This window comes from Camarhynchus parvulus, chromosome 8 (genome assembly GCF_901933205.1).
Source record: "Camarhynchus parvulus chromosome 8, STF_HiC, whole genome shotgun sequence".
NCBI lineage: Eukaryota > Metazoa > Chordata > Aves > Passeriformes > Thraupidae > Camarhynchus > Camarhynchus parvulus.
The window spans coordinates 27,703,718-27,984,142 of record NC_044578.1 but is presented as its reverse complement, the minus strand read 5'-3'; the positions used below and the strand labels follow the sequence as shown (position 1 = coordinate 27,984,142).

The 280,425-nt window shown below is 51.9% G+C and overlaps 4 protein-coding genes across 6 annotated transcripts in view; 1 reads left to right on the top strand and 3 right to left on the bottom strand.

The window, feature by feature from the left end:
* The window catches only part of RGSL1 (regulator of G protein signaling like 1), a 10,517-nt gene extending 1,189 nt beyond the window's left edge, over positions 1-9,328 (bottom strand). Inside the window, exons 1-10 of the mRNA XM_030952970.1 lie at positions 9,316-9,328; positions 8,590-8,672; positions 8,244-8,318; positions 7,421-7,550; positions 6,549-6,653; positions 5,771-5,932; positions 4,680-5,626; positions 4,177-4,239; positions 1,870-2,101; positions 1,094-1,180 (exon numbers count right to left, since the gene is read on the bottom strand). Coding sequence (XP_030808830.1) covers positions 1,094-1,180; positions 1,870-2,101; positions 4,177-4,239; positions 4,680-5,626; positions 5,771-5,932; positions 6,549-6,653; positions 7,421-7,550; positions 8,244-8,318; positions 8,590-8,672; positions 9,316-9,328 — 1,897 coding nt within the window. The remainder of the gene's footprint in view (positions 1-1,093; positions 1,181-1,869; positions 2,102-4,176; positions 4,240-4,679; positions 5,627-5,770; positions 5,933-6,548; positions 6,654-7,420; positions 7,551-8,243; positions 8,319-8,589; positions 8,673-9,315) is intronic.
* A 4,852-nt stretch (positions 9,329-14,180) lies between these two features.
* GLUL (glutamate-ammonia ligase) lies at positions 14,181-25,141 on the top strand. Of its 2 annotated transcripts, none has more exons than XM_030953771.1 (7): positions 14,181-14,261; positions 19,782-19,972; positions 21,126-21,287; positions 21,557-21,703; positions 22,112-22,239; positions 22,401-22,600; positions 23,470-25,141. In XM_030953771.1, exons 2-7 carry the CDS (start codon positions 19,807-19,809, stop codon positions 23,786-23,788), a joined length of 1,122 nt encoding a protein of 373 aa, XP_030809631.1. In that variant the 5' UTR covers positions 14,181-14,261; positions 19,782-19,806; the 3' UTR covers positions 23,789-25,141. The 2 variants fall into 2 exon arrangements, with proteins under 2 accessions (XP_030809631.1, XP_030809632.1); XM_030953772.1 differs by lacking the exon at positions 14,181-14,261 and adding an exon at positions 18,721-18,775 and having other exon boundaries at positions 23,470-23,788.
* An 86,470-nt stretch (positions 25,142-111,611) lies between these two features.
* On the bottom strand, positions 111,612-112,643 carry ZNF648 (zinc finger protein 648). Its single transcript, XM_030952969.1, has one exon. The coding sequence runs from the start codon at positions 112,641-112,643 to the stop codon at positions 111,612-111,614; it is 1,032 nt and encodes a 343-aa protein (XP_030808829.1).
* Positions 112,644-154,728: 42,085 nt separating this feature from the next.
* CACNA1E (calcium voltage-gated channel subunit alpha1 E) lies at positions 154,729-278,281 on the bottom strand. 2 transcript variants are annotated; one of them, XM_030953415.1, is made up of 48 exons: positions 277,893-278,281; positions 254,585-254,851; positions 246,060-246,165; positions 245,474-245,613; positions 232,975-233,078; positions 231,647-231,799; positions 230,674-230,855; positions 215,155-215,258; positions 203,587-203,702; positions 202,592-202,645; positions 202,134-202,259; positions 201,693-201,902; positions 199,681-199,793; positions 199,329-199,441; positions 199,080-199,211; positions 198,705-198,777; positions 198,227-198,344; positions 197,489-197,556; positions 195,817-195,914; positions 191,088-191,672; positions 190,704-190,978; positions 189,981-190,140; positions 189,331-189,460; positions 188,786-188,845; positions 188,409-188,515; positions 184,272-184,283; positions 182,877-182,973; positions 181,651-181,811; positions 181,141-181,278; positions 180,411-180,612; positions 179,559-179,723; positions 178,959-179,069; positions 177,423-177,506; positions 177,215-177,340; positions 176,329-176,394; positions 173,968-174,059; positions 173,663-173,828; positions 173,325-173,452; positions 170,896-170,992; positions 163,440-163,545; positions 161,954-162,061; positions 161,359-161,459; positions 160,995-161,101; positions 160,358-160,466; positions 158,886-159,014; positions 157,338-157,518; positions 157,058-157,248; positions 154,729-155,481 (listed from the first exon to the last, which is right to left on the bottom strand). In XM_030953415.1, exons 1-48 carry the CDS (start codon positions 278,279-278,281, stop codon positions 154,942-154,944), a joined length of 7,200 nt encoding a protein of 2,399 aa, XP_030809275.1. In that variant the 3' UTR covers positions 154,729-154,941. The 2 variants fall into 2 exon arrangements, with proteins under 2 accessions (XP_030809275.1, XP_030809276.1); XM_030953416.1 differs by lacking the exon at positions 170,896-170,992 and adding an exon at positions 165,656-165,752 and having other exon boundaries at positions 154,942-155,481.
* Between the last annotated feature and the right edge of the window lie 2,144 nt (positions 278,282-280,425).

Genomic DNA, 280,425 nt, shown 5'->3' with positions numbered 1-280,425 from the left:
ATCATTTTTCCATTTGCTTTATATCCCAGTCCAAGGACTCATGGCCAGAGTATTCCCAGGAGGTGAAATGTGGGTACAGAGATTTAAGTATGGCCACAGTGTGATTTTAAGTGATTTTTCTGGGAATCTAAGCGCTGCTCAGGTGGCATTCTGGGGGTTGATTGAGGATGAAGTGCACAAGATTTGCACAAGGTGTGAAGAGTAAATCTGAGCTGGGGGTGGGCAGTGTTAATTTTTCTTCAGTTTAAACCCACAGGCCACCCTACATCTGAGAGGTCCAAATGAGCAAACAGGGAGCAGTGGCACTGCAGGGGAGCACTGGGAAACACCTGAGAGAGTGGAAGGAGCAAAGCCGTGTGCTGAGAGGTGCCAGACCTGCGTTTTCTAGCTTCCCTCTTCCTCGCGGCAGCAGCAGCATTCTCTCGAGCAATCCTCTCAGATGCAACAGCTGCGGGGACAGAAACAGGCTGGCCTCTTCCCCAGGGGACAGCCAGAGGTGACAGCAGGCAGCTGGACCCTGGAGCCTCCAGGGGTGTCTCTGTGGTGACTCTGGCCCAGGAGACACTGAGGGAGCTCTTCACTACTGGGTTACTGGGACACACAGATGATGGACTTTGGACCTGGTTAGCTTAAGAGATTTGCTAACAGGATGCCTTGGCAAGAGCAAACAGAACTTTGAGGATTAAATCAGGATTGCAAGAAGATTCAATCAGACGAGTTTACTGGAAAACTACATCAGACTTCTGCAGGCAAGAGAGGTTTAAAATGTATAAGTTTGTTTATGTGATTTTTAACTCAATCATTGTAGTAAAACATTACTAGCCTTCCTAAAACAGTCTATAAGCATTTGTAGTCCACAATAAAATTGGATTCTTTGACCACCTCACAGTCTCCCCATCTCTCACATCATCACTGATACTTCACCTCTCATAGTTTGACCTCCTCAGCATCTGCTTCACAGAAATCCCCCAGTGCCACCCTCCCTAGCTGGGAGAGCACAGCCTGTGGTGGGTGGATAGGCCTTTCCTTCTGGAGGAGCTCCCCAGGGGTGCTGAATGTCTGGGAGCCCACCTGGCCTCTTGCCTGCACTCACCGAGTGCTGCCTTCGTGAGCTGCAGGAGCTCCTCTTCCCTGCTGGGGCTGCTCACAGCCAGCTCATCTGCTATCATCCTCTGGGATTCTGCATCAGAGAGAGGAGAGGGCACAGACCCCATGAACATTACCTCTGGTTACAACAGCCCTTCAGCCCTGGCTCTGAGGACTGGGTTTTGTCACCTTTCCTGTCCCCTTGTGTGTCCTGCCCCATGATCTACCTGTAACACTGCATTTCTTGGGTAAAACTGTGGGCACACCTCTAAAAAAACCAAGCTACAGGGGTGCTACAGGTGACTGCTGTCACTCTCAGTGCAGCACAGAAAATTGGTGTCATTCCCAAAAGATTGCATGACAGAACAAAGCTGAGGGGTTACACCAGTGGCACCAGCATGGGCAGTCCCAGCATCCTCAGAAGGCCAAAATGTGGAACTGGGGTGACAGGAGCCACTGCTGGCCTTGGGCTTCAGCCACTTTGCTGCAGCCTTCATTTGGCCTGGTGATGCAGGACAATGCAGGGATATGGCATTTGGTGCCCCTGGTACTGGCAGGAGGGAATCTGGCCCTTGTCTAAAACCCCAGTGGACAGTTTTGACTGATTTTGACAGGAAAAAAAAGCTGCCAAAAGCTTTAATTACAATGAAGGCTCCCAGACCCACTGTACCCACCCACCCTGTGATATCCGTCACCTGTTTAGGGCTACCACCAGAGCATAAACCATGTTTTACTGGCTTCAGCCAACGTCAGCCCCACCAGGGATGGAGAGCCCCCTCTTACCAGCACTGCCCAGGAGCAGCTCCATCTCTGCCTGGATGGAGCCCCCTTTCTGCAGGTCCCGAGCAGCAAGCAATTGCCAGTGCTTGGAGGAGACCCCCTCCAAGCTCCTCGTGCCATGCAGGGCCTGGCCCAGCTGCAGGGCCTGGTTCATCCTCTGGGACAGGTGGAAATGTCCCCATCTGCCAGCAGCACGGCCTGGCACCTCGGCCATGGGGACATCCATGCCTGGAGCCTGCGGTGAGAACAGGGCAGGGTGATGGCACAGAGCACCTTCCCCATCTCCAGCACTGGGCCCAGGATGCCTCAGGTTTGAGTTTTTGTGTTTTTCAGGTTCTGTGCTGCTTTAGTGTGTGCGTCTGGGCTTCACATGAGGGGATGGTGAGCTCTGTGCACAGAGCAGGGAGACAAAACAATTCCTGCTCCAGCTGGGGACCAAGGACAAATGATCCAAATCTCAGGCCCAAGAGCACAAACACCGTGGGCCGGAGAGAGAAAAACAAGAAGGATGGGACTGTATGGGCTGGAGCTGGAATTGGACAATTAACTCCAATATGCAAATGGAGCAGAACTTTTAAAGTGAGAGACCTCATGACCGGTTGTCCATTTTGTGACCATTTTGGTTCATCTTGGGTGCAGCCCTGGCTGGGCTCTTGTGCTGCCCAAGGTGGATCCATTGAGGCCTTTTAATAAATCCCTGCTTTATTCTTTAGCTCTGTCCAGCCTCTGTTCTAGGTCAGCCTTCCCAAGGCATCACCCACGTGTTTTACTGCACCTCAGACTCCAGACCTGCCTGGTTTAGACCTCTGCTTGAGCTTTAAGCAGTCTGGAAGGAATCTGTGAGAGCACAAAGCTCAGCTCAAGCTGGCTGGGACGTACAGGCAGCCAGAGGTAGGCCAGACACAGCCTTGCAGCTTTCCTGAAGGGCTCAACATCCCCCCAGGAATGCCGGAAACAACCCTGAAGGTGTCCCCAGCAGCCTGGCAGCCTCGTGTGCTGCTTTTGTTGGCTGTTGTCACCAGCTGGTGCCCTGGGAGCTCCTCCCTCATTCCCCCAAACCCTCCTGCAGGTTTTGCCTCTCCCCAAAGACAAACAGTTTGCACAGCTCGCCAAGCCCAAGGGGTAGAGTGGCTGATTTCTGGCTGGGAGCTGAGAGCAGACACCAAAAATAGCCCTGCTAAGCTGGCAGCAGCTCCCCTGACAGCGCAGCAGCAGCGCCGGGAGGAGTTTGGCTCAGGGGATGGTGCCCACAGAGAGCAGGGCCCGACCCTGCTGAAGTGCTAATTGCACTCCCAGAGCAGCTCTGGCCTCGCAGGGGAGATTTCCTCCACCAGAGGCGCTTAAAAAACACGGGCAGCTAATTAACTTCCCACTAAGAGCAGTCGGGAGCTGCCAGCTGATTTTGCTGACTTTTCCAACATGCTCAGCTCTCCCTGGCTGAGGCTCTGGGAGCCAGGTCTTTGAGGACACTAAGCCCTGACAGCCTCTCCTTAACACTTCCAGGATCAGCTGCTGATTTTACATTTTATTTTGGGAAAACAGTTGGTTTGAAGAACACCACCTGCAGTGAGAAGAACTGCCTGCACAGGTTGTGCAGGTACCAGTGCAGGTGGGATGCTCAGGGGGTTCTGGCTGCAAGGAGGTTTCTGGGTGTAATGCTGGAATCTGGGGAGGTTTTGTGGGATTTCTGATGCCAGGAGGAATAATAGTCTGGGAAGAGGGCTTGTGTGACTCTGATTTTGTATATCATCCTTTTTGGTAGAAAAAAATACGTGGAAAATTTGAGGGTGGTTGAGTCATAGGCTAAAAGGCTGCATGGCCTCTTCCCCCTGAGCTGACCAGGCACTGGTGCTGGGGCAGGGTCATCCCATGGGTGTCATGCACATGAGTCACATTGATTGCAGGAATAATTACACATTAATAGCGTGGGCAAGGAAAAAAAAGGGCAGATCAATTCCCAGAAGTGCTGGGCTCACCCATGCCTACCCTAAAAGCCTGTAATTACATTTCTCCCAGCTTTTAGGCAGGGTCACAGCTTGTCCCAGGGGAGCTCTCACAGGTTGTGGCTGAAGTGCTGCCAGCTGAACGGGATGCTGTGCTGGAAGAGCTGAGGATCATTGCCCCAGGCAACTGGAGCAGGTTAGGATCTGCTGTGTCACCCTGTGGCAGCACTGGCTGGGGATATTGTGGGATGCCAGACCACTGCAGGTAATGCTGGGCTTCTCCTCCCTCCCTCACTCCCTACCAACTTTTCACATCCCCACTGGAGCCTGCACACCCTCCAAGGATGCCCCTGTGCATCCCCCTTACCATAAACTGGAGGAATGTCCTGTCATCAGCAGCCAGAAATTCCTCATAGAGGCCACAGAGCACCTGAGGAGGAGCAAAGGGGGATTGTCCTCAGGCAGGGTGACAGTGCTGGTGCCACGGGGGGCTCACAACTTGCTGACATGCCCAGGACACGCCTGCACATCCAGCTTGGTCCATGGGGCTGCCCAGAAAGGCTGGGACTCTAAAAGGGTTTTACTGGGGTTGTGCTGGAACCATGATGGGTGCAAAAGGATGGTCCTGGAATGTGCACCTAGCCAGGGTGACCAGAGATGCTCAGTGACTGCCCAGCCCTGCTCTGCAAACCCGTGAGGATGCTCCTCTCCACTGGCCTGGTCCACTGCAAGGTGACTGCAACTTATTCCCTTCCTAATCCCTCCTCCTCTTCATTTTCCAAATGCTTCACTTCCTAAACGTCCCCAGAGCCCTCACACCAGCACAGGGGTGCCAATGCCAGCTGTACCTCCCAGCCTGACCCTGTGTACCTTGCAAATCTCCTGCTGGGCTCTGAATATCCATGGGGAGAATTCTCCATATATCAGACGGTTCCACAAACTCACGAGGGTCCTGGTCTCCAAGGGCAGCTTCTCAATGCTGCTGTCCTCCAGGTAGGTCTTGCAGATCTTCTCCCCAATCAGATGGCGCAGGAAGAAGCTGTTTTCTCTGCTGGAGTCCAGCACCACGGGCAGAAACTCCTCCAGGTCGTGCCACAGGTCCAGGAGAAGAGTCTCCAGGGGTCTGTTCTGGTGCTGCAGGAAATCTCTGAAGGGTCTTCCAGCACAAGCCTCGGCACTCAGGGCCCAGGGAAGGAAATCCAAGGTCTTGACTGGCTTTTTCAGGGATGGCAGCCGGGCAAGGGATGCAGAGGGAAGCAGGACAGGGAGGATTTTCTCCTTACAGAGGTTTTGTAGATCCTGCACTGCACTGGACTGAGGTCTGCCAGGAAATGTTGCTCCTCCTCTGCCTCCAAAGGCAGGTTGCCATGACTGCTGGGGAGTGGATCCCACAGCATCCTTATCCAGCCACAATTCCTCCCTGCTCCCAGCTGGCCCTGGCTGCTTCTCTGCTTTCACCTGAAAAGTGGCCCTTTTCAATTCTTGGCTGTCTCTCCCCTCCTTGACCAGAGCCCAGACCTCTGCTTTGGCCTTCTGGCTGCAGTAAGGCCCTGGCACACCCTGGCTCCTTTTGATGTGCATGGTGGGGAGGGGCTCTGCAAGGCCTGGGGGCTGCCAGGCAGCCTGTGATAAACGTTCCTGATATTCCTGCAGCAAAGGCCAGCACAATTCCTCTTCCTCCATCCCCATCTTGCAGTGCACGAAGAATTTAGGGAGCCAGTAACTCTGAATCATGAAAAGGACCTGTTCCTGCATCTTGCTTAGGATCTCCCTCCTGGTGCTGATGGACTGGATATGCCTGGTTTTTGGAAGAGATCCTGAGATGGATGCAGGGAATTATGACAGGGAAATGGCTCCGTGCAGGCTGTTCCCCAGGCAGAGGATGGCATCCCATCCCCCTGGGAGCAGCCAGGAAAGATCCACTCTCTGCAAGGGCAGTGCTCATCCCCAGCTCCTCTTACCCACGATGGTGGTGCAGAAGGTGAGGACGCTGGAGCCTTCACGCAGGTGAGTGGCTCTCAGCCTGTGCTCCAGGGACAAGAACAGCTCCCTCTGACTCCCATCCGACTCATCCAGACCCAGGAGCCTCTCAGTGATGAGCCAGAAGTCGATCAGTTCTTCCCCTACAGATCAGACAAGGGATGGGAGTTGGGAGGTGGGATGGTGTTCACAGGGGTCCGAGGATGAGGGAAGAGACAAGGATCTGACTCCATGTTTCAGAAGGCTTGATTTATTATTTTATGATATATATTATATTAAAACTATACTAAAAGAATAAAAGAAGAAATTTCATCAGAAAGCTAGCTAAAAATAGAAAAAAACCCAACAAAAACTTGTTGCTTGGACAAAGAGTCTGAGCCAGCTGACTGTGATTGGCCATTAATTAAAAACAACTACATGAGACCAATCACAGATCCACCTGTTGCATTCCACAGCAACAAATAATCATTGTTTACATTTTGTTCCTAAAACCTCTCAGCTTCTCAAGAAGAAAAACCTTAAAGAAAAGATTTTTCATAAAAAATGTCTGTAACAGGGAGGAGCCCCTGGAAGCCCCGAGGTTGATGAAGCCAAACCGAGGGAACAGAGCACAGCAAAGCCACGGTTGTGCATCTCCCTCCCATCTCTGCTGCTGGCCCACTGTCCAAAACTTTCCCTGGCATCTTACCCATGCCCCCAGCTCTGTGCCAGCCTCCTGGCAGGCAGGTGGGCTGTGGCTGTGGAGCATCCCGTGCCCACCTGCAGTTCCTCGGAGGAAGGCGCAGAGGTGCTGCATGCCCTGGCTCCCGCTGATGCACCTCTCCAGCAGCCACTGGTCAGCACTGTGCCAGTTCAGCAGCTCTGCTGTGGGACACACAGCACAGGTGGCATCAGGGCTTGCCTGCCAGATCCCAAGGAAACTCTCCAGCTCCCAACCTGGAAGAGGCTGCTGGAGGGAGACCAGCAAATCACCCTGAGCTGGGAGTTTTGGGCAGGCTGTGGGATGCACACGGGACGTTTGTAAGGATAACTCGCTCCTGTCTGGGACAGCTTGTCCTGCTCTTGTGCCTCTCTTCCTTGCAAATGCTCATCTTTTCTGTCCTGAGCTTGGGGCTCACCCTTAACTTCCTCCAGCTTTGAGTTTCAACCTGACTAGAGAAGCAGCAGCAATGTACTTAGGAAAAGCCTTGGTGAATTGCTTATTTTTCTGGAATGAGAATCAGTACTCCTGCTGCCACAGCTTGCTTTCCAGTGGCAGTTGACACTCAGGCTGAGCAAGTACCTAGCTGGACTGAGAAGACTCATTTTAGGGGCAAAGTGAGCAAAACCCCGAGTTGTTGCCAGTAAGAGAAACCACAGCCTGTCTTCCCAGGGCATCCCTGCCCAGCAGCAAACCCAAACCATCAGCATTCCCATGCACTAGGATGCTCTCCAGCCCCCCTCCACCCCTGAACCCCTCAGTAAACTCTGCTAGGCAGGTACTTAAATCCCTGCACATCCCCAAAAACGGGATGCGCACCGCCTTCCCAACCCGGAGCAGAGGCACGACCCAGTGGGCAGGCCCCCGGCAGCGCCAGCCCCGCAGCGAGCGGAGCAGCCGATCCGATTTCCTCCGTGCCGCGATGACTCACCTGCTTCCCCCGAGCGAATGAAAGCCAGCAGCTTCTGGCAGAGGACGAGGTGCAGGCACAGGCTGGATTTGCAGAAGTGAGGCAGACGGTGCTTTTCCAACCAAGCCAGCAAAGCCGCGGGGCTGGCATCCTGCGCTGCCCAAGGAAAGGATTAGCTGCGAGCAAGGAGCCGGATCCTGCTTGGTTTTTAGGGTGAGTAACAGGTCCCTGCCACAGGGGAGGAGGTGGGGAAGGAGCCCTGTTGCTTTACGACGATGGTGGTGCTGAGGCACAAGGGGGATACTCGAGTTACAGCCGCCGCACGTCCCCAAAACGAGCTCCTGCAGGGCTTCCTTCCTCTTCCTCGCCCGCCTTCCCAGAGCCCAGGCATGGCAGCTCCCCGGGGGCTTCCAGAGGAGCGGGGGTTCCCGTTTGCTTTGGGATCTGAGCGCTGCAAGGGCTGTGGGGAACGGGCACGAGTGGGGAGGGAGGGCTGAGCCAGCGCGGTGACCAACAGGGCTTGGCTCCTGTTGAATTCAGGAGGAATCCAGGACGAGGGGATGATGTTTGTGTCCTTCTGTGCCGCCACACATGCTCTCGGTGTTTACGGCTAGACCCCATAAACTGCAGCAGGACTTTAAATGGATCGTGCTCCGCCCAGGGCTTAACGGCGAAACGACGGCCGGGGTTGAAATGATCGCGCACAGCTGCACGAACAGAGAGCCAGAGAGGGGCCCTGGCAGTGGCAAACCGGCTCCTCCCCTCCCCTGCCCTGCCCTGCCCTGCCCTGCCCTGCCCTGCCCTGCCCTGCCCTGCCCTGCCCTCCCTGCTAACAAGTTCTCACCAGGTGGCTCGGCAGCTCTGGCCACAGGCACCACCGGCCCATGCCACTGATGTAAAGGGGTGTCTGCCCAAAAATCTGCATTAAAACAGAAAGGGAGAGCTGAAAGAGATGGAGGGTGGCAGAGGAGCACAGAGCCCAGCTGTTCTAGTTAGTCCCCACTACGTGGAATGGCATCAAATTCCCTTTTAGACCCTTTATCTCCAAGCTGAGATCCTCAGGTTTCCCTCATTTTCCAGCCTGAATGTGGTGAACTCCCAGTTTTCCTGCAGCTTCTAAAATGCCACACAAAGTTCACCTGAGGAGAGCTCTGAAAGGCTCCAGGTTTGATGGTGCAGAATGGACTTACAGGAAGGCTCAGAAAGATGTTGAAAAAGTCAACAAAAACATCATCTTGCAGCAGCAGCCCCATGTCCGTGGATGCTATGGACGCTACAGGGGGAGAAGAGAAAGTTACCTGGGCTTTGTGTGGCCAGCTGTGAGCCAGAGGAGGAGTTTTGGGGGGGAATCAGCTTTAGGGGATGTGTGGTACAAGCTTGTTGTGTGCTCGTGCAGCGGGAGGATTTGGAGCTGGGACAGTCTGTGAAATGTGATTGGGATGGGTGGCACAGGCTGTTAGGAAAGCACCAGGTTCAGGAGCATGCAGGAGCTGGGGAGTGTGAATGGCAGCCTCCCAAACAGCAGAGGTTCACAGAGGCTGGGCACAAATGTGGTGGCATCCATAGGGCAGGAGAAGGGAGGTGGCTGTAGGGCACAAGCTGTGCTCCTCTGCCCCACCCAGACAGTGGGCATAACACAGCTCATCCACCCAGGACTCAGTGCAAGTGTCAGTGGCCAACACCTCCCACCACCCTGTGAAGTTTTATTCATTTCTGGAAGATCTGGATGCAGGGAGGTGGGCTGGCATCAGCCTACTGGTGGGTGGGTGCCCCTGGAAATGCCCTCTTCCATCAAGGCACAGCTGTGCTGCAGGGAGGACCCATACTTCAAAACTTAATCATGCTTTTCCCCCCCATTTTTCCACCTTTTGGGGTGTGTTTAGAGGAGCTGAAGCCCCTAGCAAAGGGGAACTCACCAGCAGTCATCATGATGGTGCAGTGTTCCGGTGCTGGGTTCCGAAGTGCCACCCTGATTGTGACACACTCGTTTGGGTGGCTCCTGGGGGGCTGCAGCTCCCTCCAGACCTGCTTATCCTGCACAGGAGAGCACTGAGAGAGGATCTGAGCACAGTCTGGATGTGCCTGGAGAGGGGATGTGCAGGGAGTGGAAGCCAGGCTGTCCTCAGTGGTGCCCTGCAATGGGATGAGGAACTGGAACAGAGGAATTCCCACCTGAACATGAGGAAAAGCTTCTTCACTGTGATGGTAACTGAGCACTGGAACAGGTTGCTCTGAAAGGATGTGGAGCCTCCCTTAGTGGAGATATTTGAGAACCATCTGGGCACAATCCTCAGTACTGAGCTCAGGGGACCCTGCTTGAGCTGAGGTGTTGGACCAGGTGGTCCCTGGTGACCTTGCCCATCCTGTGATGCTCTGAAATGTCACTTTTTAAATCTCCAGCCCTGCAAACACACTTGGGCAGTCCTGAAATGAAACCCCATTGGATTTGTTGGGAAACTGCTCCAATGAAGGCAGGAATGATGCTTTTGATTCTATGTTTTTAGAAAGTTAATTTATTATTCTATTCTATTCTATTCTATTCTATTCTGGAATATAGAAAAGGTACTGAATGCTAAAAAGATAATAATGAAAACTCGTGACTCTTTTTAGAGTTTTGACACAGCTTGGCCCTGATTGGCTAATGAGTTCAAACAACTCACACTGGAGACTAATGAAATAATCACTTGTGGGTAAACAATTTTCAAACACATGAGCACAACACAGGAGAAGCAAATGAAATAAGAAAAATTTTTTTGAAGCTTCTTAGCTTCTCAAGAGAAAAATCTTATACAAAAGAATTTTTTCAGAGGATATAAATGCCACAAAACCTTTCCCCTCTCCCTGCTGGGGCAAATTTCTTGCCTTCAGAGCAGGTCCCTGGTGGCGCCTCAGTGCTGGCTGTGGTCGCTGTCAGCCCATCTGCTCAGCTCAGGATGGGAATTTCACAGGAGACCCCACTGTGTCTGCCCCAAACAGAGCAATACCACATTTCTTATCTGCTGTCTTTCTTCACCAGATCTGGGGCTGAGACCCACCCGTGGAGACCCTGCAGCTGGAAGAGGAGAAGGAAGAGAAAAAGGAGCCCCGTCCTGCAGCAGGAGGGAGCTGTTCCCCTGGCAGGAGGAGGAATCTGCTCCCCAGGTGGGTGTTTGATCCTGCTCTGGTCTTTGTGCCAGACCTGGGGGTAGGACAGTGTCCCACAATGTCCCCAGCAGCGGGGCCACCTCACGAGGTGGCGCTGTCAAACCAGGAATGCGAAGCTGTTCCCAGCGGCAGCAGCAGGGCTCTGCATCTCAGAGCCAGGGAGGACAGGGACAGCTCCGAACTGATTGTGGGGCTGGTCACTGTGCCAAAACCCAAAGTGATGTGGGGAAGGGGCAGCTGTGAGCCACAGAACACCTGCTCGTCCCAGTGGTGCCAGGCAGAGCTGCGGGAAGGAGTTATGGGGAGGAGCAGCTCCCATCGTGGATCCGTAATGATTTCTGCAGCTGAGCCCAAGAGATAAGAGGGGGGCATAGGAATGAACTGGAGTGGTGGCTGTCTCATACCTAAAAGACTCAAAAATCCTCATAAAAAGGTCATAACTTAAAAAAAAACCCCACATTTTCCAGTTGGCAACTGAGCCAAGTAGGCTCTTCAATAGGAAGAGCCCAGTAGGATCCTCAGAGTCTGGGGTGGCTCCTTGGGTGCTCATCCAGCTCTGGACTGGCCCCAGTGGGACTGTGATGGCTTCTGCCAGAAAAAAAAAAATAAGGTTGTGAGAAGGAATTGGCCAACATGGTGACTGTGGGAGGGCACAGGGCCATTTCCATGGAGTTTCTCCCCAAGAGGAGACCCCAAGAGGTCTGGCAGGATGAAGCTCTTCTCTCCTGGCTGCAGCTTCCCAGGTTTTCCCAGGGCACAGGGTGTCCTCACAAGAGGAGCTCACGTGAGCTGGGTGGCTATTTAGGAAAAAGAAACCAAAAAAAGTTTGAAAAAAATAAAGTGGACACAGGAGCAGAGCCCAGATTTAGAAGGAAGCTCAGAGTGGCTGGACTCCATAAAAAGATAAGGGCAGGGTTGCAACATCAAACACGTCAGGAGGGCTTTGCTGCCCCTCTGCCCCAGCCCAAATCACCTACACTGACACGGGGAGCAGCCCTGGGGTGATGAGGGCAGAGCCCCACGTTCCCAGAGGGGATGGGCTGGGGTTTTTCTCCTTGCCCAACATCAGCTGGCACTGCTCCCCAGCGTGGCAAAGTCCAAGGCTGCCCAAACACAATGTCAGCCTCACTGCCTGGGGTCACTGGGCACTCACAGCCCCCCCAGCAGCCCAGCTTGGCCCTTTTGGTGCCATCAGGAGGGTAGGGGGTGTTTCCCACACACCCCAAACACCTCAGCATTGCTCTGGCTCTGGGTGATGGTCTGCAGAGCCAGAAATCTGGGGAGCTCCAGCCTGAGTGCACAAACCTGCTCTCCCCCTTAGCATAAGTATTAAATATAAGTAATATAAGTATGTCCTCGCCACAAGCTTTTGGGGGAAAATTTGGAATTTTCCCCCCCTGTACAGCCTAATGCTCTTTTCATATAAATAGTTTATAGGACATTAGGCCCACAGCACCTTAAAAGTGGAGTTTCCCAAGGCTGAGGAATTCCAGCTCAGCCTTAAATATGAATTTCTTTCTTGAACACACTGCAACGATTTTTCACATGTGATTTCCACGCTCAGTCTCCCGAGTGCATGAGATCTGTTTGCTCGGCAAGCACACCACTGGTGTTTCCTTGGGGAGTATTTTTGAGCCTGTTGCCACCTGTCTGTGGTTTCTTTGCTCGGGACTGTCCCTTACAGCTGACAGCCCCTGTGGCAGGCTCTGCCTTCACTTGTGTCCCCTCCAGCTGAAGCAGAACCACTGGTGTAACCTTATCCCAGCCTCTGGGGCTGTTGACTTCAGCAGCCTGGGTTAAATATGTGTTGTGGCAGGACAGGGACCTAATTCAGCCACAAGGGAGGGACATGGGCAGCAGCACTTTGCTGTTACAATTAATAATATATAATTTTTATAATTAATAATTATTTTTATATTTTTTTTATTTTATAATTTACTATGTCAGGCCCAGATTCACCACTTCATCCACTCAGGCAGCAGTTTGAGGATTTCTGCCCGGTCACTTATGGAGATGTGAGGTGTGTTAGGCTGAGATTAACAGCTAACACAGCCCCAGCCTGGCTGGGAGTGCTTTTAAACAGTGTGAACTGAAAATGGAGGGGGGAAATATCCCGACAAAAACAACCCTGACCAATTTCCAGCAGCGGGGAAAGGCATGTGCTGAACTCTCCCTGGGCTATTCTCCACCCTTGTACAGAACGAACTGAGCCAAGCAATGCCTGGGTCTCAAATCCCGCCTGCCCCTGACGTTCTCATCTTCCAGCTTCCCCCCTTGGCTGCTGCTGAAGGCGAGCACGTGCTCGGGGAAGGTGCTGGCCCCAGGGCAAGCTCTGCAGAGCACAGCAGGTAGGGGCTGGCAGCCGGGAGTGCCCCTGGATCCGGGCAGGGGGCTGCTGGGGCATGGGGCAGTGCCAGGGGCTCCTGGGAGGGGCGCCAAGCCGAGCGGCGGTGTCACAAACGCCAATCACTTGCTTTTAAAAGTTGAATAGTAATCAAATGGTTATAAAAATAGCAATATAATTAGAGGAATAAAAATTTTGGACAATTTGGATTAGGCGTCCCGTGGCTGCTATCTTGCTGCGAGTCCTTTCTTTAAAAAAAAGTATCTTATATAGCATAGTTTCTATTTTAACATTATGTTATAACCTAAAACTATATTTAACACACTACTTAAGAAAATGAGTACATAATTTATATATATATAGAAAACAACACATAACTTTCTAACATAACACATTTAATATTCATTTTAATATTTCCAAAAGCCCAATATAAAATATGCATTTTTCACAGGTGGGCATGGGGACAGGTGGCTCAGAGAGGGCTGGGGAGGGAGGTGACTGTAAGAATGTGCTTCTTGTTACTATTTTTTGTCTTTTTAAAAAGGAAAAAAAGCTTAGAATTATTTTTTTTTTTTTTAGTGTTGGAAGCAGAAAAGTTTTAATAAAAGGCAAAATAACAAAACTCCTTACAGAGAAAACTTGAGCCAGGTGCAAGAGGTTCTTGCTCCTGGTAAAACACCCCACAAAAGCAATTAGTTCCTTTGTGCTCTTCTTTTTCTAGTGAATTGCTTAGGGAAGACTTTTTGGCGACCGTCCAATTAGCTGTCCTTAAGTTTGAGGTGAAGTCCCCAAAGTCCTATGAGGTGTCTTTTTACCTAATTGAAGAAAGAAACTGGTGCCAGCACCTGGGCTGTCCTGGGGGCCGTGCCCCAAGGTCCCTCTTCCCCCTGTGCATGGTCCAGGGAGCTGAATGGGGAGGGAGGGGTTTTTTTTCTTTCACTCTGCGTGTGCCTCTGCAAGTTTGCACTGATTAATTTGCTTTCCTGAACTGGCCCAGGTGATCTGCTCTGGAAAGGCTGAAAGCCCAAGGTCCCTCTTCTTTCTGTGCGTGGTCCAGAGAGCTGAATGAGGAGGGAGGGGTTTGGGTTTTTTTTCTTCACTCTGCGTGTAACTCTGCAAGTTTGCACTGATTAATTTGCTTTCCTGAACTGGCCCAGGTGATCTGCTCTGGAAAGGCTGAAAGCCCTGTGGCCACCAGCCCACGGCCACCCTTGACCCTGGCAGCATCTTCAAAGGGAGCATGGGGCTGCTGCGGAGCGTGCAATGTTTGCTCACAGCCAGGGCCAGCAGCTGCTGCCTGCCTGCCCTGGGAGGTTTCGTCAGCATCCTGCAGCGCTCCGGGGGACACTGCTCAGCCACTGCTGCTTGCACAAGGTCAGTGCCCCCAGGGCCCTCATCCCCCACACCCCACGGGGGCTCGGTCACTTCTGAGCTAAGCGCTGGCTCGGGTGTTGGGTTGGTTTTTCCAGCCCTGGGTGAAACGTGCTGCATGTCCAGGTGTGCCAGGCTGGGGGCACCTCGGGAGGCCACCAGGAGCTGCTGGCATGGGCCCAGGCAGAGGCAGCTGTGCCCAGGGGTGGGCAGGGGTGGCGGTGATGCAATATCAGGACAGGCAGCCTGTGGCTGAGGTCACTTGGGCGCAGTTCAGTTGCTCATGCAGGGCCTCCCAGCACAAAGCACTTCCCTGGATGCATCTGAAAGTCACAGAATCACAGAATCACAGGGTTGGAAGAGACCTTCAAGCTCATCGAGTCCAACCCAGCCCCAACACCTCAACTAAACCCTGGCACCCAGTGCCACATCCAGGCTTTGTTAAACACACCCAGGGATGGGGACTCCACCACCTCCCTGGGAAGCCATTCCAAAACTTTATCACTCTTTCTGTGAAAAACTTTTAACTAATATCCAACCTGTATTTCCCTTGGTGCAGCTTGAGGCTGTGTGCTCTGGTTGTGTCAGTGCTGCCTGGAGAAAGCCCAGCCCCACCTGAGCACAGCCACCTTATTTAGCTCAATTTAGGAGTGTGTTGAGTGTGGGGAGAGGAGAGATGCTGAAGATGCTCCTGCTCATTGCAGGGGGTTGGACTTGATGACCTTCAGGTCCCTTCCAAACCAAACCAAAGCATTCTGTGATTCCATGATGCTATGCCCATCCCTCCTCCCTCCCAGCTGTGCCACTGTTCGAGGCTGGGGCATTTTGGGTGTGTTCAGCCTCCTCCTGGGACCTGGGATCACAACAAAATGGGCAATTCCTCCTCCCTGTGTGACATCTCTGTTGGGGAAAAAAGCCCAAAATAACAACATTCTACTTCAGAATTTTTCTTTAGTGCTGGTGAAAAAATCAATGGGTACCTGGGCTTAGCAGTCTGGGTCTGCAACCTGTTGGGCTTGAGATCCCAGGATCTGGGGTGAGGATCACAGTGCTGGGAAATCCCCAAAAGCCATCAGCCACTGCCCCAGGGCCTGAGCCACATGGAAATTTCATATCCTATCTATTTAACCCTCAAGTTGCCACTCTTCTCTTCCCACCCACCCCCCTACCCCCCCAATGGTGTGACATTCCTGCAGTTTAAGGCATTCCCAAATGGAAGACAGGGATGGACGGGGACACACGGACAAGGGATGGGTCACAGCAGCCCCAGCAAGGCACAGTGCAGAGGGAAGCCTTGATCCTTTACTGCCTGGCTGCTGGCTGGAGCTGGAAAAGGGGAGGAATGCCTCATGCTAGCTGGGAGAAACTCATCCTGCTCCCCACAGCTTCCCTGGAGAGCGCAGGGACACGGCTGTGCCCTGTCCCTGAGGGTTTGCCTTGGAGGCAGGAGGCTGCAAAGTCCAGCCTGCCCAACCCTCCTAACTCAGCAGCCACTTCCCAACCTTGGCACTTGTCTCAGGATATCAAACTGTGCCGGCGGGAAGCGCCGGGCCGGGCCAATAAAGGCAATAAAGGTGTTCCCACGAATTAACAGCAGGAAGAAGGAAAAACCTGAGCCAGCTGGGACTCACCCCTGGAAGGGGACATTGTCTCGCCCTCTGGCTGTGCCTGTGGCCCTTTGAAGGTGGATTTCAATCCACTCCTGGGTGGTGTCACCTGTTGGCACCGAGCCCTCCCCAGCTGCCCCCCAGGAGGGTTTTGTTGGTGACACTGGGGGTCATTCGGGCATGCAGCTGGGCCAAAGCACAACCCGAGCAGGCTTTCCCAAAAAAATTATTAAAAAAAAAAATTTAAAAAGAAAGTAAGTTAAATTTTTAAAAAGCATAGCCTGAGCAGGCTTTCTCAAAAAAAAAAATTTAAAAACTATTCAGTGACACCAGGGGTCACTGGAGCACGCAGCTGGGCCAAAGCAGAGCCACAGCCTGAGCAGGCTTTACCAAAAAAATTTAAAAAAACATATATTAAATTTTTAAAAAGCACAGCCCAAGCTGGCTTTCCCCAAACAATAATTTAAAAATTATTTAGCAACACCGGGGGTCACTGGAGCACGCAGCTGGGCCAATTAAATTTTAAAAAGCACAGCCTGAGCAGGCTTTCCCAAAAAAAAATTTAAAAATTATTCAGCGACACCAGGGGTCACTGGAGCACGCAGCTGGACCAAAGCAGAGCCAAGCAGGCTTTTCCAAAAAATAATGTTAAAAAATTTAAAAAAAAAAAATTAGAAAAAAATAAACTAAATTAAACTTTTTGAAAAGCCCGTGAACGCTTTCTCCCCAAAAAAAGAAAAAGATAATTTAAAAAGAAAAAAAAATAAAAAGAAACTAAATTAAATATTTTTAAAAATAATATTTTTAGAAAGAAAATAAATTTTAAAAATTTTAAAAAATAAAAAAAGGCAAGCTGGAAGGGGAGGAGGGGAAGGAAGGCAGGCAGTAAACAAGCAGGGTGAGCCCAGCGAGGAGGCCCGGGAACGCTTCCCGGGAGAGGGCGCTGGGTCCGCGGCTGCCGCTTCTCTCCGGCTCCCAAACTCGTGCAGGGCGAGCACAGGGGCTTGGGCATGAGCCAGCCAAACCCTCCGGGGCTGGCAGCTCCATCCTGCCACCCCCGCCACCACAGCCCTGCCCGCCCTGGGGGGCTCTGCCAGGCTGGGGGTTGCTGCCCGGTGCGGATTTTTGGGATGGAGAGATGATGTTTGCATCGTCCATTGCAACCTTCAGGGTCGGCTGGAGCTGCCCAGCCCCGAGGCTTGCAGGGCACGGGGGTCACCCCACTGCTCAGGGGCCTCCTCTTGTAAACATCTGGGTGTGTTCGAAGCCAAAGGTGGACAGCGTTACTGGGAAATGTGCAGGTAGCAGCCGTAATTCCAAGAATTTGGAGCTATCGGAGCTCTCAGATTAAAGAAACCCTCCACAAACCTAGGGAAGAGGGCTGGACACTGCTTTACGTTGCCTGTGGCTTGACAGCTCCCCTTTATGGGAGCTATTTTGGGCTCCTGCTCTGCTTCCTTTTACTCCAGCTGAGCTGTTAGATTTGGGTGACCACAGCTGAACATGCACTGAACGTGAGTTGCTGAGCTCATTTCCCGGGGTAAAACACCACGCTCGTTGGTTTGTTTGCGTGTTGGAGCCATTTCTCTGTGCTCAGGGTGCAGGAGCAGGGGTGGCGCTGGCAGGAGGCACTTTCTGGAGCGCTCAGGGCAGGCTGTTGCAATGCTCGGTGGCTCTGCCTTGCCCAAGCAATTCCAGGAGGAGGAAAGCACCCGAGTTTCACCTCGTTCTGGACAGCCTCGGGGGATTGCCACACACCCATGGCTGCTCCAAGGTGCTGGTGAGGACTGAGCCAAGCTGTCCCCGCAGGGAGGGTGGGGATCAGACTCTTGAGATGGGTGATAAATCAAAGCCTGGTTTTGGCCAACCCTTCCACCTCCTCCCTCCTGAGGATCCGGCTCTCCCTGGCCACTTTCCCTCTGGATTCTGGCTGTACAGTGCCCGTGTCCGTGGCCGGGTGGCTGGGATGGCCGGGAGGCTCCAGCTTCTCGAGGAATGGCAGCTCTGGTGCCATTTCCTGAGGCTGGCACGGGGCACAGCAGGCTCCTGTGGCTCCGTGGCAGGCGTGTGGGTGGCGTGTGCTCGCCCTGGGACCTGCGTGTGCCCTGGCGTGTGCACACACCGCTGCCAGTCCCGTCTGCTCCTGCTGCCGTGGCTCTCCCGCCCCTTGGGTCCGGAGTCTCTTGTCCCATCTCCTGGAGCTGCAGGAGATGGGACAAGCGACCCTGTGGGGTGGAGACCCGGACATGTGGAAAAACACTGGGCACTGCCTGCGGTTTGCTGGGCTCTCCCATGGTGGGGCTGGGGGATTTCTCCCCCCATCGAGTGATCCTTGCAGCGAGGCTCTGCAGATCCAGCTGCTGGAGGCTGTGACCTGCTCCAAGGAGGACAAGGGGGGCACAGAGGCTTTTGTCCCCCTCCCGAGAGCGGGCACCAAGCCAAAGGGGCTCGGTGGAGCTCCATGCCTCCCTCTCTCCCTGTTTTCCCGGGGCGGCCGGTTTCCATCCCTGCCAGCTCTGCCAAGGCAGCCTAATGTAAACGCTGCCGAAAGCCTTGGATCCGCTCCCGCCCGCCCAGGGACGAGGGGTTGTTTTTCCAGTCGGCAGCGCTGTTAAAAACACCCCGAACCCATCCAACCTCTCCGCTTTCTGCCCTCTCTACCCTCACTTTTCCGCACCCACCCGAGCGCCCCTTTGCGGGGGGCGGCCGGGCCGGAGCGGGAGGAGGCGGAGGAGGAGGAGGGAGGCGGGGTGGTGGCCCTGTCCCCCCTGCCGTGTCCCTCCCGTCCCGCCGCGCTGCCCAATCCGTGCGGCGGGGCCGGCGCTGCTCCGCCATAAAGGGGCGGCGGGCGCGGCCCCGGGAGCCGAGCGTGGGAGCCCCGCGCCCGCCCGGAGCCGCCGCCGAGCGCAGGTACCGGCCCGGGGGGACACGGGGACACCGGGGCTGTCGCTGCCCGCCACCCGCCACCCGCCGCAGCCCCGCGGGCACGGCAGGGCCGGGGAGGCAGCCCCGGGGAGATCTTCCAAGGGAAAATTCCTCCTATGGGGGAAGGGGAGGATGGAGGGGGGGAGGGTGGAGGAAGAGGCAGCTTGAGTTTTCTGCTGAAAACATTCCCTTTGCAGCTTTTGTGGGTTTTTTTTTGGTTTTTTTTACCCCCACGAGGCTGCCTGGAGAGGCACGCGTGGGAGATGCTTCTGGCAGGGCAGCGGGGTGGTGGGAGCCGCGGCGGGGTGGGCTGGGGACGGCTTATCCCGCAGGGATGTTGGAGCGACTTCCCCAGTCAGTCCGCATTCCCAAAGTGCCGGCATCCCCGAGCTCCCTGGAAAACAGCCGGTGCTGTGGGTCGGACACGAGTGGGCTGGCTGTGAGAGGAGCCCGGCCCGCAGGGCTCTGGGGATGCTGCAGCTCCCACGCACCGGTTCGAGAGCCATCCCGCTCCCCACTGCTGCTGGGGGCTCAGGGCTCCTGTGTGCTGCCTGTTGCTTTTCCTGCTGCCCTGGCACCGGGCTTGGATAACCTCGGCCGGGCTGAGAAGGCAGCTGGGGCAGAAAAGCCCTCCTCGATGATGCAGATTTATTAAGAAAGCCCCAGCTAAGCTTTCCTTGCATTAGCCTTGCTCTTGAGTGGGATGTGGAGGTGAAAAGTTCATGTGGGGCTAAGGAGCCCATTGGAAGTCTGTTGCATTGGTTTATTAGCAGGAGTTTAGTCTTTTGAAGGGTTTCTGGAGCAGGGCTAGCCTGAGCTGCTGTGTGTTCTCCCTGAGGAATGACAGGGAACCGCTGGAGATGGCAGCCAGCCCTGCGGCCGAGCTGCCTCCTGCTCCTCCCTGGCCTTGGGTGGGGACGGGGGGTGCTGAAAAATGTGGGCACGGAGGAAAGGGCTCACAGCTGGGGCTGTTTGTGATTCCCCCCTGCAGGAACCCCCTCGTCAGGACTGCAGCCATGGCCACCTCAGCGAGCTCCCACCTGAGCAAAGCCATCAAGCACATGTACATGAAGCTGCCGCAGGGGGAGAAGGTGCAGGCCATGTACATCTGGATCGACGGCACGGGGGAGCACCTCCGCTGCAAAACCCGCACGCTGGACCACGAGCCCAAGAGCCTGGAAGGTGAGAGGGCAGGTGCAGCACTCGTAGCCCCTCACTGGGTGGAGGAAGGATGCCATCTCTCTCTTCCCGTGGCAGAAGGATGGTTTTTAGGGAAGATGTTCCTCCTTGTGCCCTTCCAGTTACCTCTTTCCCCATATACCTCAGGGGGATGTTCCCAGCTCTCCAGATGTGGAGTTTCAGGGAGATGCCTGGGGCTGGGAGCCCGTCCTTGGTGCTGTCCCTGCCATGGAGGGGCTGCTGGCAGGGGCTGGGGGCTGTTGGCAGGGGCTGGGCTGCCCATTGACTCTTGAGTACTCGTTTTGGCCGGAAGTAGTTTGGCAGAAGAAAGTGCAGGGGAAAGAATGGAGCTATCCGGTGTAATTAAGAGCTTGTGTCCCTCAGAACAAACAGTCCCAGCTTACACAATAATAGCATTAGGATTTTCCCCAGGTTGCCATGGAGCTGGCTGGAGACAGTTATGAAATGAAAATACTGTGTGTGACTGAGCAGAATTATCTTTTTTCTTTTCTTTTTTTTTTTTTTTTTTTTTTTTTCTTTTCCCCTCTCTCCTTTCCCCTTTTCCCTCTGAGGGAGTGGTTGGCACAGCTCCTCTTGGAAATCTTAGTGCTTCCCATCCTCCCTCTTTCCCCCTGGGATATGGAGGAGATAACATTGCCTGGGTAGAGTTCTGGGCTTTGACCTGGAGGGTAGTGCTGAGGATGGAGGGGTGGGCAAGGGGCCACACTCCCCTTCCATGTGAGATTCCACCTTCTTAAGGCTTTGTAGCGTGATTGAGGGTATTCCATGGCTCCCCTCATTCCCACAGCTGGATGGTGGCTCCTGGTCTGCCCTCTCCCAGCTGAGGGGACCGGGTGCTTTGCTCATCCCTGTGGTTGTTGTGACACGGGAAATGTCCTCAGTGCTACTCTGTTCACTTAGGCTTGGCCAGCAGCCCAGCAACTTGTTATTTCCCAGGGTGGCCGGGGACTTGCACTCCTGTAATTTTTTTGCTTGTTTTGGGTTTGTTGGTTTTGTTTTTTTGCTTCCCCCACTTGGAACAAAATCAGCTGAGCTGGGACTAAACCTATTCTCTATGAGCATCTTCACCTCTGTCTTCCTGAAGGGCAGCAGGGATCCCGTGGGTCACTGTGGCTGGTTTCTCTCTTTGCTCCAGATCTCCCTGAGTGGAATTTCGATGGCTCCAGCACCTACCAGTCTGAAGGTTCCAACAGTGACATGTACCTGCGACCTGCTGCCATGTTTCGGGACCCTTTCCGCAAGGACCCCAATAAACTCGTTCTCTGTGAGGTCTTCAAGTACAACCGCCAGTCTGCAGGTGAATGAATGGACCTTCTCCCTCCTTCCCTTCTCCTGGTGGAGGTGGTGTTCCAGGGAAGGGGAATGGGAACCCTGCCCAATGCTGTCTGTGCCCTTAGCATGACACAGAAATAATGTGAAAGTAAAGAGCAAACGAAGTGCTGGTGATGGACTGAAGGGCTGGGCTTGGGATTCTTCAATGCTGCTGGGACTCAAAGTGTAAAATAAGTGGAAATGGGGAGTGGAGGTGGCATCACTCATGAGCCTCGTGTCGCTTTTCCGTTCCAGAGTCAAATCTCCGGCACACCTGCAGGAGGATTATGGACATGGTGTCCAACCAGCACCCCTGGTTTGGGATGGAGCAGGAGTACACTCTCCTGGGGACAGACGGACATCCGTTTGGCTGGCCTTCCAATGGCTTCCCTGGACCCCAAGGTAATCCTCTGGGAGCCTGGACCAAGTCAAGAGTGTTTGAACTGAAATCTGTGTGGCACAGCTTCAGGAGAGTTGAGGGCTCCAAGGTGTTCCTAGAACCGAAGGTGGACGGTAGAAAGTGGAATATTGGCAAAAACCAACCACGAGATTAAATTTGTTGCAGAAAGGCTGAGGTGGGGATTGGCCACATCCAAATTTGCTGCTGGGTTTGTTGGTCTGCAGGGGACTTAAACTCAGGGGCAGACTTAAACTCGGGGTGAACTTGCTCTCCATGAAGGTTCTACCCTGCTGGTTCTTCCATGAAAAACACACCTTGGGGCTTTTGAAGAGTTCTCTGTGAGTGCTGGGTGTTCAGTGGATGTCAGGCTTTTTCCCTGTGGAGGCTGATGTTGCCCTGTGCTGTTGCAGGTCCGTATTACTGCGGTGTGGGGGCAGACAAAGCCTATGGCAGGGACATTGTGGAGGCCCACTACCGAGCGTGCCTTTATGCCGGCGTGAAAATCGGAGGAACCAACGCAGAAGTGATGCCAGCCCAGGTAAATCATTCTAAGATGCTTCATGGAGTGAGAGAATAGCATGGAAAAACCCCAGGCAGGGGGAGCTGTGTGTGCCTGCTCTGACCTGTGTGGCTGTCAGCATCAGGGGGTGGGAGGTGCCTGTCTCCACCCCACTGAGCCCCTGACCCTCCTCCTTGCAGTGGGAGTTCCAGGTGGGACCATGCGAGGGGATTGAGATGGGCGATCACCTCTGGATCGCGCGCTTCATCCTGCACCGGGTGTGCGAGGACTTCGGGGTCGTGGTGTCCTTCGATCCCAAACCCATCCCTGGGAACTGGAACGGTGCTGGCTGCCACACCAACTTCAGCACCAAGAGCATGAGGGAAGAAGGAGGTCTCAAGTAAGTGTTTGGGTTGTTCACTGGGCAGCAGGATTTTTTGGGAGTTTGGTGCTTGGCGTGACATCTGAGTCTTCTGGATAGGGTTTTTTTGGTCGTTTTGTTTTTGTGGTTTCTTTTTTTTTCTTAGTATGTATTTTTTTTTTTTATAATGACACATTCTTGTCTTGATGCTTGGTGGGCAATTCAGCCAGCAGTACAGCTCCACCAGTACAGAATGCAGCTATCTCTAACAGCCTGTCCAGCTCCTGACCTCCCAGTGCTGGGAACAAACAAACAAACCAACTCAGCACAGGACTTTTAAAATGATATTTTTATAGCCATGATGAAAGAGAAAGACCATTTGCTTCATCTGGGCAAGGCTGCCATGTTTTCTTAGGAGATGAGCATCCTAAAAATGCAAACTGTGAGTTCCTGCACATGACTGTTGTGCAGTCAGGGACGGTGTGTCGCTGGAGCTGTGTGGAGGGATCCATCCTGGCAGCTCTGGTTTTTTGCCATAATCTTAGTGCTGCCCTGAGATAACGGGACTCTGTGAGCTTCATGAATAGAAACCCCAGTGTTGAGAGCTCTCCTGTCTGAGAGCAGGTGGAAATGGGAAGTTTAACTGTGAATGTCTCACAGATGGCACTCCCTGGGTGCCTGTGGGGTTTGGCCATGAGGACTTTTCTGGGTCAGCAACAAGAGTGGAGAGAAACCCCATGCTGGGATGAACAGCCAAGTGGGCCGTGGGGCACAAGGCATCATCACAAAGTGCCCTGGGGACTCTGATTAATCTTGTTGTCACTTTGACATGACAGTCCAGAGGTGTTCAGCTCGTCCCATCCCTCACTGTGCCACCCCTGTCCCTCCCTCCCTCCCTCCCTCTGCAGGCACATCGAGGAGGCCATCGAGAAGCTGAGCAAGCGCCACCAGTACCACATCCGCGCCTACGACCCCAAGGGGGGGCTGGACAATGCCCGGCGCCTGACGGGCTTCCACGAGACCTCCAACATCAATGAGTTCTCGGCCGGCGTGGCCAACCGCGGCGCCAGCATCCGCATCCCGCGCAACGTGGGCCACGAGAAGAAGGGCTACTTCGAGGACCGCCGGCCCTCGGCCAACTGCGACCCCTACGCCGTGACAGAGGCGCTGGTCCGCACGTGTCTCCTCAACGAAACCGGGGACGAGCCTTTTGAGTACAAGAACTGAGCAGACTGCGCCCCGCGGCCGCCGCCGCCGCCTCCCCCCGCGCTCCCCGCGCCCCTAAAGTTCCCTTCTAGCTGTAATCCCGAGGGTACAAGATAACATGTTTCGTGTCTCAGTAACTCTTGTTGTCTTGAGGTGGGGGAGGAGGGCAGGTTTAGTTTTATCCGTGTCTGTTTGTCGTTGACTCTTCGGAAGATGAGAGGAGAACGGGGTGTTAGAGAACTTTTAACCACTGTTTGTTGTTTTTTTTTGTCTAATTCATGTGTACGTCTGATGGGATCCTGTGGCTTCCAGGGACAGACTGCACACGCAGAAAGCGTGTAGGAGAGGAGAAAGCTTAAAACAGAGCCAGATTTGGGGGGCCAGCCCCACTGCTGACTGATGGCTGTCTGAGGTTGGTGCCTCTCTGTGGAGAAGGGAAGATGAGAGCTGTGGTGACGGGAGCTGTGCGTGTGCTCCTGCCTGTTTGGGTACGTGACAGGGACATCATCGCCCTCCGGCCACTCTGAGGTTTCTGGGAATCTTCTGGCATTGAGGAGAACTCTTGGTTCTGTCACTGGAAGTCAACCCATCTCTGGCTCATAACACAGAGTGAAGTAGTATTTTTCTATTTAAATATAAAAACAGAAAAAAAAGAAAAGAAAGTGTTTTTTTCTTGGAAGAGATGACGTTCCAACGCCTCATCCAGCCGGAGCGGGCAGAGCTCTTACGGATGCAGTCGGATGCAGGTGGGACTGAGGGTGAGCTCGGAGGGAGACTGGGATGAGATTTGTTCCAGCATGGAGTGGAGCTTGCAGGAGGGGGTTCCCAGAGCAGGAAGCCTGCCAGAAGCATTTGTTACTGTAATTCAGGTGGCCGTGACATGCTCAGAGTGGGAGGAAGGTGTCCTGAACCAAGAGTTGACTGGTCAACAGCGTTCTGGACAGAGCTGTGGCTGTGTCACCTGTCCAGCAGGGCTAGCATGTCACTAAAGCAGGGCTTTGGATAAAGGTTAAAACAAAAAAAAAAGAAGTTTTAGATTTTTTTTTTTCATAATTAATGTTCTTAGTTTCTCCGACTGAATCGTTTTACAGAGACCGTTGATGCCACTGTTGTGTCCTGGCTCTCTCGGGCTGCCTGCCATGCAGCCAGGATGATGGGGGCTAGGAGAAGGGAAGGGAGAGGCCACCTGGCCCTCCCAGCCAGCCCTGGCACTCCCAGCTGCTGCTGAGGGATTCAGACGTTCTGGGATTTTACACTTGGGTATCTTAGATGGTGCCAGTTATATTCTGTTGCATAAGGACTTCTTCCCAGTAGGTTTCTTTTTTTTTTTTTTTTTTTTGTAATAAAAAAAGGAAAAAAGAACCAAACCTTCAATCTGACCTCTGCAGCCTCTTTTTGTACGTGTGTTGCCTTCACCGTTTGAAAGGATTTTGACTCTGATAGTGGGTAGATGTGGCTTTTCATTTGGGGAGGGGCAGGGGTCTTTCAATCCACGTGTGCTCTCCAGAAAATGGGAATTTGTCAGCAGGGGTTGGTTCTGTGGTGAGGGATGGTCCAGCTCTGGCTTGCATGGGATTCTTTTGTGATGGGGAAGGGCCTGAGCTTGTGAATGTCCATAGGGAGGGTTAGGGGGTTGCTACAGATGTTTGTGCATTTCCCAGCCTCCTCCTCCTCACAAGTTCTACAGGACAGAGAAATCCTACAGAAAACAAAACCCCAGCAAACTTAATTTAAAAGGGAGCTTTGTGGAAGAAGAACCTTTCCCATTCTCCCTGAGAGAGACATGAGAAAATGCTGCTCGTCCTCCTTTGGCACAAGCCCAGTCATTCAGGAAAATAACCCAGGCAGTAGAAATGTGTCACTTTGCTCCCGTGGTCCTTTATTTAGCCCGTGGTGCCATTCCCCGGCTCCCCAGAAGGTGCTTCCATCAGGAGAGGATGCTTTAACCATTCCCACCTATAAATCTGGATTAACTGCACCTGAGCCTCCTGCTGGCCTGATGAGGTCATTCCTGCCATCACGTTTTTTATGGACCAGCTGTTTTTCTGTATCTCCCTCCTGGGGAACATTGGAGGCAGCACCTTCCTCCGCAAAATATCAAAATTACCCTGTCCCTGTGCCTGCTGTGACAGGAACAGAGGCGAAGTGAACACCTTTCCTTCCCTCCCATCCTGACACGGCCACAAGGACTTGGGAGCTGGGGTGCTGCAGCCAAAACAAACCCAGGGGTAACTCAGGAGCCTGGAAATCTTCAAGTTTTGTTCTGATTTGGGCTCAGGGGCAAGGCAGCTGCTGTTTCTGATGCATTCCAAGAAAATGTTACAGAAGAAAGGACTGGATTACACCTGAAATAAGAGAACTTTTCTAAAGGCATTGGCACAGAAGGAAGGAAAAGACATGGTTTGGTTTTCTGTTTGTTTTTCTTAAAGATCCTGTGCTTCCAAACACTGTGAATCATTGAAGCTGAATCTCCCTGCAGACACCCTTTCCTCCTGGGGAATAAAAAAAATTGGGAAAGGGGACATGGCTCAGTTTTGGCCACTAAGCATCAGCAAGGCAGGAGGAGCTGATGGGCAGCAGGTTTTGTGTTTTGCTCACAAATCATGGAATAGTTTGGGCAGGAGGAGTTGATGGGCAGCAGGTTTTGTGTTTTGCTCACAAATCATGGAATGGTTTGGGCAGGAGGAGCTGATGGGCAGCAGGTTTTGTGTTTTGCTCACAAATCATGGAATGGTTTGGGCAGGAGGAGCCGATGGGCAGCAGGTTTTGTGTTTTGCCATGGAATCATGGAATGGTTTGGGCAGGAGGAGCCGATGGGCAGCAGGTTTTGTGTTTTGCCATGGAATCATGGAATGGTTTGGGCAGGAGGAGCCGATGGGCAGCAGGTTTTGTGTTTTGCCATGGAATCATGGAATGGTTTGGGCAGGAGGAGCTGATGGGCAGCAGGTTTTGTGTTTTGCATTGGAATCATGGAATGGTTTGGGCAGGAGGAGCCGATGGGCAGCAGGTTTTGTGTTTTGCATTGGAATCATGGAATGGTTTGGGCAGGAGGAGCCGATGGGCAGCAGGTTTTGTGTTTTGCCATGGAATCATGGAATGGTTTGGGCAGGAGGAGCCAATGGGCAGCAGGTTTTGTGTTTTGCCATGGAATCATGGAATGGTTTGGTTTGGAAGGGACCTTGAATATCATCTCATTCCAAGCCCCTGGCATGGGCAGGGACACCTTCCTTGGGTTGCTTTGGGACAAACAGCATCTCCCTGTGCCATTGGGGTCTCTTGAGGAAGATGCCATCCACAGAGTGTCCCTCAGGTTGATAAGGGGAGCAGGAATCAGTCCTTTGCTCCTCCAGCTGCCCTGAATGAAAATTTAGGTCAGGAGCTTGATGCTTAATGGTTCCTCTTGTTCTCAGCTGAGAAAGCATTTATCCACTCACTGCACAATTACCCGGCTGAAAACAAGGTCAGAACAACATTGTGCAGGGAAATGGCTTTTCAGATCATTATTAAAAGTATAGGGGGAAGAAATGATTATAATGATTTAGAAGGGGGGAAGAAAATAATTTATTCCCCCTAGACATTGTTTTCTGACTTTTTTTGCCTAAAGCCTGCTTGCTGAATCTGCTTTGTAGTTACCTAAACACCATTTCCCAGCTCTGTAGGGTAGGGAGGCCTCCTCTTAAGGCCACAGGGCTCTTACAAATTGAGACTGAAACCCTCAGAAGCTGAATTTATGTCTTATGCATTCATAGAAAACATTTTGACTTTTGATCTGAGCCTCTCAGGAGGAAGTGAATCTCTTTTCTCTGTACTCACACATCCTTAAAATGTGAATAATGATATAGCAAGGATCGGTCCCAAAGGGTTTGCTGGGCACATCCAAGCATCAGGAACTGCTCCAAATGAAGCAGCCAAAAATAGCAGCAGCTTTTTGAAGTGCCTGTTGGTTGTGCTCCCTTTTAATCAAACACCAGCTTAGGAGACAAGGCTGCCCCTAACCCATTAATATATCTGCTCACATGCCAGCCTTTTCCCCACAGCTGGATTTTAAGGCAATCAAAAGAAGATTAGCCACAGCTCCCTTCAAACACAGCCTGGAGCACATGAGCTAATCAAGATCACACTTGAAGCATCTTTTTGTGCCAGGCTGTGCCAGCCCAGTTATTGCCTGCACACAAGGGGTTTTCCCTTTCTGCAGAGCCTGCTGCATCAGGTGAGGCTCTTTGGATTTCTCCTGCCCTTTCCCACTCCCACTGATGCTGCTCCAGGATCCCCATCCCTCTTCCATTACCATTTTTTGGGAGTTTTTCAGTGCTATTTGATCTTCCTTGATTACCTTTTGTTGGTAGGTCAGCTTTCACAGGCTGGCACAGCCTCTGGCTGAACACATCTGGAGGAGGAAGAGGAGGAATCAGCCAGCCTTAGCTGGGCCAAGATTTGCTGAGCTGACTTTTGGATGCCCTTACCTGGGGGAGAAGACAGGCAGGGAGGGAGAAGTTGCTGGGTGAAAGTGTTTTTATTTCCCCAATCTGTGTTTTCCCCTCTTCCTGGGGTGCTGATGCTGGGAGTGTCCTGCATCTCCTTCTGCCCCTAGGCACAGACTGCTGAGGGGGTGATTTGCTCTGCAAGAGCCTCTGTTTGGGCTTGAAGCTGCTGTTATCAGAGCAGCTTTGTTCTCTTGAAAAGCCCTTTGGAGCTCCAGCAGCTCCTCTGGTGTGGGGCCCGGCTGAGATCTACACTTGCAGTTCATCAGCTGATAAAAGTGATGAGCTTTCCACCTTAGGAGGAGGCCAGGGCATGTTCCAGAAGGGTGCTGGAGAAAGGTCAGGTGTGATAATTTCTTGTGTGAGCCCTTGTGTGATCTGGCAGAGCTGGGAGGGGACTCCTGCCATCACACACATCCATAGCCCAGCTCCAGCTGAGGCAGCATCTCATCCCACTTGTTCAGTTACTGATTAAACTGAGGACAGCTGCTTAGGGAACAAATGGGAGCTCTTGAAAGGGAAGATCTCCTCAGGCCTGCCTGGCTTCCCCAGCCAGCTGGCTGCAGAGTCAGACCTGGGCTGCCTCCTGAGTGGGTCCTCCACCCACGAGTGCTTCTCCAGGCTCTCCAGCTGGGACTGATGACCTATTTGCAGTTTCAACACGTCTGGTGTGGATGTAAATTGAACCCTGACTCTTTGCTTGCCGACAAAGAGGCCAGGCCATTGGTAGGATCAGCTTTTCCCCAGGCCATGCAGGTTGTGGGGGATATCAGTCACTGAGGGATGACTAAAAATGTCACTTGTGAATTGCCTGGCTCATGAGTGGTGATCTCAGTCTGAGCCTCGTGACTCCACCCTGAGCTGGGTGTCTGGGGACTGTTCCTCCTTTTTGTGCTTTGATCTCTGGTGGGAACGTGTGGAGAAGGGTTCTGGGCAGACACAATCCCACTGCTCTCCACTGAAGCATCATCTCCAGGGGCTCCATTCCCAGTGGGAGATGATGTGGGTCAGAGCATCTCTGAGCTGCCTCTGGAGGTGTCAGTGCTCAGAAGGAATGGAATTTGGGGCTGGGTGCGTCTTGCACGTTAGCCCCCCAAAACCTGCAGTGGTGGATCTCAACGTGAACTTGCCTGACTGAGGAGAAACCCAGGGTGAGAGAGGCAAACTGGGGAGGAAAACCCACATTCTGTGACTCCAGACTGAGCACCAGGACTGCAGATCTTCATAGCCTTGCAGGAGCCCTTCTCCCTCACTGCAGGAGAACCGGGCCCTTCGACCTCACTGCTCCCTTCCTCTCCTTCCCCACATGGCAGGGAAAATCTTTTGCTCCCAGCACCATAACCTTTTTTCTTTATTCAATCTTCTGTTGTATTTTTGATAAGGTTTAATAAACCTTCCTAAACTAGGAAAAGTGAGTAGCTATTTCTCACAATCCACATTCTGTGACTGCAGACTGAGCACCAGGACTGCAGATCTTCACAGCCTTGCAGGAGAACTGGGCCCTTCTCCCTCATTGCAGGACAACTGAACTGGGCCCTTCTCCCTCATTGCAGGACAACTGAACTGGGTCCTTCTCTCTCATTGCAGCAGAACTGGGCCCTTCTCCCTCAGTGCAGGAGAACTGAACTGGGCCCTTCTCCCTCAGTGCAGGAGAACAGAACTGGGCCCTTCTCCCTCATTGCAGGACAACTGAACTGGGCCCTTCTCCCTCATTGCAGGACAACTGAACTGGGTCCTTCTCCCTCATTGCAGCAGAACTGGGTCCTTCTCCCTCATTGCAGGAGAACTGGGCCCTTCTCCCTCAGTGCAGGAGAACTGAACTGGGCCCTTCTCCCTCAGTGCAGGAGAACTGAACTGGGCCCTTCTCCCTCAGTGCTCCCTTCCTCTCCCTCCCCAGCGACACTGCACTGCAGGGGGGGCAGCCAAGCTTCACCTCAGCCAAAAAACGCCTTTCTTTCCCTTTCTTTTGCTCCCATCCTGGCCTGCCCACAGGCTGGCATGGCCGTGCTATTTTGCTTTCATAAGCTGCATTATGTAAGCCGAGTCTTGAGTAGGGATGCGGTGCCAACTTGGACTCCGCAGCGGGAAGGACCCACATTCCTGAGCACGGGCTTTAATCCCTGCCTCCAGCCACAGTCGGTTTGCTGGGAGGAATCCGAGGGCTGTGCCGAGCTTTTCTAATCCCTTGCCCCAGGTGGAGCCAGCTTGTTTGTTCGGGAGCTCCTTTGTCAGCAGGCTGTGCCCAGGTCTCCTCCCAGCAAGCCCTTTGCAGCAGGCTTGGCACTGCTCACCTCGGCACCCTCCTCTCCTTGCCCTTCTTTGCTGAACCCTCTGCCCTCCTTGGCTTTGCTTTTGCTTCCTCAAAACTGCTGGGAAGGCAGGAAAATGGAAATGGGAGCTCCCACAATCCCAGCACCGGAAAACTGGCGTGGAAAACACAGCCTGGGGGACACCACGTTGGTGGCAAGAAACTTCTCACCTGTCCCAGTGCTGGCTGCCCTCCCAGTGTCCCATCTGTAGGATGTGATTCCTGCCCCACCAAGGATCTTTTTATTGATGCTGTGAGAGGAAACAGCAAAGCAGGAAGTCTACCTCCTCCCTGGCAAATGATAGTTAATATTCTAAGTAATCCGTTCTCCAAATTCACAAATATAAGCCCGGCAGTGCAATATGATAAAAAAAGATCTGGAGATCCTGCACCCAGGGGTGCTGTTGGCACCATCCTGACTGGGTGCAGGGCAGCAGTGGGTGCTTGGTAGCTCCCCAGCAGCCTCAGCCCTCTGCCCTAACCCCCTGCACCTGGCACTGATGATCTTCAGGACCCCATTTGGCCGGGCATGAGGGCTCAGAAGGAGAGGTCCTCACCCTCCAGGCAGGTTTGAAGCTGACAGCACTCTTGTTTTCATGTCCTGTGGGTGGGTGAGGCACCAGACTCCACAGTTTCTGCTGGCAGCTTCTCCACAGTGCCAAATATGTTGTTAAAATGAGAAATATTAATCAGAGCCAGGGTTAGGCTGTTATTTCTCATCACAGAGCTGTGTGGCTCCAACCCATCCATGGCTTGTGGAGATGCTGAGCAGCTGCTGGATTGCCCAGCTGCCTCTGTCCTGTGCCAGAGCCTGGCCAAAATGCCTAAAACACTGGGAAAGGAGGAAATAGAAGCCTCCTGCCCTACTGAGCTGGATTTTGGCAAGCAGGGTGGCCAGCAGGTATTTGGAAAAATTCTGGGGCCATTTCTTTCAACCACAAACCCCAATCTGCCCAATGCCTCTCCATGTCATTCATTTCACTGTTAAAGATTTCTTTTCTTTTCTTTTCTTTTCTTTTCTTTTCTTTTCTTTTCTTTTCTTTTCTTTTCTTTTCTTTTCTTTTCTTTTCTTTTCTTTTCTTTTCTTTTCTTTTCTTTTCTTTTCTCCTTAATCTTTTATCACCTGTAAATATCTCTATTTACAGGTGCCTTTTCTAATCTGCTTAAATACTGTTTGTAAGATTATAGACTAATCTGTGGTTGGTTTAGAAGTACAGTTATATTGAAACTGGTGTAAAACGTTGCTTAATGTGTTAAAAGGTCAGAGTGTCTGGACTCTGGATTTGATGCAAGCAGGAAAATATAATTTCTGTTAAGGCGCCACTTCAGCCCTCAAATGATCCTTTGGTGTTGTTCTGAAGTCACTACATACTGGCTGATTTAAATGCTAAATTGTAATTTTCTGATGAACTTCAAAGTAAGAAGCTTAAAAGTGAAGCAATAATCTTCGGGTGGCTTTGTTTTTGTGGGATTTTGAGCAAGCCCAAAGGTTTGAGGTGGGAATAGCTGTACCCAGGGCTGTTTTGTCCTTTTCCATTTCCATTTAGGAAGCTACCTGGGAACACCTGGGCTTAGACATGGGCTTAATCTGAAAGCTGGAGGCCAAGGCTTCAGGTGGCTGAATCACCATGCACTTGCTCTGAAATACAGGGTATTTTCAGACCATTTTCCCCCCAGACAGATAACACAAGCTGGGTGATTTACTGGCTCCCTCTTTTCAACCTCTCCTTGTGGGTGGCTCTCCTGGCAAGTTCTCCCTCAGCTTCCTGGTGATCTCCAGCCATGGAACTTGTAAGATGGGAGCTTCTGCTGGAAGAAATGGTCTTGGCAAACCAGGAATCTCTAAGCAAAGCTTGGGGTAGGGGGATGGCAGTGATACCCCATGGGTTCTGCAGGAGAACGGGATGTTTGGGGTGGGAGCTTCTGGCAGCTTTGCCCAAATAGCCTTTTTAGATCCAGCAGCTCTCCCTGCTTGTCTCCCCCTGCCCATGGAGCAGTGGGAACTGCTCCCATGAAATCTAAAGCAAGCACAGCAATGCTTGTCTTTTTGTTGTAAATAATGTCAGGCTTTTTTTTCAGCAGTGCTATTGAGGCAGCAGCTGTATTTCACCCAGCTGGCAGCGCTCAGGGAGGAGATCAAGTGTTCTCAGCAGAGCTGGGCCAGATCTAGGGCTGGGGGAAGGTGGTGCAATCCTGAGCTGGGCTCCCAGATGGGGGTTTGGGGGGATTCTGGGGACGTGAAACAGTCCTGTGTGCTCAGGGGTCTGTGGGAGCAGCAGGATGAGGAGCTCAGCTGCTGCTGGATGGGATTTTAGTCGTGTGGGTCACTTGTTGTTGGACAGTCCTCTTCTGAAGCCAAAAAACAGAGGCACCTGGAGCTCTGTGTGTGTATTTCTGTACTCTGCCTGAGCATGCTGCAAGAGCAGAGCGGCAGCCCTGCCAAAACATCTTGCAGTTCTGGGAAGTGTCCTGGGCACAGTGCACCCATCCCGTGCGGTACGCCGTGCCTCCCTCTGCCAGGTACCCCTGGGCAGGTGCCAGCCCTTCCTCTGGGCTTGGGAACAGCTTGTTTTCAATCCCAGTGCCATGGGAAGCAGAGCAAGCAGGAGCAGATGTGCCCCTGGGCACTGCTGGCCCATCTCCCTGGCACGGGCAGGACTCATTCCTCTGTCCCTGTGCTGAGGGACCCCCCCTGCCAGGGCCCTGAACTTTGCACAGAAGGACTTGGGAAGAAAAGTCGTGTTAATTAGAGTTGCAGCTCCTCTGGATCCTCAGCTCAAGGCTCCTGTCCCTCTGCTGTTTGCTCACTAATGGGAAGCTCAGTGTGGGAGATGGATGAGAAGGATTCTGGGGACAGAAGGCTGGAAGGCAAGGAATATGCTCAGATGAGAGGGGTTTGGTTGGTTCGTTTGTTTGGAATATTTCTTTGGGCCATTCATTATAGTCCAGTCATGAGGAAACATGTGACTTCTCTCTGTAAGAAAAACCTGGGATTTTTTTGGTTTTTGGTGTTTTTTGTTTGTTTGGGTTTTTTGTTTGGTGGGTTTTTGTGTTGTTTTGTTTGTTTGTTTGAGTTTTTGTTTTAGTCTTTGTTAGGTTTTGGTTGGTTGGTTGTTAGTTTTTTAGGTTTTTTCTTTGTTTTGTTTTTGTTTTGTTTTGTTTTCTCTCCCCTCCAGAGATCTGGTTCTAAGTCCTGAGGGGACCTTTGCTGTCAGACCTCCATCCTCCCTCTACCTATCAATGATTTCCCCTTGCTTTACACCTCCCTCCACCCTTCACTGAATCAACAAAAGCCTCTGCCCTGTGCTGTTCCCAGTACCTGTGCTGGCTGTTTGCAGCTTGCCAAATCTGCAGGGACCGAGGTGGCTCCTCCAGAGACACCTGGATGTTCCCCCAGCACAGGAGCAAACAGGAGCAATGGGAGCATGGAATAAATTACACCCCTGGGGGGGTTTTTGCTGTCTGACTTGGTTGCTCTCACCCCAGGGTTTATTGCCTTGCACATTTCTGCCCCATCCCCAGGTTCATTTGGGTGTGCTGGGCTCGTGGCTCCTTGGCATGGATCTGCATTTCCAGCTGTTGACATCTGCTGCTCCCTTTCCCACCATTAAACCCGAGACAGAATGGGAGGAGGGGAAGACACCTCATTAATTTTTACTCCTCTCTGCATCCTTCCCAACTCTTTCCCCTGGAGGAGATTGGGAGGAACATTATTTTGCACACCTTCTTCCCACGGCCATCCCAAAAATCTGTCTCACCGTTGCCACAGCGAGGTCAGGCCCCTCAGGTCTGGATTTTTTGGAGGTTGTTTTTTGGCATTTTTATTTAGTCTGGTGCTGTGCTGCAGGTGGTGAGGCAGAACATTGTGCTGCACAGCAGCCCTGTATTTAGAAGCAGAAGCAAGGCACAGGATGCACGTTTTAGCATCCCAAATACATCGGGATCCAAAAGAGTTTGCATGGAAAATCCAATTATTGCTATTCCAGAGTGCCAGAGAAGCCTGGCATCCAACAGCCACAGAGTGGATGAGCCTGGTGGGTCCTGGCTTGGCTCCTGCTGCTCTCCTGGGGCAGGGATGGGGATGGGCAGGAGCTGGGCTGCCCTGGGAGCCCGTTCTGCTGGGACAGGCTTGAGCTTCCATCCCAGCCCAGCTCATTGTGCCCAAACCATCCAACAGTGCTGGGAGCAGCCAGCTGAGACTCAGACAGCAAATTCCTCATCAAAAAGGCTCCACTTTCCTTTTCTCTGGTCCCAGCTGATGTTTGGTAGGAGCTGCAGGTGCTTAATACCTAAGGACATTTTTGGTTTTTTTGTTTTTTGGTTTTTTTTTTCCAGGTGGACTTTTTCTAAGCAGGGAGTTGAGAGCATGGACAAAGAACAGGATGATATTCTAAAAGTGGTCATATTTTACTGTCCCTAAATGTAGCTCCTGAGCCAAACAGAGATTCATTTGAACAGGGATTGTAGCAGTGCTGCCTGCTGGGTTGGTTTTGGGTGATGGGCAAGGCAGTGTTTGTCAGGAGACTTAAAACATTGTTAGACACTGGGAAACAAACATAAGAAGTGAGGGAAAAAAATCTATTCAGTAAAGGTTTTTTTTTGGCAAAAGAAACTCTAGTAAGAATAGCAGTATCTACCTAATAGGCCATAAAAGTTACTTCCAAAGCAAACACATCAGAAACATTAATTATTTCTTCTGCACTTAGAAGGAAATAGGATAACTCTCTCCAGTCAGATAAAAATGGGAAACAAACAGTTCACCTGCTGGCACAAGGGAAAGAAAACAAGAAATGTGTTAGCAGAGACGTGGCCAGCTTCAAACCAGCAATGAGAGCTGGCTCTGCTCCTGGCCCTGGTTTGGAGACCTCTTGCTCCATCTCAAACCTGAGGTGGGTTTGGTCCAGCATTTCTTTGGGTTTTCCCCAGCTGTTCTGCTAGAGAATAATTCCTTTCCCTGCAGATTTAAGGACTTGACACCTGTAGTTTATCCACCTTCACTTTCTTGGGTAAACAGGGCTGAAAGATCCTGTGGCTCTGGAAGAGAAGATGTGTGAGGTGCTTCTCACAGCTTCTCACCAGGTGGGAGGCGAGTCCCAGGGAGACAGGCAGAGGAATCTGAGAGGGACTAATGCAAACTCCTGGTCGAGCAGATCGAGGCCAAACCCCACCTGGATTGTTCCTGGCCTGGAATCTTCCTGGGGGAAAATTGGAGGGGGGCGAGGGCAATCCGACTGTGGTTTCCAGCACCTGGGAAACACTGCTGGAGATTTTTTGTGGAAAGATGACTCCACCTCGTAGGTGCCACGGCAGGGCTGGGGTGAAGCAGCGAGCGGGCAGGAGGAACAAAGGCACCTTTGTGGCCCTTCCCCTGCCCTGCAGAGCTGGCCCCAAGCCAGGGAGGTGCCTGGCTCGCTCCTGGGAAAAACGCCAATCACTTGTTTTTGAAATTTTAAAAGTTTAATAGTAATAAAATGGTTATAAAAAACAGTAATATAATTAGAGTAATAATAATTTGAACAATTAGGATTAGGACAATATGAGACAATAGAAACAAAGAGTTATGGAGGTCCAGGTACCTTTTTCTGGGCAACATAAGCCCAAAAAGGACCCACGTTAACAGAGGATTAACCCTTAAAAGCAACAGCCTGTTGCATATTCATACACATCATCCATGATGCATAAATTCCATTCAAACACAGGATTCTGTCTGGGCAGTGTCAGCTTCTTCCTCTGAATCCTGACGGCATCTTCAGGACTGAGCGAGGCAGGAAGAAGTTCATTTATTCTGATAATGGGGCAATAAATTCTCTTTCTCTGAAAGATTCAGGTGTCCTGTGGCTGCTATCTCACTGCGAGTCCTTTCTTTAGGAAAAAAAAGTATCTTACATAGCATAGTTTCTATTTTAACATTATGTTATAACCTAAAACTATATTTACCACACTAGTTAAGAAAATTAATACAGCATAACTTTCTAACATAACCCATATAATATTCATTTGAATATTTACGAAAAGCCAATCATAAAATACACGTTTTTCACACTCCCAAGGCCTGGGTATGGCTGGCAGAGCAGCCAAGAGCTGGAATTTGGGGCAGTTGCTCTCTCACCTGGAAAAGCAACCTCTCTCCTGGCAGCAGCACAGAAGGGGCTGGGATGGGGTAACTCCTGGAAGTGCTCCCAGCCCAGCCCCGTGTGCTTGAGATGCTCCTGTACCCCTCGAGGCACCTCCACCACCTGGTGGGCAGGAGGGTGCAGGAATGGCCACAAATTCAAAATTAAATTCATGAGCGCTGCCACACCAAGCAGGGCTGGAAGGATACAAGACAATGGAAACATCAAAACAGCTCAGATAAAACCGTGTGCAGCTGTAGGGAAGCAAAACAGCAGCTTCACACAAGCACTGAAATAAGGCCCTCAGCCCCTTCTGTCTCTTGTAATGGTGAGACATCACAATGTCTCCTGTAATCTTTCCCATCAGGAGGATTTTCCTGATTTGAAATGCTGGAGATGTGTGACACAACAGAAGGAAGGAATTTAACCAAGGTTTTGTAGAACCATGAGGGACAAAAGAGTGAGTTTCCCCTGTCCTGAAGGTTTCACAGAGATGCCAATGTTGCTAAGAGTTTTGCTCACACAAAACTGACACAGAGGTAGGATTCCTGTGGGAATGGCAATGTGGGGGTCCCTGGTGAGTGGGGACAGTGCCAGCTCAGCATCACCTCTCTCTGTGCCAAACCAAGCTGTGCCATGCCAGGACATCTCCTCTGGAATGGGAGGAGATGGATCTCTCCAGGTCTAGCACCCTTAAAAATGTCAAATTCCACCTAGGGAATGGAAAAAATCCTCTGGAATGGGAGGTGATGGATTTCTCCAGGTCTAGCACCCTTAAAAACATCAGAATGGAAAAAAATCCTCTGGAATGGCAGAAGATGGATGTCTCCAGGTCTAGCACTCTTAAAAATGTAAAATTCCACCCAGGAAGTGAAAAAATCCTCTGGAATGGGAGGAGATGGATTTCTCTGGGTCTAGCACCCTTAAAAATGTCAAATTCTACCCAGGGAATGGAAAAAATCCTCTGGAATGGGAGGAGATGGATTTCTCTGGGTCTAGCACCCATAAAAAAATGTCAAATTCCACCCAGGGAATGAAAAAATCATCTGGAATGGGAGGAGAAAAAATCATCTGGAATGGGAGATCTCTCCAGGTCTAACACTATTAAAAATGTCAAATTCTACTCAGTGAATGAAAAAATCCTTTGCAATGGCAGGAGATGGATTTCTCCAGGTCTAGCAACCTTAAAAACATCAGATTCTACCCAGGGAATGAAAAAATCCTTTGGTATGGCAGGAGTTAGATTTCTCTGGGTGTAGCACCCTTAAAAACATCAAATTCTATCCAGAAAGTGTAAAATCCTCTGGAATGGGAGGTGATGGATTTCTCTGTGTCTAGCGCCCTTAAAAATGTCAAATTCCACCCAGGGAATGGAAAAAATCCCAGCCTTTGGGATGTCCCGCTTGTTGCACCAGCATGAAACCCCTTTAAATCCCTGCCCTCGTTGAGATGAATCCCTCCAGGAATGGGATGGATCCCTTCATGAATCCCTTCATGAATCCCTTTGGTGTTCCATCACCCCAGGAGAGGTGGGAATGGCTCTGCTGGCACATCCCCCTCCCCTGGGACACCGTTCCTGCCTCACATCCCTGCTCCCGGCTGGAAAACCCCTGGGACTGCGAGAGTTAATTCCTCATAATTCCTCATCCCAGCTGCTTTCCTCAGCAGGAAGAGGGATTGTGCTAGGCAAGGGGCACCACTGCAGAGGGGGAGGAGGCAAAAAATAAAAAAAAAAAAAAAAAAAGAAAAACTTTCGTGTTTAGACCTTTTACCTAATTTCCAAAGTTGCAGACCTGAGGGCCATAGCAACGGGAGCTGCCAGGGGTGTGATTGGAGGCAGCGCTGGGCTGGGCTGCCCTCCCAGCTTCCCCAGCAGCATCCCCTGATGGAACACAGCAACACAGCAGTGTTGAGGCCGCTGTTGGCTCTCTGCCCCCCTTCCCCACGGGAAGAGCTCAAGGCATGTGGCTCTGTGTGCAGTGTGATGTTATTTTTATTTTTTCCCCCCCAGCTGATTGCCTTTTGCTTGTTTCAATTCCATTTTCCCTGGTTTCTGGGAGTTGTTCAGAAAGTTCTTGGGCACTTGTGAAACCAGAGGAGGGCTGTTCTCCTGGAAATCAGCAGGGTGGTACAAACCCAGCGAGGTGTTGGGTGTATTTGTATAAACACCGATAAGTGACAGGGGCTGGCACTTTGCTCGAGTCCAGCAACACTTTCCTTTTTCTGTTAAATAAATCTTTGCAAAAATACCAGGGATTCCTGCAAGACAACAACAAAGATGTGATTTGGGGCAATAAAATCTGCAAATTGTTGTTGTTTATGCTTACACCTTGCTGATTCTCCTTTTGAGTTTATCAGAGGAGTTCAACCAAGTTCCTCTCTGAGCACAGCCCAGCCTGGGGAATACTGTGGTTGTACCAGTTGTGGGTTTCTCTGGGTCTGGACTGAAGGCACCTGAGACAGTAATTCATATTCAGACTCGGGTGTTTATTATTTCTTATCAGTAAAAGAGCCTCACTGCTGTGAGTTCTGCAGCTTTTCATTAGAAGGCACAAAATGCCCAACAATCTCTTGTTACAAGGTCTTTTAAGACTAAACTATCCAATTAAGAACTAACACCTGGATTATTGTCACCATCATACTCTCTGGAAAAATCTCCTTGCCCAGGATTTTTCTCCTGGGAAGCTGAGAAGCCTCGGAGAAAAAGGAAAACAAGAATTCTGTCATTTGCTTCTCCTGTGTTTTGCTGCTTTGGAATGTGGTTGGAGATTGTTTACCAACGGGTGATTGTTTCATTGGTTTCATGTGAATTGTTTTTGCTTAATGACCAATCACAGCCAGCTGTGTCAGGGCTCTGGAAAGAGTAATGAGTTTTTCATTATTGTCTTTTAGCCTTCTGTCTGTATATTTTCTGTATTCTTTAATGATATAATATAATATAATATAATATAATATAATATAATATAATATAATATAATATAATATAATATAATATAATATAATATAATATAATATAATATAATATAATATAATATAATATAATATAATATAACCTTCTAAGAACATGGAGTCAGATCCATCATTCCTCCCATCCATCCCCCCTCCCGGGGGACCCTGACAATACCCCCAACTCTTCCAGAGCTGCTTTTTTGGAGCAGAATTCCTTTTCAACCTGCAGGTGTGAGCATTTCTGGCAGCACTGAGTGGTCAGGGAGAAGAGGGGATGAAAGGGGCTGAAAGGAAAGGGTGGGGATTGTAGGAACTACTGAGCTGATGGAAATTGGGCTGATCCGAATTCCCCAGACCTTGAGGATCACTCCAGGCTTCAGCAGGGCAGCTAAGCTCGGTTGTGTCTGTGTCATGGCTCTCTTGTGCAGCAGGCAGTGCCTTCCTTCCACTCCTCTTCCTCAGTGAGCCACAGGCTTCACAAAAGCCACTCACGGAATCCCCTTAATTTTCCTTACACTGGCACTGGGTTGTCTTTGTCATGGGGAAAAGATTTCCAGCACAAAGCTGCCAGAATTTCTGCTCTTCCCAGCTTGGGCATGGCTGTGTGGGCTTGCAGGTTTTTTGGTTTTTTCCTGGAGATGAGCATGTATTTCTGTCAGTGTTATGTATTTCTCTCTTCTCTTCTCTTCTCTTCTCTTCTCTTCTCTTCTCTTCTCTTCTCTTCTCTTCTCTTCTCTTCTCTTCTCTTCTCTTCTCTTCTCTTCTCTTCTCTTCTCTTCTCTTCTCTTCTCTTCTCTTCTCTTCTCTTCTCTTCTCTTCTCTTTCTTCTCTTCTCTTCTCAGTATTTAGGAAAAAAGAAGAGTGAAATACCCCAGCCAAAAGGCACCTTTGTGTTTCCTGCTGTGCCCAAAGCTTTCTGTGCATCCCTGTAGGATTTGAGCCCTCCCCAGAGCAGTGAAACAGAGTTCATCCCCAGGGGGCTGTGTGCACAGAGAGCATCACCTTCCCCAGGATTTTAATAAGCCATGAAATTGGGTGTTTCAGCTGTTTGCATTATTCTACTACTCTGTGTGTAAAAGAATCACTGATTTTTGCCATTCATCCCAAGGATCTAGTGTGAATTTCCCATCTTTTGGTCTTCTTTGAATGTCAGGCTGTCTCTTCAGCCAGTGATTCCTCAGCACCCCTCTCCCTTCCACCTGATTTACAGGGTGGAAATATTTTTATATATTTATAGATATATATATATATATATATAAATTCTGGAAAGATATATATATTTATCTTATTTTATTTTTTATTTTTATATGTATATTTTATATACATATACACAAACATATTTTTATTTTTATATAAATATATTATATATTTTATATATTAGTATTGTTTATAATAATAATGTAAATTATATTATATTTATAATATAAATATATAATGTGTAAATATAAATTAATAGACTGTAAATTTTATATATTTTATTTACATTTATATATCATATATATATAATATATTTGTTTCTTTGGTTTTTTGTGCAGAAAACCCTCAGGAGCTTGGAGCACCTCTCTTTTCCCAGGGCTCTGAGCCAGCAGATATATTTGATGTATTTCCCTGGCAGACAAGAGCAGGATGGCTCACTTGCACTCAACTTTCTGTTCTCCAGGAATCACTGGAATATGAATAGGATCCTTATCAAAGCAGGTTCATCCGGGGGACAAGGCCACATGAATTGTTTGCAGAGCTCCAGCACATAAACAGCATTATTCCTGATTCCTCATTTGCCCATTCTGATCCAGTGGCCAGCTCAGGCAGGGCTCAGCTGCAGGGGGGTCACAGCTTTTGGCACCTTTGGCACCTTCTGGACCATTCCCAGCTTCCCAGGTGGTGTGATGGAGCATCATGGCAGGAACTTCCCTCTAGACCCTTTCAGTTATGGATTTGGGAGGTAAAATCCCAGTGCCTCTCCCACCTGGGGGTCTAAAAGTCGAGGAGGAAGCTGCTGTGAGCTCAGCATTTTTCCTTGGGGCTGTTTGCTCTGCTCTGCACTGGGGTGGGGGTGATGGGTCCTGCTGATGAAATGGAAGTTAGGGCTTGGCTCCCTTCCCAGGCCAGGACTGGCATCCCAAAGTATGAGAAGCTACAAGTGACAAGGACTTTCTGTGCCCCAGGAAAGGGGCAAGCGACACAGGGCATGGCCAGAGCTCCCAACATCTCACCTCTAACTGCTGGGAAATTCTCTTCGTCATCTGCTTAACCCAGAGAGAAAAACTTGCAAGGCTCTTCCTTTGTCTCGCTGCACTTTGGATGGCCAAAAGAGCTGTTATTGCACCCAGGCTGCCTTGCCCTGCTCTCCAGAGCACTCTGGGGTGTTCCTCTGCCAGGAATCTGCCCCTGGAGCACATCTGGGGGCTGCAGGATTGGGGCTGAGCTCGCACAGAAGGAAGGGTGTTGATGCTGGCATAGTCCAGGGTAAGGAAGCAAAAAGGACTTTTGCATAATATCCCCAAGTGTTTTATTCAGCCATGCAGTGAGATGTACAGGTCCCAGATCCCACACCCAAAGAGTCTCATTTTTTCTCTCCAGGAGCCTGGGGGGTGAACCTGGTCTGGGGGAAGTACAAAGGGGAGGGCCAGTCAGGGAATAGGGAAGGAATGGCTCAGGAACATAGGAACAGACATAGGATCAGGGGAAGGAGCCCATGGGGTCTCAAAAACCATTTTGAGACCATGGGGTCTCTAAAACCATTTTTGAGGCAAGCTTCTAGACCAGGAAATGGCCCCCAGGGTCTCCACAATTCCCCGTTTTTTATGTTATTAAGAAAGTTTCTCTGAAGGATCAACTGAATCAACACAAAAACAATCAAAAGCACTCATAAGACAATTTTTCAAAATGCAAACAATTCTGAGTTCCCAATGTCCCAACAGATTTCTTGGAGTGTCTTAGAGCTGGCAGGAGGGATGTGGGGTATTCTTAGAATGGTTTATCAGGTTAATGAGGAGAAAAAAACTTGCAAGCCTCTTCCTTTGTCTTGCTGCACTTTGGATGGCCAAAAGAGCTGTTATTACATCCAGGCTGCCTTGCCCTGCTCTCCAGAGCACTCTGGGGTATTCCTCTGCCAGGAATCTGCCCCTGGAGCACATCTGGGGGCTGCAGGCTCGAAGCAAAGGAAGGGCACACATGAGGTTGATGTTGATGCTGGCCAGGCTCTCCAGAAGGGACTCGTGTCTGCACAACTTCAGTCTGGGGCTAAATTTAAACACCAAAATGCAGCGTTCAGGAGCCCAGGGAATAGCCCAGCCCTCGTCTCCTGTGGCTGCCTGCTGCCAGAGCTCCCTTTGGCAAGGAAGGAGCTTTTGTTTCCCTTGGACTCCGGGCCAGCTTGGAATAATAACAGCAGCAAAACCCTGCCTGCCCCAGCACAATGAAGCAGGGCTGTCAATTCCCAGATGTGCAGAGGGGAAGTGCCCAGTGTGGCCCTCCCTGCTGCTTCCCTTCCAGATGTGGAGTGGCAGACTGTTGGTTGCCAGCCAAGAGAGGAGTGGACAGTGGATTTTTGCCCTGGAGACCCTCTGGATCTCACTGCCCGTGGTTGAGGGAAGGCATCTGGGTGCCCTGCCAGCTGCTCAGCTGGTTGGAAACAGCTTGAGAGTGCTGTGTGCTGCAGGGAGGAAAGGTGAGGATGCCCTCCCTCTCAGATGGGTCTGCATCCTCGAGGAACCCTCAGCCCCCATCTTCTCCCCCTCAAGCACCTCTTGCTCCTCATCATCTCCTCCTGAGCATTCCCAACAGGGCTGGACTCTGTTAGAATCCCTGCCCAGGGACAGGGGCAGCAGCAGGGAGCCACCCCATGCACGGATCCTCCTGCCAAGGCCATGATGAGTGAGCCTCAGGTGAGCTGCTGTGGGGTGAATCTGGATATTGGAGCCTGTCCCCCTCGGAATGAGGTGGGAATGGTTCAGTTCAGCCTCTCCTGGGCAGTCCCTGGGATTTGGGCAGCACAGGGGGGGCACAGCTGCCTCTCAGGGTGCTGGGGGTGATGCAAGCCAGGGCACTGCATCTTGTGACCCAGGGCTGGCTGTACCCACCCAGTGGAAAATTCCTCCTGCCCATGGACAACATCCTCCTGCCTTTGGTTTGAAGCAGCTCCTGAGGACAGACAGGAGATAAGGGGTGCTGACAGGGGCCTGGCTGCTAATTGGGGTTTTGCCAGGGCTTCCATGATGTTTGCAATTAAAGGAAAGTGGGAGGAAGGAGGAGGAGAGCACACATGTGACAGAGAGACAGAGCCCATGGAGGAGCTGGGGGTGTCTGAGGAGGTCACAGGGAGGGATCCTCACCCCAAAGGCAGGGCTGGGATTGCTCACAGCCATGACATAGCCTGGGGCCCTCCCAGGCTGTCCCTGTGCTGGGAAGGCTGGGACAGGGCTTTCCCCTGTGTGGGATGGGGATCCAGACCCTGCACGGGGTCAAGGCTGATCCATCCCCACGTGGCAGCAGTGCTGAGCACTGGGAGAGGTCACCTGAAACCTGGGGGTGCTCATGGCATTCCCTGCAGTCCCTCTCACATCCTTCTCTTCTCTTTCTCCTCTCATTTTCATGCAGCACTACTGGCCATCCATATTCCAGAGCCATATTCCAGAGCCCACCCCATGGGGTGGATGCTGCCCTGACCCTTTGCAAACCCAACCATTTATTTTAAAAGCTTTTTTTTCCCCTTTGCTCAGATTGAATTTTTCACTGGGTAGCAAAGGTGATTTGTTTGGCTCTTTGTTTACAGGGGAAAAATGCACAGCAGAAAAAAAGCCCAGGAGGTTTGAGTGAGCTTGGAACTTGAAGCTGTTTCATTTGCCATGGAGGAATCATGCAGGTGTCTCAACAAAACACTTCAGGGGTTTTTGCAAGATTAGATCTTATAGTTTGTTTCCTGAATGTGTAAAATTATCCCAGGGAGACCTTTGCCCTAATGACAGCTCAGGATAGCTTCCAGTCTATCTCAAAAAGAAATCTGGAATAAAACCAGAAAGCTTTGGACACACAAGACCCTCTGAAAGGTGTAAACAATCTGTCTTGGGATGTATTTAAAGTGAATCAGAGAGAAAATAGCTCAGGAGTCCTGAGGAGGTGCTGCACATGATGCTGGAGGTCATGGGGGAATTCAGATGGGCACCAGGTAAAGTTCCCAAAAGAGAGGGACAACAAATGATTTCCACCAGGCTGTGAAGACAGGGCTGGGCTGGGCCTGGCTGTGGAGTGGTTCAGTTATGGCATCCCAGTTCAGAAAAATCTCTTTTACCCATCCCCTTGAACTGGGAGATGGGAAAAATCTGTTTTACCCATCCCCTTGAACTGAGATATGAGAAAAATCTCTTTTACCAATCCTCTTCAAGTGAGAGATGGGAAAAACCTCTTTTACTCATCCCCCTGAACTGAGAGATATTTAGGTATTTTTAGGTATATTAAGTATTTTTAGATATATTATACCAAATATGTAATAATATATTATGTACCTATATAACAATATATTTATATTTCTTTTTTCTTTTTTTCTTCTTTTTTTCTTCTTTTTTCTTTTTTTATTTTTTTCTATATTTTTTATATTTTTTTTAGGTATATTTAGGTATTTTTAGGTATATTTAGGTATTTTTAGGTATATTATACCTAATATATAATAATATATTATATATTTATATTTCTTTTTTCTTTTTTTCTTCTTTTTTCTTCTTTTTTCTATTTTTATAAATCTATTTCCATATATATAATATAATATAATATAATATAATATAATATAATATAATATAATATAATATAATATAATATAATATAATATAATATAATATAATATAATATAATATAATATAATATAATCTTGACAAAAGACAACTGCCATGGTAATAGAATACATCTTGCCTTGCAGTCTGGGACACTGAGGCAGGATGAGAGGGGCAACAGGGCGATCAGAGGGTAGAGAGATAGGACGAGCTCAGCTGGTCTGTCTTAGCAAAGCAGGGAGTGTGAGGGGCACACAGAACCTTCCTGCTCCTCACCCTACATCCAGATCTCCTAAAATTTGCCCTAATTTTCAGGCTGAATTGCTCTCATCCAGGGAGGCAGGGCCTAGCTGAGCAGCTCTCTGTGGGACACAGAGGGGTGAGGTTGGGCTCTGCCCACTGCTTTATTTGTATTTTTAGAGCACTAGGTCACTGCAGTGAGTGAAATTCCACCCTGGAGCCTGCAGCAAGTCCTCATGCCCATCCCTCTCCTCAGGGATGGACTGGAGTCAGCAGCTGAGCTGGGGCTCAAGTGTCTGAGCCACCCCAGTGCCCACAGAGGGGTGGGTGGCAGAGCAGGCAGGTCGGGGTGGGAGAGCAGCACAGGGGACAGGGGACAGCCCTGCCACTGCTGTCACTCCTGGAGAGTCCCAGGGGAGGGAGGGTTTGGTGGGGCTGAGCTGCAGACCCCACTGGAGGCACAGGGGGCTCTTGGTGTGGCTGGAATTTGTTTGGTGGGACAAAAGGCAATAGTTTGCAAATAGGAATTTGCAAACTTTGCTGGATTTCTCCAAAACTAAAGCTGCCAGCTACTAGGACCCTGCAAGTCCTTAGATCCCCAAATGCCACCTCTGAGCTGATACCCAGACCCTGGGGGAATGACTTCTTTTTCCCATGGAAAATGGCCTCCATTTGCAGCCTCTTGCAGTGGCAATAACAGGGTGCCAACCAGAAAACTGGCAAACTTTGCTGGATTTCTCCTTGTGCTAAGGGAGCTGAGGGCGCTGGGATGCTGAGGTGAGACTGGGACAAACTGGAGAAGGGTGGGGAGGAGGCCACCCCCGCCCTGCTTGCTCAGTGGAGAGATGAGCTGGCAACATGGTGATCCAAAGCTGAAAAAGGGGGAAAAACCTTGAAAATGAGAATGTGTGGGGGCTTAAAACAGCACAGCACATCTTGAAAGCACAGCTTGGGTCCCTTTATCATCTCCAGAGTGACTGATGCAAGGGAAGCTCCTCACCAGGGCTGGGGCTCACAGGGAGTGAGTCAGGAGGGCTGGAGTCCCACCTCTTGAGTCACTGCTGGCGGCACTGGAACCCTGCCCCTTTCACTTGTGAGTGGGGATGGAGTCACCCCTGGGGGAAAATCATCAATTTATCATTGAAGCCTGAAATAAAGAGAGAAATTCTCCCCAGGGATGCTGACCCAGCCAGCACTGGTGGCAAGAGATGCTTCCTGGAAGGACAGTGAGTATCACATCCCTGCCTCAAGGCATGAGGTTTTCCTGGAAATGAGGCCAAGCAAAATGAGCCGGGAGTCATCTTCTGAGAGCTCTGCCTCGCGAGGTGTGAAATATCTGCCTTTTCTCATCATCTTCTAGGAGATTATTTTCTCTGCTTGAGCCACCCAAATCCTTGGCCTCACCTGCTCCAGGTGGCCCGAGCAGCCAGCAGTGATCAATCCTACACTGCTTTCATCCAGGGGGGAAATCCCACTGATGGGATTTAGCAGGACCAACACTCCAACCTCCCTTGAACATGAAAGGCTGTGGCGAACCCCAGGGGCAGAGGATGCCAAGCACTGATTTTATTGCTGCAAACAGCCAGACATGAGGACTGGGGGTCTTTTTTTCTGAGCCATCACACAATTTTGGGATGATGTTTCCCCTCCATACACGACCCAGAGTGTGCCTGCACTTCCCTGTGTCCTACTGCCAGCTCTCAGCTCTGCTCTGCCCCATCCCCTCTGGTGGTTTGTATTTCTCAGAGATCCACCCCCTTTTTTTTCCAAAACAGGCTGTTTCCCCTAACAGCAAGCACACAGTGGCCGGCAGCTGATGGCTCAGTTGCTTTGCCTTATGCACAAAACTTTCCACTCGTGCTTTTCATCTGCCCAGCGCAGGAAGTGCCTGCCCTCTCCTGCAGGAGGGAAACGTCTGCCCTCCTGTGTCCAAAGTCCCCTGCAGAGAGCAGCCGAGGGTGCACTGACCTCACAGGGTAAATATTTTCCATGACAGCTCCTCCTGACATCTCCTGCCAGGCTCTGCACCTATAGCTGGCCCAGCTCTGCCTTTACAGCCAGCTCCTTGCTTCCCTGCATGTCCCCACACAGTGTCACCCCCTGAAGGTCTCAGTGACCTCTCTGGACACTCTGCTGGCCAAGGAGGTGGCCTCTGGGCCAGTGCTGCTCCCCAGGGACACCAAATCCTCCTGGCTGGCTGTGATGGCATCTCCAATGTGTCCCCATGCCTGCTCAGAGCTCACCCATGGCCATGGGCTGATGCCAAGGGAAAGCGGAGCCAGCAGGCACAAAGCAGCCTGAGGTGGGATGCAGGGAGGTTGTTTGGAAGTGGGAACAGCTTGTCAGCAGGCCTGGAAGGGAGGGGGAGACGCCCAGGGACCCCATCCCTGCTGCTCACCCAGCTGGATGGGAAGGGGGATGATCCAAGAGGTGTTTTCCACCTCCAGTCCCTGGCTGTGTTTTGGCTATACACAGACCTTCCCCAGACTGTCCTTCTCAAGGGGACAGTCACATCTGGTGCCTGGATTTCCTGCACAGTGCTGCAGAGGCCAGAGCTCCTCATGGCCCAGGTGTTTCATTTGCAACCATGAGAAGTGCTCCACCATCAGCTTTCTGGGACAAGGTGCTGTGGTCACCGTGTTGGAAAGGTTTTTATTTTTTCACAAACAGGACAGGACTGCTGGGGTATGCTCCTTAAGTTTTATTTGCAGCATCAGCCTCATTACATGGTTGAGACAATAGGAAGATGGCAAAGCTCACGTACAACCAGCAGCAGCTAAAGATTTCTTTGTTACAGAGCATTTTAAAAACTTTCTAACCAATAGGACATTGCTAAAGCTTACAGACAATTGTTTTAGCCAGTTACCAAAAGCACACATACACCTGCTTCACACAATGCTTGCTTGTCTGCTCTCTATTAACAAGACACAGAACACCCTTATGAAGTTTCAAACCTTTTACTATTTTGCTAAGCATATTTTCCTGCAGTCCTTAAATCCATCCTAACCAAACCTAACACTCAAACTATTGTTTTATCTTGCTTATATTGTTTTAATTTTTTTATCTTTACTTACTATACCATTATAACTTTTTCTACCTTCAAACTTTACAATTACATCTAATTCTAACTTTCTCTACTCTTTCTGTTTCTAAAATTTACTTTCTAAAAATCTTTTTACCTTTCCTATTTGCCACACTCACTCTGCTGCCAGGGTTTTTCAAACCATGTGCCAGACCCCAGCTCCAGTGCAGTGTCCTGAGGGGGAACAGGGTATTCCATGAGCTGGATTCCTGAGGATTAGATCCCTTCTGGTGAGTCCTCCATAATTTGTAAGACAGTGTTTCCCAGTTTTTCTGCATGGGAGAGGTTTTGTTCTTCTCTAGAGGGTTGTTAGTGCCAGAGGGAAAATCAACATGAAACATCTGTTAACCTGGGTAGGTTTAGGTCTCCTTTTTTTGGCTGCTCAGTGAGATTTTTCATTTTAAACATCTCTCTTTTTGGCAGACAGGGAAGGTTCTCCCACCTGCTCCTGGTGGTAGCTTCACAGGAATGCTTCAGGATGCAGTGGAGAGCTCAGCCTGGGATTCCAGGTATTGTCCTGCATCTGCTGCAGAGCAAGTCATGGACCTCCTCCCTCCATCCCGTGCTCCTGGAGCAACGTGGGTGTCCCTGGGAGATCCCAGCAGGGCTGTGAGTGCAGCCCTCCCATCCTGGAGCACCCAAGGTGCTGTCCAGGAGCTCTTTCACAAGAGGCTGAGCTCTGAAAATCCACATTTTTGCTCCTGTTTTTGGCTTCTCCTCTGTGGCATTCACATTCTCTGGAAAAATCCCTTCGCCCAGGGTTTTTCTCCTGGGAAGCTGAAAGGCCTCAGAGAAAAGAAAAACAATTCTTATCTCACTTGTTTCTCATGTGTTGTGCTCATGTGGAATGTGTTTGGGGATTGTTTACCCACAGGTGATTGTTTCATTGGATTCTGCTGTGAGCTGTTTTGACCCTTTGGCCAATCAGGGCCAAGCTGTGTCACAGAGTCACAAGTTTTCATTATTAGCTTTTTAGCATTCAGCAAGTATCCTTTCTGCATTCTTTAGTATAGTATAGTATTATTTAATATAATATAGTATAATAAAGTAATAAATTAGCCTTCTGAGAACATGGAGTCAGATTCATCATTCTCTCCCCTCATGGGTGGCCCTGCATTTACAGTACTCCTTGGAGGAAACCCAGGTGGATCCCTGCGGAAACCCAGGGCACTGGGAATATTTCTCTGTCTGCTCTGGGGTGCCCTGACCCCCAGGGGAGCACTGACTTTGACCCTCATTCATGGAGAAAGTTTCCTAAACTCCAGAATAGACTGGAATCCACTAAGGTGTAAAGTAGATTGTACAGAGTAGTGTAGGTGTATTACTTAGGTGGGAAATTTAGGGTTTGGGATTTTTAGTATGTTGGGGATGGAAGCAAGATGGAGGGCACAGGGTGTTGTCCTGGGTTTCTTCTTCATGCTTCTTCTTCCTTCTTCTCCATGGGTTTGGGGGGCATTTTGTAATTGGGCAGAAAAGTCCCCATTGCAGCTCTTTGGGATCAGTTATTGGGTTAAAAGGGAAAAGAATCTAAGTGTCGGTTCTTAATTGGACAGTTTACCTTTAAAAGACCTTGTACCAAGAGATTGTTGGCCATTTTTGTGATGCTTTTCCAGTGCGCTGAACCTGGCGTGGACAGCATGCAAAACTCTAGATAAGATAACAATAAACAAGAACCTGAAGACCAAAAAAAATCCAATCAGTCTCTCTTTCCTGACACAAAACCACTCCAGGAGGGTCTCCCCGGGCAGGGGAGCCCCCTGGGAGGGCCCAGAGTCCCTGGGTTTCCCCAGAAGTCGGGGAATTGGCAGCAGAGATCCCGACAGATCCCTGCTCCTGGGAGGAGGCAAGGGCCGTGCTGAAGGTGACAGCTCGGCCTTGAGGAAATGATTCTCTGCTGGAAGCACCTGCCTGTTGGACAGGGCAGAATTTTGGAGTTGGGGTCTCGGGTTTCTGTGGTTGAGATGATCTCCAAGGTATCAGAAAGTCTCTTTTCTCCCAGCCCCATGACCGAAGAAGAAGTCGAGATTTGTCGGTTCTGCTTCTCAAGGTTGTTTATTTTCTCTGATCTGTTCCATTCTTTCTCTGGCCTGCTGAGATCTGTCCAGCAGGTCGGGTTGTGGCACAGTCCCTGCCCTTGGGGTGGTGTTGGCTTTTTATACTAAAAACTACATGTGCTTTATTTACAATAATTTTCCACCACCTATCACCTATGTTAGACAGTCTGTCTCTAAACCAATCCAAAAGTGCCACCATCACAGCAGAAGATGGAAGACAAGAAGAAGAAGGAAAGGACATGCCCAGATTCCTCCATCTTGCCTCTTGAACACCCATTCTAAAAACCCCAAAATTCTACTTTTTCACTCTGTGACAAATTAACTATCATTCTACTCAAACTCTTGTGGCTTGTAAATCCTCACACAAAGTTGGTAATTGTTTCCATGGGCTAAAATCAAAGGCACAGGTGTTTGTGACTCTGTGCCAAGGTCTCTGAGCCCCCTGCCAGGGTCTGGAATCACCCAGGGCAGCCAGAGGAGTGTCCTGGGTTCCGACAGTGGGGGATGTAGAATTAAATATTGGATGTACAAACCTTGGCTTTTCCAGAGGCCTGGGTCTTCCCTGGAACTGCTGCTCAGCCTCCTCGTGTTCGTAGGGAGAGGAAACCACTGTCACCATCATGTTTTCTGAAAAATCCTCTTTGCCCAGGATTCTTCGCCTGGAAAGCTGAGAAACCTCAGAGAAAAAGGAAAACAATAATTATCTGATTTGCTTCTCCAGTGTTTTGCTCCTTTGGAATGTGTTTGGAGATTGTTTTATCCAACATGTGAATTGTTTTGACTTAATGACCAATCACGGTCAGGCTGTGTCCGACACTGGAAAGAGTCACAGGTTTTTCATTATTATCTTTTTAGCCTTCTGTAAGTATCCTTTCTCTATTCTTTAGTATAGTTTAGTATAGTATTCTTTAATATCATATCTTATCATAATAAATTAGCCTTCTAAGAACATGAAGTCAGATTCATTCCTTCCTCCCGACGACGGGGACCCCTGCAAATACCACAAACCACAGCCAACCTCACCACAAACACAAACCAGTTGGGTTTCGTTGCTATTTTTTTTATTATTATTATTTTTTGGGTTCCGTGTGTTCAGCTGGAACAATAAAACATCTGTTCCCGAGCCCAGCAGCTGGACTGGAATGAAATGACGTTAGCATCAATTATCCTCCAGGATGGGGAGGCAGATTTCCTCAACACTGAATAACAAATGAGAACAACAGCTTGGCTCCTGCCTTGTGCGCTCCCAGAGCGCTCCCAAACCCCTCCTGCTCCAGCCCTGGGGCTTGGGGTGCCCCTGCTGTGTGCCCCCGCTCTGGGCACCACTCTGAGGCACAGCAAGGGAGCTGCTTTCACAAGAACTGGGGGCAAAAACCCCATTTTTGGTGTCTTGGTTTGTGGCTGCTGTGGTGGGAGAGATTTTCGTCAGTGCACCAAGTGATTCTTTGGGGGATGGGGTGGGGCCCAAGGGATTTTTTGGGAGATGGGGTGGGGCTCAAGTGATTTTTTGAGGATAGGGGGTGGGACTCAAATGATTTTTTGGGGGGCATGGGGTGGGGCTTAATTGATTCTTTGGGGCATGGGGTGGGGCTCAAATGATTTTCTGGGGGATGGAATGGGGCTCAAGTGAATTTTTGGGTGGATGGGGAGGGGCTAAAGCAATTCTTTTGGGGGATGGGGAGGGACTCAAGTGATTTTGGGGGGCATGGGGTGGGGGTCAAATGGTTCTTTGGAGGATGGTGCTTAAGTGATTTTTTGGGGGACATGGAGTGGGGCTGAAGTGATTTTTTGGGTGAGATGGGGTGGGGCTCAAGTGATTCTTTGGGGAGATAGGGTGGGGCTCAAATGATTTTTTGGGGGATGGAGTGGGGCTCAAGTGATTTTTTGGGGGATAGAGTGGGGCTCAATCGCTTCTTGCAGAGCCAGCACAGAGAGCCCCAGCAGGGACATGGCCAGGGGTGGGTGCAGTTAGCCAGCCCGGAGCAGAGCTGGGGTTCACAGAGTGATGGGATGATGCAGAATCACGTTCCCCAGGGACAGAAAGGGGCCTTTAATGGGGAGAAAGGGGGGAGTGATGGAGCACAATGCCTGTGATTTGTTGGCAGGCGAGACCTCCAGTCCCTGGCAGCACCTCAAAGCAGCTGTGAAGTGCCAGTCGGTGGCGATGCTCGTGATGTGGGGCGCCTGACCCTGGCGTAAGGCTGGGACACGGGCAGGGACACGGACAGGGACACAGGCAGGGACATGGGCAGGGACACGGGCAGGGACACGGGCTGCCCGCTGGGGAAGGCACCAACCCAGCTGCTCCTCCCCAGGATAAATCCCCAGTGCTCCCCCAGGCATGTGGTGGCCTGGCTGCCATCCTGTGCCATCCCAAATGTTAAAAATAGGTTTAAAACTGTTGTAAAATAGTTGATAGATCACTAAGCATGTACTGTTAGTTTGGTTGTTATAGTGTAGGGGTTAAAAGGGTAGTTATAAGAAATTACACCTCAGTAAAGTGCACCACCCCCAAGTGAAATGAGCCAGCCTGGACAGAACTGTAATGGGCCAATCAAGGCCTAAAAACTTCATGCAAATGAAGGATCCAAAAAGAAACCAATCCAAAGGGACAAAAAACTGGGTAAAAAGGGGGATCTGACCCACTGAATCTGTGCTGCTCCATCTGGAACATCGAGGACTGAAAAGAACCCCCAGCACCAGTGCTGCTCCATCCTTGACAGGAACTCTCCTGCTCGGCCCCCTTGCTTTAGGCCTTTCTTTTATTATAATAAATATTGAAATCACTTTAGTCCAGGAGCCTGCTCTCATTTTTATCACCAAACACACTCTCCAATGTTATGGACGAATTCATAACCTGTGTCAGAAATAGGCCAATGCTTTTCCTTTAATTTTTTAACAGAAAAGGGGGAGATGTTGTGTTGCAGTAAATAGTTATTTAGTCATCTGCACTGGGTAATTTGCACTGTTCAAATGATTTTTATCCTATGACCACATGTTCTTCCCTCTTTTTCCCTCCCCAAGTGTCACTGTGTCCTGGGTTACCCCTCCCCACTTATATCCCATTAGCTGTGGTTCTCCTCCACCCCCCCCATTCTCCCAGTTATAAAAGTCTCCCACCATCAAGTCACACCCTCTTTTTCCATGTATTTGTCTATCTGATGTGTCTCTTGGAATAAAGAGAGAACATTACCACGTGGAGAAGAGCACTTCTGGTCTTTTGCTTTCATCTATGTAAGATTTGTGTGGGCTGGGGTCAATAGCAAGCCAGAGTGGACCCAAACAGCCCGTCCAGACACGGTCTTACACTCCAAAGTTGTTTCCCCAAATCCCAGGAGCACAGAGGAAAACGTGTCTGTGGGAAAACTGAAAGAAAAGCCAGCAGGGAAAAGCATTTTTTATCAGCGAGCTGCTTTTGTACCTGCACAGCGAGATGCTTAAATAACTTAATGCAGGAAATCATTTTGGCTGCTGCAATTTTGAAGGCTCTGAAATAGCTTTGCTGCTCCCTGGGGAGCTGGGAGCATTTTAAGCCTGGCAGCTTCCAGCACCCTGCAGGTGAGGTACAGCTGCTCCAGGGGAAATGGGGCTCCTGGGGATTGTGTGATGCTCATTGTGATTTTTTTTTTTTTTTTTTTTTTTTTTTTTTGGGAGGAAAGTGTTTGGGGTGAGCAACAGGGGAGAAAGATCTTGTAAAGGGAATAGCAACTTGCTCCAAAAAGCTGGGAGCAGCAAGCAGCCAGGGAGTGCTTTGTGTGGCTTCTACCTTGAGTGTCCCTCTCGTGTGTCACGCACGTGGAATGGTTTGGGTTGGAAGGGACAGAAAAGATCATCCAGTTCCCCCTCCTGCCATGGGCAGGGACACCTTCCACCATCCCAGCTTGCTCCAACCCCATCCAGCCTGGCCCTGATCACTTCCAGGGATGGGGCAGCCACAGCTTCTCTGTGGAAAACCTGTGCCAGGGCCTCCCCACCTTCACAGGGAAGAATTTCTTCCCTTTATCCCCTCTAAACCTGCTCTCTGTCAAGCTGAAGCCATTCAACAGCACCCAGCCCATGCCTCCAGTTTTCCTCTAATCACTTGTTGCTTTTGGCCTCCAGCCTTGGTTGTATCCCCAAGCCACACTGGGCCAACGCTAGCCCAGGTGTCACATCTGATGTTTGTCACCTCTCTGCTCCCAGACAGGCACTCCTGGCCTCTCCTACCAGACATGGAGGCCAGCTGGGAAAATCCCCAGAACCTCACTCAGAAGAGACTTGGCAGATCTAGAAGCAAAAGTAAAGGAAGCTTTGGCTTTATTAAAAAAAAAAAAAAAATTGAAAACCAGATCACTTTGTCCCAAAGCAACTGAACTCAGCCCAGTACAGCTATTTTTCGTTACATTATGTACTGTACTCCAGCCTGTTTTCCCAAGCCTTACAAAAGCAAGTGGATCCTCATTTTGTTTGCCTGTCCCAACCCTCAGTAACATGCTGAACTGGCTGGTTTTGGGGAAGTCTGGCAAGGACATTAATTCCTCCCAATATTCTGGTCTTGCTGGCTGTATGAAAACAAGTGCCAGTGCTGGGGGTTGGCTCGATCCCAAGTAGTGAGGGAAAGGCTTGTTGGGTCCCTGCTTTCCCAAAAATCCCCATCTGGTGGGAATTTGTCAGCTGGAGCACTGAGATGGGGCTGCCCTGATTGCAGGCGCCTCCTCCCCTCCCAGCCTGCCAGCAAAAACAGCCTGGGAGGATTCTCTGGTGTACTGGGATTCAGAGAAGGGATGAGGGCCCTGCACCCTGCCTGATTCTCCAGTGATCTTTTCCTTCTTTCCATCCCTCTTCCAGTGGCCTGCTTTTCCCAGGTTGGTAATCTCAAAGAATGGGGGGCAACAGCCTAAAATGTCTCCTGAGCAGTTGGATTTAGTCCGTCCCTATGGCACTGCTGCTCTGGCTCCCTGTAAATCATCTCACCTCTGCCAGGACTGAGCTTTCAGCGCATCATCCTCCCCCAGCCAGGGCAAAATGTGCCCTGAGGGTGCTGGAGTGGTGGGAAACGGGGGTTTGTGCCACCAGGCCAGCTGGGATATACTGCAGCCACCTCTGGCTCGTCACTGGAGAGCTGGATAAGGCTGAGCAAGGCTCAGGAGCGTGTAATGCAGCTAAAAGGAGGTGAGATAAGGGGGGAAAGGGAATAAAGCAAGGCAGGGGCAGCATTCTGACCACCACAAAGCATCTGAAACAGGGTGGGATGCTTTGTGTGGGCAGCCACCAGGCGAGGGACACATGGCTCTGCTTTGTCCCAGCAGCTCAGGGGGGGCAGCTCTGGGGCTCTTCCTCCTGCCAGGCCAGGGCACAGCCTGGGGCCGGGGTTAAAATGTTGTAACAGCATTTGCATCCCATCTCAGTGGGCGTGGGTGCTCTGGGAGGCTCCCATGGAGCCCCTCCCACCCTAACCTAGAGTCAGCATCACTGCCTGGGGCACCTCGGCAAAGGGAATGAGGCACCTGGGGAGCTGCTGGGGCAGGGGCCTCTCCTGCTGCCGGCCTCCTCACCCCTTCATTTCAACACACTCCTGCACTGCCAGCTTGTTTGCACAGCTCAGAATGTTCCGAGCATTATCAGTGTTTGCACTTTTGCCACTGTTTGTGCTGGTTGCACTTTAAAGGCAATAAAGTCAAGCTTTGTTTGCCTACAAGGAAGCCATGGGGTTTTTCCCCCCACAGCACGCCAGAGCTCGCCCTAAAACATGGCACCAACCACCCCTGGAAGGGCTGGGCCTGACTGGGAGGGTGTTCCTGGGGGAAAAGGGGCTTGGTGTGCACAAACACATGGGGTGCACACCGTGCAACACACCAAGGCTCTGCCTGCCAAGCTTTGAGCTTCACGGGGGAGCCTGACCCAGCATCCTCCCCCTTTCATCCCAGAGAAGCCAAGGAATGACTCCTGGGGTGACTTTAGGATGTTTGTACCCCCATTTGTCTGTTTAGCCCAGAAATAAGTTTTGCACCTTTAAGACTGGAGGACATTCTGAAATCTTTTTCCCTGAACCAGTTGGGGAAGGGGCCACTTGAATTTACTTTACAGAAGAAACCCCTTTGGAGGTTTTTCTCCCCAAATTGCCCTAACCCAGGGCAGAACCCCACATCCCACAGCCCCAGCAGCCCCTTTGCTGAGTGGCAAAGCCACTTCCCTCCCAGCCCTGGGGCTCAGGGGGCACTGAGGAGCCAGGTGCTGCTGCTGGCACATGGGGGTCCCACGGGGCAGGAGTGACCTCACGTGTGTGCCCAGCCACCACTGCTGTCCCCACGGGCTGACACCACCTCCCTGCTGGCTGCAACACGCTCTCCCTGGCCAGGGGGTTGAACATTAACAGTGCAAGGCCAGGGGAGTCTCCAGGGTGTCTGGGGAAGGGTGTTATTTCTGGAGAAAGCTGTGCTGGGAAAGCTCCGCCGCGCTGCTCAGCGACCTTCTCCCAACGCCGGAAAAGCTCCCTCCATCATCCTCCTCAGCTCCCATCATCCTCCTCAGCTCCCCAGCTGCTTTCTCCACCTCTCAGCCAGCTCTGGGCTGCCCAGCACAGGGTATTTTCCACACAGGCCAACTCTGAGCTGCCTGGGTTTGTGCTGACCCTTCGGGGTGATGCCAACTCTGCCCCTGTTGTAAATCAAAGGCAACTTTGATGAAGGGGAGGGAATGATACATGTGACTCCATGGATATCAGAAGGCTAATTAATTACTTTATTATACTATATTAGTCTATACATCTAAAACTGAATCTGCCAAACACTCAACCCTGCTCACACTGCCCAGAATCTTGTGACGGTCACCCAACAGTCCTGACACACACACCCTCCTGCCCTGATAGGCCAAGGAACCAAAACACACATATAATAATTATTCTATTCTATTCTATTCTATTCTATTCTATTCTATTCTATTCTATTCTATTCTATTCTATTCTATTCATTTTCCCTGACAGGCCAAGGAAACAAAGCATCCTCACTTTGGGTAAACAATCTCCATATTGCATTCTACTTTTGCACAAGCACAGGCACAGCAAGTGATAAGAATTGTGTTTTCCCTTTCTCTGAGGGTCAGAGAATGTGAATCTCAGAAACATTGTTGAGAAGAATATTACTTTTCTCAGGGAAGAGAAATGTGGGGGTGCAACCCCTGCCCTGCCCCTGAGCTCCTGGTCCCAGGGCAGAGCCTGGGGATGGAGCAGGAAAGGCACAAACCTCGGATCTTTGCTGGGGTTTAAGCTCGTAAAAACCCCAAAAAACACCACCACCCCCCCCCAAAAAAAAGAAACCAAAAACCAAAAAACCCCAAACAAACAAAGCAAAACCAACCAAACAAACAAACAAAAACCAAAACCCCTCAAACCCATAAACAAGGTGCCTGCTGGCCAGGGGCTGGGAGGGACCACTAAGGGCACAAACTGCAGAGCTTTAGTGGGGTTTAAGCTCACAAAAAAAAAAAACAAACAAAAAACAAAAAAAAAAACCCACTAAAAAAAACCACCAAACAAACAAAAAACCCAAAACAGACCAAAAAATCCCCCCAAAAAACAAAACAAAAAACCATTAAACCCTCAAAATGAAAAAAAAAAACCAGAAAACAAACTAAACCCAAAAAAGCCCCCCCAAAAATACCCAAAACGAAACCAAACACAAAAAACCCCAAACAAAAAAAAACTAAAAACCAAAAAACCCTAAAAATAAAAAAAAACATCCAAAAAAAAACCAAAACCCAAAACCCCCTCAAAAAACCCCCAAAAAAAAAAAAACCCAACCCCCCCAAAAAACAAACTAAAAGAAAACAAAACAAAAAAGAAAAACCACCAAAAAAAAAAAAACCAAAAAAAAAAAACCAAAACAAAACAAAACAAAAACCCCAGAACATTAAAACAAAACAAAACAAAATCAAACCAAAAAAAAGAGCAAGGCTGTGTCTGTGTTTGAAATAATGCCTCGGCAGGACCCAAACCGCAGGTGCTGTGCTGGCTCACCCTGCCCTCTCCTGGACACGGCTCGCTGGCAAGGCGCTCCTTTGGGGAAATATTTGGGATTTTTAACTGCCCTCCCTGCAGAAATCAGCCTGAGCCGGCTGAGGGGAGCGGCTCCACAGGGCTCTCTTGGGCCAGGGAGGGATTGTGCCATGAAATCATGGATTTGTGGAATGGCTTGGAGTAAAATTCAGCTTAAAGACCATCTAGTTCCAGCCCAAGGAAAATTGCATCATTTGCTGTGGGCTGGTGCCTCCTTGGCCAGTCAGCACGGAAGGCTTCCTGAATTCCCCATTTTATTGGTGGGGAATTTTCCATTTTCCAGGCTGCAGTGCTGCCTCCATCTCAGAGGAGGAGGAGGAGGATGCTGTGGCACAGCCTGGCTGCCTGCAGAGCCAGCACTGAGGGCTCTCAGTGCTGCTGGGGGTTTTGGCAGGCCAGGGTGGCTGTGCCCTGCTCTGGGGAGGAGCTGCTCACTGCAGCTGAAATCTGGAAAAGCTGAAAAGCAGCCTGGGATGTGCCTGGTGCTGCCTGCTGCACAGGGCACAGGCTGGGGAGCTCAGCCCTGCCCAGCAGAGCCTTGGCTGCAGCTCATGTCCTCCTGTTCCATCCTCTGGAGCATCCCTCCTCCTGCTGCTGCTGCTGCCAGCAGCTCTGCCCTGCTCACATCCCCACCAATGCTCCCTGGAGTCACCCAGGTGTTGTTTTCCCTAAGGAAATGTGATGCCAACATGATCCTGCCTCGGCTCAAACCCAGGGATTGAGGCACGGGGTGAGCTTGGCCTGGAGGCACAATCCAGTCCCCAGTTTTATCCCAAACCTTGCAGACAGGGTGCACAGGGTGACATGGACATAGCCCTGGTGCTAATTGCTGCCTGGAATGCCAGGATTAGGTTTTCCTGCTGGTTATATCCCTGTTATGCTCCCAGCTCCATTCCCTACCCCTGGCCAAACCTGAGCACAGCAGGCCTTGGGATCCTCCTAATTAAATGCTATTTTTTTAAATATATATCCCATTTTTTAGTGCAATTTAAACCACTTGACATAAAGACACAGCTCAGCTCAGAAACCCTCCAAACACACCCAGTTATATGCCCAGGGATTAGAGGCTGAGCAGAGACCTGAGCAAGTGCCACTGGGGTCGCAGTTGATCCCCCAGCCCCTTCCCAAACCAGAGCACAGCAGGCCTTGGGATCCTCCTAATTAAATGCTAATTTTAAAATATATATATATATATTTATGACAGTTTTTAGTGCAATTTAAAACACCTGAGATAAAGAACAGCTCAGCTCAGAGACCCACATCCCTCCCAGCCTCCAAAAACACACAGGGATTAGAGGCCAAGCAAGTGCTACCGGGGTCAAAGTTGATCCCCCAGCCCCTTCTCAAACTAGCAGCCCTTGGGATCCTCCTGATTAAATGCTATTTTAAAAAATTATATATATAAATATATTATATATATATATATTTATCACAGTTTTCAGTGCAATTTAAAACACCTGACATAGAGACACAGCTCAGCTCAGAGACCCACATCCCTCCCAGCCTCCAAACACACCCAGCATGTCCCCAGGATTTAGAGGCCGAGCACAGACCTGAGCAAGTGCCACTGGGGTCACAGTTGATCCCCAGCCCCTTCCCTTTGCCTGGGCATAAAGAAAGGGCCCATTTTGGGCACTGCTCATCCCAGAGGGAGCAGCTGTCTGAGGCATCCATCCATCCATTCCCCCTTGGGAACGGCTCTGTTGGACCTGGAGCTGTTTATGGGATTATCAAGGCCAGATGAAGGGTGATTTTTGTTGCAGCAGGCAGGCTGCACCCTGGGAACCTTGCAGGAGATAAATCACTGACCCAGTAATTGTATTTCTGCACCTTCCTCCCTCCTTGGCTCCAAATGAATGGGTTTAAACTGGTCCCAGCCCTCTGAAGAGGTGGTGCTGAGAGATGGGAAGAAAGGAGAGGGAAGGGGCAGCAGGAGGCTCTCCCAGCCCTGGGTCTGGAAGGTCCTGAGGGTCTCCTCACCATGAACCCAGGTGTCTCCTTCCTGTGCAAGGAATCCCATCTGTTCATGCTCTTCCCTCCCTCCCAGCTCCAAGACAGAGCACAAGCAAGAGGATCTGCTGAGGCAGGGGAGGTGGGACTGGAGAAAACCTCTCAGCAGCTCCTGCTGCAGTTCTGCTGAGCTTTTCTACCTGTAGCTTTTTTTTACTTTATTTGGTTTCCCCATGTCTGATTTTATTGGATATTTCTGCCTTTGACGTGGCCCAGTATTCAGAACAGTCCATTTGGGAGGAGGCTTGATCCACACACACATTTCCATGTATAAAAGCAGGGAATAAGGAGACTCAGGGCACATAAGTGAGAGAGAAGAGGAGGATTTGATTTATACTCCAACAGTGGGGCACCAGGAGTGGGATTTTAGGATTTGCTCAATAAAGGATCTGAGGTTTCTAAAAGACAGCGAACCCTGGAGCCCTTTCAAGCTCAGCCCCTGAAATAATAACCAATAAAAGATTTGAGGTTTCTAAAAGACACACAACCCCAGATGCCTGCAATAACAACCACTTTGGAAAACACTGCGCTAAAAGAAAAATCCGTACACTGATGTCTTTTAGATGGCAGTCCAGGAACACCAGCATCAGTTCTGAGCTCCCAAAGGCCATCAGGGTGGGTCTGTGCTCCCTGTTCCTCCACGTGACAGAAATGATTCAAATTCTTCTCTCCAGGCAGCGATCCCGCGCTGCGTCGGCCGAGGAGCAGATGCAGCTCTGGCAGGCACTCAGCAAAACACCAAGTGAGCAAGTTTTTCTGCTGCTCCTCACATCCTCGCCATTCCTCAGAGCAGGGTGTAATCAGCCTCCGTTTGTTTTCACGGTTCAGCTCCAGAATGGATGGGAACACGAGCACATTGCTCCTGCTGCTGGAAAACAGGGATGGGAAAGGTGCAATTCCTGCTCTCTCTCACTCCTTGAGCTTTGCCCATGAAGCAGTTAATAAGTGAGGCAACCCAAATCAAGCCCTGCAGGTGCCAAAAGTGCCTCTAGACAGGTTCTTTGCCGTCAAAAACCACAGACACTTGCTATGATTCAATATCCATGAGCTCAGCCTGCTTCTGTGGGTGATTTACTTCCCCAGTGTTGCAATGCATTTGCAAGAGTTAAGCCACAGTGTGCACCAGCCAGCCTGCTTCTGAGTTTGTTATCAAAACCCTAAGAATACATCAAGGCTATTAGAACATAAATTGTGCTAAATTAAGAAAGAAGAAGCTGAGAAACCGAATACCAAGATTGTAAGAACGAGGTAACAGAGGGCTGTGAACCACCTAGACTGTAACCAATCACATATACTGAGAAATACAAGCAGAAAATGAGTGAACAAAACAAAGGCATCAGTCAAGAAGTGTGTACTTAGTGGTTTGTAGAATCTATAAATATGTGTGTAATGTAAACAATGAGCAGCTTCTACTTAATCACATTAGTTGTACAAGAGTCCTGGATTTCCCACAATACCCCAGCTGAAACATATCACCCTTCCTGACTTCCCATCAGCTGGAGAAGGGAAAACAAGCTCTATGTGCCTTTACACTACACCCAACCAGCCTGGGAATATTGGCAAGGTTGTTGGACACCAGCTCTGTTCCCACAAAACACAGCGTGGGATGTGAGCGATCAAAAAGTAGATTTCTTGCATGGAATGGGAAAAACACCAACACTTGTACTAGTGATGGGGAAATGCTTGAAGGAAGACCTTGCATTGGTAATTTTTTGGTGATTTATGCAGCTCTCCTGGTAGCTGTGCAGTGATGGAGAGTGTTGGTGTAACCCAAATATTGCAGGGCAGAACAGGGAGGGTCCTTCCACTCTTCCCCTCTGCCCGTGGCTGCTTCACACCCTGCTCCCCATCCCTGGGTGCCACTGAGCTGCTGGGGATGATGCCTTGGGAAGGCTGACCTGGAACAGAGGCTAGACAGAGCTAAAGAATAAAGCAGGGATTTATTAGGAGGTATTCATTAGATCCATGGGCAGCACAAGAGCCCAGCCAGGGCTACATTCCCAATAAAGCAAAATGGTCACAAAATGCACAACCGCTCACGGGGTCTCTCACTTGTACAAGTTTTGCTCCATTTGCACATTGGAGTTAATTGTCCAATTCCAGCTCCAGCCCATGCAGTCCCTAGTTTTTCTCTCTTCATTCCACATTGTTTGTGCTCTTGGGCCTGAGATTTGGATCATTTGTCCTTGGTGCCCAGCTGGAGCAGGAATTGTTTTGTCTCTCTGCTCTGTGAAGAGAGCTCACCATCCCCTCATAGATAGCTCAGAACTGCATACTAAACCAGCACAGAATCTGAAAAACATAAAAACCAAAACCTGAGGCATCAGGGGTAACTGTCCACCCCCTCCCCACGAGGCCAAGGACAGCAAAGGGTGTTTGCTCATCCTCCCACCTGGGCCCTGCAGCCTGCCCGGCACAGCCGCCCTGCTCGGCCAGGCCTGGCACGCTGGGAGCGAGTTGTTGGCAAACAAACACAGCCAATTTCCTCATCTCCAAGTGATTTATCTGCAGAAGGGAAAGCTAACCCAGCCTTGACATCCTGCTTTTCATTCTCCTTGGTTTTGCAGCCAGGAGAGCCGGGGCCTGAGGAGTGCAGTGAGTGCGGCCGAGGTCAGGCCACAAATCAGCCTGGGGGCCCCTGCAGCTGATTTATCTGCTGCCTGATGCTTCCTTATTTTTAGTGCATCTGCTGGAGTTCCTCATTACTCACCAAGAGCTTATTTGGGACTGCCTGTCCCCAGGGATGGTGCCTGCTGGGCGTTGTGCAGGATGCCCGAGCAATGGAGGTGACTTTCTTCATCCCACAGTCATCTGCAAGCAGCCAGACACGGAGATACAAAGGAAAGATGTGGAGTTTGCTCTGCTGGGGTTGTGGGTTTGGGGCAGCATGGTGGAGATCAGTCTCTGGGGGCTCTGCAAGTCTTTCCATGCATCCTGGGGCTGCAGTGAGGCACGAGATGCTCCACAAGCCTGTGTGAGCAGTGTTTTTATCTCAATCATGGCACAAAGATTATTCATTTCACACACCCTTGCCTTTAGGCAAGTGGCTTTTGAAAAAAATTCATTTTTGGGACAAGGGCTGCCCAGCCCCGTGCACTCACACCCAAACCAGCAGCAGCAGCAGCTCCTGAAGCTGTGATGCTCCAAGCACAGCCTCTGCATGGGAACACAGCTAATTTTAGCTCCTCAGAACGTGCAGCGTGGCTGAGATTGGCTGCAGTCAGAGAGATCCAGCTGGAGGGGGCTTGTTTATTTAATATACTTCAATATTCATAATCCTTAAGTCCAGCTAAGAGTGTGTGTGCCCTCAGGGACCTCCTCTGCACCCAGGAAAGGTGGACATGAGGGTGTCCTGACCAGCAGGGCCTGTGCAAAATGAAAGCCAGCATTTAGCTGGGGCTGAATCGGCTTCAATGTTGGCTTTATTCTCCACACCAACACCCAGGACACGGACCAGGACGAGCAGAGGGGTTGATCCAGGAGCAGAGAGGCTTCCCTGCAGGGTCAGCAGGGTGGTTTGGCACGCAGGAGGTGGCACTGGACTTTGCCCAGCCTCAGGGAGGTGTTTACTGCCGCCACCATAACGGCAGCTCCAGGGCTGGCAGCTTCCCAACGTGCCAGGCTGGGGAGAGGGAGGGGGACAGGGACACCAAGGGGCTCTGTGACCTGCCCCCTTTCAGAGTTTAGGGCTGTCTCCCTGTTCCCCCAAAGCAGATTTCAGTAAACTCCACTGGGGAGGTGTTTTCTGTTTGTTGTGCCACCCTGGAAGTGCTGGCACTGATGGGTGATGCTCCTCCACTTTATCCAGGGTTGCTGTCACCCACAGGGCTGCAGCCCTTGAAGCTGTAACTTGATTCTGCAGCCCTATAAATACGACCAGAGCACCCTATAAACATGGCCAGTGCAAAACAGTAACAGTAACTGCAGCAACAGCCATCTAATCCAGTTAAATATAAGGACTGTAATCCAGCAGATTAGCTGAGCATGGATGGGGAGCCACAGGGACCCCAGGAGGAGTCTCTGCCCCGGGTTTGGTGCTCAGCAGGCAGGAGGAATCCCAGGCAGCTCCTCACTGGTGTGCAAACACCCTGAGGATGAGCAGTTTTGCAGAGCTGAAGGTGCAATTTGGCCATGCAGCAGTGCAGTTCCTAGAGAGGTTCATGGGGAATTTGCCAAGGGATTTTTGGGCATGGAGTCAGCTCCCATGTTGGGGCTCAGAGGCTGCTCCTGGTGGTCACTGGAGACTGATCTCTCTCTGAAGCCACCGTGTCCTGTCATGTCACCAGTCAAAGGTTTGTTGGCTGCCTGGGAGCTGCACAGAATGCTCACCCTGGCACCATCCACACACCCCTTGGGTTTCACGCTGGGAAACTCTTCCTTCCCTCTACACCATCTGCCTAAACAGTGACCAGGTGACACCAGGAGGGCAAAAAAGGGGTTGCAAACAGAGGTTTCAAATCCTCTGTTTGCAGCCCAGAGGAGCTGGAGACTCACCTGGAGGTGTCACTCCCCCATCTCCCCCAGGCCCATGGGCACAGCTGGGAACAAATGGGGACCAGGGTGGCTCAGGAGCTTTCCTGCAGGGAAGGGGAGCACATGGGGTAGAGCAGCAGGGCATGGACATTTCTCATTAGTGGCACAAACCACATTTTCCCTTTTTAAATTACTGTATGAAGCTTCATTTGGAAGAAAAAGTGACAGCACGTTGCTCAGCTGGCTCTGCAGGGTGTGGAAAACAAACAGGAGGGATGGGAGCAGCAGGGAGGAGAGGGCAGAGCAGAGGAAAACCTCAGCTCAGGCCATACAGTGCCAGGGCTGGGGGGAAACTCACTGCATGCCATTTCCCAGAGTCATCTTTGCAGTCCTGGAACCAAGAGTTGGATCCTGGAAATGCTGCTGGAAGAGAAGATGCACCATAAATTTTAATGTTAAGAGGCAATAAATATGCCTGCATGCACATCCCCATGCCAAGCTTCACACCTCTTCCCATTCTGACACCCAGACGTGGCATCTGACCCCTGGGACCTGTCCTGCCCCATTAGAGAGGCCTCACCTGAGCCCTGTCCAGCACATCATTCCCAAAGTACACCCTCCTGGTAATTTTACTGCCCTTTTTAATCCCCTGCCCTGTCTGAGTGGCCAGGGCAAAAGGTGGCAAACAGGAGGGGGCATGGGAATGCCAGGGTTGATGGCAGAGATTTCCAGCTCCTGCTGGAGTGGTTCTGAGCTCAGGAGGGTGGCTGCAAGGGCAGCTCAGTGAAGTGCAAAGGAATAGGCAGCAGGAGATACCAAAGCTGGAAATTATTCAGTGACACTATAGGACATGAAACAACACGAACTTGCTGCTCCTTCCAAGGTAAAATAAAGGGACTTTTTATTTTTTGACTCTAATATTTATAGATTTCCAAAAGTGACAGTGGATTGGAGGGCGACAGTGCCACCTCTCCAATGACACCGGACAAACCAACAGTCCATCAAGTTTCTCCTCCTCCATAAAAGAATACCAAACAATAAGTTATTTACATGAAGTGTGTGAGAAAGTTCGTTACAAGAATGTAAACATCAGAAGGCTTAGAAGAACTTAAAAAATCAGGGCGACAATTTAGCCCACCACTGAATGATTTCCTCCTGGCTAGGCATCTCCTACAGGCTCTAAATCCTCCTTCAGAAGGATTTAATAAATCCTGCTTTCCCCATCCTGCCCAAACCAGACTCCTGGTGTAAGGTGGGTCCATCCCCTGTGTCCTCTGCAGCCTACAGTGAATGGGTGGGATTTCTTCCCAGTGTTATCCCTGTGCATCTCACCATCAGCCAAGGAGGAGCTGGGAGCAATGTCCTGGGACACTGCAATGTCCCTGCAGCAAGCCAGGGGGATGGAGATGGGCACACCCCCTTCTCTGGCTTCTGAGTCACTTTCAAAGAGGGCAGGGAGGAAGATGAGGAGCTGTGATGAAGGCACAGTGGATACCACACATACCTCTGATGCCATCTTGCTTCCAGTTCCTGGAGGAAATGGCCTGGCATACACCAGCAGGACCACTCTGTGCTGCTCAGCTTCTCCCAAATCTGTTTAGCTCATAAATTACTCAACATCATGGCTGTGGCCAGCAGCTTCCAGTGGGGCAGAGCCAACATCCTTATTCCAGCCTTTTTTTTGGTGTGTGTATGTTTGGTTTTGGGGGCTTTTGGGGTTTTTTTTTTTTGTTTGTTTGGTTGGTTTTTTTGTTTGGTTGGTTTTTGGTTTTTTGGGGGGCATTTTTGTGGGTTTTTTTTGTTGTTGTTTTTTGTTGTTGCTGTTTTTGGTGGGTTTTTGGTGGGGTTTTGTTTTGTTTTGTTTTTTTTTGTTTTTTGGGTTTTTTTTGCCTACAGTAGAAGGGAAAAGATTTGAGTGGCTCCATTCCCCACGTGCACTGAACAAGGATGCTGAGCAATGCCCTGGGATCGTGGTGGCCTCAGTGATGCACCTTAAAAGCCTGAGCAAACTGGCAGCCCTTTGGCACACTACCAGCAGCAGGCAGGGCTTGACAGGCAGTGCTGCTTCTGCTGCTCACTCCTTGTTTTATGCCTTGAGCAGATTTCAAAGCTTTTGGCACCAAAAGAAGTGACAAAGACCTGGCCCTGGAAGAAGGCTGCAGCTAGAAACGCAGATGCTGTAGCACTCCTCTTTGCTGGGGGATGGCTGGGAAGACAGGCCAAGGAAATGAGGGTGTGTTTCATGTTGTCTTTGTGATTTGGTGCGATGCCAGAGCATTCAGCACTGAGGGAGGAGGGGAAGATTATCTTTGCTCCAAAGCAAACTTTAGTTGTTCTTCCAGGGAAGTCTCCTCTGAGGTTTGAAAAGTGAAGGGAAGGCCGCCCCTGATGCTGTGGACTGACCACTGCCCTGCTCAGATCCCAGGCAGGGATGGGAATTGCCCAGGGATGGCCATGCCTCAGCAAACCCCCTCCTGAAGGTGTTCTCCCTCCCATAACCCTGGTGCAAAGCTGGCTGCCCCCCTTGCCCACTCCCTGCTTGCCTTTCCCATCCTCTTGGCCTAAAAGGCTGAGCTGTAGCTCAGACAGCCTCCCCTTGGAGCCTCATGAACACGGAGCTGTCCTGCACCAGGAGTACCCCCATCCTACTGGCAAAACCCATCTGTATCCCCAGCCTGGACAGGAAAAACACACCCTGAGGCCTTTTTAAGAAATAGCACCTCTTTACTGGCACAGCTCCTGCCAGCACTGCCTGTGCTGTCCCTGTGCAGGGCAGAGCCCGTGGTGCTGAGCTGGTGCTGCTCTCCTGGCAGTGCCCTCATCCCTGGGAGCTGGAATTCCTGGAGTTTCCCTCAGGCAGCTGCTGCAGGAGAGCTGCCATGGGATGTCCTGGGTTGCTCTGTGCCCCTGGGCCTGGCTCTCCTCGCCCACACAAACCATTTGTGCCAGAAGCCCTGGGTTGAGCCTCCCCTGGGGTGGAGCAGCAGCAGCAGCACACAGGGACACGCTGCCCCTGCCAGCTGTCCCTGCCACCCTCCTGGACATTCCCAGGACATCTGCAGCCCCACACAAGCTCTGTCACTGTGGTTTTCCCCACACAGGGCCTGCAGGACTCAGCCTGACCCCTCATTGCTCACAGCAGGCAGATGTTCTCCCTCCAGCCCTTCAGAATCCCCAGAGCCGAGCAGATGCTTGTCCTATCATCCCTTCATGACATCCCAAAACACCAGGGGAGTGTGGCACTCCTCTAGAGGTGGCTGCAAAGTGTTGGGATGTCAGGACAATCCCTTCTGGCTGCCACCATTGCTGGCAGAAATTTCCCTGCAAGGCCACTGCCTTCAAGTCCTCAGCTTACTCCTCCTGAAAGGTGCCTGTGCTCAGCTGGGGCTGGGCTCTTTCTCCAGCAGCACTGACACAACCAAAGCACACAGCCTCAAGCTGCACCAAGGCAAATACAGGTTGGATATTAGTTAAAAGTTTTTCACAGAAAGAGTGATAAAGTTCTGGAATGGCTGCCCAGGGAGGTGGTGGAGTCCCCATCCCTGGGTGTGTTTAACAAAGCCTGGATGTGGCACTGGGTGCCATGGTTTAGTTGAGGGGTTGGGGCTGGGTTGGACTTGATGATCTTGAAGGTCTCTTCCAACCCAGTGATTCTTATTGAGATCCCATGAGGATTTCTTTGCTTTAAACCATGACAACACCTTGGGCTGAGGCTTCAGCAGGATGCAAATTAGAAGAGTGGAGAATCATACAATTTAGGTAGGAAAAGAGGTCTAAGATTGAGTCCAGTGCCATGTCTGCATGTTTTTTCAATACCCCCAGGGATGATGACTCCTGCATTTCCCTGGGCAGCCTTTTCACTGCCATCAGTGCTGTGGACACAGCAGAGCTCCTCCGTCTCCACACAAGAGCAGTTATCACCTGGCCTCCACCACTCCCTGGGCACTGCTGCATTTCAGCACAGCTCTGCATCTCAGAGCATGTTATCCTGCCTGCACCACCAATCTGGGGTCCAAACACCCATCCTTTATGTCAGGGATAGGCATTGCATATCCCTGACACCGCTGTGCTCCAGGTGTGACAAGGTGAGGTGCCTCAGGAACAGGCCAGGAAATGTCAAAATGTGGTTTATTATTCTGCTCCCAGTCACCATCAGCTCATGCCCTGTGGCCTGCAAAAAGCCCTGGTGCAGGGAGGAGCCACAGGGACTAAAAGAAATCCAGCATGTTCAGTGTTTTCATCCCTGCAGCGTTCTGGAGGGATGTTCTGGAGGGCAATCCCTGTCCCTCACTCCCAGTGCCCCAGGAGCTCGGGAATCACACCAGCCCTGCTCCCCAAACACAGGCAGAGATGAGGAAAAACACCAAAGAGGAGGGGAAAAAACAAACCCCTTGAAAAGATCTGGCTGAACCCAGGGAAGACCAAGCCTTCCTTTTCTCATCCCGCCTCTAAAATACCCGTGATTAACAACAAGGCTCCCTTGAGCAGCGATGAAATCTCCTCCTATATTTCTGAGGGTGTTCTGCTTTGCTGGGAAAGGAGGGGAGCTGCCTCCAAGCTCCAACCCACGCCTCCCCTCCGGCCCCGCAGTGAAAAACAACGAGCTCGGGAGGAAGAGGAGGAAGAAGAGGAGGAGGAGGAGAAGGCAAACACGCCGTTCCTTGCTCCTGCCCCTCGCATCTCCGCGCCGGAGATTGGCCGGGAGGGAGGGTGGGAAAAGGAGCCCGGTTTGGTGTTACTGGGCAGATTTGGAGATTTTTTGGGGGGGATGGAGGGAGGGGGCCGGGGGCACAGGGCTGGTTTTGTGCTGCTGGATTCCTGCTCGCCTCCGCCGGCGCGCTGGGACACGGCGTCAGCTGCTCCTGGCTCGTTTGGGAGACAGCGATAGGGGGGACAGCGATGGTGGAGGGAGGGCTCGGGGTTGGTGCTGTGCCCGCCTGAATGTCCCCATTGTGCCGGCAGGGAGGGAGCAGGAAGCGCTGGCATCGCCTTGGCACCTCCCCGGCAGCCTGCCAGCCTGGGGACCTCGGCAAAGGGGAGAGGGATGTGCTTGGAGAGGGGGGAAGGGAGAGGAAATAGGGAAGAAGTTAAAAAAAAAAAAAAAAAAAAAAAAGAAAAAAAAAAGGTCTGGAAGTAGAAAGTGTTACCGTGCAGAAAGGGGATTGAAAGGGAAGGGGAAAACACAGCCAACCTCTTTGTCTGCTGCACTTGGGCAGCAAAAATGGCGTTTTTCTACGGACAGCAAAAAAAACCTCCTGCCACTCGCCCCCAAATGCTAATTTCATCCCAGGTGGCTGGCCCAGCACAGGGCTAAACTGATCCCAGCTGGGTGTTTCACCCCGTCCTGGAGCCTCTCTGAGCAGACCCTGGAGCCCCCCACCCTGTGCTTTACCACCGGAGGTCTCCCCATTTTGCAGCCCCTGCCACCCAAACTGCCCCCTCTTCCTCCCTCCCCGCAGGATGGGAGCTGGGCAGGGGCACCCTGAGCACCTACACCTGTCCTGGCCATGTGCAGCCTGGGTTCACCTGGACAAGGTCTCATCCACCACCAGCACCAGCTGAGAAATGCCAAAATTGCTCAGCGCTCCCCCACAGCACAAACTTAAACCTGAAATAGGAGCCAGAAACTTCAGTGGCTGCAGAAAATGATTTTTTGTTTTATTTTCCCCTCTTTTCTTACAACATGTGAGAGCAAATTGATTTCTTTAGGCCAGAGCCCAAGAGAATATTAAACCCCTTTCTCAGAAGGCTGTGCCAGATGCTGTCTCCATCATCCTGCAGGAATGTCTGGGGTACCTCTGGAAAAAGTCTGAAGGAAAGGTGCAGGAGTCCAAAGTGGATGGGACAGGGTGGGAGGAAAACCTGCCAAATTACCTTAAAGTCTTAGAAAAAAATAAAAAGGGATTTTTGGAGTAAATTTTGGAGAGCATCTTCAGGGCCCTGGTGCTTTGTCAGGGGAAAACAGGGCTAGGTAGGACCCTCATGCTGGACTTCAGGTGACAAGTTATGGGGCTAATACCCACTAGGTTTTTTATATTTCTTAATTTTATCTGCTCATTAGTCTGCAAATCAGAAAGTTCATCACCCCATCCTCAGCAGAGGGAATATAAATAGGATCAGGAAAGCAATCAGGACTTGTTTCATGCAAACAAACAGCAAAGCCATCCAGGTTCCAGTCTCCTGGTGCTTCCTGTATGATGTTTGCATTAATTGATTGCATTAATTGATGCACTTTGTCACGGGGAGGAGCTGACACTCACTCATTTAAGGCAGCACCTGTGGTTACACTTTTGGGGTGTACACACCAACAGCTTGGGTTTGCCCAGAGCTCAGCATGCCACTGGTGAGTACATGGAGGGCAACTTCCAGTCTGGGGGTGTCACCCTCCAAGGACTTTGCTCAACCTGTGCCACCACCACAAACACCTTTTTTTGCAGGTCCACCTTGGCCACCTGGCACCTTTCTGGTGGCCATCACAAGAGAAGATGGGGTAGTGGCAGCAGCTTGGAAGATGCAGCTCTTGGCACCTCTGAAAGGCAAGCAAAGCCCAAGACAAAAGGATTTGGAGAGCCACGCTCGTTAGAGAAGGAAGTGAGGTGTTTTTCCCTTGTGGATGTGAGCTTCTATTCATGGCTCCTCATTAGGGCTCCAACAACCTGTGGACCTATCCCAGCTTTGGGTTGGCAGTATCTGTGTTCCTATCAGCTTGGAATTGTCCATTGGGCAGGTCACTCAAGGGAAAAAAAAAATCAGAATCCCATGCAATTATGAACCTTGTGCTCAGTCTCAGCTCAGTGGATGCTCTCCTTGGGTGACCCAAGTCACTGACCTGGCCCTTCCGCTCTCTTCCCACTCACTCCACGGACTGGCCAAAGCCAATACCAAAGGATTTTAATTAAAACTCCTTTCCACCCACAATGGTGGGCATTTAGGCTGTTAATTGCAGAGCAGACAGCCTCTCAGTGAACCAGTGACTGTCCAGCTGGCCAGTGTAGCCTTTCCAAGTCAAGGGTTGGGAACATTAGCGCCGAGCATAAGAAGGGTCTTTCATGGCAAGGACACGTACAAAACGAGATGGATGATGATCATCATCATCATTAGGAGGCAAAAAAATGGGAAGAACATTTTCTTCTGCTCAGTAAGGGTGGAAACTGGGCTTGGAGCACATCCCTGGCATGATGAAAAAAAAAACAAAATGGAAGAAGGACACATCTGACCCTCAGAACAAATTCCCCCATGGCACAACCAGGGCAGTTGATTCCCTTTGTACTCTCTCCACTCTTTACATTTCCTAGGGAAGGATGATCAGGTTGGTATCTGCTGTTCCACTGGAGGTATTGGGAGCTCTTGCCATGAGAGTCTTAAGATCAACAGAGAGGCCTTGTTACCTGAGTCATATAAGGACACATCTCCCTTTTTCAGGACAGCATTGAGGCAGTGTCTCCCAGGCTCTGTGAGATCCACAGACAGCCAGAACAGATCCACAGAAGCCCTTCTCTGGTACCTCCATACAGTGCAAACTCCTGTCTTATTGTGTGTTGTTTCTCCTCAGGCTCAAAGATGTGTTCTAGAGTGCTGCTCTTCCCATCATTCTTGCTGCCCCTGTGTTTCAGGTCACCCATTTCTCTTTTTTTAACCCCCAATACTTCCAGTGCTGTTGATACCCCTCCAGCTCTGCCCCATTCACACAGCCCAACATTGCTCTTCTGCTTTTTTGGGTCACTCACAGAATTATGAAATAAGCCAAGTCCTGAAGCTGATGCTTGGGTGGGTTCAGGGGAAACCTTCCCTTTGCCTGCCAGTTCCCCTGCAAATCCAGCCATGGCCACCAGCCAGCCCAGACCCACCTTCATCCTGCTCTCCAACCACATGCAGGTCATTCCATGCTTCAAAATCCTTTGGAGATCTTGCAGCCTCCCCTGAAGGAGAACAAGTTGCCTCCTTCAGTGCAGTTGAAGCATCCACAGCAAGGACAGGCATCCTCTGCAGCAGAGGGTGGGATCTGATGTCACTGATGTCAAAGCCAGGCTGGATGGGGCACTGAGGAACCTGCTCTAGTGGCAGGGGGGGTTGGACTAGGTGATCTCTAAGGCCCCAAACCACTCTGTGATGGTATGAAAGGAAATCTTCCAACTATGGAATTTCTCCCCCAAAACAACCCAAGGTATGGGGCTGTTTCGACCACCCAGCTGCCAAACCCACCTTCCTGGGGCCATCCACACATTAGGCTGATTATAATTACCTGCCAATCTAATTGCACCCTTTTCCTAGGAGAAAGGGAGATGCTGAGCAGGGCTGGGAAGCTACTGGTAATTAGAGGGATATTTTTATAACCTGTACTGAGTGGTTCATATCAAGAGAGCCGAGCCAGGCATGCAAAAAGCCATGGTGTGTATCTAAAGCACCCTGCTCGTGCTCCTCATGACTAAACAGCAGCAGCAGAATTCAGTTGGCAGACAGGAAAACCCCAGCCCTGCCTTCATGGTCTGGGTGACAGGATTTAAAGGATGTTGTGTTGGTTTGCTTGCTCAGAGTTTAAGCCTGGCTTTGCTGGGTGGTACAGAAAAATGAAATGCTCTTTAGAGAAAAAAAAATCTAGAAAATTAGAAAAACTAGAAAATTCACCTTGAAGATAAAAAGGCCCTCCTCTTCATTTCCAAGCATGCCTTCAGGAAACCATAATTTGGTCTTTCTGCCTTAAAATCATCGCCAGCTTTCCCCTGGAAAACAATCCCGGTGTATTTGTAATTGAGGGATGTTGACTGGAAGATGAAAACAAGCTGGTAAGGAAAGTTTTTGCTTTCAAGTGCTACAGCTTTGTTGTTTGGAAACTTTCTCTTTTCCATGTTCTCCTTCCCAGGCAGTTCACATTTTTGTTTCCAATCTTTACAGGGCCAGCCAGGCACTTGTGTGCGGAGCTGTTGTTAGTGTGTCATGGATAGCAACACATACCTAAGGGAAGGAGTCAACATTTGCTGGAAACAGGCCTGGCTGAACTCCCTTTCTCCGTCCCTCATCCAAATGGCCCCCAGCTTTGGAAAAGTTTTCCTCCAACTCTGAACTCGCTTGGCCCCATCTGCTATAAATAGTCAGAACAAAACCTCCCGGGCCAAATGCCCCGAGTGTTTCGAAAGCTTTGATCCTGTGCTGCTTTTTGGGAGCTGGAGCCTTTTCCACTCGTGCAGCTGGAGCCCATATTCCTGCTCAAATCAGGGCAGGAGAGCTATCCATGGGGCTGGGAAGGGGTGGGAATCCTGGGAGAAGCCCCTGTGCAGAGCCTCCTCACCCCTCCCAAGGTGACCCAGCTTTGGAGAAGGAGCAGGAGACAGGGGCTGAACTGGAGCCATGATACTGGCCTCGAGTCCAGGAACCTTCCAGCATGGAAAAGGGGCTTCCAAGGAGGTCAGGGAGGGACTTCTGACAAGGACATTGAGTAATAGGACAAGGGGCAGTGGTTTTAAACTGACAGAGGGCAAGCTTAGACTGGATGTTAGGAAGAAATTCTTCATTCAGAGAGTGGTGAAGCACTGACACAGGTTGTCCAAAGATGTTGTGGATGCCCTGAAGTGTTCAAGGCCAGGTTGGATGGGGCTTGGAATAACCTGGTCCAGTGGAAGGTGTCCCTGCCCATGGCAGGGGGTGGACTAGATGATCTTCAAGGTCCTTTCTAATCCAAACCCTTGATGATTCCATGAATCCCTGTGAGGAGAGCCATCCCTCAGCCAGAGGTGGTAAGCAAACCCTCCTCCTCCTCACTCCCACCACTGGGTTTGTGTTCTGTCCCCGCTGTCCTGTGGCTTGAGGGTGCTTTGCTTCCCCATTCCTCCCTCTGGGTGTGCCTGGCCCTTGTGCCTTGGCACTGCTTGCCTTGGCCAGAGACAGAAGTGGAAAGACACAAACATCAGGGAGAAAAAAAGAAAAAAACAAAACAAAACAGAAAAAGGGCTGCTCTTGCAGTATTTTAAATCCATTAAGCCCAGAGTGGGAATCCTTGGAGAAAACCAGCTCTCACAAAACCCCAGGCCAAGAGGTTTGAAACAGCAGTCCCAGGATTTGCATCCTCCCTGCTACCAAGATCCCAAGGGACTTGGAGGAGCAGAGCTCAGGCACTTGCAGGGGTGCTCAGCAGCCAAAGCAGGCACCCAGGCATGCTAGTCCTCAGGGCAGCACCTCCTTTCCTACTCTGCATTTCCGTGGGTGTTTGTGTGTGTGTGTGTACCTCAGAGCCCCCACATCCCAGCCAGGAAAGCAGCTTTTGGCTTTTCCCCTGCCACAGCTCTTCCTTTTGGGAGCAGAAGGCAGCAACCCCAGTGTGCAGAGAGCAGCACAAGGCTTGTGGCAGAGCTGGGGAAGGGCAGCTCAGGATAACTCCCCAGCAGTGTCCTGGGAGAGAGGGGACCTCGCTGCCCACCATGGCTGGCAGGACAGGGGTACAGCACCACACCATCCTCACACTTAGGCCAATGCTTTCCCCGAACCAAGAGACTTTAGGGTGGCTACAGGACATTTTGTTCCCAAGCAAACCCCGCTTGAAATTGTTTGGAAGGGTTTCAAACCCCACCACTGAGTGTGTGCCCCTTGCCTTCTCACCTTGGAGGAGGGGACCAGTGGTGAAATCGTGGCTCTCTGGAGATTTAGGGGAGCTGGCATGGGTTTGGGCTGTGTCTCTGAGGAGCCAGCTTAGCTAATCCTGTGTTGGGAAAGGGCTGAGGTCAGCCCCATTGCCCTCTGTCACTGGCAGGGATCAGTATGGGGGCAAGAGAGCCTGGAAATGATTCCTCAAGGGAAATGATAAATAAAGTAGCCCAGCTTTAAGGGAGCACTGGAAACCCCCAGACAGAGTCCATTGCAGAGAAGAACAGAGATTTTAGCCTGTTCCTCTCCCTGCTACACCCCACGGTGGGTCAGACAGGGCTCAGTCCTGCTGCTTTGTGGGGTAGCTGGGCAGGTGACAGTGGGCACACAGTATCCAGCCTGGTGTCACTGTGGAGACTCCATCCCGAGCTCTTCAAGTTCATCACCTGAATCCCTCCAGGGAGTTTTGCCCTCATTTCCCACAGGGCAACCCTCACCCGGCCCCCAAGGGGGCTGCAGCACCCAGAGCCCCCCCGGGTGTGCTGCCAGTGCCTGTGCGCCCCAGCCCGTGGCACCCCGGATGGGGTGGCCGCTCCCCAGGGGAACAGGCTGTCCCGCGGGGGTTTTGGCAGCGCGCTGCCTCCGAGGCGAGAGCTGGCTCGGGGCTTTGTTTTATGTCCTGTTTATCCTGCCGAGAGAAACAGAGGAGTTCAGTGTGCAGGAATCTCGCGTCCTCGCCCTGCTCCCCCGCCGCATGAAAGCTGCTGAGCAAACAGGAGAGAATCAAAGGCGGCTGCGCCCCGCTGGGTTTCCGCACCGCCGGCCCCGCTGCCAGCTCTTACATAAGCTCGGCCCGGGGCTGAGCTCGGGGCTTTTTCCGTGTAAACCAAGCAGCAAAGACCCTGCAGCTGTGCTAAACCCTCTGCTCAACACCTCCTGAGCATGCTCTTGGGGTTTTTGCCCCCTCGATGCACACCCATGGTATATTCAGCTGGCAGAGTGCAAGGGGACGAGGCACGGTGGGCTTTCCCCACAGCATCCTGCACTCCCACAGCATCCTGCGCTCCCCAGACACAGCACAGCCCTGTTGTATTTGCAGGGACCCTCGTGGCAGGAAGGAATGATGGATCTAACTCCATGTTCTCAGAAGGCTAATTTATTATTTTATGATACTATATTATATTAAAGAATGCTATACTAAACTATACTAAAGAATACAGAAAGGATACTTACAGAATGCTAAAAAGATAATAATGAAAACTTGTGACTTTTTCCAGAGTCTCGACACAGCTTGGCACCAATTGGCCAATGAGTCAAAATAATTCACCCCAGAATCCAATGAAACAATCACCTGTGGGTAAACAATCTCCAAACACATTCCACGTGAGCACAACACAGGAGAAGTAAATGAGATAAGAATTGTTTTCCTTTTCTCTGAGGCTTCTCAGCTTCCTAGGAGAAAAATCCTGGGCAAAGGGATTTTTCAGAAAATATGAATGTGACACAGCACCATCACTTCATTTTATCTCATCCCAACAATTCTGGTATCCCCAGCATCAGAATGACATGGAACCATCATGAGGAGGCCCATGAGGTTGATAAGAGCATTTCCCCTCTGGAGACAGGGTGAGAAAGTTGGGGTTGTTCAGCCTGGAGAAGAGAAGGTGGCATGGGGACCTCACAGCACCTTCCAGTGTCTTAAGACACCTACAGGGGAGCCAAGGAGGGACTCGTCATTAGGAACTGTAGTGAGAGGACAAGGAGGAAAGGTACAAATTGAAAGACAGCAGTGCTAGATGGCATATTAGGAAGAAATTTTTCCCTATGAGGCTGGTGAGGTCACTTCCCAGGTTGCCCAGGGAAGTGTGGCTGTGCTGTCCCTGGAATTGTTCAAGGGCAGGTTGGATGTGGCTCTGGCAGCCTGGTCTAGTGGATGGTGTGGAACTAAATGCACTTTGCAGTCTCTACCAACCCAAACCATTCTGGGATTCTCTGATTTATCTCACCCTCTAAAAGACTCAGCATTGGAGCATCTCACCTTCCCCTGCTGGAAAAAGAAAGTGCTTTGCTCCCAGAACATCACAGGTTTGTCACCACTGGCCTGAGTGTGTGACCTTTCCACCAAGCACAGCCTGAAGCATCAGAGCATCTTGATCCTGTCATCTCTGGCTCTTAGGCAGTCCCCAGCTGCCCCCAAAGCCGTGCCCTGCGTGGGTTATGAGGATTCATTTCCCCAGCTCTCCTGGGCACGACCTCTCAGCAGAACGGGAATGAAAACCCTGCGGACATAAAAACACAGAGAATATTAAATCCTCTGTGTCTGTGCCCTTCAGCACCAGGCATGGCCTCACCTTCCCCTCCAGCACAAGGTCATTCCCTGATGTGGCAGGGTGACAGCTGCCAAAGGAGGACAAGGAAGAATGATGTCACCCTACCTTCTCTTTTCATCCCTACCTCCTTTCCCCCCCCCTCTGTGTGCCTTTCACTATAAGAAAAGCAAGAAAGAAGAGTTTCATGCTCCCAAAGGTCCCTGGGAGTCAGGGTGTGAGCAGAGGTGGTTCTTAGGGACCCCTTGCCCCCACAGCAGTCCCCCTGCTTTGTGGGGTACCCCAGGAACAGCTCCTCAGACCCTCCAACTCTGCCTAGACCTGCCATCCATCCGTCTCCAGCAACACTCTATTATCCTCTACCATGCAAAACTATTCCTACTTCCTACATTTTTTGAACTCTGTTTAATAATTTCTAATTAAAAGCAATTTTAAAAGCCTCAAAATGCCATTTTCCTGGGTTTTCCCCTCATTTAAACTGAACAGCACACAGCCCTGTTTACCTGCATGCTTCCTGAGCCCGCAGTAGGGAACTCCTCACTTTGCAGCATGAGGAATTAAATCAAATTAACTCATACTTGGAGCAGCGGCAGCATCGGGCAAATCCTGGCTTGGCTCTCTCTCTTTAGACTACATCTTGCAAACAGAAGGGCTGGAAACAATTTTGCTTTAATTGCTTTTTAAAATGCAGCCAGCAGATGGTTTGGTAACCCGAATTCATGACTTTCCAGAGCTCCAGGCTGCTGGCTGGGGAAACCAAGCCAAGAAGAAGCCAGGTAGAGAGGAACCCATCGTGCCTGCTTTACCAAAGCTCTGGCCAGGATGCCCAAGGCAAGATTGTCCTGGCTGGCCCAGAGGGACAATTTGTAGTTGTCAGGGCCACCTTGGCACAGAAACACTCTGGGTAAGCCTGGAGAAGCCAGGAGTGCATAACATGGGCCACGGCTTCCTTGGAGGGCGTGGCATGGTTTCTCCATGGCGTGGGGGACATGGCCTGGCCACACATCCCTTTGTCACTTTGTCCCTGGGGGCTGTTCCCACGGACCCATGCCCAAGAGCATCCCAGCTGCTGCTTAAAGGCTTATGAATCAGGCCAGGAAAGTACTTTTCTTGCTGGCTCTCTCCCTGAACTGCTGTGTGACTTCCCACTTGTCCCTTCACTGCTCTGTGCCAGTATCCAGGAAGTTTCCATGCCAAACAAGCTGGGAATGCTGAGTGCCAGGCCTACACACCAGCTGCAAACCTGTGCACAGCAGCAGGGTTTTACCAGCCCCAGGCTGACCCTCCTGACCCTGGTGGTTTATCCTTCACATGAAGTTCCCACCTCTCCACAAACACCCAGGTGCTCGGTGTCCCACAGTTCCCAGAGCTCTGCCCCAAAGCAGCCCCATCACAGAGCAGAAGAACTAAGTCCATCCAGAAAACCTCACAAACATCTCGTGAAGCCGGGTTGTTTTTCTCTTACCAAGTAATTTGAAATTCTTGGAAGGCAATCAGGAAAGTACAAAGTATTCCAGCTCAGGACAGCCTGGGACTCATTCCTTAGAGGCACAATGGTTGTTTACTCAATCTCTCATACATTAATATCTAAAAATTCATTAGTTCAATTGTAAACAAGAAGTACTGGCTTTACGGTGGTGTCTATTTAACAATAGTGGTTCCAGCCTGAATGCTGATTTCCTTGTTATCCTCCTTCTAATCTGGCTATCAGAGGGTCGAGATCTTGCAAAATTATGGGAAATATTTCAAGCCCATTTATTTCTGGTTTTGAAAAGCATCCCTCAGAAACCCAAGGCCAAAGAGAGACTATTTCAAATGAACGTTGAAGAGCACAGGCAGGGAGAGGAGCTGTTTGTGCCAGCACTGTCCTCTGGCTCAGGAACAAATGAGGAAAAAGCCAGCCGTGGATACATCAGTGCTGGAAATCTGAAAAAGATTCCTGAGTGTTGAGAGGGAGGGTCGCCAAGGCAGTCACCTAAGGGGACCAGCAATCAGGTGTGCTGGTCAACAGCAGCTGAACATGAGCCCAGGTGGGCAGGAAGACCAAGGGCACCTTGGCTGTACCACCCCCAGAGTGACCAGGGCAGTGATTGTCCCCTGGGCTGGGCACTGCTGAGGCCACACCTCAAATCCTGTGTCCAGCTCTGGGCCCCTCACTGCAAGAAGGACATTGAGGGGCTGGAACGAGTCCAGAGAGGGCAACAGAGCTGGGGAAGGGTCTGGAACACCAGGAGCAGCTGAGGGAGGGCTCAGCCTGGAGAAAAGGAGGTTCAGGGGGGACCTTATCACTCTCTACAACTCCCTGACAGGAGGATGTGACCAGGTGGGGATTGGTCTCTTTTTCCAGGTGACAGCAATAGAACAAGAGGAAATGGCCTCAAGTCACACCAGGTTTAGATTGGATATTGGGAAAAGTTTCTTCATGAAAAGGGTTGTCAGGGATTAAAACAGGCAGCTCAGGGAAGGGATGGAGTCACCATCACTGGGGATATCTAAAGGAGTATAGACAAGGCCCCTGGGGTCATGGCTGATGACCTTAAAGGTCTTTTTCAACTTAAATGATTCTGTGAATCCATCTGCAGGATGGAGATGGCCCAGAGCTCATTGGAACTTACCTCCCGTGCCATCTTTACTGACTGGCACTGCCACAGCCTCTTCTCTTGGCAGGTCTGTGTAGCCTCGACCTCCCCAGCTGGGCCCCCTCTACAGACCTGTCTCCCTTTTGGGTTGTACACTTTTTCCTGTGGCCTCCAGGAGGTTCAACGGGACATTCATGGATAGGCCGGCAGCATTTCCCAGCTCCTTCACAGTCCCACATGAACACACTTCTGTTTCAGGCACTAATTGTGCCAGGGAATGTGGTTTTAGATCAGCTGATCAGCTTTCTCATCTCTTCTGAGCAAGACCAACTTGTTTAGGCAGCCTGAACAGGATGAGAGGCACCCCTCTGCTTGCAGAGTCAGAGGGGATCAGTCACCTCCACCTCGAGGATTTCTCTCACTTGTGCAGAGCTCAGACACCTCCACACAAGCCCCTGCTCCAAGAGGGTGAGGAGAAACAAGGCAGAGAGCACTTTCATGGTGATTAGGGCTGTGTGTGACTCCCCAGCAGGTTGTTCCAGGGACAGAGCCCTGGAGCAGCCTAATCTCAAGAACTGCAGGAGGAGGAAGATTCCTTGAACGGCAAGTTCATATATCTTTATCTTTGCTGCTGTCAAAGGGCAATAGCTGAGATTGCAGTGTCTTGGAAAGCCTCCACGAAAGCTATCTTGAGGACATCGGCAAGTCTGGAAACCACCTTCACTCTCCTGATAAAGATTTCAGTCAACAAATGCACTCCAAGGCAGGTTCCCAGGCAGTGATCACTTCCTACTGGCTGGAAATATGTCAGTTTATGTTTGAGTGAAGCCTTTGGCTGGCTCAGCCTACAGCTACCTTGTGGAGATGCACATACCTGGTCTCCTGTGGGGGTTCAGCCCTGCAGGAACCAGCCAGACAGGTGGGGGTTATGGGGCAGTCACCCAAGCGCTGTCAACTCGTCATCCAAGAGCTCTCAGACAAGGCCTGATTTCAACCAGAGAAGAAACCCAAGGGGAAACACTCCAAAATTCCATCACTCTCCCTTTCTGCCCCATGAAAGGCAGCAGGACATTCCATCCAAGAAAATCCACGAGTCTTTGATCTTCCCTGCTGACTCTGAGCCTGAGACCTGCACTGGGAAGTCACTAGTGCATCAAAACCTGTAGTGCTGCAGCAATGCAAGAGGCTCCCTGTTCACTTCCACAGGCTCTATGGGAACATTAACTTGGGGACATTTATCTCTGTGTTTGCACACAGATACTCTCGTTGGAAGAGCCCAAAGCCTCCAAACAGCCCGCACCTCACCAAGGAGGGCACAGTGAGGTGACTTCAACTCAGTGGAGGTCTGAGGCTGCAGAGTCAGCAGGGAAGATCAAAGACTCATGAATTTTCTTGGATGGAATGTTCTGCTGCCTTTCATGGGGTAGGAAGGGAGAGTGGTTGAATTTTGGTGTTTCCCCTTGGGTTTCTTCTCTGCACCAAACCCAGCTGGGACCATGCTCATGCCACTTCAGGCTGGTAAATACCCTGTTAAATACCCATATATAAGTTATAAATATGGATATCTGCCTCAGGCCGTGGTGGGAAAGGCTCCTTCTGCTCCTGCATGGGCTGGGGGTACCATCCTGCAGACTGGGCAGGGCGGGAGCTCCTCCCTGACCGCCTGCAGTGACCACAGCAGAGCACAAAGCCAAACTGCTTTTATGGCTTTGCCCAGATCTCGCCCATCCTGCCCACCAGCCAGTCCATCCCAGAAGGCAGCTCCCTGTTTGTCTTGGATCACCTCCTGCCAGAGCAGAGCTTTCCACAGCACGGCTCTTCTGTGGTGCCCGAGGGCGGATTTCCTGCCGTTTGATCTAAATTTTCCTGTCGTTTCACCGAATGCCTCCTGATTTCCTTCATCAGACCCGATCTTTCCATCAGGGAGGCGGTCCTGCAGCCCGGAGCTCTTTGGCAGGGAACTGGGGAGAGGTTTGGTGGTCAGTGAGCAAATACTGCTGCAGCAGTGGAAAAGACCTTTCCTCCCTTCCAAGGTCGATTAAGTGGACATGCAGTGCCCTCTGCTGATCTGGCTGCCGAGGGAGATGCAGGAAGAGCAGCATCCAGGCAGCTTTGCAAAGCTCTGAAGGGGCAGCCAAGCCTCCAGTTTACCCACGAGCTCTCTACTGACAAGGCAGGAGCAGTACATTCCTCTGCTGCTGAAACGGTGTTTGTCACAGCTTGTGGAGCTGCTTCAGGAGCCAGCCTGGTACAAGAGGTCCAGGTGGTCCCATTTCATCCTTCAAACCTGAAGGTTATAGCTACATCTAAGGAAGGCAGGATGTCCAGAGAGGCTGTGGCTGCCCCATCCTGGGAAGTGTTCAAGGCCAGGTGGGACAGGGTTTGGAGAAAGCTGGGGGAGTGAATGGCATCTGTGCCCATGGCAGGGGGATAGGAATGGGATGGCCTTTCAGTCCTTCCAACCCAAAACATGCTGTGATTCTCTGATCTGCACTACCCTCTGCAGTCCCACTCAATATAATGCCTCAGGTTTGAGCTTTTACATTTTTCAGGTTCTGTGCTGCTTTAGTGTGTGGGTCTGGGCTTAGTATTAGGGGATGCTGAGCTCTCTGCACAGAGCAGGGAGACAAAACTATTCCTTCTCTAGCTGGGGACCAAGGACAAATGATCCAGATCTCAGGCCCAAGAGCACAAACACCATGGACTGAAGAGAGAAAAACAAGAAGGATGGGACTGCATGGGCTAAAGCTGGAATTGGACAATTAACTCCAATAGCAAATGGAGCAGAACTTATAAAAGTGAGAGACCTCATGACCAGTTGTCCATTTTGTGACCATTTTGGTTCATCTTGGATGTAGCCCTGGCTGGGCTCTTGTGCTGCCCAAGGTGGATCCATTGAGGCCTCCTAATAAATCCCTGCTTTATTCTTTAGCTCAGTCTCTGTTCTAGCTCAGCCTTTACAAGGCATCAACTATACTGAGCACTGCTCCCCTTCCTCAAGCAACAGGGAGAGGGACAGCCCAGAGAGATGGGCACAGTGCTAAGGGAGGAGCAGCCAAACTGGAAGACAGTATTTCCATTTCTCCTTGACCAGAGGCTCCCTTCCTCAAGGGAAATGGGCTGCTTTACCTTGAATAGTGGAAAGAAGCAGCCTCACAAGTGGGACAGGCCAATGATCCAAGGGAGCAAAGGATCCTTACTGGGAACTGCATGACCCATGTGTGAAACAGAGTCACTGCCATACCAGGACCTCCTAAATTACTGCCCCTGCTACAGAAGCCTTCCTGGGAATACCAAGACAGATATTATTTAAACAAAGGGCCAGAAAAGTCCCTTGCAATGCTTGTGCTTGGCTTGCAGGACTGGAGGCAGGGGCAGCTGCAGCCCAGCAACTGTTACTTGCAAGCCCATTATCAGTAGATTTAGCACTTCAAGGAGAGTATGGTGTGCAAGTGCCTCTGACAAACTCTCCTGATGCAGCCAAGGGAACTGCAGAGCAAGGGCAGCTTTCTCCTCCAAACTTGGACAAAGAATATCCCAACTGGTTTGGCTGGAGTTGGGAGAGCTCCTGGATCCCCACCATTGCACCAAAGCAAACCTGGAGCTGCTCCTGCAGCAGCACCCATGGGGCTCACAGGACACCCAGAGCTCAGAGCAGCTCATGCTGGAAAAAAACCACTTTCTTTTTCTTTTCCTCAAACCCTCTCTGACTCACTAGAGGCAGAAAAGCTCCAAGTGAGTTTTAAAGGGTACAAACACTGGCAGCAAAGTCCACTCCTGGTTAATAGGATTCACTTTAGGAGATAAGACTTATCTGCATCTGGAGAGTGATAGGGGTTTATAACACTGGCAGGAATCTGACCCCCCAGCAAGTGTGGTGTACGTGGCACAAGCAATGTCCAGCCTGATAGGCATCTCCTGGTCTTGGGCTGGGGCTCCTTCCCATGACTGCAAGGCTTGCACATTCCTTATCTCTGAACATCCCTGCCAAGATTCAGTGCATTCAGTTTGCCTTCCCCTCTCCACTGATTTTTCCAGGACTTCTAGGTGATCAAGTGAAAAGGGGTCTGGCTCAGTTTGTACTTTATTCCAAGGCAGGGTTTCCTTCCTCCTTGTTTGTAGCTATGGCTTTGTAGTTACGGCAATCCCCTTCTCCAGGTGCCCACACCCCCCTCTGCCATCAGTCCCTGATTGTTCCATCCCACACTCCCCATCCTCCAGGACAGAGGAGCCCTCTGCATCTCCACACTATGCCCTGGTCTCCTGGGAGCTGCTCCAGCTGACAAAAGTGACACATCTAAGGGCTGATGTGTAAAGCCAAGCCTCTCCTGGAAACCAAATCATAATTCCAGAGGCGAGGAGCACATAAAACCACACACAGCATCAACACAGAGGCCAGCCCCAAATCCTCAGGAGCTCTTGTTCAGTCTGACCCCTATCCTGAGCACCGTTCACCACATTTCATGGATGTGTCAGTGAGGACACTCCTTCTCCCAAAATGCAGCTGCCATTGTGGCAAAGCCTGGCCACCATCTAATGAATGACATGTAGGTACAGAAACATTTCTTTACATTAGGTAAAGAAAACAGAGTCACACAAATTCTTCTGAGAGGAAGAAATTAAGCTCAGAACACACAGACCTGATGACTCTATCATAAAGCTTTAATTTTCTTAAGGAGCATCCCAACCCCAGCACCTTCCAAGGTACTCACACCCTTTAGCAGAGGCAGGGATGCAGTTGGGAGTGAGTGAGGGGACATCAGGAAGACACCACTGCCATGATCCACAAAGCCTTTTGCCAAAGCCATACGTGCTGAGAGTGCACTGCCAGCATCTCTGTGGCTGTACTGGGAGATACCCAGCCAGGACAATGGGCTCTGCTCTCTGCATTGCATTTTCCTGTTATCTCACACCTGCTGTAAAGTGCTGACTGAAGGAATGCTGAGTCAGGAGTGCTCAGATGGAGAATTTAATTTATTTTTCAGCACCTGCATGGCCCTGTGCCAATTGGAAGAGTTGCAGTTTGGGGAGCAGAGGATGTGTAACTCAGTGTCTTTCACCCCAAGGAGCTGCCTGCTTCCAAACCACAATGAAATGTGCTGGATCCAGGCAATGGGGAGGCCAAGGGGACCCAAAGTGCCCCTTTAGGCTACTCAGAATTATTTCTTAGCACCTTCTGGCCTCTCCTTCCCCTGCCTGTGATGAGGTGCCTTGGCTGCTGGTGGTACTTGCAGGGGCAGCACATGGAGCTGATGCCAGCCCTTTGTTTTGTACCACTGATGCAGTCACCAGCATGTTGTCAGCTCAGAGAAGTCAAAAAAACCCACAGCCGTGCCCCAGGAGCGTGCCCCAAGCAGGCACACAGCTCCTGTTTCCCTGAGCTCAGCAGCCCTGCTTGATAAAAGACGGGATGAGCTGCTTGGAGAAAAGGAGAAGAAAACATTTCCAGCGCTGGCTCTGTTCCCATCAGATAAAAAGTGCATGGCACAAAGTCCTTGAGGTGACTCTGGGATACCACCAAGGCAGGAAGCAACAGGGAACACCCAGCTTCCCATCCCACTGGGGCTGTGTGGGGCCCAGGGAGGAGATGTGGCCATCCAAACCTCCGTGCAGCTGCCTCTGGAAAACACCTGCTGGCACCAGGGTGAGTCGGGGGGAGAGGCACAACATCCTGCCAAAGGTGACACCCCAGACATGCCAAGGCTCAGGGCTGGGAGCAGCTTCGCCCCAGTGCTAAAACAGCAGCTGACCAGCTCCAGTATCACTCACAGGTACTGCCTGCTCCCTGCCTCTGTGTCCCCAGCTGTCAAAATCACTCCAGCCAAGGCCTGGCAAGAGCCAGTCTGGGCTCTTTTACATCAGAGCAACCCACAGCAGTCTCTGCCAGGCTGGGGAGGGAGCAGGCAGAAAGGAGTGTCCCTACCTGTTCCCTTGCTCATCTGTCCCCCCTGGGTGCCTGTGGGGAGCAGGGACCCACAGTAGTCCGGAGTCAAGGAGCACCTCCACCAGCAACCCAACGCTTCCACAGACCCTACGGCTTCTGCTAAAGGAGCTGGATCCACCAGGCTTTGTGTCCTGTCCCCAAGCTGCCAGCACAGCAAGCATCTCCCTGCATCCCTGCGGTTCCGGCAGGGCGACATTGCCATCTGCTGCCTGCTGCTCGGCAGGACACGCCAGCTTGCCTCTGTCACCCAGGCGTGGCAGTTCCTGATTCAGTTTGCAGGAAGTGCTTGGCACTGCCAGGGCAGCTCCTGTTGTAGGTGGTGGCAGTTGGGTGTGGGAGACATCCTGGGCCGTTTGGAATTTTAGGAGGTGGCAGCCCACTCGGGGCCACAGGCCCCTGCACATGAACACCGGCCCTTTTCCATGGGAAACAAAACTCACCAGGGCCCTCCTGCCACTGCTGCAGGGAGGCAGCACGGGCCTGCTGGGGACTGTCGCTGCGGGGACCCTCCAGTGTCACCAGCTCAGGGACAGCACTCACACCACCACTCCCACACCGAGATCCCAGCTCCAGCCCGGCACAAGGAGCACAAAGCACACAAAGCAACAGTGCTTCATCCCAGCCCATAGCTCCAGCTTTGTCCTGCTGCAGGGAACATGGCTGGAATGCTTGTTTGAGGAATGTGCCACCACCCAGCAGCACAGGGACACTGGGGCCATGTCCCAAACTAGGGACATGGCCCCTGCCAGCAGCCTGGCTTCCATAGCCATGGAATGACAGAATGGTGTGGACTTCTGGAGGCTTTAGAAGGGACTTTTTTAATGTCCTCTGGTCTAACCATCCTACAACCAGCAGGAACATCTTCAGCTGGGTCAGACTGCTCAGAGCCCTCAACCTGACCCTGCATGTTTCCGGGGTTGGGGCATCCACCCCATTTCTGGGCAACCTCTGCCAGCTTTTCACCCCCCTCCACTGTTTTACCACCCTCATGCTCTGAGCTGCTGTGACACAACCCTGCCCCTGGCTCTGCTGGTGACTCAGCTACCACATGGGAACACACACCTCCAGCTCTTCAGCCTTGGGCTCTTCATCTGGAAGCACAAAGATGGTATTTTTTAACTCACAGCCACGCCGAGAGATGTTCCCTTATTTTAAACTTGAAAGCACCTACATATTGTTTCTACAGCTTGAGATAGGAGATGCCACCAAAGGGAGGAGAAGAGTAGTAATTATCTGCAGTTCAGAAGTTCAGCCTTCAGAGGAGGAATTGGGCTCCCAGCTATACTTGCCACATGATTTTAAGCTGATCTTTTGAAAGAGGCTGTGCCTTTTATAATTGAGATTGCCCACCTGAGATGTGAGCTTTTCACACCACTCCTGGGTTTATAGGTCATGGACAAAGACCAAGGCTGATGGTCTCCAAGAGGCACAGGGCCACAGAAGCACCACAGGGAAAGCTCTAATGTCAAAGGATGCGATCCTCTTATCAATTCCCACTTTATATTTGAACAGCAGCTGGATCCACTGAAGTGGGACCTGCTAAAATACAGTGCTTGGGGATCAGCCAAGCACAGAGGCTGATGGTTCTGCTTTGAAATGTGCTGGAGGATTTCCACTTTGAAAGGTGACACAATCAAGTGCTGAGTAATGGGGCCCAGCCCCTGGAATGAGGGGTAAGCAAATTGAAAGCAAGAAATGGATGGTGCAGCAGCATCTGTATTAAAATAAAGAAAAAATAAAACCAAATTTAACATGTTTCTCCATCTCCAAACAAGAGAAAATGCCTTTCTCTACGGGGATGGATATGTCTCCTGCTATCAGAAGTGACCACAACCTAAAGAGTCCATGTCACCTCCACCTTAGGGCTGTCCTGAGTTATCACAAGAGAAGAGGACACCACTGATGGCTGGACAGGTCATTTGGCCACACACTTTGGTGCTGGTGTACACATGGCCATGAGGGACATGAGTGGAATTAGGCTTGTCTGAAAGCAAAATCACCTTTTCCCCCACATCAAGGCTGGCACTGAGATTTGCTGCGCCATTCCTAAACACCAGAGTATTTATTTCCTACATTTTCCTCCCAGGTGGCCTCAGATATGCAGCCTGCCCAGTCTCCCCCTCCCAGATCCCAGTCTGCCCAGTTGCTGGTATGTGGACATACCACAGCCCCGGTGTGTGGCACAGATGCCCAGGAACTGGCCCTAGATATGCTCCAAAAATCTCAGGAGATGCTCCAGCTGCCTTCTCTTAATGACCTGTGGGGCTGGGGTGGGGGTCTCCTGACAGCCCCAGGGAAGTCCAGCCAGGATTTCTCCTGCTCTGAGCCTGTAATTTGGTGTCCAATGTGCCTTTGTGTCTCTGACAGCTCCTGCAACGGGCCTAGGAGCAAATTGGACAGGGTATGATTTGGATTTCCTCCCACTGTTGCTTCTCTGTGGGCAGGCAACGTGGTGTTTATCCCATAACCTAACAGTGATAACCAGGGAAAATACAAGGCAGATCTCAGAGCAGTTCAGAGACTGCAAGGGAAAAGGAACAACAAGGAAAAGAAACCCAAAAAACCCCAAAAAACCAAAAAAGTGCACTTCTCTGCATGCTATAGATTTTGTAACATCTCTTTCTTCTAAAATCATAGTTTTCTCACCCAAGCCATACAACTTAGTGCTTTTCCAGTGTACAGCATCCCATAAGGCTTTTCCTTGGCTCTGGGCTCAGCCCAGAGCTCTGCTGTGGGTAGAACCGGCCTAGAAGAAAATGTTCCTCACAATCAGGGAGGATACTTTACTGTATTTTCCCCTATTTCAAGAGGCTGAAGGGGAGAATGATAATCATCACAATTAGCTTTTTTCTTGCTCTTTTGGAAAAGAGCGGAGCATGGGGAGGGAGCTCCCCACAGATACCCCAAAACGCATGGCTGGAGGGGGATCAGCAATGCCTGGAGGGGGATCAGCAATGCCAGGATCCCATGGCACCATGGAGCTACTTTGCATGGCCTGTGCTGGAAAAGGAATTCCAGCCCTCCTCTCTGCTCTCTTTCTAGCTTGTGAGCAGACCTCAGCTGGTTGCTGTGATGATGCTCCTCCTGCTGCAATGAGGTGAACCTGTCTCTGTGCCCTGCAAATCCCTTCCCATGGCTTTCTCTTCCCTGGTTTTAAAACATCCCCATTTTGTGTTCAGTGACAGCTTCCTCGTGGCTTCAAGTAATAGAATCACAGAACCATAGAATTGTTAAGGTAGGAAAAGCCCTTCAAGACCATCCAGTCCAACATTAACTCAGCACCCATCACTAAACCATGTCCCCAAATGCCACTGCTACACATATTCTAAATCCTTCCAGGGATGGTGGCTGTCACTTCCATGTGGGACGTGTCAAGCTTGTTCCAGTGCTTGACAAGCCTTTGGGTGAAGAAATTTTTTCTAATATCCCACCTAAATCTCCTCTGTTGTATTATTCCCCACCCCACTCTGCTTCACAGTGATGCTGCCAAGACCCAGCAAACACTTTTTGGTGTGGTGTGGTTGACTCTAGTGCAACAGGAGGTTATGAAACTATTGGGAGGGGAATTCCAGGCTACTGTGAACAGGGATCCATTATTTTTATCACATGCAGGCAATAAATATTGATTTCAGTCCCTTGGAGACCAGCAGTGCCCTGCTGGAGCAGCCGCACAGGTGCTCATGTCTGCTGTCACTCAGCAGTGACCTCCTGGCCCAGTTGGCTCCAGCTGCAGAGGGAAATAGATTTGCATGTCTCCGGTTTCCTGTGGGCATCACAGCATTGATTCCTACAAGGTACTGCATCTAAAGCTGTTTCCAACACATGGACTCCCATTTACTGCAGGCAAGTTTTCCAAGAGAGGGAAATCCAGAGGGAATGAGCACCTGGCGAGCAGGGAGTGGGATGCTGACAGTTTTGTCAGGCCTCTATCTGGTGAGGTCAGTGGTGCTGTGCTCTAACCATCTTTAAGAGGTTCTAACTGCAAAAAGGGGGTAATTCCCCCTTCCTACATCCTCTCCAGATCTGGGCAGCAGGACCATATTCCTGTACAAAGCCCTGGTCAGCAATGTTGGACAGAAGGCTGTCCCTCCCTCCCTCCCTCCCATTTTACAAGTTGCTAGCATGTCCCATAATATTCCAAAAAAAAATTTTTACAAGTTGCTAGCATGTCCCAAAAATGGTTTAAAAAAAAAAAAACCCCACAAAAAAACACCCCCGGGGGGCCACCCCATTTTCCTTTTCCTCTACCCCCAGGGCCCCCCCCCCCCCGCCCGGCCAAAAAAAAAAAAAAAAAATACTATTCTCCCCCCCCCCCCCCCCACAAAAAAATGGCAACAGGAATTTACACACTGGGCTTTGCCTCAAGGGCCTGGACCTGCAGCTGTGCCCAGAAAAGCTGCAGAAAGGGAGGTGAAATATTTAGAAGCATTCAAAGACGGACTCCTTTAGCCCGTGCCACTCTTAAGTCAAGCTTACTGCATCAGTTCATATCACGACAGAACTGAGCCTAAGGGATCCTGACCACAATCACAACTAAACCCAGCTTCAGCCCAGACGTCACAGCAATTCAGAGCAGCATTTGAGCAGTTCGTACCTTTCATGAGATGAACCAAATGTGGTATTCTTAGACAAAGATACAACAAGGAAAAGGCACTCTTGAAAGGGTTTGCAGTGTAGGACGTCCAATGGCTAGAGGAAGGAAATCTTTTGAATTCAACTGAAGCCAAAGAGACACTGAAGCAGTCCAGGCCATCACGGGTCTTTGCTCACTTTGGTTTCAAAATTCTATTCCAACAGCTCATCAGCACATTCTTTTCCTTTGCCTCATGAACCTTGTGAGCTGTCCTGTGTATTACTCTGCGTTATACAGTGAGAAAGATGGACTCCTGGTCTGTGCCCAGATCCCTTGGGGACACTTGGGACCCCACCCAGACCGTTGCCCTTTGTGACGTGGGGCTTGCGTGTGTCCAGACCCCATTGTGACATTTGGGGGCGTGCCCTGACCAGGACAGTATAAAAAGGGGCAAAGAGGCCGGGGCTGCCACTCCCAGGAGAGCAGCTCCATCAGGAGACGGCATCTTCCCGGGGGACGGCAGTGTCGGAGCGACTCCGAGATGTCCACGGACAAGGAGACGAGCACCGACAAGAAGGCCAAGAAGAAGTGGCTGGTGTTTCGCCGGGGGCAGAGGGTGAGGGATGGGCAGGACGCAGCTGCCTCGGGGCCAGGCCGGGCTTGGCATCAGGGAGGGAGCTGCGCCGCCAGAGGGGCCGTTTCCACCCCGGGGGGCCCCTCATGCTCATCCTTCTCGTCCTCCGTACAGATGTCGGGCTGTGGGTCATGGGCAGCACCTCGGGAGGCCGAGGAGCACCGTGGCTCCTGTGCTGGCCCTGGTGCGCAGGCGGCGGCAGCAGAGAGCCGGGCAGCGGCCCCGCATAGCCCCGGGGACCGCGGCCGGGCTCTGCTGCGCTCGCTGCGCCGCGGCTCCCGTGCCATCCTCAGTAGGGTGGCGGCTGTGCTGCGGCCACGCAGCCAGCAGCGGGGGACACAGCGGCGCCTCCATCAGGGCATGGAGGCAGTGGCGGCAGCGACAGCCCCCGCGGCAGGGGCACAGAGCCGGGCGGCTTCCCCGCACGGCTCCCGCCGCCCCACCACACCCTCGCCCACCCCGCTAGAAGCTCTCGGTGGGCGGGGGCAGGGGCAGCACTGGGGGCTGTCCCGACAGCCCCAGATGGTGAGGAGGAGGCCTGGGAAGCGAGCAGCCCCAAAGAGCTGTCCCAGGGGGAGCAGGACACAGACCAGAGCTGCAGAGGTGGAGAAGTGAGGCCCCCTGTGAGGCCAGGCGAGGCCGGGCTGGAGCACAGCAACGTTCCCCCGTGCACAGCCTCAGGCCAAGCCTCAGCTCTGCCCAGCAGAGCCTCTCACAGCTGGGCAGAGGACTCCAGCTCTGAAGCAGTTCTGGGTCTCTTGCCCCCCTGCCCCTCCCCAAGCCAGGTGGAAGCTCGCAGGCAGTGGGCAATAGCAGCAGCAGAGATCCTCCTGGCAGGGCTGCTGAGCGAGGAGGGGGACAGCTCGGAGCAGGTCCAGGGCAGCGGCAGCAGCAGCGGGGATGAGAGCGCCTATGTGTCCTGTGAGGAGGAACCAAAACCTCTGGTGTCAGGCAAAGGCACAGGACACTTGGAGCTTACTCCCCAAAGCGGAGATCAGCCGGCGGCCAACGGGGAAGACAGGATGAGCCAGGAGCTGTCAGAGGACGGCAGTGCCATCATTATCCGCACCATCTGGGTGAACCCGCGCTACCCACAGCTCCTGGGGCATCCTGACACGCCGCTGCAAGAGGCGGCTGGGGACCTGCCCAGCACATCTCGAGCCCTGGCAGCTCCCAGGCACGCCCGGCCAGCAGTTGCTGCCCTGGCCGGAGCTCTTGAGCACGGGGAGCCGCCTGTGCGTGCCACTGCCTTGCCACAAGAGGTGGCAGAGGCAGCAGCTTCTGCTGGCCCTGGCGCGCAGGCGGCGGCAGCAGAGAGCCGGGCAGCGGCCCCGCACAGCCCCGGGGCCCGCGGCCCGGCTCGGCCGCGCTCGCTGCGCCGCGGCTCCCGTGCCATCCTCAGCAGGGTGGCGGCTGTGCTGCGGCCACGCAGCCAGCAGCGGGGGACACAGCGGCGCCTCCATCAGGGCATGGAGGCAGTGGCGGCAGCGACAGCCCCCGCCGCAGGGGCACAGAGCCGGGCGGCTTCCCCGCAGGGCTCCAGCTGCCCCACCACACCCTCGCCCACTCCGCTGGAAGCTCTCGGTGGGCAGGGGGCAGGGGCAGCACTGGGGGCTGTCCCGACAGCCCCAGATGGTGAGGAGGAGGCCTGGGAAGCGAGCAGCCCCAAAGAGCTGTCCCAGGGGGAGCAGGACCCAGACCAGAGCTCCAGAGAAGGAGAAGTGAGGCCTCCTGTGAGGCCAGGCGAGGCCGGGGCTGAGCACAGCAACCTTCACCCGTGCACAGCCTCAGGCCAAGGCCCGGCCCTGCCCAGCAGAGCCCCTCACAGCGGCGCAGAGGCCTCGACTCCAGGCCTGGGTCCAGAGGTCTGCCTCCCCAGCCCCTCGCCAAGCCTGCTGGAAGCTCCCAGTGGGCTACGGTTAGGATTAGGGTTAGGCTTAGCGTTAGCCTTAGGGTTAGTATTAGGGTTAGGTTTAAGGTTAGGGTTAGGCTTCCTGTTTGGGTGAGCCTTAGTGTTGGGGCTAGGCTTAGGTTTAGGGTTAGGGTTAGGGCTCATGTTACAGTTTGGCTTAGGGTTAGGGTAAGTGCTAGGGTTAGCTTCTGCAGGGACAGAAGCTGAGCCATGCCTTTCACTTCCTCCAACCGCGGAGGGCTCTGGCTCCAAGGAACCCAGGACTGTCTGCAGAGGGGCCAGCACTGTCCACAGCATGGCCTGAAGACTCTGCAGAAACTCCTGGTTGTAGAAATTTGTAATGCACCCTGCTGGAAATAAAGATAACAGGATGAAGGCCATCTCATGCCATCTATCTCTGTTTAATTTATGAAATACAGGTTGGGGTTCAAAATAGGAAGTGATATAAAAAAGCCAAGGGATTTACATTAAAAGTCCTAAGGGCTTGAACTCTGGGTAACCTCTTTTATTGAAAATTGTTATCAAAACCCTTTTTGGTTTTGATAGACAATATTATTCTACACTAGACTGGAATATGTTCCTTAGTCCGTTGAGTTGTAGCTTTTGCTAAGTTACAATGGTTTGATGGATGCTTTTGTTGAAATAAAAGGACAGAATGAATAAATCGCAAGTGCTTGTTCTTTTCATTGCCCTGTAGTCATGGATTTGGGGGGGAAATCCTGGAGCCCAAAGCCTTTTGGTCCCCAGGGTGGTGCAGTGTGTGTGATGTGGGGCAAAGGAGAAAGGCGCTGCCTGGGCTGGGAGGGATGAGGGCACACCAAGCCCCTGTGCCTTGTGGCACAAGGCATTAGGTGGATGCTAGACCCCATTCTTTTGTGTCCATTTTTCTCTTTTTAGCACCTTCCTTTCCAGACCGGGTAATGCACAACTTTGGAATCATCTCTCTTCATGTTCTGAAGTATCTCAAATGAGCTCATGGTCCCCTCATGATGAGTTATCTGGGACTTCCTTGCAGGTAGCAGTGGGTTTGCATACCCGAGATGAAATTTCATGACAGTCCTTTCACTGGGCCAAAAGGGATGAACAACTGGAAGTTTGGATCACCTAAAGGGAGTCCAAAGGCCCTGAGACTCTTCTGTTTTGGTAGAAAAAAACCCAGGTATTTTCCCTAGAAAACGCTTTCTTCTTTGAGGGAATCTGCATTAAACTTCCCAAGAACTGCAAGGCTGCCCAAGCCACTAAACAAGGAAGAGTTCTGCATTTAACTTCAAAGTCACAGTCCTTGAATATCATCTGAACAGAGGGGACACTTTTTTAGTGCGGGCAAAAATCCATCAGCTTCTTGAGGAGCTTTAGGCAACTCCCAACCTTGATTCTGCAGCACTGAGCACAGCCAACTAGACCTGGCAGATAAAGGGCAGATCTGTCTTTGTACCTGTGCTCCCTGACTGGTATTCTCATGTGTGCTAGCATGACTGGAGGATCCTGGCAACAGTTTCACCTCCAGCAGGGCCATAAGGATGTGCTGAGGCTCAAGCTTTTAAAACCACACATCAGGTCCTGTGCTTGGGGGTACTTGCCCTGCGTGTAGGGAGCAGTGTGCTCATCCAGGGGAAGTAAACATGTATCCCTTAGGTCCGACTTCTCTTCACCCTTTCTTCTGACCTGAAGCATGAGGAACTGAAGGGAAACATTCCCTCAGGAAGCGGACACGAACTGCCCCAGGGCTGTGGATGTTGTCGGCCCTGGCCTGGGCTCAGGGAAGGTGGCTGATGCTTTTGCCATTCACCTCCTCTGCCAGGAATTTGTAGTTTACACAGTCACACGCCGTTATGTGGTTTCTCACCAGTTGTATGGATATGAGAAGTCACCATGTTCCAGAACTGGGGATGGTGGTGTGTTAGGGAGGGAGACGGGGGCTGCCCACAGGATCTGGGCGCTCCCCACACAATCCCGGCACTGCCCTCAGGAGCCGGGTGCTGCCCTCAGGATCTAAGAGCTGCCCGCAGGATCCAGGCACTGCCCACACATTTAGGGAACTGTGCTCACGTCCGGGTGCTGCCTGGTCGATCTGGGCATTGCCCTCAGGATGCAGGTGATACCCACAGGAGCCAAGATCAGCTCACACGATCTAGGTGCTCCGCACAGGACTGAGGAACTGCCTTCAGGATCCAAGCTCTGCCCGGACAATCCGGGCGATGCCCTCAGGATCTCAGCGCTGCCCACAGGGTCCAGGAGCTGCCCTCAGGATCCCGGCTTTGCCCACAGGATCCAGGAGCTGCCCACATGATCCAGGCACTGCCCGGGGAAACCGGGAGTCGCCCACACGATCCAGGGTCTGCCCACACGGTCCCGGCACCGCCCACACGATCCGGGCTCTGCCCACACGATCCGGGCTCTGCCCACACGGTCCCGGCACCGCCCACACGATCCGGGCTCAGCCCACACGACCCCGGCCCTGCCCTCAGGACGCCGTCCCGCCCCCACGGCCCTCAGGGCAGGAGGCGGGAACGGAGGGGCCTGAGGAGAGTGCGGGCGGCGGCGGCAGGGCTTGGTTTGATTTGTCTTTTTTTCTTAATGTCCAGGGGCTGTGAACATCCTCATTTTTCCTTCTCATGCAAGCCCAGGGCATACAGCCTGGGGAAACCACCCTTTAACAGAAACAACCACATTCTACCAATGTCCCGAAGGAATGGCAACAGGAATTTACACACTGGGCTTTGCCTCAAGGGCCTGGACCTGCAGCTGTGCCCAGAAAAGCTGCAGAAAGGGAGGTGAAATATTTAGAAGCATTCAAAGACGGACTCCTTTAGCCCATGCCACTCTTAAGTCAAGCTTACTGCATCAGTTCATATCACGACAGAACTGAGCCTAAGGGATCCTGACCACAATCACAACTAAACCCAGCTTCAGCCCAGACGTCACAGCAATTCAGAGCAGCATTTGAGCAGTTCGTACCTTTCATGAGATGAACCAAATGTGGTATTCTTAGACAAAGATACAACAAGGAAAAGGCACACTTGAAAGGGTTTGCAGTGTAGGACTTCCAATGGCTAGAGGAAGGAAATCTTTTGAATTCAACTGAAGCCAAAGAGACACTGAAACAGTCCAGGCCATCACGGGTCTTTGCTCACTTTGGTTTCAAAATTCTATTCCAACAGCTCATCAGCAGATTCTTTTCCTTTCCGTCCTGAACCTTGTGAGCTGTCCTGTGTATTACTCTGCGTTATACAGTGAGAAAGATGGACTCCTGGTCTGTGCCCAGATCCCTTGGGGACACTTGGGACCCCACCCAGACCGTTGCCCTTTGTGACGTGGGGCTTGCGTGTGTCCAGACCCCATTGTGACATTTGGGGGCGTGCCCTGACCAGGACAGTATAAAAAGGGGCAAAGAGGCCGGGGCTGCCACTCCCAGGAGAGCAGCTCCATCAGGAGACAGCATCTTCCCGGGGGACGGCAGTGTCGGAGCGACTCCGAGATGTCCACGGACAAGGAGATGAGCACCGACAAGAAGGCCAAGAAGAAGTGGCTGGTGTTTCGCCGGGGGCAGAGGGTGAGGGATGGGCAGGACGCAGCTGCCTCGGGGCCAGGCCGGGCTTGGCATCAGGGAGGGAGCTGCGCCGCCAGAGGGGCCGTTTCCACCCCGGGGGGCCCCTCATGCTCATCCTTCTCGTCCTCCGTACAGATGTCGGGCTGTGGGTCATGGGCAGCACCTCGGGAGGCCGAGGAGCACCGTGGCTCCTGTGCTGGCCCTGGTGCGCAGGCGGCGGCAGCAGAGAGCCGGGCAGCGGCCCCGCATAGCCCCGGGGACCGCGGCCGGGCTCTGCTGCGCTCGCTGCGCCGCGGCTCCCGTGCCATCCTCAGTAGGGTGGCGGCTGTGCTGCGGCCACGCAGCCAGCAGCGGGGGACACAGCGGCGCCTCCATCAGGGCATGGAGGCAGTGGCGGCAGCGACAGCCCCCGCGGCAGGGGCACAGAGCCGGGCGGCTTCCCCGCACGGCTCCCGCCGCCCCACCACACCCTCGCCCACCCCGCTAGAAGCTCTCGGTGGGCAGGGGGCAGGGGCAGCACTGGGGGCTGTCCCGACAGCCCCAGATGGTGAGGAGGAGGCCTGGGAAGCGAGCAGCCCCAAAGAGCTGTCCCAGGGGGAGCAGGACACAGACCAGAGCTGCAGAGGTGGAGAAGTGAGGCCCCCTGTGAGGCCAGGCGAGGCCGGGCTGGAGCACAGCAACGTTCCCCCGTGCACAGCCTCAGGCCAAGCCTCAGCTCTGCCCAGCAGAGCCTCTCACAGCTGGGCAGAGGACTCCAGCTCTGAAGCAGTTCTGGGTCTCTTGCCCCCCTGCCCCTCCCCAAGCCAGGTGGAAGCTCGCAGGCAGTGGGCAATAGCAGCAGCAGAGATCCTCCTGGCAGGGCTGCTGAGCGAGGAGGGGGACAGCTCGGAGCAGGTCCAGGGCAGCGGCAGCAGCAGCGGGGATGAGCGCCTATGTGTCCTGTGAGGAGGAACCAAAACCTCTGGTGTCAGGCAAAGGCACAGGACACTTGGAGCTTACTCCCCAAAGCGGAGATCAGCCGGCGGCCAACGGGGAAGACAGGATGAGCCAGGAGCTGTCAGAGGACGGCAGTGCCATCATTATCCGCACCATCTGGGTGAACCCGCGCTACCCACAGCTCCTGGGGCATCCTGACACGCCGCTGCAAGAGGCGGCTGGGGACCTGCCCAGCACATCTCGAGCCCTGGCAGCTCCCAGGCACGCCCGGCCAGCAGTTGCTGCCCTGGCCGGAGCTCTTGAGCACGGGGAGCCGCCTGTGCGTGCCACTGCCTTGCCACAAGAGGTGGCAGAGGCAGCAGCTTCTGCTGGCCCTGGCGCGCAGGCGGCGGCAGCAGAGAGCCGGGCAGCGGCCCCGCACAGCCCCGGGGCCCGCGGCCCGGCTCGGCCGCGCTCGCTGCGCCGCGGCTCCCGTGCCATCCTCAGCAGGGTGGCGGCTGTCATCCGCCAACAGAGCTGCCAGCTGGGGACACAGCGGCGCCTGCATCAGGGCATGGAGCCGGTGACGGCAGCGACAGCCCCCCGCCGCAGGGGCACAGAGCCGGGCGGCTTCCCCGCAGGCTCCAGCTGCCCCACCACACCCTCGCCCACCCTGCTGGAAGCTCTCTGTGGGCAGGGGCCAGGAGCAGTACTGGGGGCTGTCCCGACAGCCCCAGATGGTGAGGAGGAGGCCTGGGAAGCGAGCAGCCCCAAAGAGCTGTCCCAGGGGAGCAGGACCCAGACCAGAGCTCCAGAGAAGGAGAAGTGAGGCCTCCTGTGAGGCCAGGCGAGGCCGGGGCTGAGCACAGCAACCTTCACCCGTGCACAGCCTCAGGCCAAGGCGCCCGGCCCTGCCCAGCAGAGCCCCTCTCACAGCAGGGCAGAGGCCTCGACTCCAGGCCTGCTTCCAGAGCGCTGCCCCCACAGCCCCTCCCCAAGCCTGCTGGAAGCTCCCAGTGGGCTATGGTTAGGCTTAGGGTTAGGCTTAGCGTTAGCCTTAGGGTTAGTATTAGGGTTAGGTTTAAGGTTAGGGTTAGGCTTCCTGTTTGGGTGAGCCTTAGTGTTGGGGCTAGGCTTAGGTTTAGGGTTAGGGTTAGGGCTCATGTTACAGTTTGGCTTAGGGTTAGGGTAAGTGCTAGGGTTAGCTTCTGCAGGGACAGAAGCTGAGCCATGCCTTTCACTTCCTCCAACCGCGGAGGGCTCTGGCTCCAAGGAACCCAGGACTGTCTGCAGAGGGGCCAGCACTGTCCACAGCATGGCCTGAAGACTCTGCATGAAACTCCTGGTTGTAGAAATTTGTAATGCACCCTGCTGGAAATAAAGATAACAGGATGAAGGCCATCTCATGCCATCTATCTCTGTTTAATTTATGAAATACAGGTTGGGGTTCAAAATAGGAAGTGATATAAAAAAGCCAAGGGATTTACATTAAAAGTCCTAAGGGCTTGAACTCTGGGTAACCTCTTTTATTGAAAATTGTTATCAAAACCCTTTTTGGTTTTGATAGACAATATTATTCTACACTAGACTGGAATATGTTCCTTAGTCCGTTGAGTTGTAGCTTTTGCTAAGTTACAATGGTTTGATGGATGCTTTTGTTGAAATAAAAGGACAGAATGAATAAATCGCAAGTGCTTGTTCTTTTCATTGCCCTGTAGTCATGGATTTGGGGGGGAAATCCTGGAGCCCAAAGCCTTTTGGTCCCCAGGGTGGTGCAGTGTGTGTGATGTGGGGCAAAGGAGAAAGGCGCTGCCTGGGCTGGGAGGGATGAGGGCACACCAAGCCCCTGTGCCTTGTGGCACAAGGCATTAGGTGGATGCTAGACCCCATTCTTTTGTGTCCATTTTTCTCTTTTTAGCACCTTCCTTTCCAGACCGGGTAATGCACAACTTTGGAATCATCTCTCTTCATGTTCTGAAGTATCTCAAATGAGCTCATGGTCCCCTCATGATGAGTTATCTGGGACTTCCTTGCAGGTAGCAGTGGGTTTGCATACCCGAGATGAAATTTCATGACAGTCCTTTCACTGGGCCAAAAGGGATGAACAACTGGAAGTTTGGATCACCTAAAGGGAGTCCAAAGGCCCTGAGACTCTTCTGTTTTGGTAGAAAAAAACCCAGGTATTTTCCCTAGAAAACGCTTTCTTCTTTGAGGGAATCTGCATTAAACTTCCCAAGAACTGCAAGGCTGCCCAAGCCACTAAACAAGGAAGAGTTCTGCATTTAACTTCAAAGTCACAGTCCTTGAATATCATCTGAACAGAGGGGACACTTTTTTAGTGCGGGCAAAAATCCATCAGCTTCTTGAGGAGCTTTAGGCAACTCCCAACCTTGATTCTGCAGCACTGAGCACAGCCAACTAGACCTGGCAGATAAAGGGCAGATCTGTCTTTGTACCTGTGCTCCCTGACTGGTATTCTCATGTGTGCTAGCATGACTGGAGGATCCTGGCAACAGTTTCACCTCCAGCAGGGCCATAAGGATGTGCTGAGGCTCAAGCTTTTAAAACCACACATCAGGTCCTGTGCTTGGGGGTACTTGCCCTGCGTGTAGGGAGCAGTGTGCTCATCCAGGGGAAGTAAACATGTATCCCTTAGGTCCGACTTCTCTTCACCCTTTCTTCTGACCTGAAGCATGAGGAACTGAAGGGAAACATTCCCTCAGGAAGCGGACACGAACTGCCCCAGGGCTGTGGATGTTGTCGGCCCTGGCCTGGGCTCAGGGAAGGTGGCTGATGCTTTTGCCATTCACCTCCTCTGCCAGGAATTTGTAGTTTACACAGTCACACGCCGTTATGTGGTTTCTCACCAGTTGTATGGATATGAGAAGTCACCATGTTCCAGAACTGGGGATGGTGGTGTGTTAGGGAGGGAGACGGGGGCTGCCCACAGGATCTGGGCGCTCCCCACACAATCCCGGCACTGCCCTCAGGAGCCGGGTGCTGCCCTCAGGATCTAAGAGCTGCCCGCAGGATCCAGGCACTGCCCACACATTTAGGGAACTGTGCTCACGTCCGGGTGCTGCCTGGTCGATCTGGGCATTGCCCTCAGGATGCAGGTGATACCCACAGGAGCCAAGATCAGCTCACACGATCTAGGTGCTCCGCACAGGACTGAGGAACTGCCTTCAGGATCCAAGCTCTGCCCGGACAATCCGGGCGATGCCCTCAGGATCTCAGCGCTGCCCACAGGGTCCAGGAGCTGCCCTCAGGATCCCGGCTTTGCCCACAGGATCCAGGAGCTGCCCACATGATCCAGGCACTGCCCGGGGAAACCGGGAGTCGCCCACACGATCCAGGGTCTGCCCACACGGTCCCGGCACCGCCCACACGATCCGGGCTCTGCCCACACGATCCGGGCTCTGCCCACACGGTCCCGGCACCGCCCACACGATCCGGGCTCTGCCCACACGGTCCCGGCACCGCCCACACGATCCGGGCTCTGCCCACACGACCCCGGCCCTGCCCTCAGGACGCCGTCCCGCCCCCACGGCCCTCAGGGCAGGAGGCGGGAACGGAGGGGCCTGAGGAGAGTGCGGGCGGCGGCGGCAGGGCTTGGTTTGATTTGTCTTTTTTTCTTAATGTCCAGGGGCTGTGAACATCCTCATTTTTCCTTCTCATGCAAGCCCAGGGCATACAGCCTGGGGAAACCACCCTTTAACAGAAACAACCACATTCTACCAATGTCCCGAAGGAATGGCAACAGGAATTTACACACTGGGCTTTGCCTCAAGGGCCTGGACCTGCAGCTGTGCCCAGAAAAGCTGCAGAAAGGGAGGTGAAATATTTAGAAGCATTCAAAGACGGACTCCTTTAGCCCATGCCACTCTTAAGTCAAGCTTACTGCATCAGTTCATATCACGACAGAACTGAGCCTAAGGGATCCTGACCACAATCACAACTAAACCCAGCTTCAGCCCAGACGTCACAGCAATTCAGAGCAGCATTTGAGCAGTTCGTACCTTTCATGAGATGAACCAAATGTGGTATTCTTAGACAAAGATACAACAAGGAAAAGGCACACTTGAAAGGGTTTGCAGTGTAGGACTTCCAATGGCTAGAGGAAGGAAATCTTTTGAATTCAACTGAAGCCAAAGAGACACTGAAGCAGTCCAGGCCATCACGGGTCTTTGCTCACTTTGGTTTCAAAATTCTATTCCAACAGCTCATCAGCAGATTCTTTTCCTTTCCGTCCTGAACCTTGTGAGCTGTCCTGTGTATTACTCTGTGTTATACAGTGAGAAAGATGGACTCCTGGTCTGTGCCCAGATCCCTTGGGGACACTTGGGACCCCACCCAGACCGTTGCCCTTTGTGACGTGGGGCTTGCGTGTGTCCAGACCCCATTGTGACATTTGGGGGCGTGCCCTGACCAGGACAGTATAAAAAGGGGCAAAGAGGCCGGGGCTGCCACTCCCAGGAGAGCAGCTCCATCAGGAGACAGCATCTTCCCGGGGGACGGCAGTGTCGGAGCGACTCCGAGATGTCCACGGACAAGGAGATGAGCACCGACAAGAAGGCCAAGAAGAAGTGGCTGGTGTTTCGCCGGGGGCAGAGGGTGAGGGATGGGCAGGACGCAGCTGCCTCGGGGCCAGGCCGGGCTTGGCATCAGGGAGGGAGCTGCGCCGCCAGAGGGGCCGTTTCCACCCCGGGGGGGCCCCTCATGCTCATCCTTCTCGTCCTCCGTACAGATGTCGGGCTGTGGGTCATGGGCAGCACCTCGGGAGGCCGAGGAGCACCGTGGCTCCTGTGCTGGCCCTGGTGCGCAGGCGGCGGCAGCAGAGAGCCGGGCAGCGGCCCCGCACAGCCCCGGGGACCGCGGCCGGGCTCTGCTGCGCTCGCTGCGCCGCGGCTCCCGTGCCATCCTCAGTAGGGTGGCGGCTGTGCTGCGGCCACGCAGCCAGCAGCGGGGGACACAGCGGCGCCTCCATCAGGGCATGGAGGCAGTGGCGGCAGCGACAGCCCCCGCGGCAGGGGCACAGAGCCGGGCGGCTTCCCCGCACGGCTCCCGCCGCCCCACCACACCCTCGCCCACCCCGCTAGAAGCTCTCGGTGGGCAGGGGGCAGGGGCAGCACTGGGGGCTGTCCCGACAGCCCCAGATGGTGAGGAGGAGGCCTGGGAAGCGAGCAGCCCCAAAGAGCTGTCCCAGGGGGAGCAGGACACAGACCAGAGCTGCAGAGGTGGAGAAGTGAGGCCCCCTGTGAGGCCAGGCGAGGCCGGGCTGGAGCACAGCAACGTTCCCCCGTGCACAGCCTCAGGCCAAGCCTCAGCTCTGCCCAGCAGAGCCTCTCACAGCTGGGCAGAGGACTCCAGCTCTGAAGCAGTTCTGGGTCTCTTGCCCCCCTGCCCCTCCCCAAGCCAGGTGGAAGCTCGCAGGCAGTGGGCAATAGCAGCAGCAGAGATCCTCCTGGCAGGGCTGCTGAGCGAGGAGGGGGACAGCTCGGAGCAGGTCCAGGGCAGCGGCAGCAGCAGCGGGGATGAGAGCGCCTATGTGTCCTGTGAGGAGGAACCAAAACCTCTGGTGTCAGGCAAAGGCACAGGACACTTGGAGCTTACTCCCCAAAGCGGAGATCAGCCGGCGGCCAACGGGGAAGACAGGATGAGCCAGGAGCTGTCAGAGGACGGCAGTGCCATCATTATCCGCACCATCTGGGTGAACCCGCGCTACCCACAGCTCCTGGGGCATCCTGACACGCCGCTGCAAGAGGCGGCTGGGGACCTGCCCAGCACATCTCGAGCCCTGGCAGCTCCCAGGCACGCCCGGCCAGCAGTTGCTGCCCTGGCCGGAGCTCTTGAGCACGGGGAGCCGCCTGTGCGTGCCACTGCCTTGCCACAAGAGGTGGCAGAGGCAGCAGCTTCTGCTGGCCCTGGCGCGCAGGCGGCGGCAGCAGAGAGCCGGGCAGCGGCCCCGCACAGCCCCGGGGCCCGCGGCCCGGCTCGGCCGCCGCTCGCTGCGCCGCGGCTCCCGTGCCATCCTCAGCAGGGTGGCGGCTGTGCTGCGGCCACGCAGCCAGCAGCGGGGGACACAGCGGCGCCTCCATCAGGGCATGGAGGCAGTGGCGGCAGCGACAGCCCCCGCCGCAGGGGCACAGAGCCGGGCGGCTTCCCCGCAGGGCTCCAGCTGCCCCACCACACCCTCGCCCACTCCGCTGGAAGCTCTCGGTGGGCAGGGGGCAGGGGCAGCACTGGGGGCTGTCCCGACAGCCCCAGATGGTGAGGAGGAGGCCTGGGAAGCGAGCAGCCCCAAAGAGCTGTCCCAGGGGGAGCAGGACCCAGACCAGAGCTGCAGAGAAGGAGAAGTGAGGCCTCCTGTGAGGCCAGGCGAGGCCGGGGCTGAGCACAGCAACCTTCACCCGTGCACAGCCTCAGGCCAAGGCCCGGCCCTGCCCAGCAGAGCCCCTCACAGCGGCGCAGAGGCCTCGACTCCAGGCCTGGGTCCAGAGGTCTGCCTCCCCAGCCCCTCGCCAAGCCTGCTGGAAGCTCCCAGTGGGCTACGGTTAGGATTAGGGTTAGGCTTAGCGTTAGCCTTAGGGTTAGTATTAGGGTTAGGTTTAAGGTTAGGGTTAGGCTTCCTGTTTGGGTGAGCCTTAGTGTTGGGGCTAGGCTTAGGTTTAGGGTTAGGTTTAGGGTTCATGTTACGGTTTGGCTTAGGGTTAGGGTAAGTGCTAGGGTTAGCTTCTGCAGGGACAGAAGCTGAGCCATGCCTTTCACTTCCTCCAACCGCGGAGGGCTCTGGCTCCAAGGAACCCAGGACTGTCTGCAGAGGGGCCAGCACTGTCCACAGCATGGCCTGAAGACTCTGCAGAAACTCCTGGTTGTAGAAATTTGTAATGCACCCTGCTAGAAATAAAGATAACAGGATGAAGGCCATCTCATGCCATATATCCCTGTTTAATTTATGAAATACAGGTTGGGTTCAAAATAGGATGTGATATTAAAAAGCCAAGGGATTTACATTAAAAGTCCTAAGGGCTTGAACTCGAGGTAACCTCTTTTATTGAAAATTTTTAGGAAGCCCTTTTTGGTTTTGATAGACAATATTATTCTACACTAGACTGGAATATGTTCCTTAGTCCATTGAGTTGTAGCTTTTGCTAAGTTACAATGGTTTGATGGATGCTTTTGTTGAAATAAAAGGACAAGATGAATAAATCACAAGTGCTTGTTCTTTTCATTGCCCTGTAGTCATGGATTTGGGGGGAAATCCTGGAGCCCAAAGCCTTTTGGTCCCCAGGGTGGTGCAGTGTGTGTGATGTGGGGCAGAGGAGAAAGGCGCTGCCTGGGCTGGGAGGGATGAGGGCACACCAAGCCCCTTGTACCTTGCAGCACAAGGCATTTGTTGGATGCAGGACCCCATTCTTTTGTCCCCAGTTCTCGTCCTAGAGTGCTGGCTTGGTGCAGAGGTCATTCTGGAGGATCTCTGAGGGAAGGAGTGCTTGCCTGGCTTTGCAAATGGGAGCTCCTCAGCTACCAGGAGGAACAGATCTGAGAGCTGGCCGTGCCCCAGCATCTCTGTAATTCATAACATCTGCACTTTGTTTCCTGGTTGCTCTGCAAGTGCAAGAAAATCGATAACCGAGTGCAGAAAATAAAAATCTCTGCTTTCAAATGAACATTGTAGCCATGAGAAGAAGGAGAAAGGAGGTCAGATCTAAGGATGAATTGATGTGAGCAAGGACAAAGATGCCTCCATTCAGAAACAATTGCCAGCTGCTCTGCTCCTCACACCTTATACCCTCTCCTGCTCAAAAATCCAGGTCCCTGCAGGAATGGCCCTGGGAGTGCAGGAGCCCCAGAGGCCTCCTGCCCTCATGCAGGTGAGGAGCCTGGGAAGCTTGAAGAGCGTCAAATGCACACAAACAAAATCCCAAAGCCTCCTGTTTTGCCAGCCAGATAAGCACTGCAAAACACAAAACCCGCACAAACACTGAGCACACCGAATGAGGGAACTACAGAGTCATTTCAAAAATATTTGCACCCCTCACTCTCCTCTCTGCAGAGCCCCTTTCCAAAGTAGAGGAGTACTGACTGCTTTTCCAGCAATCAGCTGCTTTCAGTGCCCAGGAATAATTGGCAAAAACGGCTTCTTTTAGGTACCTTAGAGATGAGGCAATTAAAAAAGAATTAAACTGTCATTTCTAACTTGCAGCACAAGAGGGATGTGCAGTTGTGAAATAATTCAGAGCTACTGCTGGCAAAATACTCTTTTCACCTGTCTGCTGCAAAGAATAAAAGGGCAAGAAGAATTTTTGGCTTTTTTTCCCCCTTTCTTTCTTGTAATTAGTTTCTAGTTATTGCTGCATCCCCAAATGCCAGAAGCCAGGGATTTTCGAAACCCCTGGAGAGAGAGATTTAGTGCTTGGTACCTGGTTTATCCAGCCTCACTTGGTGACCAACAACATTTTGCCAGCAAGGTTTCCCTGCTCAAGTGATTCCCATGAAGGGCTCAGAGCTTCCTTTTCTGGTTTATTGCACTGGCTTGAAAGGTCTTTCCTAGCACCTGATTCCATTTTGGGGACGGAACAGAGGAAGGGCTTTCCCCTTGTGTTTTGGTGGCTCAGACCTTTATTGGATGCAGGACCAACAAGGGCTCTGCTGCCAGCACTGCCCCCTGCACTTCGGGAGGTTATCCCACATTGCTCAGATGTTTCTTGTGCATTTCTTATTCTGCCCTTCACATGGTCAAAACCTGCTGAAGAGCCAAGCCCCAGTCTCTGACCACCTGGCCATGCAATGCTATTGAAGGCATGGGAATATATCTATGACTGATAATATAGAAATGTGCTTCTAATAATTGTGCTTTTATTGTTACAGAATTGTAGCTGCCAAGGATGGGGGAACCCAGCTGTATTTTTCACTCTTGCAGTGATCACTGTGTGATCATTACAGGCTGGATGCTGTGTCACAGTCTGCAAACAGAGAAGGAAATTATGTAGGTAAACCTGGGAATATTATTTGTGTTTTCATGAGCTCCCCTGTGCTGTAGCTATTTTAGAGCTGCTGTTACATCTCAATTGACTAAATTGGAGATAAATACTCTCTTATCTAGTTATGAATGCCATGTACAGTCTAAAAGACTGCACCAGGTGAAAAACAACCCCAGTCTTCTGGATTTGGTGCCAGTAGCTGAGGCAGTGTGGTGTCAGTGCCCTGCTTTTCCCATATATTAGCTCTAAGGAAGATTTTTTTTTTTTAATGAGGGTGGTGAAATGCTGGCACAGATTGTCCAGAGAGGATGCCTCATCTCTGGAAACATTCCAGGCCAGAAACCACGGAAGTCACTGAGCCATTCCGTAAGAATCCCTTGCAGCCAGCAGGATGTGTGCTGGCAGCTTGAAGAGAAACAAAACAAATCACTGTTCCTGCTCTCAGGTGGAAAGCACTGGAACAACAATTCCAATATATCCCTTAATGAGAAAAGGAATTTATTGCTCTCATGATTTCTTCAAGCAGAAAAACAAGAAAGCCATTACATGAACTTCAGTAGCACATTGAGCACACTCTCCTCTGGAAAACAACATTCCCACGGAGCAGGGGCGGTTCAGCAGCACATCCCACAAGGAATTTACAAGTGGGCTGCACTCTGGTGCAGAGACCTGTATTAGCTGGTTCAAGGGCTTGCTCCCATTCCAGGCCTGCTCTTTGAAGATGGCTCTAACTTTGCACAAGTCCACAGCAATTTTACTGCTCAAAGCATCCGACAGCTGAAATAATCCAAAAAAAGACATCGTTCTCCTTCTATTTCCAGATTGTTATCCTAGGGAAAAAAAAAAAAAAAGCTCTTTGTCTGCTGTTCTCTTGATGAGAGCTCAGCCCCTGCTCAGTTTCAGTCTGGAAGGAGGAAAAGTGCAGTGGGAGCTCCTTGTTCCAACAGAAACTCCACAAGATCAGAGGCAGATGAAGCCTCACTTGAAATAAAAGCTGCCTCCTCCAGAGATACCAGTGCCCTTTGCTGGGGTTAACTGACAAATCATGGATTGCTTGGTGCTCCCTGTTTACATGGGAGACTCCTGCTTCAGACTTCTCCTTGCCAGGAGAAGACAAGCAGTGGAAGAGGAGGAGGATGGTATGCAGGGGAGCACAGATTGTACCAGCAGCAGCTTTTCCTTTCATCAAAGTGCTGTATCTACACTCCTCAATCATGGACATACTTACCTTCAACACCTTTGGTAGCAAAGGTTAGCAAATTTACCATCAACATCTTTGTTAACAAAGTAAGAGAACAGTACCAATTGCCAAGGATTGTCTGGTGATTCCAGGTCAGTGAGGGCCTGGAATCTTCAGGGCTGGAGCTATTCTACCTTCTTAGTTTTGAGAACTCTTTTCTGTGATGGAAATGAATTCAGCAGAAGTGATATAAGGAAGCAACAGGAAAAACAGCAAAAAGCAAAGGGTATTTCTATGTTTCATTGTTGACAAATACTATCCAGTGGTCAAATCAAGATCCTCTGCCTAGCTCAGGGCTCCAGCCCTGTGTCCTCCAGCTCACATCCAAGGGCTTCCTGTAATGCCCTGGCAGTGATGGCTCTGTGAGCATAGTGCCAAAGGAATTGTGTCTTCCATGGCCTCCTCAGATCCAAATGAGCTAACAGATATTCTGGCCCCTCTGGCCAAAGAAAAATTACTTCTGCTGAAAGCAGACCCTTCAAACCCTCCCTAATGCTGCAGAACAGGTCTATCTGCCCCATATCAGCTACATGTCATGACTGGCCGTGTCTGTTTTAGGCTATCACCCACTCTGACTGACACTGTGAGAGGGTCAGGGTGTAGGAGAGACTTCCAAACCTTTATGTGAATAATGTGAAGTGCAGAAGTGCTGATCTCTGGGTTAAATTAAGCTCCACGGGGTTTCCTGTACCTTGCACAGGAATTGTGGAAGTTTCTTTGAGGCAAGTTCTACACGCTTTTCCCAGAAACTATCATACATTTTAATTACTCCTTTCACACATCCAAGCACTTTATTTGCAAGTCAACCTTCCAGGCAAGTGTCTTTTTAATAACTTTTTAGTTAAGCCTGGTACTTTTCATTTCACCAACCATTGACTCTTCCCATCTAACAGATCTCTGCTCAAAATACTTCCACCATTATGCCAGAGGTACAAATTCCACTGACTGCTAGTACTAAAAAGCAGAATAACTGGATGTTCCCAATTACCTTAACTGCCTAAGCAGAACTGTCACACAACATAAAGGTGTGCATAAGTGGTGCAGTTTAAATGAATATTAAACCACCCTACAGCAGGACCATCCTCATACCCAAAGGAAAAGCAGGATGATGAACAGGGGAGATTGGAGCTGATAACTTTAAAATGGGATTAGAAAATGAGTGTGGAAACGTAATGCATGATAGCCTCTGGAACAGCTTTGTCACTTTGCTGTCTGCCTTTTCTCCAGGTCACTTCAGATGGTGCTGAACAGCACGGTCCCCACAGAGCATCACTGGTGACCGCCCTCTGCAGGTCACTCACCCACAGCCAGCCAGGATTCTTTCCATGCAAAGATCTTTCCTCTCTTCGAGGCTGCACAGCCTTCAGAAAAGACTGAGCTGTTGCTAAGGAGCCCCATCAAAGGCCTTTGCAAACCTAAAACCGAACTGGAGCTTCCTGCAGAGGGGAGTTTGGAGAATTCTCACTCAGGGCCCAGCCATCCCAGAATTACAAACACACCCAGACTACAGAACACATCCCTCAGGGCAGGATGCACACTGGTTCCCTTATCTGGAGATGTCTTTGAGGAATGAAGTGGAAATGATCCATTAGTGACACCAATTAGTCTCCCATGTATAATCAAGCTAAAGTTCTGCTGTGAGCAGTGGTGGATCTTGATCTGAGCCAAGAACCTGACATCAAACACAACAGAACCCGCTGTGTGACACCTGCTCAGCTGCTGCACAGGTGGGAGGTGCTGAGCTGCCATGTCCCTTTTTATTCTATGAAATATGGAAACAAACAGCACAACCAGTACTTTATATTAAATAACCTGATAATAAATGCAAACATACATTACCCTGGAGCTTCACCTTCATTCTGCTGCACAACCTTCCACTGAAAAGGCAGAAAGCCCTGGAAAGAAATTAATGAAATATGGCAGCTGGTAAGGAAAAAGGAAGCAAAGAAGCAAAACCTTCTGACATGGAAAAGAAATTCAGGCTGCAACTTCAGGACAAACTGGATGCTTCTACCACAGTGGTTAAGAGCAAATTTAAAGTCATTATTAAGTTTCAAAGTTAAAGCCCCATTGCTGACACTGAGGCATTACAGTTACAGCAGTTACAGCCTTGGAGGATTTGTCATCACCTGCCCAAGTCTGCCAGGCTAATTCCTAAGGAAATTTTTCTTCACTAACCATTTGAATCTAAATCAAAGTGAAGAGTCTGACAGACACTTTGGGCAGCACTTGGACACACCATAGAACTTGCTTTTGTTATAGGAAGCTTCCCTATGAGTGAAAACATTTAAATGAAGAAGGCTCCTGTGCAATGAGGAGCAAGAGTGGCTTCAATTTGGCCTTTTGCTCTTTGAATTTTGTGTCCTCAAACATTTCCTTCCACAATACTCAGCTGGTTAGATTTAGTGTGCATGGTTCCGTCAGAGACACAAGTGTCACCCCAAGAGCATGCACGACCATAGCCAAAAAAAAGCTTTCCCCATTATTAACCCATCACTCAAAAGTGCATAAAGTATAGAAACATTCTGAAATACAGCTGGTAACTGTTGTGTTTATTAAGGAACTGGTTTGTAAGTGGAGTTTGTTTTTTGTTTTTTTTTTTAATAACCAACATGATACTTTCCCTTCCAAATAAAAAGAAGTGTAACAGAAAGAAAAACTCGGCAAAATACAAGGAAAGAAGGGACAGAGAGACAACTCTGGAGTGTTCTAACTTAGTGAGTTAACAGATCTCCAAACCCAGTGTCAAAGAGCCATCATCACACTCATAAGGGCAGGGCCAATTTATCCAGTGAAGTCTCCCAGCCTCTGCTTGCAGATCCTGCCCAAAGCGGATGCATTGCCAGTCCAGCAGAGACAGAGCAAGCACATGCGAGTGTTTTCAGTCTCCTCAAGTCTCCCATTTCATTACTCAGGGGTAATTAGATTATTTTCTCATACAAAGCAGTTTAAAGCCCAGCCGTGCAATCAATTTCCAGAGGTCCCTGTGATGCAGCAATGCTGGGCAGTGGGTCTGGACTGGGCAGAGCACACACCACAGGGTGCTTTTCCAGCCCATCTGAGCAGACCTCATTCAGGTAAAAAGCAACCACAGAGACCCCAAATTAAGGTTTGTCCAACTTGTGTGTGCGCTCATGCCTCCGTAGGGTCCCTGACTCGGTGAAGGAATGCCCACAGAAATTACAGGAGTAGGGCTTCTCTCCAGTGTGGATGCGGTGATGGCGCTGCAGCGATGCCAGCCGGGTGAAGGTCCCTCCACACTCCTCGCAGTAGAAGGGTCGTGCCCCAGAGTGAGTCTGCTGGTGCCTCTTGAGCCTGAGCAGCTGCACAAACGCCATGCCACACTCCTGACACTTGTAGGGCTTGTCCTCCCGGTGGATCACCTTGTGCTTGGACAGCAGATTGGGCTTATCGAAGCCTTTACCGCACGTTGGGCACGCGTAAGGTTTGAAGTCATCCTCCTGAGACTTTGGGTTTGCAGGACAAGCCTGATCTGGGCACTCAGCATTGTGCTGCTGGCCGTGGTGCACCACAGACCAGGGGTTCCTGGCCATGCCGTTGGCCAGGATCACCATGGAGCGCTCGATCTTGTGCACGTTGCGCAGGTGCCTCCAGACGTCGGCCGTGCGGATGAAGCCCTTGTCACACTCGGGGCACTTGTGCGGCCTCTCGCTGGAATGGATCAGCTTGTGCATGCGCAGGTTGGCGGCGCGGGAGAAGCCTTTGGCGCAGATGGGACAGCGGTAGGAGTTCTCCAGCAGGTGAGCTCGCCTGTGCTCCTGCAGCTCGCTCACTCCACGGAAGGAGGAGCCACACTTCTTGCATCGATAGGGCAGAGCTTCCTCGGGGACAGGCTCCAGCTCCTCACCAAGCACATCTCCCAGAGCGGCGCTTCCGTTGTCCTCACGGAGTTTTGTTATCATCCGTGGTTTCCTGGAGTGCTCAGAGGAACAGTGATCTAAATCCTCATCCTCTCTCTGCAGGTGGAAGCTGGTGCTGGAGGGGGGAAACTCCCCAGCTGGGCTCTCACCTTGTTTCTGGCAGTAGGTGTCACAGGTTTCTTTGTCTCCACAGGAAAGCTCCTGCTTTTCTGCAGGTCCAGCAGAGTTTCCAGGAGGACTGCAGGAGTAATTCATGTCCACCTCCTTCTGTGGCCTACAGCTGTGGCCCACCTGCTCTGTGGCCTTTCTGGGATAATTTGAATTCTTCCCCCCTGTGTCACAAATGTTATTCTCACTCACATCCATCCTGTGATGCAAACACTGTGTTCTTCGAAGTTAAAACTCTAGCTCATCATCACCCAGAACTTTTTGTCCTTCATGCTAAGTCCATCTCATTCTCAGCTCTTCTGACAGTCCTCCCTAGAAAATAAAACACCTGTTTCATCAGTGTTTCTTCTGATATTATAAATTTAGAACAGTGAAGGTATTTTTCTGATTCAAAGAAAGGGGCAGGCTATTAGATATGCAAAAGAAACAGAATCATCTACTATTGGATATGTAGAAAATATACATTCAGCACATAAAGCATAGACAATGTTCAATAAAGTTAAATCCACTCTCATCAGCCAGCCTTCACTACCAAATACAAACTGATAATTCTGATTTTAAATTTTCCTAAAGATGAGAAATTACAGTATCCCAGAATGGTTTGGGTTGGCAGGGACCTTAAAGACCATCTCATTCCAACCCCCTGCCATGAGCAGGACACCTTCCACTATCCCAGGGTGCTCCAAGCCCCATCCAACCTGGCTTTGAACATTTCCAGGGATGGGCCAGCCACAGTTTCACTGTGCACCTTGTGCCAGGGCCTCACCACCTTCACAGTGAAGAATTTCTTCCTAATAACTAATCTAAATCTCCTCTCTTTTAGTTTAAAAATATTTCCCTTTGTTCTATCTGTGTAAAATGTTGCTCTCCATATTTTCTGTAAAATCCCTTTAAGCACTGGAAGGTGGGATAAGACATCTCTGAATATAAGTATACATATTAATGAACACATATATGTAAAAACATAAATGTTTCTACATTTACACGCGTACATAAATGTAAAACTTGCCTATTTAGTTTCGGCAGGCTTATCAAGTGCAGTGATCAAGGCAGTACAGCGATGTGCATTAAGTGAAAGCTCTTATTCACATTCCAGAAAGGCTGGCTCCATCAGCAGCACAAGCCACGCTTTCTTCTGCTGGAGACATGGAAAACAATCTGGATTAGTCCTCATTAGTCACTGCCTGGAACAGCGTGGCTCGACTCACCCCCACTCCAGCCATTCCCGACAATTTAATAAGGAGCTGCTAACAGGAGTATTCCTCACCTCCAGCCCTCCAGCTGAGCTCCCGATGCCTTTGGGGCGGGAAAACTTTCTAGGGGATGCTGGCGCTGCTTGGCTTAAGAAAACTCCATAACCACGGCCACCCAGAAATAGGGGGTGTGGAAACCACGACGTGGGCTGAAAAACAATAATATCAACAATAAAATACATACACATACATATATATGTATATATATTTTAAAATAATAATTTTGTTGTTGTTGTTCCAGGCAGTATGACCCCCCAACTTTTCCCGGGTGCCCTTTCCGTGTTCCCCGGCCCTACCTGAGCGCTGCGGGTCCCGGTGCGGCCCCGCGCATCCCCCGCGCATCCCCCGCGCCGGCGCGGAGCCCGCGGCAGCGGCACCGGCGCAGTGGCGGCTCGGCCGGGCTGAAGCTGCCAGCAGCGGGGCGGGACCGGACATCGCGTCCCCTCCCCAGCCACTGTGTCCCCTCCCTGGCCACCGCGTCCCTTCCCCGGCCACCTCTCCCCGCCCGGCTCCGCGGCCGGACCCTTCCTACCGCCCCGGCTCGGGGATCCCGGTGCTCCAGGAGCCTGTTCATGGAATCATGGAATGGTATGGCTCGGAATGTCGTCTCGTTCCAGCCCCCTGCCGCGGGCAGGGACACCTTTCTCTAGACCAGGATGCTCCAAGCCCCATCCAGCCTGGCCTTGGGCACTTCCAGAGATCCAGGGGCAGCCACAGCTTCTCTGGGCAGCCTGTGCCAGGGCCTCATCACCCTCGCAGGGAAAAAAATATCTCCCAATATCTAATTTAAACCTACTCTCTTTTAATTTGAACCCGTTCTCCCTTGTCCTGTCACTCCAGCTCTTGCAAATAGTCTTGCCTCATCTTTCATATAGGCTCCCTTGGGGTACTGCAAGGCCACAACTAGGTCATCCCAAAAGCTGAACACTCCCACTTCTCTTGGCCTTTCCTCATAGCAGAGGTGTTCCATCCCTCTGATCACCTTGATGCCCTTCTCTGGACTCACCCCAACACGTTCAATGCCCTTTCTGTCCCTCCGCTCCAGCCCACAGCAATTCATGGAGTGTCCCCTGTGCCTCTCACCATGGCAATAACTGTGCATCCATCTTCCTGCAGGAGTGTGGCAGGGATTGATTCCCTCTCAGGCCCTGACTTGTCAGAAAAAAACAGCTCTGCCCCTGTTAGGAGGGATCAATCCACCTCGCAGGATTGTGTTCCACTTCCTACTGAAAGTCTTTGCACCCAAAAGGGCATTCAGCATCTTCAGCAATGCCTCATCAGAGCCTTGCACAGTGGCGCCAGTTCCTTGAGAACTCCTTTGCCAACCATCCAAGGATCCCACCTGCCTTTGCCAAAGCCACAGCAGGATCATGGTCCACAGCTGAAACCACTCTCCAACATCTCTGTGTAATCTCATGGAGATTGCTCCAGCTTTAAACCCAGCTCTGAGAAAAAACCCAGAACAAACCTAGCTTTGCACTGCCTTTTCCTAGCAAAACTCCTCCAGCTTTGGGAAATGGGCTCCACAATTTGCAGCAAATACAGAACTGAGATGACAAATGAACAAGAGTGTACATTGCCAGCATGCAGATATGGTATAGAAGAATGCTCCAAGCTCTGTATTATTTTTGTGGTTGCACAGATCTTGCTAAAAATAGACATGAAACCAGAAACTGCTCTGCTGGGAGTTGAGGATGAGGAAGAGAAATGTACCTACTCCTTCCACATGGAAAATCAAGTTCCTTCTGAGAGCAGAGTAAGTGGCAGTTCAGTTCCTTCAGATGAGGCACTTCAAAAATAAGTTTGCAACAATCCTTTAATGACAGTCCTTGAATCCATGAGGAGCCCACACTCTGCTTGGAATGGCAAACCTTGCAGGGGAAGAACTGTCATTCCAACTTTCCCAAACTAGGAAAAAAAGCCAAAACAGCTCAGAAGATTTGTTATTTTTACTGGGGTTTGGGGTTGGTTTTTTTTTCAGAATTTAAATGCTTAGATGTTTCTTACTTAGCTGGGCAGGGTAAAGGCTATCTTCCACGTAAACCCAGGATGCACAGAATCACACGCCCCTTCCACATCCCTCATAGAAGGCAAACACACACCCCTTCCCCTTTTCATAAGGAAAACTCTAGGAATACATAAGGACATGCGCCCACATCCCCACAGCCAAGCATGTTTTTGTAAGGCCAAGATGATTAATTTTAAAAATTGTTTTTAAAAATTATGAATTTTTAAAATTGTTTTTTAAAATTCCAAATTGTGTTTTATCACAACCACCAAGGAATGGTGTAGTGCCAGCAATGTCCTTCCTCTGAGGGATCATGGAGGAAAAGCCCAAAGTCCATGTGCTCCTCCTCAAAAGCATCAATAAAAATGATGTTTTCCTCATCCCCACTTATCCTCCCTTGAGGTTCCTCAGAGTGTTCAGAGGAGAAGAATTCTCAATATTCATCTCCACGCTGCAGGTCAGGGCTGGTGGGTTGCTTCAATCACACTTTTGGTAGGAAATTTTTAGGTCTCCTCTTCTTGGCACTGCAGCTCCATATGGGTTTCCTGTTGGACTGAAGGTCTCACAGGGTGCACCTAAGGCTGGAAGGTGGTGAGGAATCTTCCATCAGCTCCAGCTTCCCACTCTTTGTGAGGCTTCTGTGGGATCACCTGGGTGTTCCTCACCTTTGTGACAACTGTCAGCACCAGGAAGCAAGCCTGCCTCCCACCTGTGGTATCACACAGTGCTCACTTGTTAGGAAATGTGGAAACTCTCAGGCAGTGCAAATTCCTGTGCCCAGCCGTGTCTGGCTTCTTTCACGTCAGCTTCCTCGGGAAAGAAACAAGAATTTCATTATCTGCCAGGCAAAGTTAGTATTTAATCTGTCAGTTTAATTGAAAATACTTCAGTGGTGATAAATAATGCAGAGCATTGCAAATGATGCCTCGTGGGTGAGATCAAAGACCCCAGGCAGCACCAGGCAGGGCCTCGTGGCTGCTGTTGTTGGGCTGAGATGAGACAGAGAAGGGATTCTGTGCAGGGCAACAAAACCAGCATGGACACACCCCACACCCAGACTGGAAAAGTGTCCACACTCTCATCAAATCCATCAGCACAGCCCCAAACTTCCCCTCTGGCTTTGATAACACAGAACACTCTGTCAGTGTTTCCCTTTTAACATAAAACAACAACAAAATTCAGAGATCTTGCTCTGTTGGTCCTCAGACAAACACACTTAGCTCTATCAACTTCCACATATTTTGATTTTTCCTCCTAATACTGAGGTATTTAAATGTTTTCTGCTTTGTCTTTCACATGTTGCATCTAGGAGCCCATGATTTCATTAAACTCTGCATTCTGAGCCTTTCCCATCAGCCTTGATGAGTTCTTCCAGCCACACACACACACACACAAAAATCAGTTGTAATCCTCAAGGAGAAGGCTGAAAACTAATTGAATCATCCATTTCCTTGCAATATATGATTCCTATTAAAATTACATTATTGGTATTTTGTGCCTGCCCTACATTCATATTCCCAACACACACATTTATGGACGCCAAATCCTTTTTATTTATGCTATCTCACTTTTATGTGTCTTAAATGTGAAGAGTCTGTCAGGACAGATGAGGATCTGTAATGTATTTGCCAGTTAGATCTACTCTGGAGTAATTTCTTAATTCAAATTTTCTGTTAAATTCACTAAAATATGTGAACTCGTGATTCACATTGCTGTCACAATGGGAGCTTAATACATTTTGTGAAGGGTTTAACATCACATTCCATCAAATTTGAATTTTTTTATGGGCCATGGAGTTTTCTGACATCTGGCTACTCTGTTTTAGGACTGCCATAGACACTTTAAACATCTGAGAGCTTCAGACTTTTCTATGTAAAACAAGAAAAAGAAAATCCTAAGCAATGTTTCTTCTAAGAAGGAGCTGAATCCAGAGGGATTTCACTGATATTTGGCTGAAGTTTGAGCTTTTAACTCCCAGGGGGAATCTGGGCTCCCTTCAGCCCACTGAACTTAAACCTGCAGTGCCTTTTGGGGACACTGAATTTTGAAAGGACACCCACAAAGGACCCTAAGAGTTTAACTCAAAGAAGGTTCAGGATCTCTGGTGCAGGGAATTGTTTCACTCTATCCAGCTCCATCCTGTTACCCTAACACACATTTTCCTGATGTTTGCTAAGATCTTCCACATCTTTGGGTCCAGTGATCTGGCATCTCATGAATGAGGCATTCAGAAGAAACACTGAAAATACCCAAGTTCTGACTACACCTGTTGAATAAAGCTTTTTTCTGACTCAGAGATGGGGTAACTGTGAGGTTTTTAAAAACACTTTTATTCTATTTTTAGTTTAATGTGAAGGGTGAGATAATATAGATGTTATAATTTACACTATTATAATCAGAAGCTAACTATTTCTTAATTATAAAATACTGTAAGTGCTTTTTGGCTTATTAGCTTTTGTTACACTATGATGTAAATGCTTTAAAGCTAATCATCTAAAATTACTCTGTGGGTCTTACTATAATGTATTTTTTATAGTTTTATTTTTCTAAAGTATTTAGTCTTATTTCGAAACTTGTTTCTAGTTTCATTTCTCTCTCAACAATATCTGTCTTGTTCTGTGGCATTTCTAAGTCAGCATTTCTTATCTCAAGGTTTGCATACAGATGCACACTATGTGAGCTTTCTGTCAGGTTTTGAAAATTCTCTACAGATCCATTTCCCACATACACCAAAAGCCAGACAGAGGTCCAAAATGCAGAATCAGGCTGTAAAGAACATGGGAAAATGGACAGGAACAAACCAAGCAAGGGCTGTAAGAAGCAGGCTGGTTGAGGAATAACTTCCTGGCGTGCTTTAGCTTCCCAAACTTGCATTTTCCTCTGCACATATTGATGGAGACTCAGCAAATTTCTAGGCAAAAATTGCTGCCTGATTCTGCAAATACACCTGGCTGGAGATCCAGGACTGTAAAGGAGCCTGCCAGGGAATAACCAGATTCTTCTAGTGCTGGATGACAGGTGACTGTGCAAGAACATCCTCATCTGTGGGCTCCTGGCTGGGGGTTTGGAGGAGCTGCATCTCTGATCTGGGGTCTGGAAACCCCAAAAATGCATCCATGAGCTTGCTAAAGAGTTGAAGGGGAAATCTCTACCTGGGCTCTGCACTTACTGCTTTATTGTTCTAAAGAATTCCTAGATTGGGTCAGGACAGCATTTAATAATCTATTCAATAACCGTTCAGCACTAAGGATTTTTAATGCACCTCTTCATGAAGTTTATATGAGAAGCTTTTAGTGATGTCCCAGGAAATCACAAACTCTCGGCCGGTTCTTTTTCTTCCTCTTTTTCATGCCCCTGCTCGAGCAGAAAGGCGAGGCAAGATGATCCATCCAGAGCGGTCCTTTCCAAACTGAACCATTCTGTAATTTAAAACGGGAACTGGCTGCACCGGGGCCACCCCAAAACCCTGCAGGAGGGATTTCTCCATCCTGTCCCACCCCAAAACCCCGCAGGAGGGATTTCTCCAGCCTGTCCCACCCCAAAACCCTGCAGGAGGGATTTCTCCATCCTGTCCCACCCCAAAACCCTGCAGGAGGGATTTCCCCAGCCTGTCCCACCCTTGCCCTTCGCTCCTCCCGGAGCTGTGGCTCCAAGGGCTGGGATCAGCCCCTGTCACACCCCCTGTGACAGACAGAGCCAGGGATCAGCCCCTGTCACACCCCCGGCAGGGCGGACACAGCTGGGGACAGCCTCTGTCACACCTCCAAAGTGACTGACACTGCCAGGGACGTCCTTTGTCACACCCCCGATGTGACTGACACGGACAGAAACCTCCCCTGTCACACCTCCAGTGTGACTGACACCACCAGGGACTGCCCCTGTCACTCCTCCAGTGTGACTGACAGGGACAGGGACATCCTTTGTCACATCTCCAGTGTGACTGACACCACCAGGGACCGCCCCTGTCACTCCTCCAGTGTGACAGACAGGGACAGGAACCTCCCTGTTACACCCCCAGTGTGACAGTCAGAGCTGGGGACCGCCCTTGCCACACCCCCAGTGTGACAGTCAGCGCTGGGGACCGCCCCTGTCACACCCCCAGTGTGAGTGACACCAGCAGGGACTGCCCCTGTCACACCCCAGTGTGACAGTCAGAGCTGGGACCGCCCCTGTCACACCCCCAGTGCCAATAGCACTGCCCCTGTCACACCCCAGTGTGAGTGACACCAGCAGGGACTGCCCCTGTCACACCCCCAGTGTGACTGACGCCACCAGGGACCACCCCCCATCGTAAGTGACACGTTGGCACTGTCCCTGTCGCCTGTCACACTGGTGCAGCCCCTCAGTCATGGCACACACCTTGTCAGGGCATAAAAAACCCCCAAAGGAATAAAAGTGCCCCACAAGTGCTCTGTGTTCAAGCCCAGCTGCTCAATCCTGCTCCAAAACACTCCTGCCGGTGTAAAATTTAAATTAAACACTCCAATGACCACAGACTCTTGAGATTCCAGTGTACAATCATGGACATGCAGCTACAGCGGGGTAAGGAATCCCAGGTTTGGGGTGACAGCTCCTTTTCTTGCCCCTCATCCCAATCTCTTGCTGATAATCCCATTTTAGGATTTTTTTTTTAATCCCTCCCAAAAGCATCACACAGCTTCAGCAAGTCTGGGGACAAACTTGTGTGGAGCTGCCAATCACAGGTCATGGCATTTGGGAAATTGGACTCTCTCCTGGGACATCACTTCCACCTCACACAATTTTCCAAACCAAACATTCTGGCTGTAGGTTCATAGAGGTTTTTAATGCTCAAGATGCCTGGATAGAGTGTGGAAATCCAGGAGCAGGGGGGCCATGTCCCCGTGCCAGGCTGTGCCAGGCTTGTGGCACTCTGTGACTCCTGCAAGCAGCTGAGATGCCCACAGAAAATGGAGAAATGACTGCATGGGAGAGCACCAGTGCACGGGGGGTGTGTGTGAGCAATCCCTAAATATTCAGGAGAGCTGGGAGAAGCCTTGGGATCCAGGACTCTGCTAAATCAAGGCAGTGGAATGATGCCTGTGCTATGCAGATGAGCTGTCATATTGTCTCCCACACAAGAGCATCTCCAAAGGAACCTACACCTACTGCAATTATCCTGCAGCATATGGACATTTATAGGTCAAAAAAAAAAAAAAAAAAAAAAAGGAAGAGTAATGGTTGGCCAAAAAAAGCAGGAGCCCAGATAATTCTCCAGTGTTATTTTGGAAAGTGCAGACACTGAGCAGGATAAATTATACATACCTGAGAGCCATTAGAAAATGTCAGGTCGCCTTTAAAACGAGTTAGAAGGGGGGAAAATGCCTCCAGCTTTCTTGTGCAAGGGGAGAATGAGGTATGTAAATAATATTCCCTAATAAAAGTGAGTTTTCAAGCAGATTCCAACCCTCTCTTGTGCTGGGGACAGAGTGTGAGGCTGCATCCTGAGAGCCAAAGCCATCATTGAGCTGAAACTCTCTGCACTTTCATTGCTGGAGCAACCATGATGTATAACCCAGGAGCTCCTCCCAGAATGATTTCAGAGCAAACCCAGAATATTTGTTACCCTTCTCTAAATTTAGCTGGGGGGAAAAAAAATAATAACTTCTGCTGCCAACTCTATGAAAACAACACATGTATCTTGACAGCAAATGATTTAAAAATGAAGAGCGACCAACAATGCAATGTTCTGGGTGTTGGGGGAGGAAGAGCACTGGAAAATCCTGAAGTTTGCATTTCCAAACTCTCAGCATTCACTTCCAGCATGTAACTGCCACATCCCCACTTTTATGCACCATCCTCAGTGTATCTTTCCAAAGCTTCAGCCTCTGATAAGAACCAAATCCTCTGCTGACTGATGCTTCTGCTGGAGAGCTGAGATTTCTATAATTAGCACTAGAGGGAATTTGGGGAGGGATCTGTCTTTTTCAGTTTGGGTTTGTTTGTTTTTTAGTAAATTTGGATGGTACACATTTTAAAACAAAACACTTAAAACATCAGCACATGGGTTCATAATTGCAGAGTGGAGATGAGGAGCACGTCAGTAGCTGAAAAAACATTAAATTTGCAGGAAGTGACTGAAATGTTTGCACAGAAGGGGGCAAATGGAGATAAGACAGGCAGGCTGCTTGCATTCAGCTTGTAAAAAAAGAGAAACTTGTACAGCAGAGATTTACCCTTTCCAAGAGAAATAAGTGTGGGGGGAAAGCTTGCTGGGAATTATGTTCACAAAGAGGTAGAATATCTCCTCCCTGGATATTTTGGTCATTGCTGGGATGACCAAGGTGCTGCTCTTTGCCCATTTGTATTATTGCCTTTTCCTTTGGCTTGTTTTAAATTTTCTTTGGCAGAACCTCCAGGAAGAGTCAAAGCGTAAAGATCACAGGATGGTTTGGGTTGGAAGGGACCTTAAAAATTATGTGGACCAACCTCACTGCAGGGACACTAGGCCAGGCTGTACAAACCCCATCCTGGCCTTGAACACTTCCAGGGATGGAGTTTTCCAGCCTGAACCACTCCAGCAAAATCCCTTTGTGCTGCCTGCAGCCACTGACTGCACAAGGAGGACACCCAAATTGATTTAAACACCCAAAGAGCTCAGCAAAGCCCCTCTAACCCAAGAGAGACAAAAAAGGTCTGGTTTGATTTGCATTTCTCAGCCTTCCTGACCTGAGCTGTAAGAGGCTCAGGATCATCTCCTCACACTGGGGAGAGCTCACAGAGCACTCACCTGAAACAGAGGCGTCTCTCCTCCATCTGGGAAGAAAACAAGCTTAACATTTAAATCTGTCTGCAAGGTGGGAGCAAATGAACTCCTGAGCAGCTGCACAAAGCAACAAGAGTGCAATAAAACTAAACAGGTAATTGCTGATGGATTATCTGGAGGCACAGGCTCACACCAAACCAGCCAGGAGAGAGAGCTTAAAAATCCCTGACAGCCAAAGCACAGCTCCAGAGCAGAGAATGGTAACAGCCAATCTCACCCTTGACACCTCTGTGTCTGCTTTTTAATTTTTTTTTTTTAAGAACAGCATTTATTCAGCTTAAAAAACACCACTTGCATGAATCCAGATTAGGTTCCTCACATCACTTTGCACACAGCTAATCTGCAAGTGCCTCTGTGACCACATGGAAAATAAACCTTACTTTATACAGGACAATTGCCAAGTAAAATATAGGTTTTCCTACTTTTTTTCCCCCCCATGGAACTGAAATTCGAACTAATGAATCAGAACATGTAAAATGATCCCAAAACACCTGGACAGGAGAGGTTAAAATAGTTATCCTTGTTCAGCTGAAGAATCTATTGGTTATCTGTCCTAGATTTAATTAGCAAAAACCCTAAAGATTGACTAGCTCAGCACAAAATTCCTGACCTGAGCCAGTTTTATATTTGACAGGATAAAATACAGCTACTTAGGAGAGCTGGAAGAATACACCTACGACAGGTGAATGCTGATGAGCTTTCAGAGGGTAAAGGGCTCTACAGACCCAGCCCTGTATTGAGGAAACAAATTTGAATATTCAATAACCTTTGGGAATAACTTTTGGGTGCCCAGGATTGCCTTGGGGTGGGATTCTGGCTGCTGCACCCTTGTGAGTGACTTTTAAACTGAAAGAGCAGAGGCAACACAGAGCAGCCAACACAATCAGAGCCACTGTCAATAGGTAATAACTTCAAGATTCCCAAATTGCTGATAAATCCATGATACTCATATAAAAATTAATGACCCATTGGCTGCAAGCAGCAAAGTACAAGGCAAAAACAGATTTGTTGATGTATCTATTTGCCATTGCTGCCTGCCCTCACACTGGAAGTGTTTCTGGTTATGGTTGCTGTTAATTGCTTTTTATCTAACAGTGGAGCTTAGAAGCTTCAGCTGAGATGAGGTTTCACGGTGTTAGGCAATTACACAAACATGCAGATGCACAGAAATTCCCTGGTTTGTAATCTGGACGAGGCAGAACAAAGTGTGATATCTCGGGCCTGAAGAGAGGCTTATGATTTGGAAAGAAAACAAAGGCAGCATCAGGGAAGGTTAAAAACTGACTCACTGCCTCCTTGTGCTTCACCTGTTAGAGCTCCCAGATTAAAAATTCAGCCACGGCTGCTTGGATTTTCACTCATCAACAGGAACACACAGAAGCATCATGTTTTCAAACACTCCACATCTTCAGGAGACATCCCTCCCAAGGAGGCCTTCCTTGTGCAGTGTCATTATCTCCGACAGATCTGCTTTGGAAATTTCCTCTCGCAGCTCCTCCACGCTGACAAGTGAATTCTGTGCATCAGAAATATTTGTTCAGAGGCTGCCAGGCTCATCACTCACTTCCCTGCAAAGCAGGCAGTCCAGGGGGGATTCTGCTCTTCCCCCTCCTGTTGCCCCTGCAAAAATGATGTTACAGAGGAGACAACGAGGACAGCCACATGTCTGTGCCACTTGTCCCTCTGTGGTGATGCTCATTTCTCTGTGTCAGGGCTGGGGACAGCGCTGCTGCCTTGTCCTGGCTCTCACAAAAGTGACAGGGGAACCTGGGCTGCCCCAAGCAGGTCTTCCAGCCCCATGGGCTCCCTCCTTCTCTGGGCTTAGGAGGGCTCAGATATTCCTGCTGGCTGCCAGCCACAGAGCTAATTATTTGGGACCTCTCCATGCACACGAGCATGGTAGGAATGGGATTGTTTAACAAGCACCTTTGGACTGATGGCAGCTCTTCATGGAGTGCATGAGTGATTTGTGGTGTCTCCGTGTGGATGAGGAGAGGATTCAGGCAGCATCCAGACTGGGGGGTTACCAAAGGCCTCCTGTGGCTCCAGAGCTTCTTCCTCCAGCTCTTCTTGCCACTTCATCATTAACAAAGCACTTAGCTGTTTTATCTCTGAACAGGGAGATTTCTTGTGCACATATAAATCAGCCTCTCTCTAGCTGGAAAGCTCAGTTTTCTCCTGGCCAACCCTGTCTGAAAGCAAAGCCTCTATGACAAGAAGGAAAAAATACCTTCCCCTGTTTGTTCTCAGACATGGTACATGACAGTCTTTTCCCTTGCTGAAATGTTATTTCATTCCTTGTTCACCAATTATGAAAATAATTTTGCTTAGACAAGAGACGAGGAAAACACAGCGCAGATCATTCTTGTTTTTGTCACCAGAGAAGGTTTGATTTGGCCTCTTTGAAAGATGCCTAAGGACTCATTTGTCCTGATTATTCCACTTTGGAGCTTGTGCTGCTCTCCTACACGTTGGGAAGCAGATGAGCCCAGTGGTGAACATGTCAAGCTTTGAAAGGTGTCACAGGAGGAGAAGTGTTATTAGTTCATCGTGCTAACAAAGGTGCCACGCTGGATTTGCAGCCTCTCCCTTACTGCTGTGTCTGTGCTTTCTGAAGCCAAAAGGCAAAGGCTCATTAATTAACAAAAGAAGCTGGGAGATAATCTTGTGATTAAGTTATTGGAGTGGGACCTGGGTTGATTTCTCAGTCCTGGGCTGGTTGCTATGTGATATTATTCAAATCCCTGCCTGGAGACGAGCGGGAAGGCGGCGGTGGCAGCTCCCCATAGGCTGCTGGTGCTGTGGGCAGGGGCTGTGCTCTGCACATCCCTCATTATTCCAGCTGGAGTCACCTCTGCAGGCAGACAATGGGAGAGAACCCCCAACTCCAAATGCACTGCACGTTCTGCAACTGGCCTTTGCTCAAAAGCTTGCTGTTTTTCCAGAATCTCCTGTGATTGACTAAATCACTCCTCTTAGTGGGCTTTTCTTCCCCCCTTTTCTTCTGTTTCCTAGTGAATGTCTTTACCTTCTGTCTGTTGCAAATGTGAACAGTTTTAATTAGGTGCTGTTGAAATGTCTTTTGCAGTTTGGCATCCTGTTTGGTTTTGCTCCTCTCGTTCTCTTTGCAGTTCTGTTCCTTCCCACATTGCTTATGTTTTCTTGTTTGTGGAAGCTTTTCTCTATATGCATAATTTAATCATGCTGCACTTCAATTTCATCTCTAATAAGCATAAATAGGGAAGAGGGCAGCTGAAGCCCATCTCTCCAGATGCTCCTTAAATAATCTTCTTTTCCTCCAGAGTGTCCCTCAAATGTTCCTCGCTGAACCCAAGGACAAAGCTCTCAGCTCAATAGATTGGTTTTCAAACTATATTGTTACATGGCTTGATTTTTTTTCCACAGCTTCAGAGACCAGACTGAGCCTACACCTTCAGCTGAGGTCCAGAACAGCAGGGAAGTGTTCAAGAAACTCAACAAAGAACCAAAACCCCAGAGGAGGTGCCATTAATCCTGTTCCTCATCCCCTCTTTTTCCTGCTCTGGGGTTGAACTAGTGAATTTTGCTTTTGCTCAAATTATCCTTACTGAGATAGCAGCAAATCTACAGAGTCTTCTACCAGGTAGATTTGGTTTTGGTGTCTCCCTACTCCATCCTCAGCGCCCTTATCTATGTGCACTGGGTGTCCCAGAGTAATTTTTTATATATTAACCAGAACACTTTATCACCATGATCCAGTTACATCCAGCTTATCTGGGGAAGTCAGTAATTTCAATTAAGCTGCATTATGCATTTACTTCTAGTTATGTAAGAGAAGACAGATTTTGCCTTTTATTCCTCCTGATCTGCAGCAGCAGTCCCACGGAAATCATGACAAATAGGGCTGAAGTGAAGGGCAGAGATGGGACAGCTCCCCTCTAACACCAGGGTGTGCTCATCTACACCTAAATCCACTTCAGAGAGGGAACTTTGACAGCTGCACACAGAACCCCTTCAGCTGCAGCCTCTGCAATCTCTCCCACAAGCTGCTCCAGCATTTACCTAACACCCATCAGGACCAGGTTTCCTCTCACTCCTCTGCTGGGTTCAAACTGCATGCTCCTTCTCCCACCACGTGTGGTGAGCACGACTTGTACAAATCCTCTGTGTCCTGTTATCAGACCTCCAGGAGAAGCTGTGGATGCCCGATCCCTGGAAATGTTCAAGGCCAGGCTGGATGGGACTTTGAGGGCAGGCAATGCACCCCCTGAGCAGCTCCACCCCACCCAAAGGGGAATGTTTGAGAGGCAAAAATGAGCAAGATTCGATTTCTGAGGAGCAGATAAATTCCCAGCAATGTTTCTTGAACATTTATTTTGCTGAGGTTTGACACGAGCCATCCCCTGCCATCACATTATCAGGGACAACTGCCTTGCTGCAGGGAAATCACTGAGCCAGGCGTGGGAGAGGAGAGGATTAGGCAGGAGAAGGCTTGGGGTGTGATGAATGGGATTTACAGGCAAACCCTCACTCTGCCTCCATCCATGGGAGGAGGCCACAGGCAGAGCTGAGCTCTTCTCTGCAGCACTTTGTCCTGCTGCTGCTTCCACTCAAAAAGTGCAGGAGCTCATCAGCCTCTCCTCTGTGCTTTGAGGTGTGGACAAAACCCTTTGGAGGTGCTCTGGGGTGGGATCTGTGACTCTGTCCTGCCCTTGGGAAGCACAAAGGCTTGTCCCTTCTTCCACACACAGTGGGAGGACACCAGCAGAGCTGTCCTCAGCCGACTTGGGGCTGCAGTTCCATCTCTGCATGCAGTGAAACCAGGCATTCTGGTTAAAGATATGGGTTTTTTTGCTTTTGTGTCATCAAAAAAGGAGACAAAACCCCCAAAAACAACAACAACAACAACAAAAATCCCCAAAAAAACTCCACAAAAAAAAAAACCAAAACCAAAAAAACCCCAAACCAAACAAAAAAAAACCCCCAAAATAAACAACAAAAAAAACCAAACCCAACCCCCCCCAAACAAACAAACAAACAAAAACCAAACAAAAACCCCCTCAATACCATTCTGTAGTGTTTTCCAGAGTAAATAGCACTTCATGACCAGCTGCTTCTAGCTCAATCCCAGGGGACACCTGTTGAATTTGATTCCCTCCTTCCCTTAACCCCTTACTGGAAAAGCTGCAGCCCTGCACCCCAAGCTCAGAGTTCTGTTCTGGGCCCATTGATAAAAATCCAAATTGTTAACAAGTGATCTTTCCCCTGCAGCAGATGAAATCAGCACCCCAAAAATCAATTCCTTCAGTGCAATTTTCAGGCTTCCCCAGCACAATTTGGAGGATTCAAAGCTTTGACCTGACTCGTGGCTTGAATCCTTTTTAATTCCATCTCCACCCTGGACAAGAAGGGCCAAAACACCAGCAAAGGTTCTGGGCATGGGATGGCTCAGCCAGAAGAAAAAGATTTTTGAAGAAACCCTTCTCAGGAGAGCTTCCTGCTCAAGTTTTCCACCCTGCATTGAAGTGACCTCCAAAATTATCCAGCGTGTTGCTTACCCAGGGCAAGCTCTGACACATCACAGGTTTGCTCCTGCTTAATTGAAGCAGGAGAAGCCCTGAGTAACCTGGCTCTGACAGGCACTGCTGACATTTTCTTTCTGAGAGGGGAAACGTCAAAGACACTCCTGCCTGGTAAGGTCTGACTGTTTCCACGTTTTCCACATTTACAAAAGAAACAGGTAAAAATATCTACTGCTTTTTAAGAAGAGGGGGGGAAAAATGCCCTTTTTGCCATGCAGAGTGGAAATCCTAGCTTCAGAATTAAGGCAGCTAAAATCACTAGTTGCTTTTTTGAAATGCTGGCCAAACAGCTGCTGTTTGACGTTTGTGTGTGCAAAGTTACTGCACAGAAAAAGGAAAGAGGGGAGCCGTGTTTGGAAGCACAGAGGGAGCTGCATGCAGGGGAAAACACACATGGCTCCTTCCAGCCTGCAAAGGGTGGGATTTCCTGCTTGCCTGGATCATGGAGATGGAGGCATCACATCCAATGTTCCTGCTGGTTATTGAGGAAAAAAAAACCCACTCAGGGTAAAGCAGTGGTGTGAACATTGCCAGGGCAGTCACCCTGTTTGGGTCATCTCATGTTGGAACCCAGGGAATATTTCTCTGCCTGTGTTGAGAAGTCCTGACCCCCAGGAGAACACTGGAGAAAGCTTCCAAAACTTTGGGATGAATTGGAATCTATGAGAGTGTGAAATAGACAGTGGTATAGCTTATCACAGGGTGAAAAACTTAGAGTTTTGGGTTTTTACTATGGAGGTTTTTAGTTTTTGGGTTTTTAGTATGGATAGGAGACAAGATGGAGGATTTTGGGCATTGTCTGATCTCCTTCTTGTTGTTCATCTGTTCCATTTTCTGCAATGTTGGTGGCACAGAGTGATTGGTTAGAAAGAGCCACAATGCAGATGTTGAATGGACAGACAAATAATTAGTTATTGCTAGAAATATACAAATTAAATACTTTCTAAGAGCTAATTGGACAAAATAGCTTTAAAAGACTTTGAACCTGTGTGTCTTGTGGCTTTTGATGCCCTCTTTTGTATGCTAAGTCTGGGCTGTAGACAGCATGCAGAACTTCTGATAAGAGAAAAATAAACAACAACTTGAAGACCAAAAAACCCCAAAATCCCATCTGTCTCTCATTCCTGGCACAGAACTTTTTAGGGGTCTCCCCATCAGGGGGACCCACGAGGGAAGTTCCCACAATCTCATGTCACTATAGGACACGAAATAACATGATGGGGACATGCCGTTCTCTTAAGGCAAAAAAGAGAATATTTAATTTCTGACTCCAACATTCATAGATTTCCAAAAGTGACAGTGGATTGGAGGGTGACAGTGCCGCCTCTCCAATGACACTGGACAAACCAACAGTCTATCAAATTTCTCTTCTTCTATAAAAGAATGCAAAACAATAAGTTATTTACATAAAGTGCGTAAGAAAGTTCGTTATAAGAATGTAAACATCAGAAGGCTTAGAAAAACTTAAAAAATCAGGGTGACAATTTCATACTCCTCCCATCAATGTAGAAAAACACTCCAGGGAGGGTTCTGCTTAATGTGGGTGCCTTTTTGTGCTCCTGGGTGGCAGCCAGGCCCCCTCCAGCCTTTGCAAGGGGTCTGGTGAGTATTGTATTTGCAGGGATTCTCGTGGCAGGAAGGAATGATGAATTTGATTCTATGTTCTCAGAAGGCTAATTTATTATTTTCTGATACTATAATTTATTAAAGTATGCTATACTAAACTGTACTAAAGAATATAGAAAGGATACAGACAGAAGGCTAAAAAGATAATAATGAAAACTCGTGACTCTTTCTAGAGTCCTGACACAGCTTGGCACTGATTGGTTAATGAGTGAAAACAACTCACAGCAGAATCCAATGGAACAATCACCTGTGGGTAAACAATCTCCAAAACAACTCAAAACCAAAACAAAACAACCCAAAACAATCTCAAAACAACTCTCAGCAGAATCCAATGGAACAATCACCTGTGGGTAAACAATCTCCAAACACATTCCACATGAGCACAACACAGGAGAAGCAAATGAGATAAGAATTGTTTTCCTTTTCTCTGAGGCTTCTCAGCTTCCCAGGAGAAAAACCCTGGGTGAAGGGATTTTTCAGAGAATGTGAATAGCACAGTTGAGCATCAGCATCTCTGCAGGACTGTGCTCACTCATGGTAGAGGAGATGCTCCAGCTCTGCCCAGAGCCATGAGAGAACCAGGAGCCAGAGCAGGGTGCCAGCAGCATTAAAGGAACGTCCAGGGAAGCCTCACAGCTGGAGAAGACACGGTCAGATGGGTTCAGGGTGGGAGTGCAGATGAAGGGAGTGCCCCTGAGCTGTCAGGAGGGCCGCGCTGCTGTGTCAGCACCCAGCTCATTCCTGCTGCCAGGAGAATGGGAATGCTGGGCCAGCAGTGCCAGCAGCAAGAAATGCTCTGGGGAATAGTGACAGATGACTCCAGGAGGCCCTTAAAATAACACTGTGGTGATGTTTGAGGGTCCTCAGGATGAGGGAAGAGATGAGACTCTTGACTCCATGTTTCAGAAGGCTGATTTATTGTTTTATTGTACCTATTATATTAAAAGAAATTATATATTAAAGCTATACTAAAGAAAGAGAAAGGAGACATCAGAAAGCTAGAAAGGAATGATAATAAAATCTTGTGACAGGCTCAGGGAGTCCAACACAGGTGGCTGTCATTGGCCATTAATTAAAAACAATTCACATGCAGCCAATCAAAGACGCACCTGTTGGTAAACCATCTCCAGACCACATTCCAAGCAATCAGATAATTATTGTTTATATTTAATTTCTGAGACCTCTCAGCTTCTCAGGAGAAAAATCTCAGGAAAAAATCCTAGCGAAAGGATTTTTCAGAAAATATGTGACATTAACACTGGAGCAGGGGACAGGGGTGGATGAAGCTCTAAAATCTGACCTGGTGGCCTCAGCCCCTTTTCAACACAGCCCTGTGGCCCCTGAGATGTGCAGCTACAACACAAGAGTGAGAGGTGCTTAATTAGAATGAGAGATGGGGGGAAATAAACAGAACCTGAAACCCTTTAAATGAATGGACAGCAAAGCACAGGCTGTAGAACTGCAGTGCAGAGAGAAAACAGGCACTGCTGAGCTGGCACTGGGAAAGAAAAGCAGGCAGGAAAAAGGGATGGGAAAGAGGGAATTCCAGGCTCTCTATCAATCCCTGGAGTCCTGGGATATCAGCTCTGTGCTCTGGGAGCAGGATGACCACCCTGGCCATGGCAGCAGGGTGAGGGTGTCCAGCTCTCCCCTCCTTTCACAGCTCTCCCTGGCTGCCAGCAAGAAACCACAAACTCCTCGGCTTATTCGCCTTCATCAATATTTTAATAGTTCCTGGGTTTTTTACTGTAAGAGACATCACTTCTTGTTAATTTGAGTGCTGGAATGGCACTGGCAGGCAGAATACCTTGGCTCCAAATGAACCCTGAGGGGCAAAGGGAAATATATTCCTAAGAACACCAACTGGAAAGAATCTAATTCAATAATAGATTTTGTTTGGTATCACTCTGGCACCGGCAGTCATCTTCCTGTTATTTTTAAGTTCTGATGACGCCAACAGGTTTTGTTGTTTTTTTGGGGTTTTTTGGGTCTTTTTTCCTTTATGCAAAAAAAAAAAAAAATCCCCAGGAGAAAATTTCCATAGTTTAATCACACAGAATGAAATCGCAATTATTTCTAGAATTTAAGACTTGGTGCTTCTGGATCCTCAGCAAAATATTCAGATTTTTTGCTAGAGTCTAGAGAGAAGGAAAAGGATCCTTGGGGTTGGGGTTTGGGGAAGGAGGGAGGGATGGGATATGAGAAACACAGAAAACAAACACATATTTACCCAGCCAGAGAATAACAGGGTTTTACATGAAGGATGTTACACAGATCAAGAGGCAGAATTTGAGTTTAGAAATACAAAACAAACATCAAAATCATCCTGTTTCATGTGACAGCCTCTTTCTTTGTGCTTTTTCTTTCCAAGGGATTAGTCACGGGAGTTTTTATTTGAGGTATTAGCTGCAGCAGCTACACAAACCAGCCACCAAATATTTGAATTTCTGTCCCAGTATTGTTTGTGCTTTCCACCAAGTCATGAAATTCTTGATCTGTAAAAAAAAGTCTGTTTTGAAGTGCTTTACCCCATGATTTCCTTGTCTTTGTGCATCATGAAGAACTTTTTTTTTTTTTTTTGTGCACTAAGTGGCTTGATAGGAGGCTGAGGATGGAAATCCACCCCTAAAGTCACCATCAGCTGTGCACCCAGGGTGTTGCAATAGGGAAAAGGTGTCTGCTGCACCCCAAACCCCTTTCCTTTATCCCCTCTGGAAGGAGCAGCAAGCAAGGTGAGGTTCTGTGGAACATCCCCATCTCTTCCCAGGACAAAGGAAAAGCAAACACCATCAGCTCTTCCTCCACAGCCAACGGTGACAAATTCCCAGCCAAAGAAAAGACGATGTTCCAGGGCTGGCCAGAATGAGAGTCAACCAAACCCTTAGAAACGAGGGAATTTGGACTCAAGGATCTGTATCCCTTCCCCACATTTACTGCCAGGCTTGAGGCATTTTCTGTTCTTTCTGGAGCACTTGGGATAAAGAGACATTGGTTATAAAACTGCTTGGCTATGAGGAATAACTATAAATCCCTGTTTTCAGTGGGTTTTTTTCCAAGCTTAGACGTCACTTCTGGGCTGCGAGTCATGTAAGAATCCCACATTTTTCAAGGTTTAATAACTGGTGAATTCTTGCTGGTTTGGGTTTTTTTTTCCTTTTAATTATTATGTTATTTTTACAATTACAAAAGGTATTTGCAAAACATTTGGGTTTTTTTTTCCCAGATAGCTTCTGGCTGCTTTCAAGCTGAAATTTGGCAGTCGGCACACATCTCTTATTCAACAACAGACACAGATTCTGCACTTTAAAACTTGCGGTGGGTACAGACCCAAGAGATTTTTTTTCCCCCTTCTTTTCTTTCAAATCTGCATTAAAATCATGCATGGATTTTTTTTTTTGGTTGTTTTGTTTTTAAAGCAAAAGCTACCCCAGAAAACCAGGGCTGTGTGTTAACAGCAGCCCTTTAGCCACAGGTGGCTCTTGCAGAGAGGGTTTTTATCAACCATAAAGCCATGGAAGCTGATGAATTTTACAGTGAGGTGATTTAATATCGAGGGAACAGATATTTTGCCTTGGATGCAAAGCAGAAGTGTGGCTTGCTGGATCCCCGTGGCGCTCACATCGGCTTTTCCCGGTTGCCACTGGGTTGGGGCAGGAATGATTTGGGATTTGGACCTTCATTAGCACTGCTGGAGGGGAATCCCTGGCCGATCCTGCTCCCCCTGGCCTTTTGCATCTGTCACCTATTTCCCTGGAGGGAGGCACATCAGAGGAGAGGCAAAGGCACACACATCTCATTTTAACTTTGAAGTGGGGGAAATGGTGGTGGGATTTTTCCTGGAGCTTCTTCTTATTCTCCCCACTCCCTCCTCGCCCCAGATATCTCCCCAGACTTTTAAAAACCTGCTTGGTTTGAATATGCACAGGCTTCCCTAGCGTTTGCTCTGACCGGTGCCTTCGGGTAGCTTTTTGAAAAACATGAGGAATTAACATTTGAAAAGGTATTCCCACACACTCTTTGAGCAGGAAATGTGGCTTCCTTCTCCACCCACTGTATCACTAAGCAGCTTGGAGATAAATAATGGAGATTTTCATGGCCATTGTGGTTAAAAAACAGTCGCCCAGGCTGAGATAATCCTTCGAGCGTGTCTTTGCTAAGCAGGGAGATTGGATGGGGAGCTGCACCTAGATATCTGTGTGTTGTCACAGGCACTGCCACCCACAGCTCTGTGCACCCTCAGATCTCTGCTGAAAAGAGTGGGAAATGCAAGTTTTTGGGTTGGAAGGGGACTTTGAAGATCATCTCATTCCAAGGCCCTGCCATGGGGCCGGGTTGCTCCAAACTCCATCCATCTTGGCCTTGAGCATCTCCAGGGATGGGGCAGCCACAGCGTCTCTGGTGCCTCACCACCCTCACATAATGGATTTTTTCCTAAAATCCAATCTCAACATCCTCTCTTTCAATTTGAACCCATTCTCCCTTGTCCTGTCGCTAAATGCTGCCCCACCTCTCCTGTAAGTTCTCCTCAGGCTCTTCAAGGCTGCAATTGGGTCACCCCGACTCCTTCTCCTTTCCAGGCTGAGCAATCCCAATTCCCTCAACCTTCATGGAGTAGGATGGAGTAAGCCATGTCCAGAAACACCTTTAAAGCAGTGCTGGCCCTGCCAGATCTCCCTTGTGGCACTCAGTGAGTTGGAGGAGATGTTCTGGTTCCTTGGTGCCTTGAGTCCAGACACACAACCAAGCTTCAAAGCAACCTCCTGGCATCCCTGGGCAGAGCAGCTTGTTTAAATCTCTGTCCCATGAAGATGCTAGGCTTGATCTAGGACTCAAATTTGTCCTGGTGCTGGCAGACCCCCTTTCTTTGGAGCGGTGTGGGGAAGGAACCAAAGATCTTGCAGCAGGGACGTGTCCTGAGAGGCAAAGTCCAGGACAGGGTCATGAGAAAGAATTGTGGTCAAAAAGCTGGCAAATATTTTAGGTGGCCTGCTGCACCAAATGGAGATAAAATTTAGATGGTTGGAGTGCAATATCAGGAAGGCAAAGATCTCCTGAAGGGCAAATTTCTGTGCAGCTGTAACCAGGACACTGCAAGCAGCACCTTCACAAAAAAACCCACAAAACAACAACAAAAAAAAAAAAAAGGAGAAAACCAGTCCCAATTTGCCATCCAGGCCTCAGTGTTTCCTTGCCTATTTTTCCATGTGCACCAATCTGCCAAGGCAGATGTCCAAATGAGCTGTGTGGGCAAACAGGCCCTGCTATGAGCAAACATTGCCTCTCTGGTGGGCACAGAACCAGGCACTGCACTTGGCAGGAGCAGGAGTGGGGCTGGGGGGAGGCTGACCCCTCTCCTGGGGCACAAAAACCCTTCCCTGACACCAACAGGCCATGACAAACAGGCTCAAAGAGGCTCAGGAAGGTTGGCACTGCTGCAGGCGCTCCTCCCGTTATGAATAAGAAGCTTGACTAGGCCAATATTCAAGCAGCAATCAATTTATTAATTAATATGGTAAAGTATGAGCAATACAGCGCTGGGTACAGTGGGGGAAGTTTTCCCTCCAGCTGCACACTGATAGTTGAGGCTTACAGGTATTTATAGGGGTACTCATCAGCTTTCTCAGCAGTTTCTATTCCCAATTTTTTTACTCATCAGCAGTTTCTATTCCCAATTTTTACGTCACAATTCTATACACTGTTGTGATTTAGTTTTTCTCAGGATGTATCCCAAAAGGAGTATCCTCAGGTGGTGGGGGTCCGGTTTCCGAAGGAGAAAGATGAATCCCATCTGGTGAAGTCCAGCTCCCCAGATGTGGGTCCACCTTTTAATTGCAGAGACCATAAATCTAATAACAGTGATGTCCAGCGTCCCTTGGTCGAAACCATAAACCCTTGAGGTGATGTTCATCTTCCTTTCTCAAGCTGTTTTTCTCTGCTTTATTAAGGCGTGAGATAAGCATATTTCTTTTATATCTATTCCAAAGCTATAATTTCAAGGATACAAGCAATATTCTAAAATTATACTTCAAAAGGTTATTATTGCAGAGCTCTTTATGGATTAACTACAAGCAAAAAGCAACATCCTTAACACTTTAATTCCAGTGCTCCTAAATCAACCAAGGTTAATTGCAAACAAAAGATAGGTTCAAAGGCCTTCTTCCATGCTTTACCTTCCTCAGTTATTATTAGAATTCACAACGGTCTCATTGTTGGTGTCCACACATATGGCAATCACAAATACACACATGGCCTGTATGTACCTGACACGAAACACAGCTTTGTATTTCACACTCCCAACCCAGTTTCCCCAGCAGGCTGGGCCATCCCACCTTGCTGGTATGGCCCTGGGCCTGGTCAGGGTCCCCATCCAAGGGGATGGCATCACAGTCACAGGGACATCAAGGCTCCTGCCTCATCTCACCTGTGAGTTCCTGCCTTCCCCAGGCTGAGGAAGGACCCCAGGGAAGAGCTGTAGAACCCTGATGCGACATGGAACATTGTTTATCTTCTACTATCTGTGAATAAGGCATTAAAAGCAGAAGCAATGCATTTGCCACAGTTTCACAAGCTATTCAGGAGCATTACAACAAATGAGCAGGTAATTAACGCCAGTAATCACATATTGTAATTCCAGCAGAATCACGAAGACTCTGTAATATTGACTTCTCTTGGAAAGCAGCAAAATTAACATTATAGTCTGGATCCCTGCTCTTAAAGCAAATTCTCCCAGAAACAGCAGTGGGAAGGGAATGTTTTCCAGCTCAGTGCCCTTGGAGCACCCTGGCAATCCTCAAGCATCATTCCTGGCAGCTCCAGCTGAGCAGCCCCCTTGGGCAGAGCAGGTCTGGGAATGGGTGAGGAGGATTCCCCCTGCAGAAAGCCTCAGCTGCAGGGTGGCCACATGTGGCTGGCTTGGGATGAACACAAAGAACCATTGTAGGAAAGCAGGGGTGGGAGAGGGACCTCTCAAAGCACATCCTTGCATCCTCTGTGGGCCTGTCTCATGGTGGATTTGGCAGTGCTGGGTTAGCAGTGGGACTCAGTGACCTCAGAGGTGTTTTCCAAGCTAAAAGGACCAGCTCTCAGTGGGAAGAGGATACCAGTTCTCAGTCAGGGTGGATGATCTTCATTCTGAACCCCTGAGAACCAGGTGCCACCATGGATTCCTCTTTGTGCCACAGGCTAATTACCTCTGCCTCAGGGCCCGGCTCACTCTGACTTGGTGCAAAGCAGAAAAAGCCCAGAACACACTAAAACACACCCCAGGACCTGGGTATAAGTGTGCTGCAGGTTTCTCTGGGCTCAGATGCCCCCACAGCCCCTGGAAAGGCCCAGGGTGGCTGAATACCACGGGTGACTCTGAGCAGAAGGATCTGACACACGCAGCTCATTCCTGCAGCTCCCAGCACACTCTGATGCAGAGGATGCCAATCTGGCACTGAATTCCTCCTTTAAAATATTCCTCTCTCAGCTCTTGAAGCATCCCCCTCCCTCCCCAAAATAAACAAACAAGTGAGGAGCTCACGAGCTGCGGGCAGGAAGCGCTGACGGAGCTGCAGCGTCCCACGGCGGGCGGGGGCTCCTAAATCCTTCTGGCTCACCCTGCTCTGATGCCTCAGGTTTGAGCTTTTGTGTTTTTCAGATTCTGTGCTGCTTTAGTGTGTGGGTCTGGGCTTAGTATTAGGGGATAGCGAGCTCTGTGCACAGAGCAGGGAGACAAAACAATTCCTGCTCCAGCTGGGGACCAAGGACAAATGATCCAAGTCTCAGGCCCAAGAGCACAAACACCGTGGGCTGGAGAGAGAAAAACAAGCAGGATGGGACTGCATGGGCTGGAGCTGGAATTGGACAATAAACTCCAATAGCAAATGGAGCAGAACTTATAAAGTGAGAGACCCCGTGACAGGTTGTGCATTTTGTGACCATTTTGGTTCATCTTGGATGCAGCCCTGGCTGGGCTCTTGTGCTGCCCAAGGTGGCTCCATTGAGGTCTTTAATAAATCCCTGCTTTATTCTTTAGCTCAGTCTCTGTTCCAGCTCAGCCTTCCCAAGGCATCAATTCTGCTCAGATGGATTTCATTCCCTGTGCCTGCCTGTGCTTCACTCCGAGGGGAAGTGGTGTCTGGGCACAGCTGTGCTGCTCAGAAAGCTCCAAGATCTCTGCTCTGAGGAGCAGCAAAGTGTGGAGTTCTCATGGGATCCCTCTTGGTCACTGAGGCAAACTCTCATGGGATCCCTCTTGGTCACTGATGCAAACTCTCATGGGATCCCTCTTGGTCACTGATGCAAACTCTGCCTTTCCTGGACTCCACTCCTCCTTGGCTGTGTGGAGAATCTCAGTCTGAAAGGCAGTGCCTGTTTTGTGCTGGGCTCCCCAGAATTCCCCCTGCCAGGAAGGATGGCTGGAAGATCACTGTCTTGCTTCCTTTTTTGCACTGAATTCATGCATGAAAATTGTAATCACCTCAGCCTGAGCTGGTGCTCATCCAGCCCTGCCAAGGTGCTGCTTGTGGACTCCTGGACGTTTCCTCTTGGTCATCCTGCTCATCATTCTCCAGAGTTCTTATCAACCATCTTTTGATGCTGCCCAAGGTGGACATTTCTTAAATCCCTGCTTTGTTCTTTAGCTCTGCCCAGCCTCTGTTCCAGGTCAGCCTTCTGAAGGCATCAGGTGCTTTCTGTCCCCTCTGTGCTGCCCCACAGCTCGGCTCCCTGCACACAATGTCACGTGTCACCTGCAATGTCACAGCAGGTCCTGGCAGGGCACTGAGACACGGCTGGCACTGGGTGACCTTCAGGAGAGCCAGGTGAGGCTCTGGGGCTGGGGACATGTCAGATGTGTGTTGTCAGCTCTGGACAGGAACGATTTACACATCCAGCTGGGACAGGAACCCTGGGATGGTTTGGGTTGGAAAGGTCTGTAAAGATCAGTGAGGCCCCACCAAAACTGAGGGAGCCAGGAAAGGTCTGGATGATTTCAGCCTCCTCTCCCATCAGCGAGGACAGGATGAAGGGATGCTGAGCCTGCTCCCATCTGTGCCAAGGGCTGAGGCAGCTGAATCATCTCTCCTCTCCCTACCTAAACCTCATCTGCCCTTTATAGGTCTCTGCCCCCTCCTTCCTCGACAGCAACAAAGCAAAGTGAAAAAACAGAGGCTTTATTACAAACAGTACCTGTTTCCATAGAGACTTGCTAAGAAAATTACACGAGACAAAGATGGAAATGAGAGAGGAAAACACAAGGGCTCGTCCTTGTGCATCAAGTGATGCCTCACCTCCCTGCAGAGCCAGCAGCCCCCACCCTCCTGGAGGGGGGGAGTGTGGGTGAGGGTGAAAAACCCCCAACCCATCCTCACTGGCCACAGGAGCTCCTGGCACCCCCATGGAGATGTTCCCAGCCAGCCCCCTCCAGAGCTCAGCACTAAACAAGAGCCTGACTGTAAAATGGCAATGGGAAAGGCAGGAAAACATCTTCTTAAGGGAGAGAATGGAAGGACAAGCTGGAAAACTGTGAGGGGGGCAGGCAGGGCAGGGCCTGCCTGTGTGGCAGGCTCAGAGTGCCACCCCACCATGGCCAGTGCACAAAGGAACAATCCTGCTGGTCCCACACATTGGTAAAGCACACCAGGGCATGCAGACAGGGAATTCAATGGATAAGACACTTTTAGACCGTGGGATTTTCTTCAGGAAAGGCGAGGAAACTCCAAGGGAGCAATACCAGGCAGGGCTTGGGGATGCTGGCACTCCATGAGAGCCCTGGGCCATGTCTGTATGACATCCCTGGGCCATGTCTGTGTGACATTCCTGGGCCACCTCTGTGACATTCTGGGCCATCTCTGTGTGTGACATCCCTGGGCCACCTCTCTGTGACATCCCTGGGCCATCTCTGTGTGACATTCCTGGGCCACCTCTGTGACATTCCTGGGCCACCTCTATGACATTCCTGGGCCATGTCTGTGTGACATTCCTGGGCCACCTCTGTGTGACATTCCTGGGCCATCTCTGTGACATTCCTGGGCCATCTCTCTGTGACATTCTGGGCCATCTCTGTGTGTGACATTCCTGGGCCACCTCTCTGTGACATCCCTGGGCCATCTCTGTGACATTCTGGGCCACCTCTGTGACATTCCTGGCACGATGCAGACCACAGGAACATCTGGAAGCACAGCAGAGCGAGGGCGCGAGGAGGAGGAGCAGGTTTCATTTGGAAATCACAGATTGTGTTCCCTTGAACGCTCCAGCTGATGTTCCCCGAGGCAGCAGGACCCCAGCTGGATGAGCAGCTCTCAGCAGCCTCTGGCTCACCCACAGAGCTCCTCTCCTGACTCAGCCCTGAAAAATCCACCAGGGACCGCCTGGGAGAGGCTCTTGGGAGACATTTCTGTGTTTGTGGCTGCTGCTGGACGGCTTCCAAAATGCCAGAGTACCTTTGCACAGGGGATCCTTGCCCTGCTGCTCTGGGAGCAGCTGCTGGGGCCTCATGGAGCACACCAAAGCAGCTTTTCCAGCCTCAGAGCCATTGCCATGCAGCCTCTTCCACACTTCCCTTCATGTTCCAGCAGCCAGAGCGCTGTGACAGCCCAGATGTGACCACACAGAGCACAGGCTGACTGCTGGGTGCACCTGGATTGTCTGTGCAGAGATTTTTGGGTTCCATGGCAATCCCTGCAGCCATGGGAAGTGTCTCCCTGGCCAACACGAGGCCCCAGCAGCCAGGCAGGTGTGCAAAGTGATGCCTTGGGAAGGCTGAGCTGGAACAGAGGCTGGACAGAGCTAAAGAATAAAGCAGGGATTTATTAAAAGGCCTCAATGGATCCACCTTGGGCAGCACAAGAGCCCAGCCAGGGCTGCACCCAAAATGGTCACAAAATGGATGACCTGTCACAGGGACTGTCACTTTTGCAAGTTCTGGTCCATTTGTACATTAGGGTTAATTGTCCAATTCCAGCTTTAGCCCATCAAGTCCCATTCTTCTTGTTTTTCTGTCTCCAGCCCACGTTTGTTCTCTTGGTGCTGAGATTTGTGTTGGGGAAGATGAAACAGGAAAGCCTTATAAATATGATTGCCTGGCAAAAGATTTTGAGAATATAGAAACTATAAGTGAGATTGAAATGAAAGCAAGCTGTGAGATACCTCAGTTACTGAACAACTGGAAAACAACAGTGTGGCCAGCTGAAGGTAATCCCCTTTTGATGGAACAACACCCTCTGCTTGCAGACAGCTCCAAGGGTCAGAGCAGACCCTACAGCTTGGCAGAAGGGGCCCAAAGAGGAGTTTTTAGGGTTTAAAGTGTAACACAGTATGGTAATGTAATAATTCTTACAGGCTGTATGGAAATGCTATAGGATTTGTATCTTGTATTAGATTGGCTAGTGAGAATTAAAATATTCAGCACAGAAGAAGATTTATGGTGTCGTAATGGGAACCTCGCTCTCTTACCCTCTTACTCTCTTACGCTTTTGCTCTCTTACCCTCTCATCCTCTCTCCCCCTCTCTGCCTCTCTGGGGCCTGCTCTGAGCTGTGCCTGGCAGCTCCCAGCAGGGCCCTGCACCCAGGCCCTCTGCAATAAACCACAAATTCCAAGCCCTGGCTGCAGAGATCTCTGGTCTCCATCCATCCTGACCGTCCTACCACCATCACTCCTACAGATTTGGATCATTTGTCCTTGGTCCCCAGCTAGAGCAGGAATTGTTTTGTCTCCCTGCTCTGTGCACAGAGCTCACCATCCCCTCATGTGAAGCCCAGACCCACACACTACAGCAGAACAGAGTCTGAAAAATACAAAAGCTCAAACCTGAGGCATGAAAAGAGCCCCATGCCAGGAGAGCTCAATGTGCACTGGGCAGGCAAGGCAGGAGCCACTGCCTGCATGGTGAGAGAGCTGCCTGCAAGCATCCAAAAGCATGTTCTGTTCCCTGCACTGCTGAGAGCTCACATGATCAAGGATCTTGTGCTCAGAGCCAGGGCTGGGATGCTCAGGGCTCAGTATCACCTCCAGGACAGTCTCCTTCTCCCATCAGTGGGGCTGCTTGTGCCTCCATGAAAAGGATTTGCTTCTTCCACCCTGAGCTGACACGTTTCGGGGAGCAAAGGCTGTCTCCCCCTCCTGTGCATGCAGATGGCCTCGCCCCCAGGATCCCTGTCCCCACTGAGAGGCAGGCTGTCACTGCAGCACAAAGCACTGACAGCCTGGCCTTCCAGCAGCCTCAGAGCAGCACTCAGAGAGCTTTTGGTGCAAAAGTGGCAGCACCTTGCAGGCACCTTGCATCCCATCCCTGCAAGTGCTCCAGGCCAGCTTGGACAGGGCTCTGAGCAGCCTGGTCTAGAGGAGGGTGTCCCTGCTCCTGGCAGGAGGCTTGGAACAGCTCAAGCTTTAAGGTCCCTTCCAACCCAAAGCATTCTGTGACCTGTCACCATGGCCACATGAGCACCACAGCTCTATTAATGTAAAGCTATCAGCTTGCAGCTCCTTCCTTTCATCCTCATGCTCCCAGGGGCTGGTTTTGCTTAGGATGGGTCTTCATGGGTCACCACCAGCCCTGCTGCTCTCTCTCCCTTCCCTTTTGATTATGCCCTCCCTCCCTTCTTACGCCCATCACCCATTTGGTGGCACAGTGACATTTAATCCTGTGTCATAGCCAATTCCACCAGACAAGCCAAGATGAGGTTTGGACTCACAACCCCAAAACCCACTGAAAAAATCCCCCCCAGCTGGTTCACCCCACAGTTCCCAAGCCACCATCACTGCTGGGATAACACCAGGAGAGTTATTGAGTCTGGCAGCTGCCCAAATTGCCCCCATAAAACAGAGATACAGCAGCTCATGGCCATTTAGTGCCTCCACTGCTGGGCACACCACAGGACCCAGCCTTCTGCCAGAGCCCTGGAAATGCAAATTAAAACATGGCTGTTCAAAAAAGGCAGGTTTTGCTATTGCCATGAATTTCTCAGAGCCACGTTTCACATCTGCCCTCACACGCTGCGGCGTCAGGAACAGACAGGAGACAAAATTCCAGCTGCATCTCACATAAATCCAGGTGCAGTTTTCCTGCTGGCCTCTCAGCTGTCCCCTCGCTCCTCCCTGCCTCATTTCTCCCTCTGCCAAGGGGGGTGATGGGCACAGCCAGGCTGTGACCCTGTCCAGAGGAAAACCTTTCTCTGGGGGCACAGGTGGGGACCAGGTGGGGCTGAGCAGGAGGGGGATGCCCAGGAGGGTCCCCTCCTTGGTGACACTGGCAAAAAAAGGAGCTTTCTCTCCTCTCTGCAGCACATCTTGGCATTGACACCGCGCTGGGGGTGTTGGTGGCTTGGCAACCAGCATTATTACATGGATTCTTGGCTTTATGGAATCAGGACCAGGGAATTCCAGGTCCATCCAGCCCAGGTTCTGCCATCCTCTGCATGATGTGGATGCCAACATATCTTGGCTTTATGGAATCAGGACCAGACAATTCCAGGTCCATCCAGCCCAGGTTTCTCAGGGAACACCTCTGCCATCCTCTGCATGATGTGGATGCCAACACCCCAGGGCTGGGCTCAGCTTCCTGCCCTGCAGGATCCAGCCTGGGGCTCTGCATTCCTGCACAGGAGCTTTGCTCTGGCCTTTGGGAGATCCTGATCTACAGGAAAACAGGAATTGCAAGCACCAAAGCTCCCTCTGCCTCAGCCCCTGCTTTCTGTTCAAGCTGTCCTGACAGGCATTTGTCAGGAACAGAGGATGCAGTGTTCTCTGGCTGCAGCGTGTTCTCCGTATGGCAGTGCTGGCAAAATCAACCATTTCCACTCAGGGCTGTGAAATTCAGCCTGGGAGCTCTGTCTAACCTTCCTGACCTGCAATTTCCCAGCTAAAATAAGTTTTTGTTGGTGGGAGAAGAGCCAGATTCCCTGCTGGCGCTGCTGGAGCCTCTCCCCAGGCTGTGGGACAGCATTCTCCCATCTCCCCCATGCCTGCAGTGCTGCAGAGCCATCCCCTCCACTGTGTGCCCAGAAATGGGGCAGAATATGGGGGAAAAAGCCTATTTGTCAGCCTGATTTCATCCAGGAGATGATTGTGGAACAGCACTTACCCACTTTTCCTCCCCAGCCTGGAACCTGACCTGTCCTCATAGGCTGTAATAACATCTGTGGGTTAATTCACTGGAGCTGCAGTCACTTGTGTGCCAAAATAGGGCTGAAACTCTGTCCCTTGGTGCAGAGGGGCAGGTGAGAGCCCTGGGGAAAATGGGGCAGCAGCTCAGCCCCACCAAGAGCAGCCCTGGCTGAAAGTCTCCTGAACTCCCACCATTAGGGGGAAAAAGAAAGGATTTCTGCAGGGGGAAACTCTGTGAAGCACAATTAAAACATTCAGGCAGCAAATCCACCAAATCTCCTTCCCCGGCAGTTTCCTGCAGCCCTAATGCTTTGGCTGACCATTCCAAAGGATGGTTCTGAGGGAGCTGGGGCTGCTCAGCCTGGAGAAAAGGAGACTCAGGGCTGCCCCCATCACTCTGCACAGCTCCTGAAAGGTGCCTGTGCTCAGGTGGGGCTGGGCTCTTTCTCCAGCAGCACTGACACAACCAGAGCACACAGCCTCAAGCTGCACCAAGGGAAATACAGGTTGGATATTAGTTAAAAGTTTTTCACAGAAAGAGTGATAAAGTTCTGGAATGGCTGCCCAGGGAGGTGGTGGAGTCCCCATCCCTGGGTGTGTTTAACAAAGCCTGGATGTGGCACTGGGTGCCAGGGTTTAGTTGAGGTGCTGGGGCTGGGTTGGACTCGATGGTCTTGAAGGTCTCTTCCAACCCAGTGATTCTGTGAAGGGGTGACAGGGACAGATCTTTTGAGGGCAGCAGCTTTATGGCCAGGGGTGGCAATGCAGAAAGGTTTTTTCCCCGGGAGCTGCTGGGCTCTGCAGCAGCTGGAGAGGCTTCCCTGGGCACACTCAGAGGGGAGCCAGCCCTGCTCAGAGCCACCCCTGGGGCCGTGTGTGAGCAGCCACCAGCCCTCCGATGGTGCCAAACCCCAAATCGCTGTCGTTAGCGCAGGCTGGAGGAGCCGGCGCAGGGAGAAAAGAGGCCAAGACAAGGAGAGAGTGCTGGCACATGTGACTGCTAATCCCATCTGCCCTCCGGGGTTGGAGAAGTGGGTGGAAAGACGTCCCTCTTCCCAAACCTTCATTTTGGGTCAGAAATACACGGACTCCAAAAACAATCAGAAGGCAAAAAGCGCAAAAAGTCTCACGTTTATTCAGACGTCTTCTTTCAGAGCCTCATCTGACACAGGTGGACCTGGTAATTTAATCAATGCATTTCACATGATTGGCTAATTAATATGACACCCCCTTGGGAGGAAACAACTTGTTACAAATACCAGGTGCAGCTTGTTTCAAATTCTTTCTCTCCAGCTCCCTAAAGTTTCCCAGACCGAGTCATGGGAAAGCTTATCTAGCTTTCCTCTCTCTGACCAGACTATTGCATCCACAAAACCAGCCCTGGGCAAAGCAGGGATTTGCCAGCTGTGAAAAATACGTGTTTTATGATTGCCTTTTCACAAATATTAAAATTATTATTATATGTGTTATGTTAGAAAGTGATGCTGTATTAATTTTCTTGAAGTGTGTTTATTAATTTTCTTTTAGTGTGTTAAATACAGTTTTAGGTTATAACATAAGGTTAAAATAGAAACTTTGCTATGTAGGATACTTTTTTTTTTAAGAAAGGACTCCCACTGAGATAACAGCCACAGGACACCTGAATCTTTCAGAGAAAGAGAATTTATTGCTCCATTATCAGGAGAAATGAACTTCTTCCTGCCTCACTCAGCCCTGGAGATGCTGTCAGGATTCAGAGGAAGAAGCTGACACTGCCCAGACAGAATCCTGTGTTTGAATGGAATTTATGCATCATGTATGAGGTGTATGAATATGCAACAGGCTGTTGCTTTTAAGGGTTAATCCTCTGTTAACGTGGGTCCTTTTTCAGGCTTGTTTTGGCCAGAAAGAGGCACCCAGACATCCATAACTCTTTGTTTTTATTGCCTCATATTGCCCTAACCCTAATTGTCCAAAATTTTCATTACTCTAATTATACTACTATTTTTATAACCATTTTATTACTATTAAACTTTAAAAATTTTAAAAACAAGTGATTGGCGTTTTTCTACGCTCAAAAATCCTTCTGCCAAGCATCCATATCTGTGACACCTTCTTGTCAAGCTTTCATCCTTCCCAACAGAGGGGGATGCAGGGATCCCTGCTCATCCTCCCCCCCACCCCTGTTCCACCCTGGCTGTGCTGCAGGAGGTGCTGCAGCTTTTCCTGCAGGGAGGTGGGAGAGGAGCCTTTGCCCGGGGCCAGGGGAGGCTCTGCTCGCTCACAGCTCCTCCGAGCAGCTCACGCTGGGTTCCTAACGAGCTCCTGGCTGTGAAGGAGGTGAGACTTGCTGATCCAGCACCGTGTCACATGCTGGGGGAAGAGGGGCTCAGGCTGGGACGAGTGCTGGAAAACCTATGGCTGTGTAAATGGGGGAGCCACCCTTTGATCAGTGAGAAAAAAAGGGAAATAAAATTTAAAAATGAAAACAAACAAACAAAATTAAAATAAACCAAAAAACCCAAGACAACTAAAAAAAAAAACAAAAAAACAAAAAAAAACCCCAAAACAAAAAAAAAAAAAAAAAAAGGCAAAAAACCACCCCAAAATAAGCTTGATTGCACTTCCCTGAAGGAAATTTTTATAAAGGATATTTGTAGACCCCTGTCAACATTTCAGAGGCCAAGGGAATAGGGAGGGACTCGTGGCTCTGGCTGATGGTGCTGCACACTGCATCCCTCACCCAGAAATGCACAAACCCACCCTTATTTGCCCTGATACCATAGGATGAAACTTTGCTGGGAAATATAACCTTGGGTTTATTTTCTTCTCTGCTCTTCCTCTTTTGGAAAAGAAAAAAAAAATACCCAAAAAACCCCAACTCCTCACGTCATTCATGATGGCCATGATTCTGTAGATCTGTGAAAATCAATCCGAAGCTCACATCATCTGTGGCAGAGTGCTCCATAAATTCCCTGAGTCCCTGGGGAGGGTGTGTGGGAGGCAGAGAGAGTCTGGCCTAGGCCTGGCTTTGAAAAATAACCCGTCCTTGTCCCTGATCCCTCTGCCTTGCACCCCAAGCATCACTGGTACCTCTGCTGAGGTCTGGAGCTGCCCGCTGGGGGTGTCACACCCGTGCCAGGGTCCCCGTGGCAGCTCATCCCTGTGCTGGGACACTGCAGGGACACCCAGGGACACTGCAGGGACAGCCAGCTCAGCCCTGCAGTGCCTCTGAGCTGAGCACAGAGCGTGGCTTGGGGTGATTTGCAGCCAAAAGGATTTCCACCCACTCAGCCAGCCCTCCCAGCATCCAACTGCCCCGTGCCAGGGACACCCTGCTGTGGGGACAGGGAGGTACCAGCTGGGGAAGGAGAGCAATTCCTGCTTTTTTGGCATTCATTTAGAAGGCAGAATTGTGTTGGTTTGGGGTTATTTTTAATTATCCACACAGAAATAGCAAAGTCAAATGAACAGTGGGCTCTTTCCTGCTCAGCGGAGTTCCAGCAGGAGATGGGATTGTGAGAGCAGGCGAGCTCAGCCCTGCCTCTCCCCTTGCTCCCTGTTGCCTGTAAAGCCAAAAAGTGACACAAAAGAGCTCCCAAAAACCTCCTGGGAGTCAGCTGGCTCTCCTGTGCATGGCTAGGGGTCAGTTTGCAGGGCATTCCATGGGATTTCACCTGCTCCCCGTGGTGCCTGGCAAACACAGCCAGTGAGGACGTGCAGAGCTACACTCCTGAGCAAGGCAGATTGGTGCCAGGAGACAGAAATAAATGAGAAGAACAAAAAATAGAGGTGCTGAGCCAGGCCAGGCTGTTCCAGCCCTTCGGGGAGGATAATTCCTGTGGGGAACACAGGGAAAAGGGAGAGGTTTGTAGGGGGTGGTTTGTCAGAGGGGGGCTCATCCATGGGGGGATGCTCACCTGTGGGAGTGAGAGGAATGAGGGATCTGTCTTTACAAACAAGCTCTGGGTCTGCTGGGAGATAAAGCACTGAGAGATAGAAGGAAAAATGGGAAGGATTCCGCTGTTTGATGAATGGAATGAGGGAGATTTGTCTTTACAAACAAACTGTGGGCCTGCTGATGAACAAAGTTAGATACAGAGAGGTGAAAGGAACAATGGGAAGAACCATAAATTCCATCGGAATTCCACTGATTGACACAAGGAAAAGAAAAAGGGGGGGTGTGCATTAGAAGGGGGGTCTTAGGTAGTGGGCATTTTGGGAAGTCTGTGCCTCTCAAGTAGCTCAGCCAGTGGGGAAAGAGAGAGGGAAATTAGGATAAAAAGGAGGCTGTGTCCTCTGAAAATTTGAGAGACCCCATGGGAAATGCCCCATGACCTCTCCCTTTTTTCCTATAAATTTACAGGACTCCTCTGCCTCCTTTTTGGACACACACCTCTGGCGTTGGTGGGTAGATGTAGGGGGACACAGTATGGGTAAATGAAGGTGGTATAGAATATATATATATATATATATATCTGTACTATAATATGCTGTTTGAACATTTGTATAACTCTTAGTTCTAAATGAAATGTATAAATATGTCATAATGTTAATTTATTTGAATGTGTTCTTCTAGAAATGCTGCAACTCTTTAATTAAAAGAAAAAGGGGGAATTGTAGGGGAATACAGTATGGGTGAATGAAGGTGGTATAGAATGTAATCTTATCCCCTAAGGAGTTGCAGCTGAACCAATTACTAAAAATTAGGAGCAGGTCTGATATTAACAGGCCACACCTGTAGCCAATAAGAACAGTGTTATAAAAGAGTGGATTGGTGGGATCTGGAGTCAGATGGCTGCTGCAAGGACCAGGAACAGTCAGTGCTTGGAGGAGCTGCCCGTGAGAAACATCGAGGAGGTATGAAACTCTGGAGATATGGAATCCTTGCACTGTAATGATAATAGAACTCTTGATATATAAGATAATGGGGTTATTACCTGCAGGGGGATGCTCCTGGCACAGGGGAAGGCTGTCCCGAGGAACTGCCAGTGCTGTGGCAGCCCACGAGCTGGCAGCTCCTCGTGGCTGCCGCTGTGAGTAAGCACCAGCCCCTCTTCAGAGCCCACACACATCCTTGGTGTGCTGGAAGTGCCACCAGGGGAAGGGAAGGAGGCAGCTCCGATCTGAGATCCGAGCCATCAGCTGTGCCCCCAGCGGGAGCAAACCCAGCCTTCCTCCTCCTTGAACCCATGGAATTTAAACACCTCACTAGGATGGGGAAAAGGAAGAGAAAAGGGTTCATTCTTTCAAGTTGCTGCCCCCTCCTCTTGTCCTTTGCTCCCCCAAGGGGTTTGGGTCTGGCTGCAGCAGCCTCATGGCCAAGTGTCCCTTGTTTTGCTGGAGTAGGGAGCAGATGTTTGACCAAAGGACCAGAGCCAGGCTTCCCTTGCAGGGATGCACAATTGCTGAAATCCTGCCTGTAAAATAATCCAGGAATATTTTAGAGAAGTGCCTGAACCTGCAGAGCTACAGACACACCCCGTGCCGTGGGCTCTCATTTGGCGTTGCAGGAGGGAAAGCAGGGCAGAGACAGAGAAAACAATCCAGCATGATGAGGAGTGCATCCTTCTCTTCCCGGGAAGGTCTTGACCCAGGTTAGGGGTGATGATGTGCAGCTGTGCCAGCACAGGGCTGTTCATGTCCCCCAGGCCATGCAGAGCAGTACCAGGGGCTGGGATTGCACCCATGGGAGCCTGGGCTGGGACACGGGCTTGGAAAGGTCCTGGAGCACTCCCAGAGCAGGATTTTGGGCTCTGGTGGCCCTGCCCCCAATGGCTCTCAGGGAGGAGCAGCCCCAGCACTTCTGGCAGCCACATCTGTTTCTGGGGTACTTCTGTTCCCAATTTATCCCCTGTCTCCTGGAGCTATTATAAGCAGGTACAATCTGCATCGCCATTGTTATTCAGATGATGTACAGATAATTTTAACCTTTCTGTTCCATTTGTCAAGGGGCTTTTTTTAGCCTCTGTGCCTGCCAGGCAGAGCTCTGGCTCTCCCACAGCCAAGGCCCCCCTTTTTGCAGCACCACTTTCCCTTGTGAGGGTGAAGCTCTGCCTCTGCACTGCTCTGGGTGTCTTCTCCACGGCCCCAGATATTTTTAGGGGATTTGGGGAAATGTGCTGGAGGTGGTCATGCACTCAAGCAGCTGCATCCACCACTCATCCAAGGTGGGGTTCCACGGGATGTCCATCACACTCCAGAGGCTTTCAGAGCTTTTGGAACAGCTCATACTTAAAACAGCACTTCGAGGAATGTTAATGCAGCACTTCTGGCCCACACAGGAGGACATCCTCTCCTCAAACTGCTTCCAACAGCGCTGCAAAGGCCTCAGAGCTGAAGGTGGCATCACCACCCTGCAGAGCCTTCCCCGCAGTCAGGACTGCAGATCGCTTTTTTGGCTATAAAATGGGAACTCACTTCCCAGCCTGGAAAAAATGCTGGGCTGTCATTGCATTCATCGCCTCGGGAAGTGCTCTCAAAGCTGGGCCATCTCCTGGAACTCCACACTTCCCACTGAAAAAAAACTTCTTATCACTTCATGAGCCAGAGGAGTGAAAAGCAGATTTGTCAGCATTTGGGAAATAAAGGGAAACTCGCCCAAAGTGAAGGGCAGGATGAAAGCAGTCCCTACTACAGGTCATGTGGGCTTAGTTCTTGGTGTTGTGAAACACACAGGGTAAAGCTCAGCTCAGGGGGGTCCAGAGAAGGTGACTGCCTTCATCCTCCCCTGAGCTCTTCTTGGCACGGTACAGGGAAAGGAGGAGGGTGTTCTTGAAAAGCCACAAACCATCCCTGTCACCCCAGCTCAGCCTGGAGGCTGCCACAGGCTGCTGCCTCACCTCTGGCTGCCGGAGAACTTTTCATGCTTTAACAAAAAAAGGAAGACCTGACTTCAGCATCTTTGCTTGACAACTCACCCACAAGCTTTGGAGCAGGCAACAGCACTGCAGCCCCCTGGCATCTCTGAGGGGTGCCCAAGCTCTTTGGATGCCCCCAAGGCATGGATCCCAGCAGGGTTTCCAAGCTCAATGTCCAGGCTGCTGCCGCCTTGCATTCCTGCAGTGGCACCGATGTCACCGTGATGCCCTTGGCTTCCCCTGGTCACTTTGCTGCAGTGCCACCATTAACAGCTCCTCAGGCTCCTGGCCCTGGCTCTCCCAGCTCCCCCAGAGCCCAGCACCCCTCTGGGTGACTGGAAGCAGCCAGGTCTGAGCCCCAGCTGGCCCAGGGTATCTCAAATATCCCCCCTGTCCCTCTCCTCCACAGCCCCCCAGGTGATGGCAGTGCCAGCACAGGCTGTGTGCCTCCCCCTCCCTGCCATGGGGACATTTTCAGAGGTCTGTGACATTACCCAGAGCCCCCACAGCCCCCCCAGCACGGGGTGGGGGGTGCCAATGAGACCAAGCCTGCAGCGGTTCTTTACAACAAGGTTTTATTTTTCTTTCCTTTTGACAAAAAACATTGAGGAGTTGTACATTGTTGGTGGTCAGCTCGGTTCCCCGTTTGGGTCCAAACGAGCAGCTTATGTTACAACATCCCACCCCAGAGCCTGGGGGATGAAGGCAGAGCATCTCCCACCCACCCACCCACCCTCCCCAGGAGAGACACCAGCCCCACGCCTGGGGGGCTCTGCCATCCGAGCTCTCCTGGGGGGGACAGGAGGATAGGACAGCTTTGCTCTGTGTGCCAGGGCTGCCACCCCTCCTCACACACCCACCACAGCCCCCCCAGGAGATTTGCAGGGCTTCCAATCCAGTCCCAGCACCCAACTGGGAACCGGTTGCACGCCCCTGGTGAGCTCCTGCCTGCCCAGGGCATGTCCTGTGCAGGCAGAGGTTGAAATACATCCCTGCCCTGCCCATCCCGCCTCCCGTGGCCAGCAGAGTGGCACAGTCCTGGTGTCCGGGAGCTGCGGAAATGTCCAAAATTCCACGGAGGAGAGATTGCGCAGCAGCCAAGCCCAGTCCAGCGCCTTGAAAAGCAAGGCACGGGCTGCAGTGGTGCCTCGGGGCCGCTTCGGTTCCCCCCTCGGTTCTCCCGTGGTTCTCCCGGGGGGTGTTTTTGGTTTCAGAGACGCGCTGTGGAGGTGCCACCGTGTCCCCGCCTGTCCCCAGCGCTGCGGCTGCTCCGGGAGAGGCAGAACGGGGCGTTTTTCGGACCCTTTCCGGGTGAAAAGGAGCTGTGTTGTGTCGCACACAGTTTCTGTACGTGAGTTGAACACAGGGCTGACATGCCAAGGAGCTCCGGTTCGGGCGGTGGCAGCCCGCGGTGGCCGTGCCCCATCCTGTGCCACCAACACCGCTCGCCGGCCCCATGCCCGGCGCTGGAGGGAAGAAAAGCGCCCAAAAAGCTCGAAATCCGCACGGAACGTGCCCCCGCTCGGAGAGCATCGCTGCCTCCCTCCCACCCGCCAGGCACAGACACAAAAAGCCGCCTCCTCCCCTCCCTCCGCGGGCTCTTACTCAGAGCCCGGCGCATTGTCAGACACCTTTCCGCATTTAGAAGGAGACGATACCGACACCTATATTTAGAGCAGGTACGGCATCGCCTTGCCCTGCCCGCGGCAGCACCGCGTCCCCTGGCCCCGCTCAGACCCGGCTCTCCCAAATTCCAGAGCTCCGGAGGCTTCGGGGTGAAGCCACGGACTGCTCATGGATGGGTGGAAGGGACCAGGAGATGCCCGTGTCCCCAGCCACCGGCAGGGACCTTCCCCAGGGCTGCACGGGACAGGGTTTGTCCCATGGAGACAGAGGGGGATATGCAGGGTCTGAGCCTGTGGAATTTTTGGATCCCCGGGCAGGTTTGGGAAGCAGCAGAGGCGTCCCCCAGCATCAGGGACCGCTGGAGGCAGGAGGAGCTTTGGGCCCTGTCAGGGGGCACAGGGGGCGCTTTGGCCATGGGAAAGGGGGGGTTTGGTCCATGCACGAGCCCTGGAGCTGGAAGCCTTCAGAGCCACCGGGATTTGCTTCTCACAAAGCAGAGCTCTCCCCTGGGGGAGCTCACAAAGCGGTCAGGGCATGGTCTGCACATGCAGGAGCAGGGCAGTTTGTGCATCTTTCCATCAGGAGAAAGCATGAGCTATCCAGGACCAAAGCAAAGCCTGGCCAGAGCTGCTGCTCAGCTGGAGAACAGCCCCAAAGAACCAGGCCACCACAACCTGCAGCAAAGCAAAGCCGTGGGCAGGAGGAAGGGCAGGGTGAGGGCTGTGCTGCCTTCACCTGCCCATCCCCACCTCCCATCTCTACTCATAGCCATCCCACCTGGTCCAAACACACAGAGCACCCCCCAGTCCTCAGAACAAACCCCTCCCTGAGGCTCCAAAGGCACAGCACCCTCCAGATCCCCAGGACCACGCTGGGGCTGATACCAGACACAGCTCACAGCAGAAACACAGCACTGGTCACCAGGGTGAGCCACCCATCACCACGGGCCACCAGCAGCACCTCCCTGGGCACAGCACTGCACCCACTGCAGGGATCCTTGAGAGCTGACAGCACTTAATTAGCAGATTAATTAATGACTGGAGCTGGAAGGTGGCCCTGTTCTGCATTGTCGGTGTTTGCAGGAGGGCTGAGCCTCCCTGCTCAGGACAAGGCTCCTTCCCAAAGTCTCCCCAGCTCTTGGGCACCCACCTGCTCCCACACCGGGGCCGTGGGGTTTGCACAGCCAGCCCCCCATGGCAGCCCTTCTCCAAAGGGGTGCCAGGCCCCCAGAGAGGGCACAGGCCATGGCTGCAGGGGAAACTGAGGCAGGGCTGGTGCCAAACCCCAATGCCTGTGCCTGGAGGAAAGATCTTAAAGGTACATCATGCACTCACAACATCTTCACTCCCCTGCCCACATGGATTTCTTCTTTTCCTGGGAAAACAAGCAAAGAGGCCTCTGAGAGAGAGGTTTGCCATCACCCCCTTGGCACTGCCTTCTCCCTGGGACAGCTCTGTCCTCATCCCTTGGGCATCCCCCTCCTGCAGGCACCGAGCTGCCCGAGGAGCCCTCGCCACAGCCATCTCTGAGAGAGAAAATGCAATTCCCAGCGCTGGAAACACCTGGGAGAGGGAGCAAGGTGACATTCCCAATGCTCTGTACAGCAGCCCCCCAGGGAGGCTCAGTCCTGCCCCCACCAAAGCAGGGTGCAAGAGCCCCAAGGGGCTGGCCAGCATTGTCAGGTGATTAAAACAAATCTATGTATGTGTATATCTTTATATATACAGCATATAAATATATATACACACACACACCCCGTATATACACACACAGGCACACCTAGAGTTCTCCGTATATAAATAAATATATGTCAGTGGGACACAGGGTACATCCGGCAGCACTGAGCCCCCCACCCCCATTTACAAACCAGTTCTGCCCCCTCTGGCAGCCACAGCTGCTCTGGTCTGTCTGGGTGCATCCCAACCCCTCATCCCTTGCCCCCACGGTCGCATCCTGCCCCTTTTCCAGGCAGGGTGAGACCCTCGGGGAGGGAAGCGCAAAGCCACAGCAGCACAAGCCCAAGCGACAGAGCAAAGGGGGTGAGTCCCTTGCATCCCTTTGCTGGGACTCTCTGGCCATAGGGAGCAGAAAATCCCTCGGGATGAGCTTTCCCGGGGATCCCTCTCGGGGCAGGGAGCGGGGCTGTGGCTGGGGGGGGCTCTCCCTTGTCCCCCAGCACACCAACCCGGCCAGGCTGCTCTGCTGCCCATCAAATGCTTCTCTGTGCAGAAAAAAAAAGTGATAATAATAACTGAAACTGGACAGATTTTAATTTTTTTTTTTTTGCACAAAGACTTTTTTTCCCCCATTTCTTTTCTTTTTCGTTGTGGTTTGGTTTGTTTTTTTTTTTCCTCTCCTTTCCGGTCGGTTTGGGGTGGGGGCTTTTTTTGTTTGTTTGGTTGGTGTTTTTGTTTTGTTTTGTTTTGTTTGCTTTGTTTTGTTTTGTTTTTCCCCCTGCGTTTGGTTTTGGTTTTTCAGTTTCATTCCCAGGCGCGGCGAAGAGCATGCATCAGAGAAGGGCAGGGCGGGATGGACGGGGGGCAGCCGAGGCGAGGTCGGGGCGCGGGTTTGAGGCTCGGGGGACAGAGGGGGCAGCTTCTAGCACTTGTCATCTTCTTCGGTGTCGCTGAGCACGTCGATGCTGGCCCCGCACATGACGCCTTGCGCCGCGCCTCGCCGCCGCCGCCGGTAATGACCATTGGGCATCTGCCACCCGTGCCGCAGCGGCGGCGCCGAGCCGATGGTGTTGGAGCGGCCCAGGCTGGTGGCCACGGCCGCCTCGAAGGTGAGCGTCTCCTCCTCACCGCAGTCTGAGGCGTGCGAGTCGTCGTGCAGCGCCAGGTAGGGCTCCGAGATGTAGCGCTGCGGCGTGGACTGCCGGCTCTGCTTGCCCGCCGGAGAGCTGGAAGGTTCCGCCGGGCCGGCCGCGCTGGGATCCAGGCTGGAGGAGAGCAGCGGAGAGCCGCCCTCGCTCTCGTCGGCCGGGGGAGAGGTGTCCCCGGCGTGCCGCAGCATGGAGGCGTAGGACAGCAGGGGACGCGGCTTGGGGGGCACCGGCGGCAGCTGGCGGCGGCCTCGCCGGGGAGTGCTGGTGTCCGAGATGGAGGGGATGGAGCTTTCGCTCAGGGAGCCCATGCCCTGCAAGGCAGCGGGACACCATGGGCAATGCAGGCAGCACCACACACCAAACCACACCAAACCACACCAAACCACACCATACCACGCGACACCACACTACACCCTTCTCATGTCACAGACATATTTTATGAAAAATCCTCTTGTTAGGATCTTTTCTCCTGAGAAGCTGAGAGGCCTCCGGAACAAAATGTAAACAATGATTATCTGCTGCTGTGGAATGCAACAGGTGGATCTGTGATTGGTCTCATGCGGTTGTTTTTAATTAATGGCCAATCACAGTCAGCTGGCTCGGACTCTCTGGTCAGTCACAAGATTTTATTATCATTCCATTCCTTTTCTATTCCTTGCTAGCCTTCTGATGAAATCCTTTCTTCTATTCTTTTAGTATAGTTTTAATATATAATTTTCTTTTAATATAATATATATCATAAAATAATATATCAGCCTTCTGAAACATGGAGTCAAGATTCTCACCTCGTCCTGGGACCCCTGTGAACACCACCACATTCTCCCCACATCCTGAGCTTTTTTTGCTTTATTTTATGAAAAATCCCTTTGGGAGGATTTCTTCTCCTGGCAAAGATGAGAAGCCTCAGCTTCTCCATGTTTTGCTGCTTTGGAATGTGATTGAGAGAATTGTTTACCCAGCGTGTGAATTGTTTTAACTTAATGACCAATCCCAGTCCAGCTGTGTCAGACTCTCTGGTCAGTTATGGGGTTTTATTATGCATTCTTGTTTTAGCCTTCTGATGTATCTTTTCTCTTTCTTTAGTAGAGTTTTAGGTTATAATTTCTTTTAATATAATATAATAATATAATAAATCAGCCTTCTAAGAATATGGAGTCAGACTCATCTCTCACCTCATCCTGGGGACCTCAACACCACAACACCCATGGAAGCTGCCTCTGTCTTGAGAGGGCCATTCTGCCCCATCCCTGCCCCATGAGCTCATCGTGGTTTCCTCACAAAGAGAAGCACATGGGCAAACACTGATCTCCCTGGTGACCAGTGACAGGATCCAAGGGGACAGCATGAAGCTGTGCCAGGGGAGGTTTAGGTCGGATATTTGGAAAAAGTGCGTCACCCAGAGGATGGTCAGGCATTGGAAAAGGCTCCTCAAGGAAGTGGTCACAGCACCAGGAGTGACAGAGCTGAAGATGCATTCAGACAATGCTCTTGGGCACATGGTGGGATTCTGAGTTGGACTCGATGACCCTCGTGCTCTGTTCCAAGTCAGGATACTCTGATTCCATGCTCTTGGTGGTCAGAAGCAAAAAAAGCCCTCCCAAACCTGCCCTAGGAAGAGCTGATGGCTCTCCATGGGTGGCATCTCCATGTGTGGCTTCAAGCTCACTCAAGCCCTCCAGGCTGGGACACCTTGACCTTGGCAGGGAGCAGATGCCATAGCACCAAGAGGATCAGCATGACATCCACCCCTGTCCCCAAATACCCTGCAAGGCGCACAGGAGACACAGAGATGCCACCGGCAGCAGATGAGACAGTTCAGACCTCCCAGAACGGGGGCTTATCTTCCCATTTTCCCTTTACATTTAGGAATGGATCCCTGTCACCCACCTGCCTGCTGGGTGTCTGCGACCTGCCCTCGCTGGGTGACCGTGACTCGCGCCGCCGTTCCGGCGACTCCTCCTGTGCCTGGGGACTCCTCTCCTCGGAGTTGCAGCGGGAGATGTCCGGGGACAGCAGGTGCTTGCGCTCTTTGGACCGGCCCCGCTCCCTGCCCGTGCGGTGCCCCTCGGACCGGTGGCCTGCAGGACACCCCCATCAGTCCCCAGCACCACCCCCTCTGCAGCAGCTCAGCTCTGGAGGGGTTTTTGGGGGGTTTTTTTGGGCTCACCCGAGTCGGCGTTGAGGCGCCGGGCGGACAGCTGGAGCGAGGAGTGGTAGCTGCGCCGGCGGGACTTGTAGGTGTTGTCACTGCTGCGCTCCATGGAGAACTCATCCAGCCAGGAGCTGTTGGGCCGCTTGTCCCGGATGGTGGAGAAGGATCTCCGCATGGAGCTGGTGTCTGTCACCACCTGCAAGCAACCCCGGCCAGCCGGGGACAGCATTAGCGCCAGGCAGGGCTGGGGGACAAGAGGGACCCGTTCACCCCCAGCACGGGGATGGCCACGCTATGGGATGGGGAAATTCGGGGTGGGGGGCAGCCAGGCTGAGGACAGCCCCCCCAGATAACCTCTGCAGAAAGCAGGGGCGGGAGGAAAGTGGGGTTTGGCCTCAGAGCTCATGGGCTGCCCTTGCCCAGCAGGCTGGAGCTCTGCTGCACAGGCAGAGCCAAGCCCAGGGGCTGGGGGAGAGCAGCAGCACCTCCTGCTCTGTGTGGGGACATGGAGGGTACCAGAGCATTGCTGCCTCCCCAGCATCCCTCCCCACTAGGAAAGCAGGGTCAGGAGGAGCAATCCTTGAAAAGATTGTTGGCAGAGAGGGGTCTCCCAGTGCCCCTTGCTCTGGGTTCATTTTTCCAGCCACCACCACTTTTCCATACGCCTCCCTACTCTTCCTTTATTCCCACATCCCCAACCCTTTCCCCTGCACTCATTCCCTATCTCCCCGCTCATGCTGTTGTTTTATCTTCCCTTTCCTTTTCTTTCTGCCTCCCATGCTTCTCCTTCCTACCTTCTCCCCTCGTTACACCCTGTGTTTTCACATGTTATGGAGAAAACATCATCTCCTTCCATACTTCCTTTGCTTAGTTCTAGCAGCTCTCTGCCACTGCAGCCTCAGGCTGTTCTCCATCTCCTCTCACCTTTCCTGCTCCCATCCCCTCCTTCTGGTCCTCTCCTTTGCTGCTGAATGACCAAGAAAGCCCACGAGACAAAGCCTCCCTTTGTCTTCACACCCCCACGAAGTGCCACACCAGGACTTGGTGTCTGCACCAAGGTGAGACAGCAGAGCCAGAGACTTCACAGCAAACACCAAACCCCAAAAAACATCTGTGTCCGGGGGGAGGCTGAGCACAGGACAGAACAACAGAGAAACCAGGCAGACAGATGTGGAGGTGAGACGTGGCCTGGGTTCCCCTGGACAGACAGAGCACGTGTTGGGACGATGGCAAAGGACGGAGAAGGCTTTTCATCACCTGTGGTCATCTGACAGCTGGGCTGGGGCTCCTCAAACCTCAGCCAGTGCCCAGGGCTGCAGGAAAGGAGGGGCACAACATGATCCTGGACCTCCCCCATGAGCCTGGAGAGGGATGCCCCAGGCTGCTCTCTGCTGCCAGCGTCCCCCTTTTAGGGCAACAGCAGCTCTCCTGCTTGTCCAGCACCCAAAGAAGGGGAGAAGCTCCAGTGTCAGAGTGCTGGGGATGCCACGGGGCTCAGCACAGAGAAGCCCCAGCCTTATCTGGCAGGCTTTGATCACCTGTGGGGGCTTTGCTTGGTTTTACCTGGGGATCCACAGTGAGACGAGGCATGGAGGAGGCCCTCCCAGAGACAGCGTGGTCCTGAGTGTCCACGGGAAGGTAGCTGCCACGGTTAGAGGGCTGCACTCTTTGAAACTCCCTAACCTCTGGCTCCTGGAAATAAACACACAGCCAAGCTCTTGGGATGGGCTTGGAGCAGGACAGCACGCTGCTTTGGCCCTCTTGGCAGGGGACAGCCCTGCTTGCTCAGCCAGGGACACAATTTAAGTTGGCCAAAACCAGGTGGTAAAACACTAGCAGGCATTGCCCAGAGAGGTGGTGGGTTGTCCCTCCCTGGAAGTGTTCAAGGGCAGGTTGGATGGGGCTCTGAGCAGCCTGATCTGGTTGAAGATGTCCCTGCCCATGGCGGGAGGGTTGGAAATAGATGAGCTTTGAAAAGTCCCTTCCAACCCAAACTATTTGATGATCCTATGAAAAACAGAGTCTAAGTCAGTAGAATTAATCACATTGCCACTGAAAAATACCCTCCAGTTCACAGTGCCCAGGTGAGCCCTGATGTGGTGCTCCATGGCCAGCTGCCCTGGCACCTCTACAGAGACAGTGGAAACCCTGCCTGGGTCTGGGGGCACCCTGGCTGCTCAGGGTTTAACTCCAAAGGGGAAAATGGATAGGATTTTCAAAAAAATCAAATCTGCCTGGCCACATCCCTGTTAAAAAAGCACACACTGCCCATAACACTTAAATGCTTTGGTTAATTCCCAGTTTTTAGGGCACTCTGTGGACGTTCATGTTCACTCACGGTGTTGAGGAGACAGGCATAGAGTGACCCTGGGAGGTGACTTTATGGGGGCAGGGGGGTCTGACCTGCCCCCTCCCCACGTGGCTGGGATGGCCGAGGCAGGGGACACCTGCCTGTGTCATACACAGGTGACACAGAGCTGCAGACCCCGGGGACACAGGCTGGGGACACAGGGCGGTGCCACACTGCGCCGGGTGGCGCAGGAACGCAGACATGGAGAGATGTGTGATATATAGAGATGTGTGATATATATAAATATGTGCTATATATATATACACACACAGACAGACAGGAGGCCAGGGAGGGCTGCTCCTGCTGGACACAGTTGGACAGCTTGGCTGGGGACTGGGGACAGCACCACTGACAACAAAATGGACACGAAATCCGAAAACATCAGATACCATCACTCAGCACGGGGTAACCCACTGACATGAGTGCTCAGTGGAAAAAATAGCCTGTGGAGAGAAGGATATTTTACTGCAGGACATTGGTCATGGCTCTCACCCCAAAAGCACTTGTGCTGCCTGGCCCAGGCATGGCCGTGTCCCCAGTGCCAGGACATCCAGGGATATTTGTCCCACTTTGGATCTGTGCATGACCCAGCAGCTGCCATCCCTGAGCTGTGCTCGCTCCCCACACCTCCCCGTGCCCACCAGCATCCGTGCTGGGGCTGCAGAGGAGCAGTGCATGACTTTACCAGAGACTGGTGCTCCTGGAACTGCTCCTGGGCTGGATCCATGCACGCCAGCTGGAAGATCTCCTGTGGCGAGAGCGGGCTCAGCGAGGAGAACCCGCCTCGGCTGCTCCTGCAAACACAGCCCAGCTTCAGCGAGGTCACCACCCCAGCATCACCCCTCCTGCAGCTCAGAGCTGGGGAGCCCCGTGCCTGCCCCCCCAGGCTGCTGAGCCCCCGTGTTTGAGCAAGCATCAAGTTCCCTGGAGAGCTGAAGTGGTGCCCCAAGGCAGGAGAGGACAGCAGCGCCCCGAGTCCTGCAGCAGCAGTGGGACATCCCAAGGGCAGTGACAGAAACCCTTATCAGCTCGTTCCCACCAGCCAGGGTGCTGGAATCCCCTGCATTGCTCAACAGCTTCTGGGTCCAGCTTCACCCTTCCTGCAGGAGGAGCATCCACAGACCCCTGGCCATCCCCTTCTCCCACCCCGGCTGCTGCTGGCGATGCTGACACACACCAGGTACCTGTAATCCTGCAAAAGCTTTGTGCCAGGAGATTCCTCCCTGCTCCCAGCAGCAATTTAACCCTTTCTGCAGCCCAGTGCCAGCTCCAAGAAGGAAAGAGGGGCTGCAGGAGCAGGAAAGTGACAAGGCAGCACTCACAGGCCCGAGAGGGTGTCCTGCTGGAGGTATGGCAGAGCCTTGGCATTGGAGATGATCTCCTGCGGCAGAGAGGACGGCTCCATGCGCTGGAACATGGGGGCATTCTTCTGCATTGGAGAAAGGAAGAAACTGAGCCTGCAGGAAACGTGGATGAACATCCAGTGCGTCCCCAGCCAAGCTCCCACCACTCAGAGAAGACACCGTGCTCATGATCCCTCTCAGGGACTGAGGATGACCACAGACACGCATTGTAGTCCCCAGCCCCAACCTGAGCTGTTGTTTTCACCCCAGCTGGCTGCATGTTTGGATTGGGAGGCAGAGAGGGGGATCTGAACGTCCCTGCCCTGCCCTGGCTGAGCCTCACCTGCTCCTCCAGCTGCTGCCGCTGCTTCTTCGCCTTGCTCTGCTTGTAGTAATCCATGATCATCATGGCTGCATATATTTTCCCAACAGTCAGGTCAGAGGCTGGGAGCGTGAGAGGGAACAAAATGGGGTCACTTGTGTTGTAAGATAAAGCAGCAACGTGGATCTTGGGAGGAGCCCTGCTCTGGGATACCCTGGTGACCCTCAAACTCTTGTCATCACTCTAAAAAAGAGAATGCTGAGCACCCAGGCACTCCCCGTGGGGATAAAATAGATGGAGATGCTTGAAATCATCATCACCCTCAGCCACCAACGCACACATCCTCATCATCTCATCAGGTGTGCTCAGCCTCCCTCCCTGCTGTGCTCCAGAGAGCATTCACAGGACACTGTGGCTTTGGCAGGAGTAGATCCCTGCAAACTGGGTGCTTTTCCAGAGAGCTCCCAAGCAGAACAAGGCAGAACAAGGCAGAACAAACCCTTCCCCCACTTCTCCTTGAGCTATGGGCCTGGCCAGCCCCCACATCCCTTTGGGAAGAAGTTGCTGTGGGGATGAGGGGAGTTTGAAAGCAATGACAGCCCCCCCAGAGACTCACTTTTTGGCATGGGCACCAACAGGTCCAGCATCTTCTGGGAGAGGTGAGGCCAAATGGTCAGGATCTCCTTTTGAAGCTCGGAGTCCAACTGCTGCCAATCTGCACCACCTTCAACAGCAGGGAGCAAAAACGGCCCAGACACATCAAACCTCAGCACCAGGGTCCAACCAGCCCCTCTTTCCCACCCTGCAGTGAGGTTCCACCTCAGCATCCATCTCTCTGGGCTGGGAGGGCCACCTTGCATCAGCCAGCCTGGTCTCCTGCTCCCACAGGGAAACCTTCCCCCCATCCCCTCCATATGTGCCTCCATCTCCCCATCCCCTGCCCTCCCACTCAAAGCTGCCACCTTCAAGCTTGCCTTGGGTCCGTCTCTGCAGCTCCCATCCCACTCCAGCCCACACACACCTGCTGCTGCCCCACTTTCCTTTTGCTGGTGAGCAGATCATGTGCTGGTGGAAGAGCAGCTCTGCTTGGTAAAGCCAGAAATGCTCCGTGAGGCTGTGCACGGGGAGCAGAGTTCTCTGGCCAGGGCTTTGCTGAGCTTAGGAAGCCCCAGGACCATCAATGCGCCCCAGCAGAGCCACCCAAGCACAGAAGCAATTTGGGTGAGCTGTAGGACACCCAGGTTCAAATCTCTGCTTTGTCTGGAGGGGTTTGAACCCATCCCTGTTGTCTGAGCACGGGGCTTTGGATGACATCTTACCCTGGGCTGGGTTTTCTCCCAATAGCTGAGCTGTTCCCAGGGGATGTTTTATTGAAAATGCCGTGTTTCTTCAGGAAGTTTTTGATCTGATGAATCACAGCCTTTCCAGTAACAACAACAAAGGAGGTTTTCCTGCTCTGAACATTTTATCTTCCCTGAGAGACAGAGAGGTTTCTTTTCCCCACCACAGCCTCAGGAAGCCAAGCGCGTCTTTTCCATCCTTGGTTTGGCTTTTTACGTGGGGAGGAAGGGGAATTCTCTCTCTCCTCCATTACACAGTGGACATCGAGCTGTTTCTCTGTTTCTTTTCTCTAGAAACAGCTTCTGATGAAGAATTCTCTACCTCTTCCCTAAAGAGACAGATTTTTTTTTTTGACAGAAATTTGCCTGTTCAATGTACTTGCTCCCATCTGTGTGCATCCAGGCTCTGGATCCCAAATTAGCTGTGAGGTCCTCAGCCCAGCCAAAGAGAAAGGGACTTTTTTGAGAGGTGACAGGACAAGGAAGACAGATTTTAAGCTGAGTGAGGGTAGATTGAGCTTGGATCTTAGGAAGAAATTCAGAAGGTGGTGATGCCCAGAGAAGCTGTGGATGCCCCATCCCTGGAGGTGTCCAAGGCCAGGCTGGATGGGTGGTGGGAGCTGTCCCTGCCCATGGCAGGGGGAGTGGGACAGGATGATCTTTAAGGCTCTTTCCAACACAAACCCATGCTGGGATTCCATAAAAGGACCACGGGCAGTCTGCAGAGGGTTTCAGAGTGCCCCTCTCTGGCACAGGCTTTACCTTTGGCAATTTTGATGTCCAAGGCTGTGCGGATGAGGGCCATGAGGGTGGAGGTGAAATGGACTGTCATGTCCTCGGCCACGGGCATGTTCATCAGCACCAGTCTCTGTGCAAGAGAGAGAAGAAAACAGCGGACGGAAAACAATATCGAAAAACACATCGACCAGGCTGGAGGAAAAGAAATCAAACATTAAACAAAAGAGGGGGGTGGGGAAGAAAAAAAAAAGAATCAAAATTAAAAAAATAAATAAATTAAAAAAAAAATAAAAGCAACAAGGAGTGTCAAAACAGCACAGCCAAAAAAGAAGGGCGAGGATCACCCCACCAGCCCCCCCGCCTCCCCGGCTCCTTCCACCCCAGGACACCGGCTCACTGCCTTCCAGGGCTCCTCCTGCGCCCCAGGAACGGCCCCTGAGCCCCCCTCCCCACGTGCCACAGCAGCCCCCCGGCACTTCTTTGGGAAGACACACCCCATCCATCAGGGATGCGGGCATGTGGGATGTGCGGGAGGGGAGGCGGGCTCAGGTTTCCGTTCCCAGGGGGGTTTGGCTTTCCAGCTCTCAACCCTTCCCAGCTGGGGCAGGGGAGAGGAGGGTCCCTAACCTTCAGGCACTTCAGATGGGCTGGATATTCCTCTAGCATGCTACATCCTGGCACTCCCTTTTTGCGTCTTTCAGAGATGAAGTTTGCCAGCACATGCAGGGGGGTTCCAAATTATCCATGGGTGGGGAAGGGAAAGGAAGGGAAAGGGGAGGGTGGAAAAAGTGCAGAAGGAAAGAGAAAAGGGCAACCAAGGCAGGTTAGACACGCCATGCTCCTTCCCCACCCTGGCAAGGCGGGGTGCAAACCGAAGTGACCAGATCCACTTTCCAGAGAGTATATTTTGCTTTGTGAATACCTTGGGTCAGCCCTTCCCTGCCCATTTCCTTTTCACCCAGCTTCTCACGTCCCTCTCCTGCTTTCAAGCCTCCCTTTTTCCCCCTGGAAAAGTGTGATGGTGGATGTATGCTTGTGTGAACACACACGTGAGAGCCTGAGAGGGTGGAAGTGTGTCTGGAAGTGTGCAGGAACCCAAAAGTGCTATCCCTGCTAAAAGACCAAGAAAAACCCCAATTTCCTCCTCAACAACAGGTCCTCCTGTAGCTCTGGGCCTTGTCCTGGCAGCTGCTGCCCTCAGAAAGCCACACAGCTCCCACTGCACATCCTCCACGGCTTCCCATGCTCCTGATCCATGATCCTTGATCTGCAGCTGGGACCTGACTGACAGCCACCACTGCGGGAGGGACAACTCAGAGTGCCTTTGGAAGGCCCTGGCTTTGCCTTGCACAAGCAAGAGAAAGGGCTTGGACAGCCCCTGCTGATGGTCCTGGCTCCTCACGCACAGCAGGCCTGCTCCTATGGGATTTGGGGATTGGGATTTGGGGTTTGGGATTTGTCCCCACTGCCCACCTGCTCCCCATCTCCATGGGCTTCTGCACTGGCTGGGATCAGGATGGTTCCAAGCCCCTTGGCATGAACTGCTGAGGACATCTCAGCCTCCTAACTGTGCTACAGGGCTGTTCCTCACCTCACCTCCTGCAGCCCTGCCACTTCCACACTCCTGCTGATCCTGCCCCTCCTTTTCCCCTTGGAGCTGTGAGTGACCACGGCAGTGTCACACACGTGGGGACCAGCCAGTGTGGCTCCTGTGGGCACACTGGGACAACTCAGAGCTGCCTTTGGAAGGGCCCTGGCTTTGCCTTGCACAAGGCTTGGACAGCCCCTGCTGATGGTCCTGGCTCAGAGCAGGCCAGCTCCTGTGGGATTTGGGATTTGAGATTTGGGATTTGTCCCCACTGCCCACCTGCTTCCCATCTCCATGGGCTTCTGCACCGGCTGGGATGAGGACAGTTCCAAGCCCCTTGGCATGAACTCCTGAGGACATCTCACCCTCCTAACTGTGCTACAGGGCTGTTCCTCACCTCACCTGACCTCACCTCACCTCCTGCAGCCCTCCCAGTTCCACACTAGCGCTGATCCTCCTTTTCCCCTCGAGCTGTCACTGTCACACACGTGGGGACCAGCCAGCGTGGCCAGGGCTCCTGTGGGCACACCAGGCTCCCCAGCAGTGAGCCAAACACACGTTGGACACCCCAACAAGTCCCCAGCTCCCCACCTCCCGCTGTGGCCCGGCTCCTGCTGGGCTCTGACCCCCAGAGAAGGAAGGGTTGATCTACCTTATAGGCCACTTTGGAAGGACATCTCTTGCCGAGGCCTAGCGGTGGTGACATAAGAGTCAGCATTTCATACATCTCAGTGTAATGGATTCGGCCACTGCTCATGGAGGGGGAAGGGGAGGGAGGGAGATGCAGAGAGAGAGGAGGCATTCCCAGAGAGCGGAAAAAAAAAACAAAAACAAAAAACAAAAACGTACGAACGGAAAATAGTACAGGAAAAAACAGGAGAGAAGAAAAAAAAGAAAAAAAAGAAAAAAACAAACGGACAAACAGGAAAAGAACAGGAAACCCGTTAATCAAGGCAAATCATACATGAGAGACTGTCCTGATGTGGATTTATAGCACTGCTCACACAGACCCAGGAATGCTGGCAGAAAGCGACTCACCCCTCTCCTCTCTGCTGCTGGCCTCAAGCGCCTGTCTCGCTACCAGCCTGGGACGAGTCCTGTGCTCTGAACCCCTCTGCTAAAGCCCTCCACGAGCCCCCACCTCGTCCCACAGGTTCCAGGGCTGTGTGCGAGTGGTATAAATCAGATACACGGCACTCGAGCCATGGGTTATTGCAGATAAGGGTGCCTTGCACCGCGGAGCTCCGTGGCCTCCGGAGCCTCTTCCCTCCCGGGGGGGTGCCTGGTATTTGCTTGGCATGGCCACCTAACCCATAGCCAAAGGCTGTGTATCCCCAGCTGGTGGGGTCTATGCAATTGGGAGGCAGCATCTTGCATAGAAGGCAGTGGGCCAGGGTCACTTGTCACAGGAAGATGCCCAGTTGCTTCCGTCTGGCTCTGCGGATGGAGCACTTCCCCACCATGCAGCAGTGCAAAAAAAGGCATGCTGAATCGGCTGGAAAAAAAAAAAAAAAACGGGAGGAAAAGTTGGGCATGCCATGCTCCCGCCCTGGCTCTCTCCCACATGCGGCTGCAAGTTCCACCAGGTTGGAGTTTAAAGAGTCTCAGCAGAGGCAGCTGTTTGGGCCTTCCAACATTGGGGTTGGTTTGGGTTCCCCATGGGAGCAGTTAGGGTGGGATTTCCCCCCTCCTCCCCTCCTTGCACTCCTCTGCTCCACAAGGACCTGCCTGGGATTGCTGAGCAAGGAATGCCACCAAAAATTGGGCACCCCAGGCTGGGGTAGCTGGGCTGTGCCTCCCTCTCTCTGCACATCCACATCTCCCAGGGATCCTGGGCTTGCTCGCCTCTTCTTCCCCTCGTGCCAGGACCCCACCCTGCCACTGCAAGGTTTGGGATGGTCAAATTACCTTGTGACACCAACGGCATCCACCCTCACTGCCAGACAGGAGCCCATCTCACTGGGGTGCCCTGTGAGAGAGGGCACTGCCAAAAAATTAAGGATTCCCACGGGATCTTGGCTTTTTCCCTAGAATGTGCTGAGAGCAGTGTGGAAAGGGGAGATGAAGTCTCCTTAGGGTTTGGAAGCAGCCCCCTGGTCAAAAAGGCTCCTACCAAGACAAGTCCTGACATTTCAGGTGTGAAGAGAAGTGGTGCCAGGAGCTGTTTGGGGTGCAGGCACCCCAAAAGATGGTTGATAAGAACTCTGGAGAATGATGAGCAGGATGACCAAGAGGAAACGTCCAGGAGTCCACAAGCAGCACCTTGGCAGGGCTGGATGAGCACCAGCTCTGGCTGAGGTGATTACAATTTTCATGCATGAATTCAGTGCAAAAAAGGAAGCAAGACAGTGATCTTCCAGCCATCCTTCCTGGCAGGGGGAATTCTGGGGAGCCCAGCACAAAACAGGCACTGCCTTTCAGACTGAGATTCTCCACACAGCCAAGGAGGAGTGGAGTCCAGGAAAGGCAGAGTTTGCATCAGTGACCAAGAGGGATCCCATGAGAGTTTGCATCGACAAGTGATCCCAGAGAGGTTCCCAGTGAGAGGGATCCCATGAGAACTCCACACTTTGCTGCTCCTCAGAGCAGAGATCTTGGAGCTTTCTGAGCAGCACAGCTGTGCCCAGACACCACTTCCCCTCGGAGTGAAGCACAGGCAGGCACAGGGAATGAAATCCATCTGAACAGGATTGATGCCTTGGGAAGGCTGAGCTGGAACAGAGGCTGGACAGAGCTAAAGAATAAAGCAGGGATTTATTAGGAGGCCTCAATGGATCCACTTGGGGCAGCACGAGAGCCCAGCCAGGGCTATACCCAAGATGAACCAAAATGGTCACAAAAAATGGATCCCCAGTCACGAGGTCTCTCATTTTATAAGTTCTGCTCCATTTGCACATTGGAGTTAATTGTCCAATTCCAGCTTTAGCCCATGCAGTCCCATCCTGCTTGTTTTTCTCTCTTCAGCCCACGGTGTTTGTGCTCTTGGTGCTGAGATTTGGATCATTTGTCCCTGGTCCCCAGCTGGAGCAGGAATTGTTTTGTCTCCCTGCTCTGTGCACAGAGCTCAGCATCCCCTCATATGAAGCTCAGACCCACACAATAAAGCAGCACAGAATCTGAGAAATATAAAAGCTCAGACCTGAGGCATCAGGATGACTCCCAAGAGCTGGTGCACACCCAGGATGGGGGATCTGACCCATCCATCCGTGTCTGGACAGAGATGTGACCCATGACTACAGCACAAGGTGGCCACCAGGGATTAAATTATTCATTATTCTGTGGTTCTGTAAACCCTGTGAAACCACCAGGCATTAATGGCTTGGCCCTGAGAGAAACCTGTGAGTGGCAGAGGAGGAAATGAGGGAGACAGGACATCTGTCCTCCTGTGGTTAGGAAATAAGTGCTGTGCCCCACAGGCTGTTAGGAAGGGAGCAGTAGGAGTGCTGTGAGAGTAAATTCAGGAAGAGGTGAAGTTATCTTCACCTCACAGGGATATCATCTGTGGAGCATTCACCTGGCAGGCAGGGCAGGCTCACTGAACTGAAAGGTGTCTGCAAGCTGACTTGGCATTTTGGGATCTTGGCAAGATGCAACAACCACGTGGATTTTTTTTTTCATCTTTTGGGAATTGTTCCAGGGCAATAGGAACTCCTGAAAATCTCCTGTTCTTGAAATATCTCCTGCACAGGGAGGAGGAGACCGAGGTAACACAAAGTAGAGATGGGATGGGGATGGGGATGGGGATGGGGATGGGGATGGGGATGGGGATGGGGATGGGGATGGGGATGGGGGGGATGGGGATGGGGATGGGGATGTCTCCCCCACATGACAACAGAAGCTGCTCTCAGCACTCTTTGCTTCTGCCTCTCCCTGAGTTTATCCACCTTCACTGCTCTGCCCATCCACAGCCAGCAGAAATCCGATTGCTCCGAGATTCCCTCTTCCAAGGAAGCACTGCAGGTGCCCCTGTGAGCCCCAGGTGATCCAGCTGGGGAGAGCAGCACCTGAGAGTGGAGCCCTGTTGAGAAGGGCTCAGCACTCCTCCCAAAGGTGTCTCCTGCCTGCAGGGACCTGAGCAGGTGTCCTCAGCCATCTTCTGCCAGGGATGCAGCAGCAGGGAAGAGTTCAAAGATTCCAAGAAGCCCTTCCTGGACCAGATGACCCCATCTGAGATTCTTGCAAGAAATCTCCTGTTCCCAAATCCATCTTCCTAAATGAGGTGACCAATCATGCGGGCCTTGTGTTCTCTGTGCTGCTTTTTGCCTCTGGCAAAACCGTCCCCACACCCAGCTGTGGAGGGTGGCAGAGCTGTTCCAGGGGTGGCATCTGGAAGGAAAGCTGATGTTTCCAGAAGGACGTGGTGACACACCACGCTGCAGCAAGGAACCCTCCTCCTCTGCAGAGGCAAGAGCAAGGGCTGGGCTTGTCTGAGCTCCCTCGTGCACCCCAGGAGCCAAAGGATGCAGAAGGAAGAGCAAGAGCTGTGATTCATCCTTTTGTGCCACAGGCACAGACAAAGGTGTCGTGGCACTTAAGACAATGCAGCAGATGCGGGATTTTGCTCAAGTGTCGCCCCAAAATAAAAGTTTTAAAAAACCCCTTAAAAATTCAGAGAGACACGAGGAGACCAAATCGCTGCCCTGGACTCAGGGCCAGTGTCAGGACTCAGGACATCCCTCTGGCTGTCCTGAGCAGCCCAGACCACTGCCAGGGGGCTCAGAGACCTTGGCACAGAGCCCAAGATGCCCCTGTGGGTTTGATTATGACCTGTGGAGCAAATTACCAACCTTGTATGAAGATCAGCAAGCCATAACAGTTTAAGTAGAATATTAGTGAAGTTATCACGGGGTCGAAAAGTAGATTTTAGAGTTTTTGGTATGGAAGTTCAAGAGGCAAGATGGAGGGAACTGGGTATGTCCAGACTTTCTCCTTCTTCTTCTTGGCCTCCATCTTCTGCTGTGATGTTGGCACTTTGGGATTGGTTTAGAGTAGAAGCTCACTGTCTAACATAGGTGATAGGTATTGGAAAGTAATTGTAAATATTGTATATGCAGTTTTTAGTATAAAGACATAACACTGCCCCGGGGGCAGGCAGAGTGCCTCAGACTGTCTTGCTGAGCTGACCTCAGCAAGCCAAGAGAAAATTTTTTATAGATAAGATAAAATAAACAACCTTAAGACCGAGAAATGAAGAGCCCTGACTCCTTCAAGCGCCGAGCTAAGAAAAGAGACTTTCCAACTTTTCTCGAGTTCACTCTGACCAGCTGGAGATCCCGACAGGCCAGCAGCCAGGAGCTGAGCTCAAGGGAGAGCAGCTGCCAAGCTCCAGAGGTGTCACCATCTCCCAGGCAGATCCAGCGAGCTCTGTGCAAGCCTAGCAAGAGTCCTGCTCCTCAGAGAGGTGTCTGTTTGTCCTGCCAAGTGCCACCCTCGAGGGCAGGGCTGTTTGGTACAGCACAGCATCCCCCAGGGACAGGGGTCACCTCCTCATCCTCCCCCAGCCCTCACTGTCCAAAACAACAGCAAAGTCCCCAACAAAACCCTCCCAAACCCCTCGTTGTCCCGGTGAGGTGCCTGGAGGAGTCGAGCAGGGGCGGTGGCATTTGGCCTGGCGCCCCTCGGGGCTCTCTGCGCCGCTGGAACCGGGGCTGGGGGGCTTTGCTGGGGGGCACAATTTGTCACAACCCACGCCAGGAGGCTCTGAGCCCCCTGGCCCCGCTGATGCCTCCCCTGGAGGGGAACAGCTGCTGGCTCTGGGAGGCAGTGGACCTCTTTAAACTCGGAGGAAAGCAAGGTCAGGGTTCCCTGGGGAGGCGCGGTGGCAGTGGAGCGGGGAGCAGGGTGGATGGTGTGTCCCGTGGCCAGGCTGTGGCGGAGGACTGGGAGGCAAACCTTGCACGCCACCCTGTAGGGGCAGTTCTCTCCTAGGCCCAGAGGAGGCGAGATCACCCGTACTAATTTGTACATATCCTTATACGAGATCCTGCCGCTGCAAAGGAAGCACAGGTGGGTTAATAGGACACTGAGAGGGTGGAGGGGAGGGTGGAGAGCTTAACGGGGGGATGCTGGGGCCGTCTGTGGGGCAAGACCCCCAGCTCTTCTCTTTCTGGCTCTGTCAGACCCAGAGAGGAGAAAGCTGTGAGCATCAGCTGCTGCCTTTTCCACCATGAGAGTTGGCTCTTATCACCTCACACTGTCCCATCCTCACCCTGGACAAGGACAGTTTCGGTGGTGACCCCTCCTCGTTGTGTTCCTGACCCCTGGGCCTGGTGGGAGAGGGCTGGGATTTCACCCAGGGTGAGCCTGCAGCTTTGTGGAGTTCTGACCCATGGAGCTGTGCCCCATCACGTCACCAGAGCCCCTGTCCTCACACAGCCAGCCCTCTGAGAGCCACGAGGTCCCAGTGAGGTTGGCAGCTGAGCCACTCGTGCCTCCAAGATCTGGGGAACCTGAGACAGGGAGGGATAATGTGACCAGCTGCTGGCTGTGGCACCTGGCGCTCTCCAGTCCACTCCTGTGCTCCGACCACCAGCCCAGCTCTGCCAAGGGTGCACATTATGAGAAGCAAACCTCCCCAGACACACAGAGATCCCCCCTTTCCTGCCAGGGAAGCACATCTGCCCAGATGCAGCCATCCCAGGATACGGCCGTATCCTCCGGCACCGCGGGGCCCAGGAAGCAGCCGAGGCACAGAGCTGGCAGGAGGGGGTGCAGGATGCTGAGCTCCCCACTCTGCTCCAGCCCAGAGCCCTTGGGGAAGCGTGGGGTGGAAGTGCTGAGGTGCAGCTGCTGCAGCCTCCCGGGCATCCTTGGACAAGCTGGGAGGGAAACCACGCGGGGAGGCAAAGAGCGGCGTCACCGTCTGACCCCAGGCGCCTTTGCCTCTGGTTTCTTCCTCCTCATCCTCTCCCATCCCCTCTCCATTGCTGGCCAGAGGTGAAGAACCAACCAGACCCCATCCATGTGGACAAACCCCATCCCTGCTCCCCCCTGGTGCTGGGTGTTGTCCCCAGGAGAGCTCCGTGTGCTGTCGGGATGCGCTGGGAGCTGTTGGGATGTACTCACCTGTTCCCAGCCTGGCACAGGGGCCAGGGCTGCCAAAACTGTCTCCTGTGTCCCCTAAGCACTGGCTACAAGCATGGCTTGCTCAGGAATCAGAGGGGCACATGGCAGGGACAGGACAGCTCAGGCTTGTGTTATAGTGGCTCCATCATGGGCCATCATAAAGTGGCCACCAGCCACCATCAAGTGCCCAGTGTGAAGAAACCCATCCCAAGAGCCACCCACAGCAAGCAGCTGGGAGTTTCAGTGCTCCACCTCCTCTCCTTTCTCTGCTTGGAGCTGATATTGGGCATAAAAAAAATACCTTGGCTGGGGCTGGTCTCCCTGAGGGCAGGACAAGGAGGCAAGGAGTCTCCAAAGGGAGCGTGTGGGGGTGCCAAGGCCAAGAGTTAAGAGGGCACAGGCTCCCTGGCAGTGGTGGATCACGACCCCAAGGAGTCCCTGGGCTCTGGAAGGGGCCACACGAGGCATCCTGGTGGGGCTGGGGCTGAGCGAGGCGCAAACACATTCCCAGAGCTGCCACAGGTGCCCCATTGCTCTAGGGATGCTTGGGACCGTCCCAGGAGGAGGAGCAGTGGAGAGCAAGGCCTCTGCAGCAGCAGCAGGAGGAGCAGAGCCAAAATCTACCAACCCAGGGTGTGTATGGGCCCTGTGAGCCCCCACCACTGCTGGGAACAGGCTGCTGCCTCCAAACAGGAGCCCTGCTCTCCAAGGTCCTCATCAGCGAGGGCAGGAGTGCAGCAGCCAAAGCACTCCCAGCTCCAGATGGGTGAGTGGGCTGGCCAGCACAGGACACAGCTCCCCAAACATGCCCCAAACAAGGTCCTGCGCAGGTGGCTTGGCAGGAACCCAGCAGATCCCCATGGTGGGAACAAGCCCCACTCAGCCCTGCTCTTATCAGGGGCTGTGGGTGCTGGGCAGCAAGGGATGGAGCCAGTCTCAAGGCAAAGGCTCCCAGCTGGGGACAGGAAAGGAGGCTGAGAGGGATCTGCCTGCTGGGCAGGGAGGAGAGGAAGAGCAGGAATGTCCAGCACTCGGGATGAACACCCCATGGCAAACTGAACATCACCCAAGACGCCTGTGCCACCAACCAGCGCAAGAACCAGCTGCTGCCCTTTTAATGACCTCAGGTGACAGCAGCACATCCCTGGCTGTCCCAGACATCACTGAGAACTAAACTTGCAGTAGGAGAACACAGAGACCCTGGTTTAAAGCCAGCTCGGACAGGTTGGCTGGGAGAGAAGGAGCTGGCTACATACCACGCTGCTCGGTCATACTCTGCCCAGATCCTGACAAACTCATCCAGATGGTGAGGGCCCAGGATGGAGGAGTCCCGTGTCAGGTACTCAAAGTTGTCCATGATGACTGCCACAAACAGGTTGAGCATCTAAATCAAAGGGGGAAAATACAGAGAGAAAGGAAGGTGAGGGGAGAGGGAGCAGAGAAGGGAAAGGAGAGAGTGGGGGGAAAGTGGGGGAGAGGGAGCAGAGAAGGGAAGAGGAGAAAGAGTGATTGTGGGAAGGTGATGGAAGATGACCATGGCTGGGATGCTGACAAGGGGGACCCCCAGAGCCCTCAGAGGAGAAGGCAAACTCACCAGGAAGGAGCAGAAGAAGATGAAGGACACGAAGTAAACGTAGGCCAGGTCGGTGCCGCAGCGCTCGTTCTCGTTCTGCCCGGACGTGGCCGTGGTGTCCGGCTCGCAGCCCTTGCCCTCCAGGCAGGACAGCATGATCTCCTGCCACGCCTCTCCAGTGGCACTCCTGTCCCCAACACAGCCCTGTCAGCAGCTCCTGGTGGCACAGGACTGAGCCAGGGTGCCCCCAGGAGAAACCTCAGCATGCCCTGCCCACATTACACACACCTCTGGCATGCAGGGGAGCGTTTTCCATGACTGCTCACCTGAAGAGGAGCATGAGGGAGCCCAGGAAGCTGCGGAAATTGTTGTGCCTGTTAATGTGGCTTTCCTCATCGAGTTTGATGTTGCCAAAAACCTGCAGAAGGGAGAAAAAGGGTTCAGCTCTTCAGGCAAGAGCTCATCAGCCAGGGAAGCAGCTGCACGTTTGCATTGCCGCCCTTGAGTGTTGGGGAAGATGAAACAGGAAAGCCTCATAAATATGATTGTCTGGCAAAAGATTTTGGGAATATAGAAACTATAAGTGAGACTGAAATGAAAGCAAGCTTTGAGATACCTCAGTTACTGCACAACTGGAAAACAACAGTGTGGCCAGCTAGAGGTAATCCCCTTTCGATGAAACAATTCCCTCTGCTTGCAGACAGCTCCAAGGGTCAGAGCAGACCCTACAGCTTGGCAGGAGGGGTCCAAAGAGGAGTTTTTAGGGTTTAAAATGTAACACAGTATGGTAATGTAATGATTCTTATAGGCTGTATGGAAATTAGATTGGTTAGTGAGAATTGGAATATTCAGCACAGAAGAAGATTTATAGTATTGTAATGGGAACATCGCTCGCTTACCCTCTTACGCTCTTATCCTCTTTTACTCTCTCTCCCTCTCTCTCATGCTCTCTCTGCCTCTCTTCTCTCGGGCCTGCTCTGAGCTGTGGCTGGCAGCTCCCAGCAGGGCCCTGCACCCAGGCCCTTTGCAATAAACCACAGGTTCCAAGCCCTGGCTTCAGAGATCTCTGGTCTCCATCCATCCTGACCATCCTACCCACCATCACTCCTACACTTGAGAACATTCCAGGATGGGTTGGACAGGGCTCTGATCTAGCTGGAGATGTCCCTGCCATGGGGCTGGACAAGGTGGCCTTTCAAGTCCCTTCCAACCCAAAGCATCCTGTGACTCTGTGATTGCACGAGAAGTGCCCCAGCAAACACAGGCTGGTGCACAGCCAGCGTGCCAAGGAGCTGGTGCCAGGCAGCCATGGGGGAAGGAGACTCTGCTCTCCTTGGCAGGGATTTGCTGTGGGTGGCAAAGGCTGCGAGAGGCTGAGCTGCCATGGAAACAGGAGCATGGAGGGCCTGGGATCAGCTGAGTCCAACCATTCCACATCCATCCATCCATCCCTCGATGCCATCTGAGCACCACATGGCACCCAGCAACCCCAACCACGCTGGAGGTGCAGGGACAAGGTCCCACTGTCCTGGGTGGGTGCTGGGTCACACTCCTGGACACTCCCAGGAGCTTTTCCCTTGCTGGAGGAATGGTCTGTGATGCTGGGGTCAGGCACAGCCCTGCAAACAGGCTGGGGAAGGGCTCAGGGAGGGAGGGACAGACCCCACCATCCCCAAGGCCAGGAGAGGCAACAAAGATCAAACTATGGGCAATATTCTAACAACAACCCTCAGCCAAGGCTGTGCTAAGACATTCGTAAAGTGCCTCAAATTGGAAATATGTGCTGTTATTACTGTTAAATATTTATTCCCCTTTCCCTGAACCTAAAAATACACCAACTGCAGAGTATTTTTTCCCTGTACAGGTTTTTTGGAATGTGTAATTGTAGAATATTTTCTGCCTCCAGCTATTTTGCTCAAATAACGCCCACAGACTTTACTGCTTGGGGATTTGTTCACAATGGTGTTAAAAAAAAGGAAAAAAATTAAAAAAAATAAATCTAATACTACCACCCGGCAGGGAGGGGGGCTGAGTCAGATGGTGGCTGTTTAGGAGAACACCTGGAGCTGACGCTCAGGTGAGTAGGACAGGGTGGCAAAAATCAGCCCCTGGAAGATCCTAAACAGCAGAGCTGCCAAGCAGCACAAGCCAGGGGCCTCTGTCACCCCAAAATGAGGCACTGGGTACTGTGGCAGCTCCACGGGCAGCTCCACATCCCCAGAGGATGCTTTGTCACATCTCCAGCGTGGGATTTAGTCACAGCAGAGGCGAGCCAGCCCTGCAGCACGCGTGGAGCTGAAGGGTTTGGCTCACGTGCCTCTTATTCACCAGCTGACGCCTCCCCCTGCTCTGCAGACCCCCCCAGCAGCTGGGAGATCAGGGCAGGGCCCCAAAGGGGAGCACCCAAACAGACTGACAGCAGCACAGCCACAGGGACAAATGGATGGCAGGCACCCAGCTGAGCCCCCAGGGCCACATCTCCACAGGTACCAGCTGTGGAGCTGGACTGAACAAGCCATGGCAGTGTCCCCAGGGCCCTGCAGCTCCCAGAGAAGCTGTTCCATCCTCAGCACCCTCCTGGGTGCAGCAATGGCAGGCAGGCACAAGGCTGGCTCCTGTGTGCAACACTGGGGACGTGTCAGTGTCACTGTCTGTGCCAGCGGGACACACGGACACGTCTGTCTCACCTGCATCCCAATGATGGCGTAGATGAAGAAAAGCATGGCAATCAGCAGGCAGACGTAGGGGAGTGCCTGCAAGAGAAGCAGATGAGTCACCTCATCTATCACAGGTCCAGCCCCAGAGGAGTACAGCACACACAGGTGGGCTGCGCTGGTCCAACTCTCCTACAAGGCCTTGGGAATAGCCCATATTTGGGAGCAGCACCACATCCCTGTGGCCTGGTGTCCTAGGGTGACGTTATGATGCTTGAATCCCCATTTGTGTGTTCTGTTTATGCTGGATATTATGTTCTGTGCCTTCAAGACTGGCTCTGAAGAGCGAATGCTTTGTTTTGGTTTTGCTATCAGCTGCTCTCCCACGGCTGGCAGGACACAGAGATGGGACAGTACATGGTGCTGCTTTTGCTTTTTGCTTTGCTCTTGCTCTTGCTTCTGCTCATCAGTTAGTTTAGCTAAGCAGTCCGAATTTTTCCCTGGACTGTTTCTCCTTTCCCTTTTTTGGACCAGCTTGAATCTGCTCTGGACTGGGACCTGGGAACACCGAGAGTTTGCACCTTATTGCTGCAGCAGCTGCCCCAGCACCAGAGGGACTGATAACAGAGTGACAACCCCCAGGAGAGACTTTCCGAATTTGTCATCTTTTTCAGAGCGGTGAAAGAGTTTTGTCATCTGGTATGGTTCATTCTGTGTGCTGGGGGTGCTGTGCCTGTTAAATAAACAGGTTCTTTCCACTTCTCTCCAAGGAATCCTTCCCGAACTGGTTGGGGAGGGTTAGGCTTAGGGGAAAGGGGCTGTGTGGGTTTGCTTTCTGGAAGTCCCCTTTTGGAGGTTTTCTCCCAAATTTTCCCTAAACCAGGACACCTGGGAAGAGGCCAGGACACACGAGACTGACCTTGAAGGACTGCACAAAGGTCCAGAGCAGGATGCGGATGGTGTAACCCTGGCGGAGCAGCTTGATGAGCCGAGCAGCCCGGAAAAGCTTCAGGAAGCTCATGTTGAAGCTGCTGGTGTTCACCAGCTGGGGGGAGATGAGAGGGTCAGAGGGAGCTGGGAGCTCCCAGCACCACCCCACAGCCCGCTGCTCCCAGCCCCTGCTTCACCTTGGTGTCCGTCAGGATGATCTCCGTAATGCTGCCGATGACCGTGATGAAGTCAAAGATGTTCCAGGTGTCCCGGAAATAATTCTGCAAAAGAAAGAGGGAGAGAAGGAACGTGGATTTGAGCTCAGGGACGGCATGCCCAAAGGGTGCTGAGCCACAGGCCAAAGCTGCTCATGGACAGTGGTGGAGACCTCAGAGCCCATTTGTATGCAGCCACAGTCTGGAACACCGTCCTGTGTCTGAGACACTGGCAGACCTGAGCATGCCTGCAGCAAGCAGCTTTTCCTGGGAGATGATTCATGCCTCCAACAGACCACCCTGGCAAATGGGAGCAGGAAAAGTAGCCACAGCCTAGGGCAGGCTACAGCAGCTCGGCACATTGACCCTCACGGCTAGGAGGCTGCTGTGCTCTCCTCTTCACAGACACCTGGACACATCTCAGCCCCTGCTGTTTGTGCAGCAGTGTGGGAAACAGTAAAGGTAAGGAGATTTTCAGAAAGCTGTAAAAGCAGGCCGTAGAAACACAAAGAACAGAGAAATTAAAACTAGCTACAGCTACAAAGTCTGAAAGTAGAAAAAGTTACAATAGTACAGCAAGCAAGGGCATGAAACAATAGCTTGAGTTTTAGGCTTGGATAAGATAGACCTTAAGACTGCAGAAAAATATGCTTAGCGAGATAGTAGAAGGTTTTAAGCTTAATAATGGAGTATTGTGTATTGTTAATAGAGAGCAGACAAGCATTGTGTGAAGCAGGTGTACGTGTGCTTTTAGTGATTGGCTAGAACAATTGTCTGTAAGCTTTAGCAATGTGCTATTAGCTAGAAAGTTTTTAAAATGCTCTGTAACAAAGAAATCTTTGGCTGTTGTTGGCAAGACGTGAGCTTTTGCCGTCTTTCTATTGTCTCAACCATGTAATGAAGCTGATGCTGCAATAAAGCCCAAGGAATGTATCCCAGCAGTCCTGTCCCATTTGTGAAAACTCCAAACACATAGCAGCTGGCACAACACCAAACATGACCATGACAGGTGCTACTGGGAGCAAGGAGGGTGGCTAGAAACCCTCCTGACACTGGGCTTTGTCTCCCATAAGCAGCAAGGAATAGCTGAGGAAACAGCAATCCGTGGTTTCAGATCCCAAATGAGCAGCTGGGAGCTTGAGCACTGTGAATCTATCAGGGAGATCTCACTGCTGCTCAGGTACAGCACAAGGACAGAAGAGCAGCAGCACCTCCTGACTTGGGGGAACAAGGGAGCAAGACACCAGCAAGTGCAGCAGCACTGGGCTCTGACAGAACATGCATGGCCCAGGCACAGAGCACAAGGCAAGAGGTAAAGCAGCAGTGTGGCTTCCCCCAGCAGCATCCAGCACTGGGAAATGCAATGAGAACCACAGGACTCCAGCCCAAAAGCAGCCCTCAGGCCAGGATCCAAAATAAGTAGCAGCAACCTCACGTTATTAACACCTTCCCTCTGTGATCTGTGCACTGCCAAAGTGCAAATTATCACCCTGCTAAAGAACAGGAGCAGGCACTCACCAGGAAGCCAAAGGCAATGATCTTGAGGACGCACTCCAGGGAGAACACCATGGTGAAGGCAATGTTCAGGTACTTCAGGGCCAGCTCATAGGTGTATGGAGCAGAATAGTACTGATGGAAACAGAGACAGCACTAGCCAGGAGGGGCCTGCCAGCCTCGTGGCTGGTGACTGTCCCAGCACAGACCTGACATGGCCTATGTTTGCTGCCCTGGCTGCCTCCAGAATTCCTTCTTTTCCTCACCCCTCCCTCAGGACAAGCCTGTGGTGGGTCCATGTTCCTTGCCTTGGGGGCATCAAGAACATCTCCTCCTTACTCTCTCCACCCCTCTCCCAGGACAGATGCCACTCCTTCTAAGAAGGGAGCACAGAGGAATTCCAGGTCTGCCTGCAGTAGTTAAGGGATCTAAATAATTGGGGTTATTTCCTTTAGAAAAGGTGCCACCTCCAGTTTGGGTCCTGTGTTATTTCACAGGGATGTGCCCAGGGAATTCACACACTGTCTCAAAGCATCTCCACAACCAAAATTCCCTCTGCTCCCATCCTGACTGACCCTACTGCTCCAGACAAAGGGGACAGCCTTCCTCTGAGCCCCAGCTCACCTTCATCATGAGCACCACGGTGTTGAGGGCTATCATGGCCATGATGGTGTACTCGAAGGACGGGGACACCACGAAGTGCCACACGCGGTACTGGAAGGTGTGTCTGTTCTGGGGCATGTACCTCGTCAGGGGCTTGGCGCTGATGGCAAAGTCAATGCAGGCCCTCTGCAACAAAACAACTCCAATCAGACCCCCACGGACACATGGGAGTGTCACCATCGTATTTTCTGGAAAATCCCCTCACCAGGATTTCTCCTCCTGGGAAGCTGAGAAGCCTCAGAGAAAAAGGAAAACAATATTATCGCATTTGCTTCTCCTGTGTTTTGCTGATTTGGAATGTGAAATGTGAAATATGTTTTGATGCTTTGGAATGTGAAATGTTTTGATGCTTTGGAATGTTTGTGCTGCTTTGGAGATTGTTTATCCAACATGTGAACTGTTTTGACCTAATGACCAGTCACGGTCAGGCTGTGTCAGGACTCTGAGGAGAGAGTCACGAGTTTTTGATTAGTATCTTGTTAAGCTTTCTGTAAGTATCCTTTATTCTTTAGTATAGTTTTGGTATAGTATTCTTTAATATATCATATCATATCATATCATATCATATCATATTATAAAATAATAGATTAGCCTTCTAAGAACACGGAGTCAGATTTATCATTCCTTCCTGCCACGGGGGACCCCAGAAAATACTACAGGGAAGTGCTGGTGGCTGCCACAATTCCTTCCTTCATGATCTGGGAAGGCAGCTGGCTCATGGGTTTCTCACCTTTTCGATAGCAAGGGAGTTCCAAGCTCCCAAATTCCTGAAAACCCCATGGAAATGTCCCCTTTCCCCTCCCAAGGCCATACCTCGTTCTTCTCCAGGCTGCACTCCTCCATCATTTTGTCTCCTTGCTCTTGGAAGGTGATGATGATGAGAGCCACGAAAATGTTGACGAAGAAGAAGGGGAAGACCACGAAGTAGACGACATAAAAAATGGACATCTCCATGCGGTTGCTGCGGCTGGGCCCGCGGTCCTCCTCCGTCACATCCACCGAGTGCTGCAGCACCCTGTGGGCAGAGAGGCGGAGAAAAGCAACCAGGGATACATCCATCACTTCCAACGGGACCCAGCTCTGTCTGTCCACGCTTGTGTAATGACAAGGTAAAGCTCTGTCCTAATCTGCTTTCAAGGATGACCCTTTTGAATGGCTCCAGTTTGTTTTATGGTGCTTTGCCGCGTCCCTGATGGAAAATGGATTTTCCTATGCTCTGCACAGAGAGAAAAAAATATTGCCTGAGCTCACATGGGCATTTAGAGAGGTCCAGTCCTACCATTATCCCTAATATTGACTTCAAATATATCTCCAGGCCACAGAGAAAAGGCATTTTCCATCATTCACTCCCTAAGGAAGAAACTAACTCCAGTCAAAACTCCTGCCTCATAGCAGGGCTAAAACCTCTTTTGTGCTGGTATAATTTGTTATTCTCTCTACCTCCCAGCCCAGCAGCTCCTCTCTCAGTCTCACTGGGTGTAACCTAACCACCCCAACAGGGTGACCACCCCTATGGGAGGGGACAGAGGAGCAGAATACTCACTGGGGCCACCCCTCGCCCGTGGACACCGTGAACAGGGTGAGCAGAGCCCAGATGATGTTGTCATAGTGAAACTCGTGCCGCTTCCACTCTCTGCATTTCACCTCCATCTTGTTCTTCTCGTGGTCCACGTAGTTCCCTCTGCAAGGAGGACAGGGAGCAGTGACCTTGGGGTTTTTGGGCTGCCAGAGTGTGGGATGGTGGGTTTGAACCTGGGGGCAGCACAGGTGTGTGTGGGGGTCACCTCTCCTCCCGCAGGGAGAAGCTGGATGACAACCATGAGGAAGGGGAGGGAGAAGGGGAAAGTAAAACAGAAGAGAGAAGGAGGAAAGAACAGGAGCAAATTAAGGGCTCTGCACCCCACAGAAGGATGGGCCACGCACTGGGGATGAGGTTCAGCCCATGCTGTCCTCAGGAACAAGGACTTAACAGGGACCCACAGGAGACATGACCCAGTGCCCTGCCCTTGCCAGAGGGGTCGGAAGCACCAGAGCTACTCCCCAGGGCACCCACATGCAGTCCTTCTGCGTGTCCTTGGAGCTGTCAGTGCAGTAGAAGAACTTCCCCTTGAAGAGCTGCACGGCGATGACGGCGAAGATGAACATGAAGAGCTTGTAGACAATGAGGATATTGAAGACGTTCTTGAGAGATGTCACTACACAGTCAAAAACAGCCTGGAAGAGAGGGCAGAGCTTACCCTGGGGAACCCACAGACCTGCACCAAGACCAGGTTACTTGCTGGGAAAAGAAGGAAAGAGCTGGGCCTTCTCCAAGGCCAAAAGTTATTTTGTGAATGAGGTTAACACCCAGAGCACCCACAGCACTCGTGTAGGCACCATGCAGCCCCTGAGACAGCACCAGGGATGGATATTTGTGTCCTCAGTGTTCTCTGCAACCAGGGAAGCAGATGGGGGACCATCCTAATGATGCAATTAGTAGCAATCAAGACTAATTAGCGAGCACTTCATGATTTTGCATCACCCCAATAGCAAGGCAGAGCAAATACCTCTGCCTGCCAGAGCAGCACGTTCCTTAGTGCTCTCAGCCCTGGCTCTCACAGCACTTCAAGTGGGGATTGTCCTGATCCCTGTTTCATGATGGAGACAGGCTCTTCCAGAAAGGAACTGACACAGGCTGACTCCATCCACTGATCAGGAAGAAAAGCTGGGGTCAACCCCCATGTTTCTGGGGTGCCACCCTGGTTCTCATCAATCAGCCAAACCACTTACAAGTTAAAAAAAAGAGCTTCCTCCTTCTCACACTCTTTTTTGGCTCTGTACCCCATCAGCTAAGGTAGGGAAATTCATAATCCTACCTGTGATGCAGAAATAATCCCATTATTGAGATGGGAAATCCCTCTCCAGTGCAACCCCGTGACAGCACAGCGCACAAAACCCCGAGCTGTTTGCAACCTGCTCTGGTGGGAAAGATGAAAAACTTCCCAAAGAGATCTGAGCTCTCCAAAACCAGGGCAGCCTATTTTTCAGGAGAACATCCGGGCTTTGCTCCATTTTGTCCACTCAAGCCCCACTTTCCCTGGCAGAGAAACCACTTCTGGACACCTTGCAGTGCTCCAGGCTTGCTTTCAAAAACTCACTGCACCTCCAGACATGAAGGGCTCCTAGAACACCCCAAAAGCTTTGAAAACAACTTGTTATTGCTCACAAACAAATCACTGGTGGTCCCTGCTCCCAGGGAAGAGGAGAAGAGGATGTAAGGCAGGAGATGGAGCTCGTTACCTTCAGCTTGGGCAGCCTCTTGATGGTTTTCAGGGGCCTCAAGACCCGCAGCACACGGAGAGACTTGATGGTCTTGATATCCCGGCCCTTGTTGGTCCTGCCGCGTCGGAGGGAGGCACACGCACCCAGAAATGGAACAGAGAGACAATAACCTTTTAGACCTGGGTGCCCTGGGGAGCTGAACTGCCAACAACACCCCCCCAGCACGTGTGAAGATGGGAACAGGAGGGGCACAAACACTGCTGAGCTCTCAGCCCACCTCAACGCGGCTCCTGCGACACGCGCCGACAGCCGGCAAAGATGGAAAACAAGGCAATCCCCTCTTCCCTGGGATTAGCACCCTTCCAGTGACCTCAACAAACCCCTCGCTGTGGGAAGCAGTGCCAGGGCTGGGGCAGGCAGTGCCAGGAGGTTTGCAGGGCACAGGCACACGCTGTCTGCAAAGGGGGCTTGTGCAGGGTCACCACCGCTGCAAATTGTTTCCTTCCCGTTGCAAGAAATGCAGAATAAAATGAGGGAGGTTTGCTCAATGCGGGGTCCGCATTGCCAGGGAGATTGTGGGTGCCTCATCCCTGGGAGTGTTCCAGGCAAAGTTAGATGGGGCCCTGAACAGCCTGGTCTAGTGGAAGGTGTCCCTGAGCAAGGCACAGGGGTTGGACCCTTGGGATGGTCCCAAAGGTCTCTCCAGATCAGGGCTACTCTTGCCTTCACCCCAAATCAGCTGAGGGAGGCAGAGTTTACCAGGAGAATTCTTCAGAAAAGCCCCCTCATGACCCTCATTTCTTGCACATGATGATTATTCCCCAACCACAATACCAGGTGAATTTTTTTTTCTTTTTTAACCAAAGCCTGGATCTCGAGGTCCTGGTGAAGGTGGCACAGCTTGGATCCACCAGGCACCCTCGAAAAACGTCAAGGAAATTACTTGCAACAACAGATGCTCCCAATTACACAGCTCCTTGGCGAGGGTTAATGCAACAGGGAGTACAATAATGGGCTTAATCATTACGAGATGTAAACAAAACCACTAATTAATAGCCCTCCCTAGGAGCACAGCCCTCACATGTATGGGAAGGAACTGTACAGACGGACCTAGGACTCACTTTGCTCCTGTTTTGCTCAGAAATAGGGCCTGGGGCATCTGACTGAGGGCTGGGGTGAGGGTTTGAGGGCAGCACTCAGCTGGTGCAAGTTGTCACCAAGGTCACCCCAAGTGCAGTGTCTGACACCTGCTGAGGGGGGATCCCTCAGGATTGCCTGCAGGGCAGCGTGCTGCAGCCCCTGAAAACGCAGCTGAGGGTTAGCCCAGGTGTGGGACAGAGTGAGCTCCAGCTGCAGCCACCCCCCTGCATTCCCAGGAGCAGTATCCCACAAGACCTCGAGCGCCATAGTTACCCCAAAGCATTCCTGTCGGTGATCCAGCCCAGCAGCCAGCGAGCAGCACCAGCAGAGAGGTGAAAAAAGAAAGAAAGAGAGGAGGAAAGTGAGAAAAGGGTCAGGGGAGCTGCATGGGGACCCTGCAGCAGCTGCCCACCACCCCAGACCTGAGGAGAAAGGCACAGTGTGTAGACCATGCTGTAGCCTTCAGCATGGGGCACATCTCCAGGCAGGAACTCCTCCAGAAGCCCCCCCTGCCCTCCCTGCTGGAGGTTTTGGGTGGGGGGCGCGTGGTGAAAGCTCTGCTGCAAGAGGGACCTGCATGGAGTGGGACAGTGGGCAGCAGCAGGAAGGCACAGGCCTCCTCAGCCAGGAGCTGTGGGGTCAGGGAGCCAAAGGCAGAGGCCTCCAAGGGATCCCACCTGCAAGCTGCAATAGTTCCCATCCAAATTCTTCTCAATCACCTCCACTGAGAGCTCCACTGAGCCTGAGCTGCAGTGCAGGGTCTCCTGCAAGCCAGCAGGATGCTCCAATTGGACAAGCCAAGGTGGGCTCCAAGGTCCCTGGCTGCAACCAAATCTCTGTCCCTGTTTGAGCCAAGTCCCTGCCACATGCACACAGAGTGCTCAGCACTGGGGGCAAAGCCTGTAGGTAAAACATTTCCTAAAACACATCAAACTCACCCCAGGCCCTGGCTGTGTGTCAGTCCAACATGTGGGAGGTGAGCTGAAAAGGTGACAATTTAACTTTGCAGCGCTTCTGTGGTGCCCTGCCCTGCCTCACACCAGGTTATTTTGCGGCACCCAGGGGTCCTTCTCTCTTCCAGGCCCTGGTGGCAGTGGGCACAAGGAGATGCTGCAAGGAAAGAAGCCCCTCTGCTGGGCAATCAGCCCCTGCACACCCAGGGCTCCGCACCGGCCACTCAACCTCTGCACCAACCTTTCCACCAGCCCTGGACAGCTCTGCAGAAGTGCTGTGAACTGCAGCCTCAGAGGGAGGCAAAGGCCAGCAGGGACTTTACTTGTGGTTCTGGTTATTTCAGCTAATTTAATTTGAACTCCTTGGAGATTTACAGCTTTCTATTTAGGCTGTGCGTGGATTGATGGATTAGCTTTCCATGTGGAGAGCTAGAGATGAATGGAGACAGCCTCTCCCAGGATTTGTGGCCCCTGAGGGAGCAGGGGACAAGCCCCAGTGGCTCACAGAGAGATGGCTTTGTGGGTGGACACTTGGTGGTTTGGATGTGGCACACGCAGCCTGTGGGTGATGGTGGCACTGCTGAACCAGCTCCAAACCTCCTGCTGTGCCCACGGCCACCCCTGAGGGAAAAACAGAGTGCAGAGGGGAGCCAGGAGGGGCAGGAAACCTGCATGGAACACCCCAGAATTCCTGCTGGGACGTGCTGGACTCAGGCACCAGCTGATCTCATCCAGGTAATCACCACACTCCACAGGGATGGCTGCTCCCACCCAGCACCATGGAAGGGAGGAGGAGGAGGAGGAGGAGGAGGAGGGAAGGAGAAGGAGAAGGAGAAAGGAGAAAGGAGAAAGGAGAAAGGAGAAAGGAGAAAGGAGAAAGGAGAAAGGAGAAAGGAGAAAGGAGAAAGGAGAAGGAGAAAAGAGAAGGAGAAAAGAGAAGGAGAGGGAGAAGGAGGAAGGAGAAGGGGAAAGGAGAAGAGAAGGAGAAGAAGGAGAATGGAGAAGGGAGAAGAGGAGGAGAAGGAGAAGGAGAAATGAGAAAGGAGAAGGAAAAGCAGAAAGAAGGAGAAAGAAGGAGAAAGGAGAAGCAGGAGAAGGAGAAGAACATTCAGAACATTCCTCCGTGCCCTGGCCCCACATCAAAGAGCTCACAGAGGGAGAAGAAAAGGAGACGATTGGAACATCAGCACCAGAGTTTTCCCCTGGGGATCAGGAGGGAGGCTGGGAGGGAGGGCGGCAGGCTGGGACATGGAGAGCTGGTGAATATCCTGCAGCTCCTGGGCTGCCGAGGGCAGAGGCAGGTGTTCTTATAAACGCTTTATAATGCATGAGCCCATGGGAAATCACCGTGGGGCCTTTGTTCCCTTCACTGCCCAAGCCATGAGCTCATCTCCTCCAGCAGGAGCCAGGCTGGAGGCGCGGCAGACAGAGGCCTTCTCCACACGCCTTCACCCTCCAGAATTCAGCTGCCCCATGCCCTGAGGGAACATCCTTCCCTCGGCAGGCAGGGGCCAAGCAGGGCTGGAAGGTGCCAGGCAGCTCCTCCACATCCCCTGCCAGCTGCAGGGCCACCACAGGAACTGTGCCGCCCTTGTGGGGCAAGGGCAAGGGCACAGCAAGCAATTCCTGTGCATTGGTGAGTGTCACCAGGATATTTTCTGAAAAATCCTCTTTGCCCAGGATTTTCGTCTCCTGGGAAGCTGAGAAGCCTCAGAGAGGAATGAAAACAATAATTATCTGATTTACTTCTGTGTTTGCTGCTTTGGAATGTGGCTTGGACATTGTTTACCAACAGGTGAATGTTTGATTGGTTCAATGCGAATTGTTTTTCATTAATGACCAATCAACATCAGCTGTGTCAGACTCTTTGAGTCAGTCAGGAGCTTTCACTATCATTTTTCTTGTGAAGTCTTCTGATGTATCCTTTCTCTTTCTTTAGTATATTTTTAGTATAGCATAATATAATATAATATAATATAATATAATATAATATAATATAATATAATATAATATAATATAATATAATATAATATAATATAATATAATATAATATAATATAATATAATATAATATAATATAATATAATATAATATAATATAATATAATATAATATAATATAATATAAATCAGCCTTCTGAGAACATGGAGTCAAATCCTTATCTCTCACCTCGTCCTGGGGACCCTCACCAACACCACAGGTGAGGACACCCCTCCACCCTCCACCCAGGAGAGCTGAGCCAACAACTTGTGCTCCTTCAGCCATCAAAATTCTTGATGGAAATTGCCTGGGAAAGAGAAGGCTCCCTTGCCCTCCTCCTCAAACACTCAGTGCATCTTCAGGCTGCTGATGGCCTTGAGCCCTGCCAGACACACTGAGGGGCTGTCCTGGCAGAGCAGGGATCAGCCACACCCTGGAGATGCTCCATCCACCCTCGTGGTGGCCTGTGTGGCCTCCCAGAGGTTCAGAGCGTTGTCCCCAGGCTGCAAACCTGCCCCAAGCCCCTTCCCCATGCTGGGGTCTGTGCTCAGCTCCCTGCCCTGCCCAGGGGCTGCTCCATTCCTGTGCCTTTGTTATCATTCCTTCCTATTCTATTCTTGGCTAGCCTTCTGATGAAATCCTTTCTTCTATTCTTTTAGTATAGTTTTAATGTAATATATATGATAAAATAATAAATCAGCCTTCTGAAACATGGAGTCAGATCCTCGTCTCTTCCCTCAACCTGAGACCCCTGTGAACACGGTCACAGCACCCCCTGCCCCAGCCAGCAGCACAGGGCACATCAGAGCAGCAGGAAACTCGTCCCTGCGTGCTCCTGCCCCCGTGGCACATCCCAGCAGCCACAGGTGCCACAAGCTCAGTGCCAGGGCCCAATCTCCAAGCAATGCTCAGTGGGGACACTGCAGGGCAAGCACACAGCCTTCTCTGTGATGCCTCAGAGGATGTTGGCACAAACCAACCCCACCAGCCTCATCCCCATTCCTGCAGGGCTCCAGAGAAGTGTCCCCCTCAGACCAGAGGAAAAGCCACCAGCCAGGGCTACCATTTCCAGCACAAATGTGTTCACAGGGCAGCTCCACCTGGCAGGCTGCTGCTTTTGCTGTCTCTGTGCACCCCAAGATGCATGGCAGGTATGTAACTCCATCTCTGGCACCTTTAGGCCATTTCCCCCCTCTCTAACAACCCTTCTGCTCTGTTTCAAATCCACTGGCACCACCAACTTCTTCCTAGCATCTCCAGCTTGCCTTGCCTTGCTCCCTGCCTGCTTTCTCACCAGCTTCTGCCAAACCAGGAGAAACATCTTTGGAGCAGCCACACACCACTGCCAGGAGCCATACCAGAAGGGTGCAGAGAAATAAAATACAAAACAAAATCAGAGTCTAGTAGCCATAGCACACAGTTTCACCCTTCTCCCAGCCCAGGGGAGGCAGGGAGCTGACAAGGACAAGGGCCACTTACGCCAAGGCAAAAGCCACCAGTGCTCCCACCACCACGATGAAATCCAGGATGTTCCAGAGGTCTCGGAAGTAGGAGCCATCCTGCAGGATCAAGCCCTGATCAATCATCTGGAGGGGAGATACAGAGAGAAAAACAGGCAGGGGATGAGCAGCTCAGACACCAAGCTGGGGGACAGGGACACTGCAGACACATCCCAGTGTCCTGGCTGTAGGACTTGGTGTTTTGTGGAAGCCTCAGGGCTGATAAAGGAGGTGCTGAACACTCTGGGCCAGCACTGCTGAGAACCAGACTTTAAGGTCTCCACCTTCTAAATTTAGGACAAGAACTGTAACACTGAGCTATTTCCCAGGGATGCTGCATCCTGTCAGAGCTCTTACCTTGATCACCATCTCGAAGGTGAAGACACCAGTGAAGACGTAGTCGAAATACCTCAGCACCTGCAGAGAGAGGGCACAGATGCTCTGCAGCTGCTGCTGAGCAAACCGTGCCCACCCAGACATCCAGCAGCTTGCCTGGCTCAGGGGAAGCAAAATGGGGTTGGTTTGCTTGTCCCAAACCCAGCCTTATCCCTAAGAGCTTAGGACAGCCCCAAACCCAGCCTGTGCAGGCAGGAGGGAATCATTCCCCATGCAAACGGCTTGGAAATGATGCTGCTAGCCAGGATCACCTGCCCCACACCAGTACCAGCATCTCCCCCATCCAAGCCACTTTACAGCTGACCAGGCATCCTGGTCTCCCCCCAGGCTCTAAACCCCACGTGGGGGAAGCTGGGAGTGACTCCCACGGTTCACAACGGAACGCGATGGGGAAGAAATCAGATTCCACAGCACAATGCATGTGCCACCACGGGCTGCCCTGGTCCCTCAAACCCTGCAGGAGCTCTGCCTGCCCTGGTGGGGGAGCAGGAGGGGGTTGCAATCACTTTGTTACGGTCGGAGTTGGTGAGGACGGGATCCTCGGCGGCGAGGGCGATGCTGCTGGCAGCGATCACCAGCAGGATGCACATCTCGAAGTAGCGCAGGTTCACGATGTAGTGGCAGGCCCTCCTCACCCTGCAGGGACACAGCCCACACCCCAACTGTGAACCCCTGGCAGGACACAGCCACAGCCCTTGTGCAAAGCCCAGCCCATGATGCCGCCTTCCAGGGTGGGGAGATGGGCAGCAAAGCCTGAGGAGCAGAAGAAGGGAGCCCGAGGGATGTTTGGGCTTTTTGGTCCCTCTTCTCAGCTGTCTCAGCCCCACAGCCAGGCAGGGAGAGTCCCCAAGAAATTGGGGTGCTTACTCTTCCAGGCTGCTGGGTCTGGGGAAGAGCTACAGAGCAGCAGAAAACTGCAGGTAAATATACCAAACCAGGAATAAAAAATCCCAGTCTGGAAATCAGCAGCTGGGAGAGAGCCACGAGCCATGCCACAGAGAGAGAGCTATGTGGGGCTTGGGGAACTCTGTGGCTGCTTATCAAGCTTGTTTGGGAGACACTCAGCTCCCTTCTCACAGGGATTCCCTGTTTTTGGTGATGTCTGGGGTCCTTCCCCTTGCAGCCCTCCCCAGCCCCAGAGTGAAAAACGTCTCACGGGTTGGTGGTGCTGAAGATGAACATGGAGCTGTGCGGCACCATGGCTTTGCCCGTCTCGCTCTTTTCCTTCTTCCTCTTCTTCTTCTCCATTTCTTCCTCATCTTCTTTGGTCTCAGCCTCCTTTAAGGGGCTGGCTTCACCGTCTGTCTTGTTGCTAACTGCAGGAAAGCGAGAGCCTTTGCCCGACCTTGCACCCAGACAACACCCTGGGGTGTCCCTGCCACCGCCCCTCTGACTCCCTGCTCTGAATCCATGTGCTGTCACAGGGAAAGGGACCAGGCAGGAAGAAAACACACCAGCTGCTGGGATGGAGCTGATAAAATGGGTTTAACAAGGCCAGTTTTCACCTTGCTGGTTAATTAATAACACTGTTTAAAGCAGCTCACCTTGACAGCCAGGATGCCGCTAAGGGGTTTGAGTGACAGTGAGCTGCCAGAGGCTACAGATGTTCCAGGAAAAACTGGGAATGCCAGAGTTTTGCCCAGGCAGAGAGGAAGGGGAAATGATGGATAGGATGAAGAGGTGGTGGGAAATGATGGATCAGATGAAGGGGTGGATGGGAAGAGGTGAGAAAGGGGATGCTGACACATCAGCCTTTGGGCTCCCCTGCAAAACTGGGGTGAGGTGATGCAGACAGGAAAACCCACACAAGCAGCTTTCCACCCCCACAGGGTCCCCGAGGGCTGGGAGAGGGGCTCAGGAAAGAGAGAGGGGTCCTCACTCTGTACCACAGCGGAGTCGTGCACATCGATCATGATGGCTGTGCTCTCGGTGGCCTTCTCGGTGTTGGGGGTGATGGAGGACAGGTCGGGCTCGCTGCGGCTCACGCTGCGGCTGGGCTCCAGCAGCGCCTGCTCGCTCGTGTCCGGGCTGCTGCACTCCTGCTCTGGCAGCGTGCCCGTCCTCCCCTGGCACAGCTCGGCTGCCACGTGTGGGGGGCTGCCCCTCTTGGCGGTGCCGATCAGATCGGCGTCACCAGCAGGGATCCCGTTTGTCCTGCAGTAGGGATGGGGCAGAAAAGGAGGTGTGAGAAGATACGGAGACAGGAGATGGAGAGAATACAAAGAGCTGTGGGGATTGCAGGATGTCCTCTGCAGGTACCAACCTGATGGACTCCCCGCTCGCCTCCGGCTCCCCCGGAATCAGCGCCTCTGCTGCAGCCACGTCCCCGCGCCGGTCCCCATCCTGTGTCCCCTCGGCAGTGCTGGCCTCCTCCAGCCCCATCTCCTGGCTGGCCGAGCGGCTCCCCAAGATGCCAGCTGTGTCTTTGCCCTCCACGCGGGCTCTGCGGTGCCGGCTGCGCCGCTGGCTCTGCCTCATCCTCGCCCTATCCTCCATGCTGCCTCCCGCCCCGTCCTGTTCTCCTGGCTCACAGTTCCCGTGGCAGGACTTCTGCTGCCACATGTCCCGCTTGGCCCGGGGCGATGTCCTCTCCTCCCCACTGCCGGGGTTGGCCCCTGGCACCGGCTGCTCGGCTCCCTCGCGCTCTGCCTTGCCCTGCTCCTCGGCGCATTTCTCCAGGGTGACACCTTCCCCGGGTCTCTTCCTGCGGAAGATGCTGGCGTGGGGGTTGATGAGGGGCGGCTCGTCCTTGTTGATGCCCTCCTGGCTGGACATCTGCATGTGCCGGCGCAGCTGGCTGGTGCGCTGCTCCCACACCGACATGTGGTGCCTCCGCCGCCGCTCCCGCCTGCAACGGGGCACGGCCAGGGGTCAGCATCCCGGCTGCCCTCAGCGTCCCCCCGCTGAAACACCCACCCTGGATCTCATCTGGGAATCCCAGGCACAAGGAAGCACCACCGCCAGGGTTACAGGCTCAATGGTGTGCCATTGAGAATTAGATATTTTCTTGTAGGTAGAGGCTCGGTAGGAGTGCGAAAACATAGGCTTGGATTACCGCTACTGCTACCTCTAGGATAGTTAGTAAGAAGAGAACTAGTAAGGTTAGGAGTGAAACTGCTGGTATTGTGGAGAACAGGGCTGTTGTGGCTGTAGACATGAGGTGGATAAGAAGGTGGCCTGCTGTGTGGCTGTTAGGCGCACACCCAGTGCTAATGGGCGAATAAGTAGACTTGTTGTCTCGATTAGGATTAGGGCAGGGATTAGTGGGGTGGGGGTGGCCTAGTGAAACGGAGGGTGGGTTTCGCAGTCCTGTTATGAGGGTGGCTAGTCATAGGGGGAAGGCTAGGGCCAAGTTTATAGATAGCTGGGTGGTTCATCAGTGTCCCTCTGGTGCTGGGAGTGTGCTTGTGTCCCTTCAGAAAGCATCAGGCTGATGGATGACCAGCCCCAGCAGCCTCGCTGCTGCCCTGAAGCTCTCAGGCAGCACGTCCAGCTTCTGGGAGCAGCCAGCATCCTGGTTTGCCCTATCCCAGACAGACAGAGACCACCTTCCCCTTGAGTGACTGCCTGGGGACACCTTAAATATGGGCCAAGCCCTCTTGCTGCACCCAGGGACCTCTCCTCGCCTCTCTCCCAGCACATCCTGGGTAGAAAGCCAGCCCTGAGGCTTGAGGAGCTGCACTGGGCTTCTGGGCTACACCACCAACACCTTTGCAGCGTGGTGCAACAACACCCTGGAGAAGACAAGACGTGCCCTTCCTGACACCCCCGCGGCACAGGGAAAGCACCCAGGAGCACAGACGGGCACGGGCACTGCTCACACCCCACTGCAAACCCACGGGCAGCGAGCCACGGGCGCTGGCACCGCGGCACCGCGCACGGGGATCCGCACACAGTGGGGAAAACGGGGCACACGGATACAGCACACACACACACACACAATGAATTCCCACTCCCGAGGGGAGCGGGGCGTGCCCCGGCCCCGCGGACGGACGCACAGACAGCACAGGAGGCACAGACGGACACGCGCCCCCGCCGCCCACATACAGGTGGCTGCTGCGTGGCTCCCACATCGACATGTGGTGTCTCCTCCGCCTGTCTCTTCTGCGGAGGAAAAACAAACGGGTTCAATCCCCTCCTTCCACTCGTGTGGGCAGCGCACAGAGCTGTCCCCCCTCCCTGGGCAGGGCTCGTCCTGGCCCTGGGCATCCACGGTGAGCCCCCACGGGCACACTGGTCACGGGCTGGCACACTCAAGCTGGCAGTCTGCTCCCTGGGAGCCTTCCCCACACCAGTGCAGGCTCCAGTCCTTCAGGACCTCCGAGACATCCTTGGATACTTAACCGCTGTCTCACACTGCTCCAAATTCACTTCTCCCAAGAATCACGAGGCAATTGGAAAGAGGGAGCAATGCATCAGGCCAGCCCTGAGATGTTCAGAGGCACCACCATGAGCTGCTGCTGCCCTGGGAGCACAGAGGGGAATGTGAACTCCCCCAGCAAACACAAGGCACAAGGCCAGGCTGAGATGCCACAGAGCTGCTGTCACCTGAGCAGCCCCCACACAGAGCAAGTTAACAGGGCTGCCAGGCTGAGACTCCAGGCTTTAACCTTTGCCTCAGCATAGAAAGGATTCAGATGCACACAGCTCCCAAGAACTCTGCCCTGAGAATATGCAATCATAGAAACACAGAACATCCTGAGTTTGAAGGGACCCACAAAGATCACTGAATCCAGCTCCCAGCCCTGCACAGGACAACCCCAAGAATGCCACCATGTGCATGAGAGCACTGTCCAAATGCTTCTTGAGCTCTGGCAGGCTCACTTCCCAACAGTTTGAAGGCATTCCTCCTTGTCCTATCATTTATCAAAAAAACACCTTGTCAGAAATCCCTCTTCAGCCCTCTCAAGGTGCTCCAAGGTCTCCAGGCTTAACAACCTCAACCCGCCCAGCTCACGGGAGAGCTGCTCCAGTCATGCCAGTGCTTATGGTCTCCATGGATCCCCGTGCATGGGGAGGCCTCAGTGCCACGCTGGAGGCAGGGCTGGAGCTGCCAGCACCCACAGCATCCCCGCAATGAGCTGCAGAGCCTCCAGACACAGCCACGCAGCACGTCCAGCACCAATGCATGCCGGTGCATTGTTCAACGCGCGCAGTGCCCACCTGGCAGCCCCGAGCCAGCTGCACCCAGGTGTGCAAACACAGAGAACCCACACCATCCCTGGCCATGTGGGAACACCCATCCATGCCCACTCTGCCAGCAGGAATGCCCGTGCCAGCCTGCATGCACCAGGCACCCGCGGGGAAATGGAGCTGCCAAAGGCAGGGCCCAGCTCTGAGCTGCCTTCTGGACCAGCTCTGCTCTGCCCTGCCCTGGCCACCACGGTGTGGTCTCTCTACAAGCTCAGCACCACCAAAAGCACACCAAACCTGAAGCTGACTACATCATCGAGCCTAACCCGTGGCGTCTACTGCCTGGGCCTGACCCCAGTCCATCCTGATGAGCTGGAAAAAAGCCCCATGAATATCAACACCTCCCCTTCAATGCCACCAGAACAACAAGGAAAGGTTGAAAAGATCTTTTTTTTCCCAACCAGTTCTGTCTGGCAATGGCTAGAGAGCTCTATCAGGGATGTGCAGTGTGGGCAAATCCTTTACTGCCCTAATATATTCCATCTCCCCCTCTTCCTCTCTCCTATCTGTCCATTCCTCAGCCTCTCCCGCTGCCTAAAGCTCTCTATTCCCTCACTTTATCCAACACATTCCCACTGGTATCCGGAAACAGAGCCAGCATACAGACTCCACCACCTCTCCCCTAAACCCCCTAGTCCTTGTGCAGACAGATTTATTACGAACACCCCATCAGCCCCAACCCAGGGTAAAATCTGTGGCTGCTGGGGGATCAGGCAGGCCTTACAAGCACACCCTGTTCCTGCTGCCCCTAAAACCAGCATCCCAGCACTGCCAAAGCAGGGAGGGGGCCGTTCCCAAGGCTGCCTCTGACCCCCCCAGATCAGCACTCTCCTGAAGACAGCAGTTTCTCTCAGCAAATCTGCAAAGAGATTCTGCCTTGTACAAGCTTGGCTGGGTTTCAAAGCATAACGAAACCTAAAATTCCCTGGGAAGGGATTCTATAAAAAAAAAAAAAAAGAGGGGAAAAAAAAATAAAATAATCCCTTCAGCTGTACTGAAATGTACTGTTTTGGGAAACAAATCAAAACGCCTCGTTCCAATGTTGACTTTGAAAGTTTTATGTGATTTAGACCATATGATACCGCAAAATAAAGAGAAAAAAGGCAGCTAGGAAGGAAAAAACAGAAATTTCTCCTGCTGAAATGCAGAGACAAGGCTTCTTAACACCATGCTGGAGGTTTATGTGGTTTGGGGCTTTTTTTTTTTTCTCACCCAAATCAAATTTTTGAACAATCAAACATGGTTTCACAAACCCGCTCCATCTTTCCTAACTGCACTGGCTCCCAAGGAAGGAGCCCGAGGGAGATTTGTGACACCACTGCTCCCTTCTCCCCCAGCCCTGGCTGCTCTCCTGCAGCTCTGCCATGAAGAAACACTCCCCAGGAACAAATATCACCCCTCCTCAAGAATAACTTGAGATGCCTTCCTCCTCCTCCCCCAGCCTCCCACCATCAGCCCTGAGTGCTTGAGCTCTATATTTGGGGCAGAAAGCCTCTTTTAGCATATTTTTGCCATGCCCGAGCACTGAGGCTGCAGCTTGGTGTAGAGGGTGGCAATTTCAGGAGCTCCCTGGAGAGCTGTCACCTCTCCAAAAGCACTGCTGCTCATGGGGAGCACACTCCTAGACCAAAATCTCCAGGAAGATGCCCAGAGAGGGACTCGCCCCATGTGGGGACCCCTTTTTTTCATGTTGGCAGCCCCCCACAACCAGCCAGGCCAGGCTGTGCTGCAGCTCTGTGCCCTTCTGAGCCTGGCTGGGCTCGGGGGAGTCACCAGGAGGGTGTTGGGGAGGCACTCACTCGATAGCAGGCATGTTTGGGGCAGACATGGGGCTGACTTCTTTGGCTTTCTGCAGGGCGTGCTTCTGGTTAAAGGCCTCCTCTTCCTCCTGCTCGTCCTGCAGAGAAAAGAGGGGCTTTGCTCAGTGGGGTGTTGGGGTTCTGAGGGAAAGCTCAGCCGCTGGGAGCAGTGAGGGATGTGCAGGGCAAGCCTTGACGCCAAGGCTCGAGGGATTGAGGGGGATCTGTACTTCTGATGCCTTGGAGTGGCTGCCCGGAACAAGGTTAAGAGGATACAGTGGGTATTTATTAAAGGCCTTCAATAGGCACATTTTGGGCAGACAAAAGCCTCACAGAGCAGCTACACCCAAGATGGATGATGGTCACGAGTTTTTCAGACAATTTTAAGTTTGGTCCATTCACATATCAGGCGTCAATCCTCCAATTACAGCTTCAGGTAATGAAGCCATATTCCCCCAGTTTGCTCCCCTCCAGTTCACTTTTTGTTCATATTTCTGGGGTCTTAGGTTGTAGGGTGTCCTTGAGTTTCAGGCCCAGAGGGATTGTTTTATCTGTCTAAAATGTGAAGACAGCAGCTGACACCCTGTATGGAGTTTAGAGTCGTGCAGTAATGCAGTACAGGATTTGAAAAAAAAATAAAATTTTTTTAAGGCATCACTTCCAGAGACACTTTATTTCCCTTGTGCTGTGGGGATGCAGGTTCCTCACTACACCAGATCTTCCCCAAGGCATCGGGGCTGCTCAAAAAAGTGAACCCAGCCCACTCCAGGGCTGGGCTGAGCATGGTGGGACAACCCCAGACAGCACAGACCAGCTCAGCCCTCCCTCCTTCACAGCCACAGGGGCCAGACAGGCATCCCCCAAACCGAGTGGGAGGTAAGGCATCCATGAATGACCCCGGCAGAGCCCGGATTGCATTAATGACTACGGCTGTGTCTCCTGAGCAAGGAATGTCATTAGGAGTCATTAGCGAGCATTCAGCCTTTTCAAAAACTCAGCGCTCTCTTAATTGATGCTGCTGATACCCGTGGGGCTCCCCTGGAGCCATCTGCACCCTCCCACCGTGGGAGGACCCCTGCACACAGCCCTCAGGCAAACCATGTTCCCTTTGGGGTCAGATTTACACCTGCATGGAAGCCTCCAGTGCGCCCCAGGGACGTGAGCAATAGCACGGGCTCCACAAAAATCTGGGCACCACAGGGTCACTGGTTTGCTCCAAAGAGTGGACACAACCCTTGCAGCTCTCTCCTGCTCACCATTATCCAGATGGTGCCTCAAAAATTCCGAGTTCCCCAAATATTCCCCAGCATGGTTTAAAAAAGTAGCTTAGCACCAGCCTAAATTGCATCCTAAATCACATCTGCTGCCCACATCTGTGGGCAAATGGGGAATAAATATTGGCACCACTGGAAAGTGCTTCCCACTCCACATGTCCAGAGTGCTTGGGCAGATAAGAGTCCCCACATCAGGTCCCACCCAACAGACGAGGGTTATCTTCATCTGACTGATGGCAAACAGGACTGGGGAGTTTAAATGGAGAAATAAAGCCATACTTGAAGTGTGGGTATTCCTGGAAAGACCAGCAGGTTTAAACATTCTCCTAAATCAAAGCCTAAATGGCTTTGCCCCCACTCTCTCCCCGGGAGAAGGAGAAGGAGCAGCAGGAACGTACCTTGGTGAGCTCCTGGGCATTGGCCAGGTTGTCCACGGCGATGGCCAAGAAGACGTTCAGCAGAGTATCTGAGAGCAGCTAAGGATGCACAAGCCGTGTGTTAAGGACATGTGTATCTGCAGCTCCCAAGGAGCCCAGCCAAAGGCACAAACCCCTCACCCATCCCACAGCCCTCAGTGCCCCTCCCCACAGCTCCTTCTCTGCCCTTGGGGCACCCACAGGGGTGCGGTGGGTGTGCCTCAGCTGGGAGGGGAAGGACATTTCTATGAGGAATGTTTGAAGGAGCTGGGGCTGTTTAGCCTGGAGAAGAGGAGGCTCAGAGGTGACCTTATTGCTCTCTACACCTTCCTGAAGGGAGGTTATAGCCAGGTGGGGTCGGTCTCTCTCTCCAAGCAGCACTGACAGAGCCAGAGGACACAGTCTCAAGCTACATCAGGGAAGGTGTAGGTTGGATATTAGGGAAAAGTTTTTCACCAAAAGAATAATAAAGGACTGGAATGCTCTTCCCAGGGAGGTGGTAGAATCACCATCTCTGGATGTGTTTAAAAAAAGAATGGACACAGCACTTGGTGCTATAGTCTGGTTGAGGTGTAAGGGCACAGGTTGGACTTGATGATCTTGGAGGTCCCTTCCAACCTCATTATTCTGGGATTCTGTGAAGAAGGGGAGGGGGATACCCCCAGAGAGGGTGAGGAGGGGGGGTTGTCAGCACGGAAAGCCCAGCAGCCCAGTGGATACAGTTCCCAAACAAGGTGAGGACGATGAAGTAGATGGAGGACCACATCCCTGAGCGCACGCCTCCCTGGGAGCGGATGCCGTTGTACATCACCTCGTTCCAGTCCTCGCCCGTCAGGATCTGCGGGGACACCGGGCAGCAGCTCTGTCACCTGCACTGCCCATCCCCTGCACACCTGTGCCACCAGGTACAGGAATCCCCTGCAGTGGATAACCCAGCTCTGCAGCACCTGGGGGACATCCCACTGCACACTGATGAGGAGTTAAAGCCTCCTCAGAAGAGTTTTGAAACTCTTCACCTTCTGTAACAGAGGTGGACGAGTTTCCACCTCCTTCCATCCGCTTTGTTGTGCAGGAGAGGGACGAAGCAACAGCTGATAGAGGGGAGCTTGTTTGGTGTAAGGAGCCCCTCCCAGCCATGGGGGAGAAACCAGTGGTGCCAAGTCCCTTTGCTTGGGTCTCCCGGCAGCCCAGCTCCTACCTGAAACACCGTCATGATGGCTGCAGGGAAGGTGTCAAAGTTGGCCGAGGGAGTCCCATCCATGAAGTTAAACCTGCGAAGAGAACCAGGTGGGTAAAATACCAAGGTCACCAAGCCCCTGACTGCTGCGCTACCAGTTTTCTTTAGCAGGACCTTTCTCCACTCTAGAAAAGGTCTCCTGAGCATTTGGTGCCAGAAGCCAGAAGGTCTCCTGGCTAGAAGAGCCACACAGCCCAAAGGCAGCCCTGGAGCAGGGATTTTTGTGTGGGAGGACACTGAGGGGGAAGGTACAGTCTTGCTGGGCTCCTGAAGAGGGTGTCATCACTTGCCTTTAACACCAAGAAACCCCTGTTCCTCAGCCTTGAAATGACATACCTGCCTCCAAACAGCTGCATTCCCAGCAGGGCAAAGACTACAATGAAGAGGAAGAGGAGGAAGAGCAGACTGATAATAGATTTCATGGAGCTCATCAGCGAGACCACTAAATTCCTCAGGGATGCCCAGTACCTAGAAAACAGAGATATTGCTGGAGCACTGCCAGTGAGCTGGAGAGCAGGAGGGACTGCATCTGGGCTGCAGCCACAGTCTGAGACAGGGTAACAGGCACTGATGGTGGATACGCACTTGGTTATTTTAAATATCCTCAGGAGACGAAGAGCTCGTAGGACACTGATCCCAAAAGAGGTTCCTGGTCTGAATATAGCCCAAACCACTTCGAAGATGCTTCCCACTGTGACCTGAGAAGCAGACGCAGCCACAAGCCAAAGACTCAGGATGGCCTGCTGCAGGGAATCTTAACATCCCCAAAGATGAGGCACCCACCACCCTGTCCAGGACCTGGTGTCTCAGGCTGTCCTGGCAGAAAGTGCTCCCTGCCCACTGTGACGGCCATCCTGATTCCCCCCTTGGTGCCTTGCATTGCAGAGCCCTGCCAAGCATCTCCCCCCACACCCCCAGCATCCCTGGGGCCGCTCACCCCACAGTCGAAGCAGTTGAAGGAAGAATGGAAGTAGAGGCGTGGCCCCATCCCGTACATCTTTAAGGACATCTCCAGAAGGAAGAGCCCAAGAAACAGGAACTCTGCATAGTCTGGAAGACAAAACCGAAGCGTGCTGGAGGCACTGAGCTGTGTGGAGCACACTGCTTGCACCCACCAGCTGAGCATCCAGCACACCACAGAGATGGGACAAGTCAAGGACCAGGCTGCATCCCCAAACCCTCAGGGTTTGGGATGAGGGAATTTGATCTGTGAGGAGCAAAACTGTATGTAACAGAGCATCAGGTCCACGAGTTAATCATTCAGGGAAGAGGCACCAGTGTCCCAGGGGATTGACAGGACCAGACATGGCCAGCACGGAGCAGTGCAGCTCTTTGGCATTAAACCTGCAAAGGCATCAACCACACGACACTGTAGGGGAATATTATCAACCTGGATTAAAATCATTGCATGGCTGGAATTTGGCCAGAAAACAGAGCCAAACGGCCAAGAGCCAGTGAAAAGCCTTTCCAGCTATTTCATGAACATTTAGCAGGCAAGAGCCTGGCTCTTCACCTTTCCCAGAAGATGCTTCTCACCACGACCAGCTGCCACACCACACTGCAGTGTGCTGGGAGCCTGGCAGGCCTGAGCCTACTGCTGCAGATTTGGATAGAGCTGGGGCTCAACAGGGACATTTTCAAGGTGAGGAAGAATAAAACGTCTGTGAAAGCAGCACTGTCCCCAGCGCAGCAGCTCAGGAGTGACACATGTGGGGCTGACCATGCTGCCCTGCAGTAGCCCACACTGCAGTGTCCTTTAAGGACGCTACACCTTAAAGATGTAGTGTCCTTAAAGATGCAGTGCTTCCAAGACCTGACCTTGTTCCCTGGCCCATGCTGGGCTCAGGGAGGCTCCATAACTGGGAATCTCCAAGCCTGGGATTCCCTCACTGTGCTCTGCATAAGGATTTTAACCAGGGTGTTCTGCCATGACCAGTCCCATCCCTGCAAATTTACACCTTTCCAGCAAGGGCTTGTGCCCATTCACAGGTGGTTCTCCAGCAAGCTTTCCATCACCACTGTTCACAATTTTGGGATAAACTCCACAGAGACTGGCAGTGTTTCTCTCTCATGACAAACACATCAGTCCTGAAGGACACAGAGGCAGCACAACTCCTCCGTGTTTGCTCACAAGGATGAGACATCCCTCAGCGGCCATGGAGCCAAGGGCAAAGCTGAATTAAACACCTCTACTGGTCGTTTGTTATCAACAGTGGGTGGAGCTGAGGTTATTCCCCACCCAGCTCCCCACCAGCACAACTGTGGCTACGAAACGCAAGTAATAAACGACACGATTATGAAAGTTCCTTTTTAGGCGAACAGAGAGGGGGAATTGTGGAAATCCACAAAATCAGAGGGTTTTGGGAAAGCTGCAAAAGGCAGGCCTCAGGGACAGTAAACCTGTGATTAGAGCTAAGCAGCAGCCATGAGATAGGTCAGCAGAAAAATTATTTAAAAAGTAGAAGAGCAAGGACAAATAGAACAATGGTCTATGTATTAACACTTGGATAGAATAACTCTCTAAGCTACAGAAAAGTTTATCTAGCAAGATATTAGGAAGTTTGAAGCTTAATAATAGAGCTCTGTGCGTTGTGTTTTAAGGCTTACAAGCAGGTATTGTATTCGAAATAAGCAAGCATTGTTTAACCAAAGGTACCTGTGCTTATAGTGATTGCATAGAACTACTGTCAATGTGCTTTTGCTTTGTGGGATTGGTCAGAAAAACTTATAAAGTAAGTTGTAACATTAAGTTCTTGGTCTGCTGCCTGAGATGTGAGCTGGTGGCATCTTCCCATTGTCATAACCACGTAATGAGACTGATGCTGGAAAATAAAACAGCTCAAGGCAGTTCCACAGTAGCCCCGTCCCGTTCATGATTTGTACAGAGCCCCCAGCCGGCAACAGGTGTGCTGCAACACTGTCCCACCCACACCAAGGCCAGGCACTCACAGAGGAAGTGGGTGAGCCAGGCTGGCTGGTTGTGATGGACGATGGCCACGCAGGCAGTGTTGAGAGCCACCAGGCTCAGGACGATCCAGTAGAAGACCTGGGATTTGACCATGTGGCGCACGGAGATGCGCAGCAGCCGCTCCTTGTGCCGTAAGTAGGAGGCACCATCCACCCTGGCACCTTTGAGGCCAGAGTGACTTGAGGGGTTGCCTAAAGGAAAAAAGAAGGGGAACAAGGAGTTGGATGCTCCAGCCTCTCCTGTGATATGAGACAGGACATTGCTCTTATGGGGCACAACTCATCCAGAGAGTTTTTATGCGGCAGCATCTTTAGCAGCATCTTTGCTGCTGGTTTGTGATGCTCTCCACGCAATGGGTGGGACTCTGGGAACCCAACCAGCTGACAGAGGTTTGGGGGGAGCAAGCTGCAGACTGCACTGACCCAAGGTTGGATGGAGAGGTCTCCTCTGCGCCAGCCTCCGCTCGCCCACGGAGGAGATGTCGACACAGTGCTCGTCACCCGACATGGCATCCGTGCGGTTCCGCTTGATGGTGGCTCTCCTGAGCACTGGCAAGGCAAGAGGAACAAGTGTTGGAGTCTCAGTGGCCCAACTCTGACCGTAGCCAGCCCATTGGATCAGGACCTGGTGGTCAGAACTCAGGTCTGGTAACAGGACAAAGAGACCCAGGTGATGCTAGTCCAGAGCTTTCCCTTGTGTGGGATCAGACACAGCATCCACGCTCTCTCAGGAGTTATGGTGCCAATCCACCTCCCCTCACCCCTCTCTTGGGCTGCAGACCCCACTGGGGCCTCCCCATCACAGCTGGAGGGTCTGAGCCTCCAGCTCCAGGCAGGCAGAAGGAAGGGCAGGCAGATTTGAAGGGCATTGCTGGTCTTACCTTCTAAGGCTGAGGTCCCCGAATTTTTGTTCTCTTCAGCCAGCATGACTTCCTCTATGCAAAACACACAGTTCAGCATCAGGAGACAAGGCACTGTCACACATCAATGCCTGGTACTTAAGAACTTCTCCCAGCCCAGAGGCTGGCTCTAGATTGCAAACTCTTACCAAGTATTGCTTAAGGGCCCAAAAGAAAATTCTGGAGGGTGACAAGTGGCAGCTACCAAACATTGCATCAGAAGGAAGAATTACTTGTGATCAGCCCTTCTCCCTCTACTGCCATCAAGCTCATAAAGGAAGTTGAAAATTGTAGGCAGGTCTGGGACTCAAGGCCAGGGCTAAAACTGAGGTCTGGCGCTCAAGACTCATTTGAAGACACCCATCTTTTACAAGTCTAAATTCTGGATGAAAGTGTAAATCTTCTCTTCCCAGAGCTGAATGCACTGGCCTCATTCCTAGGAGGAGCAAGCAAGGACATGGGCTGTGGCAGTTTGGGAACCAACACCCACGGGCTGTCATGCCTGGTGTCAGGAGGAAGCCTGGAACTTCCACCACCCCCAGCCCAGGTCCAGGAGCCCCGAGGTAGGAACCAGTAAGTTCATCCCCTCCAGATGGCTCCAGGAGGAGATTTAACTGGAAAACCCTTCTCCCTGCTGACTGCTCTTCTTTCCCACTGCCCACCACTGCAGGGGACTCCAGCAAACGCCGGGAGAGGGGAAACCATGGCAGAGCACAGCTGGCAGCCGTGTTGCTCACAGCCTCCCTGGAGATGCAGCGTGCTGCGTGCGCAGAATGTGACAATTTCATGCCACAGAGCACGAGGACTCTGGCGATGTCCTTGCCTGCAGCCTGGTGGGACCAAGCTCACCCATGCACTCAACATCACCTTGAGCACCTTGGACACTTCAGGGCTCAGGGATTCCTTTGTATCCCCACCACCCCACAGGAGCAGCAGTGTGCTGTCCCCCCAGGTGTCCCCTGGGCACCGTCCTTTACCCGCTTTGTCTATCCACGCCCGGTAGCCGTTGAGCTCCCGCTCGATCTGCTGCTGCCGCCGCAGCTTCATGAAGGCTCGGCGGTTCTCCACGCGCTCTCTCTCTTTGGCAAACTCCCTGGGGAAGGGCAGAAGGGAGGGCTGAGAGCAGGCCCGAGGGGCAGCAAGATGCCCAGGGGGCTGGGGAGCCACGGCACAGGGAGCAGGGACCAAGGTGGGTGTTGGGGATTTGCATGCTAGAGGATGGGTGAACGATCAGGGAGGAGAAAAGCAGCACTGGGTGGATGTGAGCAAACACCCTGCTTGGTTGCTCAGTCCTGCATGCTCCAGCTGGGAGCTGATGCCTCTCAGGGAGGATGATCCCAGTGCCACCCAACTCCAGAGTCAGCTCAGCTTCTGTGCGTCCCTTCAGGGAATAAAAACTGGGCACTGTGAGGAGGCACTGAGGGGATGGAGGAGGGAATGTCCTGCCTTGCTTTCACCTCCTCCTCTGAATTCTTTTCCTTTCCAGACTCTCCTTGGAGTATTTTCCCAGGGCTTGAGACATGGCTATCCTCCTCTGGATCTCAGGGTCTCACAAGAGCTGTCCAGGTGTGATGACCAGCACAGAGACTCCCTGTTCCATCCCCAAATCCCTGCACCTACAGAACTCCATCCCACACCCTCAGCCCCTTCCCAGTCCCAGGATGCTCCAAGGGAAGCGTGATTACCAAGAGTAAATGGCACTGTTCTCTCTGCGAGAGGAACATCTCTGTCCCCAGAGACCAGCAGCAATCTCAGGCCTCAGAAAAACAAAAACTATTCCAAAGAACGGAAAGAGCTGCTCTGTCTGCTGCAGAGAGCGTTCAAGTGCATTACCCCAGCTGAGCTATTACACCCTGATGCTGTGTGGGCTTCTGCATGTGTGTGTGTGTGTGAGCGTGTTTGTGTGGAAAGCCCGGAATGTTCCCTGCATCTCTTGTTTAAGATCCCCAGACAATCCAAGCGCTTTTCATTCCACCCCAGGAAGGTGCAGTTTCCTGCCGCTCCGGCATTAAGTGACAAATGACTCCCCCTCCAGCACTGCCTTTCAGACTGAAATGAGACTTTCTTCCTGGGGCAGGGAAGCGGGGCGGAGAAACAAAAGGCAAGGGAGAGAAAAGCAGCCTAAGTGAAGAGAAGGAGGGTGGGAGGAGATGGGGGAGAAGGAAGGACCTCCCCAGCCAAGAGTGAAATGCACTCGCAGTTTTGGGCATGCCATGCCAAAGCACCTCCTTGCTCTAGCTGCAGGAAATGCTCTACAGGAGCATTTTGGCTGTGCAATCACCCCTCACCACCCTTTGTTTGCAAATTTGGGATGTCAAGGAATGAGAAAATGCTGTTTGGAGCCAATGGGGAAGTTTCCTGTCCTCTGGTCCTCCCAGCTCTGCCCCACGGGCCATGATTCCATGGCAGCCTTGGCAGCACTTTTCCCAGACCCCAGAGATACCAAATCCTAGAATGATTTGGGTTGAAAAGGGCCTTAAAGACCATCTCATTCCTTGCCATGGACAGGGACACCTTCCACTACCCCAGGCTGCTGAGACTCCCATCCAACCTGGCCATGGACATTCCAAGGATGGGGAAGCCACAACTTCCCTGGGCACCCTGTGCCAGGGCCCCGCCACCCTCACAGGCAGGAATTTGTCCCCAATGTCTAATCCAACTCTGCTTTATGTCAGTGGGTAGCCATTCCCCCTTGTCTTATAACTACATGGCCTTGTCCCAAGTCCCTCTCCAGCTCTCTTGAAGCCTCTTTAGGCTCTGGAAGGAGCTCTGAGGTCTCCCCAGAACTTTCTCCATTCCGGGCTGAACAACCCCAGTGTCTCAGACATCTTTTATGAAAAATCCTTTCCTTAGGATTTTTCCTCCTGAGAAGCTGAGAGGCCTCAGGAACAAAATGTGAACATTGATTATCTGCTGCTGTGGAATGCAACAGGTGCATCTGTGATTGGCCCATGTCAGATTTTTCTAATTAATGGCCAATCACAGCCCAGCTGGCTCAGACAGAGAGTCTGAGACACAAGCCTTTGTTATCATTCCTTCTTATTCTATGCTTAGCCAGCCTTCTGATGAAATCCTTTCTTCTATTCTTTTAGTATAGTTTTAATGTAATATATATCATAAAATAATAAATCAGCCTTCTGAAACATGGACTCAGATCCTCGTCTCTCCCCTCATCCTCAGACCCCTGTGAACATGGTCACACCCCAGCTCTCTCAGCTTGTGTGCAACTGGGAGAACTTGGGAAGCTCCTCCTGATGTGTATCAGCTGGGAACCTGGCCACTCTCTGCCACCTCCTGCTTGCCCATCCCTCTGTCCTCCAGCTCCCTGTGCTGCATGGCAAGAGAAACCATCAGGTGCCCCTGGTAGAAGCCACCCAGAAGGACCAGCTGAGCCTCAGGCCACCTCCTCCTGCAGAGGGGAATGGGGGCATTGGAAAAGGTGCTCATCAAGCAACACTTTCCCCCTTTTCCTGAGGCAGCCCTTTTGCTCCTGGAGCACTAATTTACAGGAGGCTGGTGCCACACACACTCAGGGACAGAGTTCATGCAGCTGTGGCAGCGTCTCTGAGGGAGCCACTTCCCACTCTCTTGATCCCTAATGGAGCTTAATTGCTTTTGTCCATTAGAAGGAGGAAAGGGTGGCAGAAAGGGGAAGGGGGGAGAATTAAAAAAAGTTAATCTCGACTTAATGAATTATTACATTTCAGAGAGACACGTTCCCAAGCAGGGCAGCAGCGGGGGCTGGTGACATCTGAGAGTGGGTAGGCGATGCTGACAGATCAAGGATTGCTCAGAGCCAATTTGCAGCAGCAAATGGGTAGAGATAATACTGTGTGTGAGTGAGAACAGGGCCAGCCATGGTGACTGACAATGCTTGGGAAGGCTCCAAGTCACAGGCAGGGCAGCCTGGCATTGCCCAGAGAGCGGGTGCTGTCTCCCATTGAAGGGCTCTGCTCCTGCTCTCTTACATCACCAGGAATGGCCAAATTCTGCCCTGCAAAGAGCCCTGGGTGGTGTTTCCCCATAGGGTCCCTGCAAGGGGGCTCAGAGCACCCCAGCAGATTGCACAGTCTCCGCCTCTGCTTGTCCACCTGGGTCTTCTGGCCCCAAATCCTGATGGCTCCAGCTCAAAAACATCCAGCCCCAGCAGTCAAGATCTGTGATGCCAACCTTGTGTCACTGCAGCCCCTCTCTGCCCAGCCTTGTGAAGCCAAAGACGCCCAGAGAGCTCTAGAGGCGATTGCTGAAGGCCCTGGTGGGGTCTGGGGGTCAATGTGCCATCTGTCCTCCTGCTCCCAAGGGCACCATTCCCCCACACCCCTTGCCCAGCCCGCTGGGGCAATGGGAGCACTGATGCTTTGATCCTCCTCTGCCTGCAAATTCTCCTCCACAGCCCTGGCATTTCCCTCACGTGGCCTGAGAGCATCTCTGCTCCTGGCAGGAGACCCCTGGGGACACCACCATGCTCAGGCACATCCCTCTCCAGCCCCCCAGCCACCCTCACACCAGGAGAGAGATGGTTTTAGTCCAACGTTATCTGCTCTAAGGACTGGAAAGCCCAAGTCTGGTTTCAATGGGAGAACCACTCATGGAAGCATCCAGCATAAAAATGGGTCCCCTCTTGAAAAAAACAAAAACGAAACACAAGAAAACAGGAAAAAAACCAAAACAACCAGTTACAAGAAAACCAAGAACCAAAAACAAGTTAAGAGAAAAGTGTATCACAGCCACTGCAATCCATTTTTTTCTACATTTTAGACCATTTTTGAGTTCAAAGCAGGTAAACAGTGCTGGTCACATCAACATCGTGGTCTCCATGCTTTGAAACAACAAACCATCTATCTTCAAAGCCACCGGTTCATCACCTCTTGCCTCTATTATAAAGATGATTCCACCAAACCAGTTATCAAATCAGCCTTAAAACAGCTTGAGGCAGCAGAAAGGACAGGATGGAAATGAGAGAAATACTGGATTACACACTGAGGGTGAGGCAGCAGCAGCACCACTCTGCTGTGAAAAAAACCCCAAATATAATGGGATGCATAACAAGAGAGACCATCTGTAAGACATCAGGTAACACCACTGCTCTCCTCAGGTCTTGGCTCATGGCTCCACTTCAGGTTTGAGCACCACAGTCTGAGGAAAAACTGCCTCTGAGCCTCCAGGAGGGTGTCAGAGGTGGTTATGGGACAGAAGTGACAACAGACGCTGTGGCAAACACAGCTGAGGCAGTTGCACGGGGGGGATCAGATGGTATTTACCCAGGAGGTGTACAGGAACTGAAGTGAGAGTGTTGAATTGACTGAGCAGCCTGTAACCTGAGCTTAAACAGACAGTGACAGTAGCACTGGCACTGCAGACTGGGATTATTGCACTGAACCCACGGCAGAGGCAGCAGCAGGGTGTCCCAAAGGCACCAAAACCTCTGCAGGGGCTGGGTGCCTGCTTTGAAGGAGACCACAGGTGTTTCAGTGAGGGTAATTGCTTGATTCATTTGAAGTGCCAGTCAGAGAAGATCGAAGGCCAGCCTGGTCTGGTTGAAAATGTCCCTGCTCATGGCAGGGGGTTGGACCATGTCACAGGCGTCTTATATAAAAAATCCTTTCCTTAGGATTTTTCGTCCTGAGAAGCTGAGAGGCCTCAGGAACAAAATGTAAACAATGATTATCTGCTGCTGTGGAATGCAACAGGTGGATCTGTGATTGGCCCATGTTGGATGTTTCTAATTAATGGCCAATCACAGTGAGCTGGCTTGGACAGAGAGTCCGAGCCACGAGCCTTTGTTATCATTCTTTCTTTTTCTATTCTTAGCTAGCCTTCTGAGGAAATCCTTTCTTCTATTCTTTTAGTATAGTTTTAATATAATATATATCATAAAATAATAAATCAGCCTTCTGAAACATGGAGTCAGATCCTAGTCTCTTCCCACATCCTCAGACCCCTCTGAACAAGGTCACTGGACCAGATGGCCTTTAAAGGTCCCTTCCAACCCAAACCTTTCTGTGATTCCTTAACAAAGCTGTGCCATCTCGATAAAGTCTTGCTCTGAACTTGAAGGAGAAGGGACACAAAAAGAAAGGCAACCAGCAGCAGCCCGTTTCTTGTACTGCCTGTCCATCAGCTCTGATGGGCCCCGTGCAGTGGGGCGGGAGCTCGGTGTCACCAGGGTGTGACAGAGCCATAGAGCCCTGGCAGTCACACGAGCTGGGGAGGGGAAACCTGACAAGCTGCTGGTGACATGGAAGGGTAAAACGGGAAGCAGCTGGGAGATGCCAGCCCTGAGGTGACCCATTACATCACTGTCCCTGCCAAGAAGGGGCAGATGCTGATGGGTACCTTCTACCTTGTGGAAAACTTGTGGTTGTCCACCTGGATTTCTCCAAAGCCAAGTGTGCTGACACCAAACTGAGCGGGGAAGTGGAGAGTTCAGAAGGGAGAACAATCCTGCAGGAAGACCTGGGCAGGCTGGAAGGATGGGCTAATGAGTATTTCATGAAGAGAAGCTGTGGCTGCCCCATCCCTAGAAGTGTTCAAGGCTGGATGGGGCTTGGAACAACCTGGTCTAGGGAAAGTGTCCCTCTCCATGGCAGGAGGGCTGGAATGAGATGATCTTTATAAGGTCCTTTTCAACCCAGGCCATTCTCTGATTCAAATGTAAGGTTTTGGACATGGGAAAACAAAATGCAGGAGGGCAGGACAGGCTGGGACCTACCCAGCTGGGGAGCAGCTCTGTGGAAAGGACCTGCAGGTCCCAGGGATGAGCTCAGTATGAGTGAGCAGTGTGCTGCTGCAGCAAAGAAATCCAGCAGGGTTCTGGGCTGCATCAACCACGACAGAGAACAGATCCACAAACATTCTAGCTGTAGACTCTCAATTTCATCATTTTTCCAAGGATAACACCGCCGAGGTTTGCATTGCTGTCCCACTGCCCAGAGAACTCTGCAGTGCTGCACCAAAGGCAGCAATAGCACACTCAGCCCACGCTGCAAAGAAGCTGCAGAAGGGTGGCAGAGGGTCTGGCAGCCCCAGCAGCAAGTAGCAGAGATGGGAGCTGGAGATTGTGCTTCACTCTTATCAGGCAGGGCTGGCATAAGCAGCGCAGCTTCAATGCTTCAAGAGCCCCGGGCTTTGTTCACAATCACTCCCACTGGCTCATGCAGTGCTGGGAAAATGTCACTCCTCCCTTTCCCTCCTATGCTCCAGTTTTTATCCCCTCTGTAAGCAGAGAAGATCTTTATGGTCTCCTTTTCCATGTGACAGCGATCCACAGATGAAAGGTGTGTGGTCAGTGCTGCAGGTGAGATGTAGTACAGAAAGAAAACCCCACTTCAATTTTCAACCTTTCATCACATTAAACTTCCTAGGAGCTTCCAGCACTGCAGTCAACACCTTCTTCACCCAACAGCAGTGCCCAGCACCCCCTTGCCAGGGTGGAGCTGCTCCTGGAGGAACTGGGCATCTCCAAAGCCATCCACCGGCTCAAATCTCTGGAGCCACACGATTGCTGCCATCAACCAGGAGGACAGAAATTACCACAACCTGGAACAAACAACTTCCAAAGCAATCTGTAAGCAAGCACTATCTGCTGAGTGCCTTGTTGAGAGGATCAAAACAGAGCCTTTTCACCCACAGCCCGCAGACCACAGGCAGTCCACCGAGCAGATTTGCAAGGAGGCAGGAATAAGAGCAATTTTGAAGTGGCGGAGACATGCTGGCAAATAATTTGCCAGGAGAAATCAAAGGGGAAAGTCAGCGAGTCATCTTTTTGTTGCGGATTTTTTTTTTTTTCCCTTCTCACCCAGCTGGCTGTAAGAGGAGTCATTATTCCCTGTAGCAGCAGAGGATCCAGCACAGCAGCCACGCACGCCTCTTGTCAGGCAGCTTGTTTGCATGGGGCTTGGAGCCCTTGGCAGAAAGGTGGCCCAGCAGAGCACGGCAGAGGGGCATGAATATGGATGCCCACCTGCCTGCTGAATAGAGATGAAGGTCCCCCCAGACTCCTCTGCCTGGCCTGTGTCCAAAGACCACGGTGATGACAAGGAGCATCCCCAGAACCAAGCAAGGAGCATGGGCATCGCTCATGGTGGTGCTGGGGGGCTGGGGAGGGGCATCACTGCCCCCTCCCCATGACACCCACTCCTTCCTTCAAAAAAAGGGAGTTCCCAAGCCCAACACAAGGGCAGACATCTCACATCTCATCCCAGCCACACCCTGAGATCCTACAACCATTCCAGGAGAAAGCCAACGTGATGGTTCCAAGCTTTCGTACTTCCAACTCCGTACTTCTCGGGTGTAGAATCACAGACTCGTTCAGGTTGGAAAAGCTGAAGATCCTCAAATCCACCATGTTCACCACTACAGAATGGCCCTAAATGTCACATCCACATGTTTTTTGAACACTTCCAAGGATAGTGATCCCACTACTTCCCTGGGCAGCCTGGTCCAATGCCTGACCATTCCTACGGCAAAGAATTTTGTTCGTTGACGTCTTGCTGGGAATTTATGGTCTCCCCACAAGCTTTCCTGTATTTCCTGCATGTTCATCACTTCTCCTTCCAGGAATCTTTGAGACATTAATCCTCTTCCCGATGTTTTTGGCTTCAAAGCACCAGATCCTGTGCAACCGTGTGAGGTCCAGGTTTTTGTGTGGAGCTGGCAAAAAGAACCCTCTCTCCATTGAAAATGTACACTTGTTCCCTCAACACCCTTATTATTAATTGCTACAAAACTTAATTTTATTCATCGCTTGTTATGCATCCAAATTGGATGGGGAAAAAAATTCAAATTAACTGAAGTGAAAAGATTTCAGAAGATGGTGCAGAAGGCTCCTGAAGGAACTGAAGAAAACTCTCCGGAGACTGCGAACGCAGTGCTAACCCAACCTGAAAGAAAGATCTTAAGACAAAGAAATCTTGCCAATTTGATCCTTTAATTATAACATTAGTCGTTTCTTTCAAAGGCTTACTGTAAGAGCTGGGGGTGGGGGGCAGAAAAGACTTAAAGGGAGAAAAGACTTAACATCACCAGGATGAGTGGAAGCAATTAGGAGGATTTAAATTACTCTCTTGTTTGGTACAAGGCAGATAGATTTCATTTTTCTTGCCATTGTGCTCGACTTCTTGCTCTGCTGTTAGCTTCCAGAGGTCTCCTTGGCTGGCCTGAGGGCCCAGTCTTCCCAGGCCAGGCAGCATCTCCTTCCACTCTGCACCCACTCTGCTATTTCTGCAGATCAGTGGCTGTAACAGCTCTGACACCCTGGAAAGGGGCTGGATGCACAAGACTGGGTGTGGGGATGGAGTCTCCCAGCTCTCAGCACAAGGATGATGCTGCAATGAATGGAGGAGGGTGATTGCAAACCAAATTTTTTCTGCAGAGGCTGCGGAAAGGGAGGTGGGAAACAGTCAAAATGCAGCCTGTTCTGTACTGAAGCTCTGCATGAGTCCTCAGTGGCCACTCCTGGGGTGGCACTGCTGCCACTGGCACATGACACCAGCACCAGGGACAGGGCAGAGTGGCTCTCATCAGGTCTCTAGAGACAGAGCCCAAACAAACACCTTCAAATTGTTTTATGTGAGAAACAGCTGAGGAAAAAAAACAACCCCAAAACTCAACAATTTCACAAAAAAAGGGGGAGCAGATCTTTACAAATCTTCAGCATATGCAATTCTTCAGGCCACAAGGCAGCTTCAAGTAGAAAATGGCATTTCAGTGGATGCTCCATCCTCACTGGCTCCCACTGACTCTCCTCTGCCAGGATTATCTCAGCAGCTCGTGTAGCTTTAAAAGCTGAGCAGTCACATCTCCTTGAGCTCCGTACCTGCTCCCAAAGAGGAACGGGGCCAACTTTTTTATCTTTTCCTGCTTTCAGTCAGAATTAATTGATCCGTAATTGCGCCCATAGAGGGGGGAAGTTAATAGACACGGCAACAAATGCCAAAGCCACAGCAGAACTGGCTCTCCCAGACCCTGCCTGGAGGAGCTCCATCTCCCCTTAACAGAGTCTGCATGCGACTCCAGTGCGTGTGCGCCTGTTCGTATTTAGGGAGAAAAACTCAGGAGCCTGCCTGTGATGAAAATCATTTCTTTTCCTCTCCCACATACTTTGTGCTTAAGGAGCAGATGGATCCAGGCTGTTTACATCACAGAGGTCATGCCTCAGCCTAACAGTTGGGGAACTGACTGTTGGGAGAGATGCTCATCGCAACCAGGAGGCTGCTAAATCTGGGCTCCGGCAAACTTCTGCTGGTGGCAAGTGAAACACACAAATGTCCTCCTGCAGCCTCTTCTCCTTGGGGGCCCACCCTGGCTGCTGGGCTGTTTCCCCAAAGGGAGCCTCTGCTGAGATGAGGCGAGGGCAGAGCAGCTCAGCAGCAGCTCCTGAGGAGAACCTTGAGGAGAATGCTGGAAATCCCGAGTGGACCTTGTTATCCAGTGATGCAGATGGTGCAGTTTGCAAGCTATGTGGGGCCAGCTTTCTGCAAGGAGGCTCCCAGAGGCCATGATTTCAGCTGAGCACGGCCTGGCTTCCCCAAAAGCACTGGTCTAACAGCCAGGGAAAGAATTCCGTCGGTGGAGGTGTTTCTGTGGAGCTCATTCCCAAAGTGACCAGCTCTTCTCAGTTCAGCACAGCCACGAGTGGGGGTATCTGGCCAGGCCCTGCCTGTTCACCCAGCTGAGAGCTGGGCAATGGAAAGGTCACACCTCCCATCCCCCAGCAGAGCCAAGTACTCTCTTCCAGCACGAGAGGATTGTGGTGAGTGCTGAAAACAAGGGGAGCTCAGCAAACAGAGCAAGGAGCGAGGCCCTTCCTGCTGCACTCAAGGACACACAGCATTTGTGTGCACAAGCACCTTCTCCTGCCCTTAGGTCCTGCTCCTCCAGGGCTCCAGCAGCACCTCCAGGTAATTCACCCAGCCAAGATGCTGCATCCACGGAGCCACAGAGGATGTGGCTGCGCCCAGGCAGGGGCACACTCACAGTGGCCTTGCCGTGGAGTGGCAGAGCCCAGCTGCCACCTGAGCCCACCTTCCTCAGCCCTCCGGGGAGATGAGCAGTCCTGCTTTACCCTGGATATCTGCCACACCACAAGAGCATCTCTGCTGCCAATTAGGCCACCCACCCATTTGCATCTTTCCCCAGTACAAACCCTGCTAGCAATAAACAAACAGTGGAAATGCCAGCCGCTGCCTGGGAAGAGTCCTGGGTAACTGCATCCAACCCAGCAGGCATAGGAACGCTGCCTCGGGCAGGGAAACACCCAGGGCATGGCCAGGCATCCCACAGCCCCGCTGTGGTCCGCTGGCCAGTGTCTGGTTTGTGTCCCCAAGCTGCTTTCAGCATCACCCCAGCACCAAAAGCCTCGGTGTCCAAACTACACTGACATTCTCTAACGTTGTAATAACGTTGTTCCCAGCTTCCCAACTTTCCTTCTCCAGGCTTTTGTAGGAAAGCTCCTGCTTGACACCAAGACCCAGCTGGACTTTGCCCAAATGCCCAAGCTGGATGTGGCATAAGGAGTAGAAATTCCACCCAAGGCTGCTTGGATATCTTCATCCCCCATAAGAATTGCCTCTCTGCAAGGCAAAGTGAAGCCCCTGGACCCAGACAGACCCCAGAATGAGAGCTGGGAAAGTTCAGCCCAATAACAGACCCCAACCTGCCACTCCAGAAACTCCTGAAACAACCACCATCACACTGGGACTTCCAGGGACACTCGGGAAAGGGACAGAGATGACCAAGGCCATTCTCCACCCTGACGCTTGCACCTAAGGCCTTTCCATCTGGCCAAACCAGCACTACAATGACTTCTGCATTTTGCCATGATGCATAATTAGCTAAGAAATGAGCTGCTTGAGTCAGAACAGAGGAGCCCACACCTTCCCCCGGTGGAGGAGAGGGCACACTCACCATTCACCAGCCCCTGCCAGCAGCTGAGGATGTGCTGGTGCAACCACAGTTCATTGTCATGGAGACAAGAAGAGTTTTTGTCTCCAAATCCAAGCTTAAAGGCTTGGATTAAAACTGCCTTTCCCTTGGGAAGTGCAGGACGGGGACAGTTGCTTTGTCCCTACTTCCTTATCTTCTATCTTCTATCCTTATATCCTTATCTTATCTTCTGGGCTTATCCAAGGATGCACCCCAAGCATCCCTGTCCTCGCCAGCTTGCACCCCACCAGTGCAGGGCACATCCTCCTGGTGCTCTGTTTCACTCCCCCAACCCATCCCACCCCACCACCAACAGCCTGGAGTCAAACACATTTTCACAAAACCCCCAGATCTCTCCTCTCTTGCAGGTCCCAAGCAGCCAGAAGATCCCCATTTCTCACAAGGAACCAAAAGCAGAAGATCTTCAGCCAGGTGAAAATGACAGTAATAATTAGTATCTTCAAGGCTGTCCCTTTCCCAGCTCCCCACGTTGAGGAAGAACCAAGCAGAGGCAGGGAGCAGGACCCTGCTGTGGGGCAGGTGGGTTTGGAGGGGATGGAGGGACACAGGGACCAGCCTGAGGTGCCAGGAATGCGTGAGGGAATGACCACTCTGCTTACCCTGACAGCACTCCCAGGACAAGGTTGAGGACGAAGAAGGATCCAATGATGATGAGGGGGATGAAGTACAGCCAGTTCCAGGTGGCTCCTAAGGCATCATTGGTCTGGAGGAGAAAGGAAAAAAACCAAGTGTGACATCATCTCCAACACCAGCGACGGGGCCGAGGGAGGGTGTGCTAACTCCAGTGCTCCAGGCTGACCACACCAGGCTCCTCAGGGTGATGTGGCCATGCCTGCCAAGCCTTGGTGGGCACCTTTCCCCACCAGAAGAGCCCTGGCACCCCTCAGCACCCTGCCCCAGCCCTCATCAGGCAGGACCACCCTCCTCCACCCCCTCCAACCATCCCTGCAGAGATTGTAAGAGATGGGTTTAGCTGGAGGTGCAGGGTCCTGCAGCCCAAAACTGGGGTGCTGAGGGCGAGGGCTCACCCTGAGCATGTTTCCCCCCAGCATTTTGGTTCAGGGCTCTCATGCACATCCACCAGGATGGGGCAAAGCAGCCCCACAGCAGCAGGGCCTGCCCTGCACAGATTGATAGGGTGCCTTAAGGTGGCATCTAAAGAAGAGGCAGCCAGTGTTTGTCCCTTCATGCATGGTGGGAAACCTCCAAACAGGCATTTTGCTGCTGGCATCATCACTAACACCTTGCAGACACCCTCCCACCACAGGCACATGCCCCAAAGCCACAGAGCTGAGACCAGACTGGAGCTGTGAGCACAGGGCACAGCCTGACAGCTGCAAAGGCTCCTGCTGAGCCCTGCTCAATCCCTCCAGACATGAATTCACCAGAGGTTTTAATAAAGCAGTGCCCCTGTGTCCCTCCCAGGCCCCATTTGTCCTCCGGTGTCAGGCTCGGTGCGCATGACGCCGGGCTGAGGGTGATGCGGCAGAACGTGACTGTCTGGGGGAGGTGGTATCAATCTTCTTGCAATGAAAGACTCTTTCTCTTTTCTCTCTCTCTTCCCCCCTCTCCCTGTGCTAATTAAGCCCTCATCTTCATCTGAGTCATTGGCACCACATCTCCTGCTCGGCCAGTGCAGGAGCTGAGGAAGGCTCTGCGGCGGGAGAAGCGCGGCTCCGAGGAGCAGAGTGAGTGCTGGAGCCTTCCTCCCTCAAGTGGGGACTCCAGCTGGGTGTCCCCATCACCCTGACACCCAAGGCAGGCAGGGTGACACCAGCATAGCCCAGCACTGCTGACCAGAGCACTGGGACAGGGGATGTGGGCAGTGACAAGGCATGCAGCAGCCGTAAGGGCTCTGAAAGCAGCTGGAAGGACTCCCTGCTCTCCCCCTTTGGCCCTAGGGAAACCACACATATCCTCTCAAGATCCTGCTCTTTCAAGAGCTCCAGTTCACCTCCAGCCCCTTTCTTTAGGGCCATGGGAGAAGCAGGCAGAGGGAGGAAGGAACGATGCACGGGAATTCCTGACAGCCAATGTTCACCACGGCCCTCCAGAGACACCCAGGGCGTTGTGCTCTGCTCTGGCAGCACCATCTCCCATGGCACCAGCCTTCAAGGCATCCTGCAACCCTCAGCCTGAGCTTGGCAGGGCTTCAGCTCCCTGCCAAGATGCCACTGGGTACCTGCCACTCATGTCAGGATTGCTTGCCTCTGAAACTGGCTCCTGCCCAAAAAACACAGGCTTTCCCCAAGGTCTCTGTCGCAGGGAATACGAAACACAGGAGCTCCTTTCCTACAGAAGAACAAGACATCTTCCCCCAGAGCTGGACTATCACCATCCCTTCTTTAGCCATCCCAGCAGGAGAGAGAGGGGGAAATAGGAAGTTTTCCCAGGGTTATCAGTGCCCAGACCTCTTCCCTCTCCATTTTCAAGGCGCAGCAGAGCTGGTGGCACTGGGGACCTGCAGCAGGGACAGCTGAGGCAGGGGCTTGGCAGGACTCTGGTGGCGTGGGCTGACTGTGATCTCAACCTCTGTGCATTTGAGTGCCTGGATCCTCTGCAGGTGGAGGCAAAGGGGGCTGGAGAGATTTTTAAGGGGATTTGGGAGGTCACAGCACCACTTGCACCCAGCAGCTGCAGGAGGAGCACTTCTAGGGCAGAGGAAGAGATGGGGAGCTGTGGCCATACCCAAGGACACAGCAGTGGCCACAGTGAGCTCAGGGATGGTCCCAAGCACCCAGGCTGCCACCAGCAGCCCCAGGAACAGCACTGCCACCAGCAGCCACACGGGTCCCCCTGGCTGGTGCCAGCTTTGCTGACATCCCCCAGCCCCAACATGAAATCTCCCAGGGGAGAGATTCCCAATGCTCCCTACAAACCCAGGCAGTGGTGATGCCCAGTCTGGATGTAGAGGCTCCATACCATTGTCTGGTACTTTCTCAGCCACTCAGGCTGCCAAAAACTCACTATCCCCACTGGAAGCCTCCTCAAGCAGATGTTCCAATGGCTGCTGAAATTTCCAGCCTAAATTTATTTGTGGTCATTTTCTACACCACTCTGTTCTTTTGCCAGCACTGGCCTTTGGCTGAAATAGCTCTTTTCCTTCCTCTTTCCACCCTGATCTATTTCTAGACAGCAATCACAGCCACCTCCAGCCTCTGCTTTGCTGGCCAAAGCAAGGTTCTTCCAGTTCTCTCTCGCCCAACTGGCTCTCCTGCCCTATTTTATCCAGCAGCCCCTTCCCTGCTCCACTCCAGGCTCAGTTCATCCTTCCTGGACACAGGAGTGAGCAATTTGAGGGGTCACACTCCATCCCTGTGTGATGCCACGGAGACTTCACCACCTCACCTGCATCCCACCATCCTCCCTCCTCCTTTGTGCCACCCCTGCCCTGCAGCCACCTCGTGGCCACTGCAACGTCACCCGTTCACCCTCTCCTCCTCCACATCGCTGCTTCCCAGCCAACAACACCTGAGCTCCAAGGAGAGACCTTTGCTGCTTTGGATTTCCATTTCCCACTGCATCCAGCATCTCAAAGGCCTCCCAGCCCAGGATGGCAGCCTCTGTCCCTCCAGCTCTGGGAAGCCAGTGGATGCTGGGGGCAGGAAAGCCCAGGACACATCCACAAGGACTCCACGAGTTGATGACATCCCCTCTGTCCCCTCAACACTATCCCAGCGCTGCTCACTTCCCTGCCAGCCTCACAGAGCCCCTCGTTGGGGTGGTGTGCCTTGTTCAAACTCAGATTTATTAGTTCTTATCTCTGTCACAGTCTCACAAACTGTGACTTCTACAGCACTTCACTCTAACAAACTAAAAATGGAGCTCTCTCTCACTCAAGGCTTTTTAAGGATAAACTGTCCAATTAAGAAATGACACCTGAATTATTTTTACTTTTAACCCCATAACCAACCACCTGTGGCCTGCAATGCAGACTTTTTAATCCAATTACACAAAACCACCCAAACCCACAGAGAAGAAGGTATTTTACCCAAAACCACCCAAACCCATGGAGAAGAACATATTTTAACCAAAACCACCCAAACCCATGGAGAAGAAGGTATTTTATCCAGGACCACCCAAACCCATGGAGAAGAAGGTATTTTATCCAAGACCACCCAAACCGATGGAGAAGAAGGTGTTTTATCCAAAACCATCCAAACCCATGGAGAAGAAGGTCTTTTATCCAAAACCATCCAAACCCATGGAGAAGAAGGTCTTTTATCCAAAACCACCCAAACCCATGGAGAAGAAGGTGAAGAAGGACCAGCCTCTGCCCAAAACCTCCATCTTGCTTTATAGATATTACTATATTCTAAAACGTCAAACTCTAGGTTTTCCACCATGTGATATTACACACTTCTATTCAAACTACACATCTGTAATCTCAGTTCTACCATTCAATTTTGGAAGCCTTCTCCACAGCCTCAGGTCAAATGCAGCGTTCTCTTGGGGGTCAGTGCCTGTCAGCACAGAAAATCTAAAATTCTCAGCAGCAAGGGTTCCAATACATCCCCTTCCCCTCTTCCCCTCCCCCATTCCCCTCTCCCACAGCAAACCCTTTACTACAAGGAGCAGCCCTGAGACGTCTCCAGGCCTGAGATGCCAGGTTAGCCTGGCGTGACCTACCTTTGACAAACCCATGATTCACTTTCCTCCCTTGCCTCCCAAACCTGTTCTGAAATGGCATGAGATCGAGGTCATCCTCACAGTCCTATTCCTGCCTGCCTTACTTTTCCTCCCCTCCTCCCCCCAGATTTTAAATATAGGCACCGCATTCGCTATTCTCCAGTCAGATGGTGCCTCCCCCAACTCGATGGAGCTGTTAAAAATACTTGTTACCAGACCTGCCATTTCATGTGCCAGCTCCCTCCGAGCTCAGGGGGGAAGCCATCCCAAGCAGCCAGGCTGGTGGGCACGGTGCTCCCAGCGCTGGGCTCCCATGGCTTCCACGTTGGCCATGCCCTCGTTGCTGGTGTCGCTCCTTTTGCTGCTTTGTGTTGACCAAAAGTGGGGCTGAAATGTCCACCCGTGCCCAGATCTCTCCAGATGTCATTTCAGTGGGCCTTGCTTCCACCTGCAGAGGTGGGGAACTGCTCACTGCTCCTGCAGGAGGTTCAACACAACTTTGCCACGGCCCTCACAGCACTTCCCAGCTTTTTTGGCACCAAGATGTTGCTGTCTTGACTGAGCAGCCTCTTTTCCCATTCCTTTGGGGCATCATTTGTTCTTGATATCCCTCTGTGCTTCATCATCTTGGTCCACTGTGCCTTCCAATAGGTTTTTTCCCCTTTTGTTGAAGGAATCAGGAGGTTGTTGTTTGCAGAATTCAGGGTAGACACGGGAATTTTAATGCCTAAATTACACCAACTCCTTTAATGAAGAAATCCCAGGTTCCTGCCTTGCTCCCTGCACAGCTGAGCAGGTCCCACCACTCACCCAAGCACTTTGGGACAGGCTCTTTATATTCCTTTGGGAAATGCAGGAGCTGCTTGGTGCCAAATCTTTGCTGCTTCCTCCCTTCCCTTTGAGATGCCTCCTCCTCATTATGCACCCCACCATCCCCCAAACCTTCTGCGGCCACCAGACCAAGAACCACCACACTCACACCTTGCCATGCCCCCTCCTGCTGCCAGGAAAGCCCTCTGAGCCTACAAATGACACCACCAAGGCGTGGGAGCAGGACCCTCCTGAGGGAAAGAGCCCCCACCAGCTCCTGCTTCTCAACCCCCAAGCACAAGGTTATTCTTTAGGCAGCTCTTGTGGTGTTTGTTTGGTGATTTTTTTTTTCTTTTTTTTCCCTCCCCAAAGGGCAGGAAAAGGCGCGGGAAGCTGCAAAAGCAGGTCTCGCTCGGGGGGGCCAGAAATCTAAAGAAATCTAAATATATCCTCAAGTTGAATGCACAGCACAAGCTCACAGCCCACACGTCCCCTCCCTCGGGCTGCGGCGCATGGGAACCTTCAGGATTTCTTTGCTATAGGGGAAGGGAGGGGGGAAAACCTCAATAAACCCCTCAAAGTCAGTCTCTCCTGGCTAAAAATACACAGGGAGCAGGTTCAGTCTGTGCAGGGAGCCTTCATGGCCACTCCATTGCTCACCAGGGAGCTGTTCCCTCATTGGGGAGGGGAAATGGGGACCTTGGGCACCCAAAGCTTTCAGGGAGCAGCAGGGTGGGGATTGCATTCACACAGAGGTTTGGGGATGGTGGGAAAAGCCGTGGATCTCAAGGGCCTTTGCCCTGGGAGCTGTGCCTGCCTTCCCCAGCACTCCTTGGGTGCTTGCAGAGCAGGACAGCAGGCGCAAAACCACCACAGCCTCCACGATTTGCGCTCCAAATCCTTGGCTTGGCACCTTCCAATGGTTTTTGCCCGGTGGTGACAGCAAATTGTGCCTCTGCCATGACTGATGGTGTCTCCCAGCATCACCTCCCCAGCCCCTGACCTGCTCCTCCCTGCAAACCGCAGCTGCATCCAGCTGAGAATCACACACAGGCCAGCAGCCACAGCCTCACAGCCCAGCGAAAGGGGGAGAAAATGAGTTACAAAAATACCTCTCAGCAGATTCCCTGGCCTAAGCAGCTCCCTGCAGCCCCTGCCACCCGCTGCTGCTCCCCCGGCACAGTAACAGATCTCCCTGTTCCCTTTAATGGCAGTAATTGAATCTCCTGCATGCAGGGCCATGCCTCACTCCCTGCCTGGGATCCATCAGTGACCCTGGCACTGGACAAGATCTGAATGGAAATGCTTTGCTCTCCCAAATCAGGTTAATGAGGAAATGGGTGCATTTCCTCTGCAAGGCCAGGGCTGGCCTGGGGTGGGACACATCCTGCCACAGCCCAGTGTCAGGGTCTCCAGCAGGGTGGGCACCCCAGCACTGCCCTTCACTGGCCCTGGGAAGCTCTGGGGTGCCAGGGACAGGCAGGAGGAATGCCAGAGGAGGACACACAGCTCAGCATAATCTTCTCTCTGACTGTGTGCAGAAGCAGGGAGGGAGTGGGGAAGCAGGAAAAGGACACCATGCATTTCATTTTTCTGTTTCCTAAACGGAATGCAAAAAACGCGCTGCTAGAAGCATCACTAAAAATCCAGCGTTTTCAAAATATTTGAAACAGGCACTGAGACCAATTTTGGTGCTGCTCTCCTCCAACCCACCAAGAAGTTGCACCCAGATGTCCCAGCATGGATGCACAAACCCAGTCCTTGTGTGTGCCTCCTGCTCTGCCTCTGCCCACAGCCATCCCTCACTGTGATCCCTCTGCTTTTGTTCCCAAAATTTCCCTTTCTACCCTGCCCAGACCCCTCCTGCACCTTCCCCAGATTTTTTGGCACCATGATGTCGCTGTCTTGACTGAGCAGCCTCTTTTCCCATTCCTTTGGAGCATCATTTGTCCTTGATATCCCTCTGTACTTCATCATCTTGGTCCACTGTGCCTTCCCATAGGGTTTTTTTCCCCTTTGTTGAAGGTATCAGGAGGTTGTTGCTTGCACAATTTTGGGTAGCCATGGGAATTTTAATGCCTAAATTACACCAACTGCTTTAATGAAGAAATCCCAGGTTCCTCAGGTTCCTGCCTTGCTCCCTGCACAGCTGAGCAGGTCCCATCACTCACCCAAGCACTTTAAGACAGGTTTTTTATATTCCTTTGGGAAATGCAGGATGAGCTTTTCCTGATGGAGCATTTGCAAAGCTTCACAGTTCTCTCCAGTGCAGACCAATGTACCAGCACTGCTGCCTCTCCAGCTGGACTCTGCAGCAGGGCCTGGCTTCCACAGGATCACTTTTGGGGCTGTTTTCTCCTGGGACCTGGATCCCTGCTTTGTTTTGGGCACGCTGCAAGCCCAGAGGGGCAGCTTGGGCCCCACAATAGGATTTTTTCCTTGTTTTATGACGTTCCTACCTGGAGGAACATCCCCAGCTTCAGCTGTGCTGCTCTGGGGCAACATACCCCTGCACAACCTCACTCACAGACCCCAACAGCCCCACAACCCAGCCCTGGAGCACAGGAGCACATCCACCAAGAGGTCTGGAACGAGCTTTCCAACACCTCACTGCCACATTCATATTTGCTGGAAAATCCCTTCGCCCAGGATTTGCTCCTGGGAAGCTGAGAAACCTCAGAGAAAAAGGAAAACAATAATTATCTCATTTGCTTCTCCTGTGTTTTGCTCCTTTGGAATGTGGTTGGAGATTGTTTACCCCCAGGTGATTGTTTCATTGGTTTCATGTGAGTTGTTTTTACTCTTTGGCCAATCAGGGCCAAGCTGTGTTGGGACTCTGGAAAAAGTCACGAGTTTTCATTATTATCTTTTTAGCCTTCTGTAAGTATCCTTTCTGAATTCTTTAGTATAGTTTAGTATAGCATTCTTTAATATAATAGTACCATAAAATTCTTTAATATAATAGCATCATAAAATAATAAATTAGCCTCCTGAGAACACAGAATCAGATTCATCCTCCCTGCCACGAGGCACCCCGCAAATACAGCACCTCACCAACACCAGCACCAAGCCTGCTGATGGAATTACAAATACTGGGCTTAACAAAGATGAGCAAGGCAGTCCTGAGACCCCCTGCCACCCTTGAGCCTGGAGCTGCTGGGTGATGCCAGAGCCCCCCTGGTACCCCCAGGAGCCCCCTGAGCTCCCCCAGTGCGGGCACGGAGGAGGCTGTGGGCAGGCAGCTTTGGACGGAACATGCCTGGAAGATGGGATCCAGCAGACACAGTTTGTTTCGTGCTGTGTCATTTCATTGCATACACACACACACACACAGAGGGAAAAAGGGGAAGAAAGGGAAAAAAAAAAAGGCAGGAACATTTGGCAAGCTGGTGAGGGTCTGGCTTTGCTGAGTGTGGAGAAGGAAAGTGCTCTGATTTTCCAAAGGGAGGAGGAGAGGGGAGAGCAGGCTGGCTGCCACACACATGCCTGGCAGCACGGGCACCAACTGGAGCCATTTGGGGCAAAACAGCTCCTTTTTTGAGTTTGAATCCTTGGGGTGGAACCTGCACCCTCCTTTCTGAATTGGCTCCAACCACACTTAAAGCAGCATTTTGGAGGTGGGCGGAGGAAAGGGCTCGGTCCTGTTGCATTGTGATTTCAGGGTTTACCTCAGAACCTCGGGTCCCTCCCCTGATAATTCCCTCCCAGGTGTGTCAGTCACCTCTCCTTTCCCCTCCCAGCACTGTCTGTCAGTCCTGGAATTCCAGAAGGGCATGGAGCGATTGGCAGATTTAAAGGATGCCCTCTACCCCTGGAGGGACATGGGGCCATCCAGGTGTCCTTTGTCCCTTAAGTACCTGGTTGGTGGCTCCCTACCCCTTCCCTGCCCCTCTCCCCAGGGTTAAAAGGAACAGCAACCACGGGCTCAGGGAGTTCTGTTGGAGCTGGTGCTGCATTCAGAGCCCTGTGGGCCAGAATAAAGCTCTGGATCCAAACCCTCCATCAGAACCGACTCCTTTCCATCACCATCGCCTTAAAGCTTCTCTGGCAGAGGGAAACCTGAGGAGCAGCCCCTGTTCTGGGGGGAAGCTCCATCCCAGCACCACCAGAGCTCCTGCAGGCCTGGACTTGTCCCCACGGGCCCAACTGCAGCACCCAGCCAGCCCAAAGTGTCTGTGGGGTGAAACACCACACACCAGCCAGCCAAAAGTGTCTGTGGGGTGAAACACCACACACCAGCCAGCCAACAGTGTCCCTAAGGGTGAAACACCACACACCCAGCCGGCCGTGCTATCCCAGAGCACAGAGGGCTAAAGAGCCAGGTGGTTTCCCTCTTTTTGCCATCCCTCCCCCCTCCTCCTCCTTCTCCTTCTTCTCCCCTTCCCAGCTCCTTGCTGGGAGCCACCGTTATGCACCAGCCTCCTGCTGTACCAAGCTCCTCCAGCCCATCCCTGCTTTTGGGATCCCTGCACCACCAGCAGAGCTCCCACAACCCTTGGTGCACGGCTGGCACGGCTGCAGCTCTTGCCCTGGTGTTGGGAAGGATGAAAGTTTGACAAGGAAGTCTCACAGATGTGTGTGCTTAGCAGAAAGATTTTTGGATGTAGAATCTGATGAAGGAATAGAAATGAAAGCAAGTTTTGATATAGAAGAAAAGAATTGCTCAGCCAGTCTTACTGGCCAACCAAGGAGGCAAAGGGTGTGTTAGTTAGAAGAGGATTTTATGGCTTAGAGCAAAAGATAAACCCACCTCAAACAAGAAGATGTTTTTTACCAAGCAGAAAGATAGCACAGGCAAACAAGGCAGCAAATGTTGCAGCAAAAAGGTCTCAGAATTTTCTACTCATGAAAATTGAAAAAGAACTTCTAGCTTAAACTGTAATGTGCTAACTTTTAGTGATTGGAGAACAGTAACATGAATATGGTAATTACAGTAGTTATGATAGGCTATAGATAATAGTTAAGGTATAGATTGGTTCTACTGTATTAAGATGCTCAGCAAACAAAAGTCTATAATGCATTGTAACCTAAACTAAGGGTCTGCAGGGCTGCCTGCAGCTGGAGCTGACAGCTGTGGGCACAGCTCTGTCACCCACCACCCTGGACTGCTGTAACTCTTGGATGGAATAAACTGCATTTTGGAGAGCTGCCTGGAGTCCCACATCCCTCATTGCAGCTCTTACACCCTGGGACCCCAGCAGACAGACAGCAGTGTCCAGAGGATCTGCAGCAGCTCCTGGAAATACTGGGGCTGAGGGAGGTTTCCAAGCTCATCTCAGGTCTGAGCAAACCCCCCAAAAAGAGGAAAATCCCCTCTGGTCAAGGCAATTTTGCTGCCTTTATGGAAAGCCAGGCACTGTCCTCACTGTCCAACAGGTTGAGGAGGAATCCCCCCAGAGCTGCAGCATGCTCAGGTGTCACTCACACTGCTCACACAAAGGTGCTTCAGGGAGGGCAGGTGAGTGCTGAGCACCCCAAGGGACACCTGTGAAACCCCAGGAATCAATGCCAACATGCAATGAGCAATTTTTTACACACACACACACGGAAAAACAACTGCTCTGCAACAGATTCCTCCTCTGACCCTCTCCAAGGGGCAAATGCGGATGGGGCAGGATGCAGAAGAGCCAAGCCTTGCTCACATCTCTGACCCATGTACATGACCAGTGATATCAACACACTTCCCCTCCCCAGCATCCCAAATCAGGCTGGCCTGAGCAGCCCCTGTTTCAAAAAGGATGGATGTGCCTCTGCATTCCAAAGGCAGCCTCCAGCAGAAGACCTTCAGGACTTTAATTGTAAGGAAGATGGGGACAAACAGGGCCTGTTGTCACAGGGCAAGGGGTAGTGGTTTCAGTCTGAAAGAGGATTGATTCAAATTAGATGTAGGGATGAATTTAAAGTTCTGGAATGGCTGCCCAGGGAGGTGGTGGAGTCCCCATCCCTGGGTGTGTTTAACAAAGCCTGGATGTGGCACTGGGTGCCAGGGTTCAGTTGAGGTGTTGGGGCTGGGTTGGACTCGATGGTCTTGAAGGTCTCTTCCAGCCCAATCATTCAGTGAATTCTGTGGATTTCTTTCCAAGGAGGATGGTCACACCCTGGCACAGGCTGCCCAGAGAGGTGGTGGATGCCCCATGCCTGGAAGTGTTCAAGGCCAGGTTGGATGGGGTTCTGGGAAACCTGGAACAGGGAAGGTGTCCCTGGCCATGGCAGGGGGTTGGACTGGATGATCTTTAAAAGGCCCCTTCCAACCCAAACCATTCTGTGATCCTGTGATCTTGAGTTTGGTGCTTCACACACAAAACCAGTCCGAGCCAACTTGTGCAAACCCAGCACGAAATTATTTCTGCACACGGTGAGATTCAAACGCTTCTGCAAAACCCTTCTGCACCCCAGCCTAGAGGAGATCCCAGACACTGAGGGGATCCTCCCCTCCTGGCCCCAGCACCCCTGGCATGCTGGAAGCATGTGGGGGTTGAGTCACACCTGCTGCAAACCCCCATCCTTGCTGCACCTCCTGTTCCCCAGCCACTCCTGCAGCGTGCCCGCACTCACAGCCCACATTGGCACCCAACCCACGGCCCTGCATCCCCCTGGCTCTCTGCTGCAGCTGCCCAGCTCTGCATGGGGCTGCAAGACCCAGACCCACCTCCCCTGAGGGCATGGACACAGCTCTGCCCACCACTGCTGCATTTTGGGAGGTGTTTATGGAAGCCACCAGCAGCTTGGTGTTCTTTCCCCCAGCAAACGCTCCCCTCCTGCTGCAGATTGGTAATGTAAAGAAATAAACCTTAAAATTTTTAGTTAGTTTATATTTTTAAAAAGGGGTTTTTTAGTTTAGTTAGGAAGAGAAACTTTTTCGTTAAGGTTATGGAGACTTTTTTAGAAGAGGAAAAAAATAGATGGATGCACCACCATCCTCCCATGACAGTAGGGAAGTGAGAGAGTCCCCCTTGAGCCTCCTTTTCTCCAAAGGTGAGCCCTCCCAGCTCCTTCAGGAAATATAAATTTCAAACCCCTCTCCCCTTTGCTTCCTGGGATTGTGGGAGCTGGGCTGAGCATCCAAAGCCACCAGTGTCACCTGTGCCCCACTGCTGCAGCCCTGCCATCCCCCCAGGCCCCAGCAGCACTGTTTGATGACAAATACATCCCTGTCCCTGCCCCAGGCCAGCCCAGAGGCAGAGGAGCAGGACAGTGAGTGTCTGTGCTTCCCTCTGCTCCCCACAGCAATCAGGCTTGGTCTGGAGCCAGCCCAGGGAAGGGACATCTTGCTCCAGGACAAGAAGAAAACCAAAATACTTCTTAGCCCCTGTTTCAAACCACAGAAGCAATCCCAAAGCCAAACTCCCCTCCAAAAGAAATCCAAGTCTCCCAAGGACAGGAGGTGGAAAAGCACCAACACCCCAACAATTCTTTTATTTCAACCCATGCTGTGATTTCTGCTTCAGGAAGGCAAAGCTGACACGGAGAAAGCAAAAAGCAAGCACAGGGATGAAATAACCCGTGTGGAAATTAGCTTGTTGTAATGCTGCCTGCAGATTCCAGGAGCCACACTTGTACACCTGGTAGAATGGTGGGAAAACAGATCTTAAAATCGTGATAACAGTCACACAGGGGAATTCTAGAGTAAGCAATTTCTTCGAGAGATTGCTAAAGTGGTTTTCCTGCCATCTCCCTCTCCCCTGCAGTGTTAATCCACAAGGACACAGCCCCCCATCGCTTTATCCCAGTGGAAAAGTGGAGCCCCCCAAACCTAGGGCATGGCCTGGGCTTGGTTAGCAGCAGGAGCCTGCTCTGCCTTGCTGCCTTAAGTGATGAAGATGATGGCAGAGCACCCCTGTGGTTTGCCAGCCCTCCTCCTGCATCCCCCAGGAACTGCATCCCTCATCTTCTTATTAAAAAAAAGAGACAAAAATCCATTTTTCTGTCTCGAAGCAGCAAAAAGACCAAGCACCCACAACCTGTGCACCACAAGGCCACTGGAAAATTCCTGGGGAGGGCAGGAGGTGCAGCCCAGCGGTGCTGGGCACTCCAGCTCTGGCCACCCCCCGAGGTGAACCAGCAGCATTTAATGACACCAAGGCCACAAACTCTCATTCAATTAAAAGCCAAGGAAGGTCCCTGCTCCTTCCCATAACTGGGCACTAACAGCTGGTTCTTTGCAGAGGAACAGGGAAGGGAGGCCCCTTATTTATGGTCCTGGCTGTTGGGAACGTGGTGACAGAGCGTGACAGTGGCATCGGTGACAGCACCTCTGCCCAGCTTTGCTGATTGGGCTGGGAAGATGATTTGGATCCCCACAGAGGTCCCAGAGAGCCCCCAGTTTAGCAGCTAGGGTAGTAAATCCCTATTTTATATATAATATATATTATATATAAAAATATATATAATATATAATATATTATATATTGCATATTATATATTATAAATTATATATTATATATTATATATTATATATTATATATTATATATTATATATTATATATTATATATTATATATACATAAAATATATTTATAAATATATATAATATATATATTTTTATATAGGGGTTCCTGTAGGGGAGGCACAGCTTTCAGAGCTCCCAGCCCCCTGGGTTTTCAGAGCCAGCTGATGAATCAGCAAATCCCAGACACTGAAGGGATCACCTCAAACCATCCCAGCAAGGACACCCCGAGCAGCAGGAGACCAGGCTCGCTCAAACAAACCCCTAAGGCCATAAAAAACCCCCATCAGACCATAAATTGTCCATTTGTTCCCCATGGCCTCACACCCCACCTGCAGGACTCCAGCTCCTGGGATGGGGGAGACACAGGGAGCGCTGAAACAGACACAAAATTGAAGTTTTTTGGTCCGAACTCTCAGGTGGTTTAATCCTGCTTAATTCCCCCACTGACATTGCTGTCTCCTTCAGGAAGAGGAAAACCAAACTGCTTATCCCTGACTTTTACAGGGATCTTTTACCCTTGCTGGCCCTTTCCCTTTCCCCAGAGCCCTTCCTACGCCCAATCTCTGTGCCCCAGCCCTGCTGCCCACAGCACTGACAAGAGAGCAGAAAAGGGACTTAATTAAGCAGGAAGCAGGTTTTGCAGGGAGACATTAACACAGGAGCAAGGCTCAGGGCAGGTGGCTGGCACCCAACCCCAGGCATGCACAGGCTACACCTGATACACTGGCAAACTACTCAATATACTCAATTATATATACATATGTATATATATATATATACACTCAATTATACCTGGGCAACAGGTGCTGTGGGTGAGTCTCTAATCCCACTGACACACCAAAAACAGACACAAAATTGAAGTTTTTTGGTCTGAACTCTCAGGTGCTTCAATCCTGCTTCATTCCCCCACTGACACAGCAAGATCCTGACACTGCTGTCTCCTTCAGGAAGAGGAAAACCAAACCCTTGTGGAAAGGTCAAGCCTTTGCAATGAACTCTCCCCTTTCTATCCAGTCTTGGTTTCACAATCCATCTGTCCACACATGCCATCCTGCACCCCAGAGGTCCCCTGGGACAGACTCAGCAAGCAAGGGACCCCAATGCTGACAGCCTGGGGTTTAAAACCAGCATTTCCCCAGTGCCAGAGTCCCTCCTGCAGCATTTCCCCACCACATGCCATCCAATTTGCCTCCCGCAGAGCAGTGCCACTCTGCAAATCCCCGGGCGTTATGGGAACCGGGGTATAAAAACATTCCCAGTGCAGCCACGCCAAAATTGCTGCTGAAATGAGGCTGGGAACAGAACAGGCACAGATCCTTCTAGCCCACAAACTCCAACATGCTTGCATGGCCAGTTCACCCACGGCTAAATGGCACTCTGGGATCTCCTGGAGCTTTTTATCCAGCTTTGCCCTCAAGCTGCTCTCTGGGCACCCCAAGGGCTTGGGCATCAGCAGCTTCAAACCACAAGAACTCAGCCCAGGCACTCCCTGCTCCATCAGCACAAAGATCTCAGCTCCCTGCTGGACGCTGAAATGCTGTCCTTGCCCCAGAGAAGGGGTCTGAGCCCAGCTCTGAGGCTTTCCCAGGCCACCAGACATCCTCTGCAATGCCCAGAAAACGTGCCCACTCTCACAGAGCTGCCCTGGGGAGCACAGGCAAGGAAGGAAGCCTCCCCAGGCACAGCCACCAAGCAGGAGGATCACTGCAGGACATGCCCATGAGGTTTTGCTCTCAGGAATGAGTCAGAGATAGGGACCAGGCCCTTAGAGCTTCCTTTGCCTGGAGACAAGGAACACACATGGAACACACCCAGATTCTGGAAAGATTGACCCCATTTCCATCACAAAGGAAACTCTGGATTTTCTGAACTTTCAACACACAGAAACAGCCTCCAGCTCAGCCTTCAAGCAGGGGGATCACTGCAGGACAGGCCCATGAGGTTTTGCTCTCAGAAACAAGCCAGAGATAGGGACCAGGCTCTTAGAGCTCCCTTTGCCTGGAGGCAAGGAACACAACCAAATTCTGGAAAGATTTAACCCCATTTCCATGTCAGAGATAGGGACCAGGCCCTTAGAGCTCCCTTTGCCTGGAGGCAAGGAACACACATGGAACACACCCAAACTCTGGAATGATTATCCCCATTTCCATCACGAAGGAAACCCTGGATCTTCTGAGCTTCCAGCACACAGAAAGAGCCTCCAGCTGCCCAGGCAGAGCAGCAGTACTCACGTTGTACAGGACGGTGGTCCACCCTTCCATGGTGATGCACTGGAAGACGGTCAGCACAGCAAAGAGGATGTTGTCGAACTGCGTGATCCCGTCGTTGGGACCGATCCACTCCCGGCACTCGTAGCCCGGGGGACAACCCTGCACCCCGCAGGGATGGGGAGGGTCCAGCTCCTCTAGTTCACCTGCAGCACACAGCAGAGAGCCAAAGGAGGCAGAGGTGAGGGACAGCTCATCACAGATCTTTTCCCACTCGTGGGATGTGGAGAGGGTTCCTGTTACACTCATATTTTCCCTTCACCCAGGATTTTTCTCCTGGGAAGCTCAGAAGCCTCAGAGAAAAAGGAAAACAATATTCTCTCCTTTGCTTCTCCTGTGTTTTGCTCCTTTGGAATGTGGTTGGAGATTGTTTATCCAACAGGTGATTGTTCCATTGGTTTCATGTCAATTGTTTTGACTTATTGGCCAGTCAGGGCCAAGCTGCATCGAGACTCTGGAAGGAGTCAGGAGTTTCCAATAGTATCTTTTTGAGCCTTCTGTAAGTATCCTTTCTGTACTCTTTACTATTCTTTAGTACAGCTTAGTTTAGTATTCTTTAATATAATATAGTATCTTAAGTATTATAATATACTTAAATATTCTTTAGTATATATTCTTTAGTATATATTCTTTTATTATATATTCTTTAGTACAGTAAACTATAGTATAGTTTAGTTTCATATTCTTTAATATAATATAGTATCTTAAATATTATAATATACTAAATATACTTACATATTATAATACTTAAATGTTATAATATAATATAAAACTATGACATAGTATCTTCAATATAATATAGTATCTTAAATAAATAAATATAATAGTATCTTAATATAAATTAGCAGCATTCTGAGAAGATGGAGTCAGATCCATCATTCCCTCCTGCCATGAGGGCAGCCCACAAACACATCAGGTGCCCAGCCCTTGTCCCCACCTGAATTGTTTGTGTAGCAGGCTCGGTGCAGCTTCCCGCTGTAGAACTCCAGGCCGATGATGGCAAACATGAGGATGGCAAAAAAGAGCAGCAGGCCGATCTGCAGGAGAGGCACCATGGCCTTCATGATGGATTTCAGGACAATCTGCAAGCCTGGGAGAGGAGAGGAGATGAGAGAAAGGGCACAGCTCAGAGCAGCAGTGCAAACCCCCTTCCAGGGACTCATCCATCCCAAATCTGGCAGGAGGAAGACAGGGAGCAGAGAGGATGGACAGCCAACAGGGAGGTGCAACAGGCCAGCACAGCCTGGAGGAGCCCTCTGGGCAGGAGGATCCTGGAGGAAAGCAGGGGAAGGAAAGCCAAGCTACAGAGCAGCCTCCAGCAGAGGTTGTTTCTGGCCCCCACTCCAAAGTCTAGCCTGTCCTTGCCCCACCTGGACTTGGTGGGACATGGCTTGTGCATCTCTGTCCCCCTTGTTGCCCCCAGGGCATGGATCCAGCCCTGCCAGTGCCCAGGGCAGGAGAGACAGGAGCACTGGTGCCAGCAGCAGCTTAGTTTCTTTATTTATCCCTGTGCCAACAGATGAAATCTTGCAACAAAAAGGGAAAAAAATCCAAAAAACCAAGAAATCTCCCCTGAACAAACCCCAGTCCTGAAAGGATCCACCCACTGCCATCTGGCCGGGGAAGAGGAGCTGCCAGCGGGCTCTGCAGGGGACAGTGCCACCCAGGGACACCAAGTGCTGCCACCTTTGAGCCCCCACTAGATGGAAAGGTGGAATCGACGCCTCAGGTTTGAGCTTTTATGTTTTTCAGATTCTGTGCTGCTTTAGTGTGTGGGTCTGGGCTTCATATGAGGGGATGGTGAGCTCTGTGCACAGAGCAGGGAGACAAAACAATTCCTGCTCTAGCTGGGGACCAAGGACAAATGATCCAAATCTCAGCCCAAGAGCACAAACACTGTGGGCTGAAGAGAGAAAAACAAGCAGGGTGGGACTGCATGGGCTAAAGCTGGAATGGGACAATGAACTCCAATAGCAAATGGAGCAGAACGTATAAAAGTGTGAGACTCTGTGACCAGTGGTCCAATTTTTGTGACCATTTTGGTTCATCTTGGGTGCAGCCCTGGCTGGGCTCTTGTGCTGCCCAAGGTGGATCCTTTGAGGCCTTTAATAAATCCCTGCTTCATTCTTTAACTCTGTCCAGCCTCTGTTCCAGCTCAGCCTTCCCAAGCCATCAGGACAAGGTGGCACAAGGACCCCTCTTCCCCGGGGGCCATCAGGGACGGATGCAGACCCCCAGGGAGGGAATCAGGAGGATCCAACTTACTGGGAATGCCCGAGACGAGCTTCAGCGGCCGGAGCACGCGCACGGCCCGCAGCGTCCGCAGGTCCACGTGGGTGTTGAAGTGTGTCCCGGCCGTGGCGAGGATGCTGTGGGCACACAGGGACAGAGCACAGTTAGCCCAGGGAAAGCCCTTGGCCACTTCAGTGCCGTGGTGTCAAACCAAGCCAGGGGGAAGCCATGAGATTGAGAGTGCTGTGCTCTCCTGGCTGAGCTAGCCGCGCTACAGCCCACCGAGAGGACTTGCTGAGTTTGTCATCTCTTGGGAGCACCAAGAGGTTTTATTGTGTAATACTGTTCATTTTTTGTGCTTGTGCCTGTTAAATAAACAAGTTTTTCCCACTTTCCTCCAAGGAAATCTTTTCCTGAACCAGCTGGGGAAGCCATGAAGCTTCTCAAGCCATGTTCCTGGGCAGGGACAGAGATTCAATTCCTCCCAAAAGAAATTCGATGGTCAAACCCAAATTCATGGGCAGCTGTGACCAGACAAAGGCACACAGGGACCCCTCAGCCCCAGTAGCTCCCTATCAGTGCCCCCCACGCCCCAGGATGGCTGGGGACAGCCCCATATCACCCACAGATCCCATCTGGGGTCTCAGGGATCATGCAGGACCCCTCCCAGGAAGGTGGCATGTGGGCCAGGAGCAGCAGCTCAGGGCTGTGAGTCCCTCCCCTCCGTGCTCCTGTGGCAGCACCTCCAGCCATCAGCTGCCCTGGCTTTTTCCACACATGGAGCTTCCTCAGAGTCCCACCTCTGGGATTGCTGAGAAGGAGCCCAGAACCTTGCACACATTCCAAAATCTATAGTAATGAAAGTTTGATGACCTTGGAAGGCAACCAGCAGGCACAGGAAGGACTCCAGAGGTTTTCTTTTAAAACACAAAGATTTTTTTTTTTTCCCCAAGCCCATCTCTGGAAAACAAACTGGGGCAAGGAGGGAAGCTGGTGCACACTCAGTGCAGCAGTGGAAACACTCAGGGCTCCTGCACCTGCTCTGGGATGCTGAGGGATGCTGCACCTCAGGGATGCTGGCAGAATCCTCTCCCATCCAGGCTTGGTCCCCAGGGGCTGGGAGAGGAGCAGAGAAGGGCTGGGAGAGGAGGGGATGGGGAGGAGAACGGGACAGAGGGAGGCAGCAACCTCAGGGTTGTTTGCAGCAATCCAAAAACCGAGGGAAATTGGGTCATTGTTCCACTAATTCATCTAATTACAGGCCAGAGCAGCTCTCTGGCGTGCTGAGCAATTAGCACTGTTTCTCTCACCCTCTCCCTGAGGTACAGCAGGTACCAACCTGTCCCTCCAGAAAGGCGGCTGGGTTTCCTAGGATACCCTGGCAGCTCTCACATCTGCAAACCGGGTTGTTTCAGCTCCTTTCCCCAGCCTCCTCTTCCTCTCTGCCCCACAGCAAGGCCCCAGCAGCAGTGGGATGCATCACTCACAACCCCCTGGGTATCACACTGCTTATCCCTGATATTTACAGGGATCTTTTACCCTTGCTGGCACTTTCCACACCCAGTCTAAGTGCCCCAGCCCGTGCCCAGCCCCTGCTGCCCACAGCACAGGGGAGACAGGAGAGCAGGAAAGGGACTTAATTAAGTCAGGAGCAGCCAGAGCCTGGGGAGAGCTGTGCTGTTAAATTGGTTGTAAGATCAAAATCAATAAATATGATAAAGCACGGCCGCTCAGCAGCACGAGGGAGGGACAAAAGCCCTGTCACTTGCCACCCCTTCACCCACCCTGCCAGCAAGAGCAGGGTACCCCAGTGCTCCCCAAAACGCCAGCACAGGGGACACACTGTGCCAACACCGTGCTGGAAAGCCTCCTTCAGCTTTTGCTCCTTGTGTCTCAGTCCCTGGAGTGGCACCAGCCTCCCAAAGGGGCAGGAGCAGCCCCAGTGCTGACTCCAGCCAGGACAGAACCACAGAATCCCAGAATAATGAGGTTCAAAGAGACCTCCAAATCATCGAGTCCAACCTGTGCCCTTACACCTCAACCAGACTGTAGCACCAAGTGCCATGTCCAGTCTTTTTTTAAACACATCCAGAGATGGTGATTCTACCACCTCCCTGGGAAGAGCATTCCAGTACTTTATTATTCTTTTGGTGAAAAATTTTTGTCCTAAATCCAACCTATACCTTCCCTGACGTAGCTGGAGACTGTGTCCTCTGGTTCTGTCAGTGCTGCCTGGAGAAAGAAACCGACCCCCAGCTGTCTGCAAACTCGCTTCAGGAAGCTGTAGAGAGCAATAAGGTCACCTCTGAGCCTCCTCTTCTCCAGGCTAAGCAACCCCAGCTCCTTCAAACATTCCTCAGCAGCTGAGGAGCTCTGGGAGGCCAGGGATGCTCCTGGGCAGGATGCAGGCTGCAGGCTCCAGCCCATCTCCCACAGCAGAGCAGCACTGGGATGGGCAGCTCTCTTCCCTCATCACAGAGCCACGGTGCCACACGGATGGAGCTGTGTTGCAGTGTGATTTCAGGGTTTACCCCAGAACCCCGGGTCTCTTCCCTGAAGAGTCCCTCCCAGGTGTGTCAATCATCCCTCTTTTCCCCACCCTGACCCCTCCCAGCATTGTCAGTCCTGGACTTCCAGAAGGGCATGGAGCGATTGGCAGATTTAAAGGATGCCCTCTACCCCTGGAGGGACATGGGGCCATCCAGGTGTCCTTTGTCCCTTAAGTACCTGGTTGGTGGCTCCCTACCCCATCCCTGTCCCTCTCCCCAGGGTTAAAAGGAACAGCAACCACGGGCTCAGGGAGTTCTGTTGGAGCTGGTGCTGCATTCAGAGGCCTGTGGGCCAGAATAAAGCTCTGGATCCAAACCCTCCATCAGAACCGACTCCTTTCCTTCACCATCGCCTTAAAGCTTCTCTGGCAGAGGGAAACCTGAGGAGCAGCCCCTGTTCTGGGGGGAAGCTCCATCCCAGCACCACCAGAGCTCCTGCAGGCCTGGACTTGTCTGCAGTGCCCAGCTGCAGCACCCAGCCAGCCCAAAGTGTCTGTGGGGTGAAACACCACACACCCAGCCGGCCAAAAGTGTCTGTGGGGTGAAACACCACACACCCAGCCAGCCCAAAGTGTCTGTGGGGTGAAACACCACACACCCAGCCGGCCAAAAGTGTCTGTGGGGTGAAACACCACACACCCAGCCAGCCAAAAGTGTCTGTGGGGTGAAACACCACACACCCAGCCGGCCAAAAGTGTCTGTGGGGTGAAACACCACACACCAGCCAGCCAACAGTGTCTGTGGGGTGAAACACCACAGTTGCCGCTATTTGGTTCAGCCCCAAGGGCCAGACAAGCCCAGGCACATCCCATCTACGATATTGGTGACACCAAGAGAGATGGAGCCCTCCAGGCCCTGGGCCAGGAGCAGCACCTGGCTGCAAAGTCCTCGGCTAACCCAGATTTGTGTGAAGGGCTCCGGAGCCTGGCTGAGCCTCCAGGCAAGGCTCGGGCGATTCCAGGGCACTCCTTCCCCGCGCTCTAAATTAGCTGCTAAGAATGGGACTCCTCTGTGACAGGCAAGGTGACATGCTCCTTGTCCTCTCCGGGGGACAGGGGACATTGGGAAGGAGGTTTGGACAGATCACCAGACCGAGGCGGTGGCACTCGGAGCTGTCACCCAGGCACTGACAGAAAGCTGACCCAGGTGTGACACAGGGGCCTGCACATCCTCCTGCAGGCAGCCATGGCAGAGGGCACTCTGATCCCAGCCAGCCCAGAGCCTCTGGGCAGCCCTACATCACCCTCACACCCAATAAAGCGGCTGGGAAAAGCAAACCAAGCTTCCAGGCACGCCAGCCTGGCTGCTGGCTGCCTTTCCCAAGCCCTTCTGTGGCTGGAAGTTACACACATCCCCTCTCCTGGATAACTTTTCCCAAGCCCTTCTGTGGCTGGAAGTTACACACATCCCTTCCCCTGGATAACCAGGCTTTGCAGGTAGGCACAGGCATCAGTGCTGATTATAAATCCAATGCTCCAAACACACCTTGCTGCTTTGGACTTCAGCATATGTCACCTGGCAATTGTTTATTAACCCTCTAGCCATGCTTTTTTATTAATAATTTATTTTTTTTATAAACTCTATCAGCCAGAACTTTCTGAATTAAAGTTTCTTACAGCTCCTGAGATGAGACTCGGGCTGTGACAGACCTTTGTGCTGCCACAGGGCAGGAGCTCTGGTATCTGTAGAACAATTTAAACCCTTTTCGATCACTTACAATATCCACGTCTGATGTGCTAATAATTATTCTTTATTTTTAGGCAAGGACCCAAACTAAAATTACATCTCACCATCCAAGTTATTTGAAAAAAGCTGCCAGATTTAGGCTATAAAAATCCCAATGATCTCATGCTTTTCATCATATGTACTGGAGGAAAAAAAGAAGGGGAAAAAAAAGTGAAGGCGTTTTTATAGGTCACCCAGGCAAAGGGGTTAGTTTTACTTCTGAGGAAAGGGGGAAGAGAGACTTCAGGTGGAGAAAAGAGCAGAGAGGAGCTTTTGGAAGGATGCAAATGAGAGAGGAGGCAGGATGGGAAATATATGCTAATCCCCCGAAGTATAATTGAATAGTGAGCAATCACCAGCAGACAAAAACACTCTTTCAGGAGAGGAAAAAAATAATAATCCATTGCTTTGTGTTTGCAACCAGGATGATGATTTGATTTTATTTATTTGGAGGCTCTGGGGAGGAGGGTGAGCTCCCACTGGGGCCACCACACCTGCGAGATTTGGGGCTGGGCAGAGCTGGGCTCAGCCCCCATCTGAGCAGAGAACACACCCTCGCCTCCAGCTGAGGACCTGCACCTTTAGATCTCTTCCTCCAGGGGTCAAAAGAAGGAAAAAAGCCCCAAGAATCATCTCATTTTAAAGGATTCCCTGCTCTTTGGGACCATGAGGAATAAAGAACAAGTGATGCTCGACAACGCTGCCCACACAAAGTCAACACTGAATTTGGGTGCTATCCCACTCTGCAGCAGCCAGTGTGGCCCCTGTGCCTGTGCATTGCTGGGCTCCCATCCCTATCATTCCATGTCATCCCATCCCATCCCCATCATCATCCCATCCCATCCAACCCCATCCCATCCCCATCATCATCCCATCCCCATCCCATTATCATCCTATCGCATCCCACCTCATCCCATCCCATCCCCATCCCATCCCATCCCCATCCCATCCCCATCCTCATCCTATCCCATTCCATCCATCCCATCCCATCCCATCCCATCCCCATCCCCATCATCACCCCATCCCCATCCCCATCATCACTCCATCCCATCTCATCCCATCCCACCCCATCATCATCCCATCCATCATCATCCCATCCCAGCCCCAGCTCTCAGCCATAAGGAACAGCACACAGAACTCAGGCCACACTGCAAAGAGCTTCACATCAGAGACTCCCAGCAAAGTCTGAACCCCAAATTATCAGACTGACCCTCGATTCACCCCTCCCTGACTCCAAACTGAGCCCCCCTCAAGCATTCCCCTCTGCTGAAACTCACACAAACTGTCCCAGCAAAGGGTGTGCTGGGTGGAGAGAAGCATAGGCTGAGACAGACTAATCTCAGCCCAAAATCTGGGGCAGGCAGGGTGCTGGCTGGCATGCAAATTAATATTTATAATTAAGTGGAAAGGCCCCTGAAGGCTTGCACTGCCACCTGACTCTAGGAGGGAGACTACTTCATAATTAATACACTGGTCAAACAGCTCATAGAAAGTGAGTTCCCTGATGAGCTCACCCCATTCCTGCCCTGTTTGGGGGTGAATCAATGGGGTGAATCCGTCCCTGCCCTCTCTGCAGGCAGCATCATGTGCAGCAGGACGTCCTCACAGTTCTTGGGTGCCAACCTGGCTCGAGGCAGGGCCAGCAGGGTCAGGTCACCTGCTCGGAGGATGGCACAGCACAGCACAGCCTTGGGGACACCAAGGGACAGGGACACCAGGGCCAAGTCCCACCCTTGGCACAGTTCAGAGCAGCGTCAAAGCCTCCACCACCTCCTTTTGCTCTTTCTAGGTTTCGGGGCTGTGACCCAGGTGGATTGAGCTGCTGCACAGCTCCTGCTCCTGCCCCTCCCAGCAGCTTGGAGAACTCTGCATGGGCACAAGTGACTCCCTGAGAGGTGTGATGAGGCCGAAGGACAAAATCTGCCTTTACCAGCCTTTGATCTGGGGGGTGAGATGATCCCCCAAGGCCACCCCTTCCTGGGGAAGCCCCCAGGATTTGGGGCATGACTGTCCTGGCCCCCATGGGTTGGCCAAACCCCACGTCTCCCTCCTTCCTCCATCCCCACACTGCCCCTCAGCAGACAGAGGATTTGGCAGGGTGAGAGGGCACTGATAAAAGTGCATTTGCACACACAGGACCTGGTGGAAAGCTAAAGCCACTGAGGGCAGACAGGAGAGCTGGCCCCACGGAGAAACAGAGAAGGGCTGATCACAGCAGGGCTGTGCCAAAGGAGGGGCAGGAGACCCCAGAGCACCCGCCTGTGTGAGCCCACCTTCTCACCGAGGATGAGGAGGGAACAACCCCTTTCCTCAGGCCATGCCCCCCCACACCATCTCCCAGAGGAGGGCACGTGGCAGTGCCAAGAAGGACAATGAGGGCATCCCCCAGAGCAGGGGCTCTGCCAGGGTGCCGGGGTGCAGCAGGAGCCCCCGGGGACCGGCAGCCACGTGGGAGGGGCTGACTCACTCTGCGGCTTCAGGGAACCAGTGGGGTGGGGAGGATGGAGCCGGGATCGCGTGAGCGGCACGCGGGACGGATGCTGCGTTGGGAGAAGGGGGTGCCTGGCTCCCCCAGAGCCAGAGCCACAGCTCTGCCTGCCCAGCTGGTGCCTCAGGTTGGAGCTTTTGTAGTTTTCAGATTCTGGGCCACTTTAGTGTGTGAATCTGGGCTTCATATGGTGAGCTCTCTGCACAGAGCAGGGAGACAAAACAATTCCTGCTCCAGCTGGGGACCAAGGACAAATGATCCAAATCTCAGGCCGAAAAATTGTAATTAGACAATTAACTCCAATATGCTAACAGACCAAAACTTACAAAAGTATAACACCCCGTGACTTGCTGTCCATTTTGTGGCCATTTTGGGTTGTGCTGCCCAAGGTGGATCTATTGAAGCCTCCTCATAAATCCCTGCTTTATTCTTCAGCTCTGTCTAGTCTCTGTTCTAGGTCAGCCTTCACAGGGCATCACAGGGATCTCCACCCCACCATGCACAGCAAGGGGAAGGCTTTTCCCTCCTCCCCAGCCTGTCCCCTGACCCAGCCAGGGAAGCTGTGCTGCCCTTTGTGCAAGGTGCTGGTCCCAGGGCCATGGCATATGGCACATGAATCATTCACCAAGCTGGGAGATTAATTATTCATCCAAACGAAAGACCAAACATTTTACTAATTGTCCTGAAAGGAAAGGGCTGGGAAAGGGGGCAGGCATCAGGTTGGATACTGTCAACATTCATTAAATAAAAAGAAGGAAAGAGGGGGGGGTAAGTCTTGTCTGGTGTGATCAAAGTATTGCTGGGGTTGGACCTGAGGTTGTCTCTTTGCTGGTTTATCCCTAGAGCACAGCACTCCTTGTAGGGGCTCAGGCTCCAACCACATCAGGATGCTGCACTTGTGCTCTGTTTCCACACTTGTTCTCCAAAGCTCATATCCATTCCCGCAAGTTTCCTTGCCTGGGCGTGCCCTGCACTCCCTGGGTCAGGGGAATGCAGGTGTGGGGCTGTGGGAAGAGCCTGTTCCCAGCCCAAGTGTGCTCCCACACCCGTGGGGCCAGCATCCCAAACCACCAGGGCAGGCAGCACCTCAATGTTCCCTGATGCAGCTGCTGCCAGCGCCTGGTCAAGGATCCCCTTCCATCTCTGGAACTCCAAGACTGAAAAGAGCATCCAAACCCACAGAACTGGGCTTGTGGAGGTGCACTAAATCCCTGAGGGCAAAACATCCCTGCCTCTCCCACGGGGGAGCTCAGGGGGAACTGTGAAAAGGGAACTTCCCAGGGCAATCATCTCAAAACCCAGACAGCATCAAAACCAGCAGAAAAGCCAAGCTGCCCTCCTCATCCCTGGGCTCACCTTGCAGCCTTGGAATGCTTCCATCCTGCTTCCCACCAGCCACAGCAGGAAATCAGGGATGCACAAGCATGCACAGGATTTCCCTGGGAGCTCAGAGGGAGACACCAGGCTCACAGCTGCTGCCTGGGCTTTGGGACAGGACTTGGAGAGCCAGGCTTTCCTGCTCTGGCTTTGCTGAGGGCACGACAGGCAGTGCCAGCAATCCTTCACTCCTGCCTTCCCTTGGCCACGCTCCACCCCACAAAACCCTTCAATGAAAACCACCGTGCCCAAGGGCTTCACAAAAGGCACCCAGGTGCAGAGGGTTGTTAAACCCTCCCAAAAACCCTGGCAGTAGATCTTCCTTTTAGTGACCCTGGGGTTTTGATCCAGCTTTTACAGCGGCTTCTTCCCCAGCTCCCGAGCAGAACAACTTCACAAGGGCCTTTTGATTCACATTTGGGTTTTTTTTTCACCCATTGTGAGCAGCGTTCCCCCACCCCTTCACCTCTCACGTGTTATTGTATTGCTGCTATTAAAAAAAAAAAAAAAAGCCAATGGTGCTTTGATAATGCTCAGGCACTGGAGTGTGTGAAGCACACACCCACCTAGATATTTGCAGAGGGAGTTTAACCCTTCCTGTTCCATGTAGCAGGGGACAGGACAAAGCAGGCAGCTGTAGGGTCCTTGTGCTCTGTTCCCAATGGCATCCAGGGAGCTCATGCTCCAGCTGCTGGTGGCTGAAGCTCTTTCAGCCCCACTTTCTCAGAACCACCAATTAAGAGGTCACCAACCTTCCCCTGACCTGTCTGACCATTTCTGAGCCATTTTCCCTTTTGGTCCAGGTCACACTGCATCAAGAAGGTCCCAAATCCAGCCTCAGCACCCAGCTGGCTCTGGCTCTCACAGAGACAAGGTGAGCATCCCCAAACCCCAGGGGAAATGCAGATGTTCCCCTCGCTGGTTCTGCCTCAGAACGAGTAAAGATATTTTATGCACACTTTCATATAAAATTATTTTTAGCTGGAGGAGAACAGGCTGTTTTTTCAGGCAGCAATGATGATTTGGAAACCACAGGTTACAAAGAGAGCAGGTTTACAAATGCGACTATTAGTTCCCCAGTGGAAGCTTTAGCATCAGGGAGTTTTAGGTGGGTGTTGATTTCCACTGAGATGGAAAGAAAAAAAAAAATTGATTTATTGACAGAAGAAGCAAACACCAGTTGAACTCTAGTCAGTGCCATCCACTCCTGCACAAGGTCCCAGGAGGCCACTCATGGGAGAAATCCCTCATTAGGCTTATTTCCAGCAGGGAGAGGGTGAAGAAAATCCCACTGCTCACAGAAATCCCAGCATGTGTCTGTGACCATGATGCCACCTGCACCAAGGACCTCTCCCATCAAATACACAGCAAAAAATGATTTCACTTGCGCTGAGGACCTCTCCCATCAAATACACAGCAAAAAAAAAATTCCACCTGCACCAAGGACCTCCATCAGATACATAGCAAAAATTTATTCCACCTGAACTAAGGACCTCTCCCACCAGATATATGGCAAAAAGTGATTCCATCTGCACCAAGGACTTCTCCCATCAGACACATGGCCGGAAATTATTCCATCTGCACCAAGGACCTCTCCCATCAGATACATTGGCCGGAAATGATTCCACCTGCACCAAGGACCTCTCCCATCAGATACATGGCCGGAAATGATTCCACCTGCACCAAGGACCTCTCCCATCAGATACATGGCCGGAAATGATTCCACCTGCACCAAGGACCTCTCCCATCAGACACACAGCAAAAAAATTATTCTACCTGCATTAAGGACTTCTCCCATCAGACACAGGGCAAAAAATGATTCCACCAGCGCCGAGGACCTCTCCCATCAGATACACAGCAAAAAATAAGTCCAGAAAGGAGCAGTAACACCCTGTGTCACAGCTGGAGGGACGAGGGCCAGTGAGTGTGACGCTGGCTCCCTCTGGGTGGGATCCTGGGATGGGTCCTGCTCACATGGATGTTTTCTCGGGATGCACCAGCATCCAAACCCATAAGCACACCCTGAGGCAAGCACCACCCTGCACTTCCGATCACAGCATCCCCTCCACCACAGCCACAACCTTCCAGTAAGCCACAACACGATCCCCACGACCACCGAGTCTCCCCAGTCTCCATCCAGACACTTTTACATTCACCAGGTTGGAGCCGCAGAGGCGATCCCGAGGCTGCGCCGCCCGCCCGCCCTTTACGCAACCGGCACGGAGCGAGCCGCCAAGTGCAAACCTTCTCCCACAAGCTGTTTGCAAGGCATTTGCCAGCCAAGGATTATTTGCTGCAGGAATTTGCCAATAATTCAGCGGATTAAACAGGCTGAGAGTTTCCTGCATGGGAGGTGCAGCCATGGCACCGAGGAGCAGCAGATTTGGGAGCAGCAGATTTGGCAGCACTGCAGGGCAGAGGCAGGAGATGGACAGAGAGAAGGAGCCCCTGACCTGCTGCAGCTGATCCCAGTGACCCCAAAGCCAGCCCAGGGTGCAAATCCATGGGTTGCCTCCTCCACCCTCCAAGATATGACCGAATTTGCCCCAACAGGTCGGTGGGGCAAAGCCAGCCGGTGAAGGGGCATTCCTTGGGTTCCACTCTGCTGAGCCAACACCAGGACCCAGGGGGGGTATAAATGGTGGGGAAGCAGACACTGGAGAGCTGCACCCCGTGACTGGCAGTGCTGGGCGGGACACAGGCCCCTCCTGTCGGGCTGGGCAGCACGGAGCTGGCAGCCCTTCATGGGCAGTTGATTCCCTGGCACGGGGCCCGGCTCAGCCCAGCAGCGAGAGGAGCTGGCGAGGCTCTGCCAGTGAGTGATTGCTGAGCGCTGACTCAGCACCTGCTCGGGCACAGCAGCGAGCCCAGAGCCGCGGGGAGAGCAGGAACAGGGCCCTGGTGAAGCCTCCTCCCAGCCCAGGGCTGCCCCAGAGGATGCCCAGGTCAGGATGAAGGTGATGGGCATTTCCCAGCCCCCCGTCTGCTTCCTGCACACTCAGCCAGAAGCCCCTCTTGTTGCTACCAATGTGTGTCCCATGCTGTCCCCAGAGGTGTGAGCACCTGTCCCCAGGGATGTGAGCACCTTTGCCCGGCCCAGGAGCCACAGAACCCTCTCCGTGAGTCGCTCTGCAGATGTGGGAGAGCAGCAGCCTCCCATGTGAGGGCTGCACCTCCCACAGGCCGCCTGCTCGCTGCCCATCAGACACCCACCAGCACACCCTCCATCCTCAGCTGACGTGGTCCCACTCCCCAGCAAGGCCATCCAGGTCCCCACTGGACCAAGGGAGTGAGAATGTCCCCAGCCACGCTCTCCTCGAGCCTCCTGTGGTGCACAGTCCCACCACCAGGGACAAGCAGCACCCACCACCACACCCCAGCAGAAGCAGGCTCTGCATTCCCCCTCCTCCTCCTCCAAACACCCAGGCAGGTGTCACATCCCACATGGTGCCACCAAGAGTCAGGACTGTGCAGCAGGATGCTCTGTAGAGACCCCCTGGTCACCGTGCCTCAGTTTCCCAGCCAGCCCTGCAGCTGCTCTGCGCCCAGCAAAGCTCACAGAGCACTCAGACCCCCAGGCTCCATCTGTTTGTACAAACAGATGTTTGTACGCACCAAACCAGCTCCTCTGAGCGTGGATTTCCCATCAGCAGGCAAAAAGAAACACCCACAATCCAGGCACCACCTGCCCTGCACACAGAGAGAGGCCCAGGGGTCACCCTGGCTGGGCTTCTGCTCAAGCTGACTTCCAGTGCTAGCTAACACAGGCCAAATGCCCCTGCGTGTTTCTGTGTCACCAGGATAGCCCAGCACATGGCAAGCAGGACTCAGGTCTGGGCCATGTCCCTGCCAGGTGGCACCAGCAGTGACACGAGCAGCACACGTGAAGCTCTGTGCGCTGCCACCCCCAGCAGCATCACTCCTGCATGCTGGGGTGGTGAGCAGCGTCACCTGGGAGCGTGACCCTACCCCAGACCTCATTCCCAAACCTCCAGCACCAGGGCAAGCCTGGAAAGTGCTTGGGAAGGCAAGAGGAGAAGAGGTTTCCCCCCTCCCCAGGGAGGGTTCGACCAGAATCTCTCCCAGATCACATCCAGCTGCTTATCGGGTCATGCCACGACCTTGCCTTGTATTCAGGTGGGTGACAAGCCACCAAGTGAGGAAAGCTGGACGTGGTGGCCTCAGAGCCAGCCCTACAGCTTGTCCCACCATCAGTGTCCCCAGCAAAGCCAACACAGCACCTCCAGCACATCCTCCCCTCCCTCATCAGGACAACAAAACACAGCTGACAACAGCAAACCAGGGGCTCTCCCCATGTCCTGGAGCTCGTGTCCTGGCCAGGACAAGCCCCCAAGCCCAGGCCAGCCCAGCAGGGCCCCCCCACAGCACTCACCCACTGAGGACCACGATGAAGTCCATGACGTTCCAGCCGTTGCGCAGGTACGAGCCCTTGTGGAACACGAACCCCAGGGCCACGATCTTAATCCCAGCCTCGAAGCAGAAAATCCCAATGAAGTAGGGCTCTGTCTTCTCCTGCCAGGGTGAAACCAGGGAACCAGTGAGAGGGGGAGACTGAGCAAACAGCAGCAGGCATTTCACACTGACCCAACTCGTGTCCCATCCTACCTCCCCCAGACCCATCATCTCCTCTGGGAGCTTTCCCAGCCCTTCCTCAACCAGCAGCAACCTCAGGAATAAACAGAGGGTGGCTATGACATGCTCAGGTTGCCCACTCCTCCCCTACCCATTTTAAAGGGGTTAAAACCTTCCTGAACCCTTCCCATGGAGAAGGAATGCTACACCAGCCATCCTACACCTTTCCATGCTACACCAGCCCCAGGAAGGCTGGAGGAGCTAGTCCCAGAGGACACCTCCAGTCTGGCCGCCCCAAAATCAGAAGAAATTGCCTGGTAGGGTTGGATGGGTGCCCTTGGGCCAGCTCCCAGCCCAGCAGGGAGGGATGGACACGGGGTACTCACTAATCTCCGCGACATGGGCGTCTTGTCATCCTCGGGGAGGTGCTGCTCCAGGGCCAGCACGATGCAGTTGGCAATGATGGTGGCCAGGATCATGTACTCGAAGGGAGTGCAGGGGAGTTAAGGAGCACAGAAGAGCTGGGTGACACCCCCAACCCCACAGCCCACCCTTGGTTTCACCTGCCCAGCCACTGGAGCTACTTTCCCCACAGGAACATCCACGTGAAGCCCACCTTGGTGTTGTTTGGAAATGAGAGGAGTGAGAGCCCCCCCAAGATCTTCCTCCCTGCAGACCTGCTGGGCCTCACCACCTCCTCTCCAAGCTCACAGGACACCTTTGTTGGGATGAAAACTCCCATGGGAGACATGCTACTTGTGCAAGGAGCCCAGAAGGCGCACACAAGGTTTGGAGCAGGACCACCAGGCTGGGCTTTGCCTGGAAGAAGGTTTGGCTTGGTCCTTGGCAGGGTCAGGGGGGCTCTCCCTGGCATTCCAGGACTGGCATGCCCCTTTTTCCTTCTCTTTTCCTGCACCCACCAGCAGGAGATGGGGCTCAGAAAGGGGAGGTGTCACAAGGCATGGGCAGCCCTTGTCCTAAACACCCCCGTGGGATGCAGCACCTGCACAGCCTGAGGAGGATGGAGCCTCCCTTGCAAGTCCTGGAGCTCTGACCCAGATCAGCCCACCCTGTGCCCCTGCCAAGCACCCTGTGGGCAGCAGGATGAGCCCAGGTGGCACTGGGAGCTGCAGAGCACTTGGCTGAGCATTCACAGCTCTGACAGCACCTGGGTCTGAGCAGGGTGGAAACTCCCTGTGCAGATGTCCCAGCTCAGCCACACCCCAGCAGGACCCCAAGGGGCAGCAGCACCTTGTCAATAGGACCTGGCTGGACCCTTATGAGCAATCCTAAATCCTTCATTCACGTGTTGGACCCTTATGAGCAATCCTAAATCCTACATCCATGTCTAGGTCCTGGTTGGACCCTTATGAGCAATCCTAAATCCCACATCTAGGACCTGGGTGGACACTTATGAGCAATCCTAAATCCTACATCCATGTCTAGAACCTGGCTGGACCCTTATGAGCAATCCTAAATTCTACATCCACGTGTTGGACCCTTATGAGCAATCCTAAATCCCACATCCACATCTAGGACCTGGTTGGACCCTTATGAGCAATCCTAAATCCTACATCCACGTCTAAATCCTACATCCATCTGGTTGGAGCAATCCTAAATCCTTCATGAGCAATCCTAAATCCTTCATCCATGTCTAGGACCTGGTTGGACCCTTATGAGCAATCCTAAATCCTTCATCCACGTCTAGGACCTGGCTGGACCCTTATGAGCGATCCTAAATCCTTCATCCACGTCTAGGTCCTACACAGCCCTTCTCCAGGAGCCCCCCTGAGAAGCCGCAGCAGGGGCTGGTATCTGAGGAGCTGAGGAAGGAAAGGGCAGGCTGATGCCCAGGAAAACACCCCAAACTCAGCTTCCTCCTGCCTTTTGATTCATGGGATCGAGGCAGGGACACGGAGCTCTCTCCTGCCTGGCCCAGGGCCGAGCTCTGAGAACAAAGCACTTCCAAATGACAGGGTGGCCATATCTTTCCAACTTCCCATCCATCTTTCCCAATTCTCCACAATGAAAGCCCTGTTGTCCTCAATAACTGAATGTGGAGCGATGCACCCCTGATCCTGCTCCCTCCTTGCCAAAACAGCTCTATTACTGCCACCACTGGCACCAGCAGCCACCAGGGAGAGGACTGCCACCTTCCCCTGTGCAAAGGGGATGTGATCCCACCTGGGATGAAGGAATCATCCACACTCCACCAGCCTAATCTGGCCAAGCCCTTCCCCACCACACCAAAGCTTCTCCACACACAACACCCTCAGGCTGACGTGTTTCAGGCAAGGAGGTGTCCAACAGCTCTGGGAAAACGGGTGATTTTCTTTTCCAACCTCATCTTTTGGCCACTGACTACAGTGAAATGCTTTCAACCAGTGGCCCTGAGCCCACGGGCAAGAGAAGACCCCTCAGTGCCAACCATGAGCGTGGCAAAAGGGAAAGCATGGAGTGACCCCAGCCCAGAGAGGCTGGGCAGGCTGGCAAGGCAGGAGCAGGGATGGGCACAGAAACATCCCCAGAGAGAGAGCCAGGACAGGCAGCCAGGGAGAGCCCGTGGGAGCTGGGATGTGTTTAACACAGGCAGGAAGAGCCAGGAAAGAGACATCCAAGGCATTTAAAAAGCCACTCAGTGAAATTAATGATTGCTACGAGAGAGAGAGGCTGCAGAGCCAGCCAGGCACGGAGCAGGAGCTGCTCCCCGTGCTTGGGCAGGGGGGCCAGACTCCAAAAGTTCTCCTCTGAGGCTCCACACGAGTGAATATTTCCCTGCATGGCTCCAGCAAAGCCCTCTCCCTGCATCCCACCCCTGCTCCATCCACCGGCATTGGCCTGGCGCCACCAGCCTATCTGCGACCTTTTTGTGTCATTTTCCTGAAAGTCTGCGAGCAATTAGCACTGGCTGAAGAGACAAACAGCGTGTTAGTGGGGCGGGGCAGCAGCTCCCCAGGCACCAGGCACATTTGCCTAGATGAGAGGAGAAGTGTGGGAGCTGTGTGGGAGCGTCCGTCCGTCTGTCCGCCCCAGCATCCCGCACTGCTCCCCTGGGACAGGGAAAAACCCAACTGCAGCAGCGTGGGAGCCCTGCTCAGAAGGGCCTGGGGGGCTCAGGACCACCTGGCCACAACATCTGGTTGAGAGCAGGAGGGCAGTGCACGTCTGTCACACCCCTGCACAGGACCACGCTCCTGCTGCACCTCCAGCAAGGGGGTGAACAGAGATCACCAGGGCAAGGAATGAGCTGGAAGGGACATTAAAGACCATCTCGTTCCATCCTGTCATGGACAGGGATGCCTCCCACTAGGCCAGGGTGTTCAGGGTCCCGTCCAACGTGGCCAAGCCTGAAAGGGCAATCACACCCCAAAGCACCGACCTCAGCACGAGGTCACTGCCAAAAGTGACTCCCCAAGCCCCACTGGCCCAGTTTCTCCAGAAGAAACTGGAGAAATCCAGTTTCTCACACCCAGAGCTGTGTGAGACGTCAGCCCCATGGAAACCAGCCCCCATAGCTCCAGCTGTGCCAGGTTTTGAGTTCCAAGAGGAAAGGAACCTCCCAAGGGACAGCAGGAACATCTGGCTGAACTGAGGGATATTTTATACCCACTCTTTACTTCTGCCAAGCAAGCATCCTCCCAGTCAGGGCCACTAGACAACCCTCCATCAGTGCTTTGTTTTCTGCCACATCAGATGAGTAATTACAAAACCTCTCAGCCACCCAAAATGCAGAGTAGCCCTCCAGGCCAAGTAATGAGAGCCCATCTCCCTCCAGCCTTCTCCTCCTCCTCCTCTTCCGTCTGGCTGCTCCTGGAGGATCATTAGGGAGCCGATAAAAATAGGTTTTCTTATTGATTTATCTCCTTTACCCAATGCTCTCTCCCCTGCACCGTTGACTCGTTTCCTTAGCAACTGGGCTGATCCCTGTGCACGCCACACCTGCAGCTCCACGCTTCCCTCGGGATGCCTTTGAGGCAGGGACAGTGACCCCAGGCCATGGGGGCACCCCCTAGGCCACCTGGAGGAGGGATAACCCCATGCCTGGAGCTGGAGCTCCTTGGTGCGTCTGTCAGGAACATCTTCCAGCTGTGACCTTCCTCTTCACCTTCCCCGCCAGCCAGAAGCCCAAACCAGCCCACCCAGAACCCCCGCCTGGCTAAGGCAGGGGGTGAGCCCAGCTCCTGGCCCTGGAGGGGTTTATGGTGCTGGGTTTATGGTGCTGATGGGACACTGACAAATCTCCACAGGAGGCTGAGAACAAGATAAATCCCTCCCCGTATGCAGGCAAGGAGAGGAGCTATGGAGAGATCCCCTCCATCCCAGTCCCTTCTCCCCACTCCTGGGCAGGCAGGTGGGGAAGGAGCAGAGGAGCCAGAGGAGTGAGGCCTTGGGGAATTCTACCTTCCAGTGCCACCAAAAGAGCAGGAGCAACTTAAGCCCTGTCCACGCCTGCATCATCCAGGTTCCAACACCTCCTAGAAAGCCATGTCTCTATTTCCCACCTCTCCCCACACCTCCCTGGGGACTTCCCTGCTGCTCCAAGGGGCTTTCCCTGCCCCTCAGATGTCAATGAGAAAAAGTTCCTACACCTGTGGACTTCATCTTGCAGGTCCCAATCCCAGCACTGCTGCCTGTCCCACGCACACATGGCACGACAGGACCACAGATCCACATCTTCAGCATCCACCCTTAGGATGCCCCACTCCTCCTCCTCTCAGCCCCACACCCCAGCAGGAAAGAGAGCACCTTCTCTCCAAGGCTGTTTTCACAGAAACATGGAATGGGTTGGGTTGGAAGGGGCATTAAAGTCATCTCATTCCAACCCCCTGACACAGGCAGGGACACTTTCCACCAGACCAGACCTTCAACAATTCCAGGGAGTCCACCACCTCTCTGGGCAGGGGAGGTTTTTGGTTTCCAAGGAAAAAACCATAGTGCCAAGTAGAGCAAAGTCTGTGAGTGGCACTAATTCAACTCTGGGATTCCCCCTCCCCACGGCACCTCCCTGGCTTGTCCCTGAGGACACAAGGGATTTCCCTCCACAGAGTTGTGGCCCCTCCTGGCTCTCTGTATCCCTGTGTCCTGCCACAGAAAGCAACACCCAGACCCCAAATCCTCCCACTTGGAACACGAGCCAGCTGCTGTGTGCCTGCTTCACAGAGGCTCAGGGGAGTGTACTTGGCTTGTGCTTGTGTCCTGGAGCACCCAGCCTGCCTCAGCCCCACTGCAGGGACACAGGAGACGCAGGAGACCCCCCTCCCTCTCTGCAGTGCCAGCGTTTACAGCTCCAGAATGCAGTGGTGTGGTTTCCACCAAGGGTTAAAGCCAAGGCAGTGACAGCCAGGAGTCCAACAGGGCAGAGCTGCCCACACTGCTGCCTTTCCCTCCCTCCCTCCCTCCCATAGGGATGCAGGATGCAGGATGTGGGATGCCTGCCTGCCACGTGCAAACAGCTCCATGGAGAAGCGTCTCCTTCTCCCCCACCTCACCCTGGAAATCAAATCTCTCTCTCCTCTCCTCCTCCTTTTTTTTTTTTTTTTAAACAAAAAAGGACCACATCATGTGATTTTCCTGCCTTAACATCAGTTTTTTAACTTTGGTTGCCACAGCAACAGGATGCAACTTGGCATCACCATGACAACAGCTGCCTCTGTTTAAATTCACCATCTGACAGGCAGCCTCGCTCTCCCCGGCTGTCAAAAAGATGGACCTGCCATTACACCTACTCGCCCCTCCCAAAAAAAAACCCTTCTAAAATCTGATGAATGGAGGGCACAGAAAACAGCCTGGGAGCAGGGGGAGGGGGGGAAATGTTCTTGGGGAGGGCAAGGATGGAGCTGCCCAAGGATGGCACGACATGGCGCTGGCTCTTCCCTTGGGAAGGCGAGACCTGCTGGAATTTTGGCCGGGGAAAAGCCAAGGTGGAGGAGATGCTTGGCATGGGGGGCTGTGCCCACGCAGCACCAGGTCACAGGGACAGCAAAACAGCTCAGCCACTCATGCGTGTGCTTCCCACTGAGCAAAACCCCCCTGATGATGCTCTGAGGGCACTCCAGCTGCTCCAGGCCAGCCCAACACCAGTTCAGCCCCAAAGGGGATGAGATAGATGAAATCCCTCAGCACAGCAAACATGGACATCCTCTTCCCCTGCCACACTGGGGGTAGGTGCAGTGGACAGGCTGCAGGCAGATGGTGTCCTTGGGGACACAGCCAGAGCCACACAATGTCATCTGGCCTTCCTGGGGTGGGAGAGGGATCTTATCCAGGTCAAATGTGATTAAGCAGATGAGGAATGGAGCAGATATAGATGAGCTGCAGCCCATCTCGTATCCTAACTGAATTGGAGCCTTCCAGGCAGCCAAACAAATGAAATCAGGGTGAAAGGCCTGGCCATCAGCAGGAGGAGAGCAGGCAAGAGGACAAGGCTGCGTTTCCCAAGGAGAAGAGAAGGAGATGTTCCCTACAGCCAAAGCAGCAGCTGCCCCATGGTTTGGGCAGGACCAGGTTTAAAAGAGCAGCTCTAGTGGAGGTTTCCAGCGAGCTTTCCAGCAAGGAACTCGGCAAAGGCTTGCCTCCCATGGAGCTGCATCCCAATCCCAGTTGCTCGTATTTCTCCTCCTTCTCCTCCATGCATCATCCCTATTTACACTGGGAAGCCAAACTGCAGAGGCTGCTGGTTATAATTACACAGTTACCCAGCAGATATCCAGGCCTGAATCACCAGATATTTTTAGCCCTATTACCTAGTCAACCAGAGCTGGATGAAGAAGAGCCTCCACTCCGCCCCGAGCTCCTCTCCAGCCCCTTTGGCTTTCCTCGGTGCTGAGCCCACCCTGACCCACAGCACCAGGGCTGGCCCATCGCCCTCCCAGGGCCAGCAGCTCCCACTGACCATGGCCAAGATCCAGTGCTCTCCTTCCCAAAACTCCCTGGCCCAGGAGCGATGCCATGGGCTCCAGGCCAGGCAGCTGAGGTGCTCACATGGTTTTCCTGGCCCTACCAAAAGGCACTAGCTGCCTGTGCCAGGCTACAACTACAAGGATGGGAACAACGGGCCAGGGGGCCAGGCCAGCCTCACCAAACTCATCACCAAAAGGCCTTGCTCATTCCTAAGCCCTCAAAACTCCAGTGGTGCAGAGAAACCATCCAGGGTGGATAGGTTTTTCTGGGAAAGAGATGGCAGTGGGGCGGGGGACAGGCAGGAACACCGAGCTCCCGCGCCTGGAGCACGCCTGTTCCCAGCACTCACATGGGAATATGTCACTTACTTCTGAAAAAAAAAAACACAAAATGAGCCCATCTCCCTCATGCATTGCAAATTCCAGGGGAGAATAATGCTGGGGAGTTGTGCTCATGTGGTGGTGGTGGTGGTGGTGGTGGAGCTCCAGTCTCTAGGAGACAGCGGCTGCCTGGAGATGAGACATCACGCCGGCACGGGACCCCAGCCCACGCCGCAAGTGCCGGCCCAGTGGCAGCACCCCAGCTCCTTCTGGCTCCCAACAGAAGCTGGAGGGGCCAGAGCCCTCCCACAGCATGCTGGAAAAGCACATGAATAATTTGGCATATTCTGGAAAAGCAGGCAGCCGGCCTGGCCGCTGCCCTGCAGGGCTCTGCGCCGAGCCGCCACGGCCCCGCGCTCACCGCCAGCACTCCTGCAGCCACCCACCCCCTGGGCACTGCCAGGAGGGGCAGATCTGGGTATGCCAAGGGGAATTCAGCCCCTCCAAGCCAGCCCTTCACGCCCAGGTCACCCCTGGAGCCTGGAGCTGTCACGGCTCCCCAGGCAGGAGCGGTTCCTGCCTGGCAGAGGCTCGACCTGACGGAGCCGCGCAGGGACAATTCCCCTGCCATGCTCTGCATCCCTGGGCCTCACCAGAGGCTTTCCCCCGTGGTACCTGTTGCACCAAACCAAGGCATTGCTGCCTGGCACCAGGGAGAGCTCTCCCGTGCCCACCAGAGGAGCCAGGAACTCCACCAACAAGTTGGGAGGGAGAGAAAGCGGCAGCAGCAGGAGCTGCATGGAATTGCTGCTGCAGAGCACGGGGAGGCTCCCGCAGCCACAGCCCGGCCACGCTGAAGTTTTCAGGCTCAGCTCCTCCCTGGGGGCAAAGCGCTGGAGGTGTCTCAGGGGCAGCAGGCACTGAGGCCAGGCTGGTGTGGGGCTGAGGGCTGCGGTGCTGGGCAGCAGGCACAGGCAGGGTGGGAGGAGAGAGAGGCGCGTGGGGAGGGATGGAAGGATGGAGGAGCAGGGGAAGGAGTGGGAGAGATCTGCACCCTCCACCCTGCGCTAGGAGAGGGGTCCCTGGGATAAAATCGTGGCTCCCCGTGCCAGCTTCACCCAAAAAAAGGCCACGGGGCACAGCCAGAGGCTCCCAACACCCTTCCCTCTGCCGCAGGGAGGGGGCAGCCGGTTCCCAGAGCCACCGTGGGGGCCGGGGGCTGCAGGGCGAGGACGGCTGTGCCCCTGCCAGGCACACGCAGGAGGGACAGAGCCACCACCCAGCAGGGACTGGGGACCCACGGGGCTCCCAGGCACCCCAGGGCGGGGTGGGGTGACAAAACTCCACAAGACATCGAGGCACAGAGGAAAGGCCACCACCTCCCACCATCCCAAAGCACGCAGGGATCGCAGCACCCGTCCCTATCAGCACGGGCAGCTAATAAATCCAAGCCTCAGGAGGGGCTGGGGGACTCCGGGGAGGGGGGAAAAAGGGCTCAGCTCCTGTCAGGAGCAGGCAAGGAGCCGAGGACGGGAGGGGGAGCAGCAACAGGGCGAGCAGAGCATCCCCGGGGGCCGGGGCACCCCTCTGGGCACACCTTACCTGCCCGACAGTGCCACACACGCGTGTCCTGGGCAGCCCCCGAGGCAGATCCGGGCAGCCCAGCTCACCAGGGGCTGCAGAAAGGATATGGCCAGTCGATGAGCTTCTTGGCGTATTTCCTGACTATGTTCTCTTCCCCGAAGAGGAAGAGCGATCTGTTGACGGTGAAGCAGTTCTGCCGGACGGGGATGGGGTTGTACAGAGCCATAGTCCGGGCTCTCTGCGCTTTGGTTTGCTTGAAGGCTCCCGGGCTGCCTCCCGCAGGGGCAGCAGCTCCTTGCCGGCTCCGGTTCTGCTCGGAGCCCCCATCTCCGGAGCCCAGCCTGCCGGCCACTGCCTCCCCAAAGCGAGCCATCCTGCAAGGAAACACACAGGTGAGCCAAAGCAGCGGCACCGAGGCGGGGGGGGGGGGGGGGGGGGGGGGAAAGAAGAGGGAGGGGGTTTGCGGGGCGCAGTCCCAACCACAGCCCCCTCCTCCTCTCCGGGTGATGCTCAGCTCCGGCTCTGCTCCATCCCTCCGGGGCACCCGCGGGGAGGAGAGGCGGCACCGGCTGGGCACGGGGGGCAGCCGGGCCCCCCCAGCACGGCCACCCGGGCAGCGGGGCGGGCAGCCAGCCCTCCTCCTCCTCCTCCGTGCCCAGCGGAGGCCGCAGCCTCTCGCTCCCTAAGCACGTTGCCGCACGAAGCAAGGGGTTAACCCCAGGCACATCCTCCGCAGCCCCTCGGAGCCCCCCCAGCCCCCCGCCAGGGCAGCGAGCCGGGTCCCCGCGGCCACCCCGCGGCGCAGCAAGGCACAATTGGGAACAGCACCCGGGCGAACAGGTTGCAGCGTGGTCCAGCCTAGTTGGAGCCAAGTGTCCAACTCCTTCCTCCCGGCTCCATCTTCAGCATCCTGCGGGAGCCCGGCCGCCCATGGCAGGGCCGGGGGGGACGCGGGCGGTGGGCAGCGATGCCCGGCCCTTGGCTGCCGGGGCAGGAGCACGCAAGGCTTCCCGCAGGAGCCGGGCCACAGGATTAGAGGCTGCAGCCGCGGCTCTGCAGCTCGGGGACAGCCGGCTTTAATGAAGTCAGTGGCAAGGCAGGCGCACAGCAGCGCGCACACACGCCCGGCTCGCTGCCTCGCTCCATCCAGCGCGTTCTTTTGGCAAGCACGGGAGCTGCCGCAAAGGAAAATCAGAGGCGAGGGGTGGGTCTGAAGGGAACAAAGGCAATGGGGGAGCCCCCACCCTGCCAGAAACGCGCACACACTCTCCCCCCCCCCATCCCCGCCCTGGCTGCAGAGGGCTTTCCAGCACACGGGTGCTCCTAGGTGAGTGGCTAAATTGGGGAGAAAAGGGGGGGCTGCCCTCCCTGCATCCCCCCCAGCCACCTCTCCTTGGCCACACGCATCATCCTCCCCCATGCCCGGGACACTCCGGAGCCGCCCGGTGCCCGCGGGTGCCCGGGGAGTGCCCTCCTGCTCACTCGCATACAGATGAGCCTCCACACCTCGGGATTTTCCTCCTTTTGACACGCGGGGTTGGCAGGGAAAAGCGGCTCGTCCAAGAGGTGCAAGCAACCCTTGGGCTGGATGTGCCCCTGCAGGAGCTTCCCTGGGGCTGGGGGTGACCCTGCTCCCCCCTGCAGGCACCCCAGGGAGGGCAGGGCAGAGGGGACACTGCTGCTGCTGCAGCCACGCGTGTGCCAAGGTCACCCGGGGCGCCCTGGGGCTGTGCTGGGCTGTGCCCCGCTGTGGGGGCTGCCTGCACACCCAGTCACCTTTGGGGAACCCACCCTGCCCTGCTGGCACACACAGGGTACCCCGGGGATGTCCCCAAGGCCTCTTGGCACAGCAAGGCACAGCGCACAACACACCCCGAGAGCTGTTCACACACAGGGTCCCCCCCACACCCCTCCTGCTGAACCCCGAGGCCACAGAGCTCCCCAGGGCCTGTGACACCCTCTGTAGCTGCATTTCCCACCCCCATGGCTCCAGCCAGCAGCACAAGACATCCAGGGTCCCTGCCTGCTCTTCCCTTGTCCACCCCAGCAAGACCCTGCTCTGCAAGCGCAGTGCCTGCTGCCCTGCCCCTCACACCTGCTGCGGGGCAGCCAGGCTGCTTGAGGCATTTCCATTTTTATAAATAAATTAATCAGGCTCCTAATCACAGAAATCATTAGCTCCTTTGGGCCAGGGCTTCTCCCTCTGTGCAGCCTGGCAACACCTGAGCAGGGACTGGGCACTGAACACTCTGCAGACACTGGAGTGGCTGAAGGGCCTGGGGTTTGGGGTTTTTGGGGCCAGGCTCTCCTGGGTGCACTGCCAGGAGCCCTTGGGCTGGCTGGGTGACAAAGAGCAAGGGCCAGATCCTCCTCAGCAAGGTAACAGAGGAGTGTGTTTGCAAAAAGGGGTGTGGGATCTCTGCCCCAAGCTCAGCCAGGCACCCACCAGCTCTCCGTGACACCCGACCCTTCTCAACTCCGTCCTTCCAATGATCTTTACAGCCAAAGTGGGGTATCTGGGGGTGTACAACAAGTCCCTGCAGCCCAGAGTGGAGCAGAGACACCCAGATCCCTCCCAAAACACTTCCCAGGTCACCAGCCAGCCAGAGTGACCCTGGCTTTGCATTCTGCTGACATCAGGCAAGGGGGTGGCCACAGCAGCCACCAGCTGATTACAGTCCCTTCCATCCAGCCCAGGCAAGACACTGCCCTAAACAAATCAATTATTATTTGTGGCTCGCCCCACCTCTTCCTCCACCTCCTCCTCCTCACCAACGCTGCCCTTGCCACCTTTGCGCCCTTTAAGGCGCTGTTAATTCAGCCCGAGGCTGGGCCATTGCCAGCAGCAGCTCCTCAGCCTTGCAGAGCTCCTGCTCGTGCTGCCCCAGCCCTGTCCCACCCCTGCCTGCACAGCAAGGCCTCCCCCAGCCCAAATTCCGGCTCTGGGTACCACCAGGAGGATGGGGAGTGCTGCACCAGCACTGCATCCCCAGCCTGGCTCAGGGCAAGGGCTGAGGGGGAGGAAGGCAGCCTTCCTCCTCATTGCCTGGAAGCAGGGATCTGAGTACCTCAGATCCAGGTAAGATGCCTTACCTGGACACTTCTGCTGGGGCTCTGGGCTGTGCCCTGAACCCAGAGCTGGCTCTCACCCCTGCTCTACACTCACTGCTGCAGAGGACGACCCCGCTGGGAGCCTCTCTCCTGCTCAGACAGTGCTAAAGGATGGGATATTTATGAGAAAGCAGCTCCTTAAGAGAAGATTGAGAGCCAAAAGGAAATAATTTAAAAAAAAAAAGTCTCTGGCTATGCCAAGAGATGCAGGCTCTGTTTCCCAGGATGTTTATTGCCATCCTCATCCTGACCCTCACCCAGCACGCTGGGATTTGTGAGTCAGGGACAAGTGTGGCTGATGCCCACAAGATTCAACACGGCCCAGGGATTCAGAGCCAGCTCTGTGGGGCTGTTTGGGTTTTTTATCAGGGCAGGAAATGCGAGAAGACAGGGAACAGCAGGTGCCAGGACAGGAAGGCGCTGGGGATGAGCTCGGTTTTACCCAGACAGGCTAAAACTCCAGCAAGCTCTGAGGAGGAGCAGCTGAGGGAGCTGAGGGGGGGCTCAACCTGGAGAAAAGGGGGCCCAGGAGAGACCTGATTGCTCCTGAAAGGAGACTGCAGCAAGGTGAGTCTCTTCTGTCAGGCAACAAGTGACAGGACAAGTGGAAACAGCTTCCAGTCACACCAGGGATGTTCAGGCTGGATTTTAGGAAAGCTGCCTTCTCCAAAAGCGTTGTCTAGCCCTGGAAAAGGCAGCCCAGGGAAGTGGTGGAGCCACCAGCCCTAGAAGGATTGGAAGGATGTGCACATGTGGCACCTGGGGACACGGCTGAGTGGTGGCCTTGGCAGCACTGGGTTAATGTGTTGGGAAGGGTGAAAGTTTGGCAAGAAAGTCTCACAGATATATGTGCTTTGCAGAAAGAGTTTTGGATGTAGAATCTGATGAAGGAATAGAGATGGAAGCAAGTTTTGATACAGAAGAAAAGAATTGCTGAGCCAGTCTCACTGGATAACCAAGGAGGCAAAGGGTGTGTTAGTTAGAAGGGGATTTTATGACTTAGAGCAAAGGATAAACCCTCCCCAAACAAGAAGATGTTTTGACCAAGCAGAAAGATAGCACAGGCAAACAAGCCTGCCAATGTTGCAAGTAGAAAAAAGGTCTCAGAATTTTCCACAGCAAGAAAACTGAAAAACAACTTCTAGCTTAAACTGTAATGTACTAACTTTGAGTGATTGGAGAACAGTAACATGAATATGGTAATTATAATAGTTATGACAGGCTATAGATAATAGTTAAGGTATAGATTGGTTCTACTGTATTAAGATGCTCAGCAAACAAAAGTCTATAATGCATTATAACCAAAACCAAAGGATCTGCAGGGCTGCCTGCAGCTGGAGCCGACAGCTGTGGGCACAGCTCTGCACCCACAACCCTGGGCTGCTGTAACTCTTGGATGGAATAAACTGCATTTTAGAGAGCTGCCTGGAGTCCCACATCCCTCATTAATGGCTGGACTCGATGAGTTTGAAGCCTTTTCCAACCTGAAGGATCCCGCAGTTCTGTGATTCTCACACCAACGCTTCCACTCGAGTCCCCTCCTTGCTCTTTCCCCGCCTTTCCCAACGCTCCCAGCAGGGCCGGACACCCCTGGGCACACGGGGCTGTCCCTCCCGGGATCCCGGTGTCACATCCCCCTCCGCGGAGCCGCAGCCGCTCCGGCATTGCCATCTAGCGGCAGCTGTCCCCTCCCGGGCCACCCCTTCCCCAGGGATGCTCGGATCAGGCGCGAACCCCCCGAGCAGCTCCCCGAGCATCCCTTTGTGCAGCCAGGGGAGTATCCCAAAATCTGTGCATTGCTGGGTGCAGGCACCAAAAAAAAAAAAAAAAACCAAACAAAACCAAAACAAACAAGCTAAAAAAATCCCACCAAAACAAATAGACAACAACAAGAACAACAAACCCAACAAAAACCCCACCAAGAAAACAAAAAAGACCCCACCAAGAAAACAAAGTGTTTCAGTTCCCATACCTTAGCAGTCTCTCAATCTGTTTAGAATATGAAATGTGCAGAGCAATAAGATTTTTTCTTCATTGGCTTCAACTCCAAAACAAAACAAAACATAAAACCACCAAAAAAAAAAAAACCAAAAACCAGCAAAAAGCCCATAAAAACCCCCAAAAAATCCCCCAAAACCAAACACACACAAAAAAAAACCCCACATTAAAAACACAACAAAAAAAACTCACGAAAAAAACCCCACCACAAAAACCAATAAAATCCCCAAAATACAAAACAAAAAACCACAAAAAAACAAAACCAAAAACAAACCCCCCCCAAAAAACCACAAAAAAACCCCAAAAATCCTCCCAAAACAAGCCCCCCCCCAAAAAAACCACAAAAAAATCCACGAAGAAAACAAAAAAAATCCCTCAAAAACAAAACAAACAAACAAAAACCACACAAAAAACAACCATAACAAAAATCCACCAAAAAGGAAAGAAAAAAAAAAGACCCTACAAAAAAAAAACCCCAAAAAAACAAAAAAAAAAAACCCAAAACCAAACCAAACCAAAAGAAAAAATAAAATAAAAAAAAAATACAGGAAATAATGTTAAAAGCATCCTCTGCCAAGCCCTGGGATGCTGAGAAAGCCAGAGCTGCTCCTCAGCTCAGAGGGAGCACCAGGCAGGGGAGAAGTCGCTGAGCAGAGGCTCAGAGTTTGGGTTGTTCAGCCTGGAGAAGGTTCCAGAGAGAGTTTAGAGCCCCTTCAGTGCCTAAAGGGACTCAAGAGTGCTGGAGAGGGACTTTGGGCAAGGGTCTGGAGTGGCAGGACATGGGGGGATGGTGAGATGGGATATTGGGAAGGAATTCTTGGCTATGAGGATGGGGACAGGTTGCCCAGAGAAGGTGTGGCTGCCCCATCCCTGGAAAAAGGCCAGGTTGGATGGGGCTTGGAACAGCCTGGGACAGGGGAAAGTGTCCCTGCTCATGGCAGAAGGGTTGGAGCAAATGATTTTTAGGGTGCCTTCAAACCTAGACCATTCTATAATTCTAATAAAGGGTCTGGAGAGGGAGGACAGGCTCCCCTTCCATGACTTATATTCCCAGGGCTGCACTCATCTTAGAAAGTGCCTTTTGGCATCCTGATTTATTTTTTAAATATGGCAATGCTGAGAGGAAAAAAAATAAAATTTAAAATTAAAAAAAAAAAAGATCAAATGAGAGCCGTCTCTCCAGTGTGCTCTGGCCAAATTTCAAATTGGGACTGAGTAGCTGTGACTCAGAAGCGTGTTGATAACCATGCAGGAATGCAGGGTTTTATCCAGGAACGGTTTCATTACCTGCTGGATTAGAAGGAGGATGAGGATGCAAAGGAGAAACCCTGCTGAGCCCAGCACCTCTGCAGGGACACAGAACCCCTGGCCTGGAACTCTCCAGCCTCTGCCTGATGCACATCTGTGCAGATGTTGGCAGCTGTGGCGCAGCCAGGACAGCCCCGATGGCATTTCTTGGGCCAGCAAAGCCCTGCAGAGGCTCTGCAGCACCTCAGAGCAAGGCAGCTCTCACCAAAGCAGGGAAGTGGCTCCTCTCTGCCACCTGCCCCTCTGTTTTGTGGTGTTTTGTTCTCCAACAACCTCAGCAGGATGTGCCTCCTCCAGCCCTCACAGAGATGAGCGCCACCATCCTCACAACCACCAGGACACCAACCCAGAGCTGGAATTCCCTGGGATTTATCCACTGAGGGCTGGGAAAGAAGAGAGAGCCAGCAAATCTCTTGGATTTGTGGGGTTGGAAGTGGAATTATCTGTGTACTGCCATGAAACATCCCCACGTTCACAGACACTGCTGCTTTAATCACCAGGACCCACGGGTCCAGTCTTGGCATCTTCCAAATCAATAGGAAAACAATCTTGCAAAACTCTCTTTTGCTGGGATAAGGGAATAATTCTCTGGGAAAGGAGATTTTGGTGGCTGTATCTCCCCCCAGACAGCTTTGGCAGGTGATGGAGATACAGAAGAAGCAGTGCCAGAACAGCTCTCCTTGCGTTCTGTTGAAGATTGCAATGCAAGATGTTTTCCATTACCATCTGCATGGCAGATTATCTTTGTCAAGGGGGCAGTTTGCCTTATCTCTCTCTTTGAGTGACCACACCCACTCCTCCCTGGGAGGGGACATCTGCTGATAACAGACTATTGAATGTCACTGCATGGCTGATAAGAACTATAACATCCCATTGGGAGATGTGAGCCCAGAGGGAAGAGCCAAACCTGGATACAATCTGAGGTTTCAAACATTCCTACCTGGATATAATCCAGAGGTTTTTGAGACACCAGCACAGCTTTCTCCACTGGATTCCCCAGAGGAACAGCAGCTGCCTCTTCTGCCACTGGATCTTTGGAGGAAGAATCCATCCTTCTCTACAGATCCCCCTTGCTCCAACAGAACCACACCTGACACTGCAGGAGGGCTGCAGCCACATTTCCAATGGGACTGCCACCAACACCCTGACCCACAGGGTGTCAGGTTGGGTTCTGACTCTGGCAGTGTTACTCTAGTGGACTGCATTGTTTATTTTATCCTTTTATTTTTTCTTTTCCCTATTAAAGAACTGTTATTTCCTGCTCCCATATTTTTGCCTGAGAGCCCCTTAATTTAAAATTCATAGCCATTCAGAAGAGTGGGGAGGGTTTACATTCTCCATTTCAAAGGAAGCCCCTGCCTTCCTTAGCAGACTCCTGTCTTTCCAAACCAAGACGCATTCCCACCCTTTTCCTGACCCCTCTGCATCTGCCTAAGACAATCCAGCCCAGAGCATCCCTGCTCCCACCTCTTAAAATGCTGCCAGTTCTCAGCTGCTGAGCAAAACACAACACAACACAAACCTGAAGCAAAATGCCACAAAAACACAAGTGCAGCAGGTGCCACTCAAGGTTCCCAAACCCACAACATCCCACCAGAACCCATCAGGGCCTCCAACTCTTAGCCTTGGGAGCATCCATCACTTTCCCTCCTCCCCTGCGTGCAGATGCTTCACAGTGATCTGTGGTGACATTTTCTGTGCAAGCAGAGGGGACACACATTAATGGTGTCTCTGATGTCATTATGATTTTTTTAAAATAATATTTTTTTATATTTTTATATATTTTTATATTTTATATATATATTTATATTTTTATAATTTCTTTTTATATTTTTAGTGGTTTTAACATGCATATTTTTAAATTTTAAAGCTAAAACCACCAAACATCTCAAAAACTTTGCAGTTAGAAGCTAAAAAGTGTTATGTTATTTTGAAAAATTAAATTTCTCTTAAAATACACCCTATAAATACACACATTAATGGTGTCTCTGATGCCATTATGATTTTTTAATTTTTTTTTAATTTTTAGTGGTTTTAACATGCATATTTGTAAATTTTTAAGTTTAACCATTGAGTGTAATTTTGATATTTTGTTAAGCTAAAAAACCCAAATATCTCAAAAACTTGGCAGTTAGAAGCTAAAAAGTGTTACATTATTTTGAAAAATTAAATTTCTCTTAAAATACATCTTATAAATTAAGATTAAACTAATTTAAGGGAGATGTGGCCCCACACTCTGCATTGCTGTGGGACAGCTCATGCATCAGAGCCACTGATACAGCAGAACATTGTTGCATCTTGAATTAAAGGTGGATTTAGCAACCAAATGGTGGGATCACAGAATGGACTGGGTTGGGAAGGACCTTTAAAGGACATTTAGTCCAATTCTCAATCTTCAACTCGACCTTTACATGATGGCAGGCTGGGAGAAGATTTAAGGACAGCAAAGGAACCTCCAGCCCTGAGCAGTTTTGGGGGCACAGCGGGGATGTGCATCCAGCCCCACAGAGGCTGATTTTCAGCAGATATGTGCATCCAGCCCCACAGAACCCACAGGGGCTGATTTTGGGGCTCACTCTGTTCCTGTGGAGCTCAGTGCCTGCACCAACCCAGCCCCAGAGGCTGCTCAGCACTTTGTGCTCCCCAAAAACACCCAGCCAAAACCCAGAGCCACCTCTGTGGGTGCCTGGCAGCACCCAAACAAGCTCGGGGGGGTTGCTGACACCTTCAAACAGAGGCAGGTGAGGCCCCATCACCCCAAAAGTGCTGAGCAAAGGGACAGCATTGCAGGGATGCTTCCCCCAGCCTGACACTGCCCGCTCTCCCCTTTCCTACCCAAATACCCCACTCTGAGAGCTCCTGGCAATGCAGAGCTCCTCAGGCTAACCCTGCCTTAGCCCTGGAGGCTTTGTGGCTCAACTGAAGGACCCTGGAATAATCAGCCATTAATAAATTGCCTGGAGTGCCCTGCTGCTTCGTTTAGCTTTGCCAGCCCGGGCTGTAATGAGCATTTGCAGTCACATCCTGCCTGCTCTGGACAGGCTGCAGCAATCCCCCTTCTCAGGGAGCAGCTGTCCACCCTCCCCTCTTTGCCACCACATGAAAGAGAATTTCCATGGCTGCCTCCAGCCCCCAAATCCCTGCACACAAGCCATGCCCTCAGCCAAGAGCTGTGGAGCATCCCAGGCTGATGGCAGGAGGTGAGATCGCAGCTCCCCACCCTCCTCCAGCTCACACAGGTCCAGCTTTGGGCAAGGCACTTCCAGAGAGATCCACTTGAGAAGATCCAGTGGGGGGAAAAATAGGGATATTTCAGAATGGCCCTGCCTAAAATATTGGGGCTGAGCAGCATGGAGAAAGGGAGAGCAAAGAGGTGAGGAAGGGATGGAGCAGAGACCTGGGGGAAATTCTCCTTCTTGCCACCAAAGAGCCAGACAGCAAGCTGCCAAACTTTACATGTGTGTGGGAACAAGCTCAGAAAATACATCCCCAGAGCCATCCATGGACAGCCAGCAGCAGAAAACTTATTTCTAGCCTGTCAAAGGGTTGGAGAGTGATTTCTAAAAGCATTTTTTCAGCTGCTGCACTACCCAAAGCAAAAGAAATGCCTCAGCATCCAGAGGGGTCTGGCACAGCAGTGTTAGCTCCTGCCAAAGCCAGCAGGAGATTTTCTTCTCCCTTACACCCTTTTTATTCTCCTCTTCACCCCTCCAAGAGGCAGGTCCATGCCTGAGGAGCTGCCAGTGCTTTCTCTGATCTCTGCCCACCCTGCAAGGCTCAAGCTGGATAAACCCAGCAGAGCACCCACTGCCAGGGGTGGGATGCCACAGGAGTCTCCTTCCTGCCTTTGGGCTGCAAACACCCCCCGCAATAAAAAGAAAGCACTGGATGGACCAGAAAAAAGCAAGAAAGCAAGTTCTGGACCAGAACTCCACCAGCTCCGTCTTCAACCTAAAGAAACTAAACTCCCAGGCTCAGCTTTCTCCAAAGCAGCCCTGCTAGCAAACAGGGGTGGCTTTGACAAAACCACGTTGTCAGGACAAGAGCCAGGAGAAGACAGAGCTGTTGAAAATTTTTTTTTTTTTTTTTTTTTTCTCCAGCAGGTCTGAACTTGCACTGAGCAGCTGATGCTCAAGACAGCCAGAGAAGCCCCATCCCTGGCGTGCAGCCAGGAAGGAGATGCTGCTTCCCTCTCCCAAACCTGTGAAAGAGAAAAGGCCAAGGAGCAAAACCTCTCTCTGAGAGCTCCTCAGTGCTGGGAGGTGTGAAAAAGCTTCCCCCTTGCTGCAGTGACAGGCAGGCAGCTCAGCAGCCGCCCTGAAGGCAAACACCCTCAGCAGCCGAGGCTGAGCACGGCCCCCAGGATTCCTCAATGGGAAAAAAAACTCATTGAGGAATTTTTTAGGCTTAATTCCACCAGGGAAAATGCAAGGGAAAGCGTCACATTCATATTTTCTGACAAAATCCCTTCACCCAGGATTCGTCTCCTGGGAAGCTGAGAAGCCTCAGAGAAAAATGAAAACAATATTATCTCATTTGCTTCTCCTGTGTTTTGATGCTTCGGAATGTGGTTGGAGATTGTTTATCCAACAGGTGATTGTTTCATTGGTTTCATGTGAATTACTTTGACTCTTTGGCCAATCAGGGCCAAGCTGTGTCAAGGCTCTGGAAAGAGTCACGAGTTCTCATTATTATCTTTTTAGCATTCTGTAAGTATCCTTTCTGTATTCTTTAGTATAGCATAATTAACATAATATAACATAATATAATATAATATAACATAATATAACATAATATAATATAATATAATATAATATAATATAATATAATATAATATAATATAATATAATATAATATAATATAATATAATATAATATAATATAATATAATATAATATAATATAATATAATATAATATAATATAATATAATATAATATAATATAATATAACATAATATAACATAATATAATTTATAAAAATAAATTAGCCTTCTGAGAACATGGAGTCAGATCCATCATTCCTCCCTGCCACGGGGCACCCCACAAATACAAGAGGAAAGGAAGTTACAGCACATCAAGTGCTGTCTATGAGTTGTGGAGGGGTGGGGAGAAAAGCAGCCCCTGTGAGGCTCCTCTGGTGACAAATGAAGGGGTTGGGATTTGCAGCAGAGCTCGTGGAGATGTCACAGGTTCCATCACAGCATCATCCACTGGTGGGGCATTCTGAGCTTGCCAAACAAGCTGGCTGGCATCACCCAGGGAAGATGGGACCACACCAGCTGGGATTTCAGGTGGGTTTTGGGAAGGACCATGTCCCACTGACCTCCTTCCCCATGGCTGGGATAAGCACCAGAACATTGGAAAGCTGCTTTAGTACAACTCCAGGGACCTTCCTGAAGCTTTACACAATCATGGAATGGTTTGTGTTGCAAAGATCATCTCATTCCAACCCTTTCCGTGGGCAGGACACCTCCCACCAGACCAGGATGCTCCAAGCCCCATCCAGCCTGGCTTTGGACACTTGCAGGCATGGGACAGCCACAGCTTCTCTGTGCCAGGGCCTCTCCACCCTCAATAGAGAAAATGCCATTTTGGGAGTGCCCAGTGAACCATTCTCTGTATTTTAAAATGGAAAATGTTGAGTTAAATGAAAAATAAGTGATTGTCTGATCAAACTAGATCCCTGCTGAGGTCCCTGAATTAGCCTATTACACTGTTATTCTTGAAATACAGTGTGGGAAGTGGGAAGGCAGGTATTACACTGGAGAAATAGAGAATAGTAAATAACATTAACCCTACAAACTGGAGAGGCTGGAAACACCTCTGCCACAAACAGCAGCCAGCCTCCCATCAGAACCACACAGGGACAGCTGGGGACTGCCTGGGAGAGGGGAAGAGCTTGAATTATCCCAGGGGAGGGAAAGGATGAGGATGAAAACGAGCAGGAAATATCAGAGGTGTGGGTGCTGCAGCGAATCACGCTCTGCCAGTGCAGGGAGATGCTAAAAACCAGGCACTGCTGAAGCTGTGCTGCCATCCAGAGGGACTTCAGCAGCCTGGAGGAACAGCAGAGGAGCAGCATGGAGCTGGAAACACCAAACCCTGCACCTGGGGAAGGACAAACCTGTCTGTGCTGGCTGGGAAGGGGCTAGGCAGGGAGAGCCCCACACAATTCACAGAATCACAGAATTCACAGAATCACAGGGTTGGAAGAGACCTCCAAGATCATCAAGCCCAGCCCAGCCCCAACACCTCAACTAAACCCTGGCACCCAGTGCCACATCCAGGCTTTGTTAAACACACCCAGGGATGGGGACTCCACCACCTCCCTGGGCAGCCATTCCAGAACTTTATCACTCTTTCTGTAAAAAATTTTTCCTAACATCCAACCTCTATTTCCCTTGGTGTAGCTTGAGGCTGTGTGCTCTGGTTCTATCAGTTCCTGGAGAAAGAGCCCAGCCCCAGCTGAGCACAACCAGCAGTAGAGAGTGATGGGGGCAGCCCTGAGTCTCCTTTTCTCCAGGCTGAGCAGCCCCAGCTCCCTCAGTGGCTCCTCACAGGGTTTGTGTTCCCAGCCCCTCTCCAGCTCCATTGCCCTCTCTGGATGTACTCAAACATCTCAACATCCTTCCCAAACTGAGGGGACACAGCACTCAGGGTGTGCCCTCACCAGTGCCAAGGACAAAAAAATGAGCCAGCAACTCACTGGGTCGAGGAGGTGGCCTGTCCCCTTCATTTAGCCCTGGTGACACATCCAGAGTGCTGTGCCCCACAGGACAGGGGACACGGGCTCCTGGAGTGGCTCCAGCCAAGGTGACAGAAGGACAGGAGCTGGCAGAGCTGGGGCTGCTCAGCCTGGCTGGAAGAGGCTCACAGAGGATCTGATCCATGCACAGAGGGGGAGAAGAGGCAAAGCTCCTCCAGAGGCTGGACTTCATGCAACAGGCACAAACTGCCATAAAACCAATTCTGCCTGCACAGAGGAATAAACTTTTTCACTGTGAGGGCAACTAAACATTTGGGACAAGCTACCCAGAGAGGCTGTGTGTCACAGACGTGTTCTTATGAAAAATCCTTTCCCCTTAGGGTTTTTTCTCCTGAGAAGCTGAGAGGCCTCAGGAACAAAATGTGAACATTGATTATCTGCTGCTGTGGAATGCAACAGGTGGATTTGTGATTTATCTTATTGGTTGTTTCTAATTAATGGCCAATCACAGTCAGCTGGCTCGGACTCTCTGTCCGAGACACAAGCTTTTGTTATCATTCTTTCTTTTTCTATTCTTACCTAGCCTTCTGATGAAATCCTTTCTTCTATTCCTTTAGTATAGTTTTAATGTAATATATATAATAAAATTATAAATCAGCCTTCTGAAACATGGAGTCAGATCCTCATCTCTTCCCTCATCCTCAGACCCCTGTGAACACCATCACAGTTGTGGGCTCTCCATGTTTGGAGACACTCAAAACCCACCTGGGCATTCTGCTGGGAGAAACCTGGAGGACATTGGAGCCTGCTCGAGGTGACCCTGCCTGAGGCTCTTTGCCACTTCCCTGCCCCACAGAAATTCTGTGTTTCTGAGCCAGCCCCAGGCCAAGGGGGAAGCTCCTTCCAAAGGCTGGCTCCTGGAAAGCACAGACCACAGTCTGAGGTGCTACCAAAGCTTCCCAACAGCTGCAGCTGAGATTCCAGTGAGGGAAGCAGGGTCTGCCAGGATGCAGTGGAAAAACACAAGGCAGCAGCTCCTGAGTGGAGGCATCTCCTGGGAACCACCTGAGGAGCTCCCTGGAACCACTTCTGAGCCTGCATTATTTCTGAACAAACTTAAGAACAATCAGCCTTAACAGAAATCAATCTTAACAGAAAAAAATGCTCTTAATTAACTCAATGGAATAATAAAACATAACACTACAATGAAAACAACAACATGAGAAATTTACTGGAGAAACTGAAAAGGGGATAAAAAGAAAGTGAAAAGGGGATAAAAAACATATTATGGTTTTAGGAGATCCTGTTTTGCTTGCAACAACTTGTGGCTTCATCAAAACCAAAGCAATCATTGTGTTCTCTTTCGTTCATATTGGTCCATATTAGTCTAAAACTTTTTCCATTCCATATTTAAGGATTTTGTTCTGATGGTGGGACTCCTGTCTCCCCCCTCTGCAGAAATACTAAATAATGCCTCCTGGGAGGCATCTCCTGGGAATTACCTTGTCCTTCCTTGCTCAGCTCCTGAGGAGCTCCCTGGAACCACTTCTGATCCTGCACTTGTGGTGTTTGTGAGGGTCCCCAGGATGAGGTGAGAGATGAGAATCTAAGTTCTCAGAAGGCATATTATTACATTATATTAAAACTATACTAAAGAAAGAGAAAGGATACATCAGAAGGTTTAACAAGAGTGATAATGAAAGCTCATGATTGACTCAGTGAGCCTGACAGAGCTCGTGGTGATTGGTCATCAATTAAAAACAATTCACATGTTTGGATAAACAATCTCCAGGCCACATTCCAGAACAGCAAAATAGAGAAAAGCTGAAGCTTCCCAGCTTCCCAGGAGAAGAAATCCTGGCCAAGGGATTTTTCAGAAAATATCACAGTGACATGCACTGCCTCGGACCCTCCTCAATGCCCACCCCTCTGCAGCCCTTGGGAGGCTCTGCAGTCACTGGAATTAGCTCAGGGAATTCCTGCAGGGTGTGCCAGAAACCCAGGCTTTGAGGAAACTGGGTGAAGGATGCTGCTATTTCCATGCTGTTGCCAGGATATTCAGTGGAACTCGAGTTCATGCCAGGTCAGAAAAACAAACTCTGTCAGAACCCAGGACACTCCTCTGGCTGCCCTGGGTGATTCCAGACCCTGGCAAGGGGCTCAGAGACCTTGGCACGTAGTCAAAAACACCTGTGCCTTTGATTTTAGCCCATGGAAACAATTACCAACTTTGTGTGAAGGTTTACAAGCCACAAGTGTTTGAGTAGAATGATAGTGAATTTGTCACAGGGTGAAAAAGTAGAATTTTGGGGTTTTAGAATGGGGGTTCAAGAGGCAAGATGGAGGAATCTGGGCATGTTCTGTCCTTCTTCTTGTCCTCCATCTTCTGCTGGGATGGTGACACTTTTGAATTGGTTTAGACTAGAGACAGACCGTCTAACATAGGTGATAGGTATTGGAAAATTATTGTAAATAAAGTACACATAGTTCTTAGTATAAAAAGCCAACACCACCCCAAGGGCAGGGACTGTGCCACAACCCGACCTGCTGGACAGATCTCAGCAGGTCAGAGAAAGAATGGAACAGATCAGAGAAAATAAACAACCTTGAGAAGCAGAACCGACCAATCTCGACTTCTTCTTCGGTCGTGGGGCTGGGAAAAAAGAGACTTTCTGATACCTTGGAGATCATCTCAACCACAGAAACCCCAGAAAACTCCTCCCCAGGATGCAGACCTTGATCTGCACTGAAGGGAAGCAGGGAGAGCACAGGGAGGTTCTTGGGAAGGATGAAAGTTTGACAAGAAAGTCTCACAGATGTGTGTGCTTGACAGAAAGAGTTTTGGATGTAGAACCTGAAGAAGGAATAGAGATGGAAGCAAGTTTTGATACAGAAGAAAAGAATTGCTGAGCCAGTCTTACTGGCTAACCAGGGAGGCAAAGGGTGTGTTAGTTAGAAGGGGATTTTATGACTTAGAGCAAAGGATAAACCCACCCCAAACAAAAGATGTTTTTACCAAGCAGAAAGATAGCACAGGCAAACAAGCCAGCCAATGGTGCAGCAAAAAGGTCTCAGAATTTTCCACAGCAAGAAAACTGAAAAACAACTTCTAGCTTAAACTGTAATGTGCTAACTTTTAGTGATTGGAGAACAGTAACATGAATATGGTAATTATAGCAGTTATGATAGGCTATAGGTAAAAGTTAAGGTATAGATTGGCTCTGCTGTATTAAGATGCTCAGCAAATAAAAGTACAGAATGCATTGTAACCTAAACTAAGGGTCTGCAGGGCTGCCTGCAGCTGGAGCTGACAGCTGTAGGCCCATAACCCTGGACTGCTGTAACACCTTGCATACAATAAACTGCATTTTAGAGAGCTCCTGGAACCCCTCATCCCCCCTCATTTGGGCTCTTACAAGAGGTTCAGGGCAGGTCCCTTTTGGAGAGATGTTTCTGTGCTGCTCAAGGCAAGGTGCCGTGACAAAAACCACATTTCAGGGCACCCATTTGTGCCGGGTTTAGCACACCCAGAGTCCTTTTCACTGCAGGGGGAAACACAAACAGGCAGAGCCACGTTAACAAAGAGACACTTGTTAGGCTCAGAGAGGGTAATTGCTCTGCAGGGGATTGCAGAAGACTTTAGAAGCATGGGTGGATATAGAGGAAGGATGTCCCAGGTATGGAATTCCCAGCATCCACTGAGATCTCAGGGCTTTGGCCTGCAGATCCCCCAGAGCTCCTGCCTGACTGCCCCAAGCCCATTTCCCAGCCCTCCCAAAGCCCTGGGGTGATGGCAACAGACACCCGGAGAGGAGCCCAAGGTGGGGAAGGACAGACCCAGATGTGCTGGAACCCTGGGCTCTGAGAATGTCAGACTTTCTGTGCTGACAGGCAGTGATCCCCAAGAGAACACTGCCTTGACCTGAGGCTGTGGAGAAGGCTTCCAAAGTGGAATAACAGAACTGAGATTACAGATGTGTAGTTTGAATAAAAGTGTGTCATATCACATGGTGGAAAACTTAGAGTTTAAGGGTTTAGAATATAGTAATCTATGTAAAGCAAGGTGGAGGTTTTAGAACAGAGGCTGGTCCTTCTTCTCCATGGGTTTGGGTGGTTTTGTGTAATTGGATAAAAAGTCCCCATTGCAGGGCACAGGTGGCTGGTTATTGGCTTAAAAGTAAAAATAATTCAGGTGTCATTTCTTAATTGGACAGTTTATCCTTGAAAGGCCTTGTAGAGAGAGAGACACGGCTCCATTTTTACCTTTTTTAAGTACTGTAGAGCTCACAGTTTGTGAGACTGTGACACAGATAAGAACGAACAAACATCTGAGTCTGAACAAGAAATACCATCTCATGCATTTAATCCCAACCTTGGCAGAGAAAAGAAGCAAAAGCATCAACAGTGCTGGGGAATATCCTGGGAGGTAGCAATGGAACTGGGGGGCTCAGCACACATGAAAAAGGCCCTTTGTCTCATTCAGCAAAAAGAAATTTTAAAAAATTAAGGATGCGAGGGAAAAAACCCCCTCAGCTTCATTTGCAATCTGGGATGCAGAGCGTGCACAGAACCAGGCAGAGGCTGCCAAGCCATAAAAAGCCAGTGAGATCTGTGAGCAGCTCCCTGTGTGTCTGCAGCCTGTTCTGTTCCCTCCTGCTTCCCCATCCATCCACACGGAGGCAGAGCTGCAGAACAGCCCAGCCCCACAGAGCAGCACAAAGCTCCCTGCAGCAGGAATTTGCTGGGTCTCCTCCTCCTGGCAGCTCCCAGGCTCCTAAAAAAAGGAGATCTCACAAATTCACAGCTCCAGAGACATGAATTGAGATGGTGCAAGGCAGGACATCACTTTTATTTACATTTTCCTTTGTGGTCACTGTGCTGTGGGCAGAGTGCTTTGCTTCCCACAGGACACTCAGACCCTCCACCCATCACTCAGGGCTGGGATATTGGGACACACAAAACACATGATGGACTTTGGACCTGGTTGGCATAAGAGATTTGCTAACAGGATGCCTTGGCAAGGAGCAAACAGAACTTTGAGGATTAAATCAAAGATTGCAAGAAGATTCAATCTGATGGGCTCACCGGAAAAAAAAAATTACATTCTGCAAGCAAGAGATGTTTAAAATGTATAAGTTTGTTTATGTGATCTTTAACCCAATCACAGTAGTAAAACATTACTAGCCTTCCTAGAATAAGTGTAAAAGCAGTTGTACTCCTCAATAAAAATGGATTCTTTGAGCACCTTAGAGTCTTCCCCATCTCTCCTCATCACTGATACCTCAGGTGCTCAAAGGCTGAATTACAGCATCCACCTCCACTGTGCTATGAGTCTGCTGCTTCCCCCAGCCTCCTCCATTCCCTGCCCAACACCTGCCTGGAATCTGGCTTTTCCATGCACCTTTTCCATGCACCCTGGCTGTAAATATTATCCCAAAACGAGAGTACAGCTTGCATTTCCCAAACTGCACAAGCCAAGCTTAACAAATCCCCGTGCACACATGGGTTTCAGCCATGCGAAGCGGGGCTGGGTCCTGTGTGCTTCAAATTCAGCCTGGAGCCTTCCTGGGATGTGCTCCCTGTGTGGCTCTGCCTGTCCGCACCATCAGCTGAGGAAGCTGGAGAAGCCACAGGAGGTTCCCTGTTTGCTTGTTCTGATGAGGATCTTCTTTTCTGAGCTGTCTCTAAGCCCAACACTATCCAAAGGATGCTGCCAGGCATCCAGAGCAAAGACAGCACTGATTCTACCTTGGGGCACTGCAGATCTCTCCAGGTTCCTCCATCCCTGACCCCAAGGTGTGAGCACAGGGATGGAGGGCAGGGCAGCAGGCTGGCACTCTGGGAAAATGGGGTTTAGTGGCTGCCCTGGGCTGAAGTCTCTCAGATATGGACAAGGTGGGCTGGTACATTCATTTTTCACCATTAAAGTTAATCCTCCCCCAGAGCCACTTCCTCACAGGCACTTGGTGTTTTCTGTTCTCTGCCTTGGTGTACTCTCAGAAATAAAACAAAAAAAACCCCAAGGAGAAACAGCACTTTATCCTTCCTATTCTTATACTACTTGTGGAATTGTTCCCCTGGCAAAAAAAAGCAGCAGAGGTGGAGGTTTATTGAGGGTCAGACCTGCCAACACTGGTGAGCACAAAGAGCCTCTCTTCACCACCCTCAGAGCAGCTCAACCACACCTGGCTGCACACCAGCAGTGCCACATCTGCACTGCAGGGGAGCAGAGGGCTCATGCAGCATCTCTGGCTGTGCCCAGCACCCTGCAGACCAGCCAGCCACAGCCTGCAGCTGCTCAGATATTTCCCATGTTTCCCATGTCCCATTTGATGCCCGCCGCCACGCTGGAGCTATGGGAGAACAGCTCCCATACCCCCCTCACTGCTGACCAGAGCCAGGGTGATCCAAGGCAGGTGAGATGGGCCCTTTGGAAAATGAAATCACAGGGAAATTGCATTGTTACTAAATAAATTCCTCATAAGGAAATCAATTTGCTTTTTTTTTCTCACCCACAGGGCATCCATCTATTGCCAGAAAACATCTCTGGTGCTGGGGTTGCTGGTTCTGCACACCTGTGACTGGGCTTTGGCAAAGCTTTTGGGGAGAGCACTGATGGCTTGTCCCAGAAGGAGAGAATGGTTTGGATTGGAAGGAACCTTAAGGATCACCTTGTTTCAGCCTCCCTGTCACAGGCAAGGCCACCTTCCACCTGACCAGGGTGCTCCAAACCCCATCCAACCTGGCCTTGGACACTTCCAGGGATCCAGGGGCAGCCACAGCTTCACTGGGCAGCCTGTGGTGGGTCTCCCCACCCTCGCAGCAAAGAATTCTTAACCTTAAACCCACTCACTTCTAGTTTAAAACCATTCTCCCCCATCCTGCTTCACCAAAAGTCCCTCTCCTCCTGATGTTTGAGTCTGATGCTCAAGCAGGACCCTCTGGCACGAGGTTTTTGTGGCTTGGTGGGGTAGCAGGGCACAGAAGTCTGGGAAAGGAACAGAAGAAGCCCCTTGGTGCTCACCAATGAGAGGAAAAGTGGATTTGTCTTTACAAACAAGCTGTGGGTCTGCTGGGAGATAAAACCAGCACTGGAAGATAAAAGAAACAATGGGGAAGGATTCCACTGATTGATGAATGGAAAAAGAGATTTGCTTTTACAAATTAGGTTTGCTGATAAACGAAACTAGACATTGAGAGATGAAAGAAACAATGGGGAAGAAAACCCCCTAAATTCTGTAAGAATTAAAAATGAAAAGGGAGAGTTCTACATTAGAAGGAAATCTTTGGGCTCAGGTGTTTTGGGAAGTCTGAACCTCTCAAGTCCCTCAGCCAATGGGGAAAGAGAGAAGGGAAATGTGACTGGGAAATTGGGATAAAAAGGAAGCTGCATCCTACAAAAACTGGAAAGACCCCAGGGGAATGCCCCATGGCCTTTCCCCTTATTGGAATAAAGTCAAAAGGACTCCTCTGTCTCCTTTTTGGACAAAAACCTCTGGTGTTTGTGGGTTAATTTTCCCAACACCAACATCCCAGGAAGATTCCCGGCAGAGGCAGGGAGTGGGGCTCTCTGCTCCTCAGTGGGACAGGGGGTCTGCAAAGCCCATTGTCCTCCCCAGCATCACAGACTTCCAGAAAACCACCACCAAGCAAGATGAAATGACAAACCCAATCACCCAGGAGCTGGGAAATGCAAAACCAGGACACTTCCAGCCTGGGGAAACATCCTCTTAAACCACTTTGGGGTGCTCAGCATTGCTGCCTGAGCATTCCCACTGGGTTAAAAACAGAAATATTGGGCTTTTGGGCTTTTTTTAAAATATTGTGTTGCTGGATGGAGCAGCTGAGGGCAGCCAAAGGTGGGCACATCCCACCAGCAGGAGCAGGAAGAGCTCCAGCTCCATGTCCCTGCCACCAAGCAGAGCTGTGGAGCTGCAGGCTGCTAATTAGCGAGCCAACAATTAACGAGGCCACCCCTCTGCTTCCTGCCCCGCCATGATTTATTCATCTGGCAGCGCCAGGGGGCTGCAAAAGATAACGAGGCACCGAGCACCTGCCGAGCCCAGATGGCAATTTATTATTTCCCCTGCAAAGGCAGGAGGTTCCCCGGGCACCAAGGGATGAGCAGGGCCAGGGAGAGCCCAGCCCCAGCCATGGGCTGCTCTCCAAAAAAAGCAGGAGCAGCCTCAGCATCATCACAAGTGGTTTTATCATGGAAACCATCCCAAGAAGACCCTACCAGCCTCACACAGGCAGAGCACTGACCTAGATCTTGCCAAAGAGACATGCCACATCTAATTAATTCGGGGGGTCCTGTCTCCTTTGGGTGTTTTATTAAACATTATTCCCCAAATCAGCTTCTGGAGGCAGGGAACTGCTCCAGACCAGTGATAGTGGAGGAGGATGTGCTGCAACAGCTTATCCCAGGCTGTTTTGCTGATTGCTGGGCAGGCGCAGGGAGGGGAAGCTTTTATTTTTTTCTTTTTATTATTATCATTGTTATTATTATTAATTTTATTTCTATATAATTAATATCACTATTATTTTAATAGTTATTATAATTTAATTATAATTTTAATTATTTTATTAATAATAAAAATAATAATACTTTTATTATTAACATTATGTTATTTCGATGTGGGACTGAAGCACGTGGCTGCAGCCTTGTCACACAGGGAGTGTGAGGTGAGAGAGGCCAGCCCAGGACTTGGAGCTGGGCTTTTCTCACAGCACCAAGGCAAACCATGAGAATAAGTTAATTAAAGGAAAATAATAAAATAACCAGTGGGTTCAAGCTCTTGTTTCCTCAAGTTTCTTAATGTCCCAGCTTGCTCTGATTCAGGAAGATTTGGGAGCTTTTTAGAACTGAATACAAATCATGGGAAAAGCCTCTAAGATCAAGTCCAACCCTTTGCTCAGCACTTCCAAATCCCACAAAAAATGTCCCCAATCACCATAGCTACAGATGAAGCCCTCACAGCTGAGTCAAGCCACAGCAAAAGCACAAAGACAACAGCCCCAAATGTTATCTAAATACCCAGATACAACCAAAGGAAACTGCCTGGGGGACTTTCAAAACAGAGAGCTTCCAACGTTCACCTGCCACCCCACAATTTGGGGACACACCATTCCCATGGGATGCCATGCTCCAGATCAGAGCCAGGAGATGGAGCCCAGCTGGCTCCACAGGGAGCCAAGAGGACACCCCCAGTCCCTCCCAGCAGCCCCACCTGGGCTGGGGCTATTGTATTTGTAGGGATGCCCCAGCGAAGGCAGGAACGATGCATCTGATTTTATGTTTTTAGAGAGCTAATTTATCATTTTATGATACTATATTATATTAAAGAATACTATACTAAACTATACTAAAGAATACAGAAGGTATACTTACAGAATGCTAAAAAGATAATAATGAAAACTCGTGACTGTCAGGACCCAGGACATCCCTCTGGCTGTCCTGAGCAGCCCAGACCCCTGCCAGGGGGCTCAGAGACCCTGGCACAGTGCCCAAGATGCCCCTGTGGGTTTGATTATGACCCATGGAGCAAATTACCAACCTTAGATGAAGATCAGCAAGCCACAACAGTTTAAGTAGAATATTAGTGAAGTTATCATGGGGTGGAAAAGCAGATTTTGGGATTTTGGTATGGGGGTTCAGGAGGCAAGATGGAGGGATTTGGGCATGTCCTGCCTTTCTCCTTCTTTTTCTTGGCCTCCATCTTCTGCTGTGATGTTGGGACTTACAGATTGGTTTAGAGTGGAAGCTCACTGTCTAACACAGGTGATGGGTATTGGAAAGTAATTATGAACATTGTATACGTAGTTTTTAGTATAAAGACATAACACTGCCCTGGGGGCAGGCACAGTGCCTGGAACTGTCCTGCTGGATGGACCTCGGCAGGGCAGGAGAAAATTTTTTATAGATAAGGAACAATAAACAACCTTGAGACTGAGAAATGGAGAGCCCTGACTCCTTCTTCGACTGCTGGGCTGGGAAAAGAGACTTTCTAACTTTTCTCGGGGTCACTCTGACCAGCTAGAGATCCTGACACGTGAGTCTTTCCAGACTCCCGACACAGCTTGGCCCTGATTGGCCAAAGAGCCAAAACAACTCACAGCAGAATGCAATGAAACAATCCCCAAACACATTCCGCAGGAGCACAACACAGGAGAAGCAAATGAGACAAGAATTGTTTCCCTTTTCTCTGAGACTTTTGAGCTTCCCAGGAGAAAAACCCTGGGCGAAGGAATTTTTCCGAGAGCGCAAACACCACAGGGCACTCCAGTACTTACTCCCATTCCTTCCTCCGTGCCTGGGGCGTGCTCTGCATCTTGTGTGCCTCGTGGGCCTTGATGATGTCCCTCTGCTCGATGAGCCCTCCCCGCCGGCGCTTGATCACCTCGGGGCTCACGGCCACCAGCTGGGCCAGGCCCGGCTCTGCCTCGCCATCGTGGCAGCGCGACTCGCACAGCGCGTCCAAGGAGGCGGCGCGGGACACCAGGGCCTGGGCCAGGCTCTGGGGCTCCAGCAGGTTGCAGGAATGAGTGTTCTGCATCAGCCCCAGGCGGTGCTGGCGCCACGTCTCCTCCTCGGGCAGGGCCAGGATGCAGCGGGACGAGGCGGCGTCCAGATCAGCCACCCTCGCCGGGGCGCCCATGGAGCACGTCCCGAATCCCAGCATGGCTGCTGCTGCTGGAGCTCATCACTCTGCAAGGGAACAGCACAGAGGGAGGCTCAGGGGGTTGCTGGTTTTGCCCTGCGATTCCCTCCATTCCTCCCACATCAACCAAAAAGTCCCATTTCCCCTTGGTTTGTTGGGCTGAGGTTTGCTGGTTTTGCCTCACATCAACCAAAAGTCCCGTTTCTCCTTGGTTGGGGTTTCCTGGTTTTGCCCCACAATTCCCTCCATTCCTCCCACATCAACCAAAAGCCCCATTTCTCCTTGGTTTGGTCAGGCTGGGGTTTGCTGGTTTTGCCCCATGATTCCATCCATTCCTCCCACATCAACCAAAAGTCCTGTTTTGTCGCCCTGATTTTTTAAGTTCTTCTAAGCCTTCTGATGTTTACATCCTTGTAATGAACTTTCTCACACAGTTTTATGTAAATAACTTATTGTTTCACATTCTTTTCTGGAAGAAGAGAAATTTGATAGACTGTTGGTTTGCCCAGTGTCATTGGAGAGGCGGCACTTTCACCCTCCAATCCACTGCCACTTTTGAAAATCTATAAATGTTGAAGTCAGAAATTAAACTTCTCTTCTTTTCACCTTGAAAATTCCAGTGTCTGCATTGTTTTATTTCGTGTCCTACAGTGACAGGGCAGCACCTCCTGCCTCCCTCATCCTTCCCAAATGAACCTCTTGAACCTGCAGCCAAGGCCATTGCTCCCTTCCTAACTCCACCCTTAATGCAGGAGAAATCAAGGAAAAGGAGGATTTAAATCCCCCAGTCATGCAGCAAACTAAGCACATCATCATCTTAACCCCTTCCCGTTTGGAGACACCTCCAGAACAAACAGGGAGGTGAGAAGAGAGGATGGGATAAAGGCTGGGGAGCACCACAACAGAAGCAAAAATAAATTAAATATAGGGAGGGGCAAAATTAACAGTAACTGAGGGGACAACAGCAATCCTAGTGAACATTAGCCTGCCATTCCTCATGAGGGGAAGGGATGGAGGGCCCTGGGGAACATCCCATTTCCTTCAGGAGATGCCCTGTAAACAGAAGGCATCCAAAGTCACCCTCAGATTTAAACCAGTCCAGCCCAAGGGGCACTCAGCCCTTGGCAAGCTCTCCAGAAAGAAGAAGGCAACTGCCAGCAAGAGCCTCAGCAAATTAATTAGCACATTGATAAGAGGAGTTTGGCTGCTCCCACTGAGAGCTATAAACAGATCCTCCACTCCACTACTTTGCTTACCCATGCGACTTTTTTTAGGAGCATTAATTACTTCTTCAAGTCAGTTCTGGACACCTTCATCATATCTCATTTCCACCAGCTTCTGCTTTTCCTTTTCATATTGCTCTGCTCATTCTCAACCCTCCCCTCTTAAAGTTTAACTCCAGGTTTCCTTGGGTTTGGGGGGGCCTTTTTTTTGTTTCCTTTTTCCTGTGGTTGGTGAACTTTTTTATTTTGGGGTTGTTGTTTGGTTTTTTTTTGTTTGGTTAGGTTTTGTTCAGCTTCTGTTTGTTTTGGGTTTTTTATGGTTGTTTTTTTTTTCCAAACAGCCATTAGCCCTGTTCCTTCCCTAAACATTTCCCTGGCAAGGACAGGAGGATTTCATGCACACCAAGCGTGAACACTCCACGTTTCAGCCATGCCTGAGGACAATTAGCCAAGAGCAAACGAGGATAAATCCCAAGGGCAGGTCCAGCATCTCCACAGAGCCTGCCAGGGCATCTCCCACTCCATCTGACTCCCAGGCTTGGGGGCAAGAGGGAAAGCTCAGGCAGAGCCCTCAAACAAAACCCTGAGAAAGTTGGAGGAAATAAACAGAAATAATTAGCTCTGCCTCCCCCAGGCAAACAGGGCTCATGCTGCCAGCAGAACAAGCCACGTTCCCTCTGGAGAAGTGACAAGGAGAGAAAGGAGGATGCCAGAACATTTTGTTAAGGAAAGCTGACGAGGTTTCATGCTAATGAGGGATGCCACATGCCAGGTACAGAGCAGCTGGCACCAGGGCACCTCTTCTGGCCTTTGGACCCCTCCTCACACGCCGAAAACAAGCATTTTATTTTTACCCAAAATCTGAATTAATGGGAAAAACACCACATTGGCTCATGTGATTTGGTTTCTGGTGTTTCAATGCCAGCCCTGCCCCTGTTGGTG

Bases quoted from the DNA above. Each gene is read 5' to 3' on its own strand.
- GLUL (XM_030953771.1), top strand. From the start codon at position 19,807: ATGGCCACCTCAGCGAGCTCCCACCTGAGCAAAGCCATCAAGCACATG. The intron at 21,288-21,556 runs GTGAATGAATGG...TTTCCGTTCCAG, and splicing joins GTACAACCGCCAGTCTGCAG to AGTCAAATCTCCGGCACACC. The intron at 22,240-22,400 runs GTAAATCATTCT...TCCTCCTTGCAG, and splicing joins CAGAAGTGATGCCAGCCCAG to TGGGAGTTCCAGGTGGGACC.
- ZNF648 (XM_030952969.1), bottom strand. From the start codon at position 112,643: ATGAATTACTCCTGCAGTCCTCCTGGAAACTCTGCTGGACCTGCAGAA.
- CACNA1E (XM_030953415.1), bottom strand. From the start codon at position 278,281: ATGCTGGGATTCGGGACGTGCTCCATGGGCGCCCCGGCGAGGGTGGCT. The intron at 190,979-191,087 runs GTTGGTACCTGC...TCCCTACTGCAG, and splicing joins GCGAGCGGGGAGTCCATCAG to GACAAACGGGATCCCTGCTG. The intron at 160,467-160,994 runs GTGAGTGCTGCC...CTGTGTTTGCAG, and splicing joins CAGGACACCCTCTCGGGCCT to GAGCAGCCGAGGCGGGTTCT.